Source organism: Sciurus carolinensis, chromosome 2 (genome assembly GCF_902686445.1).
Source record: "Sciurus carolinensis chromosome 2, mSciCar1.2, whole genome shotgun sequence".
NCBI lineage: Eukaryota > Metazoa > Chordata > Mammalia > Rodentia > Sciuridae > Sciurus > Sciurus carolinensis.
Window position 1 is genome coordinate 154,452,341 of NC_062214.1, and position 288,358 is coordinate 154,740,698.

Here is a 288,358-nt window from a genome sequence, read left to right on the forward strand (position 1 = left end):
TTTTTCATATATTTGTGATTGCTTGTAGATCTTCTTCTGTGAAGTGTCTGTTCATTTCCTTAGCCCATTTGTTGACTGGGTTATTTGTATTCTTGGTGTAGAGTTTTTTTGAGTTCTTTATATATTCTGGAAATTAGGGCTCTATCTGAAGTATGAGTGTCAAAGATTTTCCATCAAGGAAAGAAAATTTCAGACCAATATCCTTAATGGATATTGACACAAAAATTCTCAACAAAATTTTAGCAAATGACATACAAAAATATATTAAAAAGATAGTGCACCATGATCAAGTGGGTGTTATCCCAGGGATGCAAGGTTGGTTCAATATCTGGAAATCAATAAATGTAATTCACCATACCAAAAGACTTAAAGTCAAGAATCACATGATTATTTCAATAGATGCAGAAAAAGCATTTGATAAAATATGGCACCCCTTCATGCTCAAAACGCTAGAAAAATAGGGATAGTGGGAATATTCCTTAACATTGTAAAGGCCATATATGCTAAGCCCATGGCCAATATCATTCTAAATGGTGGAAAACTGGAAGGATTCCCCCTAAAAACTGGAACAAGGCAAGGATGCCCTCTTTTACCACTTCTATTCAACATTGTCCTTGAAACTCTAGTCACAGCAATTAGACCAAGGAAATTAAAACTAAAGTATGTAGTTTATACAGTAGATTAAATAAGGAAGAAATTGGGGCCAAAGGTAAAATGAGGGTAGTAGGAAACAAGACAACATCAGAGAAATGAACAGCTATGAAAGGAAAAGAAAAACTCAAACTATCCCTATTTGCTGATGACATGATTCTATATTTAAAGGAACTGGGAAATTCCACCAGAAAACTTTTAGAACTCATAAGTGAATTCAGTAAAGTAGCAGGATATAAGATCAATGCTCATAAATCTAATGAATTTTTATACATAAGTGATGAATCCTCAGAAAGAGAAGTTTGGAAAACTACCCCATTCAAAATAGCCTCGAAAAAATAAAATAAAATACTTGGGAATCAAGCTAACAAAAGAGGTGAAAGACCTCTACAATGAGAACTACAGAACACTAAAGAAAGAAATTAAAGAAAACCTTAGAAGATGGAAAGATCTCCCATGTTCTTGGATAGGCAGAATTCATATTGTCAAAATGGCCATACTGGGCTGGGGAGATAGCTCAGTTGGTAGAGTGCTTGCCTCACAAGCACAAGACCCTGGGTTCAATCCCCAGCACCACAAAAAAAAAAAAAAAAAAAAAAAAAAAAATGGCCATACTACCAAAAGTGCTATACAGATTCAATGCAATTCTAATTAAAATCCCAGTGACATACCTCACAGAAATAGAGCAAGCAATCATGAAATTCATCTGGAAGAATAAGAAACTCAGAAAAGCTAAAGTAATCCTTAGCAGGAAGAGTGAAGCAGGGGGTATCACAATACCAGATCTTCAACTCTACTACAAAGCAATAGTAACAAAAACGGCATGGTATTGGTACCAAAATAGAAAGGTGGATCAATGGTACAGAATAGAGGACACAGACACAAACCCAAATAAATACAATTTTCTCATACTAGACAAAGGGGCCAAAATATGCAATGGAGAAAAGATAGCCTCTTCAACAAATGGTGCTGGGAGAATTGGAAATCCATATGCAACAGAATGAAAGTAAACCCATATCTCTCACCATGCACGAAACTAAACTCAAAATGGATTAAGGACCTCGGAATCAGACCAGAGACCTTGCATCTTATAGAAGAAAAAGTAGGTCCAGAGCTTCAACATGTCAGCTTAAGACCAGATTTCCTCAACAGGACTCCCATAGTACAAGAAATAAAAGCAAGAATCAATAACTGGGATAGATTCAAACCAAAAAGCTTTCTCTCAGCAAAGGAAACTATCAGCAATGTGAAGAGAGAGCCTACAGAGTGGGAGAAAAAATTTTCTTTTTAAATACATGTATACACCATTTTAACAGTAGCTAGATGGCAGCAGTGGCAGTGACAGATGGCTCACTTCACAGCTGGCTGATGTCTTTCATAGCCGTTCATTTCTCTGATGTTGTCTTGTTTCCTACTACCCTCATTTTACCTTTGGCCCCAATTTCTTCCTTATTTAATCTATTTTATAAACTCCATATTTTAGGAACTAAAATCAAGATAAATACAGTCCAAAAGAGTCCATCTTTATGATTTCATAAGTCCTTGTGAATTTTTTCCCCTGTGGACACAGAGTTCTAGCTTAAAGGACTTAGCTAATGGCTCTTCAGTGGCCTTAGAGTGGGAGTTGAGGATGAAGGTCTGCAGTGCTGATATGATCGAACTAGGTCGCATCTTCCTATCGGAAGAGGACTGAGCATAGTCGTCTTTACTTTCCACTTCATTCTCTCCGTAGTATAAAGTTACCATCATTTACGATCAAGCCTCGTATGGTCACTGGGGACAAAGCGAGAGGGTAAAAAAGGAGGGGAAGAGTGGAACAGAGCAGAGGATGAATTTATTTTGTGCTCTGCATCGACAATCGTTTATAAACACAGTCTCTTTCGTCTCTTACTTTTATATGGACTTCTGGAAGTAATAATGACTGCTTAACTTACCTGTCAGGTTATCACACAGGATATATTTATTTCCAGATTTTAAGCATACACACACAATCATAAGGAATATGTCATGTACCAACATTTATTTAAAGGTTCTCTGAATAATTATTCCACAACAGATGATTAGGCAGATGTTAAATATAATTTAAGTGAAACGACAAGGGCAAATGAAATATTTTAACCAATAATTACAACATAGCAGCTAAATATGTAAATAAAACAAAATGAAATAAGGTAAATTACTAAGATGATATTTTTCCCCCCATGGCTTTGTCAAACCCAGTACTCCCAGGGTTCAGCTGGCTGAGGTGGAACTATGGTTTATGGGAACTGCTGGGACCCCAAGGCCAGGGCGGTGGCTGGTAATATAAAATAGACCCTAGTTAGTCCAGGATGAGGTTCTGATTTGCCATTCAAACTACTGTGTGCCGACAGCAGCGAACAAAAGGTGGGGAAAGGGACATCTTTCTGTTCTGGACCAGTGTCTGGCTCCCCAGGGGTCCTAAGAAGGGCAAGAGGAGAGTGTCTCCCCTCAACATTTCTGCTGCTCCAACTCGTTTTTTATCTTTTCATCCCGCCCTCAAGAGTCAGTCCTTAGAGCTGGAGCTCAAATTCAGTTTTGAGCTAATAGAGAAAGGGAAGGCGGGAGGTTAAACCAAACTGTTAACTGTGTCTCTTCAAAACTGACATTTAATACAGGGTGTAAATCACTAGGGGGGCCTGTTATTCCTTCAGGAATGCAATTACATAGGGTCAAATAAAACATGAAAGAAACCAACAAGTTTTAAAATGTAGTATGTTCTCAAAAGTAGGCAAGAAGGAATGTGAAGCAGTCCAAAAATGCTAACACTCCCCGCTGTCCTATAGGAGAGGATTAGCAGAGGTTTCTGCTCTGTAATGGTTATGTGGTAAGCATGGGAGCACATGGCCACTCCGCGCTTCCTCTGGGCTGGGGCTTGGTGGAGACCCCTGCATCCATTCATTCAGAGGGGGTGCAGGCCACCTGCCACTATGGTCCCATTACCAGCTCTGCCTCCTCTTAGCACTTTTCAAAAGTGTTTATGTGACTGTACAGAATAAACCCTGGGGGGATTTTGTTTCTTTTTCTTTCATTCACACACACACACACACACACACACACACACACATACACACACACACACACAAAGAAGAATTCTTATTCTGTGACTTTGAAGACAAAGAAAAAAATTAATTTTGGATCGCTGCTAAAGGTTTTTCAATATTTATAGCTACTTGTCAATTGTGGAGTGCTAATTTATCCCATGGGGCTGGGTGGAGGGTGGTCTTACATTTGCATCTTGAGAAGTATCTGTTAATAGTTTTGTGTGTTTTAAACTTGATGCCTTAAAAGCCTGGGTTGGATCTCTTTTAGCTTAACATCCTCATAGCTAGGATGATCAACTTGCCCTGGTTTGCTTGGGCTTTTCTGGAGGTTAGACTGGAAATCCTGCATCCCAAGAGAGACCTCAGTCCCCAGCAAACAAGGATGGTTAGTCACCCTGCCATAAATAGAAGACTTACACACACAGGATACATATTCTCTCTTTGCTGCTGTGCTTCTAGCCCTGTGTGTACCCAATGTGTGTGCAAGAGTGTGTACACCCACACACCCACAAGTATATGAAATCTGAACTAAACCAAAAGAAACTATTTGTAATCGATTGTTCTTTTGCTTTTGAAATGACCAAACTATGTTGCTTCAAATTCCTGGACTCAAGCAATCCTGCCTCAGCCTCCCAAGTAGCTGGGACTACAGGCACACACCACCACACCCAACTTAACCAGTTCTTTAAAGTCTTGCTTTTAAGCATATGGCAACAACATGATAGGAACTGTGTGTAGATCATATAAAGAGAGGAGGTGGTTGGGAAACAGCACTAGGATTACAACTAAACTAATTATAAAAGAATTCCAACAAAACAGACAAGTCAGCTGGGTTCAGATTCTTGTATAAGCACTAATTTTTATAAGTCAGCCCTCACTTCTCCAAGAAAAACACAGTTCCAAATAAGTTGTGATTAAAACTTGATTTTTCTTATCTTACTCACAAAATGAACCAAACTACAAAGCCAACTTCTCAGTCCAATTTCAAATGGTATAGATTCTATCTATTTTGGTTTCACTGGCTGAATCTTGGGGGCTCCTACCTGCACCCCCTCCCTACACCACCAGCCTATGGCTCATCCTTGTGAATGAGCCTCCAGGGGCCACTGCGAGGCTCAACCAACCTTCTCCTGTTCATCCAGTAGGCTGCCCCTGGTACATGTCTGAGGTGTACCATGTCCCAAGTTCTTCCCACCTCAGCAATTCTACATGCTCCTGGATCTTTCCAGTAATGCTCTGGCAACTCCATAGATTGTATGGCTTCTCCCAGCCCATGAGATATACCACTCTCCCTGCAAGTTGAATTATGAAAGTCGGAGCTCAGCTCAGTTCCTGAAAGACTCTGAGGAATCTGAAGGCTAGAGGGAAAAACGAAACTCATCTTGCACTTCCAGTCCTTTGTATCTTCCTTTGACTCTTCTGACAGTGCAGCTGGAAATATATCTATCCCAGGAGAATCCAAATTCTCTCTTTGTGGCTGTTTCTTTATTCTGTTTAAAGATGCCATGCTGGTACCTGCACCAGAAATAACATGAAGTAAAGAAAAATGATAATAATTAAAGTTTCTGCTCCTGACTTAACATCCGTACTTCTAAACTGAATGGTTCCCTTTTCTTACGCTTAGCACTTGTCTGTCCTGATCAGACATGCTGTATCAGTCCCTAAATTTTGTCAGAGGCAAAGAAATTGATGGTAGACAGTTAGGATAAATAAGGGCTCAAAGCCTAAAGGAAGAGATGTGAATGGGTAGAAAGGTTCCTCCCTGCAATTTACAAAGGAGCATGAGGTAGGAGCTGGTGAAAGGATATGGTCTTGGGAGGCAGACTGACCGACCTGGGTTTGAATTCCAGCCCAGGCACTTATTAGTTATGTGATCTTGGACAGGATGCTACATCTCCATAAATTTCAGTCTCCCCACCCCCGACGCCCCCATACCACAGGGATAATTCCAGTTTCAACATAAGGAAAGGAAATAATATATACTTGTAAAGCACCCAAGACATAATAGATAAGTCGTAGCAATTATTACTGTGGTGATAGATCTAACAGGAAAAGGTGACCCTCAGCAACAGCCCACCATGCCACAGGTCTCAGCACCGTCCGTGTTGGGCAGCTGGGTCTCTTCCTAATGCACATCTCTAGGAACACTGGGCTCGGAATCTCATCCCACCACCCACGCTCTCACTGGCTGCAGGCAAATCACTTATCTGACTCAATTGCTTCATCTGCAAAGGGGAGGATAATAATATTTACCTTCCTCAGAGGAATGTTGGGAGAATTAATGAATGCTTGCAAAGTACCCGGAGATCTACAGATGAAAGGCAGTGAGAATTGCAAAGTCTTATTATAAATATTAGTGTTATTTTGATGCATTTGCATGTATGTGTGTGTGAGTGAATATGCACCTGAGTGCATTGGATAAAAATATGTGGCTTTCAAGTATGATCCTACAAGTATCTCTGGCAGCCCATGCACCTGAATGTCTGTGCAATTTATACACAATAAAACAGTTGCCCAGACAGGGAAGCACTGCATTGGGTAGCTGGTATAAAATCAACAGTCTATGGTTAATTCCTTTCTAGAAGCCTCTTTGCCCAGTGCCAGGATACTTTCAGATGCCTTTAGAGGCTAGGACCTGACTATGTCATAACTCCTTCTAAAAAGAAGTGAAGCATAATTCTTCCTCAGCCTTCTCTATTTACCAAGTTGAAAAAAATCACCTTAAGCCTTGAAAAGTTTATTCCCAAACTAACTGTATCCACTAGCAAAGCACAGACATAAAATCAGATTGCAACGAAATACTTTCTGTGAGTTTTCAACCGATCTCCCAGCCACGTCCCCCGACTTCTGCATCAGTGCCAAATTCTAACTCTTACTGCTCACCTCCTCTTCCCAAGAAGGCCCCTGGTCCTCCCTGCTCCCTGCCCCAGCTCAATCCCCTCCCCACTAGGTAGTATGAGGTAATATTATTACAACACCATCCACGGTAATATCACATACTTAATTCTCAGGAGACACATTCTGTGGCTGTGCTTCTAGGAATAAAAAACAAGAGCAAATGAAGTTACATGAGGAAGTAAAAATCCCTCCTGCTCAGGACTGACCCCTCGGCAGCTGTCCCTGCCTGTGTGAGAATGTGGCCTCCTCCTCTGATTCTGGAACAGAGTAGCACATGGGGGTGAATAAGACGTGTCTGGTCTCCACTGTAAACCTTTGCAGGCTGGCAAGAAACAGAAAGGCTTATTCCAGACCTAAATTCTCATTCCTGCTACAGCTATCATAAACGCCTGCTGACACCAAAGAAGAACAAGCCTGTAATCCCCATAAAAGAACATTCTCGAGCCCTGGAAACCAGAATGAATGCCAGCTTTCAAGTTGCTGTCCTCACTGCTTTTGAACTAGATGGGACATTGAGGAAGCAGGTGACCACTTCTCTGCACACTGGCCTCCTGTTCCTAATGTCTCCTCCCCTGGCTGGGCAGAGGGCCTGAAGTTCCCACAACTTGTGGTTAAGACATTGTCTCCAGAAGGCCCTGTTCAGAATGGAAATATGCTACATGAAAATCAATGTTTTAAATCATTCCAGTGGAGTGCTGGAAGCAGCTCACAGCCGCTCGTGAGAGCCAGCTGTGCACATCTCTTCCCAACTCCATGGTCACATCACACTGGTGACTTGAAACCACCAAACACTACAAATCAGAAGGATGGTTGTTAAACCTTTACTGCAGGAGTCAGGGAGGTAGCTCAGGGGTAGAGCGCTTGCCTAGCACGTACAAGGCCCTGGGCTGGATCCCCAGCACTACAAAAAAGTGAAACGGAAAAACCTCTACTGCACAATGCCAATTAGCACCCACTTTTACCTGTTACCATCTGATCACAGATGAGTTTATGCCACTGAGAGGGAATGAGGCCCAGGCTGGTATCGAGTATAGGATGCAAATGGAAAAGTTGGAGGCATGGCGACCTGACCGGGACGGCAGGGAGAAAAAGGAGTGTCACTGGTCGGTGTCCGGGGCAGCCACAGCACCCCGGATGCCGGGGAGGAATGAGCAGACCTGCCTGGACCTGTCACCTGCCGGGGGCCCACTTTGCAGATTTCTGGAGGAAGAGGAGGATGTAACGAACTTCACATTTCCTCAGATTTCCTAACCAACTGTGAAAACTCTCTGAGCCTCAGTTTTCTTCATTATGAAATGGAGACAACAGTACTCATGGGATGGCGTTTTTGGAAAAAACAGATATTTCTAAAATGATTGCTCTTGACCGTGTTTCTAATACTGAAAGACCGTGGACCTCGCTGCTTTCTTCTTCATTCTATTTCTCAACAGTATTTGTCAGGATTAATCAGTCTCGACTGGGAACCCTCGACTTCCCTGGCTTTTGAAACCCCACACTCCCTTGGTTTTCTTTCTGCTCCTCTGACCCTGCTCTACTTGGCCTCTCTTCTCTCCCTCTCCCCTTTCTCATTTCTCATTTCTCTGAACAGCCTCATTAGGCAATCTCATCTCATCCCACGGATTTAAGCATTATCTTTATGTTGATGACTCCTAGAATTATCCTCTGTCTAGACCAGTGGTTCTTCAAGTGGGAACCGTGGGCCAGCGGCATCAGCATCAGCTGGGAACTTGTTAGAAATGCAAATTCCCAGGCTCCACCCAGAACCTCTTAATCGGAAACTTTGGAGGTGGAAGTCAGTCATCTCTGTTGTTTCTCCAGGTGATTCTGTTGCACATTTGCTGTGCTCTGGATGTGGATGGAGTGTGTACAAGGGTTCCGGTACCGGAAACTTGACCACAGGGTGGTGATGTTGAGAGTTGGCGGAACCTTTAAAAGGGGAAGCCTCGTAGGATATAATTAGGCCACTGGGGGCTTCTCCTTCAAAAAAGATTTATGTTGTTTTTGCAGGACTCTAGCTAATTCCTTTGAGAGCTAGTTATCATAAAAAGATTAATCCTGCCCCCTGCATCTTTTGGACTTCCTGCCTTGCCTTGTGACTCTCACGCATGCCAGTGCCATGATGCCCTCTCCCATAATGTGATGTGGCCAAGGGGGTCATTACCAGAGGCCAAATAGTTGGGGCCTCCAATCTTGAACTTTCAGATTCTAAAATGGTAAGGCTAGATAATCTTCTTTTCTTTATAAAGTTTCCAACACTGAGTATTTTGTTATAGCAACAGAAAATTGACTAATACAACATTGACCTTTAAGAACTGCTATTCCAGAAAATTTACTAAGTAACCTCATATACATCTATTTGACTGTCTTACAGAGGTATCAAATTTAATGAATCTAGTCTTCTTTAAATCATTTCTCATCCCATATTTAACTCATTTTCAAGTATTATAAGTAATTAATAAATAATAAATAATTATCTGTTTTCGTTTGGACAAATAGAACAAAATTGGTAAAACATAAAGAAGTAAGGTGGCATTGTATCCCCATATTTATTCCACCTTCTGAACAGGACATCATAAAATTTGTTTTTGTTAGTTTTGCTTTGTTTTTATTTAATCATTGTTATGATTTGATTATGGTTTGAATGTGTGCCCCAAGAATTCATGTGTTGAAATGTAATCCCCACTGTGAGGTTATTAAAAGGGGGAACATAATCTGACCATGGTGTTTAGAGGTGGGGCTCTGGGAGGTGATTAGGATAAAATAAGGTCATCGGGCAGAGTCCCCATGTTTGAATACTGGTGGTTTTATAAGAGGGAGAGAGTTGGGCATTTGGTGCACACCTGTAATCCAAGCAACTCAGGAGACTGAGGCAGGAGGATTGAAAGTTCAAAGCCAGCCTCAGTAACTAAGCAAGGTCCTAAGCAACCTAGTGAGACCCTATTTCAAAATAGAAAGAAGGAAAGAAGAGAGAGAAAGACCAGAAGAGACAGGCATACCTGTGTCTCTTGTCATATGATGCCCTGCACCACCTCAGAACTCTGCAAGCAAGAAGACTACTATCAGATGCAGGCCCTGGACCTTGGATCTACAGAAATGTGAACCAAAATGGACCTCTTTTCTTTAAAAACTTTCCAGCTTCAGGTACTTCATTATAGAAATAAAAAATGGTCCAATATAATCGTCATAACAAAATCATGAGGTAGAAAGTATATTTCTTACTTGTATTAGTCAAGGTTCTCTGGAGAAACAAAATCAATAGGATTTTTTTTTTATGGGTGATATCATAGTTACATGATTAGTTTTTTTTTTAATTATTTTTAAATGTTTTACAGACTGCATTTTGATTCATTGAACACAAATGAGGTACATCATTTTGTTTCTATGGTTGTATACAATATAGATTCATACCGTAGAAACACATGTTCAGACAATCCCCAGCTTATAATGGTTCTACTTAAAATTTTTCAAATTTAGGTTGGTGCAAAAGCAATAAGCATTCAGTAGAAACCATACTGCATATGTGTAATTTTAATCTTTTCCTGGGCTAGTGATGGGAAGTATGATATCCTCTCAATATGCTGGACAGTAGTAATGAGCCACAGCTCCTAACGAGCCACACGATCATGAGGAAAAACAACCAGTACTCAACAATGAGCTGTGTTACTGAGCTAGGATGTTTGGTGGGTTAGTTGTATTAAATGAACTTTTAACTTAAAATATTTTCAATGGATTTATCCAGACATACCCCTATCATAAGTCAAGGAACATCTGCCTGTCTTTACACATATATACATACATACACACACACAAAGATTTTTTTTCTTTTTTTTTGAATTCATTTTTATAAAGATATATTTTAATAAGGAATTCATTCATGAGATTGTGGAGGTCAACGTGTGTCAAGATATGCAAGGTGAGCCAAAACACTGGAGACCCCAGAGAGCCAACAGTGTGTCTGAAGGCTGGTAGGCTATACTTAGAAAAACCTGTTTCTATTCAGATCTAAAGACAGAATAAGACAATGTCCCAGCTCAAAGGCAGTGAGGCTCAAAGAATTTCCTCTTACTAAGGGAGATCAGCCTTTTTTTCTATTCAGGCCTTTGGAAGAATGGTTGAGGCCCACCCTCATTAGGGAAGACAGTCTGCTTTACACAGTTTACTTATTCAAATGTTCATCTCATCCAGAAACAGCCTTATACACACACACACACCACAGACTCAGAATAACATCTGATCAAATGTCTGGCCACTCCATGGCCCAGTCACACCGATACAGACCATTAAGCATCACACCACTCTACTTCAGAAAGATGTAGGGTAAAAAAAAAAAAAAAAAAAAAAATCAGAACTATCAGGAAACTTTCCTTATGATGAAACTAGGATTCAAATCCCTGTGTATCACACTCTAAAATTTCACACTCTGGGTATTGCTTCTCAGTGTAATTTTTCCTCACGATCCCCATGCCTAGGATATGCTACAAAGAAGATACTGCTCCTCAGGTCCTCCTCTGTGTAGGAGTGAACGTTTTGGTCAAGGCTAATCCAAGTTCAGTTAGCGCCATGATAGCTTCTGCGCCAAGAAAAAAAGACAACAATGAGGGGAAAGGAGAGAGAACAGTATTCCTGAACGTGGGTCCCAACCATAGACTGAAGATAAACTATTCTCACTTTTCATTTCATTCACTCCCTTGCTTATGGAAGTTAAGGCTCTTCAACGATTCATCTCTTTATCTACGTCTGGCATATACAAGATGATGAAAAGTTATTTAAAAGTCAATAAGCAAATAAATGGAACAGAATGTTTTTGGATGTTTCTACTGAATTACCAAGATACAGTTGAAAGGAAATTCCAAAATAAGATATAGGCCAAGATATAAACACTTATGAGAAAATACCAGAAACTCACGCCTCAGCTCTAAACATGTTCGCCCACAATGGGGCTATGAAAGGGTAAGGACAATGTCTTCATGAGGGTCAGACTCACTGGGATTTGTGATCCAGCACCTGAAAGCCCCCTGAGGGGACCTTGGGGAGAGTATTTCTTGGGGTCCACTTTGGTCTGTCACTCCCAGTTCCTAGCCCTTCAGCCAACAGAGGAGGTCTTCAGCAGTAGCCCCAATTCTGGTGATACAGGGACCAAAGGAGGAACCTGGAGAGCTTGATTTGTGTTTCTCTGAGTTGTGAGATGCAAAATGGTAAGGAACTGGACAACATGGCCACTAGAGCAGAGAAATGACTTTGTGTCCTGCCAGAGCAGATCAGTGCTGTGACAGTCCCCGAACTACATGAAACCCACAGAAGAATGTCGATCATAAGGGAACCCTGCTCTGTTTAAATAAGTTGGTACCAAGGGTCAGAAGAAGATGAGAGGGGCACTATGGATGCAGAAGCTGAGGGGGCTTCACAGTGGCCAGTTAAACAAGTGACAACTGCCCACATCAAGGCAGTGAACTTGAAGAGACCCTTCAAGGAAACATCTGAACCACCTAGAACTCACCAGAGAAGGCGATGTCAGCTTACGACAGCAGGAGTCAAAAAGAACTTTCCTAGCCCCATGTCTTTATTCCTCCTGCTCGGGACCTAGACAGTAAGCTGGGGCAGGAAGAGAAATGCTAGGCAGGTAAAGAGGGACAGTCATCTCTCTTCCACTCTGAAGGGCCAGCCTGAAGCAGGACTCAACTAGGGGAAGAGACTCGATTTATCATTGCACAAGTTCAAAGTTTGATTATTATGTAGGACTGCACAATTAATTACTGAACTGAGGCTATGATTATGATGCAGGATCTCATCCCCAACACACTCTGATCAGTAAAGTAATGGACCTGCCTGGATTTTCATCCCGAGTGTGGGGGTGGTCGGGCTAGCTCTGATGAATCAATGTCAACACTCTACCTGCTCTGCTCAATTAACACACTGCTTATAGAAGAGGAGGAGGACAGACCTCCGAATGACTACACCAAAGCACAGACCTCAAACTGAGAATGTCTAAGGTGGGAATACATTTGAAATATTGCATCTCCCCTCTTGTCTATTACAACTGCTAAAAAGAGAAGAAAAGTATGGATTTTATTTTCTTAATTATTTAGTCAAAAACTATGATGGCTGAAAAACTTGGAAGTAAAGGAACAAGATAACTATAAAGATTATACTCTTATCTAATATTACAACCCAACTTCCCTCCCAAATAAGACCCAGAGTCAATAGTTTGATCTGTAATCTTCTAGCCCTTTATCCATATATTGATAAATGTATTGACATATATTTTGAGGGTTGTTTACATTTTTATGAGTTTGCAATATATACGTTATTCAATAATATATTTTGATTGAACATGTGTTTTGCTGTTTTTTGAGGACACAATAAATCCAAAATAGTTCATAATTTATCTAACTACATTCCTATGATGGACATTTAAATATTATTTTTTACCAGTATGATGCGGTAGAATATTTTTAATGCTTCTGTTTACATGTTCAAATATTTCTTCAACATAGGTTCCTAAAACTGAAAACTTTGGGTTAATGATCTATTTTAAATTTAGACAGATAATTGCCAGAAAAATATTTTCAATTTACATTCCTACCTAGACTGTCAGAGGACACTCATTTCCCCACAGACTTGGTAATGCTGGAATGTTAAGTTACAAGTTTTTTCCAATATCCTGAGTAAAACATGGTATCTTAATTGTTTTGGTTTGTTTTTCCCTCATTAGGAAACAGGCTGACCCCCTGTTTTTCCCCCTATTGTTAATAGTCTGTTCATACTATTTCCATTTTTCCTCTGAATTGCTCATCTTTTTGTATTCATGCATAGGATGTTTTATTTTGTAGACACAAATTATGAGTTACATACATGGCAAATATTTTTTCCAAGGCTATCATTTGTGTTATATTTTTAACTTTTAAAATACTGTCTTTTATTGAGAAATTTAGATTTTTATGGGAAAATGTTTTTTTCATGATGTATTCTAGGTTTTTTGTGTTTCTTAGAAAGACCTCACCCCAATGATATATATTCCTCATCTTTCCTTCTAATACTCTTGGGAATTTTTTTTTTCAAGTTGAAGTTTTAAATTCATTTGGAGTTAATTGGGCTGTAAGAAGATGTCTATATTTTCCCAAAACCATTTATTGGATAGTTCACACTTTTTTCTCTGGTTAGAAATGCCAATTTTATTATAAAATAAATATCCATTACCTTACTAGTTTGGAGGTTTCTATTCTGTTCAGCTGATCTCCTAAGGAGCTTTATAACACATTAATTACCATAGTATGATAAAATATTTTTATATTGGATAAGTTAAGTTCCACTTTATTTTTTATTTTTTATTTTTTTTTTACTTGTTTGAAAAAATCTCATGTTTGAGAATTGATTTCTCAAATTTCATAAAAATGTGTCTTGGGAATCATGTGACAGCTTTACAGTGTTAAGCCTCCCTACCTTATACCCTTAAGTAGCGTTCCCAAGCATTCTTTGTATAGGTTTTGCACATTTCTTGATAGATTTATTCCTGGTATTTTATGGTTTTCATTGCCTTTGCTTTTATATTTCTTAATGACTGGTGTACATATTCTACAAATATCTTATATCCAGACATTTTATTAAACACTCCTTTGGTTAATTCTTTCTACTTCTCTAGGTAGGCACTCATTTGTGTGACTTTGATATTTTGACTCAGAGCCAAAGGTAGGATAGATAGGCAGATGTCCTTTAAATATCTATGAGATTTTAGGTACAACTGGGGAAAAAGAATAAAGAAAACAGAATTCGATCAAGCAGTTAAGAGATTAGTTGAATAGAGTTATCAGCAACCTCACTGGAAGGCTGTAGACTTAAATCAGATGAAGAACTGGGTAACTTGGAACTTGAACCCAGGAGAAGTGAAATTCAAGGATTTTACTTGAAGTCCTCATTTTAACAGCAACTATATATATTAATAATTTATTTTAGAATTAGGGCTTTATTTTGAAATGCATAAGAGAATTTGATCAAATCTGTAAACCAGTAATATTGGAATGTTTAAATAATGTGAGATACACTCTACTTACAGTTTTAATTTATTGGATTTATAAGAGTTGTGTAAGTAATGGAAAGGTTTTGCTTATAATGATAAGCATTATTTAAGGCTTTGGGAAAACTTAAATTTATAAAATTTATAAATGCATTTTATATCTTTTAAGAGAACGTGAGGGCTGCGGATATAGTTTAGCAGTAGAGGGCTTGCCTAGCATGCTTGAGATCCTGGGTTCAATGTCTGGTACGATAATTTTGTTTGTTTGTTTGTTTTATAAAGAGAATGAATTGTATTTTTAAAATTTCTTTTATTTGTTGTAATTTGCTGTACATGACAGAATGGATTTATACATTTTGAAAGATCACACATAAGTGGAGTGTAATCTCTCATTTTTCTGATTATATATATTGTAGGATCACAATGATCATGCAGTCATATATGTACATGAGGTAATAATGTCTCTTTTACTCTACTATCATTCCTACCACTATACCCCGTCCCCTCCCTTCACTCCCCTCTACCTAATATAAAGTAACTCTATTCTAAATAAGGGCTACTTTCTGAAGAGATTAGTCTATAAAACTTTACACAAATATTTTAAAAAACAAAGTAAAACAAGATTTGTAAATTGAAGTTAATGACAATTGAAGTGTTGTCTTTATAAGTTAATATTCATTTTCAAATAGATTGTTTTCCTGTGCATAAAAGTTGCTTGTGGCCATCACTAAATTCATGCAGATTATTCCCTCTAATTTGCTAGGTAGGGGATTATTTCTCTGAAATAATGTAAGTTTTGCCATCTCTTTCCCTGGATGTATGTCTCGAATTCCTTCTTGTTTATACATTGTCTGAAACCTTAGTAGTGATGGTGGTTATCCATGTTGTTTTCTGATCATTATAATAGTTCACTGTGAAGTCTGAGGCTTGCTGTTAGTTCTTGAAGTAGGTTTAACTTCATTGAAGACATTTCCTTATATTCCTAGCTTAAAAGCTTTTTAATCATAAATGAACATTAAACTGTATCACTTCTTTCAGTTTCTATTGAGAAGACCAAGCTTTTTACTTTGACCTGTTAATGTAGAGAATTACATTAATATACTTTCTGATACTGGAATTTTCTTGCATTACTATTATAAATCCTATTTGGTCATTATATATTAAACTACTATTGGATTTTACTTGGTAAAAAATGTTAACGATACCTTCATAAATCAAATTAATTTATCATAGATAAAACTCACATTATGATCATTAATGTGTAATTTATACATTTTTGTCTGTTTTTTTTTCTCTTTCACTTTAAATAAACTTTATTATTTAGAACAGGTTAAGGTTCATAGCAAAATTGAGCAGAAAATACAGAAAGTTCCTATGTACTCTCTGTCCCTACACATGCAACACCCCAGCCATTTATTGACATCCTACACCACATGGTACATTTGTTACAATCAGCAAACCAACATTGACATATCATTGTCACCAGAGTCCATAGTTTACATTAGCCTTCACTCTTGGTTTGTACATTCTATGGGCTCTGGAAAAATGTATAATACATGTATCTACAGTCAAAGTACCACACAGTATAGTTTTATTGCCCTAAAAATCCCCTGTGCTCTGCCTATGCATTCCTCTGTCCCTCCTAATTCAGAGCAATCAGTAATCTTTTTACTATCTCCACAGACTTGCCTTTTCCAGAATGTCATATAGTTGAATGACACAGTAGGTAACCTTTCCATATTGTTTTCTTTCATTTAGAAGTATGCATTTAATTTTTTCAAAGCTTATAGCTGCATTAGTCAGCTTTCAAATCATTGTGACAAAAGAGTTGAGATAAACAATTTACCAGGAGGAAAAGTTTATTTTGACTTACAGTTTCAGAGGTCTCAGCTGGCTCCATTGCTTTGGGCCTATGGGAAAAAGAACATCATGGTGAGAAGGATACAGCAGAGTAATGCTGTTCTCCTCAGGGCAGCTGGGAAGCAAAAAGAGAGATGGGGCACCAGGTCCCCAACATTCCCTTGGAGGGCACACCCACAATGACCTAATTTCCTTACATCCTAACAGTTCCTCCACTTTCCTATAACTCCATAGCTTTCAACCAAGCCTTCAACACATGATCCTCTGGGGGACTTTTAAGATCCAAATCATAACAATAACTCTTCCTTTTTAGTGCTCAATAATATTCTGTTGTCTAGATGTGCCATCATTTATCCATTCACCTACTGAAAGACATTTATTATGGCTGATTCTAAGTTTTGGCAATTATGAATAAATGTTTACTACTATAAGCAATAACTTGTGTGTGTGTGTGTGTGTGTGTGTGTGTGTGTTTACTCTTATAAACATCTGATGCAGGGTTTTTGTCTGGACATAAGTTTTCAACTCATTTGGGTAAATACCAAATTTTCTACCAAAAGTGACTGTACCATTTTGCACTCCTACTAGCAATGAATGAGAGTTCCTGTTTCTCCACATTCTGAGCAACATTTGGTATTGTCTAATTTTTTCTTCCACCCTTGTATTATTTCTGTTATTCATTCCACTTATGAAAGCATATGCTTGTGTATATATACATATATACTTATGTGTAAACATGTACATACATGAATATATATCTGCATATAAATTGAACACTTTGCTGCTATTATTATTTTAAACAAATTGAATTGATCTGTTAGATCAATTAAGAAACATAAAAGCTTTTTTTTTACTTACTCCTTCTCTGATGCTCTTTTCTTTCTTTATGTAGACTTGCATTTCTGATGTGTATTGTTTTCTTTTCCTCTGAAGAATTACTTTTAACATTTTTTGTAAGTCAGGTAAACTGGCAACTAAATTCCTGTAATTTTTGTTTTAGAAGTCCTTTATTTCTTCTCTACTTTTGAAAGTTAATTTCACAGGTTATAGAACTCTAAGTTAGTAGAATTTTTCTTCTTAATGCTTTAAATATTCCACTCCACTCTCTTCTTGCCTGTAAGATTTCTGAGGAAAAATTGATATAATTATTTTTAATTTTTCAATTTATAATTATTAACTCATTAATTGCATAGATTAATGGGTTTCTGTGTTACATTTCATGCATTTGCATATATTGAGGCTTGTTCCAATCCACCCTCCTTAATATCCTACTTTTCCCTCCACCCTTCCTCTAACTCCTTCCCTATTAGTCCCTCTTCTATTTTCAGGACATCATTTCTTCCCCCCTACCCCTGATTTTTTTTAAAACTTTCCACATATGAAAGAAAACATGATACTGGTCTTATTTTGCTTGACATAATGACCTCTGGATACATCCATTACCCTGCAAATGATATGACTTTATTTTACTTTATGGCTGAGTAATACTCCACTGTGTATATATTCCATATTTTCTTTATCCATTCATTTGTTGACAGATACCTACACTGATTCCATATCTTGGCTATTGTGAGTACGACTGTGATAAACATGGGATTGTAGGTATATATTTTATATGCTAATGTCATTGACTTCAAAATATATGCCCAGTAGTGGTATAGATGGATCATATGGTAGTTATATTTTTAGGATTTTTTTCTCCATATCCTTGCCAGCACTTGTTATTATATTCGTTGTGGTTTTAGGGACTTTTGTTTGTTTTATAATAGACATTCTGACTGCACTGAGATGGAATCTCAATGTAGTTTTGATTTGCATTTCCATGGTGATGAAGCATGTTGCACATTATTTATATATTTATTGGCCATTGGTTTTTCTTCTTGAGAAGTATCTTTTAGATCTTTAGCCCAGGTATTGATTGAATTACTTGTTGTTTTGTTGTTAACTTTTTATGTTCTTCAAAACGTTTATATATTCCATATATTAATCCTCCATCAGATGAATAGTTGGCAAAGATTTTCTACTATTCTGTGGGTTGTCTTTTTACTCCGTTGACTGTTTCCTTTGCTGTGCAGAAACTTTTAAATTTGACATAATACTGTTTATCAATTATTATTTTTATTTCCTCAGCTATTAGAATCCTAGTCAGGAAATCTTTTGCCTGAGCCGATTCTTAAAGTGTTTCCTCTAAGTTTTCCTCTAGTAGTTTAAAGTTTCAGGTCTTACATTAAGGTCTTTGATCTGTTTTGAGTTGATTTTTGTACAGAGTAAGTGATAAGGATCTTGTATGTAATTTTTATCTTTGCTCTTCTATGGGTAAGGTGTTTATTTCCTCTGACTTCTTTCAAGTCTTCTTTATCTCGGATTTTATGAAGTTTGAATATGATATGCCTATGTGTAGCTTTTTTGTGGGGGTGGTGGTACTTACCCTGTTTGATATTCTTTACACTTCCTGGATCTGGGTTTAGTGCCTAACATTAACTGGGGGAAACTCTTGGTCATTATTGCTTCAACAATTATTTCCGTTTCTTCTCTGGTATTCACATTACACATAGCTAGAAACTTTTGTAGTTGCTCGGATATTTTGTTCTATTTAAGTCTTTTTCCCCATTACTTTTCAGTTTGTATTGTCATTTCCTCAAGCTCAGAGAGTCTTTCATCAGGTTACTAATGAGCCCAACAAAGGCATTCTTTGTCAACAGTATTTTGATCTCTGACATTTATTTTTAATTCTTTCTTAGAATTTCCATACCTCTGCTCATATTTTGTATTTTTGCATGTTGTCTACTTTTTTCATCAAAATCCTTAGCATAGTAAACATATATATCATATATATGTAATATATATGATATATATATGTGTATATATGTATCATATGCATATTTTTATATATATATATATTTTTTTTTTTTTAAAGTTCCTGGTCTGTTAACTACAATGTTTCTACTCTAAGCTACTCTGACTCTGATGTATGCTCAGTTTCATCAAAATGTGAATTTTTGTTGTTTTTCCTTTTCATATGTCTTATAACTTTTTTTTTTTTTTTAAAGGTGGAGATAATGTATTGGCAAAGGGAACTGCAGCAGATTGGTCTTTAGTATTATAGAGGCAAGATGTGGGGGTAACATGCTACGATCTTAATACAACTAGGTCTCAGTCTGTGCCCTTTGACTGTGAATTTCACCAGTGCTTCTCAGTTTTGTTATTTTCCCCACATAGGTTGGATAGGAAGCTGGAGGGGGATGGAGTTGGATATTTACGTTCCTTCAGGAGTAAGGCTAGAGCTGGGTGTTTCCATTCCTCCAGGTTAGTGAGGCTCTGATAAAATCCCAGAAGGCTAGGCCCTGGTAAAATAGCTCCCACTGAGGGGAGACCTTATAACAGAATGCTCTGGTATATTCAGTGGTTCTGTGCCCCACACGGACACATGATGGAATTTTTCTCCAATATTCAGTGTGAGGACCTTGTAGACTTAATGGAATTAAAACTCACAAAAGTGTGGGATCTTCCTATGACTAGAACCCCCTGGAGTCTAACTCTCAGAGTGGTCCACATTGAGCCTCTAACAACTTGTCATTTGGTGTTTGTAGCCAGTTTCCTACCCTGGCACTGACTCTTAGGGAGGTTTCTTTTCATGAGTTTCTGCTCTAATAAGTTGTGATTCTCTGCATCCATTTATCAGTCTCTCTATTTCGGGGGGCAGGGCAGCAGTTTGTTCTGTGACCTCACTTCTATGATGGATCTAAGAGAGTTGATTTTTCCATTTTGTTCAGTGTTTTAATTAATCATAGAACAGAGTGGTGACTTCTAAGTTCCTGATATGGTGGACCAGAAACTAAAAGTTCCTTGACTTGTTTCAATATCAGAGTTTTGCCAGCCACTTAGCATATTTTTACTTACTTTATAGAACCTAGGAAACATATAATATTGAGAATGTGGTAGAATTTACATGTCAGGCTGTCTGTACCTGATGCCTTTTTTTCACCATGATAGATCTTTTACTACATTTAAAAATTTTTATTCCTTCTATTAGCCTAATTCATATTTTTTTATCTCCTTTGGTAAATTTTGGTAATTTACAGTTACCTAAAACATTACACATTTCATCAAGATTTTCAAGTTGATATTCATCCATAGACAGAATTCTTAAATAATTTTTTTCTTTCTGAAATTTTGTTGCCTTTCTTATTCTGAATATTTATTTGGTATGTTCTCTCTCCACCCCCCCACACACCCCCGTTCATTTACAGTAAAACAGCAAAAGTTTTTGTCTGTTTCATGGGGTCTTTTCAATTTATGGTCTTTTGATTTTATTGTTAGAGTCTTTCTGTGGTTGTTCTAATTTAAAAATATTTGTTTCCATCTTTATTGTGACTTTCTTCAATTTCATTTATTTGTGCCTTTATCTTTTCTAGTTTCATCAGTGGAACATTTAAGGAAGATTACATCATATATTTATTACAATTAAGTTAACTCCTGTCCCTACAACAATAGGGTCCAAAATTATTATTCAGTCACCAGGAGGCTGGCAAATGACACAGAGGTCTGGTGACATGCAGGACTTAGTGTTGAGCTCTGCTGTTGGCAATGGGGGCACTCAGCAGTGGAAGGAGGCCATGTCCCATACTCAACTTCCATCCTTACCATGGTGCTTTCAAGAGCCAATTGAGCAGTCATTGGAGTGACCAAGGCTGTTGACAGATATCCATGAAAATGATCACCTGGTCTGTTATTTAGCATCTAATTGAGAAAGACCTTAGCTGTGAGGGCTCTTGATCAGCATTCATGAAGTACAGACATTGTTATGCTCTGGACCAAAGGCAAGGCAATGATAGCCATTCAACACATTCAGTGATAAGAAGTGCATGTTCACAGAAAAATTAAAAATAATTTAAAAACCAACAACGAATTAGTCTTCTTTTAATTACCACCATGTACTGACAATTCTAAACAAGGTCAGTAATACAGTACTCCTCAAAAAAAATCTTTTGTTGATCTAAGTTCTAAAAAAAAATGCTTGCCTGAGGCTAAGCGCTCCTACTACCCATCTTTGATATGACAGATGTTTCCATCACCTACCCTGACCCTAGACCTTCTTATTGTTAATCTTCCAGTATTATTCTATTCTAGTCTGTTATCGTTCAGACAACCATGAGTCAATGACTATGAATCATTTTAGACACATAATGCAGTACATCTTTCCAGGAATATGAACAAAAAGATGTACCACTTGTAATTCCACCTACAGGAAGGATTTCTCTTCATCATGTTCTTATCATCATATGTAATTTGAGGTTAATAAATTCAAAGGTCTATATATATAGCACAGAATCATCCACAATTCAAGTTTAATGTTTTATTTCCCTCATCAACTGGTCATGGGGTATTCCTCCCACTCCTGAAGCTCTTTAAGTAGGCTGAGGGAGATGAGGCTATGCAGCACCAGTAGAAACACTGAGGATTTGAGTCACTTGCTCATGGTGTATTGGTACATTTCGAGCCTGCTCAAGCTCAGTCCCATATAACCCACATACTCAGAAGTGCTGCTGGGCACATCCAGGTTTATGAATTGCTGTGGAAGGTAACACCCAATTCATGACAAGCAATCTGTAGCTAACTAAGTTAGTGCCCGCATGTGGGATTGCAGCTGATTGGAATTCTACCTAATTTTACAATAATCCATTGACATTCTCTCAGCACAAATACAACAGCTTTAAGGGGTTGGGAAGATTCAGCATTTCTGTATCTTTAAAGTGTTTGATATGTTATAAATCTCTGCAGGTATGGTTTGATTTACTTTTTTTTTTTCCTGGGGGCAGGGTGGGGACAGTTACCAGGGATTGAACTCAGAGGCACTCAACCACTGAGACACATCCCCAGTTCTATTTGGCATTTTATTTAGAGACAGGGTCTCACTGAGTTGCTTAGTACCACACTTTTGCTGAGGATGGCTTTGAACTCGAGATCCTCCTGCCCCATCCTCCTGAGCTGCTAGGATTACAGGTTTGTACCACTGCTTGCTGCTTGATCTACTTTTAAACCATGTTTCTGAAGTTATTGTATAAAATGTTTGTAATATCCCTAGAGTTCATTTAATGCTTCTAGGATATATAGTGATGGCTTCACTTTCATTCTTGGCAACAGTGATTAGTACTTTCTTTTTGCTTTTTTCATTGTCTCATACATACATTTCTATCAATTTTATTAAATATTTTCAAAGAATTAACTTTTGACTTTGTTACTTTCCTTCGTTGTCCATTTTCTATATAATGATTTTCATTTCTTCTCTATAATTTTTTTATCTTGTAAATGATTTTAATATATATATATATATTTATTATAAACAAATGGGATACATGTTGTTTCTCCGTACATGGAGTAAAGGCATACCATTTGTGTAATCATAAATTTACATAGGGTAATGTTGTTTGATTCATTCCGTTATTTTTCCCTTCCTCCCCACCCCCTCACCCCTCTTTTCCCTTTATACAGTCCTTCCTTCCTCCATTCTTGCCCCCCTCCCTAACCCTAACCCTAACCCTAACACTAACCCCTCCCACCCCACATTATGTGTCATCATCCGCTTATCAGTGAGATCATTCATCCTTTGGTTTTTTTGAGATTGGCTTATCTCACTTAGCATGATATTCTCCAATTTCATCCATTTGCCTCCAAATGTCATAATTTTATTCTTCTTTATGGCTGAGTCATATTCCATTGTATATATATACCATAGTTTCTTTATCCATTCATCAATTGAAGGACATCTAGGTTGGTTCCACAATCTGGCTATTGTGAATTGAGCAGCTATGAACATTGATGTGGCTGTATCTCTGTAGTATGCTGATTTTAAGTCCTTTGAGTATAGACCAAGGAGTGGGATAGCTGGGTCAAATGGTGGTTCCATTCCAAGCTCTCTGAGGAATCTCCACACCGCTTTCCAGATTGGCTGCACTAACTTGCAACCCCACCAGCAATGTATGAGTGTACCTTTTTCCCCACATCCTCCCCAACAATTATTGTTGCTTGTGTTCTTGATAATCGCGATTCTAATTGGGGTGAGATGGAATCTTAGGGTAGTTTTGATTTGCATTTCTCTTATTACTAGAGATGTTGAACATTTTTTCATATATTTGTTGATTGCTTGTAGATCTTCTTCTGTGAAGTGTCTGTTCATTTCCTTAGCCCATTTGTTGACTGGATTATTTGTATTCTTGGTGTAGAGTTTTTTGAGTTCTTTATATATTCTGGAAATTAGTGCTCTATATGAAGTATGAGTGGCAAAGATTTTCTCCCACTCTGTAGGCTCTCTCTTTGCATTGCTGATAGTTTCCTTTGCCTAGAGAAAGCTTTTTAGTTTGAATCTGTCCCAGTCATTGATTCTTGCTTTTATTTCTTGTGTTATGGGAGTCCTGTTAAGGAAGTCTGATCCTAAGTCGATATGTTGAAGATTTGTACCTATGTTTTCTCCTATAAGATGCAGGGTCTCTGGTCTGATTCTGAGGTTCTTGATCCATTTTGAGTTGAGTTTTGGGCAGGGTGAGAGATAGGGGTTTAATTTCATTCTGTTGCATATGGATTTCCAGTTTTCCCAGTACCATTTGTTGAAGAGGCTATCTTTTCTCCATTGCATAATTTTGGCACCTTTGTCTAATATGAGAAAATTGTATTTATTTGGGTTTGTGTCCATGTCCTCTATTCTGTACCATTGATCTACCTGTCTATTTTGGAGGGAACCCTCCCATACTCATTCTTTGAAACCAATATCACCCTGATACCTAAACTAGACAGAGACACATCGAGGAAAGAAAATTTCAGACCAATATCCTTAATGAACATCGACGCAAAAATCTCAACAAAATTTTAGCAAATCGCATACAAAAATATATTAAAAAGATAGTGCACCACGATCAAGTGGGTTTTATCCCAGGGATGCAAGATTGGTTCAACATCCGGAAATCAATAAATGTCATTCACTTTATCAACAGACTTAAAGTTAAGAATCACATGATTAATTCGATAGATGCAGAAAAAGCATTTGATAAAATACAGCATCTCTTCATGCTCAAAACACTAGAAAAAATAGAGATAGTAGGAACATTCCTTAACATTGTAAAGGCCATGTACGCTAAGCCCATGGCCAATATCATTGTAAATGGTGAAAAACTGAAAGCATTCCCCCTAAAAACTGGAACAAGGCAGGGATGCCCTCTTTTACCACTTCTATTCAACATCGTCCTTGAAACTCTAGCCAGAGCAATTAGACAAACCAAAGAAATTAAAGGGATACAAATAGGAAAGAAGAACTCAAACTATCCCTGTTCGCTGATCACATGATTCTATATTTAGAGGAACCAGGAAATTCCACCAGAAAACTTTTAGAACTCATAAGTGAATTCAGTAAAGTAGCAGGTTACAAGATCAATGCTCATAAATCCAATGCATTTTTATACGTAAGTGATGAATCTTCAGAAAGAGAAGTTAGGAAAACTACCACATTCACAATAGCCTTGAAAAAAATAAAATACTTGGTAATCAAGCTAACAAAAGAGGTGAAAGACCTCTACAATGAGAACTACAAAACACTAAAGAAAGAAATTAAAGGAAATCTTAGAAGATGGAAAGATCTCTCGTGTTCTTGGATAGGCAGAATTCATATTGTCAAAATGGCCATACTACCAAAAGTGCTATACAGATTCAATGCAATTCCAATTAAAATCCCAATGATGTACCTTGCAGAAATAGAGCAAGCAATTATGAAATTCATCTGGAAGAATAAGAAACCCAGAATAGCTAAAGCAATCCTTAGCAGAAAGAGCAAAGCAGGGGTATCGCAATACAAGATGTTCAACTCTACTACAAAGCAATAGTAACAAAAACGGCATGGCATTGGTACCAAAATAGACAGGTAGATCTTCTCTATAATTTTAATTCTTCTTTTTAATTTTGTTTCAATTTTTTTTCACCTTAAGATAGAAGTACAGATCATTGATTTGAAGCCTTTCTTTCTAATATAAACATTTGAAAGTATCAATTTCCCTCTATGTCCTGCTTTAACTGTTTCCTAGAAATTTGAAATATTTTTACTCTTTTAGCTCAAAATATATTCTAATTTCCATTGCAATGTTTTATTTGATCTGTAAGTTATTAAAAGTATATTGCTTAATTTCCAAGTATGTGAGGATTTTCTAGACATTTTTTTATTGTCCACTGGTTTATTTTTCCAAATGAGCAATTGACTATTTAAAATAAGCAGATTTTCAGTGATGTGTATTAAAATGGCAAGTCTATTCTAGACAGTTTTTTGCTATTCACTACTCATTTACTGTTATTTTCAGAGAACATATTCTGAATAATTTCAAGTCTCTGAAATTTATAAGGTTTATTCCATGGCCCACCTTTGTGAACTGTCTTAGAAAATGTTTCATAGCATTTATGTATTTATTTATTTGTTTATTTTAATATGCATTTAAAAAGGACATGTAATCTGTTCTTGTGTGAAGAATTCTATATGCATCAATTGAATCAAGTTGGTTGATACTATTATCAAGTCTTCTGTATCCTTAGTGAATTTTGTCTGTTTTTCATCAATTATTGAGGACTTTTGAGATCTCTGACTATAAATAATGATTTTCTTATTTTCCCTTTTAATTCTGTCAAATTTTGCTTTATGTATTTTAAAACTTATTAGAAACACACTCTTTAGAATTTTGAGTACATATATTACACTGTATAATATTTGTTATGATTTTGATATGAAGTGTCCTCCAAAAGCTCATGTGTAAGAAATGTTTAGAGATGAAATGATTGGGTTATGACAACCTTAACTTAATTGGTATATTCATCCCCTGATAAGGATTAACTGAGTTCTGAGTCGTGACTGTAGGTAGGTAGGGTGTGACTGAAGGAGGTGGGTCATTGGGGGTGTGCCTTTGGGTATATATTTTGTCCACAGGGAGGGGAGTCTATCTCTCTCTCTCTCTCTCTCTCTCTCTGAATCCTGGTACAATGTTTCCAGTTGCTTTCCTCCACTACATATTTTTGCCTCATCTCTGGTCCAGAGCAATAAAGTCAGTCATCTATGGACTGAGACCTCTGAAATCTTGAACCCCCAAATAAACTTTTCCGCCTCTGTTTTGTCAGTCCTGGTTCCTGCAGCAAAAGCTGACTAAAACAATGTCCCACAGCTCTCTGATGATCCATTCTGGTAATACCCTTCCTCTTTTGTTCCCTTTTAGTTAAGTAATTTCTATGATCTATCTTCAAGATTATTCATCTTTTTCATGACAATTGAATTTACAGATTATATGCTTTCTTTATGTCTAGTCCATTAGTTTTTCTTTCTAGCATTTCTATTTAATCCTTTCTCAGAGTTTTTATCTCTCTGCTGAATTTTCCATTTGGCATTGCATGTTCTATTATATATCCCTTAATAAATTATCATAGCTATTTTTAAATTTCCTATAACATAATTCCCATATATCTTGTAATGTCTGTACCTGGTTCTAGTGATTGTTTTGTCTCTTGGGAATTTGCTCTCTTTTCCTGACTTCTTCTGTACTTCACATTTTGTTGAAAACCCACACCTGTATAGGACAGTGGAGTCAACAGTTCTTATCCCTGGAAATGGGCATAACTTTCCATCTTTCAGAACTTGCAGGGGTGATGTGGGTGGAGTCCATTTAATTAGGAATTAGGCTGAACCTGAGTTTTATTGTTACTTTGTTACCCTTAGTGCCCCACATTTCAAAATATTCTAGTGATAATATTTCGCTGGTTCACCATATGGTTGATTTCAAGGTCTGCCCCACCCTCAGGTTTTTGCACTAATCTTTATACTATGCCTCCAAGAAGGTGCGTCTCTTGTAAGTTACTTCTTACTTAATGCAGTTAGTCCAGCAGAGGGGGATGGGGCGTTCTCAGGCATTATGATTAACCCTACCAGTGTGACTAAATCTGTGTCTCAGAAACCATATTCCTGGATCTCAGAGGAGAGACCTTTTCTGTAATTTGCAGTCAAACTAGATATTTCTGTCTATTACACAGAGGTAAGTTTTTGTTTTGATTCATGCTTGTTTGTTTTTTTCCTGTTCTCTTCTCAAAGCTGCATTGGATTTTTCACAAATACTCTAAAGGAAATAGGGTTTGTTGTTTTTCCTACCACAGAACAAGGCTTTCTGCTCCAAGAAAGAAATAAAGAAGGGTCCTGGTAGTCTTTAGTGGCCTTCTCACAGTGGTCGCTTGTTTCCTTCCTCACTTCTGCACCACAGGAGATTTTCCCCCAGTCTTTCCTATGAGTACCCAATGGGCTCTTCATTACATTTATAGCTCGCCAGGGCCTTCACCTTCTCTCACAGTGTGCATCCAACCACCTGCACTCATTCCCTACCAGGATATCAGTTGCCCTAGTCGGACTTATCTTCCTGATACCTAGCAACATCTTGACCCAGTAAATTGATGATCATATCAGTTATCCTTGTCTATCCTTAGACTTTGGTCCAGCTGGTCCTTTGCACTTTAATGTGTTCAGCAAATGTAGTGAACTTATTTGTCTGGATTTTTTAAAACATAAATTTGGTTGTGACACTCTTTCTCTGTCTCTGTACATAAATACATGAAAAATCAACATCTTAATTTTAATATATCTGTCTTTATATCTAAGGTGTATTGCTTTTAAATGGTATATATCTGAGATCTGTTTTGAATCCATTCTTCTAATTTCTTCATTTTAATCAAAGTTTTTAGTGCATTTATATGTAAAGCAATTATTAATGCTTGGATTTAATTTATCAGCTTGACTTCTCTTTTCTTGTCATTTGTGCCATTTTCCTTTGTTACTTTGTCTCTCTTTTCATACCTTCTTTTGTGTCAATTATTATTATTCAGTATTCCTATTTATAGCCCCTCTCATGTGTTGTGTTTTCCTCTCTCCTTGGGATTTTCGGTTTAGTTTTTGGTTTTCAACAATTTGACTATGATGTGTACATGGTTTTCTTTATATTTCTCATCTTAGGGTTTACTAATATTGAAAAATGTCAAGGATTATTTCTTCTGCCTCATTCTCTCCCTTCTATTTTTCTAAAACACTAATTGCATATATCTTAGACATTTTTTTTTAAATTTTTGAGACTCTAGGGCTGGAACCTAGGGATGCTCTACCATGAGCTCCACATGCACGTACCCAGTCCTTTTTATTTTGAGACAGAGTCTTGCTAAGTTGCCCAGGGTGGCCTCACATGTGCAATCCTCCTGCCGTAGTCTCCCCAGTTGTGAGATTGTAGCATGTGCCTCTGCTCCCAGTCAAGAATTCTTGATATTATCTATGTTTTTCTGATGCTTTGATTTTTGTTTTTCAGCCTTTCTTTCATTTACTTTGGTTTCCACACACCATGTGCAAGTTCACTCTATATTTCTTCTGCGCTGTCTAATATGGTATTCATCTTACGCAAAGAACAGTTTGGGACATTGTTATTACAAGAATTTTTTAAAAAGAATTCTATGAATGATACACCCGTTCACTATATTCTGTAGTTAACATTTTATTATGTATACTTTATTATATATGTTTTCATTTAATTTTTCTACCTATTGACCAACCCATCATATTTCTTAATGCATTTTACAGTTGCAGATGTCAGTACATGTCCCCCCACCAGGTTCATCAGGATCCATTTCATTTACTACAGTTTAATATTTGTTTGAATCTCCTCTCTCTCTTAGATTACTCAACCTCAGCCTTTAGGATGCCATCCAGGCCTCTCTTTCTCTGTTCTGGTTAATTGATCCTCTTCTGCGTTCCAGGTACACTCTAGGCATGTCTTTATCCTACTTTCTGTTAAAATTAGTAGTATAGATTTTTGCTTATCCTGCTGGAATATAAAGTGCCAAAAGACACAAACCAAATCTTATTCTTTTTACACTAGGACTTGTCACAAAGTAGATGCTCCAGAAAAAATCTGAAGAACAAGTGAATGAATGAAGACTTGTCATAACCTTCATAAGTGAAGTAAAGAGAATAGCAAAATCATGGTAGCAGCAGCACGTACTTTTCTATAGCTGAGTACAAAATCCTTGTTCTGTGCAATTGCTTCTTGAGAAAGCATAGAGAGGATGTGAGAATTTCTGTGCCAAAAAATGAGAAGCAAGGTTAATCTAAGAAACAGACAGCAAATGTTAGAGATAGGAAAAATAAGCCAGAATTTGAAGAACAACTTCATTTCTCTTGACTACCTTATTAATTATAAACTACTGATGATTTAAGAAGACCCCACTTGCTTTGTGCCTATTACAATAATTGACATATAGGCAAAGATAACTTCTAGCTAATATATATATATATATAATAAAAGTTACATATATATAAAGTTATATAAATTAAAAAGTATATATATATATATACATATATATATATTATAGCATTTTGTTTTCAAACCACTGCCTGTTGTTTTTAGGACCCTGTATTAACTATCCCTAAGATAAAGTCATTAGCAAGATACCCTGGCAGATGTCCACACAGAATAATTATGTGGGTACATGAACCCACATGTTTGTAGGGATTGATCAGTCCTACAAACACTGGAGAAACAATCTCTTATTTGGGAACCCCAGCTAGACTTTTTTTTTTTTTTTGCGGTGCTGGGGATTGAACCCAGGGCCTTGTGCTTGCCAGGCAAGCACTCTACCAACTGAGCTATCTCCCCAGCCCCCAGCTGGACTTTTTGTAGCATAAAACTTCTTTACCTGGAAGGAGTTAAAATAAAAAAGAAATAAAGCATTTTACAACTAATTCCTTCCCTTTTAAAACTACTTCCTGCAAGCACATATTTTGGAGCTTCTGACCTATGCCATCTCAACCAATTGAAAATGAAAATATAAACAACGAATTTTCACAGGATGCTTTTTTAAAAATGGATACACAATTCTTTCTGTGTACACACAATTTATTTGGCAAATTCCATATTGATAGTCATTCAGGTTGTGGTATCCACATTGTACTATTAGAATAAATGCTACAGTGAACATCCACCTATCATTATTATTGTACTCATCTATTTATCATTATAAAAATTCCAAAGTTACGTTGTATTTAATTTTTGTAGCATTCACACCTAGAAAATTCGTGACATAAACATTACAATGAATTGTCATTATTCACAGAAAAGGCTTTCTGGTTTTTATAAGATTTCTGAGTTCTTACATAAGTTTTCTGAAGTCTAAAAACTGTGGATTAAAATTTTGGGGTAAAAATTTCCAGACATAGAATTGTAGCATCTAGAAGATACTGAGAGAAACTCTTGAGTCTTGGGTCTGGGACTGCCCTCTCTGTGGATAAAGATATGATCTCAAGTAGGGAAGTGGGAAACACATAATTTGGGACACATAAGGCTTGCAGTTGCCCACAAGTCTTTTTTTTTCATCTGGGAGAATAGAAAATACTGAACTAGGTAAGGGATATCTGTTTCCTCTATTTGATTCTTTGGGGCTTAAAATACTGCTATGGTTTGGGGGATTTATCTCAAAGGTTCATGTGCTGGAAGCTTGGTCCCCAGTATGGCGGTGTTGAAGTGATGGATCTTTAACAGGTAGGGCCTAGAACAAGGTGGTTATGCCACTGGAAGCACTACCCTTGGAAGGAGTTAATGTGGTTCTCAAGGGTCCCAGTTAGTTTTGGGAGAGCAAGTTGTAATAAAACCAGCAAATGCAGCTCCCAAATCTCTTTGGCTCCCTGTCTTGTCATATGACCTATCCTTTCACATATGCTCCCGCCATGATGGCATCTGCCATGTAATCACATAGCCACAAAGCCTTCATCAGAGCCAAGCAGAAGCCAAGGAGTCTTACACCTCCAGAACTATGAGCAAAAGAAGTCTCTTTTTTTTTTTTAATAAAGAACCTAACTTCAGGTATCTTGTTATAGAAACAGAAAATGAAGTAAGATACCTTCCATATATTCTAATTGTTTTCCTCTTATTAAAGAGAAGCTTTCTCTCCTTTGCAGTGCAACAAGGAGAGGTCTTCTTTAAATATTTGTTTTTGGGGATTGGTCACCCAGAGTGTTTGTCACATCCTGGGATTATTTTTGCAGCAAGTCTTTCATATGTCTGACATGCTTAATTTCATTAATTGGAACACAACTAATCTGAAATAGAAATAAAGTGGTATGTAGGCTGTTCTGGAATTCTGTATATATCAATATGGAGGACAATTAGAATAGGTTCCTTATAACATATACGTAACATTTTAAAGTTAAGTGCATATTAAACAAAAATATCTTATGTGAATGGATGTTAACGGCATTCCTTAAACATTAGATTATAAAAGATTAAATAGGGGAAAAAAGCTTTTTTGTAATAATTATTGTTGTTGTTTTTTGGAAAGCAGTTGGGAAGTTAAGTAGAAAGACAGAAAACATATTTTAGCTCATTTAAGCACTCAAATAGTAGTTTCATTTTACTTAGATGTTTACATTAATATTAACATTAACTGGGCATGGTGATGTATGCCTGTAATCGCAGGCAGGAGGATCTCAAGTTCAAAGCCTGTCTCAGCAACTTAGCAAGACCCTATGCAATTTAGCAAGACTTTGTCTCAAAATAAAAAAATAAGAAGGACTGGGGATGTGTCTCAGTGGTTAAGTGTCCCTGTGTTCAATCCCTGGTGCCAAAAATGAATAAATACATAATAACTAAATAAAATAAAATAAAATTCAGATTAATGTATAAAATTATACTTTGGAATACTTTCTTATTTGCCATCAAACTTAAAATTTAAAATTCAGACTTCCAAGAAAAAATTAATTTCAAGGAACATTGGAAGGATTCATATTAGATCCTTGCCCACAGTTACATATAATGTTTCTGAGTCTTGGGTTTATCAGTAAATGTTGAAATAACTAGTTTCTAAATAACCTCTCACACTGAATTCCACATCTCTATGAATTTGGAATGAAATTATTCATTGTACTACAGGTTATATATCTCTGAAGAATATAAGGTATTAACAAAAAAAGATCTCAAAACATATATATGGACTTTTTGCAGACTGCCAATAATCTATTATTTATCCGCAAATATAACACAGTTTATTTGTGTAATTCTTTCCTAGAAGAACTTCAATTTAAGAAGAAATAACTGTCTGTATGTGTTCAGCATAGCAGCAACTGAGAGAAAACTTTCATAATTTTTCTTCAAAATTGAACAAAGTAAGAACAAGTTTGAAAGTTGGAGAACTCTGGACTTCAAATAACTTGGATAAACCTCAGTTTAGTCAAGTATGAGATTATGTCTATCATGTTCTACTGATTTTTCTTCTCACTAAAATATAATGCAATTGTTCTAAATGCTGAATTTTAATAAAATTGCTCATTCATCAATTTCCCTCTTCTCCATGATGCTAGTAAATTTTGAACATTATATCTAGTTGTTTTATGACACAGTCCTACTGTTTTAGAACTAGTTTGAATACAGTAGCACAGATCAGTGAGAATACCAGATAAAGCCAGAGATGTGAATTCCAGGTTTGATTCTGTGACCTTGGACAAATGGACTAAACTTCTTGGTCTCCGTTTCCTCTTTTATAAAATAAAAATAATAAATTTGCTTAGATTTCTTCCTCTTTTAAGATTCTATGGTTCCATGCAGGATAGTCAATAGTTCTCTTCATTGTCTACAAAATTCTAATTCTGTTAGACCAGAAACTGCAACTGCCAGAAGAAATTGTAAGCCCAACACTTCAATATGTTGGCACAGAAACTGACTTCCTAAACAAAACCAAAAATCAGTAAGTAGGATGGGCATCAAAATAATAAGCCTCTGCACAGCAAAGGAAACAATTAATAACCTACAGAATGGGAGATCTTTGCCACCTACTCCTCAGATAGGGCATTAATATCAGAATATATGAAGAACTCAAAAAAACTTTAACATCAATAAAACAAACAACCCAATTAATAAATGGGCAAAGGAATGAAACAGACACTTTTCAAAATAAGAAATATAGTCAACAAATACATGAAAAAAACGTTCAACATCTCTAGCAATTAGGGAAATGCAAATCAAAACTACATTAAGATTTCATCTTGCTCCAATAGAACGGCAATTATCAAGAATACAAATAATATTAAATGTTGGTGAGGATGTGGGGGAAAAGGTACACTCCTACATTGTTGGTGGAACTGCAAGTTAGTGCAACCACTCTGGAAAGCAGTATGGACAGTCCTCAAATAATTAGGATTGGAACCACCATATGACCCAGCTATCCCATTCCTCAGTATACATCAAAAGGAGTAAAAGTCAGCATACTACAGTGACACACCACATCAATGTTTATAGGAGCTCAATCAACAACATCTAAGCTATGGAACCAATTTGAGTGCCCTTCAACAGATGAATGGATAAAGAAAATGTGGTATATGTGCACATGATGGAATATTACTCAGTCATAAAGAATGACTTTATGACATTTTATGGTAAATGGACAGAACTGGAGACTATCATGCTAAGTGAAAAAAGCCAGACCCAAAAAGTCAAAGGTCAAATGTTTTCTCTGATAGGCAGAAGCTAGTCCAAAATAAGGGGAAAGAGAGAAAGAAAGAGGATGGGGGAAGGGTGGTAGTCCATCAAAATAGAAGAACTACTGGTAGACTGGATGAAGGGAATTAGAGGGGCACAGAGTGACAAGATAAGGGAAGAACAGTGGAATGAATCTAACCTAACATTCCTATGTACATATATGAATGTACCACAGTGAAATCACCATCATATACCCACAAGACACTAATTTAAAAATTTTTAAGTAAAAAGTAGAAAGATCAATAAATTAGAGAGAAGGGAACAGTGGAAGGGAGGAGAGATGGGAAAGCAGAACTTCGAGGGACTAAATTAGAGCAAATTACATTTCATGCTTTTATAATTACATCGAAATGAATTTAATGTTATATATAACTAAAGAGAACAATAAAAAGTTCTAATTCTGATAGGATGTGTTTACAGGTGACCCTTCTTGTTTCATCTTGATAATGAAAATAACAAGAAAGCATTCATCCCCTACCTACTTTGGCTCAATACAGAAACAATCCCAGTAACATAAATCTCGCAAATAGGACAAAAGAATTAGAAAAGAAGTTCAAGAACTGAATTTTGTATCCAAGGATGAGAAAGATGAATTAGTGAAGATTCTTGATTGCATTGATGGCATTAAACTAACTCACAAAATGTAGGAAAGAGCTAGGGGTGTAGCTCAGTAGTAGAGAACCTACCTACCATGCATGAGCCCAGAGCAAATAGAGAGAATTTATCAATTCTCATAATTAAAAGATTCAGAGAATTCATCTGATTAATTAGGCATGTCTGAATAAAGGCATATAAATAACAATATCAGGGCTCTGTCTCTCTCCCTACTCTTCAACAGGTTCTCTACAAATCACCAAAATGGTTATTGGAACCTGAAGACTCAAATTTGATGTAAGTCTAATAATCCCAGGAGAGAAAAACACATTTTGTTTTATTTTGGTTCCCAAATATATCCAGAAGAAAGTCCCAGGAATAAAAAGTATATATATTGGTCTGACTTGTTCACATGCACCAATCAATGGAACCTCATAGCCTAGGTGATATTTCTACTCCTTTAGCCAGATGTAGGAGTATACTCAGTTATATCAAACCCAGATAGGATGGGTTACTCATAGAAAAGAGGGATTTTTGTACTGTGAAAAAGGCAGGAAGGATGCTAGAAAAATCACAAATGGAAGGCCACACTAATAGATTTTACTTGAAATGTCAAGTCAATGATAGATGGTGGTTATCTGGGAAAAATCAGTTGTGAAAAAATTATTCTAAAAGCTCACTAAGAAAGTGTGAAAATTGTTTAGCAATGTCTGCAATGGACATTGGGGTGAAATATAGAAGTATGCAAACAATATAGTTGTTCTCCAGGTTTAGGAAGAAATCATGATTCAGTTCCTACTTGGTACAGTTAGGACAACCACTGAGTGTTCAGGATATCCTGACCATAGGCCTTTCTTTAGGAAACTTCATTTATTCAAGTTTATATAATTTCCCAGATCCTAAGAGATGGAGATCCCCTCCATGACTGAAAAGTTTAAATTCTATTTGAAGTCATGTTGGCATTGATCCTAGCTAACAGAAACTGATCCTAGCCAGCAGAGGTTCTTAAGTAGTAATGTACATAAAAAGCACTTAGGCAGTTATTTTTGAATATATAAGCCTAGCCACTGGCCCCAAACTTTTTGATTCCACAGATCTTAGGAAAAACCTAGAAAAGTGAATTATGATTATTATACATGAAAATTATACATGCTTATGGTAAAAACAAACAAACCCAAACAGGATAGAGGGATAAGTAACAGTCCCTTTCCAACTAAGGAATTGAATGGCAGGTGGGGAGAGGGAAAATTTTCTTTTGTGTTATATAAATTTCTATACGGTTTGAAAAAAATTTTTACAAATGAACTTGAGTTGTTTTTATAAGTTCTTTGGATCAATATGCTATTCTTGAGATAATCTATTGACAGTTACTATATTCTGTCAAAAGTTTTCTATGCTTATAAATATATCTCTATATCTTTCTGTCTCTATATCTATACATCTATATCATAGGGAGGCATAGACCCATGAGTATATGTGTATCTCTCTTTTATTTATATTCTGTTCTATAATTGGCTACTTGATTATCTTGGCCTCCTTCCCACATCTGCATTAGATCTACCCATATTTGCATAGGATGTACCTCCTTTGGTGACTTCAGAATATTCTAAGACTTTTCCTGTTTATCAAGAGACCCTTAGAGTAAGAATTCACACCAAAATGACCTAAGTTCTATGGGTCATATCCCTTTAAATCTCTTCGTATGTCATCTCATCAGTGGTACTGAAAGCTGGTGGTTTCTGAGATTTTGATGACAATTCCAAGACTTTACTTGTGTTACCTGTTTCAGAATATTTGGCCTTGGAGGTCACACAGAGATATGATTCAGTGACTATAGGATGGATTCTCTGTCTGGACTTTTCTATGACCTAGGAGTCACCATATGATTCTGACTGCTCAGTGTAGCAGAAGCAAGACTGAGCACATTCAAACGAAATATTTAGAAATTTCTGGCAAAAGATAGTTCTCTCCAAATAAAGTATAGCCCCAGGTATTTTACAAAGATGTATCTACCAGATCTAGACCTGATGTTGTGTATTCTTAACTGATGGAAATTTAGCAATTGACAAAGAAAAGTAATTTACTTACATTTGTTGTAAGGTACCTAAATTCAATTCGTGGCATTTTATGTGATTAACTCTTCCTCTATGGGAGAAGGAGAGGAATTGATAAATAAAATCCCCATATAATCTAAAACACTTATTCCAATCAGTAACCACAATATTCATTCTTGTGACTATTTTGGTTGCCAGTAACAAAAACCAAATCCAACTTAAGTTAACTTAATAAACAAAACAAGATACCTAAAGTATTATAAGGATAAGGGCTTTCTCATAGACACTTGAGGGCAAAAATTTCAAATGTTTCCAGAACTAAGAACTGAAAAGTCACAAGTTTCCCTGGCAGTACTTGCTCCAGCTCTCGACCTCCTGCTTCTGTTTGGCTTCCTGTCATCTCCCCTTTCTCTTTGCTGTAGGTCAGCATTTCATGTCTTTTCCATCGCTTGTGGTACAATGGGTATTTCACTGCTTTTAAATTTCTGTCAACTCGGTCACACTGACAAGCTGTGTCTACTGAACTATCTCTGGATCTGAACTTCAAATTCTTCAAAGAGAACTCAACTGGTCCAGAGTGGGCTGACTGTCCACTGTTGGTGCATTCTACCTTAGCCTGAGAAAGTGGGTTCATATAATAACACTACTGTAGCAACTAAAGTTCAGTGAATGCTAACTATTCTTTTAAAGTGTTATCTTTACATAGATGCCAAGGTTTACCCTTCCTTGTCAGGACCCTGAAACAGTTATCAGAGAAAAAAGATGAGTGTGAGTTATGCAGATGTTACCAGAGCACAAGAAAACTATACAGAGAGATACATGTGCATATAAAAAGATAATTTAAGCGTTATAGCAATTCAGTAACACCACCATGGGAATAAGATCAAGTTTTGAAATCCAAAACATCTAACATCTGTAAGTTTACTAATTGTGTGGCTTGAACGAGTTTTCACCTTGCTGTTCAATTTTATTTTCTTTCTGTGAAATTATGATAATGATAATATTGCAAGACAGAGTGCACATGCAGTGATTAAGTACTATAGCCTTAAACACTTAAACATTAACAAGTATCTATGAGGGCTGCCTCTGTGGCAGGGAAATGTCTAAAAGGGTACACGCCAGCAGGAAGGAAAAGCTAGAGAAGCAAAGTATCCAATTGCCTTTGTGGGTATTGTCATTATGTAATGTCGTTATATAATAACAGGAGATAAGTTATCAATATATTGTGATGGAAGTTTTTCTGTGCTTTTCACATATTTACATGTTAGCTGAGTACTATTATTGACCCAATTGGAGGCATAGAGAGTTTAAGTAACTTGTCCTGGGTCACACAACAGAGAGCTGTAAAAGCAGGACATGAGCTTAGACAGCCTGACTCCATAACTCACTCTACTGCTCTCAACTAACTACATAGTATTGTTACAGCAGAGAGGTGTTTGAGAATATGCCACCACAGAGAGAAGATATAGCATTAAGATTTCAAACTTGCTAGAATTCCCCTTGTTTACTCCACATGCCCTCTTTAACGAGGTCACCTCATCAGAATTAATGGATTGTTATTCTTCTTGATCAGTGTGTCAACCATAAACTTGGAGATAGTTTGCCTACCACACTTAATTTAAGATTTGGAAGATTTACTTGCAAAAGCTCTTAGAAGCACCCATGAATAAACAAGAGTGAACAGTTAAACCAAGGACTGACGTTTCTATTTGTACTGTTTTCAAATCTATCCAAACAATAGAACTCAAAGCTCTTCCTGACACCACAGGCAAATTTTTCTTCCCCAGGCACACAATAACCTGTTGGAGACAACACTGTCATATTGCTGTGATAATTGGTGAAATTTATAAACAATGCACGACTTCATATTTTGGCTAGGTTTTAATTTAAGAGTTCCAAAGAGTGAGACACTGATAAACAGTATTAAAGAACTTCTGAGAGAATTAGATGACATGGTAGCAGATGCCATTGGTTGTTTAAATTCCATTCTCAAATCCACCTTCTTTGACATCCTCCATTAGAGAGGCATAAAAGTCAAATATTTGCTTTTCTCTTCTTCTTCTGCTAGGGATGGCTACGAGAAACAGTTTGGTTCCCCCATGAGCTATAAATAGAATCTGTAGGGGTTTCTGGCAAAGTTTTGTTTTCCTAATATAAGGGCAGATGTCATGGCACTGTTCCCTCAGCTGCCCCTTCTTCTTGCCTGGATTATAGACTAGCGTCTGGAGTCAAGGCCACCATATCACACACACAACAGAGGGGGCCACGAATTGGAGAAACACTGGCACTGGTACTTCTGAGCTCTTAACTGCAAACAGCTATTTACCTCTGGAATGTTTGCTATGAGATTAAAAGAGTTCAAATCACTTTTAATCAGGTTGTCTATTGATGTTGAAAGCAATCCTATTGATACAATGTGATGGCAGATATTTTAGCATAGCTATATTTTGCCTTTTAATTACATACCTGTTTATCCCTCAGAAAGCCCCCGCTAAGAAGGTTGGTTAAAAACATCATTAACTTCATGTATGTATGATACATCAAAATACATTCTACTGTCACGTATAACTAAAAAGAATACATTTAAAAAATAAGATAAATCACTATTTAATCAAATAACTGAAATGAACTATAGAGCACAAAATAATCAAAATAAATGTTTTTTATCATTTTTCTTTAATCATAATAACTATTTTAATATAACTCAGTGGTACAGGTCATTATTAACCAAACTTACTATTTGTTTAATACATACATGGACTCGAAAAAAATGTTCAAGACCATCTTCTATCCAGGCTTGAGTTGTATGTTTTAATTTTATGCGTCCATGGTCGAGGTCATTTGTTCTACCTCGTCTTCTCAACTCTGAAAAGGGCATGGGTTCTTCCAAACAGGTTCGAAAGGTCACCCATATGGTCACCCCTTTCGTGGGCTCCAGAAAATAAAATTTCTCCACTTTGGACCCCCTTCATTTCTTTCCCCATTTTTAGAAGTGTGCAGAGGGATTAATGGGAACAATAATTAAAATTCAATAATAAATTTAAAAGGAGTGTCTTTCATAATGTAGGGCTTTTTTGGAGCATGTGATCTAAACAGAGCCTTAAATGTCATGATTTAGCCTAGTAGAGCACAACTAAGGGGAGCAAGCTACAAAGGACTGACAGCTGAAACGAGGGGCCTAAGGTGAACAAAAGAACGATGTGCTCGGAGGGAAACAAATATTTTAGTGCTGCAGTAGCAGGGAGCATGGAGTAGAGAAGTTGGCAGAAATCATAACAGAGTGGCTGCTGGCAGTGGGGAATACTGAAGGACTTAAGGAAATTGACATTGCTTTATAGTTCAAAAAAATCACTTCAAAAGGTGAATTAAAGACACAAAACTGGATTCAAGAAAGGGATACTCATTATGAGTTCTTCAAAAAACAATAGGCCATGAGGTTGTATTTCCTCTTTTTTATGTTTTTATTTTTTATTTTTAGAGACTGCCTTTTGATTCATTGTACACAAATGGGGTACATCATTTCTATGGTTGTACACAATGTAGATTCATACCATTCATGTAATCATACGTGTATATAGGGTAATGATGTCTGTCTCAGTCCACCATTTTTCATACCCCCCTCCCTCTCATTTCCCTTTACGTAATCTAAAGTTCCTTCATTCTCTCTCACCCCACTCCTCATCCCCATTATATATCATTATATACTGATCAGGGAAAACATCAGCCTTTGGTTTATTGGGATTGGCTTATCTCACTTAGCATGATATTCTTCAACTCCATCCATTTACCTGCAAATGCCATCATTTTATTCTTCTTTATGGCTGAGTATATATACCACATTGTGTATATATACCAGTTTCTTTATCCATACCTCTGTTGAAGGGCATCTAGGTTGGTTCCACAATCTAGCTATTGTGAATTGAGCTGCTATGAACATTGATATGGCTGTATTACTGTAGTACGCTAATTTTAAGTCCTTTGGGTAGAAACCGAGGAGTGGGATAGCTGGGTCAAATGGTGGGTCCATTCCAAGTTTTCTGAGGATTCTCCACACTGCTTTCCAGAGTGGCTGCACCAATTTGCAACTCCACCAGCAATATAAAAGTGTACCTTTTTCCTCACATCCATGCTAACATCTATTATTGTTTGTGTTCTTGATAATAGCCATTCTAATTGGAGTAAGATGAAATCTTAGTGTTGTTTTAATTTGCATTTCTCTAATTACTAGGGATGATGAGCACTGTTTCATATATTTATAAATTGCCTGTATATCTTCTTCTGTAAAGTGCCATGAGGTTTTAAAGTAGCTAATTCATTCCCAAATGTTGTAAGTACAGATTTCAACATTTCAAATTACTCTGTATGTTGACTTCAAGTCAACAATATGTTGAGTTGCAGTATCAGCCAGGCAATGCAAGAAAAAGCTCACCTCACCTACTCCAACATCTGTTAACAGGGAGGTGAGCCTGTGAGATGACAGCAAAGACCATGGAAGGTCCCAGCTCCATGATGGTGTGGAAACCAATTTTGTGTCTAAGCCATTGGCCTCTGGTGCTTTTCAGGAGGATGCCTGGAACTTTCTCAACTGCTCAATCTTTATTGACAATGAATCTGAAGCCTAGACGCTAAAGTCCTTTACCAAGACCACACAGGGCCAGCCAAGAATAGCCCCAGTGACTCCTGGACCAAATCCCATGCCCTAAATACTAGATGACAAAAACCTGATACATAGAAATAGTTCCATTAGAACTGAAAATAAAATGACCATTTGCTCTCGAAAAGAAAACAAGCACTGTATTTCAGGAAAATGTCACAAACTGAATGAAACTGTAATTTGGGAAGTTGTAAAAATATGGCTTCACAATTCTGTGGGCCAACGCCTGTCACGTGACCATGAACTCCGGGCTCCGCCCTGCTGCTGCACTTGGTTTGAGTGAAGCTGCATCCCAGTGAAACTAGAGTGGGAGGTCAGCTACACAGGATGGTCCATTTAACAGCTGATCTGCTGGGACCTGTGCCTAAGAAGTTAATTTCTAGCTTTGAGATGGTTTCTGGTAATTGTAGGTAATTTAAAATATAATTGCAATTTGGTTGCAAAAAAACTCTGTTTGCAGTGTTTATGCTCATCACTCTAATTTAAGGTCTAGAATGTTGGATGAACAGCACTTCAATACACGCCCATTTTGCATCTTCCTGACTTTACCACTAGTGATTATAAAAACAGCCTCAGCAAACCTCAGTCTGCATTGCAAGACATTGCAAAGCTCTGATATAAAGTTTCACATTGCTGGAAGGTTAACTGTAGAGCATGTTAATGATTATCAAATAGATGAAGAAAACCACAAGGATCCAAAATGGAAAAGCCCCTCAAAAATATCCAGCTTTTCCGTGTTTATAATAAGGCCACTTTATTTATTTATTTTATTTTTTCAAAGGATGACTATGGTTGAGCTCAGTGTGGTCTGCATGCAGTCTTAATGGGGAAATAATTATACAAGGCTGCTTATGAGTGGGCCTATGAAATTGCTCTCCGGGTTGTGTGTTATGAACTGCTCAGTGCTAAGCCAAAGCATCTACAGCTTTGCAGGGTTCACAGAGATGATTCCTTGCCACAGTGGGGTCCAGTGTTTTAAATGCATTGGTTTATTTTAAGAGAAGAAGAAATTTTAGGATCTATTGTGTGTGGATTTGTAGAAGTTTTTTTTTAAGTTGTCCAAAATGTGAATAGAAGAGCTACTCAATGTCAGGCACCTCAGTAATTATTTAGATTACAAAGTACCATAATGGGCCAAATCAGCTCACTTAAACATATGCAGGTAATTTTTGGAGAAACAGCTGAAATGAGAGCTCTAATAACCAATCTCATATGCCGTCTTTAACTGCCTTCAAACTTCACAGAATGGTTAGGGCTGAAGCAGCGCCGCACTGCGCTAACATTTGCAATGGAAATCACATTCTGAGAACTGAAAATCAGGGTTTAGAATTTGCAGCCCTGTATCTGAAACCTGCCTTCAAAAATAGACCCAAACTAGTGGATGAAGATACGTAATGGAGGTGGGTGGTAGGGGGGGGGGAGAAAGAAATGAAGGAACTTTGGATGGTGTAGAGGAAAATGGGGCAGGAGGGGGTGGGGGAAGGAAAGATAGTAGACTGAGACAGACAGTATTCCCCTATGTACATATATGATTACATGAATGGTGTGAATGTACATTGTATACAATGATAGAAATGAAAAGTTGTACCCCAATGTGTACAATGAATCAAAATGCTGCCTGTAAAAATAAAATTTAAAAAGTAGACCCAAACTAATGATCATCAAGCACTACTACTTAGCTTGTGTAGAGTGGCTGCTTAGAAAGCTTTCAAATGGAGCATAGAAGTTCAATGAATGGGAAAACAATATTTGTTTCAAATTCCTCTGGCTTTGCTGATATTGTTCAGCAAGATAACAAGCTTTTTTCCCCTTAAATTATCTATTATACTTATTTATTTTTAGAAGTTCAAATATGGCAGAAGTTAACATTAAATTTTTCTTGGTCTGGGATGTAGCTCAGTGAATAGAGCACTTGCTTAGAATGCTCAAGACCCCACGTGCAATCCCCAGCACCACACAACTATGTTAGTAAACTTTTCTCAAACCCCTCTCCCTCTAGTCTCCTTCTCTCAAGGTAGCCTCTGTTATCCCTTTTTTGTGTGTGCTAAAACCTATGGATATCTAAGTATATCCATCCACCTACACACAGCAGTGGTTCCAGAATGTCTACATAAGATTTAGGGGCTGCAATGTGACTGGATATGGGTAAGCTGCATGAAGCCTCATTTACCTGGTATTTCACATGAATAAGAATGTCTAAATCTGAGCAAGAAAAAAAATAAGGTCAGCAATTAATCATAAACCATTAAAAATAGGAATTCATGAGTGCATGTAAATGGGGGCAGAGGGAAGTTTGGTGGCGGTGAAATGCGACCGCTGATTGGTGGATGTGTTGGGAGAGCTGGAGCTAAAGGACCATTATTTTACAACCATGATAATAAAGACTGAATCCGACAAGGCTTATCAATAGATGCTGCATCTAAGGAAAATTTTGTTGAGAACCAGAATACCTGCCTTATCATAAGGTGTCTCCCAGGGACCATTTATTTATTCCAAGACTGAGTAGGGAAACCCTGCAATAATATAATTGAGAATTTGGATAACGCCTTGATCAAGCTATTAAAAACAATGGTGATAAGAGGAGGTGGTGATGAGGAGTGCATCCTTCAAACATGCAAATGTCATAAAAGGCAAAGCAATGCTGTAGAAATGTTCCAGACGAAAGGAATCTGAAAAACACATGAAACACTAGAAAAATACAAATCATGTTTGCAATACTAGACCCTAGATTTGGTCTTATTGTGGAAGGGAAGAAGAGTCTTCTCTTTTTTTTATTAAATTTTTTTTTTATTTTTACAGACTACATTTTGATTCATTATACACAAATGGGGTACAACTTCTCATTTCTATGGTCGTGCACAATGTAGATTTACACCATTCATGTAATCAAACGTATACATAGGGCAATACTGTCTGTTTCATGCTACTATCTTTCCATCCCCACCCTCTCCCACCCCATTTTCCTCTACACCATCCAAAGTTCCTTCATTCTTCTCTCCCCCCCGCCATCCCTCTCATTACATATCATCATCCACTTATCAGAGAAAACATTCGGCCTTTGGGTTTTTGGGCTTGGCCTATTTCACTTAGCATAATATTTTCCAACTTCATCCATTTATTAGAAAATGCCATGATTTTATTCTTTTTTATGGTCAAGTAATATTGCTTTGTGTGTATATATATATATATATATATGTATATATCACATATACATATATATATACATATATATATATATGTATATATATATATCACAGTTTCTTTATCCATTCATCGATTGAAGGGCATCTCCGTTGGTTCCACAATCTAGCTATTGTGAATTGAGCTGCTATGAACATTGATGTGGCTGCATCACTGTAGTATGTTAATTTTAAGTCCTTGAAAAGATAGCCTCTTCAACAAATGGTGCTAGCAAAATTGGAAATCCATATGCAGCAAAATGAAATTAAACCCCTTTCTCTCACCCTGTACAAAACTCAACTCAAAATGGATCAAGGATCTAGGTATTAGATCCAAGACCCTTCACCAAACAAAAGAAAAGTAGGCCTTAATCTCCATCACATCGGCTTAGGACCATACTTCCTTAACAAGAACCCCATAGCCTAAGAAATAAAAGCAAGAATCAATAAATGGGATAGATTCAAACTAAAAAGCTTTTTCTCAGCAAAGGAAACAACCAATAATGTGAAAAGAGAGCCTACAGAGTGGGAGAAAAAATTTTTCCACACATACCTCAGAGCGCTAACCTACAAAATTTATAAAGAAAAAATTTTACACCAAAAATACAAAGAACCCAATCAATAAATGGATTAAGGAACTGGGCAGACACTTCAAAGAAGAAGATATACAGGTGATCAACAAATATATGAGAAAGTGCTTATCATCCCTAGTAATTAGAGAAATGCAAATTAAAATCACCCTAAGATTTCATCTAACTCTAATTAGAATGGCTATTATCTAGAACACAAGAAATAATAAGTGTTGGCGTGGATGTGGGGGAAAAGGCACGCTCATCCATTGCTGGCAGAGTTGTAAATTGGTGCAGCCACTCTGGAAGGCAGTATGGAGATTCCTTAGAAAACTTGGAATGGACCCACCATTTGACCCAGCTATCCCATTCCTCCATTTATACTCAAAGGGAGAAAAGTATTCTAAAGAAGATTTGGATCAAAAGGTAAGGGGGGAGGTGAATCCCATGAAAACAGAGGGAAGATCAGAGGAATAGAGGAAGCAGAGGGAGGAGGGAAGAGAAAGGGAGGAAATGTGAAATTAAATTGACAAAATTACACTTTGTACATATATGAATATATCATAGTGAATTCCACCTTTATGTATACTTATAAAGCATCAATTAAAATAAATAAATAAATAGATGGAAAACCAATGGAAAAGAAGGGAGTTAGGGGAGGGAGAAGGGAAGGGAAAGGGGAAGCACTGAGAACTGAAATGTACCACATTATATTCCATGCCTTATATTCCATCCATATTTGTTAAAATGAACCCCATTATTGTGTATAACTACAGTATACTACTAAAAACATTAAAAAGCAAAATGAAATTTTTAAAAATGCAAAAAGTGCCAGAAGATTTGGATCAACTCACAGAATTGTAATACAGTCAATTAGATTAAAAAGACCAATTGCTGGATTGATGTGGCTGCATCTTATCAGGCTTTCGAGGCCCTCCTGCCAGGCTCGGCGTTCTCATGCTCTTGAGGAACACTTGAGCTTCTGTCCACGAAGCCCCTTCCTTGCCCAGGGAACCAGAAGGTGGGAAAGCTGTGGCACTGGAGGGTAGGTTGTTTCTGCTGCTGGAAGAATGGGGCTATTTGAAGTTTGGCTTCAGGACTTGGAATTTTAGACCTCGTCAATGACACAGGCCAGGGTGAGGCTCCCCTCAAAACTGCAAACACAGTCCTTTCTAGTCCTCTCTGGCCACCTTGTGCTAATCTCACTGAAACTTTTGTTTTACGCGTCTTTCAAAGTTCATTTGAAAGCCAAAAAACTCCATTCAGGGAAAGGATAGTTCATGGCAAATACAGGTGTCTAATAATGGTTTTATAATAAATAAATATGAATGAATGAATAAGGTAAATCTGAGTAATGCTCTGATAATGGAGACTACCAGCACAATTTAAGAAGAAGCAAAAAGAAAACATGTTACTTCTTTTTTTTTTTCTAGTTTTAAGATTATTTGTTGATTTTTTTTATTGTAAACAAATGGGATACATGTTGTTTCTCTGTACATGGCATAAAGGCATACCATTTGTGTAATCATAAATTTACATAGGGTAATGTTGTTTGATTCATTCTGTTATTTTTCCCCTTCCCCCCCACCCCTCCCACCCCTCTTTTCCCTCTATACAGTCCTTCCTTCTTCCATTATTGCCCCCCTCCCTAACCCTAACTCTAACCCTAACACTAACCCCTCCCACCCCCCATTATGTGTCATCATCCACTTACTAGCGATATCATTCGTCTTTTGGTTTTTTGAGACTGGCTTATCTCACTTAGCATGATATTCTCCAATTTCATCCATTTGCCTGCAAATGCCATAATTTTATCATTCTTTATGGCTGAGTAATATTCCATTGTATATATATATATATATATATATATATATATATATATATATATATATATACACCACAGTTTCTTTATTCATTCATCAATTGAAGGACATCTAGGTTGGTTCCACAATCGGCTATTGTGAACTGAGCAGCTATGAACATTGATGTGGCTGTATCTCTGTAATATGCTGATTTTAAGTCCTTTGGGTATAGGCCAAGGAGTCGGATAGCTGGGTCAAATGGTGGTTCCATTCCAAGTTTTCTAAGGAGTCTCCATACTGCTTTCCAGAGTGGCTGCACTAATTTGCAGCCGCACCAGCAATGTATGAGTGTACCTTTCTCCCCACATCCTCGCCAACACCTGTTGTTGCTTGTATTCTTCTTGGGCTTTTGCTGAGCTGTGCTTAGAAAATAGTCATTTCCCTATATTTGCTTCAAATTCGAACAACTTTCTATTGAAGCCAGTCTTAAGTCTGGGAATACAAAACAGTGAAAAGGAGGGAAAAAGTCCCTGAAGAGGGGCTGGGGTGGTGGCTCAGCGGTAGAGCACTGGTCCAGCAGGTGTGAGCCACCGGGTTTGAACCTCAGCGCCACATAAAAATAAAATTCTGGTGTTCCTCTCCAACTAAAAATAAATAATAATAATAATAAACTCCTTAAAGGACACATGGCAGACCAGCACTCTCATCAGCTGGCCTTCCCATCAGGTGGGTGAAAACGGAAAGTGAGCCCTTTAACATACGAAAATTGTAAGAGTTTCCCAATCAAATGGAACCTTGAGAGGAACTGTGCTTATGAGGAGAACTAGGCAAAAATTGATAATGATAAGGAAAAGAAAACAAAGGCTGGGAAGGGCAGAATCTCAACTTCATCTTGGCAGAGCAAAAGGAAAGTGAGTCAAAACCCATCAGGTCCCTGGGGTCACCCCCTTGCCATGGATGCAGGAGGAAGCCAAGATGTGGGCGAGAGGCTGGCAGTACCAGGTGAACATCCACACCAGGTTCCGCTTGGCTCTGGGGTGATATTTACAAGGGAGGATTTAATATTCTCTGGCCCAATGGGTTGGGACATTTGGAAAACAGCAAGAGAAAGTTCAAGGACAGGAGTCAAAATTTCTCAAGAAAGAGCAAGAATATAGACGTCCGTGCTCCTAAGGGAAACCATCAGATGAGCCTTACTGTCCGTCTTGAAAGCCCAGCAACAACTCCCATTCTTCTCACAGAACTTTGATTTTGGATGGAGAAACGCTCTTCTGTCCACTGAAAGCATTGCGCTGGGCTGTCCATCAGGTTGTGTACCCAGGTCTTGGCATGCAGTGGTAGAGATCAATGGATATACTTATTGAATAAATGAATTTTCCAGCCCTCCCCTGGTTAAGACAAGGAGACAGTTTTCTCCTGAGAGTTGGCTCTTAAGTAAAACATAGACTAAAAGTTGCCAGAAACAGATTCCATCTGGCAGAAATGCCTAATAAGAAACTATACATTTTGGTTCCTGGTTCCTGGATCCTGGGATTCTTCTCTCACGGTTTTTGTCCTTTCCAAGTCAGGTGCCCCAGCTTTCCCTTTTATTCTAAAACCTATCATATGTCCTACCAATAAACTCTCCCTCTGCTTGAGTTATCCAAAGTTCACTTCTCCTGTTTTTAAACCAAGAACCATGACAGACACACATTTCCCAGCTAGGCCCCATGGAACACACCAATTATTATCCCCAAATATGGGCTTGGTAATAAGAAGGTTAGTGGAAGTTTATGGATTTTTTTTTTTCTACTTTTGTTTCTGGTTGATCTCACCAAGTATACTCAGGGCAGGAGCTTGAGGAGCTAAAATAAGAAATGTCAGTTATTTGCATTCCCCTATAATAACCCTTTATTATTGTATCCATTGTTCAATGTATATTAGGGTTACATGTATTTATGTCAAGAAACCACTTGTTTCTAGATTATTTTCAGAGTATATTTTCAATTTACCAATTTTCAAAGTTCTTCCTCAGTTCCACAAATTTCCCCTTATCTTCATGTCCAATCAGGAATAACTTGAAACAAAAATAAGGTCATATGTTACTTATAGTTTCAACTAACTATGTAAAGAGCATATCTAAACAAGTCCTAGCACCATCTCTTTTAAAAAATATAGCTTAAATGCCAGGGTTGTTTTTTTTTTTATTTTAATTTTTAGTAGCCTAGTTACTTTTTATAGAAAATCCTAAAACAAAAATATGATCACTGCTATCTTGCTTTCAACTGATTACTTTATAGTAGTTCAAAAACAGTCAGTGAAAGTTTTGATTTTGCCATGATTTTAATACCTAATACAGTTCTGATCACTTAACAGATGTTTTAAAAATAGAAGTGAAATTCATGAACAAAGAAATTTGCCTTCAATTGTGGGGCAATTTTGGTTGAATCGTTACTAAGAGATGGTTAAAGGGAATCTATTGGGTAAGCCATTTTTAAGTTAGAGGACATAGGTATCACAGAAATTGGATATTTTTCATGCTTCCATAAACTTCCACAAAAGTTTAGAGTACTGAAATGGTCCCATAGAGAAGGAAAGCCTGAATTGCTACCTAGGATGACACTGTAGTGGGATTTATACCCCCAAACTCCCCACCCTTGCCCTTGATTAGGCTTTCTCTGAAACTGCATCCTTCCTTGGTTCCTTCCCCTCCCCTATTTTGTTCCTCTTGTTACCTTATGTGTTTTTGTTGGAAAGCAGCAGAATTCCTCTCTCATGTTCCGCTTCTTATAAATTCAACTTAAGACAGTGATGCACTACTAACCTGAACCAGAAATATTACCTAACAATACCCATGAATTTCATTGCCAGAGAATTTTAAATTTTATCAAATATGTTGATGACTACAAAGGATATATCATCACGGTAACAGAATCAATACAGATAAATGACAAGTGTATTGAGGGTCTTTTTGATAGACACTATTTACCTTGAATTCTTTTCACAATCTTCTTAGATAAGCATTATCATTCACACTTCCAAAATGAAAAACATTAAGACTCAACATGTTGAATAACTTACCCAGAGTCAGATAACCAGTTCATCACTATTTTGAGCGTTTCCTGAGAGGTCTCACAGGTTGATCATAAATATCACAAAGTACTTTGACAGAAAATGGCAACGTCTCTTTCACTTCCTGTTCTTCAATACTTGTGAGATAAAGTGTTAAGTGCTCACTTCAGAAACAACTGACATGTCTTAAAGCTTACCTATGAGATATAAAGCAGGTTTTGTTTAAAAAATAAAAACCAAAAAGAAAAACTAGTTTCAGCTACATGAACTTTGTTAATTATCAAAAACAAACTAACCTCTCATAGCCAAAAAGAGGGAGCAATGTTATCCAAATGGTATTTTAGCTTTAGAAGAAGCTAAAAATTGAAGCAACTAAACAGCACCCAATGAACTTAAAGAAATACCAAAGTTCCTTTGTTAGGGAACTGGCTGGGGCAATTATGCACAGCTTCACCAGCTGTCAGGCTCAGACAATCGTGCTCCTTGAAAATTCTGTGTGCTCATTCAGCAACAAGGTTATCTCAACCTTTTCTCAGTCTATTTTTATTTTGGCCTGGCCTAACTCTCAGAATAATCACCTCCTAAGTTCAATTCTCATCAAGAAAAGCTACACTCTACTCATGCAACCTGTGTTAGCTTTTGCTCAACTGTGACCAAAGTACCTGATACGAACAACTTAAAGGAGGAAAGATTTATTTTGGCTCCTGGTTTCAGAGGTTTCAGTTCATGGTCAGTGGCTCTATTGCTTTGGGCCTAAGATGAGGCGGAACATCATGATAGAAGGACGTGGTAGAGGAAAGCTGCTCAGCTTATGACAGCTTGGAAGCAGAGAGAGAAACAATGAGGAAAGGGCTAGGGACAAGAAATAGTCCCCAAAGTCACACCCCGAGTGACCTACTTTCTCTAACCATGCCCACCTGCCTATAATGACTATCCAGTAGTTCATCCAAATTATTAATCCATTAAAAGGATTCATCTACAGATGAACTTAGAGCCCTCATGATCCAATCCTTTCCTAAAAGCAACACCACTGGACATCACTGCATTGCATTCAGCACATAGTTTTGGGGGAACATTCCAGATCTAAAGCCAATACACACATGGTTCAGTCCTCAGATAGTAATATTTTTAAAAGGACAATCTAAGAGGGCAACAATAATTATAATAGATATTCATGTGCTAAGTGAAATAAGCCAAGCATCAAAGGACAAATATTGGATGATTCCACTCTTGTGAAGATACCTAGAATAGTCAAGTCCATAGAGACAGAAAGTGGAATAATGTTTACCAGGGGTTGGGGAAGGGGAGCACAGGGTTATTGCTTAGCAAGTACAGAAAATCAGTTTGGGATGATGAAAATGTTCTGGAAATGGATAATGGCAATGGTTGCACAATGATGTGAATGAACTGAATGTCATTGAAATGTACACTTTAATAAGGTTAAGATGGGAAATTCTGTGTAACATATATTTTTCCATAATTTTTTAAATTCAGTGCTTTTCTTGTATCTGTTAAAAGGACATTAATAAGACTCTAATCCATAATAGTCTCGTTCTTACCAAATATTTTTAAAAATCCTATTCCTACTTTTTTTCGAAACCCACACTTATGGACATCTCTCCTCCAGTCCCACTCCCAACCTTCTTAATATCCCTCCCTGGCCACTACCTGTGTCTTCTTCCTTGTCTGCTTTTCCTCATGAGTCTATATCATTGAAGCACAAGAGACACAACCTTCCTCTAGGGTCAGTGAAAGGAAAAAAAAAATCAGCAAGTAAGGTCCTCTGTAGCAGGCAGAAGAGAAAGGTTAGAAATAATAATAGAAATTAATAGTAATTTTAATTTCATCACAATTTATGCTTACTCTCTCTAAGCTTCAAGTGCTTTCAGAGTCTGAGTTTTGTGAACAAATCTGTACTCCCCTCATCCACTGACATTCATGATCTCAGAATCTTCACTCAAATCGCATTGCAGTCCTGTTTATCCTTTGCTCACACACTGGCTAGAGGTTTTTGAGCAGTGTTTCTAAACTCCAGCTGTATAAAAATCACCTGGGTGCTTGTTAAAGTCCAGGCCTTAGTGGGACCTAAGGGTGGGGACCCAGGTAACCATATTTTTAAAAATTCCCAATGTGCAGTGAAGTTTGACAGTGTTTTAGAGAAATGCATTTCAAACTTTAATGTGCACATCAGTTAAGTGGAGATCTTGTTAAAAGATCTCAGTCTCATTCAAGAGGTCTGGGGGGAGCCCTGAGGTGTGGCATTTCTAATGAGTAGCAAGGTAATGCTGAATTGGCTGTTCCTGGACCTCACTGTGAATAGTGAGACTTCAGGGAACAAGAGCCATTCAGGTTTCCTTTCTTAATGGAGCATTTATTACAATAATACACAGCCAGTGATGGTGAAGTCACAACCGGCCTCCCAGCAGAACAGGCCTGGGAGATGCTTGAGACAGCTGTGGTGGCCTGAGGAGAGTAGCTGCCCCTCAGTCGCAGGTATTCCTTGGGCTGATTCGGCTGCTCTGCCTCTGCTGCTAGGCTGGAATAGGTGGAAGCCCCAACTCAACCACCTCTCACTTCAGGGTCTTAGCATGTTACTCGCTTCTCTAAACTTTAGTGTCCTTGGGTCTGAAATGAGCATAATAATGTCAATGATGTCATTGTGATATCATGCAGATTAAATGAACGATCATGCTCAGCTCTGGACGGAGGACTGCCATTACACATGCCTGTCTTTATTTCTGCCTTTACCATCAACACAGAACCAGCTTATTAATTCTCTATCCATGTCTGCTTATGGATTCAGCTAACTGGTGACTTCTCTCTGTAAGTTTTTCACATCTGCCCCTGATACCAACTGCTAACTCTCTCTTCTAGTTCAAGTTGACTTTCCTCAGAAGTGAATTTAATTGATTCAAATCCACTCTAGGCAATCCCAGTAAGAATCTGCATTTATACCAAAGTGGTAGACCAAAGTGAAGTTATGAATTGGCTCCCCTAGATTAGGATTTGATTTATAATAGCTTACAACATAATATAAGCTATACATATGAAGCTCTCAGAAAAAGTTGAGGATATGGCAAGCAATCTGAAACTTCCCGGGAGAGGGTAATTGTAAGCACCTTGCTTGACTTTTCAACTACACTCAAAATATTTATTGAACATCTAATATGTGCAAAGCATTCATTGTAGATCTATCCCTAGAGTGCAGGTAACACCTGTGTTTCTCTGTTCTCTATTTGAAGGACAATGCACCCAGGGTCTCAATCCCTCTCATATAGCTGATGTATTAGTCTGTTTTCTGTTATTATAACAAAATAACTGAGGTTAGAAAACATAAAAAAAGGAGTTTATTTAGCTCACAGTTTTGGAGGCAATGGTTTTTGCAAGGGCCTATCTAACTGAATCATATTGTGGCAGATGGCATCCTGGTGGGAGTGCACACTGAGAAGAAATCACAAGTCAAGATAGGAAACCAGAGCACCTCAGATCAGAGGCTAACTGGGGTGTCCCACAAGAACTACGTCAATCCCTTCTGAAGGAGTTCCCCCCTGCCCTGAAGACCTCCCACTAGGCCCTACCTCTTACAAGTTCCATCAGTTCTTACCATTGCACTCAGGACCAAGCTACCAACACATGAACTCTTGGGAGACACACTTAAACTATATCTAAACACTTGCAGATGGAAAATGGAAAATACTACAAGTTTTGCTTTTTAAATACAGTTTTTGGTTTTTAATGAATTTCGTGCTCAGAAACGCTTCTCCATAAAGGACGAGGACAACATCCTCAAAGCTCACAACTTGGTAAGGGGTATAGCTAACATTGTTTGAGTGCTAGGTACAACCAGGCACTATTTTAATGCTTTTTGTGGCTTAACACAGTTAATCTTCACAACAACCCCAAAATGTTGGTATTATCTCCATTTTGAAAAAAAAGGGAAACTGAAGCTTCAAGATTAGAAACATGGTCAGTTCGCATGATAGGTAAGTAGCAAAGCCAGAGATCAGGCCCCAGGGCCTGCCACAGAGCCTGCACTCTATCTGTTCTCTGCCTCAGTTCTGGCTTCTCCAGAGTCTGCCAGACTTACGGAGGCACAACCACTACATTAACATAAACCTATCTTGTTTTTGCAGAGATGGTTGACAAATTGCAACATTCTTATGGATACCCAGCAGAAACAGGATAAGATTCCTAGCCTTCTAGCAGAGACCTAAAAGGATAAGCTTGTGATCCCTTTAGTTTATGTCAAAAAGCAAATCATTTGCAAACTTCAGCATGATTAATATTACTTGCAACCTAACACATTTTAAAATTTCTGCTTTCTCATTTCCTTTAAAATCTGGGACAAGACAGGGATGTCCACTCTCACCACTCCTACTTAATATAGTGCTAGAAATTCTAGCCAGAGCAATTAGACAAGAGAAGGAAATAAAAGGGATAAAAATAGGAAAGGAAGAAGTCAAGTTATCACTATATTCCAATGATATGATCCTTTACCTAGAAGATCCAAAAAAAATCCACCAAAATACTGCTAGAATTAACAAACCAATTTGGCAAAGTAGCAGGTTACAAAAACAACATTCAAAAATCAATAAGTTTCTCATATACCAACAATGAATCTGCTAAAAAAAATCAAGAAAATAATTCCAATCACAATAGCCTAAAAAAAGTAGGAATAAATCTAGCCAAGGAGGTAAAAAACCTCTACAACAACTATAGAACATTGAAAAACAGAAACTGAAGAAAACCTCAAAAGATGGAAAGATCTCTTATGTTCATGTATAGGCTGAATTAATATTGTTAGATGATCATAGAATCAAAAGCAATATAAGATTCAATGCAATCCCCATCAAAACACTAAAGAGATTCTCCACAGAACTAGAAAAAACAGTCCTAAAATTCATTTGGAAGAATAAAAGACCCAGAATAGTCAAAGCAATTCTAAATCAAAAAAGCAATGTTGGAGGCATCGCAATACCTGACTTCAAATTAGACTACAGAGTTATAGTAACAAAAACCACATGGTACTAGCATAAAGACAGACACATAGACCAATGGTACAGAATAGAACACACAGAAACAAACCCACACAGATAAGAGTCATCTGATCCTTAACAAAGTTGCCAAAGAACATGTATTGGAGAAAAGATAGCCTTTTTGACAAGTGGTTCTGGGAAAACTGTTTATATATATGTAGAAAAATGAAACAAGACCCTTATCTTTTACCTGGCATGAAAATCAACTCAAAAAGGATCAAAGATCTTGGAATTAGACCACAAACTATGCAACTCCTAGAAGAAAATATAGGGTCTGCACTCGAGTTTTTAGGCACAGGCAATGACTTTCTCAGTGGGACCCCGAAAGCTCAGGAAATAATATCAAGAGTTAATAAATGGGATGGTATAAAATTATAAAGCTTCTGCACAGCAAAGGGAACAATTAGGAATGTGAAGAGAGAATCTACAATTGGAGAAAATCTTTGCTAGCTACTCTTCTGACAGAGGATTAATATCTAGAATATATAAAGAGCTCAAAAAACTTTATACCAAAAAATAAAATAACCCAACTCATAAATTGGCAAAGGAATTAAACAGACCCTCTCAAAATGAGAAAGACAAATGACCAACAAATATATGAAAAAGTGACCAACATCATTAGCAATTAGGGAAATGTAAGTCAAAACTACATAGAGATTCATCTAATACCAGTCAGAACAGCTGAAATCAAGAATACAAACAATAATAAACACTGGAGAGGATGTGAAGGAAAAGGAATACTTTCACACTGTTGGTGGCATTGTAAATTAGTACAAACACTATAGAAATCAGTGTGGAGGTTCCACAAAAGATTAGGCATGGAACCACCATACGGCCCAGCTATACCACTCCTCAGTATTTATCCTGAAGAATTAAAGTCATCACAATCCACAATAGCCAAACTATGGAACTAGCCTAAATGTACATCAACTGATGGATAAAGAAAATATGCTATCATACACAATGGAGCTTTATTCAGCCATAAAAAAATTAAATTGTCATTTGCAGGAAAAAGGATGGAACTTGAGAACATTATGTTAAGCGAAATAAGCTAAACTCAGAAGGTCAAAGGACATGTTTTCTCTCATGCAGAAGCTAAGAGAAAAAAGAAAAAGAAAGATGGTAAGGCTCTCATGAAAATCAAAGGGACATCAGCAGAGGAAAGGGACCAAGAGGTGGAAAACAGGGAGGGAGGGGGCAAGTGCTAGGGAGTGATATTGGCCAAATTATATCATTATATTGTGTGCTTGTACAAATAGGTAACACCAGATCTCATCACTACATCCAACTATAATGCACCAATTTTTAAAAAAAGAAAATAATTTAGTCTTATAAAAAAGAAAAAAAATTTAGTCTTAAAAAGATTCTGGCAGACACACTTTTTTTGACTAAAATTTTTTCTTTTTTTAAGACTAAAATTTTTTCTTTTTTAAAACTGGTGTATTATAGCAGAATGTAATAAAGAAAATTCTACTTTCTTGAATATAAATGTCATGATGATTTTTTTCCTCCTTTTTTTTTCTTTGCCTAGTATCCAAAGCTGACTTGTACATTTGGGAAGGACCCATTATGTAGCTTCCCAAAGACCAGATTCTTGCTTTCCCTCCCCTCTTGTCAGCCTATCTAGGTTAGATATGTGACCTACACTTGAGACAGACAGATATTCCTGTCTAAAACTTGAATTCAAGAAATGAAGTGAGTGGAGGATTCATCCTGAGGACAGTAAGAACAGCATCAGTTACGAGAGGTAGCTGTAGTATTGCCTCTACTGAATATTACTGGCAGGAGTTTGGCTGAGGCCTTCTGCCTAAATTCTTTTTTTTTTTTTTTTATTGTAAACAAATGGGATACAACTTATTTGTCTGTTTGTACATGAAGTAGAGGCATGCCATTTGTGTAATAATACATTTACATAGGGTAATGTTGTTTGATTCATTCTGTTATTTTTCCTTCCCCCCCACCCCTCCCACCCCTCCCACCCCTCTTTTCTCTCTATACAGTCCTTCCTTCCTCCATTCTTGCCTCCCTCCCACCTCCCATTATGTATCATCATCCGCTTATCAGCGAGATCATTCGTCCTTTGGTTTTTTGAGATCGGCTTATCTCACTTAGCATGATATTCTCCAATTTCATCCATTTGCCTGCAAATGCCATAATTTTATTCTTCTTTATGGCTGATTAATATTCCATTGTATATTTATACCACAGTTTCTTTATCCATTCATCAATTGAAGGACATCTAGGTTGGTTCCACAATCTGACTATTGTGAATTGAGCAGCTATGAACATTGATGTGGTTGCATCACTGTAGTATGCTGATTTTAAGTCCTTTGGGTATAGGCCGAGGAGTGGGATAGCTGGGTCAAATGGTGGTTCCATTCCAAGTTTTCTAAGTAATCTCCACACTGCTTTCCAGAGTGGCTGCACTAACTTGCAACCCCACCAGCAATGTACGAGTGTACCTTTTTCCCCACATCCTCACCAATACCTATTACTGCTTGTATTCTTGATAATCACCATTCTAATTGGGGTGAGATGGAATCTTAGGGTGGTTTTGATTTGCATTTCTCTTATTACTAGAGATGTTGAACATTTTTTCATATACCTGTTGATTGCTTGTAGATCTTCTTCTGTGAAGTGTCTGTTCATATCCTTAGCCCATTTGCTGATTGGGTTATTTGTATTCTTGGAGTAGAGTTTTTTGAGTGCTTTATATATTCTGGAAATTAGTGCTCTATCTGAAGTATGAGTGGCAAAGATTTTCTCCCACTCTGTAGGCTCTCTCTTCACATTGCTGATAGTTTCCTTTGCTGAGAGAAAGCTTTTTAGTTTGAATCTGTCCCAGTTATTGATTCTTGCTTTTATTTCTTGTGCTATGGGAGTCCTGTTAAGGAAGTTTGATCTTAAGCTGAAATGTTGAAGATTTGGACCTACTTTTTCTTCTATAAGATGCAGGGTCTCTGGTCTGATTCTGAGGTTCTTGATCCATTTTGAGTTGAGTTTTGTACAGGGTAGAGATAGGGGTTTAGTTTCATTCTGTTGCATGTGGATTTCCAGTTTTCCCAGCAGCATTTGTTGAACAGGCTATCCTTTCTCCATTGCACTTTTTTGGCACCTTTGTCTAGTATGAGAAAACTGTATTTATTTGGGTTTGTGTCTGTGTCCTCTATCTGTACCATTGATCTACCTGTCTATTTTGGTGCCAATACTGTGCCATTTTTGTTACTATTTGTAGTATAGTTGAAGTTCTGGTATTGCGATACCCTCTGCTTCACTCCTTCTGCTAAGATTGCTTTAGCTTTTCTGGGTTTCTTATTCTTCCAGATGAATTTCATGATTGCTTGATCTATTTCTGTGAGGTACATCATAGGGATAGTGGAAACATTCCTTAACATTGTAAAGGCCATCTACGCTAAGCCCATGGCCAATATCATTCTAAATGGTGAAAAACTGAAAGCATTCCCCCTAAAAACTGGAACAAGACAGGGATGTCCTCTTTCACCACTTCTATTCAACATTGTCCTTGAAACTCTAGCCAGAGCAATTAGACAGACCAAAGAAATTAAAGAGATATGAATAGGAAAAGAAGAACTCAAACTATCCCTATTTGCTGATGATATGATTCTATATTTAGAGGAACCAGGAAATTCCACCAGAAAACTTTTAGAACTCATAAGTGAATTCAGGAAAGTAGCAGGTGTAAGATCAATGCTCATAAATCTAATGAATTTTTATACATAAGCAATGAATCCTCAGAAAGAGAAGTTAGGAAAACTACCCCATTCACAATAGCCTCGAAAAAAAGAAAATACTTGGGAATCAATCTAAAAAAAGAGGTTCTCTCTACAATGAGAACTACAGAACACTAAAGAAAGAAATGAAAAAAAATCTTAGAAGATGGAAAGATCTCCCATGTTCTTGGATAGGCAGAATTAATATTGTCAAAATGGCCATACTACCAAAAGTGCTATACAGATTCAATGCAATTCCTGCCTAACTTCTTTATCATATTAGTTTCCATAATGAAGTACCACAAACTGAATAGCTTAAAACAATAGAAATTTATTTGCTCACAGTTCTAGAGGCTAGAAGTCTGAAATTAAGGTATTAGCAAACATGTGTTCTCTCTGAAAGTTCCAAGAATTCTCTTCAACCTATTCTGGCTTCTGGTGGTTGCTGACAACCCTTGGTATCCCTTGGTTTGTGGTGGCATAACTTGAATCTCTGTCTCCATCTTCATATGAACTCAGATATTTTTTTTTATTGGGGAGGCTACTGGGGATTTAAAATCCCAGGGGCAACTTAACACTGAGCTACATCCCCAGCCCTTTTTATTTTTCTTTGTGAGACAGGGTCTTGCTAAGTTGCTTAGGGCCTTGTTAAGTTAATGAGGCTGGCCTTAAAATTATGATCCTCTTGTCTCAGCCTCCCAAGCTACTGGCATTATAGGCATGCAACCATTGTGCCCAGCATGGCCTCACATTTTAACTTGATTACAGTTGCAAAGACCCATTTTCTGAATAAGGTCACCTTAATAATTATCAAGGATTAGAACTTCAGCATATTTTGGTGTGGGTTGCGGGGGTCACAATTCATCTCTTAACATGCATATCCCTGGTGATTTTCTGGACCCGGATCTCCATTCACCTCAGTGATCATGTGGGACAGCTACCATCTTTATTATAAAATCTTTTCCAACATAAATCGGTAGAATTTGTTTTGCTACTCCACCCAGTATTCACTAGGGATGAACAGAACTGTAACCTTCTGACAGGAAAGACCCATTTGCTTTAAGGACAAGGTGAAGATTCCCATCCTATTCCCTGAATCAAGTAGATTGAGAGAACAGTGGCTCAAGTCATGTTAAAGGATTCACACTAACCAGTCCCAAACCTCATTACCAAAATGTCCGCAGAACCTTTACTAAGTTATGAGTTTGTTCTCAAGCTGCATTGCACTCTGATGGAGAATTCAGCTAATTTTTGCCTTTGGCCAATGGATGGTGTGAGGCCTGTTTCAGTGGAAAGGACCACACTGCTTGCATCAGATCCCAGTCTGTATAATTTTCATCAAGTCATGAGCGACACCACAGGGACTAACCAACATTTCAATTGTGTTCGGGCTAAAGTTTCCAAAGCCTCATCAATGCTATTAGGAACAATAACATTATGAAAGAGTTGCAGAGGAAATAAAACATTATGGGGTTCTAAGAAACATGGTAATAAAAGCCAGCTGAATTTAAAAAGACAAATCTATGTCATAGACTTCAAGGAAATAAAAACACATTACATTTTTTTGACTAAATCAACTTCACAAATGGCCATTAGAAGTGTGGCAGTATTACTTTTTGATTTCCCCTGCTTCAGCTCCTTTTATGACCTTTCTCTTTCCACCTTTCCCACAATGGAATTGTGATAGGGCTTGAGACCACAGAAGCTTGGAACTGCCTCAAGCTGTCTTTGCTATCTTGGGTAGAAAGCCTATGTTAGAATGAAGCCAAGTCAGGAAAGAAGAATCTGAGAGACACAAAGGTATTATTTCATTTGCATTCCTGGATCCAGCCATACCTAAAAATATCCATTAAACTTCCAAGATATTTGGGCCAATAAATTCCTTTTGCTTGTTTGTTTAAGCTAGTTGAAGTTGAAGTTTCAGCCTTACAAATGACAATATGCTATCAAGTATCCATATCTACTTTGACCTAATTTCCTTGGACTGCTGTGGGCAAGGGAATATTATGTTGAATGGAGCACAGATTTCAACGGGGATGGTGGTTTCTGAATTTCATCTGGTATGCTATTGGAAACATGTGCATGTACAGACACACACATGACTAAATCGAGAAGCATCTTAATATAGCAATCTTTGAGCAAATGTGCATTATTGAATTATGATTATAATTAAGGGTATGGCCTATAGGGAAGCAAATTGCCTAACTAAAGTAGAAAAGTCTTCTATTCCACCTGACACAAGCCCAGAACATCACTGCCTTACCCCAACAAGGCAACAGTGTAAGAATTTAACTTCCTGAGTTTCAGCATTTTCTTGTCTCATAACTAAGCACATTCACAGATGACATGTGGGTGACATGGATACCATCTAAACCAAACCCCTTAATTGTCCCAATGCAGTTTTTCTAAAACCCATGGGACTGTCCTAAACTTTCTCATTTATTTACCTATTTATTCAACAAATAAGTACTGGGCACTCACTATGTGCCAAACTCAGGTGTGGACATGGGGAATTCAGCAATGAACAGACCATGACAAGCCTCTATTCTTGTAAAATTTCTGCTCTGCTGGGAGAAGAGAGACAATAGAAAAACTTTAAAGTACTTACTTTTATGTCAGATGGTGATAGATGTTATGGAGAATGGTTACACGGAATATAAAGGATAGATGTTCAGGGTAGATGGCTCTTTCATTATGGTGAAATAATGAGTCACGTAATTCTCTGTGGGAAGAGCATGCCAGGCCAAGGGAACAGCATATGCAAAGGCACAGAAGCCAAGAATGGCTCCAAGGCCCAGTTAGCTGGAGTAGAAGGATTGGGGGACAGTGTGGTAGAAGATGAGGTAGGATAAGTATTGGAGGGTGACAAGGTGATGGCAAAAATTTAGAGCATTTGGAGACCACTGTGAAAATTTTGTTTTATATCGAGCCAGACTTTTTTAAAAAAATCGCTGAGGGGTTGGTTGTGAGCAAAAGAGACACATAATCTGGCTCAAAGTTTTCAAGACTGTTCTGTCTGCTATGTTGAAAACAGAACTGGTGGTAAAAACAGAAGCAAGAAAGACACCAGGGAGACCATGTATATAGCAGTGGGGATGGTACAAAGTGGTTGAATTCTGGATATATTTTGACCATACAGACACCCACAGAATGGATTGTAAGCAAAAGTTCTCATAAATGTCTCCTATAGTATTGTCCTGGCAATTGAAGAAGTGAAGTTGACAGTAACTTTGATGTAGACAAAGGAAAGCACAGATTTAGAAAAGGGGGAGGAATCAGCAGGGTAGTCATAGACATACTACCTTTGAGATGCCTACCAGATACCCACATAGAACAGACTTAGCAAGTCTGAGGGCAAGGGGAAATTTCTGGGCTGAAGACATGTATTAGGGATTCATCAGAGTATAGATGAAATTAAATTCATGAAGCTGGATGAGACCATCTAAGAAATGGGTTCATTCAGAAGAGAAGAGGTCTCAGGATGAAATCCCTGAGCCATCTGATGGTTAGAGGTTGAAGAGAGAAGGAGAAACCAGCAAAGGAGAATGAAAAGGAACAATAAACAAGGTAGGATGAGAACCAAAGGTGTCTCAGAACCCAGGGGAGGGGAAAAAAGAAAAACTACCAACTTTTCAAAAAAGAAAGAGTAGTCAATGGAAGAAAATGCTGTGACAAGTCAGTCAACTTTGGGACTACCAACTGACTGTTGGATTTTGCTATAGGGAAATCGTTGGAATAGATTTTTAAAACAGTAGGAGGAGCACATTGAAAACAGTGAGTAGAGACAACCTTTTTGAGGAGTTTGCTATATATAACAACAGAGAAGAGGCGCGCAGCAGATGCTTCCCTTAGAGCAGAAGAGTCAAAGTACTGCTGGCCTTGATTTTCGTATAAATAGGGTGAAATCGGGGTCTTTCTATCCTTTTGAACTTTTGAGCTTTAAGCAGGAGGTGTCAGAAAAGTTGCTAAAGGAATAACTGACTTGTGGCTTATTAAAAAACAAGCAAGCAAGCAAACAAGAAAATACATAAGTGAAGAAGTGGAACAGCAGTTGAAGAGAACAGGCGCCACAGAACCCTGGGGTAGCACGAAGGGCTTGCATAGGCAGATCAGTCATCTTCCTACAGTGGGTGTTCAGGGTAAGCGGGAGAAGTGTGCAGACGTTAGCAGTAACTTACAAGCAGGCTGATATTAAGACACAGAAGAAAACACAGGTCCACAGTTCAAATATAAAAAGTACCCAAAATCTTTAAGACAAAAAAAAAAAGAATAGATATAGTTTGAACATATTCTTAGAAATAAAATCAGGGAATTTGGGAACTTAAAGTAAAAGTGATCTTAATGACTCCTTGTCTGAATCCTTTATTTGACATTTGAAAATCAGCGCCCTAGAAAATCGGCTGATTTGTCCATGATCACACACCCCATTAGTGGCAGATGCAAGTCTATGATATTCTCCCCAGTCTTCATCCACTACTCTTTCCTTCCTCATTTACTGGCAGGGTGCAGTGAAATTTCAGGCTGGTCCCTTTCCCCTCGTTGCATGTCCAGGCCTTCCTTTCTCTTAATTCTGAGCCCTGTTCCTTTAGTTATCTTCTATAACAAAGTTCCCTTGTTATCTCTGAGCAACTCAGCATCCAGTGCCTCAGCCAAATGTGTACTTTATTTAAGCTTCAGACTCTGCATGAGGCTAAGTCAAGAGGCCAGTGCCAGGGAAGTATGAATTAGGTTCACCTGGAAGGAAGGAAAGAGGATCGTCTCACAGAAATACTGCCACTGATTTCCTAATCAGACAGCACCATATTTTCAGGTACTGGTGATAATGACATTGCCTTCTCTTATCCCTGCTTTTCTTCTGGCCAGAGAGGAGCTCTAGAGACTTTTCAAGCCACAAACTATATATGCTCATTGGACTAACAAATGCCAAGTCTTTGCATTAAAAAGAAAATGGATCTGAACCAACAGGCATGGGGAGAGCCTGCAGCCTGTGTCCCATCTGAATACCATTTGAACACAACTGGTTAAAGTTCTTCAAATGATGGCTTTTGTTATCTATAAAATTAAGACTAAACCAGAGATCAAGGAATTTCAACTGGAAGCTATATCCTGTCTCCAGTCTCCCATCTTGGTGTAATTTAAGTGAGTTACAGGCCCCTTTAAATTCACTTATTTAAAACAGATACTTATCCAAAGAGGCACTCTATAAACATTTGGCACATCTTGATGAGCACTTCAGTTGTCCTTCAAAGGCAGTGGAAATAACCTCAAAACCAATTACTCATGCTCTTCTCCAAGAAGTCCATTAATTGTAATGAGGGCCCTGCCTCTGGCTGAATGTGTCCCTCTACTCTTTCATGTCTTACAATTGTCCCTTCTGGGGAACAGTAGTGGAGTTCCAGGCACTCTTTTTAAATTTAGAAATTATTTAAATATAGAGATGAAGGGTATCGATGAGGACTAGGACTTTATATATATACATATGTATATATAGCACAAAGAGATAGGGTCTTGAATTCTATCATCTCATCTCCTGATTGAAGCAAATAATTTAAAAATGGGAAGAAATCTAAATGTTTTTGTATTCCTTTGTGGAAGATAAAATATTGGGAATAAAATCCCCTACATGAAACACGTCTTTTAAATGAGGTCTCCATAATCTGTGAAACATTAGAATGAATAAATCAATCTGTGGTAAAATCATCTTTGTCAACACAGTACACACTGATACCAAAGGGCTGAAAAATCAAGACATAGCATATTTTCAAGAATCAAACATGAAAACTATTTGGAATGTAGTTTTTACTTTAAGTATATCTGTAGCTATATACTAGATACAGGTATAGCTGTGGCATATGCATCAATATAGCTGTAGGTAGATACATCCGTATAGCTTTTGATTAACTTCTACATTTTAAAATAAAGACAAACCACAGATAGGCCAAGGTTCAGCTACAAAGACGACCACTGTAGTTTTGATATTGAATATCTCCCAAAGGCCCAAGTGGAAAAGTCTAGGTCACCAGCGTGGCCGTATTGGGAGATGCTATGGGCCTTTGAGAGGCGGGGACTAATGGGAGATCCTGAGATCAATGGGGGCATGTCCTTGAAGGGGACCAGGCGACCCAGCACATCCCTAGGCTCATGGTGTAAGTGGTTTGCTCTGCCATGTACTCCCGCCATTATGGGCTGTCCTTGTCAGAGACCCAAAGCAATAGGACCAGACTGATCTTAGATTGGAACCTCCAGAACCTTGAGTAGAAATAAACCTTTTCTCTTTATAAAGAACTTATTAAGTTTCCCTTTATAAAGTATTTTGTTATAGTAATGTGAAGTTCACTCATATAGGCCATTACGGCCTTGTTTATAATAGTTAAAAAAAATTAGAAACCACACAATAACATATTGGTATGTTCATACTACAAATTATGCAGCAACTAAGAGTGATGTTAAAAAAGAATGACCTACAATATTCACAATATATTAAAATTTAAACAGTAAGATATAAAAACAGTATGCAAGACAAAACATATTCATAGGAAAGGGACTCAAGGTAAATAATAAATGGGTGATAAGATGATGGAAGTTTTTCTTCTTTTATCTGTGATTTCCTGTCTTTCCCATGATCATCATCTCAAATTGGGTTCCCTTGGGAAAGAGTCTCTCATATGGAGATTTAATTCTCTTAGTAACAGGAGTCATAGGGAATGCTCTCAGGAACAACAGTTATGAGGAGTGAGGAAAGAAGAGTAGGTTCAGGGTCGGCGGGGGTTGATCAACAGATTCCATAGGGAGTTCTGAAACTTTGGTGACCCTTCAGAGCTGTCCTAAATTGAGACCAGAAGCCATGCTTTTGTACCCCTGTTCTCCAAGCTGTTGAGTGCAGGGTGCCCCAGGGAGGAGTGTAGTCTGAAAGGCAGTTCTGATCAGCTGAGGACAATGCTTGATTGTGCTTGACTGGACCAACTGGGCAAATGAATGCCTAAATCTTCAGGTGGATGTTGGAATGGGCAGCATATAGAGCATTTTCTATGTATCCTTGTGCTACCCCAGATTCACTCTCCATCAAAGTGACCCCATCTGGGGTCACTCCTTCTCTCCTACTTTTATTTATTTATTTGTTTTTTTGACTGTGCTGAGAATCAAACCCAGGGGTCTCACATATGCCAGGCAAGTGCTCTACTACAGAGCCACATCCCCAGTCTGTGGAATACCTACTTCATTTTCCTGTGGAAACTTGCAATCTGTAGGTTAATAAGACAAACAACCCTATCTACTGCAGCTAGTTAACTGATATTCATTGTTGTCCTCTTTTATTTCCCAGGTTAGCATCTCTGAAGACTGAGTATTTTACTTGTGTGGGTGGGAGTTGTATCCTCATTCCCAGAGACCTAGTCCCCATGCCCTTCCAGGCCACGATGGCTTAATTTATGCATCAACTAACAAAATTGGTCAAGGGACTACCAACAGACAACTCATAGGGTCCAAAGGTATTTTTCCCTGCACCTATTCCACCTAAAGACTAGGGCCAATTAGCCCTGCCATTGGTGACGCCTTTCTTTGACTGATTATCTCTTAGTAGTAGTGACCAGGCAACAACGATAATTTAATTGTGTTGTTCCTGTGGCCTTTTGTAGAAGCATCCCCCACCCTCTGGAAATGGGCACCCAGAATTGTGGGAATTGAAAGTACAGATTCTCTAAGAGGCAATGGATGATGGTTTGTGGGCCCATCCCAACGTTCCTGGACCCGTGTATCATACCTATTAAGAGCACAGTACTATCTAGTGATCATTGACTTAGGGTATATGCTGCATCCTAGAAGGTGATACCTCACCCTTGTAAGGCATCGTCCCAAATCTGGCACCTCAACTACACCTTCAAAAGATGGTTTTGCACCTCTATCTGATCAGCACCTTCTGGGTGATGCAATATGTGATGGGACCAGTGGATCATGACACAGCCTTATTGCCACCGTCCTACTTCCTTTGGTATAAATTTGGCCCTTGGTTTAATATGTTAGGCCGGATTCCATGTTTATCCATCACACACTCAGAAAGCCATGAAATGATGGAGTTGGATGAGGCCATCTGGTCAGGAAAGGTGTATTCATACCTGAAATATGTATTGATTTCAATCAAGATAAATCAAGATACTAAATTATCTTTGATACTATTAACATCATGTTGATTGGATTGGATGATCTTTTTTTTTTCTTTTTATTGTAAACAAATGGGATACATGTTGTTTCTCTGTTTGTACATGGCGTAAAGGCATACCATTTGTGTAATCATAAATTTACATAGGGTAATGTTGTTTGATTCATTCTGTTATTTTTTCCCCTTCCCCCCCACCCCTCCCACCCCTCTTTTCCCTCTATACAGTCCTTCCTTCCTCCATTCTTGCCCCCCTCCCTAACCCTAACTCTAACCCTAACACTAACCCCTCCCCCCCCATTATGTGTCATCATCCACTTATTAGCGATATCATTCGTCCTTTGGTTTTTTGAGATTGGCTTATCTCACTTAGCATGATATTCTCCAGTTTCATCCATTTGCCTGCAAATGCCATAATTGTATCATTCTTTATGGCTGAGTAATATTCCATTGTATATATATACCACATTTTCTTTAGGATTGGATAATCTTGAAATGACAAATATGTTGGAGGATTTGGTATGGCACATATCCTTCAGAGGGTGAGAGATAAATCTTATCAATATTCAGGAGGCTGGCATATCAGTAATATTTTTAAGAACCCAAATAATCTAGAAAAATTATTGAAATTTTTAGCTCCTACCACTAATAGGGAAGCAGAATGCCTGGCAGACTTTTCGGATTCTACAGCTGGGAGCCAGGTGACATGAAAGGTTCCCTCTTTTGAGTTGAGAAGGTATATAGCAAGAAAGGGTATATAGTGAGAAAGGGGACATAGGTAGAAGGGGACTGATAAGGCCAACATGTATCAGAACTGCTTGGTTACCTTGACCCAGACCTCAGGAAACTGTTAGTCTGTTGGAATTTGTAGTTGTTAGGTTGGATTTTTTTTTTAAATAGGTTTTTAGTTGTTAATGGACCTTTATTTTATTTATTTATTTATATGTGGTGCTGAGAATCAAACCCAGTGCCTTGATAGGCAAGCCCCAGCCCTCAGGTCCGTCAGGTTTAACAATCCTCCAATGTGTATGAACTGCTCTCTCTTCACTGTATAGTTACTCAAGGAAACAGTCTTTGAAGAAAATCCCTTTTGAGAGAATCCAAGATGGTGAACTAGAGGGAGGCTGCATTCCTTGTTGCTCTGTAACTAGGGTTTCAAGCAGAGGATATCTGTTTCTCGGTGAGGCAGACTTTGCTGCTTATCAATCCCCTGCTGTTTACCCCATTTGTCCACTGCGACCACCTGCAGTCTGCCAGCACATCAACTACTTTTTGAGTGCAGATTGCTCACTGAGTGGTGCCTATCATCTGCCATTTGCCTGCCTCTTGCTTGCCCATTGCCTGCCTGTCTTTCACCTACCCATCATCCACCACCCAAGGTCCACCTGCCAATCCGCTGGTAGCCAGCAGACTGACCACAAATGGCCAGCGGATCGCCAGCTGCCCACTGTTGCCTGGAAGTCCACTGTCACCATACCTGCAGGTTTGGTTACATGTGGCTGCTGCCATTTTGAAACAATAGCCAGGGCCTGTAGGACCCCTGGCCTGACTGGCTGAGTCCCATCTCCAGGACCCCTCAGCCCAACTGACCACACCCTACCTCCAGGACCCCTGACTGACCACACCCACACCTCCGAGCAACAACTCCCCATTTGTCAACACATTTGAAAGCCAGAGCAGCCATCTTGGATTATCCTGGAAGCAGTACCTCCCATCTTTAGGTGGGGCAAATCCCATCCTGAGACTCCTGCTGGAGACTGGAAGCTCATTGTCAGGTACCTCTCAGGCATCAGGCTAATGGAAGGTTTGAATACTATGACTGTTCTAGTGTAGATCTGTTTTCTTTTTGAAAAATTTTAAGTTTTTATTTCTTTACTTTTCTTTCTCTATTTTCCTTTTGTTTACCTGTTTCCTCAGAGTCTCTTTCTTTTTCTCATGCTAACGACCAACTTCTTTTGATTATACTTTCTTTCTATAATCTAGAACTTCTACATACTCTTTTCTTATCCTATTAATAGTTGCACCCTACACCCCTCCCCATTCTCTGTCCTCTATTAGAAACTGCAGACCTTGTTGCAAATCTATTTGTTATACTGTAGATAATAATTGAACTCATTCTCTCTGTTTATTATGAAAATATTGTTAACATATTCATAGGGGCTATTTGGTTTAGGGCTGCACATTGTCTGTCTGTACTGGGTGCTGCTAATATTCATCTCCCCCTTAAAAGAGGTTTTGAAAACCTATAGTGTCACTATAAGCCTATTGGGGGGAACTGCAATAAGCCTGATCTGCACTGCTAAAGGGGAAGATACATGAACAACATGAAAAAACAAGGAAAGAAAATGATCCAAACAAACCTAGATTCTATATTAATAGAATCCAGTGTCAGCATGTTAGAAGAAATATCAGAAACCGAGTTCAGTATATACATAATTAAAATGATTCATGAAGCAAAGGATGAGATAAGAGAGGAAATGCAGGCAATTAATAGTCATTCCAATAAGCAGTTGAAAGAGCAACTGCAGAAAGCAAAAGATCATTTCAACAAAGAGATAGAGATTCTCAAAAAAAAAAAAAAAAAAAAAAAAAAACCAGAAATCCTTGAAATGAAGGAAACAATAAATAAACCAAATAAAAAACTTAATGGAAAACATCACCAACAGACTAAATCACTTGGAAGACAGAACCTCAGACAATGAAGACAAAATATTTGATCTTGAAAATAAAGTTGGTCAAACAGAGAAGATGGTAAGAAATAATGAACAAAACCTCCAAGAACTATGGGACATCATGAAAAGACCAAATTTAAGAATATTGGGATTGAGGAAGGCACAGAGATACAAACCAAAGGAATGAGCAACCTATTCAATGAAATAATATCAGACAATTTCCTGAACCTGAAGAATGAAATGGAAAATCAAATACAAGAAGTTTACAGAACAGCAAATACACAAAATTACAATAGAGGCAAATTATAATGAAAATGCCTAACATACAAAATAAAGACAGATTTGTGAAGGCTGTGAGAGAGAAGGATCAGATTACATACAGGGGGAAACCAATACAGATATCAGCAGATTTCTCAGCCCAGACCCTAAAAGCTAGAAGGGCCTGGAACAACATATTTCAAGCTCTGAAAGAACATGGTTGCCAACCAAGAATCCTATACCCAGCAAAACTAACCTTCAGATTTGAAGATGAAATAAAATCCTTCCATGATAAGCAAAAGTTAAAAGAATTTACAAATAGAAAGCCTGCTCTACAGAACATTATCAGCAAAATATTCCATGAGGAGGAAATGAAAACAACAATGTAGGTCAGCAAAGTGAGGAACTACCTTAAAGGAAAAAACAATCAAAGGAGAAACCAATCAAGTTAAAAACCAAAAATAAGCCAAAATGACTGGGAATACAAATCATATCTCAATAATAACCCTGAATGTTAATGGCCTAAACTCATCAATCAAAGGACACAGACTGGCAGAATGGATTAAAAAGAAAGACCCAACAACATGCTGCCTTCAAGAGACTCATCTCATAGAAAATGACATCCACAGACTAAAGGTGAAAGGATGGGAAAAAACCTACCACGCACATGGACTCAGTAAAAAAGTGGGGGTTTCCATCCTTATATCAGATAAAGTGGACTTCAAGTCAAAGTTAGTCAGAAGGGATAAAGAGGACATTTCATACTGCTTAAAGAAACCATAAATCAGGAAAAAATAATGATCGTAAATATGTCCCAAACAATGGTGCATCCCTGTACATCAAACAAATCCTTCTCAATTCCAGGAATCATATAGACCACAACACAATAATTCTGGGTGACTTTAACACACCACTGTCACTACTGGATAGATCTTCCAAACAAAAACTAAACAAAGAAACAATATAAATCAATAACTTAGACTTAGCATACATTTATAGAATATACCACCCATCAATGAGCAAATACACTTTCTTCTCAGCAACACATGAATTGTTTCTCTAAAATAGACCATATGTTATGCCACGAGGCAGCCCTTAGTAAATGCAAAAAAAAAAAAAAAGATACTATCTTCTGTTCTATCAGATCATAATGGAATGAAATTAGAAATCAATGACAAAAATAAAAAACAGAAATTACACCAACATCTGGACACCAAATAATATGCTATTGAATGAAGCATGGATAACGGAAAACATCAGGGAGGAGATAAAAAAATTCTTAGAGGTAAATGAGAATGACAATACAACATATCAAAATTTCTGGGACACTATGAAAGCAGTACTAAGAGAAAAATTCATTGCATGGGGTGCATTTAAGAAAAGAATAAAAAGTAAACAACTAAATGACCTAACGTTATAGTCAAAGCCCTAGAAAAAGAAGAACAAAACAACACCAAAGTAGTAGAACACAAAAAAAATAATTAAAATCAGAGCTGAAATCAATGAAATTGAAACAAAAGAAACATTCAAAAACTTGACAAAACAAAAAGTTGGTTCTTTGGAAAAATAAACAAAATATATAAACCCTTACCCACACTAACAAAGAGGAGAAAGAAAACTCAAATTACTAAAATTCATGATAAAAAAAAGGAAATATCATGACAGACACCACTGAAATACATAACATAATGAGGAGCTACTTTGAAAATCTATACTCTAACAAAATAGAAAATATTGAAGATGTCAACAAATTTCTAGAGACATATGATATTCCCAGACTGAACCAGGAGGACATACACAATTTAAACAGATAAATTTCAAGCACTGAAATAGAAGAAGCCATCAAAAGCTTACCAACTAAGAAAAACCCAGGACCAGAAGGATTCTCAGTTGAGCTCTACAAGACCTTCAAAGAAGAACTTATTCCAATATTTTTCAAAGTATTCCAGGAAATAGAAAAGGAGGGAACCCTTCCAAACTCATTCTATGAAGCTAGTATCACCCTCATACCCAAACCAGACAAAGACACATCAAGGAAAGAAAATTTAGACTGATATCTCTAATTAATACAGATGCAAAAATCCTTAACAAAATTCTGTCAAATTGCATACAAAAACATATTAAGAGGATAGAGCGCCATGATCAAGTGGGGTTCATCCCAGGGATGCAAGGTTGGTTCAACATCCAGAAATCAGTAAATGTAATTCATCAAATCAATAGATTTAAGGTTAAGAATCATATGATTATTTTAATTGATGCAGAGAAAGCATTCAACAAAATACAATGGCCCTTCATGCTCAAAACACTAAAAAAAATAGGGATAGTAGGAACATACCTCAACATTGTAAAGGCTTTTTATACTAAGCCCATGGCCAACATCATTCTTAATGGAGAAAAACTGAAAGCATTCCCTTTAAAAACTGGAACAAGACAGGGATGCCCTCTTTCACCACTTCTATTCAATATCATCCTTGAAATACTAGCCAGAGCAATTAGACAGACCAAAGAAATTAAAGGGATACAAATAGGAAAATAAGAACTCAAGCTGTCACTATTTGCTGATGACATGATTCTATATTTAGAGGATCCAAAAAAACCACCAGAAAACTTCTAGACCTCATCAATGAATTCAGCAAAATAGCAGGATGTAAAATCAACATGCATAGATCATTTTTATTCATAAGTGATAGAAACATCTGAAAGGGATATGAGGAAAACAACTCTGTTTACAATAGCTGCAAAAATAAATAAATAAATACTTGGGAATCAATCTAACCAAAGAGGTGAAAGATCTCTACAATGAAAACTAAAGAACATTAAAGAAATAAAATGAAAACCATAGAAAAATGAAAAGATCTCCCATGTTATTGGATAGGCAGAATTAATATTATTAAAATGGCCATACTTCCAAAGGTGCTATACAGATTTAACACAATTCCCATTAAAATTCCAATGACATTTCTCATAGAAAGAGAAAGCAATCATGAAATTCATCTGGAAGAACAAAAGACCCAGAATAGCCAAAGGAATCCTGTGCAGGAAGAGTAATACAGGAGTTATCACTATACCAGACTGTAAACTCTACTATAGAGCAATAGTAACAAAAACAGCATGGTATTGGCACCAAAATAGACAAGTAGGCCAATGGTAGAGGATAGAAGACATGGAGACATACCCACATACGTACAGTTGTCTCATACTAGACAAAGGTGCCAAAAACTTACAGTGGAGAAAAGATAGCCTCTTCAGGAAATGGTGCTGGCAAAACTGGAAATCCATATGCAGTAAAATGAAATTAAACCTCTCTCTCTCACCCTGTACAAAACTCAACTCAAATGAATCAAGGATCTAGGAATTAGACCTGAGACCCTTCACCAAATAGAAGAAAAAGGAGGCCTGAATCTCCATCACATTGGCTTAGGACCAAACTTCCTTAACAAGAACCCCATAGCACAAGAAATAAAAGCAAGAATCAATAAATGGGATAGATTCAAACTTAAGAGCTTTTTCTCAGCAAAGGAAACAATCAATAATATGAAAACAGTGGGAGAAAATCTTTTCCACACACAACTCGGACAGAGCACTAATCTCCAAAGTTTATAAAGAACATAAAAAACTTTACACCAAAAATACAAATAACCCAATCGATAAATGGGCTAAGGAACTGGGCAGACACTTCACAGAAGAAGATATACAGGTGATCAACAAGGGTGCTCATCGTCCCTAGTAATTAGAGAAATGCAAATTAAAATCACCCTAAGATTTTATCTAACTCCAATTAGAATGGCTATTATCTAGAACACAAGGAATAATAAGTGTCGGCATGTATGCTGGGGAAAAGGCACACTGATACATTGCTGGTGGAGTTGTAAATTGGTGCAGCCACTCTGGAGAGCAGTATGGAGATTCCTCAGAAAACTTGGAATGGACCCACCATTTGACCCAGCTACCTCACTCCTCTGTTTATATCCAAAGGACTTAAAATCAGCATACTACAGTGATGCAGCCACATCAATGTTCATAGCAGCTCAATTCACAATAGCTAGATTGTGGAACCAACCTAGATGCCCTTCAATTGAAGAATGGATAAAGAAACTGTGGTATATATATACAATGCAATATTACTTAACCATAAAGAAGAATAAAATTATGGCATTTGCTGGTAAATGGATGGAGTTGGAAAATATCATGCTAAGTGAAATAGGCCAAGCCCAAAAAACCAAAAGCCAAATGTTTTCTCTGATAAGTGAATGACGATATATAATGGGAGGGGGGGCGTGGGGATGGAAGAGAAGAATGAAGGAACTTTGGATGGTGTAGAGGAAAATGGGGTGGGAGAGGGTGGGGGATGGAAAGATAGTAGCATGCAATGGACAGTATTATCCTATGTATATATATGATTACATGAATGGTGTGAATCTACATTGTATACAACCATAGAAATGAAAAGTTGTATCCCATTCGTGTACAATGAATCAAAATGCAGTCGGTAAAAATAAAAACAATTTTTAATAAAATAAAAAAAAAACTAATGGCAGAATTTCTTCTTAGTGCAACATAAAATAGTGGGTCTTAAAATTGATGACATCTGCTAGGCATGGTGGTAAAAAAAAAGAAAAAGAAAAAAAGAAGCCCTTTGGAGAAGGACTGAAAGAATCATTATCATAAACCCTTGCTGAGTATGTGGACCATGAGTTTCTTCCTCCTGAGGACCTGGCCTTTTATTTTGTCTGTGAATTCCAGGTCAATACATTAGCTCAGATCTGGAAAATATGTGAGGGGGCATGGTTTTATAAATTTGACATTTTTTATGTAGCACTTTTGATTAGTTAATTTACTCGATAAAACTCACCTGTTTTAAGTATACAACTCAATGAGTTTTACAAGATGTATACAGTCGCAGCCCCACCACTACAAAGACATAGACCATTTCTGACATCCCCAGAAGTTCCTTTGTCCTCTTTGCAATCAATTCTGTCCTGGGTTAGCTTTCCATTGCTATGACAAAATATTTGAGACTTGAAAGAAGGAAAGGCTTATTCTGACTCAGGGTTTCAGAGGTTTTAGTCCATGGTCCACTGAATCTGTTGTTTGGGGGCCTGTGGTGAAGCAGAATCTTACAGCAGGGAGTACAGGATGGAGAAAGGCTGCTCACTTCATAGAAGCCAGGAAGCAGAGATGGAGGAAGGGGGCAGGGTCTCGCCATCCCCTTCATCCTGCCGTGACTTCTTCCCTCCATTTGGCCCCATCTTCTAAAGATTATGCCACTTCCCAATAGCATAACAGGTTCGTGACCAGGCCTTCAGCACATGACCTTTGGGAGCATTTCAGATTCAACCCACAATACTTCCTTTCCTTTCCGAGCTCCTGAAAAGCACATCTAGCTCTCGCTATGGTTTTTGCTTTGCTACAATGTCACATAGATGGAACTGAACATGTGTAATATTTTGTGTCTTTCAGTTCATATAATGAATCCATGTTGTTGCATCTATCAGTAGATCATTCCTTTTAATGGCATAGTAAGTTTCTGCTATAGAGATGTACCACAAAATGCCAGTTCACCAGTCGGTGAGTATTTAGTTGCTTCCAGTATGAGGCTATTATAAATATACGTTCTATGATCATTTGCACACAGGTCTATGTGTAAACATATATCTTTATTTCTGTTTCATAAATTCCTAAGGGTAGGATAATTAAGTTGTACTATAAGTGTATGTTTAACTATATAAAAAACTGTCAACTATTGGCCAAAATGGTTATACAGATCAAGAAACCCTATTCCAAAAATGTGAAATCCAAAATGTTCCAAAATCCAAAACCTTTTTAGCATCATGTTCACACTTTCAAAACTTCAGATTTTAGAACATTTGGGATTATGAATTTTGAATTAAGGATGTTCAACCAGTAAAATCCATGCAAATATTACAGAATCTGAAAAACTGAAATCTGAAACACTTTTGGTCCCAAAGATTTTGCATAAGAGATTCTCAACCTGTTTCATTTTACTTTCCCATGAGCAGTGCATGAAAATTCCAGGTACTTCATGTCCTTAACAGCACTTCATAGAGTTAATCTTTTCCAAATTTTAGACATTTCAGTCATGTAAAAGGTTATTTATTGTGCTTTTAAACTGTTTCCCTAGTGAATAATGACGTATTTTCATATAGTTATCTGCCATCTGAATTGCTTCTTTGTTGAAGTATCTGCTCCAATCTCTTGTTCACCTTTTACATAGGGTTTTTAAAATTTGTTTGTTTTTTTTCCTTTTGAAGCTCAAGAATTCTTTCCATATTCTGGACATAATTCCTCTATCAGATATATTTCACAAATATTTTTTATCCTTATTTGGCTTATCTTCACATTTTCTCACAAGCATTTTTGTTTGTTTTCTTTTTGTTTTTGAAGAGCAAGAACTTTGAATTTGATAAAGCCCAGTTTATCAATGTTCTTCTTTTATGTTTTTTGCATTACACTTAAAAAAAATCTTGGCCCAATTCAAAGTGGTAAAGATTTTCTTCCATGTTTTTCACCTAGAAGTTTTAGATTTAGTTTCAATGTTTGGTTTACTGTTTATGGGGCCCATTTCAAGTTAATTTTTATGTATGATATAAGGGTCGAGTTTCATTTTCTTTTTCAATGTTAGCATCATTTCCTGGAATTCCTGCCAAGGTGTTAAATCCTGTATCACAGAGAAGTGCTCCCCTACTGATAAACTCTCTTATGTCCAACTTTATGCTCTATTCTCCTCTTGATTCAGGCAACTCTCCTGCATCCTGCCAATACATGTTGATTAGTTCCTGCAGCTGTTCCTTCTTTAAAGAGTCCAGCACTTCCCTGGCTGGGCTACATTGTGACTTAACCAACAGTTATTGTCAAATGATCAGAAATAGAGGTAGATATGGATCCCGAGGGAGATCAGGTCTTTTGAGACGGAAACCTCTGCTTCAGCTTCCAGCAAAAGGTTAGAACTAGGCTTTAGTAGAAAGGAGGGCCACTTTTGCAGGCCCAGAGGGCTCAAGGAGATCTCAGTTTATAAGATTCTTGAGTGTGTGGCTCTAGAGTCCCACTCCTTTTCACCTAGATCTCTGACCCTGACACAGCAGACTTGCCAAGGTTGAAAATTCATCTTTCTCAAGAGCTCTGTTGAATGATAATTGAATCCTGAGTCTGACACTCAGGGTTTTTATCCTCTGGCTGCACTCTATATTTTGTGAAAGAGGATTTCTGATTTTCGACATCAAATTGATGGCTAATTCCCTTATCATTTCATTGTCTTTTTCCAATGGATTGATAGCCCACAGCAAGAGGCATTCAATTCCATTGTTCTTAGAATTCCTATCCCTCCAAACCACTTAAGTGCCTGGGACATCTCGCCAACTTTGTTTTCCTTTTCATCAGTGTTTCGTCTCAGTTTATCATTAGTGAAAGTTTTAATAATTGTAATGCAACAGAATCCCACATGCTACCTATACCCCACCTGCCCAATGAATGGGTCCTCATGACTAGCCAGTGGTGATCTCGCTCCCAAATCTTATCTTTCAGAGATTGCTTTGTAAAACCACCCTGATGATATATATTATAGTTCAGATTCCCCAGAAGATAGATTCTAAGAGAATTTTGTGCAGGAGGTTTACTGCAGAAAGCTCTCGACACTTCTAAGGGAGGAAGAATTAGGCCTAGAAAGGAGTTGAACCTTAGGGACCTCAACAAATACTGCATGCTCTGAAGCTGGGATGGCCCTTCAGAGATGTTCCAAACTGAGGCTGGGGTTCTGGGCCTCTGTCCTCACATTAACCAGTCATTGGAGACCAGTTGCCCCTATTTGAGAAGTAACTTTCAGTGAAGTAGCTCCATAAAGTTTGCCAGGGGTGCGTTAGCAAAATACCATGAACCAGGTAACCTAAACAACATACGTTTATTTTATCACAGTTCTGGTGTTTGGAAGTCCCAGATCAAGGTGTCAGGAGGATCGATTTCCTCTAAGGCCTCTCTCCTTGACTTGCAGATGGCCACCCATTGGCTGCCTCTTCACATAGTTGTCTCTCTCTCTCTGCACATGTACCCCTGGAGTCTCTGTGTGTTCTAAGTGCTTCTTCTTATAAGAACACCGGTCAGATTGGAGTAGGGTCTACCCTAATGGTTTAATTTTAACTTAATTACCTCTTTAAAGACCATATATCCAAATCAGTCACATTCTGAGGTAGTGGGGGGTTAAAGCTTCAAAATGAATTGGGAGAGACAGGGGCACAATTCAGTCCCAAACAAGTTCCTTAATCCAGGAACAACTTTTTGGAGAAAAATTCATCTCTTGAGTCATCATCACTTCTAACAGCTGATGGGGTTCAGGACACAAACCCAAAATATGGCATCGTGGCATACTGAGTATTTGAAGCTGAGAGAATCTGAAATACAAATAGGTACAGCAAGGGCTTCTCTGACCTTCCCCTGAGGTGGGTCTTAAGACCTTCATGTAGGAAACGTCCTTCCTATAGGTAAATGAAAGAAGCACCTTTTCCTCTGAAATCAGAGGATGCCCAGATGTATCTGAATGGATGTGCCTTACTAAGTGCCCCCCAGTTTACCACTCTTAGCTCAAACCCGAGTCCCATCATTTTTCCATGACTGTCCATTTTTCATCAAACCTAGTGTGAAAAAACCCTCAGGATTAATCATTTTGTTGAGTCTTTCATTTCCTTCTGAAAGACTCCCATGTCACATAAATTTTATATGCAAGCATTTGTGTGCTTTTCTCTTGTTTATCCGTCTTTTGTTACAGAGGCTCCAGCTAAGAAATGAGAAAAGGAAAAAGAAAAAGATATTTTTCCCTCTTCTCATACAGTACTTTCATCCTCAAGGAAGATCTGGGTAGAACACTACAGCATACACTAATGCACTAATAAGACTACAAATAGCAACATTCATTGATTTTTATTGTATGTCAGGCCCAGGACTAATTTCTTCATGTCTCCTCTATTTAATCCTGATACCAGCAAATGTTCTCTCTTCCCTGAAATCTCTACAGTCAGGAACAATGATCTCAAAAAACCCAAAACACAGCATTCTTTATATTGCAATTACTCTTGTATACTATCACTTGCTCCTGCTTGAATAATAATTATTCAAAAAAATCAATTGAATTTAATTGACCCTTTTACTAAAGAGGGGTATCTTTTTGTGAGGCTTTGCACTTCTCTACAGTATATATACATACCTGGTAACTCCATATCAGTGATTCTGGTGCCCAGAGAAGAATTATTTATTTGAGTGATAAAGTGATAGAGTTGAAAAATAACGACATAATACTGGGAAAGTTGCTTTGTGTAGTTCTGAGGGTATTGATTCATGCTAGGAAGAATATCCTTTCAGTTGATTAACATGGCAGTGTCTTATTAGGCTCATTGGGCTCAAAAATTTTTCTAAGAACTTTTTGTGTCCACCTTTGGTCCAGTTCTGTCTTCCCTGGTGGTATTTATTCTTCATGTTTTCATTGAACACCTATTATGTGCCAGAGAGTGTACTTGGCATTTGAGACATAGTAGTAAACAAAATACATACAGTCTTTGCTTTCATGAAGTCATTTTAACACCAATTAGAATCCATAAAAAATGTCCTGTTGATCTCAAAGTTTCATCTAAAATCAAAAGAGAGATGATGAAAGCAAATCTAAAATATTACACATTAAAAATTCAGCATAACTTTCATGGTTTCATCTGTTCTAACATACCACATTCTGAGAACTCTGGACTGTCTTATTGGTCAGTCTCTCCCACTATCCATTTCAAAACATGGCTAGGTATGTGCCCATACAGGCTGATTTTTTTTTTTTTTTAATGATGTAAAGGCTTGTGGTGGGGGCTAAATTAAGGAATCTCTTCCAGATAGTTTAAACCCAACCAACACATCAGTGGACATAATTGTGTCTAGCAAACTAGATGTCACAAACATCAAGTCAAACCAAACATTGGTGGTAAAAACACCAATCTGAGGTATTTTAAGGAAGGCTATATCACAATAAGTAGCAATAATGGCAATAAAACAGCCATAATCATTAATTGAACCACATGCTAAGCACATCACACTGTTTCACTACTTTATTTAATCTTCTCAATATTACTGTGTGAAGTATTATTTTTACAAATAAAAGCATAGAAATATGAAATAACTTGCCCAATTCGCACAGTACAAGTGGCACAGAAGGAATTTAAACACAAATTCATCAGACTTTAAAAGCCAGGTTCTTTCCCACAGTATAATAACCACTCCTCAAATTATGATATTCTTCCCATGAAATAAACCTTCAACGTTGTTATTGATTCTTAGTCATCTTCCGGGGTAAAAAAGTGAATGTGGAGAGTTAGGGTGAGTTATAAAGAATATTTAACATTTCCTTATATCATTTTCAGATTAGAAACTGTTTCAGACACCAACCATTACTTCTAGTCATAGATATTTTGCAAACAATTCCTAGCTTGGGGAGATAACGTGGTGGCTATCTTATGAACCAATGTTACAATGTGATTATAAAATGCATTCCTTATGGATATATTGTATAATGCCAGCTAGAGAATTTGAGTCAGGATAAGCCAACTGCTGCCACAGACAATCCCTGAATCTCAGTAGCTCAATATAATAAATGTTTATTACCTATTCATGCAAATTTTTATTAGGTTATTCCTTGGTAGCCATCTCTTCTGCATCTTGTTGAGGAATTCAGTTCCTAAGCAGACATGATGGAGATTCGGGCCTACATTTTCTTCTAGTAGGCACAGGGTGTCTAGCCTAGTGCCAGGTCCTGACCCTTCTTTTCATAATGTAGAGTTGTGCTAAATTGCAGCTGCCTAACTGGGACAACTAATGGATGACTCAGGTATCCAATCTCCTTTAATCCTTGAAGGCACCATCCTTGTGTGGGCTCCGTAAAGCTGCCACAAAAGACAAGGAGAGGATATAAAAAGAGCACAGAGTACTTGACCTCCTTAGCCTGGAAGTGACATGCATCACTTCTATTCACAGTCCATTTCCCAGAATTACTTACATGACTACATCAAAATTTATAGCAGTTGGGAAGCGGAGTCCCCACTAAGTAGCTGCAACATAGCACAACTCTACATTATTAAAAAAAAAAAAGGTTCAGGACCTAGGCATTAGACCACAGACCCTGTGCCTACTAGAAGAAAAGGTAGACCCAAATCTCCATCATGTCAGGTTAGGAGCTGAATTCCTCAACAAGACTCCTGAAGCACAATATGTAAAATCAAGAATCAATAATTAGGATGGTATCAAACTAAAAAGCTTCTTCACAGCAAAGGAAACAATCAAGAACATGAAGAGAGAGCCTACAGAATGGGAGAAAATCTTTATCACCTGCACCTCAGATAGAACATTAATCTTAGGATATATAAAGAACTCAAAAAACTTAAGACCAAGAAAACAAATAACCCAATTAATAAGTGTGCAAAGGAACTGAACAGACACTTCACAGAGGAAGAAATATGATCAATCAATAAATATATGAAAAAATGTTCAACATCTCTAGCAATTAGAGAGATGCAAATTAAAACTACACTGAGATATTATCTCACTCCAGTCAGAATGACAATTATCAAGAATACAAGTAACAATAAATGTTGGCAGGGATGTGGGGGAAAAGGTGCACTCTCACATTGCTGGTGTGATAGTGAACTGGTGCAATCACTCTGAAAAGCAGTATGGAGATTCCTCAGAAAACTTGGAATGGAACCACCATTTGACCCAGCTATCCCACTCCTCAGCATATACTCAAAGGATTTAAAATCAGCATATACAGTGATGCAGTCATGTCAATATTTATAGCAGCTCAATTCATAATAGCTAAGCTATGGAACCAACCTAGGTGCCACCCCAACACACACACAATGGAATATTACTCAGCCATAAAGAAGAATGGAATTATGGCATTTGCTAGTAAATGAATGGAACTGGAGATTATCAAGCTAAGTGAAATAAACCAATCCTAAAACCAAAGGCCAAATGTTCTCTCTGATATGTGGATGCTAAGAAACAATAAGGAGGGGGAGAGAATAGAAGTTCATGGGATTAGACAAAGGGGAATGAAGGGAAAAGGGGGTAGGAGTAGGGAAGACAGTAGAATGAATTGGACATAACTTTCCTGTGTTCACATATGAATACATAACCAGTTTAACTCCATATCATGTACAACCACAAGAATGGGAAGTTACATTCCACGTATATATAATATGTCAAAATACATTCTATTTTCATATATAACTAAAAAGAACAAATAAATTTTTTTTAAAAAAAGGAAACCTTAATCTGGAGCTAAAAATCTTAGGTTTTATACAACTTAGAAATGTTCCATTTTCTCTTAGTAAGTCTATATGACATTCATGTTTTGTCTAAAATATTAATTTTTCAATTGCTTTGGAAATTCCCAAGTGAGTCCTCCTTCCTTGTTCCAGACCTGAGATAAGTCAAAGGAAATAAGGGATGACTTAGAATGCTAATAACCTATGTATAGTTTCTCTTTCTGATTTCTAAAATGACTTGATTTTATTATGAGCTAAAATTGTGGAATTTTTGTTGATTGATAATAAACCCTAGCAGCACTTTCAGAAATTAACAAAATAAGTTTAAAGAAAATAATAAGCAGGTTCATGTCTTTGATGGTCATGTAACTGTTTCTACCAGAGCTGATATCAGTTGATTTGGATTTATGAAAAGTTAATAAAAAGTGGGATTTCTCAGGTAGTTTCTTTATTGGACACTGTCACCATAACTTATTGTGATACCAATCAATATGGTGTCCTGTGCTTTGTATGGGGTGAATTAATCAGCCTGTAGTAGGTTGGAGGGTGCCCCTCTTCACAAAATAAGATACATCCTCCTGGAACCTGTGAATGTGACCTGATTTGGAAAAGGATCTTTGCTTATGTGATTCAGTTAAGGATCTTAAGATGAGATCAACCTGAATTAAGTGGGTGCACCTTAAATCCAGTCGTACATGTCATCAAGCGATACAAGAGGAATAGAAATGAGAAGGCCACATGAAGACAGAAGCAAAGATCAGAGTTCTGTTGCCACTAGCCAAGGAATGCCGAGAGCTACTGCCAGCCTGAAGAGGCGAACAAGATTTCTCCCTTAGAGTCTTCAGAGGGAGCGTGTCCCTGACGACACCTTAATTTTGGACTTCTGGCCTCAAGAACTGTAAGAGAAGACATTTCTATTGCTTCAAGCAACCATGTTTGTGGTAACCATGTAAAACTAATAAGCCAAAAGTGTGTTTTGGACGGAGTCGAATCCCTACAAAATTTGTGTGTCACAGACCTAATCCAATAGGATTGCTGTCCCTTAAAAGAAGAGTAAGAAATACTAGGGTTGTGTGTCCAGAGGAAAGACCATGTAAGGACAGAGCAAGAAGACAGCCATGTGCAACCCAAAGAAAAACAACATTACTGACTCCTTGATCTTGGATTTCCAGGCTCCAGAACTGTTAGAAGTAAATTTCTATTGTTTAAGCCACTAGTCTGAGACATTTGGTTACAATAGTCCTACTAGACTGATACAAGATAGGACAGAGAGAGTTCCTAAAAGCAGAACTTCTAAAGAAAGAGCCAGAAGGCCCAAGGTGCCAGTATTTGAGAGTACTTCTAATTTAATAATCAAACAATTATAGTCATAAGCCGAGAGCCTGTCTGGCATAGGGTTTTACCTCTGGTACCCAGCCTGGTACCCAGTACAGAATGGACTATTGCCTCAATAATAAGCTAAGCATTTTATGTTTTCATTTCTGAGATAGGATAAATACAACCAATAAATACATTTGCCCTGAAAACAAACTTTTGAAATGTTGATTTTTTTTTCTTAAAATTGTTGCATCTTGTATTGAAGGAAACGATAGTATAGAAGCACAGCATTAAGCTCTTCACATGCTCCCAACAACTTCAAGGTGTGGTAGCATCAGTAGAGAACTGGCAACTGCTTGCACCAGCTCATGAAAACTGATTGTGCTCATCTCTCCCCAACTGAAGCTGATAACCTAAAATCAGTCACAGTGGGAGTATTTAGAGGAGTACAGAAATTGTCATTTACCAAAGTGACATGAGACCGGGCATGATTATTATCCCTTCCATATAAATGATGAAACAAAGAGGTTTCATAACTTTCCCTAGTTAATGTTAAGTAGCAGATCTCAGATTTCGGCCCAGGTAGATGTGATTCCCAAAGCACAGGCTCTCGGTGCCTATGTTAGACTGCCATCCACTTGAACGGTATTTAACATAAAACTGTAACTGTGGTTGTAATTCTGGAACCTCTTTAAGTACCATAGTAATAACAAGGTTTCCTTCACCCAATTAGTTAGGTTTTACAAATTATATTAATCTTCCACTGTCTGGCATACATGATAAAATGCAAAGCTATTACTAGGCAAAATGGAAATGAATCTGCAAGTTATATGGGTCTTTGATTATCACATCATTAAAAACAATACATGTCAAAAGATGTTATTAAAATACCTAATAATAGTACCATAGGTTTACCACTATCAAAACTTGATAACTCAACAATATAAATCCCTTAACTCTTCAAATAAGAATCTGTTTAAGGTCATACAATACATGTAACACATAATCAATAGTAAGTCATCTCTTAAATGAGATATTCCTCATCATGTTCCTATACTGTTTGGATTACAGTTGTTATTCAGGAATGTGTAAACTATGGACTGCGGAGGGAGTTATCTCTCTTTTTCTGGTGGCAAGGGAGACAGGATGTAATCTAACTTCATTTCTACTTCCAAAGATCAGCAAGTTTACAACTGCAAGTGAGGAAGGAATTTGGCCCCACTTAAAATGCCTCCAACTACTGAATCTGACTAAGAGGTAGGGTAAAAAGCTGCTTCAAGGGGATATAAAACTCCCCAAAAGGCCAGAAAATAGACTGCATTTATTTTTCTTGCAGCTCACAAATATTCATAGTTTCAAAAGTATTTGACAAATAAAAGAAAAAATTTAGACTCTTCATCCTTATTTCCTAAAGTCAACTGGATAAAGCAGTTCAGAGTCACTCATTCACTTTCATGAAACAAGAAAAAGCAGTTGGCTCTTTAAAAACAAGAGAGAGAAAGAAAAGGCAAAGAGATCCTATGACTGTCCCCTCTTGGAACCCTACAGATTCTAGTTTGTTTCTAAACCTCTGGTAGTGGGACAGAAGCAAAGATCTACACTTATTTATTTATTCATTAAATTCACTTTTCACTTTTTAAATAACTTAGGGAAATTGGTAAGTGGGAAAGTGGGCATAAAACCCCTGCTTATCACCATTTAATGGACCATAAGCAATGCTAGAAACAGGACAAAGAGCTTAGGGTCATCAGGATTCCTTGCTAATTACCTATCTTCCCCCCAACTCTGTACTCTTAGAGGTTTCTTGAAGTGAAAACAAAGGAATTCAACCAAAACCAACATTTTGATGAGTAAAGTGTAAATGAACGAGAAACAGATGGGCTTGTGTTTCCCAAGGGTCTATAAATGAAGGGCAAGGTGCTCAGGGGCAAAAAAGCATTTGGGGCTTCACTGGTAAATCCTCTGTACCGTTAACAAACCCAAAATGCAGCCAAAGTTCATGCACCCATGTGGCCACATGTTGGCAGGACTCAGTTTGAAAGTATCTTGGTGCCAAAGAAGCAGGCTTTGGAGACCCCCAGAACGTTGTTCGGCACCTCACAAATCATATTTTATAGGTGCCAAAGGCAGTTGCAAATCTCACATGTGCAGCCAGAAGTTTTCACTCAAGAACCCAGCAATTTGGGCTTTGATCAGAAACCACAGATTGGTGTAAACATTTCTCTTGCCACATTTTATGATATTTACGCTTTGCATGGATCCTCCTAGTCTTATGATCACAAAACGCTCTGCAGGCATCTGCTGCTGAGACATCTTCTCCTTAGTGTTCAGGTGGAGAAGCAAGGCATAAGGGCAGGTAGGGTGACATGCAGACGGTCATTCCCTAATGACCATCAGGGGGTGAGTTCTTCTTTATGCATGGAAATTAACCCCCCCTTTTCCTTCTCCCCCTGTTCCCCCCCTCCACTCCTTGGGATTAGTGCCTCCTGCTGTCTTCAAGTCATGTATATATCAAGTTACAGCTCAGAAAGAATGCACTTTCATTTTTTTTCATTTGGGTAAGTGTAGGCCCCCAAACCATGGATTATTTGAAAACCATCCAAGATGACTTTAAATTTTTTGAAAATAATTTATTTGGCAAACCTGAGACCCACGATCGGCCATTTGGCCAAAGAAACATTCCCTTCAGTGCAAATACTACAATTAATGGGCCACATCATCCTCTGCTCAAAAGCAACATAAGCGGCCAGCTGCTGAACGCTGTGCGGTCTTCCCGTGTAAACGCCACTGATATCACCACCATCAGAAGGTCATAAAACTGATTGATTATAAACACAGTTCTCATTTGTTTACAGCTTACATTTTTGGGTTGGGGTAATTAGCACATTAGCCCTCTCTCTCTGGGGGTGAGGGCTCACAGGTGCTGGAGTGAGCCTTCCAAGGGAAATCAAGCCAGGAGTGGATCACGAGCCTTTTGCACAGCAATCACTGGCCTTGACCAGAAACGGACAGGGGAAATGCTGATCCAGTGGACTGTGGGATAGTTGTTGATAACACCTACGTGGGGTAACCCGTGTAGGAGGGCTTTGACTCCGCAGCAATTTCTTCTAACATAAGGTAAGGTTGGAAAAATCTGAGACATGTCAGAAATGTGCGGGAGATGTTCTCTGTGAGGAGCCTGCAGCTGGTGGAGCCTTTTAAGATTCCTTCCCTTTCTTTCAGGCCAACAAAGTTAGATAAAGATCACCCTTGCTCGTGGTAACGGGTACTTAGTTCTTTTAGTTATAGTTAAAATAAACTCTTAAGTTTTATAAAGATGTTGCTTCTCAGACACTCAGAGAAAGGGGCCGGCTCAGATGTCTTCCCTGGATTTGAGTCTCCTCCCAGATCTTGCCCCTTCAGTTTTGTTCTGAGGCTTCCACCATTAAGGCAGGTTTTATTTGGACAGCTGGGGCCATCAAGTTGGTACAGATTGTCTAATTTGACAACCAAGCCTCTTGGGTAAGTGAGTTTTCCATGTTAGCCTCAGTGAGAACTCCAGAAAGCCTAAGGAGCTTTCTAAATCATTAAAAGAATAACCTTTAAAGGGATATGTACAGATGCTTTTGATTTGGATTGTTTGATCAGAGGATAGCCTTTTTTTTTTTCTTTTAACTCTTTTACCCAATTCCTTAATCTATTTACCCAGTGTAATATTCTTTTCACTATCTGAAGTGATGAACTGATAACAAACTAAGGACTCTTGGAACTGAACATAGAACACTGAAGTTTGTCCATCATGGGCCCAAGTTCATGGTCAGCAATTTGAATCCCATTTTCCATTCATAATATTATTTTAATAATTAATGGTCATATGGCTTTCAGTTTTCAAAGTTTGTTTACTTATATTATCCATTTTTTAATCTTCATAGCTATATCATGAGTTTGGGCAAGCACCATGATTTCATAGATTAGGAAACAAGATCAGAATGATTAACTGACCTATTCCAGTTCACAAAGCAATAAAGTAAAATGTATTTCTCTGACCCACATCACACTATTTGTGGGAGTTTTAATATGAAAGTTGTTTCTTTGAATCATTGTTTTTTCTTCATTCTAAACTTTAGCCACCAGGCTAGGAGAGTTGGCAACTAATACTTTTGTGGTAGACAGTAGTAACTACAAATAATAAGTGATTCTTGAGTGTTTCAACTACCTGTAAATCCAGTTAAAGCACTATAGATACATCCTGAAAGAGATCAAGTAAGAGCAGGTACTTGCTTCATTGTATATTTAAGATTCAATTCATGTTGTATCGAAGTATTGGTATTACATTTTGATTGGTTCCCCATTTTTAAAAGATACTCAATACCTTCTAGATATTTCATTGATGTTATTTTCTGTTGACTGCTTGGGAATTGACACTAAAGTTTTGTTATTCATAAAACTTTAAGGGTAAATAAATTCCAATTAATTGAACTTATTTCTAGATAAATTGGTTCTCTTCTCATAAGGAAATTCTCTAAGAATCAAAGAATAAGATTTAGGACCACAACTCCTACTGGAACTATTTTCATACCAAGCAAACAAAGTAAAGATGGGTTTTTATTAATTCAATCATTTAACTTATTTTCATTCATTTTCTGTTACATACTGGGCATGGCACTAGGTCCCATGGATGTTAACAAGAACCAGAGATAAGGTTCTGTTGTCCTAGAGATTCCAGTCTTTTTTTCTTTAATTTTTATTTTTACAGACTACATATTGATTCATTGTATACAAATGGGGTACAACTTTTCATTCCTACACAATGTAGATAGGAGGCTCCCTCAGGGAGCCTTTCTCAGCTGCTAGGTTTGGCTAGATGTTCTTCCTCTTTGATCTCACAACACAATTGATATATTGCATTTCTTCACCTTTATCACCCTAAACAACAACTGTTAACTTGGTCTGTTGTACTCCCCTGTCCATGATTCTCATGGCACTAGTTTCTGGCACCCTGCCTGACATGCAAAAGGTTTAACAAATACCTGAATGAGTAAGCGAGTCTTAATTTATGCCAGGCTTAAAGTCTAAGTCAAATGAGAAAAAATTACCTTATATATAGGACTCGGGTTATACCTTTAGCAGAGAAACCCCCTTGCCAAATCTGACTTTTAGCACTTGTGTTAGCACAAAGGGCACACTTTGTGGTCCGGGCAAATTGACCTTGTTTTTGAAAAAAAATTCATTGACCTTGTTTTTGAAAAAAAATTCATTGACCTTGTTTTTGAAAAAAAATTCCTATCAACTCCCATTCATCCTGCTCTTAAGATCTCTCCACTCTTTCAGCTATTATTATCCATGGCTACCTTTCACCAACTGCTTAATATCAAACATTATAGCTTTACCTTCTGACTCTTACATGTCTATTCCCATCCTCATTATCCTTTTAGCTTCTTTTCACATTTCATGCTAACTGTGGGAGAATTAATTCTGAACAACTTCTAGAGAAATCTCACTCTCCCTATACCTGAAAATATCTCATAAAGAGATCATGGATAATCTAATTATAAAATATTAGGCAGAATGCAAATATGCCCTAGGCTTTCCTGGTGAGTTCTTTGATGAGTTCTATGTAAATGCTTTAGTTAGGAAATCCTATGAAGAACACAAGGTGTGGCTTAGGTTTGAGGCAGGGGATTCACATAGTGCCAAAGAAGAGACCTTGCTCCAGGTTTGAGCTTAGTTCTACAGACCAGACCAGTGTTACCAGGACATCTAGATAAAATAAAACAGAGGGATGTCAACTAATTCTAACAAAACACAAAGAGGCCAGAGGCCAATTACTTCCTTTACAATGAGGAATATATAATTTCTCAATGGATTGGATTTTCAATTTTTCTAATTAGTCCATTTTCATTTCTTTTCATCTATAGGCAGATATACATGAGAAGTTAAATCATAATCCACTTACTTAATAAGTACAAAATTAGAGCAAGGAATATTGGTTGGATTCAAGAGTCATTTATTCACTTTCCTTGGAAATTCTAGTGATGAACTAACAAGTATTAAGAGGACACATCTTTCAAGGAGATTGTCACAGATCACTTCCATCCTCACAATCTTCCTCCACATGAATACTATCATATTAACTTCTGTTCACCTAGGTTGATACATTTTACTAGCTTCAGGCTTGATTGTATTATTCATTCAATCACAGATATCTAACAAGCACCTACTAAGGACCAGGCATGATGGCAGGATCTGGGGAGACAAGGCATGGGCTCTTAAACCTAGTAGAGGAAAATGGCCATATAACAAATATGTATCCCAAATAGATGTTACATACGCTTCCAAGAAGGTTCATGCCAGGTACAGCATTCAATTCTAGCTGACTCAGGTGGGGAATGGATACCTAGAAAAAGTTTCTTAGTGGCAATGACTTAAGTTGTATAATCAATCAGAGTAAAGGAGAAGGAAGGAAAACATTTCAGCAAGGAGAAATACTGAGGCAAATACTGCCATTAAATGCCTTATTCACTTGAAGAATGTCTACTGGTTTTGCTTGATCAGAAATCCAGAAAAAGATGCAAGTTAAACATGGAAAGAAATAATAAGCTCAATTTTACACATATGAAATTTTAGGTATCCGTGAAGTATCCTAGCAGTAAGGTTTGGGGCAGGGGGTAGATTAGAGCTGAAAGAAGATTTGGAAATCACCAACATGCATGTTGAATTTAGCCTGGGAATGAATATAATGACCCCCAAGAGAGCACAATAGGGAAAGGGAAACAATAGGAAATTGTTTGAAAAACTGACAATTGGGAAATAGTTTAAGAGTCAAACAGAAGAACAGAAGCTTTAACAGAGGCCAAAAGGAATTCATGGTAAGTGGTCTGGCAACCAAGAGAGGAGAGCACTGTAAGGATACAGATAAATGCATAGAATGAACCAGAAAGACAAAAAATTGGAAACATCTTTGGATTTTGCTATAAATAGATCATTAAGACTCTTGAAAAAGTGGTTTTAATAGGAGACTGGAGACAGAAGTTCACGTCTACGGTCTAAAGAGTGAATGTAGGTAGGCAAATGCTATGTAACTATAAAGAGCTTGGCTTTAAAGGAAAGGAAAAGAGTATTAAGAGAGAGAGAGTTAATGGACTTTTTCTCTTTCACCAATGCTATTTAACATCATATTGATAGTCCTACCATTGGAATAAAGCAGTTTTTTAAAAAAAGGAAAAGCATAAGTATTGGGAAAAAAAGAAGTAAAACTGTACTTGCAGATATTATTGTTTTTGTATAAAATCTTGGGAAATCTTATAAAACAACTACTAGAATAATAATGAATTTAGCAAGATTACAAGATTCAGGGTTAACATATAAAAACCAACTGCATTCTTAAATATTCACAATAACAATCTGAAAAATGAAATTTTTTAGGAGTCCCAATTTCAGTAATGTAAGAAACAGCAATATCTAGAAATAAATCCAATAAAAGATGTCCAAGACCTCTACACCAAAAATTACAAAATACTGCTGAGAGATATTAGAAAAGTTCAAAATAAATGGAGAGATATACTACATATAAATTGGAAAACTTGAAATTGATATAATAACAGTTCTCAGATTGGTCTATAGAATCAGTGGAATTAAAATCAAAGTCCCAGTTGGCATTTTGGTGGAACTTTCAAAATGAAAAAGCAAAAGATTTAGAAAATTCAAAGTAATTTTTTAAAAAGTTGGAGGCGTAACCTTATTCAATTTCTATACTTAGTATCAAGTTAGAGTGATAAAGACAGTTTGGTATTGGCAATAAAAGGATGAATATATAGATCACTTTAACAATAATAAGAGAATCCAGAAATAGAGCCACACATATGTAGTCAATTTTATTTATAACAGAAATGCTAAGGGAATTCAATTGTGAAAGAAAAATCTTTTCAATAAATGGTGGTGGGTCAAGTGCATATATTTTTTACAATAAAAAGCAGAAATATTAATAGCTCACCATACACAAAATAAAGTCAAAATGGATCAATAATCTATATATAAAACCTAAACTACAAAACTTCAAGAAGAAAACACATGCTAAAATCTTTATGGCCTTGAGGTAGGCAAAAATTTTCAGATACAACATGAAAATCACAAAGCATTGAAAAAAAATACTGACAGACTAGACTTCATCAAAATTAAAATGTTTTGCTCTCTGCAAGATAATATTAAGAAAACAAAGGCAAGACACAATTAGGGAGAAAATATACACAACCTATGTATCAGGCAAAGGATTTGTATCTAGACCATATCAAGAATTGTCACAACTTAATAGTAAGATAATCCAATTTTTTAAATGGAAATACTATTTTAAAAGCACAACCATAGAAATGAAAAAATGTACCCCATTTGTATACAATGAATCAAAATGCAGTCTGTAAAAATAAAAAAATAATTTTTAAACATTTTTAAAAAGATACTTCACAAAAAGAAGACATATAAGTAGCCAATAAGAACATGAAAAGATTTTCAAGGTCACTAGTTATCAGGAACATTCCCAGACATACCTAAAATCAAAAATGAACTCAACTAAGATGTATAGGTGGAGAATCCAGTAATACCTGACATAAAATTCTTAGTAGCATGTTTTGGTTGCAAGCAATTAAATCCAAATCTGAGCACCTTACACTAAAAGGTGATAATGAAAATATTCTAGAAGCATATAGAATTAAAGGAAGAACTTAACAATAAGAACTGGAATAGGATGGGACCTGGGAAACCCCAGAAATCTATTGGAGGTCTTGGATTATGTCTTTGGGACATGACCATAGAAATGACTGATCCAATAGCCTTCTGTAAATGTTACTCTAGTCAGTATACAAATTCCTCATGAGAACCATATGACTGTCTGACCCTTAGTAACATGTTCAACTCTTGTTGGGCAGGAAAAGGAAGGAAAGGAGGTACTAAAGCTGTCAACCTCACCAGCACCACATTAAATGGCAAAGTGGTATGCAATTATTTGAAATAGAAAGGGAGAAATGCTGGGTGGGCAAAAAGAAGAAATGTCCTCTAGAAAAATAAGCTTTTTAACTTTAAGAGGCTTGCTGCACTTAGGGTTGTTAACACTACATGAAATGTACTGCATTGGCAACTGATACCTGGAGATTACTTTGTGGCCTACATAGTTTCTTCCCAGAATAAAAGTCCTTATCAATAATCCTGAGACACCTTCAATGTATTCAACTTTCCCAAGAATGGATTTGGTCTATCTACCCTACCCCATACCTACTCTAAAGAGTATGTGTTTGAGCCTTAAGAGTAAGTCCCCATCGTATTCATTTTTTTCCATACTATATGACATATATTAAGTATTCAACACATGCTTATTGAATACAAAGAGAAAAATAGAAACAAGCGTGGCTATGTAATTCAATAACAATTCCTTATTTTAAAATATATGCTTACAATAGAACATTATTATTTTTCTATTTCTAGACCACAAAAGACTACCAGTTTAAACAATGTTTAAGACACACACCTTAAGGAACAGTTTGCTTCAACTCAAGACTGTATGATGGAAAGGTAGGGCTAACAGTGACTTGGTCATTGTTTGTCCTATTTTTAAGATAAGCAGACCATGCCTCATATCAATTAATTTGAAAAAAAAATCAAACAAGAGGGCCTTCAGTAACCGTTGACTCCCCCACCTTTCTTTTGAGATGGGGCCTTGCTGTGTTGCTCAGGCTGGCCTTAAACTCCCAGGCTGGACCGATCATCTTGTCTCAGCCTCCTGAATAGATGGGACTATAAGGCAAGTGCTATGACACCCAGATGACTCCCTATGTTGATTAAAACTAGATGTTATAAGCTATATGTAAGCAATATGCTTCTTAAACAGTGCATAAGTGTTCTTTCTGTATGCTGTTTGCTTTGAGTTAGTCAGCCACAGCGGTAAGAGTGGACATTAGTCATGTCCTTTCAAGTCTTCCCTCCAGGATCTACATTCCTAAGGTTCTTGATTTCTTCTAACCTAAATCATCCCTCTATTTCTGAAGTATTATGCCAGCTTCCCTTTCTTTTTCAATAGGAACTAAGCTGTATTATTCTAACTGTTTTATATTCACAAGGCATGATTTCCTTCTAATTATTTAATGTTATTCATTTGTCCATTCATTATTCAAAATCCAAAAGGCACTCCTGTCAAAGTTGCTTCTAATCCTCTTTTGCCTCACTTTTTGTCTGTCTTGCCCACGAGTTAGTGAGTTCAAGTGTGTTTTATTCATCGCTCTATCTTCAACTACCCCCATAGCATGAAACACATAATACACATTAAGCAAAATTGGGTGAATGAAAAAATTAACAAACAAAATTTCCCTTCTGCAAGAAGTTCAAGGAGCCCCATAGAACCATTCTCCAGTGAAACTAGTGAAACTTATGATTAGGGAGAAAAAAAAAAAAAAGGAAATCAATTCAAGGGCATACAACAAGCTAAGAAACATTTATTCAAGAAAATCTACTAAAACCCAGTAAGAACTGTTTGAGTCTGTGGGATTTGAAAGAATAATTTTACCCTCAGAGGCTGTCTTCAGGAAGGGCAGGATGTCAGCAAAGTTCACCTTGCAACCAGCTTCCTGTAGGTGAGGCTAAGTTCTGGGGAAATGTAACTGAGCGGTGGGGATGCCCATTTTCTGTCCAGGCCCTACTCATGGAATGGAGGGGAAGGATGGTGGCCCTGAGAATACTAGGCCCCCCAGTTATCCTTGCTGAAGTACATAGAACAGGGCTTGCATGTCAAAGGAGGCAAGCTGAAGCACTCAGCTCTATTAATGAGGCCGACCCTCCAAGAAGTGTGCCAGTGTCTGCCCCCAGGATGGAGAACTTTTCCTAGAAGAAGTAACCTTTCAGAACAGAGAATTCCAAATCCCTTCCCCAAGGACTTTATTTGTAACAGAGTGAGAAGTTCAACCCTACAGGCACTTTCAAAAATAGTGGAAGTTGTGGCAAAGGCAATTAGAGGAAATTGATAGTTTCATTAGAGGTATAGGCTAAACTACAGGTGGCCAGTTGGTTAGAGAGAACTGGGAAAAGAGACAGTTAGGAAAAACAACAGGAGTCAGAAAAAAATCTCAACTACTGCCCTCTTCAAAAGAGCCTGAATTTAATTGGATTCATTTATGAAGTAATTTATGCTCCCAACACATGGTCGAAAACAATAGAGTAATCAGTTGGCAATTAGTGGCGTTTAATAGCTGGGTGTGGTCGGGGAAAGAGATGATCAAAGGAAGCCCTGACAAAACCGTTTTCATCCCAAGTGACTACAGGCATACCCAAAGCTGTGTCCCCTGAGGAGCCACATCAGAGTCTTCACATTGTGGGAGAAATAGCTGTTCTTAAAGTAATCAAACAGTCACTAAACAAACAAGCAAGCAACTAACAATAATGAGCCCCAGAGTAAGGAACCAGTACCCAGAGTTGTTGCAATACCTAACGTGTTCATTTTCCTTAAAAAAAAAAAAAAAAAAAAAAAAATACGGACATGCAAAGAAACATAAAAGTATGACCCACACACCAGAAGTGGGGTAGGAAGCAGGGAACAAAAACTGCCTGTGAGATCAACCAGATGTTGGATTTAATAGACATTAACTTCAAAGTAGCCATTTAAATATGTTCAAAGAACTAAAGGAAATCATGATTAAAGAAATAAAGGAGGGTATAATGACAATGTTGCTTCAAATAGAGAATATCAATAAAGGTAGAAAATATAAGAAAAACAATGAAAATTCTAGAGAATAGGAAGTACAATAACTTAAATTTTAAAATTCATTAGAGGCATCAACAGTGGATGTGAACTGGTAGAAGGAAGAATTAGCAAATTTGAGATAGATTGAGATTACACATTTTTAGGAACCGAAAATTTTTAAAAAAGAATGAAGAAAAATAAACAGAACTTTAGAAGATGTGAGATATTATTAAAAATATTGATACAATTATATCAGAAACAGGAGATATATAAAAGGGGAAAATCTATTCAAAGAAATAACAGCTGTGTAGTTCCCAAGTTTATTAGAAAACACATCCAGGAAGCCAGTGAACTCCAAGTAGGATAAACACAAAGGGATCTACAAATAGACAGCATTGTAGTAAAAATGCTGAAAGACAAAGAGAAAATTCTAAAAGCAGAAAGCAAAAAATAACTCATTTATGTACAAGGGAACCTCAACAAAGTCTATAGCTGAGGAACAATGGATTCCAGAAGGTAGTGGAATAATATATTAAAAGGCTCAAAGAAAGAGCCTGTCAGTCAAGAATCCTGTATCTGACTATCTTTCAGAAACGAAGGCAGTATATATTCCCAGAAAAACAAAGATTGAGAGAATTTGTTGCTAGCAGACATGACTGAGAAATTTCTTCAGGATAAAAACCTTAGTAATTAGAATATACACACATATGAAAGATCACCAGTAAAGGCAATTATTTAATTATGAAAGATAATATAAATGCCTATTTTTCTCTTCTTGATTTAAAACATGTAGAGCAGTATGTGTAATGTACTTTCAGGGCAAAATATACAGAAATGTAATTTATTTGCCAAGAACTGCCCAAAGGAGGGAGGTGGAAGCAAACCTCTATCAGACTAAGGAAATGACTATCAATGACAACTTGGACCCACAGGAACAAAGAGAACCAGAAATGATAAATAAAAATATTAAAATAACAAAAGCTATAAATACATACTTGTTCTTTCTCCTCCCAGCTTCCTTAAAAGTCATAAAATTACATACAGTAAATTCTAAGAATGTGTTGTTGGTTTTATAACATCGATAGAAGCAGCATGTATAACAATGCTATATAAAACAAATACAAAGATATTATAATATAAACACAATATATATAACAAAAAGGAGGAAATCAAATAGAGGTATAAAGGAATACTGTTTCTATATCTTATTGGAGTTGATATAAATCTGAGTAGATTCTGATATGATAAACAGTAAAGCAACCTCTAAGGAAATAACTTTAAAACGTAGTGAAAAATAATTCAAGAATTAAAATACTACAATAGAAAATATTCAAAAGAAAGCAGTAAAAAAGAAATAGAGGTAAGTTTATAGCAATAAATGCCTAAATTAAAAAAAAAAAAGATCTTGAATCAACAACCTAAACTTCTACCTTTAAGACACTGGGAAAAGAAGAGCAAACTTAACCTAAAACAAATAGAAGGAAGGAAATAATAAAGATTAAAGAGGATATTAATAAAATAGACAACAGAAAAATATCAAACTAAAGCTGGTTCTTTGAAACAACTAACAAAATTGACCAAGTATTAGCTAGATTGAGAAAAGAACAAAGAGGCATAGAAAACTAGGGTCAGAAATAAAAGAGGGAACATTACTACTGAACTTACAGAAATAAAAAGAATACTATAAATAATTGTATGTGAATAAATCTGAAGACATGGACAAAATGGAGAAATTCCTGGAAAGACAAAAACTACTGAAACTGACACAGGAAAAAATAGAAGATCTGAATATACTTATAACAAATAAAGTGTTTAAATTTGTAATTGAAAAAATTATACACAAAGATATAAATTATACACAAAGAATTTGTTGCTAGCAGACATGACTGAGAAATTTCTCACGGCTTCACTGGTGAATACCATCAGAATTTCAAGAGGTTGCTGCGATCATAGAAATTAATATGAAATTTCAATCTTGAAAAAGATGAACAAAGTTGGAGGACTCACACTTTCCAATTTCAAACTTATTACAAAGCAACAGTAATCAAAACAGTGTGGTACCAGTATGAGATAGACATATAGAGTCCAAAAATAAGTCCATGTACCTACAGTCAACTGATTTTTGACATGAATGCCAAGACCATTCTGTCAAGAAAGAATTGTCTTTCAACTAATGATAGAGAATGTCTTACTCTATCTTGTGCTACTGTAACAAAATATCACAGACTGGATAATTTACAAAGAACAGAAATTTCTTACAGTTCTGGAAACCAGAAAGTCCAAGATTGAGGTGCTAGCAGGTTCAATGGTCTGCTGAGGATCTAGGGTCTCCTTTCAAGATGGTGCTTTGAATGCTACATCCTTCAGAGGTGTGGAATGCTCTGTTCTCACCTGACAAAAGATGGAAGGCAAAAAGGGACAGTCTCTCTCAATCAAGACATTTTATAATAGTATTCATGAGGATGAATACTATTCATGACCAAAATACCTCTCAAAAGACTCATCTCCCAACACAGTTGCATTGGGGATTAAGTTTCCAACTGTTATGTTTTGGGTATGAGGTGTGCCCCTAAGGCTCATATGTGAGACAATATAAAAATGTTCAGAGGTAAAATGATTCAATTATGAAAGCTATAACCTAATCAGAGGATTAATCTGCTTGAACGGATTAATTAATGGTAATTGTAGGAAGGTAGGGTGTAGCTGAAGGAAGTATGTTATTACTAGGGGTCTGCCTTTGGGGTTTATATTTTGTCCCCATCACCCTCTCCCCCCCCCACCTCCACACACTCTCTCACTCTCTCTCTCCCTCTGCTTCTTAGATGTCACGAACTGAGCAGCATTCCTTTGCCATACCCTTCTGCTATGATGTTCTGCCTCACCTGGAGCTCAAAGCAATAGAGTCAACTAATCATGGATGGAGCCTCTAAAAGCATGAGTCAAAATAAAATAAACTTTTCCTCTACACTGTTCTCATCAGGTCTTTTTGAACACAGTGACACTTTCACATTTTCTATTTAATCTTTATTATAATTCCTTGGGAGAGTTAAGATTGTTATCATTCTCATATTACCAATCAAAAAGATCGAGGCTACCTAGGTAAAGTAAAATGAGGAGAAATACAGGTAGTTCAGAAATAAATACCTACTATCGAAGAAAAGGAAAACTTGGGGCACCTGCATTATCCAGTTAATTTACCTTTAACTGTCAAACTCTTGGAATAATATCTCCATTTTATGGTAAGAGAAACAAAAGTTCTGATTTACATTGCTGTTATGTGCAACTATTAAGTATAAAATGCTATGGCTTACACTTACTCAGAATTTCTGCCTGCAAAAAGAATTTGAGCAAACACAAGTTAGTTTTTAAGGGTCTACTATTCCCAAGTATTAAGCCTTCTCATGATGCAATCAGACTGACCAGGACTGGGAATTCCTTGCCCCATTTCAATCCTTTGAAGTTTTTTTCTTTTAAGTTGTCTTTTGCCTTTTAGCCTATAAATGCATGATCTGCCCAAGCCTTGTAGCTAGGTTTCCAGAGTAAGCACAACAAAGGTCAACCTGCTCAGACAGCTCCCAGGCCACCTGCACCACATACTTGCCAGCTTTGAGCCTCATACTTGCAGAAAGTTTTGCAATCTTTGGTTAGTTTGTTAAAATACATATTTTATGATGGCAGGCCCATACCTCTGACCCCTTCCATCCCAGAAATTCCAAAGACCTGGGAGGAGTCATTTGTTCAGATAAGCCTCTGAACACATAGATGGTCCCTGGAAACTGACCTGCATGCAAATGTGTCAAGGTCTCCACACCACTAATCCACATAATTAGGCCCGGTGCCTGCCCTCAAATTAGATGTGCCAGAGATTTCTTCAGGCTCTGTTCTCCATGCTACACTTTTTTCAGTTTAAGGATTAGAAAGGGAAGGAGGTAGTATTTACCTTTATACTATAGAACAGGACAATGTATATTAGAGGCCTGAAGAGTAGTCCTTACCAAATGTTCAAGGACAGAGGCAAAGAAATTTTTGACTAAAGTAGAAAAGGATAATGAAAAAAAGAGCAATTTGTGAGTTGGATTCTGGTGAACAAGGAAGATTTCAACAAGGAGAGATGAGAGGAAGTGACAGTCCAGATGCAGAGAATAGCATAAGTCAAAGGTGTAGAAGGGCAAGATGAAATTAAGAAATAAAACATGGAAGTGTGGGGCTGGGGTTGTGGCTCAGTGGTAGAGCACTTGCCTGAAATGTGTGAGGCACTGGGTTCGATTCTCAGCACCACATATAAATAAATAAATAAAATAAAGGTCCATCGACAACTAAAAATAATATTAAGAAGAAAAAAAAAAAAAACATGGAGGTTGAAGAGTGTCATGTGGCCAGAACATGGAAAGTAGCAAAAGATAGAAAGCATAATTTGGAGCAAATAGTTTAAAAGGCATTAAACACCAAGATAAATTATAATTTTATTTGGCAATCAATGGGAAAATCATCAAAAAAGCTGAAATAGAGAAATGATGTGAGACAAGCAATAATTCAATACCCCTTTGGTGGTAGGTATAGAATGGCCCTTATTTTTGAAAGGAGTTTTTACAATACACCAATATGAAGCAATAAAGTCTTAAAGTGAGATAGTATCCAAGAGAGTAGGAAAGAAGGAATAACAAACAGAATTTGATAGGGGAAGGGAAAAAAATGAAAGGATAACTCCCATGTTTTGAGTTGGTGCCTGGAAAAATTTATATTGTGGATGAAAATGTTTAGACTTAAATTTACACAAAGATCTTGAGATTTTATTTTTTTTATTTTCAGACTGACTATGATATTATTCTTTTAAAAAAAAAATCACTTCCCAGGATCACTCTAGACAGCTGGTTGCTCTACCACATTCCTTCATAAGACTTCTTTTTCCATGGTATTAGCTGTTTTGGAATATGGACTAGAGTGTTGGAAAGAGGAGATGAAAAGTTCTTATGATCAATCTAATGCCAGTCTTGCTACCTTACATCTTTGGCTAACCCCTCAATAAACATACGGACCACCTCAAACCACTCTGTGGTCTAAATAATTGGGCATGTCCTTTGATGAAGGGATCAGATAGAAGCACTCTTTTAAGAGCATCAGAGACTCCTCAGTCTGTTCCGATGGCATCTACTATGACAGCACTGGGGACACTCTTAAATCCATTCCCAACCACAGAAACCAAGGTCCCTTCAGGGATAGCAGGGCCTTCAGCTCAGATGGCAGATGGGAAATATTCCATTTCCTCAGTGTCAGGGTGTTGATGGCGACATTCTGCATGAAGGAGCAGGTCTATGGGAAAGTCAGTGGAACAGGGATCTTTACCTGTGATGGGCAGAGGCCAAGAGAAACAAAACTGGTATCCTTTTCAGGGTTGGGAAACCTAACCTGACCACACAAACAATTAACCTGAAAGGCCACTTCATGCTCCCTCAGTGGACCCAGATGTTGCACTTCACTTTAGGTAAACGTTATTTTTAGAGACATAAGAATCCAGCATCCGAAATTTATCACCCATCTGAGTGGGAGACACAGAACACAGAACAGATTTATATGTTAGGGGGTAGGAATGGGGTTTAGGCTCAATAAAATCTTAACTGTGCTTTACTTTTTAATTTAACTTTCAAACATTGCTTTCCTGTTTTGTGACTGAGAATCTCTTACATGTCACCCTTTTAGTGAAGTATCACAGGAAAGACATTTTTGTGGTGTTTAATGGAAATAATTTTTCTTGTGGTATTGCTCTGATACCCTGGGAAACTGGCTCTCGGAGATAAATTAGGCTATGAGCCGTCTAGTGCTAATTTATTAAGCAGTCAATGGTTTAAAACAACTTTCCCTGTTTCAGCTCACTGGAGATCTGTTACTGGCTCTGGAGAAGACAGCAAAGGGCTGAAGACTGATAAATTTCAGATTATCTTGAAACAAAGTGAAGTGTTGGTGTCAGGGGGTTTCATAGCTGGACAGGAGTAGAGTACAGTGTGGGTAAGTTTATGCCTGTGTACTTTGAACACCTCCAACATTCATACTTCAGCATTGAACACTGGATCTCCTGTAATGGTGGTTGAATATTATAAAAAAAAAAAAAATTAAAATTCTCTCTCAGGAACAAGTTTCTGTACAAAAGAACTCCTAAACCTTTTCTTCCTGCTAAAGTATATTGCACATAGGAAAATAAAAGTTCTGTCTGAAATGGAAAATATTGATGATCTCCCCAGATGTTGTAAAGACTTCAGTTTGCTTTCTCCAGATACCGTGGGACAGGGGTCCTTGGCCTTGGTTGCACATTGAATTCACTAGGGACCTTACCAAATGCCAAGTTCCTATGGTACAGATTTGGTCTGAGGTGTGGCTCAGGCTTTGGAAGTTTTAAATCCAGGTGATTTTAATGTGCAGTCAAGATCAAAAACCACTGTGCCAAGAAGATATTGTCAGAGACTTAGATTCATTCCATACTTTGCGATTCTCAGATGACTCAGCTGCTAGTGTGCATCGCTTTTCCTGTCTGATCATAGTCATTCAGCAACACAGAGGCAAAAGGAATGAAGTATGAACCAACAGTAAAATGTTTGAGGTAGCTGCTCAAATGCAAATACTATTCTGTGTGAAGGAGACTGAATGACTAAATCCATGGGAAAAAATAGAACTAGGAGAAAATCTTGAGACATTGAGAAGAGGGAAAATTGCTTGCTCTTGGGTTCAAACCGAGGGGTTTTTGGTTTGTTTTTGTTTTTGTTGTTGTTGTTTGTTTGTTTCCAAAAGTAGTATGCTTCTGGCCCTCTCTTCAAAGTTAGAGGAGCTCCCAAGTATAAGGCACTGGTGGTTTTGATGACCAGAATAATTTCCACTTTGAAGAGAACCCCTACATTTTAAGATGCACAAGAATCACCTACAGAACTCATTAAATATGCAGTTTCCCAGTTGTTACCTGGGAAGATTCTGACTCACAGAGCTAGAGTAGGACCCAAGAATCTGAAGTTTTAAAAATTCCCCAGGTGGGCTGGGGCTATAGCCCAGTGCTAAAGTGCTTGCCTAGCATGTGTGAGGCACTGAGTTCAATTCTCAGCCTCACATAAAAATAAAATTAAAAAAAAAAAATTCCCCAGGCGATTGTGATTGAGGTCAACTGAGCCCCTCCTCTAAGAAACACTGGGTTACCCCATTCCCAGGCATCAACCAGGCATTGAATGCTTCTTTACATAAATGAATTTTTCTTCCTCTTTGGTTAAATAGATTAGCAAAGTCAAAGAAAAAGAGAGAGAATGCCTCTTTAATAAAACATATGGCAAAGTATTATTTGAAACATTTGACTGAAATTTTATTGAAAACTCCTCAGTTGTTTTGGATATTCAGGTGCCTCTGCATCTCCTGAGTTTATTCAAAGAGAAAAATGAAGATTAATTACTGCAAACAGAAAACAGATAACCACTCCACAAGCGAAAGAGGCCCATACAGTTTTTCAGAATGATGGGGGATCTTTCAAAATCAAAATCTCTCATGTTTCAAAGGATCACAAACACTGATAAAGATAAAACAACCACTATGATAATAAGCACACCAACTTCATTGAAGCAACTTGGGAAAGGGAATGCTTATGTGCCTCCATGTTTAGATGTTACGCCCTTTCTGCAATTAATAGGGAAAAGCTGTCCATATTTATTTTTTTAAATTGATAAACTTCTCTTATAGCAGCTTTATCCACCTGGAGCCTTAGAAAAGGGACACAGTGACATGTCATTTCAAGTAGGGGAATGAAATGGAGTGAGTGGAACTTACCCAATCCCTCCTTCAAATTCATTGTATGTGTGTAGAACCATACATTTACAAGATGCAGCCATAACCATCTGGCATACAATTTTGGAATCCATAGCTCTTGAACCTAGAATTCACTTAGAACTCAAAATTCAGCCTGTAAATAGAGAAATGTGTGTGTGTGTGTGTGTGTGTGTATGTTCTTCACCACTTTGTACTTTACACTCAAAATTTCCCTGGTCCTCTGATGCTCTCTAGCCTTGGACATTGTTCCTGTACTGTGCCCACATTCCATTGGCACATGCATTGAATGGTATGCTTGGAATGTCTCCACCCTCCAAAATATTTTTGGATCAAGCTTATCCCTTTTCCCTGAAAGCCTCTGTTGTGCAGCATTTGCCTGACTTTTATATTTTTGTAAGTTTTTTAATGTGGACCAATCATGAAAACTCCAGGGCCTTGATCTACTGTCAGAAAGTTCTCCTAACCCTCTGACATCAACTGCTTTCCCACAGAAGCAGAACAAACTTGAAGTCCTCTGCGTGGGGTCCAAATAGTCTCTATTATGCTGTCTTTGCCAGCAGGCTTTCTAAATGCTCCTGAATTTAGATCTTGGCTCAGAGAGTTCTAACTTCATTACCACCTGAAGTATCTAAAAATAATAATAATGACTTTATCTTGTAGTTGCCTCTAAATGGGCTTATTTTTCCTTTAATTAACCATTTCAACCAAATACTAAAACCTCAGTGGGACATGAAGCCTACTAAGTCCTCCAAGTCAAGAAAGCATCAAAGAATTTAGCGGATTTTTTGCTTGGATCCCAATCAAGTCAGTCAATATATAGCACTATTTGTAATGATAATGGCACTATCATTATTAGCCAGGTACTAGACTAAGACACATGCATTGTCTCATTTAATTTCCATAACAGTCATAGAAGATAGGTATACATCCTCATTTTTAGTCCTGAGAAATTTGGAGTCACAAGGTAGCATGAGACACAGTCACAACTTTTTCTTTTGCCATATGAAAGAAAAAAAAATGGCAATGAAAACTTTTTAAATACCCTCAAGAAAACTATAATTAAAGTGAAAATCAAATGGGTTTTCAAATATAACTGTGATAGCAATGTATTTTGGGGTCAGTTAAGCAGCTAGAAAGACTTCGGGAAAAAATTCCTTTTAAAATCTTGTTGGCATTTAAGTGACATTTTGGTGAAACACCATGGAAACATCTGGTCACATCCTCTCAACCCTAATTTCTTCCCTAAATGTTGTTTTTAATATGTCACAGTTGTTAAATTTGTAACAAGTTATGCCCTTGAGACTAAACAACAGTGCCTGGTATGTGAAAAATGAACAATACATTTACAGCAGTAAAAACCAAAAGGAAATTTTAAATAAACATTTAATTGAGTACAAATAGTCTGAAAGTTATTTGGGTGGAACTTGCCCAATCTGTGTGCTGACATTAGCAGCAGGATGTTCTAAATAAACTCTCTTAAAACAAATGTTGTCTTCTTCAGTTGTGACATAACCTATCAGATTCAGTTCTTCTGAAGGGTTATGGCTGGGGAAGGAACACTTGTTAGTTGGACAGGAACTCTCCATTCTCAGTCTCAGAACAAATGCATAACCATCAAAATGCCAGGGAGAATGGAGCTAGGTATCTGGGTTTTGAACAATGGCTTCAAAGCAGACAACAAAAAGTAGAAAAACAACCAAGAACCACCAATGTTTATAAGTATGGGTTAGTTAGCCAAGGTTCATGGACCTGATTCACTTCCTCTCTAACTCTAAGAGGATTTTCCCTGCTAGATAAAACCCTGCATATTTGACTCTATTCCAACATATGTACTTGTCTCAGGCTATATTTTGCTCTTGCTCTATTTCCATTGTGTACAATGGAAAGTCTTGCAAAGACTCTATGAGGGGAAACTTCAGAACATGGATTGTATTCAGGCAATTAGTAATGCAGCTGAGAAAGAGAAGCAGCGTATGTCATCTAGCCAATTATTTGAAAACAATTATTTTTCAGTTTCTGTATTGACTCTTTTCACATATGGCTAGGCAGATGCTATTCAGCAGAGCTGTTTTTCTACTGATATGGAATCCCCAAAGAAACCATATTGGCTTTGATGTGATTCGAAGATTGTGTCATTCATCAACGTGGTTTTAAAGAATGTTAGCAACCTTAGGGTTTGTTCAACCTGAAAATAAACACAGATGGTTCTTGGGAGAACAGACTATTTTCCATAGCAGATTTAACCATACAAGTAGTGGAATATATATCCTTTCTATTTAGTGCTACATTTGACTTGCATAAAAGCAGTTAGAGTGAATATGTGACAGACATTCTTCCTAATATGGTGCATATAAAACAGCCCCATCCCCATTATTTAAATATTTTACTTAAAATATTTTTTAAATATATGATAGAATTACACGTATGTTACAAAGTTCTTTTTATTTTTGAACCATTTAAGTTGCAGGTGTAATTTTCTATTATCCCTTAATAAATATGGTGTATTTCCTACAAAAAAATGACATGAAAAGCAGGAAATTAACATTGATATATTATTATCATCTACTCTAGTTTCAACAAACTGTCCCAACAATGTACTTTATAGCAATGGATCTCAAACTTCAGGGTGTATCAGGATCATTGAAAAGCATCCATAAATGCAGCTTACTAGACCCCAAACCTGAGGTTTTTAATTCAATAGATTTGCCCTGGGGTCCAAAATTGCAAATTACTAGGTAAGTTCCCAAGTGATGCTGAAACTGCCGGTCCTGGAGCCACATATTGAGAATTACTGCTTGGTAGCAAAAAATTCAATCCAAGATCAAATGTTATATTTAAATATTATATTTGTTCAAGCTCCTTTAATATGAAGACTATTTGTTCAGTCATTCCTTGATTTATATGATCTTGTCATTTGGGAAGAGAATAGGCCATTCTGTAGATTGTTGCTCAATATGTGTTTGTTCAATGTTTCTTCATGATAAAATTCAAGTTATGATTTTTAGTAGGAATACATCACAAAACTGTTCATCTCATTGCATCTTCCTGGGTAGTACCTAATTTTAATTTGTCTCATCACTGGTATTTTCACCTTGGATCATTTGTTTAAAGTGGTCCTTGTGACGCTTCTCTACCGTGGAGTTATTCTTTTTCCTTGCAATTAAAAAAATACATTGTGGTAAGGTAGCTTGAGACCACATAAATATCCAGTATCTCATCAAATTCTTATCCACTAGTTCTAGGAGACACTGATGCTTCTTATGCAAATTGAGTATGACTATAACAGTTGCCAAATGCAAATTCGATCATTCCTTTTTTTAGTTGTCATTCTATTGTCAGTTTGTCATTTCTATGGTAAGTTTTCTTTGTCCCGTTTATTTATCCATTTTCTACATGTATGGATTCATGGTTATAGTTCATTATTATTATTTCGATGCTCAGATCATCCCAGAGTTGGCCAGTGTAAGCCTTGTCAAGGTGGCTTCTATGTCCTTTCTTTCTTTTCCTAGCATTCTTTGAACATTCTCTTACTTTCTGATATTAAAAGATGTTCAAGGCTCCTCTTTGATTTTCTCTACTCAGACTGGGAATCAATCATTTACTCAAGGAGGCTGGCTGGTTTTAAAGGAGAACAGTATTTTTAAAATCAAGGTCTAGGTCCAAGATACATTCTTTTCTATAGGGGTATATCTGCTCCTAAACCTTATAGTGGATATAGCTGGGAAATATGTGTATACATACACACATATACCCTAGAATTACATCTAAATTTAGTTCTCTACATTATTGAAATGTGCATGTAAACGCACAGATTTGCATCTATATACATCTATATTTAGCTCTATTAATAATCAAGAATTTATGCCTCTATTTCCAACCCAACACCACAGGATTCAATCTTGCTTTCCTCCTCTCTATATTTCTGACTCCTTTCATTATTATTCTCAATATTTTTACTTATTTAATTCATCCCTCTTTATGTTAACCAATCTCTCAACTAGAATGCCCAAAAGGACACCTGAATTTTCAGGTGCTTTTTGTATACCTAAAGAAAACCAAGATCTTGGGACTGCAGCATGGTGGGGCCTACAGAAACTGACACCCAGATCCAGGAGTTTGCAGCTAGGTCTGTCTGGGCCTGTCTGAGCCTAGCAATCCTATGGAAATTCAGAAACTGGGAACATTTTTCCCAGGGGAACACAGGTTGGAGAGGCTGGAGAAAGCCGGAGGCTCTCCCCAACTCTGTGAATCCTGAAGCTTATGGGGACTGACCAGGCTGGCGACAGTGGGTCAGGTTGGAAGAGGGTATGAAGGTATCTTGCGCTCAGCTTGCCCAGCCATCTGGTTTGGCATCCACTGGGTTCCTAAGGCCCACTCAGGCCAGCACTTGCCAGGTCTCCCTCCTCCCTGGTCCCACCAGGTCTGGCATCAGTCTGGCACCCAAAAGTGCCCTCTGACTCCCCAGTCTCCCAACCCCTCCTTAGCCCCCAACCTGGGATATGGTTCCCAGCTATAGTGCCTGCAGTCTCGGTGCCTGGTGTTCATCTGCCTGTCACAGAACAGCTGGGTCCCCAACTTGGCTGGGCCCCACATGCCTCTTAGCCACCAGACCCACAGGCTCTGAAACTAGCACCCCCAGCCCTCAGGACCAGCAGGGAGAGAAGTGCCTGAGCAGGAATTTGAAAGGGCAGGGCAGGAGAATTTGGAGACTAAACTAGAGACCAGGGGTCCCCAGGCAACATAAGGGGTTAACACGAGTTGAACCCAAAGGTGATTCCTGAGGGGGCAGTTTTCCAAAGTGGACCAGCAATTGTTGGGCCCTGGATGTGCACTGATGTAAAATCTCCAGACTAATTGGCACCCAGCAAAGAGACCACAGCATACCTAGCCTACACCCCACCTCCAGAAGTTCTGCTTCCAGGACTAACTCTCCCACCCTGGCCACCCTCAACCATCCTGAAGGTGGAGCTAGAATCTAACTCCAGACAACACCACCTAATTGCTGAGAAGGGAAGCTGAGAAAGTTTTGAACTCCAATAGAAAATATTATTCAGTTTTCCATAGAGATCCTTTTTTTACTTTTTTCCTCCCACATTTCTACCACTTTTGAAACCAAGAATTTTTCATGCATCAGTTTATTGAGGACTGGGATGTCTGAATAGTATATTACAGTTTTGTTGTATAATCATTTCTTTTTACTTTTTTCTTTTTCTTTTTTAATTTTTACATTATATATATTTTTCCTCTCATTTATCTTTCCCTGGATTCTCTTTCTCTCTTTTCTCCTGCTAACAGCCAATTAATTCCTCTTTCACTCTTCCTATAATTTTTACTTCTGTCTTCTCTCCTTCTTCCTCATAAACATCACATCCTATACCACTTCTCTCTTTGTCCAACATTTGAAATTATAAACCCTTTTGCAAATTTACTGTGTATATTGTATACAATAATTGAACACACCATTTCTGTTTATTGAGACAAAACTGTAATCATCTTAATAGGAGCTATAAAAAGCTATATATTTATTGTTTGCATAGGGTGCTATTAATATTGGTCTCCCCCTTAAAAGTGAGATACTGGAAACCTCCAGGGGCACTATAAGTCTACAGGGTAGAAAGTATACTGCCTCAGATCCACACTGATGGATGGGAAGACACACAAACAACATGAAAACACAAGGGAACAAGGCACCCCAAACAAACCAAGATGCTCCAATAATAGAATCCGTTGACAACACAGTAGAAGAAATGTCAGAGAAGGAGTTTAGAATGTAAATAGTTAAAATAATCACAAAGAAACTCTTAGCAAAACTGAGATAATACCTGCATTCTATGAGATCATAATGGAATGAAATTAGAAATCAATGATAAAATAAAAAATAGAAGCTACTCCAACACCTGGAGACTAAATAATATGCTATTGAATGACAAATAGATACTAGAAGAAATTAAGGGATGTAATAAAAAAATACTTAGAGGTAAATGAGAATACCCAAACAACATATCAAAATCTCTGGGACACTATGAAGGCAGTGCTAAGAGGAAAGTTCACTGTATTGAGCTCAATCATTAAAATAATAGAAAGTCAACAAATAAGTGACCTAACATTACATCTCAAAGCCCTACAAAAAGAAAAACAAATCAACACCAAAAGCAGAAAATAATTAAAGTCAAAGCTGAAATCAATGAAATTGAAACAAAAGAAACAATTCAAGAAATTGACAAAACAAAAAGTTGGTTCTTTGAAAAAATCAATAAAATTGGTAAACCCCTAGCCATGCTAATAAAAGAGAAAACTCAAATTACTAAAATTGATGATAAATGCCCATAATACTCTGCTTACAGCATTCTAAGTTTTTTATAGTCTGCTCCTCCAAACTCTTTCAACTTCTTTCAAAAACCCAATTCCAAATCTGCCTACTTATATTTAGGTATAGTTACATAAATGATCCCACTCTTGGTACCAATTTCCTGTGTTAGTTCATTTTTGTCACTAAAACAAAATACTTGAGGTCATTAACTTTATAAAGATAAAAGGTTTATTTAGTTCACTGTTTTGGAAACTGGAAGTCCAAAAAAGCATAACACAGGCTCTAGTGATGTCCCCAGGGTGGATGGCAGAGCTTATGCAAGAGGAAGGATCACATGGTGAGGCAGGAAGAAGAGAGTAACTCAGGGGTCAAGATCAGGCTTCTTTAAAAGCTTACTTTCATGAAAACTCACTCCAGGAGACTAGCATTCCCTTTTGAGGTCAGCACTTTGAATTACCTAAAGACCTCCCTCTAGGCTGCAGCTGTGAAAGGTTCTATCACCTCCCCAAATCACGACTCTGTGAATCAAGACTCCAACATATGAATCTGAGGGAATAAACAGCATCCAAACCATAACAGGTGCTGATTCCACCTCGTGATTTAGTCACCTTCCAAAGGTCACACCTCATAATATTATTATATTGGGGATTAAGTTTCAATATGACTTTTGGAGAGGATATCATCATTCTAACCACAACACTGTATTTAATCCATCTTTTAAGACTTGACGATTTCACAAAAAGGACTTTTTCTCTTGAACAATTCATGGCCTAATGAAACAAAATAGTTAAATGATAAATACAGTTCTTAAATATTATTTCACTTAATGCTAGTAATCCTTGTATGCAAAAATCTCTATAAATTTGTTATTTTGTATGTAGTCACCATTATTGTTTTCCTTTATTGTGTAAATTGTTGTAAACATTTGCTCTTTTAAAAGGGTTATAATTTTCTTCTCAAATTGTCTAGTTAATGTACACTTAGTATTTGTATTAACTTTCAAATACATATATATATATATATATATATATATTTTTTTTTTTTTTTTTTTGCAGTTAAGAAAACCAAGCCAGCATTTTTTATGGCAATCTTACCACAATGTATCATAGATACAGTTTCATCCTAGGCAACTAAAATAATTCACTCAGGAACAACACAAAACATCAAGCATTTTGAAGCATGAGCTGCCTTCAGCTAATTCTTCCTGTACTCAGCAGATTTCCCAGGTTTTTCATTCTCTTTAGAGTTAAATTGCAGAGTTAGGTGTGATCTCCCAAGTCTAACATAAAGCCAAGAGAGACTTTCTCTATAACCCCCACAGGAGTAACTGCTGCCAAGGAGACCCTCCAGAGCCCTTGGGAGGGAACTTCAAGTTTAACATGGAACTTGTGCATGTACCTCCTGCTCCGTCTCAAACCTCACCAAAAAAGGAAGGGTAGGAGAGGGATAGGTGGTGGTTAGTACAAAGAGAATGGGAGAAGAGCTAACTGTAACAAAATTTAGAAGGAACGGGAAACACCAGTACCTTGGGAATTGGGGGTAGAAGGTAGGTTTGAAAACAGAAGAGTTCATTAAAACTTCTTATAATTAGAAGTTATAGAATATATATAGAATCCCTCCCCCACACTTTGTTGCAGATAGCAGTTTCCTCTATCTGATCAGAAAACTCCATGCTAGGAAAAATTACAAATCAGAGAGACTTGGATTGAGAAGTGACAGACAAAACTGAGAAAAGGTATATCATATTGAAAACAGGAGAATTTATTTAATAACTGAAACCCCCCACCTCCAGATATTGAAACATATATCCTCTTTTTACATGATCCCCAAAATGCTGACAGACTTATATACCCCAAACTAATAAAGATTTGAGATTCCTCTTTTGGAAAATAGACCAGCCCACAATAAAGATCCCAACATTCTGACAGTTGAGGGCTTCCTCATGAAATGACCAAACCAAATTATTCTATAGCAGATTCACCCTTTGAGCACTATCTTTCCAGGTACTTCTCTCTTAACTCTGAGTGAGCAAGAAAAAGAAGAAAACTTCAAATGTCATGGTAGAAGGCATTGTAAAACTGTTTGAGGACACCCTTGGCAAAGTTTTATATGGTGTCTGAATATCCCCAAAACTCTTCCTTTACAGTGGATATATTTTCCAGAAGTGACTAGACAGAGAGTTTTCATTTACTTGAGTCTGGAAGAACTTACGAAGTCAAGGGCATGCAGACAACTTTTAAAGCCATCTTGTTCTTCATCCACTTCGTAGGGAAAACATTTGGCCTTTGGTTTTTTGGGATTGGTTTATTTCACTTAGCATGATGGTGGGGGAGGTGGGGTTTGAGAGAAGAATGGAAGAACCTTAGATTACATAGAGAGAAATGAAAGGGAGGAGGGGGCAGGGGTATGAAAGATGGTGGAATGAGACAGACACAATTACCCTATGTACATGTATGATTACATGAATGGTGCGAACCTATATCGTGCACAACTACAGAAATGAAATGATGTACCCCATTTGTGTACAATGAATCAAAATGGAGTCTGTAAAAATAAAATATATATATAAAAGGATTAGTATCAAAAGAAGCTATCTTGTTCTCTCAGCATTTGGTTATTCTCTGTTTTACATTAAGTACCTTCAAAAGTTGCATTAACTCTTTCATATAGCTACTTTGTAAATGTAATTAGTCCTATAATTGGTGAATGTGGTAGAAACTCTTAACAATCTACCGCATAGATTGGGGTCACTCTAACCTCCACAAATGAGGGTCATTTAATCTGCACTAATGCCAGTTGGTTACAAGTTCAGGGATGAGAATGAATCCAAGAAACCATCTCTCTTGCTCTTTGAACAAAAGCCTTTATTCCTGGGAGTCCCAGCTTTTCTTCTGTAAATTGGGTGCCATGAAAATTTCCCTACTTCCAAGGATCCTGTCACTTCAGTCCTCTAAGAAGCAGACATCAAGACAGAGTTAGACACACAAAAGCTATACTGAGGGAATACCTATATAAAAGAGAAAGGGGAGAGTAAGAAGCGGCAGCCTGGAGAAGCCGTCAGATCACACGCAGCACAGGTGTGATCCCTAGGAAAAGAAAGAAGGAAAGGAGGAGGATCGGGTGGGAAATACCTCAGACTGTAAGGAAGCTCTGTAATACCAAAGCGAGGGTTATGAGAAGCCCCAGAGCAAAGGCTGCCCATCAGAGAAGTTTCTCACTGGGCAGGAGGGCCCCGCTCTAATACCACAGCATGCTAAGTCATTGGTGGGAAGCAGCAGGTGGGATGGTGAACTTGCAGCGAGTGCTACAGTGGATCCCACAGGTGTGGCTCTGGAGGATGGCAGCTCGCCATGCTCCTAACAGGAGGAACTCTCTTGGAGGAAAATCTAAGTGCGGCTGACCCACAGCTGCCCAGCTCCTGCCCCTCAAACCTGAGATGTTCTTTGTAATGACTGATCCCATGAACAGCTAGATTCTGGAATTTAGGCCTTCTCAAACCAGTTGTCTTTGTTTCTGTTGAAGACCAAATGAAGGAAGAAATACTTTGTCCTGTTATAAGTAACTGCCACAAGGCATCATTTCTTTACCCTGACAGCAGACATTAGCGTGATTTATATATTTAATATTTAATATATATCAGTCACCTGTGACTCAAATATAGTAACAACAGATTCAAATATAATGTACCTTATGGTTGAGCAGGAGGAAAATGAATATAAGCATTTCATCTGGTGAGGGAAACTGAGGGATATTCGTAGAAGAAACAGAAAGGAAAAAAGTGAAAGAGGAAGGAAGAAATGAAGGAAAGAGATTGCAGGTGATTGTTGGCCACACCTATTTGTCAAGATTCTTTTAGAAATACTAATCACTGTCTCCCATATCTACTTTCTTCAAAAAATCCTGTTCCAACTTCAGCCCTAAGTGGGAGATGAGTACATGAAGCTTTATTTGTAGTGGGTTGTTGTTATATTCTTCTTAAGCTGAGTCAAATGCTTCTCTCAGCAATTTTGAACTAAGATTCACTCAGCAACTGAGTAGGGTATGGATAACTGAAGATAATGCCCTTCAGAATCAAATTTGTGTCATAGAAGGTGTTATGATAAGCTCATAACAATTTCTGATCATACTTTTGGGGAAACCACCCTTATTTCCTTCTCCCCATCACCAGTTCATATAATCAGCATGAGCTTTGGATCCAGAAGATTTGGATGCGAGTCCTGGCTCAGTTACTCACACGCTTGCCTCTCTGACTTTAGGTTCTTCATCAGAGCACATATACTAAAACATTCAGTGTCATCACAAGGAACAAAAATAATAATGTGTATAATGTATTCAATAAACAGGTAAAATTTCCTGGTTTTAGGCTCTTAGTCACCTATTTCTCTATCAGTGGCTGACTCCCCTGAGTTCCCCAGTTCTAGATTCGAGGCACTTCAGTTTTATCAGTCACTAAAGTCTGAGTTAGGTCATCTGCTATACTAACTCACAGCCAGTTTGGATTAGCACAGGCCACTGGATGAATGGCATTGGTGTGGGACTATTACATCTTATAATTATACATTCATTAAGATAGTCTACAAATATTGGATGAACCTACTATGTCCCACACACTGAGCCATTCCTGGGGATTATAGAGTGAACTGGACCAAAAAAAAAAAATTCCCTCTCGAATAAAGCATATCTTATAGTGTGGCTATCTGGAACCCTTTCAATTTAGCTGTCTCCCCTGTGGTCCAGCCTTGCATACTCTTATTTGGCACTTCAAGGAAACCTGTGTGTAACTTGGACCACGTGATAATCTCAGGCAGGCACGAAAGGAAGGTCTGAAGCAGGGAATATAGTTTGAGAGCTAGCTCCTGAATCCTGGGGGCTCCCTAAGTAGGGCCTAGGAGAATGAGGACACAACTTAAGGCACTAGACACCTGGCACCAGAAGAAAGGGTATCTTGGAGAGTGAGGAGTACACTCGCAGGGGATTGAGGCAAGTGAATAACAGGGCAAGAGGTTTTTCCTTTTTGAATTTGAAAATGTGTGTAAGAGTCTACTTTGAACTCTTATACATGTTCCATGTATGTCTTCTAGATGCCCCTGAATGTTCACTCATCTGTATTTCCCAGAAGCAAAGGGGAACTTAATGTCTTAATGTGGGCCTGGATTTCCCAGCAGTAAAAGGAAGCTGAAGAGAATAGTACATCCTTCCTGAGATGCTCACAGGCAGAGACTTCAAGGCTCTGTTCTAGTCAGGATGAGGTGGCTTATGTCTAAGGTCTTGAATAGGGAATTTCAATATCCATAGTCTAGAGATAAGTCAAGGACAAGTAAGGTTGGAACTGATTGGGTTAAAAGCCTTCATCCTGATTTCGAGTGTTATTTCTGTTTGGAGAGACCCCAGTGATTCTGGGGGCTTTTCTTGCCATCCTTATGATCCAAAAGCGTCCTGTGATCATAGGACTCTTAGTTGCAAGTGTCAGAAACTCAACTCAAAAAGCAAAAGAATCATAATGATCACTGCAGAATTATCCCCTACCCATGAAAAATTTGACCCTCCATATGATTTGACAACCAACACCTTGACCACAGTACCTACATTTAGAAGTCTGTTTAAGGAGATACAAGATATGACTCTAAAAGTTGACCTGTGCTACCCACATGAGACCAGGACATTTAGATTTGGCTATGAGTTTTAGAGAGGACTCACAAGGGCTTTTATTTTGTAGGATGAACAGTTGGCTTTATAGGATTATTATGTATTCTAGAATTTCAGGGTCACTTAGTTATAATTTCATTGGTACCATAAATAAGCTAAATACAAGTCATGTCCAGATGGAAAGACTTGGGAAGCCTACAAAACAAAGGTTGGGTATGCAGATAAGACTGATTGAAAGTTAAGAACATCACACTGGCATTCAATAAGATTTGGTTTAGGTTAACAATTATTTTTATTTTACACTGCAATTTTGTGGGATAAAGGCAATTGTCCCAATGCCATTCCTAGAGATTCTAAGGCTCCTCTATGACCTTTTCGAGGATCTTCCTAGTTACGGTCTGGACTGAAGACAAATAAGTGTCCCAACCCACGGGACATCAACGAGGACGGTGAACCTAAGAGAGAAGGAATGAAAGGGACAAGAGATGCAGGGAGTGACAGCAAGACAGGAATTCTGATCAAGCTGCAAATTTTTATTGTTCTCACGGGTATTTATGCTGAGGGAATGGGGGTATGACGAGGTGCAGGCTGGTTGGCTGTGTTCTTCTATTGGGCTCCTGATAGGGTGCAAGTTCGCGCCAGCGGGAAGGTAAAGTTCAAGCCGGCGGGGAAGGTGAAGTCCCGGAAGAGAAGCAGGGACGGCGCCATAGGTGCCATATTGTCAGAATTATCAGCCAGGAGCGGGGAGGGGCGCTGCTGCTTATCGTAAAGGTCAGAATGTTCTCAGAATGAGAACTTCTTCTTGGTCCCTGACAAATAAGAAGTACTTCTCTTGTTCATCTAGGTTTGATATAAGAATAAATTTATTCTCAGACCACAACTGACCCCTTCCTGCCCACAACAGAGAGATGAAAAGAATGTATTATAAAAACTTAGCTAGAAGATCCTTGCCCATTTATACTCTCCATATCCTGACACAACTTTGTCCAGATTTTGTGCAAATAGGAAACCAAAGTAAAGGCATTATTCAAGAACATATTAGATTCTTATTAGGGTAAATGGACACTTTGCTATATCTATGCAAAACAAAAAGGGCAAAAAAAAAGTCACAAGGTGATTTAGAAATACTCTTCTCCATATCATGCTAAGTGAGATTAGCCAATCTCAAAAAAACCAAAGGATGAATGATCTCGCTGATAAGTGGATGATGACACATAATGGAGGGTGGGAGGGGTTAGTGTTGGGGTTAGTGTTAGGGTTGGAGTTAGGGTTAGGGAGTGGGGCAAGAATGGAGGAAGGAAGGACTGTATAGAGGGAAAAGAGGGGTGGGAGGGGGGGAAGGGAAAAAATAACAGAATGAATCAAACAACATTACCCTATGTAAATTTATGATTACACAAATGGTATGCCTTTACTCCATGTACAGAGAAACAACATGTATCTCATTTGTTTACAAAAAAAAGAAAGAAAGAAGAATGTGGCAACATTAAAAAAGAACTAGCATTAATATGAAAAAAAAAAAAAAAGAAAGAAATACTCTTCTCCCTATTCCCCTGGGGTAGGAGGGACTTCCTAGGCTTGGAATGTATTAACAGGATAAAAAGTCATTTGTGGAAGAGAACTCTCCAGGTAATTGCCTTCACTGTGATGGTTTGAATTATAGACACATTTGTGAGAATAAATCTATACTATCACAAGATTACCGTAAATTCATGTGCCTCCATTTCTTTGGCTCTCAAAGCTAATGAGCTATGCTAAGACAGTGGTTCTTAAAGTGTGAGTCACACACAAACAGCATCATTATCACCCAGGAGTTTGTCAGAATGGCTAATTCTGGGACTCTACCCTATACCTACTGAATGAAGATTTTTTGAGCCTTCAGACAGGACTATAGTGACAAATTGAACCTAGCACCACCCATAATAATACTTGTTCTTTCAAAGGTGACAAATAGTTGTTCTGATCCTAATACTTTTGTTCTTCAGCTTTGTTTTGTTTTTCCTAACAAGGAAAGTCAATACTCTGGAAGACTGCTGACTTTCTGGAAGGCACTAGGTTCTTTGAGTTTTCCTTTGTTTCAACCCTTCTGTTATTCCAGGGGATAACAGGCATTTCTGTTCTAATCTGGGCAGCTAACTTATTTTTTAATTTATTTTTCATTCTAATTCATTGTATTGGATTTCCTGAAATAACATACCTAACTCCTCTCTATTGGACATGAGAAATCTGCTGGTCTGCTAAAACTTGAGTGAAGTTCTTCCTTTGAAAAAGTCATCTTTGTTTGAAATCTGGATTATTTGTCTTCTCTCCATCCTGCAAGGTGTGCAGAAGAGTTCTGGCTCAGCCCAGTTTCAGGGCACACTCAAGGAAGTAAAGATGTCCTTGCCACCAGTCTCTTTCATTTTCTTATGATAACACAGGAAATTCAATTTGGTTTGTGTCCCACAGGAAACACCACCAGTGAGTGCTCCTTGGAAAGACTAGTTTGAGGCTCCACTTGAAAATAATGATTTAAAACAAAGGGAAAAATTTTAAAGCCACTTTATTTGGGAGGGTTTTGGTTTTCGAAAATTAAACATTGTAAAGTTCTTCAAGAACGCTGTAGCTGGAAATATTTTTTCTCATTAAAAATGCAAAACCTTCTGGAGGAAATGATACTCTGAGCTTTGTAGCACAAATCAATGCCAAATGAAGGCCATAAACCATGTTTTGTTATGCATTTGGCACCGGCTCCGAATATCTTGAACAAACAACGTCACTGTGCTTCAGACCCAGGGAAACTTACTTCTTGGGAAATTTATGATTGTCCATTACAGGAAAGTAGAAATGCTGGGGATTAGCAAGTCTTGACGAGGGCAGTAGGTATGAGAAACAAAGAAATTATGAAAAACAGAAGCAATTTGAATATTATAAGCACCTGTTTTCCAAAACCATTATTTGGAAAAGCCATTCTAGGCTCTTTCCTTTGAGCCTATGTGCTTTGACTTTGGATTATTAATTTCAGCCAAATGCAAGTGTTCAGAGCTGGCCTAGATAGTACTGGTGTTGGGAAGGCAAAAGGATCAGCGGGTTGCTTCATACAAATCCCAGGAGTAGAAAAAAATAAGGAATTCCAAGACAACAAATCCCATGCCTTTGTCAGAATGCCTGTCACTTCACTGTCAGAGTGCCATTTCTAAATCAGCACTATCTTCCCCTATTTGAGGAGTGGGTTGTTTTGTGAACAAAGGCCAAGAGCCATAGATAGGTTCTGTCCTAGCAGAGTAACATTTTTTGTGGCTATTTCTATAACCAGAGAATCACAGGATATCATGGGTGTTATGTATGACCCATTTCATACTCAAGTCCAACCTGAAATCACAGGAGAAAAGACTGTTTTAAAATGGAAGCCTCAAGAAAGCAGTATTGCGTATCACCAAATCACCTCATTAAAAAAAAAAAAAAAATCTAGCATGACTGATTTTGATTTTTGCTCAAAAGAAACCTAATTCAAAAAGGGAATGTTCTTTAAATAAGTATCTCAGTAACTGTCAGTTATGGATATGCATCACAAAAACCTGCCTGGAGAGCTCAATGCTATATTCACTTTAGTTTGCATACAGTGCTTTGGCTACATCTCTTCCAGGAATGTGGGTAATGGCATGTGCCCTGCTTGTCTGATCACTACGCATTGATGAGTACCACTGCTTCCACATGAACATGAATGTGAACCTGAGCTCAGACGCCAGGAAATCCTGGTTCTTAAGAACTGGCAGAGTAGCACCAACTTGTGGTGGTAGTATTCTGTGTGCCTAGGAACAATCTTAAGCTGATTTTTCTTTCATTTGAAAGAAAGATCTGTCTTTTATGCTATATTTTTTCACTGCAGTTCTACATCCAGGGAACTGAGAGATATTTAATTATATTAGTGTGTTGCACTTATGAAGGTCAACCCCTTTTCCAAATCCCCGCCTCCAGCAAATGGGCCAGCACACTTAAAATGACATTAACAAAAAGAGCTGTGAATAAGAGTGAGCAAAAATATTAGCTGAGCCTCATTAATTTCATTTGAAGCTTAATGTGGCACTTGAATTTTTCATTCAGCTTTCCTTGTAGGAATTACTTTGTAAAGCATTTTCTGGTTGTCTTTACTGTCTAATATTTCTATTTATTACATAATTAGCATAAGTTACTGGCCTCAACTTTAGAAGTTACTGAAACTTAAAAGAAGTGGGGTATTTTTCCCCTTGTCATTTATATATTTAGAGTTTTTAAAAGGTCCTTGCCTTCTAATAGCAGTGAGTTCATCAGCACATTCTGATTTTTTTGTCTTGTTTTATATCTACACTGTCACTTAGTAAACACATAAGAAGCACCCACATCCGGAAACATTTTCAAGAATTATTCAAACTCAAGATCTACTTATAAAACTTTCTTAAAGAATGTTTGCACTTTCAACAATGGAGTTCTAATCTATTCAAAATAAAAAAGGTATATCCAGTTTCTCAAATTTGTCTCAATATAGACACATGAAGGTGAATTTAAATCTGGAGCTGAATATCAGTGATCTATACCAGGCACTCTTGGATCAAAACTCAAACTATCTTTATTTCATATACCTAGATTTTATAGATTGATCCTTAAAATTATTTTAGATAGGTATAGGTTAAATGTTCATTTTTTTAAAATTACTGCCTATTTTTAAAATAAAAAGTATCTTTTGAAATGGAAAAAGCAGCATTTCATGAGATTTTTCTGGAATTTTTTTGCAATAGATTCCCAGGAACACATACTAAAACAAACGTGGATATCACACATATTCACTAAAACTACCAAGCATCTATTGGAAATGCAATAAAAATTCTGTTCTGGCATCTTTAATCTGGAAGTGCTTACAGTTTTATGAAACATAAGTGATTTGGACATTATTTGTAATAAATGTTAATATTTAATAAATAAGCATATACTGTGGATCAGTCTTCTAGTCAGCTTTTCCATTGCTGTGACCAAAAGACCTGACAAGAAAAATTTTGGGAGGATAAATTTATTTGGGGCTCATGATTTTAGAGGTTTCAGTCTATAGACAGCTGACTCTATTGCTATGCCCTGGGTAAGGTAGAACATGATGGTGGAAGGGTAGAGGAAAGGAGCTGGGGACATGGCACCAGGAAGCAGAGAGAAAGAAATACAGAGAGAGAGAGTTCTCATCCCCATGGATAAAATACAAATCCCAAAGGCATGCCCCCAAAGATCCACCTCCTCCAACAGTTACTTATCTGCCCAGAGTTACACCCAGTTAACTCCTACCAGCAGATTAAGGCACTGATTAGGTTAAGGCTCTCATAACCCAATCATTTCACCTTTAAACTTTGTCTCACACATGTGTGTTGTCTCATACGTGAACTTTTGGGGTACACCTCAAATCTAAACCACAGTAACCAGACATTATACTAGGCACTGGAGACATAACTCCAAATAAAATGGACATTCGCTCTGCCTTCACAGGACTTGGAATTCTGTGGGTTGTAAATATTTTTTTTGTTTTTACTTTTGCCTTCATAAAAATAACCGCAAAATACTTCCATTTTAATGAAACAAAGCCAGCCATCAGGCCACTCTGTAAGTCACAACTCTCTTGTTTAGATATTCTCAATTTTGTTTCTTCATATTGGGAACATTACTTACTGCTCTGTACATGGGGATTTCATGACACTAGAGAGAGGATCCATAAAGCAGCAGCCGTGGCTGTCAAACAAAAAAGTAAAGCAAAACAAACAACCACGAGCACACACACACACACACACACTTTGTCATTCACGTTCCCTTGCAGTCTAAAGGACATCATCTTTGAAATTCAATCCTCCCTTACCCACCACTCCACTCCCCATTATGTTCCCTTGATAAATCATCCCTTTGAATGGTTCTTTTTTTTTTTTTTTTTTTTTTTTTTTTCAATTGTCAGGAGCATTCCTGCTGAGTCTGGGCATAGATCTTCTCTTTGGTATTTGATTAATTTAATGCACTTGACCTAACTAAGAAGCCAGACTCTACTTCAGACATACTTCAGTTGTAAAAACCCTAACCAAAGAAGCATAAAAATCATTAAAGTCAAAGTTTCTCATTAGCACTGAGGGAAATTCAGATTTTTTTCCAAATAGGTAACAGAACAGAAAGTCCTAAGATGTCATTGATGGAGATTGCCATGCAGATAGGTGAAAAGCAGGAATTCTCTACAGAGAATTCCAAAGGCAAAGGCTTTTAATCATCTCCATTCCTATTGCCACTTTGGAAGTGAGCATCATTGCTCAGACTGGAGTACCTTTGAATGAAAGGAGTAAAAGGAGTAAAGTTTATTTTGTAACTAAAGATTAGAAAGAGCTTTGCAATCATCTCCCTTCCCAAGTCACATATAAATCATTCAACTGCATATCCAGGTCACTTTGCCAGGATTCCACTTACTTCAAATGACTAAGCATAAACACCAATTGAGATGGGGGAAAAAAAAAAAGACCTTTTCCTCTCATGAAAAGCCTCTTCCTCTCATAAATATCAACCTACTCCGCTGGTCTAATTATCTGAATCTGTTGCTCATCTTCCTACAGGATGTTCAGCCATTGAGAACTCAAAGACAGCATGACTCTCAAGTTCAATGTCTGCAGAAATGGAAGGAGGGTGAGGAGGACCTGACACTTCTTGGCATCCTACAATACACTGAACACACTGAACATATTACCCAGCAATGCTAGCCCTTTCCTGCCCACAGGGGAAGATCTGAGGAGCCCTAGGTTCCAGACTGGCATCCTGCCCACAGTTCTGGGGTTTGCACCACTTCACACTCCTAGGAGGGTTTTGTGATTGTTGGCATTTTCCTCTCACTTTCTACAGATAAAGCATCTCTAACTGGAATGAAAGTGAGCTTCCATCCCTTCTGTATTACTCTCACAAGAGATTTGGGGACCAGATTGGATTGTTTTTCATCCTCAGGTGGGCCTCCTGCTCTCTGAACCATGCCAGTAATCCCAAATGAGCTAGAAAGATAAATAGGTAGTCATCCCCACTTTCAAATATTCAGCATGACATGATACCAGGATAGCAGAGACTCTGATTCCCTGGCCGATGGTGGAGATCTGTTCTGGGGATTTTGGAATGCTGGTTCCTTAGCCAAGCAGCATAACAATTCAGGAATGTGGTGGCTGTTTTTAGTGGCTCATGCATTTAAACACTGAGCCTGCTTGTCCCTATATCAACTCTAAATATGCTTTAGTTGTCTACCTCTGGAAGCAAAAAAAAAATCTGTGTATTTCTTTATGCATCAGATTATATTTGGTCTCTCTTCTCAGCAGCAGCTAAAACATTTCTCCAAAACAAACTACTAGCCTCTTGCTTGCCTAATGGTTGAACTTCAAAGATGGAGGCTGTCTTCACTCACTCTCCTTATTGAACAAATATTTGTAAATTATCTATGTACTAAGTGCTAAAGAAGAGTTCCTAAAAGCTAGAAAGGACCCAAGAAGTCACTTCTTTAGAAGGACCCAAGAAAGATGCTTACTATTTTAAATTTGTAGAAAAAATTTAAATTCTACCATCTCTTGGAAAATCTGCTCTAGAAGAGAATTCCACAAAGGCTGAGAAATTGTTTCAGTAGTCCAAAATTGTTCTTGAGCAAATTCTGCTTCATCAGTTTCAGTGAAGATAAAAAAATGACAACTTCAGCATAATTTGTAGAATAATCCTTGGTACTTGTTATTGGTGTACCAATTTCCCTCCCCATTTAACTAAAATAGTCTAGAATATTTCTGTCTTTTTTATGGGACTATTATTCTATTCCTTTAGTCAGATCAGTTATTCTTACTCAACACATATTTTTTGAATGGTCAGAGCAAGTTTCAGAGAGGAAGAATAACTGAATTGCATCCTTCAGGGGGAGGAAGGATTTATATATACTAAAAGAACATGGATGGCATCCTAGGAAAGGATCAGCCTAAGCAGAGGCACATAAGTAGGACAAATTAATAAACTGAGTGAGGGTAGGGTAAGGTGCTAGATGGAAGGAAAGTGATAGGTTAAGAGAGTTCTGCAATAATCCAGTTCCTCCCTGAATTTTGTTCACTTTCTTCCAGTAAGACAGAATGAGAACAATTTTCCCTGTGGAATTCTCTTGAGGAGTTTTAGGATCTTGGGGTTTCTTTTTGTCAAGGATATTTTAATTGTAAGTAAGAGAAACCCACTACAATTAAGCAAAAAAAAAAAGAGAGAGAGAGAGAGAGAAATTATTATAAAGAATCAGAAGGCTGGGAATAAAGTTCAATGGTGGGTTCAAACCACAGCATAGAGGAAAAAAAAGAAAAGAAGAGAATCGTATTTCAGTGAGCCTAAATGCATGAGGTCCAATGGCCTCAAAGGAAATGAGAGCAGGAAGTAGCTATAATCTCTTTCACTCATTCTCATACGTGCGCACACGCGTGCGTGCGCACACACACATCTTGCTTCTCCCTGCACATCTGGCACATCTTTCTCTCTCCAGTCATTTTGCAGCTTCTACAAACCTCTAGACCCAGGAGACAGTAAGTATGATCACCAAAATCCAATTCCAGTCACCAGGAAAGATAATCCAGTTGGCCTAGCTGGGGTGAGTCCTCCACCCGGCAGTTCATCAACTATGACCCAGGCGGGGTTAAATAATGCAAAAGCAGCTCAGCACACCCAGTTGCAGATGGGTGGGCTCTTTCTCAAAGAACATGTGGCCATGACCACAAACACCAGATGGAAACACGTGTGAATTTTCCTGAAAAGAAGACTGGAGAAGATGCATCCTTTCAATTCAATGTTCCATTTACCTTGGCAAAGAAGTCTCAATGACTCAATGTGAGACTCAATGAAGGACAATCCAAACATCAAGCCAAGGGTGTGAGAGGCCTCAAACCATGAAGAACAGTGGAAGGAGCGGAGGCTGCTCTTATAGAATAGCAAATACTTCAAGAAGATCTGCTGCTTCTGCCTGCTAGTTTATCATTTCAAACAGGTGAGTAGTGGTTTTTGTTTTGTTTTGTTTTTTTGGGTAGTAGGGATTGAACCCGGAGTGCTTTACCACTGAGCTACATCCTCAGTCCTTTTTACGTTCAGCCTGGCCTTCAACTTGTAATCCTTGACCTCCTAAGTACCTGGGATTACAGCCATGTGCTACTGCACCTGGACAAAAGGAGCTTAAAGAGGCAGGAACCAGAATGGAATAGAATTTTCTGAAAAAGTGTGACAGTCTTGGCATTCGTGAATTTTCTAGCAAGGAAAAGATTTTAAAATTGTGAGAATAACCATTTTATGTGATGTTTAGAGAGAGATCTCAAATATCCATTGGGGAATTAAGTAGATGGCCTGTATTTCGACATGGACTGTAATTAGATGCCTTCAACCCTCCCATTCCACAATCTTTGTCATCAGTTGTGTCAGCTTTCTAGCACGGTGACAAAATACTTGAGATAATCAATGTATTAGGAGGAAAGGTTTATTTTGACTCAGAGGTTAAGAGGTTTCCTTCCATGGTCACTTGCCTCCACTGCTTTTGGGCCTGTGGCAAGGCAGAACATTATGGGGCCTGGGAGAGAAGTTTATGAAGCAAAGCTGCTCACCTCATGGTGGCCAGGAAGCAAAGAGAGAGAGGGGAAGGGGCAACAGTCCTACTATCCCCTTCAAGGACATGCCCCCAATGACTACTTCCTCCAACCAGGCTCCACTTAAAGGTTTTACTACTTCCCAATAGCACCACAGGTTGGTGACTAAGACTTCAGCATATGGGCCTTTGGGGGACATTTAATATTCAAACCATAACATCAGTCAAATGTCATCTAGAATGCACAAGAAGGAACCCTCCAACAGCAGCACTCAAAAAGAGCTCTTAACAACGAGAGGCAGAAAATCTGGACAACACAGTCTTGTTCAATATTTCCCAAATGCACCTCTATGAAACGTTCATGCTGTTGGCACATTTGTAGGTATTCTGCAAACACAGGGCTTCTCTGTTAGATAAAAGACTAGTTAAATAAAGCAAAACAGGTTTTGTTTTTGGTTTTTTTTTTTTTTAACTGGAGGATATCCTTAATAAGTTAATAAACTTTAGTAAGTGACTGTTTATTAGGAATCTCTAATTGATAAGATACACTAAACAATGTTTCCCAAATTTATCTGACCCGAATGAGGATTTAATGACATCACAAAGAACATTAAGTCCCATGAAACAAGAGTTTGGGAAATAGGAGTCTGGCTCTGTTGTGATTCTCTGACTTCTTGGGATCACATATCCTTTTGAGAACCAACCAAAAGCTGGTGAACCAACAATGAAAAATGAACATGCAAAAAATGCGCACCAACATTTGCACATAACTTCAGGGGGGTGGGTCACAGACAACAGTGACTCAGCCAGAGATTCTTGGCTTTTCCTGGGTTCCAGGTAACAAATCTCTATCCTAGATAATCTCAACTTCTAAATAATGTTCTCTTCATCTGTGCATCCCCCAAATGTAATGAAATGGAGGCCTAGGTCTTCTTCACTGTACTGATTTTGTGAGTTGTACCAATTCTCTCTGGACATGCCTCAGAGCTGTCCTTCAGTGCACTACCTAAAAGATGTGACTCCTGCTAACTCCAGCTTCAGTTGATCTTTCCTCAGCTGGATTCTCACACATGTTAAGACTCTTTCCAAACCAGAAGTCCTATTTAACTTGGTACATGAAGAGCTATTTGAAAGATGTTTCACATTACTTTCAATATATGGGTAAGTTTTTTCTAACATATAAAAAACCTGAAGAACAAAATAGGAGTATTTTTCTTATTCTTCTAGACAGATGTTCAGGAAATATCATTGATTATAAAAACATATTCTTAGTGGAGGAGAAGCCCCTCCTAATTTTTTATAAAAGGGTGCTTCATGACCCCAGTCCTGGTGTCACCAGGAAAATGAAATATTTGGGGACAGATAATAAGATGGACAAGTGAAAAAGCAAAGGGCAAACGGTTCAGATTAAGTAAGTTGTCTGATTCAGAGAAGGTTATAAAATAGGACTGATAAAAAGAATAAGCTTATCATTTCTAAATTACTTCAGTCCTGTAAAAAAGGAAGTCTTAAAATGGTATTAAAAGAGCTAACTCTAGTACATGCATGTGGAAGCCAGATATATCACTCCTCATGCATCTGCCATTAATTTTATAATTTAAGTTTATGAATATACCAGTTGAAAAACAAACGGCTTGTATCAATGGAAATGATTTGGTTTTTATTTTTATCAAAGTTAGGACATGTTAATAATTCTTTTTCAGCGTAATAGTTGTTTGCACATTATAAGCACATGTCTTGTGCTTTCCTTATAAGGACATCCGATGGAAAAAAAGGTTTTTTTTTTTTTCTCTTTGGCCCCCTTAGAGTCAGCACATTTCCGTTTGTACAAGAAAGTAGTCATTTGAAGTCTATGGAGAAATGTCTGTTTGACTAACAGATGTCTATGCTGGAGTAAGCAGGAAGTCTTACAGTTCCTTCCCAACACAAAGGCCCTCTCATGATAAAAGAAAAGACTAAACAGCTTGGGGATAAATAAGGCAATTTCTATTCCAACAAACATCTGGCCAAAGCCAGCCAGGAAGGTGGAACCAAGAAAGTCCCTAGTACTTCATAATTAAGTGCATTTTTCTTCCTTTTACCCCTTTCCTACCCTTTCAGTGATCATCCCCAACAGCTTGAAAAATCAGTCAAAATATTGTTTTATTTGTTCCACCACAATATTTTAGTCTGGAATGCTTAACAGTCAACTTCTCCCTATAAAGAAGCATTTTTGCTCAGAAAGGGATGAAGTCTGTGAGCTGGAGATGAATTTAAAGTCCAGTTAAAGACTGGTATTTATTGAGTACTGGTATTTATTGAGTACCACTGTGTGCCATGCTCTGTAGTAGGCACTCTGGGTACAGAGGTCTGCAATGGTGGGTATACCTTATTAGTAAAGATAGCCAATAAGTGTTTAATCAAAGAAGTGAACAAGTTAATTTTAGAAAGTGAAAACAAAAGGGTGAGATGATAGTGACCAGTAGAGAATGGAGGGAAAGTCAATTGAGAGAGGGTGCTGGAAACAGAGACAAGAATGCCAAGGAACCGCCCACTTTTGGTAGGCCTCGGGCAGAGTGTTTCAGAAAGAGAATATAGCAAGTACCAAGGCCCCAAACTGGAGATAAGTTTGGTCTGCTAAAATGACAGGATGAATGCCCAAGTGATTATAGTAGAATGGACAAGGGGAAAGTGAAAGGAGATGAGTCAAGAAGAAGTCAAATATAAGTGACAGCCCAGGAATCAAAATAGAAAAAGACAACCTGGCACTAAATATAGTCAAATGATATGCCAACCCATTAACTGAGTGGAAAAAAATAATGACCCAGAAAGTGGCACAAATCTTATTGTCACCCAGAAATAAAGCAAATCTACAACAGTGGACTCCTAAGTGAAAGTACCAGAAATGAACTTCTTTGTAACCAAGCACAGGCAGACCTATCTCCATCAGAAGGTAGTCTTCCTTTCTAGGGCTAAGTGTTGTCCAGAAAGTGGTTTCCTTCATTCCTTTTCTCAGGTAGCAAATGCTCATTCATCCATCACCTCCTTTGCACCCTGGAACTTGGGTGTTCCATATCACCAGAGCGATAAGAAGAAGCAAGCTCTGGCCTTGAAGGATTGTTCTGGAAGTCCGCCAGACCACTGGATTGTTTCCCAGTGTTCTGCAAAATGATCACATTGTTTTTAGGTACAGTTAACATGGATTATTATCAGAGGGCCGGTTCATCCTAGAGGAACTAATGAATTCTGACACCATACTTCAGGTTGGTGCCTTTTGCTAACCTATTTATAGCCTCTGCAAAAAAACTGAAATGAGACAAAATCTGGTTTTCTCCTCCTCTATCTGTATCAGGCTAGGCTCTAATTCCACTCCAAGTGCTAATCACTGGAGGGAAGCAAATCTACCAGGTTAAGTACAGAATGAAGGGGAAGAGTTTCACCAGGAAGACTCAGTTTCAGTAGAACATTAATATATAACGATGAGTAAAAGGCAGGGAACCTGGGCAACAAGATTAGTTCAACAGCCTAGAACTAGTTCAATCATCTAGTTCAAAAAAGTTATATATATACATACACATATGATTTATATAAATATACATAAATTAAATTATGTTTGTATAATATATAATTGCATATACATATCTATTCCCACAAAATGAAATAAAGTCATTCAATAAGAGTGCTTTGAAAATGTTTTTTCCCCCCAGTGTCATTGTATGTAAATCCAGCTTTCCTTATCCAGCTAGCAAGGCAATGGTTTTTTCTACTCCTTATTTTTACAGTTTATTACCTGTCCATGCAATACTCCCTTCCATTCCTTTGTTTCATTTTGCTTTGGTCTTTGCAGTCCTGGGGATGAACCCCAGACCTCAGGCATTCTAGGCAAGCTCTCCCACTGAGCTGCACCCTCAGCTGGTGTTTCCATTGTTCAACAAAATAAAGAACTCTCTTCAACTTGTTTGTTTTTGTTTCTATTCCCTTATTTATTCTCATCTGTGTTATTCATTTTAAGTAAATAACGATTAACCATATCTATTTAACACAAGCTGTTGGTGATGCCCGCAGACATTACCTACTTTCATATTGTTGAACTTTTGTTTTGTAAAGTAACCCAAAATATTATTCTGACATTTGGTTTATTCAGGATAAAGAAACCAAGTTGGTTACCTTTAAGGCAGAATTAAATGTTCATCCATCACCCTAGTTACTTACTCTTTTTTCATCATTTAGAAAATGAATTTCCCTGAATCTAAGTTTAGTGATCTTCCAATTTACTTTTTGCCATTAGATTTGCTCCTTTTATCCAAAAAAAGAGGCAATAAAATAGTAGACTCTGACCCAATTCCTATGATTTCACATTGTCATATGACATGGATATGCATTTGCATGTATTTATGTGCATAGGCACACATGCACACACCATTATCTACTTTCCTTATATTATACATAAGGGGCTCATATAATATCTAAGGTAGCCATGCCAATCTTGTAAGTATGTGGACAAACTTGAAACATAAGCAACTATTGCTTTATATCTTGCATTAATTTCCAAAGTTCTTTTTTTTTCTCAAAAATATCAGCATCTTTTTTAAAAATGTTTTTTAGTTGTAGATGGATACAATACCTTTATTTTTTATTTATTTCTTTTTATGTGGTGCTGAGGTTCAAACCCAGTGCCTCATACATGCTAGGCAAGCACTCACTAACTACTGTTCCAGGCTTGGCCAATATCAGCATCTTTTAAGTTATTTTTGATAGTATAGGTGATTTATCAATGGAGTAAAGAAATGTTTAATGAGTTACAGAATTATACTAACTGGATACTAGCCAAAAGACTAAAACACTAACTGACAGCCTGAGATTGCCAACTTTTAATTGACCAACTCTCTAGATACCAGCTCTAGAATAGCTGACTTAGTATTGAAGCTTATAATCAGCAACAGGTAATGTTTCTTGAGATAATTAAATGCACAGTCAATTGGCTTTTTATTATTTTTAAACAGGTAGATGAACTTCTCAGTTACAAGGCTTTCTTGCAAAATATTACACTTTTTAATGTCCTACAACAAAGTACTTTTAATAAGCTGTTTACCAAAACCATTCTACAAAATATAGGAGCCTCACCAATCCCAAAACACCAAAGGCTGAATGTTCTCTCTGACATGTGATGCTAGCATACAATGGTGGGGGGTGGGGTGAGAAGAGGAGTTCATTGGATTAGACAAAGGGGAATGAAGGAAAGGGAGGGGGTGAGAATGGGAAAGACAGTAAAATGAATCAGACATAACTTTCCTGTTTCATATATGAATACACCACTAGTGAAACTCCACATCATGTACAACCATAAGAATGGGATCCTAATTAGAATAAGATATACTCCATGTATGTATAATACGTAAAAATACACTCTACTATCATGTATATCTAAAAAGAACATAAAAATTTTTTTTGAAAATAGCAGCATTTGAACATTTGCTCTGAATAAATGATATACAATTAATAGTAATTTAATCAGAACACACGCGGGCAAAAATAACTCTATCCATGAGCAGTACTACCATGGAGCAATGTGTCTGAGAAAGAACCAGCTATTTCAGCTTCTGCTAACCCACATCTGTAAATTCAGAAAGCTAGATGCCATGTGTCTTTCCAACTAAAAGAGGCAAAGACAACTGGCTGCCATATGCTTTTTACAAAGAAATTATAAACATACTACTCAGTATGGGCTACATATATAGGATCTACACATGAATGCCCAGAAATGGATTTGGCTCAAAGTCTCCTTCATCTAAAAAGCTTCAGGCATCATAATATTCCCACATGTCCACTGTATAATGAAACAGACAACAATTTTTTCCCAAAGGCTGTTTTGTACTAAGAATGAGATTGAATGACAGGCAGTTCAGGCAACCATTCAAAGGAGTTCTGTGACTTAGATATGTGTGTGTATATATATATATATATATAAGATGCATCCTAACATTATTTGAATGCAATGGATAACGTTATAAAAGTCCAAAAATATTTGTATCACTTTCCATGTTCAAATACATAAAAATACACATACATATATGGGCACACAGTCAGTAATGTCATGAAATCTTTTGGAGCCTTTGTTAAAAACAAGAAAGTAATAACTCTCTTTATAGAGATTACTTCTCTTTCCTCTATTCTGGTTGAGGCTCACTAAGGTGGAGACTAAAGTCACCTAATTCTCTGGGGAGAACTCTGAGGAGCCAAAATAAGAAAGATAAGGTAGAAAGAGACTGTGTTCAGCCTTGCTCTGTCTTCAACATCAGGAGAAAAAGAGAAAGAATTTCTTAAGGTATCTACTTGATCTATCTTAGCTCAGTAAAGTAGGAAAAGTAAGAAGTATTTAGACAAAAACTTCAACTAGGAATAAATAGCACCATTTGTAGTGACCTCTTACCCTCCCAAGAATTTTACACAGGCCAACAGTTAGAAACTTAGAAGATTCTGGGGACACAACTAACTAGCGTTGCAACTCACACAAGCATCTACCCATCTACTTACCTAGCCATCATTTCACCTAGTGTTAAATGAGATCCTACAAGACATAGGGATTGTATTAAGAAGAGAGAAAGATGGTTTGAATAAGAATTTTGCCATCAAATATAGAAGATGGACAAATAATTATGAAACAAAAATAATACGTATAAATGCCAAAAAGAAAGTACAAATAAAATACTATGAGAGTTCTTAAGAGGGAAAGATGGCTTCCAGCATAGGAATGGAAAATGATGGGAAGTGACCTTATGGAGAAGGTAGTATTTGAACAAACCCTGAGGTGAGTGGAGATGGTGATTTTAAACACATGTGTACACACATATATTCACACACATACAGTTTGATTGGTTCACAAGGCTATGAAGAAAGGAAAAGGAAGATACAGCTAGAAGCTTATGTTAATTCACTAAGCATCTATGAGAATTACTATGTGCAGGGCATTGTACTAGACTCTGAGAAAAAAGGATAATTACCAACCCCCTTCTACCACCACCACCCACATCCATCAGTGACAATGAATTTGGACTTGTGAAGGTAACAGACATGAAAATAAATGTTCTATTCTGACTTCAAATTAAAAAAAAAAATCTCTCTGTTGCCTTGATTCCAAAGCAAATAATGGCAGGATTACCAATGGACACAGCAATATTTCTCAATCCCCCACGGACCCAACCTTTTGACAAGGGATTAAAAAACTGCTGGGGTAATTTACACAAATTTTTAAAGTATTAAAATGATATATTAAAATGATTATTAATATCTTGTATTAGCAATAATCAGCATTGTTTAAAGAAAATTTTAATGGTGTGAGTAGTACATCGATTGATAAAGGAGAAGCATTTCATGAGTTACACAACAGCAATTACTGACAGCTGGATACTAGCCATTACAAAGACAAATCAGTGACAGTCTTTAAGGCTTCCAACTTTTGATTGATCAACTCCCTAGATATTAGCTCTGGGATAGCTAACTTGCTATTGAAGGCCTCTAATTGGCAGCTGGTAATGATTAGAAGTCATCACCTCAGCCCCTCATGAGACTCAAGGTCTTCACTGGGCATCTATTCAAGATGGTAGAAAGAGAAATAGGAGTAGTTCCTAGCTGGTGCTAAGAGGATCTTCCTCCTTAAAGACTACTCCTACCCTTTCATTAAGACAAAGCAATGGGGTTAACAGCATTGCCCAAATCATTAAAATTTAATTCCCATCTAAACCTTCTTTATCTTTTCTTTGTTCTTCCTTGCTCTCATTTCCAGGATACAATTAAGATGTTTATATAATACAGAGGAAAATTGGTTCCAGGATGTCCCACCACCACCCTTGGATACCAAACTCCAGAAATGTTCAAGACTTTTATATAAAAAGATGCAGTATTTGCATATACTCTGCATATATCTTCCCAAATACTTTAAAACATCTCCAGATTTCTTATACTATATAATGCAAATGCTATTTAAATGGCAAAGGTCTGTACATGTTCAGTACAGACATCATTTTTTTTTCCCAATATTTTCTGTCCATGGTTGGTTGAATCTGCATTGGGTTGAATGGGCCAACTATATGTTTAACTTGATTTCTCTCCTTAGGGATAGCCTACCTTTTGCTAAAAATCAGCTCAGCCTCCAAGCCAGGCAGTTCTATCTTCCAGTGACAAACGCTCATTTTGATATACTACTCTGTGCTTCAAAATAAACTTTAGAGTCCTCTTCATCACTCATTGGCTCCTGGGTACCACAGCATTTTTCTCATGATACAGCAGTTGTGGAAATTCCTCTCTTACCAGTATCAACATATGAGTAATCCCATATATAATGAACTCCAGTGTCCTCTAAAATAGACAACCTTTGCCCATTTGGGCTTCAGGGGCTAGCAAATAAAACTAGCTTTTCATTTATCTACCAGGCACTGGTTGATTATGGTCAAGGGTAACCATTTCAGTTTGAATCTGGAATGATCCCCAAGTCTCATCTGTTCAGAGGTGGGGTTTGGAGGAAATGATTGGATTATCAGGGTTCTAACCTTATCAGTTGCTGAATGGACTACTAGGAGGTGGGACCTAGTGAGAGGAAGAGTGTCATTGGGGGCATGACCTGGAAGGGTTTATTTTCTCTCCGACGCCTTATTCTGGCTTTCTACTTCCTAGCTGCTATGAGGTAATCAGCTTTCCTTTGCTATACCATGATGTTTCTGCCTTGGAGCCAGCCAACCATGGACTGAATCCTCTGAAACCATGGGCCAAAATAAATATTTCCTATTCTAAATTGTTCTTGTCAGGTATTTTACCCACAGAGACAAAAAGCTAACACAGAAATAATGTTTTAATATTGGAATTTATTTCAACCTTTTAATGTTATAAGAGAGTAGAGAAAGATCTGAGAAGGCATAAAACACAAGACAGACACTGAGAAAATGTGGAATAATTAAAATTTTCATCTTTAAAATATCTATTGTTTTGTCCACATGAAAGGAAATATTTCATATCAAGCAGTAGAGGTTCAGAAACTACCCCTCAGTTCCTATATTGTAAGGAGAAGCAGGAAGAGGAAATTGAAATCAAATTGTGCAATATAATTTAGTAATATTCCCTATGGGTAGACCTAGCCTTTACATAGCACAATGTGATAGGAAGGACATTGTCTGGGAAACAGAAACCAACAGACAGCAAAGATCTCAGACAATAAGAAATACAATAAACCATTAGTCCTCCATATTCCATCTTTAGATCACTGCACCTATCAGAATATTTACTTGAAGACACAGGAAGGTAGTGTGGCAGACTGAGATTTGCTGCCTATCTTGACTATAGCTTCAAGGATTCATACCTTTGTGTCATTTCTCTCCACTAACTCTAGGCTTGGCCATGTGGTAAGTTCTGGCAAAGCTAGATTAGCCCCGGCACAATGGGGTTTGTCCTCACAAAATGCATCTTTTTGGAATTCAGCCACCATGCTGTAAGTAAACCCAAACAGCAATGTGGAGAGGCCCATGTGGGGGATACTTGAGAACCCTGACTTACAGCCCCATTTAAGCTTACAGCCAGAGGCCAGTATGAACTGCCAGCCACGGAAATGAGGCCATTTTGGATCTTTCAGCTGTTCCAGTGTCCCTGCTGACACCTTGTGAAGCAGAACTGCCAGACAATAGACACATGAGAAATTATAAATCACTGTTGATTAAAGTCAATAAATATTGGGATAGTTTTTTACACAACAATAGATAACTAAAACAAATAGGGAGCAAACCCAAGAATCTACAATATAACTAAATGAACTTGAAAGCGGTTGTGTACACTTTTGATTCTTCGAGTCCGCTAAGACCTGAGAGGTCTTGGTCCAGTGGTTTTCAACCTGGCTGTACACCAGAACCACCTTCTAGCCTTTCTGTGTATATATAATTAAGCCCCAGAAATTCTGACTCCAAAATAGTCAGTAGAACCCAGGGACTTCTTTGTAAAAAGTTCCACTGGTGGGCTACCAATGTTAGAATGGCCAGCAGGGTCTGCACTGACAGAACCAGTTGTTTTAAAAAGAACAATATTGCCTATAACCTCATATCCACCCTCCATAGAGAATGACTTCTAGTCAAGAATCTGTTATAATCAGTCTCAGGGATGTTACAAGAATGATGAATGTGTTTCCAAACCTTTGTTGGAAAAAGAAGTCAACTCTATACACTTTAATCACTAAAATGTTCTCAAGGTCAAACTGAGCACATAAATGTCAAATAAGGAGTTGAAGGGAGACGTTACCTAACAGAAACAGAGGAGAAAAGGAAGCAGGGCAGCATGGGAGTACATGCCATTGCAACGTTTGCTCCTTCAGTCCACCCCAGCTTTGCTATGGTCAGAGAAGGAGGAGAGGTTGTGCAATTGTATACATAATGCTGGGTAAGAAGGAGGTGGGTCATGGGAAATAGAATGTGGAATTGGCCCATTTCCCTCATCTGCTCAGCATAAGCCTATGAGGAAACACGCTCTTTTAATGGTACCAGTGAAAGACAAATATCAGGGGAATGGGCACTGAGGTTATGAATGTCTAGTTGGGCCTTCCAATAGGAAGACTCTCTACCCATTGCAACCTTGCAGAACCCAGACTTAGGTTTAATATGAGGAGAGAAGGGATTTTTATGTGTGATGGCAGCAGGAGGATGAGCAAGAAATCTCCAAGGGGGCTGCGAGCGGTGGCACACACCTGTAATCCCAGCAACTTTGGAGGGATGAAGCAAGATGTTCCCAAGTTCAAAACCAGTCTCAGCAACTTAGCAAGTCCCTAAGCAACTTAGCAATCCTGTTTCAAAAAAAAAAAAAAAGAAAGAAAGAAATTTAAAGGTCTAGGGACGTGGCCCAGTAGTTAAGCACCGTGGGAGGGAGGAAGGGAGGGAGGGAGGGAGGGAGAGAGAGAGAGAGAGAGAGAGAGAGAGAGAGAGAGAGAGAGAGGGAGAGAGAGAGAAAGAAAGAAAGAAAGAAGGAAAGAAAGAAAGAAAGAAAGAAAGAAAGAAAGAAAGAAAGAAAGAAAGAAAGAAAGAAAGAAAGAAAGAAGAAAGAAAAAATCTCCAAGAGGAAGGTCAAGCCCTCCTCCCATTGCAAAGGTCTTTGTACAGCGATAATCTCAGAGAACCTGAATTCGGCTTTAATAACCCAGTAAGTCCCAGATTTTCAACTCTGCAAATGTTTCAGTGAAACTGACACAGGTGAAATAAAATGGATTGGAAACTACAATATCTAGACAGTTTACATACCCTTTATAATTTTTTCATATATATATGGAAATACTTCTTTTCAAATGTTCATTCACCTATCACTTTTCTCAAAAGGGTAGAACTTTAAAAACATAATATTTATTTCAAAGTCACTGTAAGTGCTATATTTGTTGCTCAATTTAGGCTTTTGTAGGTGTCCCACATCTGGAATGATGGAACTTAACAGGTTAAGAGAAATAAAGGGTTCCTTGACAAACAGAATAGATTAGTGTGTCTGAAAACATGGGGAAGAGCAAAAGGATGCTTCATTTCTCTTCCTTGCTTCGATATGTATTATTCAAGGCTCTCTGTTGCAAGTGAATGAAAATAACTCAAATTGATGAAAATAACTCAAATTGTGTTAAGCATAAATGGAGAGTTTATTGGCTCATTAAAGGAAAAATCTAAGGGCATCTGGCCTCGGTCATGGCTGGATCCAGGTGCTCAAACAATTTTTCATGAAGCTGCCTCTCTGTTTTGACTCAGCTTTCCTCTTTGCTGGCTCCAATCTCAGACAGGCTCCCCAGTATAGTGGCAAGATAGAAGCCAGAAGCTTCAGGCTATTGTCCTATCCTCTCAACAACCCTTTGCAGAAAGTTTCTCTTTTCCGATTATTTCAAAGAACGGAGTCTTCAGTCAGTCACTATCCAGGAGAATGTAATTTTCTGGGTGACCAGTCCTGGAACCTGAGTCAGCACCACCCAAACTATAAGGTATGACAGTGGAAGGGAAAAGTTTCCCATGAAAATTCAGAGTATTTTGGTTTCTTACTAAAAAATGGGGAGAATGGATACTATGAACCCCTTTCTGACTCACAGGCAGAGTCCTGGGCTTCAGGGAGAACTTACCTTTTTTGAAGAGGCAGCTCTGTTTTGAAGCAGTAACTATGCAGGCCTTACCCTTGATGGGGCCACACGTGCCAACTCTGTGGCCTCCATGGTAGACGAGCTGCTTCTGATCCTTCTCCAGCATCCACAGTCATCCTAAAGCTAACAGGATCACTGAAGTTCAATCAGCCTCATCTCCATGGCCCAGAACAGAATGGCTCAATCGCAATTTATTTCTTATGATGAAGTCGGTCAAACTCAAAGATTTTTGGTTTTAGCTCCTCCACTGGCTTGTCACTATGTTCCTGGAAAGTTAAACAACTGTTAAAACTTTCAGCTTTCTCTAAATGAATGATCGAATGAATGAATGAATGAATTGAATGTTCCAGATCCTTCAAAAAGACATTCTACTGAAACAAAAAATATTTCACATAGACCGTCATCACTCTTACAAGTCTTCTCACCTGGGCCAAGTAACAATGTGTGCCAGATGAATAAAAAAAAGAAGAATGCAAATTTTATTGATTTGTACCACCTCACATTCTTTTTCAGGTCTGTGAAAAATGTTTAATGGGTGAGTAATTTTTTTTATAATGCTCTACAAATCTGCTTTACATCAAAGATTGTTTGGGGGAGGGTGTTGCCCAGTCATGGAACAGAATCCTAACACTGGAATAGTTTGATTTTTAACCTTTCCTAAGATAATAAAGTATTTGGTGATATAAAGAATAAAAGTCCTCTGATTCCAGCACTTTAAAATCATGCCATCTCTTCATGTCTTAATGCATGTAGCTAAAGAAATAGGAAACCATCCTTTCTTCATTCTTTCATCTGCCCCACTCCAATCCCTAATATGAACCTAATCAGATAAATATTGTAAGCATTGCCTCAAAAACAGCAGAATGAAAGAATGTACGATTGGGGCAAAATAAAAAGAAGGCATCATGTGAAACTCAACCTGTCTACCAACTCACAATCCTCAGGGCTCCCACTGGGTAGAAAAATATGGTTAAGCACAGAGCAAAAGGAGTAAAGGAAGACTCCTCCTCTCATTCTCAGATTAGAAGGACATTCCCTTCAGCACAATGACCTCACTCCATCCATCCTGAGACATCCTAAAAATCTTCTAGTGTAGTGATATTTAAATTGTGTTTCATGGATTCCCCAAGATCCCACAGAAAGAAGAAATTATTTTAATGTCTACAAGTAAATTTTGTGTCTACCCTATCATTTCCCACTTCCCCTGTCTTCTCTTCCCAGTCAACACTTAGAATCCAAGCCATGGAAGGCAACGCAAGAAGGTTCTACAGTCTTATAAAGTGATGATCTGTGAGCTAGACCATAGAAAGAGCCATGGCCACATGAATCTAGTTTTTGTACCCTGACTTTGAGCCTCATTGCCAGTCTGGCTCTTTGTTTAGGTGACCCTTGGCCCCTGGAGTCAATGTTTGTCTTCCAAATGGTATTTCAACGCCAACATCTGGTGATGTCTCCCAGTCTGACATTTGTGAAGCAGATGCTTCCAGTGGCCTGGAGTGTGTCTCTTGGGTCAATGTTTTCTATAATGCCCTCTGGCATTGATCTCTGTGGTACCTCTCCCCAGGTAAGAAAAGAAATGCACTAGGAAATGGCTGAGAGAGAACACTTCAGACCATCTGGAGGCAATCTTGGAATATAAAACCCCAGAAGTTCTTACATAAAGAAATACCTAAAGGCAGGGAAAAGGGGAAAAGTCAAGTCCTTGGGTTTTTTGTTTGTTTGTTTGTTGTTGTCACTTTAGTTGTACTTTGGCAGTTGAAGCCTAACGAATGTATACTTACTCGAAGTTCATCTCTTTACATGTCTCTTCCTCTCAGGGTCCTCTCTCCTGAAACTCTGAATGAAAGGAGAATATAATTTGTTGCTGAGGAAAGCAAGCCCTTGCTCCCACTCAGTCCCACTCTCCCTCCATGCACACACACTTCATGGTACTCAGTAAGAGGCTTCTCACTAGATCTGTGACTTTAAAAAGACTTCAAGGAACATTGTGAACAGGACCATAAATTCCAAAGCCTACATTTGGACATAGTTACTTTTTAAAATTAAGGATTTTTTTTTCCCAAGAGAACTGAAAATCTTTCAAAAGTAGAAAGTTAGTTAAAACAAGAATTACTAATTTCAACTGGATGAATATTTTTGATTTCTAACACTGTTTCTCAAGATCTCCTCTTAATCATTATCAACAGCAATATCTACATGTCCATCTATAGGAAAGGTCAAAATCTTCTCAATCTACTCAGGAATTTAGCACGGGCAAGGTACTAGGCTACGTTTGTAATATTCACCACATTACTGTGTGGCTTCTCTTTCCAAAAAGCTTATAATTCATCAACCTCTTTTCCATTCATCTTCATGAAAGCTGGCATCCAAGGGGTCAACAAAGGTAGGGGGTGGGTACTACACGAACCAATTTGAAAGAGTATGGTAAGTAGAATTCTAAGAAGACCCCAGTGACTCACACCCCTGTGTAATCCCCTCCTCTGAGTGCATGTGACACTTGTGGCTTGCTTCCAACCAAAGGTGATGGGATATCACTTCCACAATTATACATCTAAGATGAAGGAAGGAGTTTTCACAGATGTAGTTAAGCCCCACAGTCAGTTGACTTTCAGTCAATAAAAGGAGATTAAAAGGTCAAGTGTCCAAGAACCCAAGCAAGAAAGACTTTCTTTCTTCAACCTGCCATGTTGTGAGAGGATTTCTGATTGGGCCTTATGGCAAGAACCTGAAGAAAGCCTTTAGTTGCTGAGAATGGACCCTGGCCAGCAACCAGCAAGAAAACAAGGATCTCAGTGATACAGCTCTGAGGACAATAGAGCTAGCAAACTGAATGAACTTGGAAGCACACTGTTTCCCAGGCATATGTCCAGGTAAGAACACAGCCTGGTTGACATCTTGGTTTCAGCCTTGTGAGACCCACAGCACAGAACCCAACTAAGCCATACCCAGACTTCTGGTTTGCAGGAGCTATGAAATAATAATGGGTATTATTTGAAACTGCAGGTAAATAGTAATTTTTTCTGCAGCCATAGATTCATACAGAGGGTTGGGTTGACTGGGAAGTAACTCAAATGCATAAGATTCCACATTTCAGTCTGCTAACCACTGTGCACTTTATGGAGCTTGGATACAGTTCTTTACTGATAATCAGCAATCCCATGGGATAGAACAGAATGTGACCTTGATTCAAAACATGGATGAATGGATGGGCGAATAGCCACATAGAGATACACACATACATATAACAAGTATTTACCAAGATCTCAACTGAGTTCTTTAAATATTTTAACTTGTTAAGATCCAGAGTTATAGCTAAAATGGTATAGGTACTTTTTTTTTCTTTCTTCCCTTTTTTCTTTCTTTGTGTGTGTGAAAGAGAGAGAAAGAGAGAGAGAGAGAGAGAGAGAGAGAGAGAGAGGAACCTAGATACACGCTAGACAAACACTCTACCACTGAGTTATATCCCCAACCTTGCATAGGTAATTTTAATGTCAAAAATTTACTTCATATCGTGGCTTAAAAAAAAAACTAGCAAAGCAAGGTAAAGGACATATGGGTCCATTTCTCTGGTTAATATGCATATTCCAGGCCCAATAGCCTTTATAAAGGATACAAACTTTATAAAACGTAAAGAGGAAAAGCTAAATGGCATAATCAATCTGTTCACTTGAATCTGATGATAATCTTCAACCAAGAGTTTATCAAATTAAGATGAAAATTATACTAACAATTTTCACAGTTATTGTCCTTAAGTTGACAGTGGGCTGGGTAGGTCTATGCCTACACATGTGGATAGGAAACACACATAGAAGAATGTTTTTCAACTGTCATTCACAACCTGTTAGTAGATCATGAATCAACATTCAGAAAAGTGTGAAAGTTACTGATGTGGAGCCTATTATTGTATGAACTATGAATTTCAGTGTTTTAATAGTTGTGCTTTTTTAAAAGAATTACAGGTGAAACTTACTCCAAACAAATCAGATTTAGTCTAGTAGTTAGGATAATGCCAATTACTAAACACCTACCTCCCACATCTTAGTAGCTAATTCAAAAAGTTACTTCTCACTTTTATAAGATCTAAATTGGTAGAACAGGGGATGAGGTTTATACCTACATATTCCTTCAACGAACAGATGGGCTAGGCTCTTCCATCTTTGACTCATGGTTTCTGATGATGCTCTGAATATCAACACCCAATCTGTGTGTGGGGTGAGATTTAGGATGAGGATCAATCAGTTCTAGGTCCCTGAAGTAGTATATCCAACGTCAACACTCATTGTATTGGTCAGGTAAGTGGACCTCCCTCACTTCAAAAGGGGCTAGAATAAATAGCAAAATTCACTTCGCTGTCATCCTCTGATCTCCTGCTCCTATTTGAAGGAACCCAGGCACAAGACACAGGATCAGAGAATTCATTGAATCAGTCCATAAGAGTCACTTTCTCATGACACAATTCAGGATACAGAATGGGAGTAAGTGAATTTAGAAGGGCTAGTGAAGGACAGTCACTGATTAGCACAGGTTAATCATATTATGAAAACACATTACCATAAAGGACTTGTACTAGTATAGCTAATAACTGAAGATGTTGCCTAAAGAAAAACCATATCTTTGGTGGGGATTACTTTTGAGTAGCAATTTTGAGTGTGGAAAGAATACTAGATGAGGAGTCAGAAGAAATGGCCTCTGGTCCTAGCTGTAGTTCACATTAGCTCCAGGACTTCAGACAATTCACTATGATTTTGTCTCTGTTGAAATTTAAAATAACACCTTCCCCTGCCTTAATCACAGACTTGATATGAGAGGATCCAATGAGAGCATACACTCAAAAGCACTTTAGAAATTAAAAATATGGGTCCCAGCAATATTGCTATTTTGTATAGTCATTGTTGTTCTCATATTATGGTCCTAGTTTATGAAAAATGGGTAATCCTGATTAAACTGCTACTTTCCCAGGAACTTTTGTATGAGATATGAACCAGAAAGGTCAATAAACTTTAATGTGAAATTCATCTCTCCCATGAACCTTCTGAAGGGCATCCCGCTGATATTTGGGTATGTTGCATGGAACATTTCCTTTTGACCTGGAATTGTCATTAAAGCCTTCAGATGCACCCCTCAAACTAAGAAAACCCACAAACTAAAGAAGGCTGCCCATAATGGGGCCAGGTACATTCCCCTAGAGTTTATTTAGGAGATTTGGGGGTTGGGAAATGAAACCCCAAACACTTTCCCCCTCCATTCACAGTCTACAGGAAAAAAAAAAAAAAACTAAAATTGAAAAAAAAGGAGAGAGGGTCAGATTGTGGGGAGGACAGTGCTCACAGTGAGGTAGTTGTATCCTTTCCCTCAAAGTTGCTTCTCCCCTCCAATCCTGAAGGAAAATGAGAGAGTTCCTGAGAATCAATGCAACATTGCTGCTCAACTGCAGATTTAATGATACATCCCATGCCTGACTAACCCGGGTGTGAGTATGGTAATTGAAAGGAAAGACCTGGAAAGAAAAGGCAGGGCAGAGAGAAGGCTCCATTCCTGCCATGGGGTGGATGATCTATTTGTGCAATGCATCTTGACTGTCTACAAGGTATGAAGAATGGCCCATTAAATCACTGAAATTTCTATTTCGTATTTTCTTTCCAACCAATGCAAGGAAATTTCAGCATCTGCAGATGATTTTCAAATCACAGTCTCTGACCCAGAGTTTTCTTCCCAGTCCCAGGTCTCCATTTCCAACAGCCTATACAACTCTGCCAGGGTATCTCAAAGTACTTCAGACTAAGCATATCGGTATCAGTCACCAAAGGTTGCCATAACAGAATACTTAAATTTATTGCTTAACTTTGAATTTATTGCTCTGGTAGCTTAATTTTATAGCAGAAATTTATTTCTTTTAGTTTGGGAGGCTGGAAGTTCAAGATCAAGGTTTCAGCAGGGTTGGTTTCTCACGAGCTCTCTCCCCTTGACTTACAGGTGACCACGTTCTCACTGTGCATGCTCGCCTCTCCCAGTGCTCTTCCTCTTCTTGTAAGTCCTAATGGATTATAGTCCCACCCTAACAGCTTCACTGTAATTCAAACACCTCTTTAAAGGTCCTATCTCCCAATATGTTCACATTCTAAAGTAACAGGGATTAGGACTTCAATATATAATCTGGGGGTTACATAATTCTGTCCATAACAACGTCCACAATAGAACTCATTATTGCCCCTGCAAACAGTAATCACTCTCTTTTTCTATTTATCTATTACAAAAAAGATATCAACCCAAGGTCGCATACTAGAAACCCTAGAGTTAGCTTTGACCCCTCTTTCCTTTCTTCATTCCCCACCTGCTTCTAACTGTTCACTGGTGCAACCTGTGCAGCTCCATCTCCACTGCTATAGCCAGAGATAACTATGACCCTCTTGAGTCTATTCCAACAACTCCCAACCCTTTTTCCAGCAAGTAGCCAGTCTCCATTTAATCTAACCTTCACTCTGCTACTAGATCAATCTAGCTTTCCTAAATAGTAAAGTCTAATTATGCTACCCTCTGTTTATCCCTCTTTTTTTTATCATTCTTAGCAAGAAATCCTGACTTCTTTGACTTAAACTGTGCGCATTACCTGTCCTCAATTTAGGATTTCATCTCATTTTCTAGCACACCATGCACTTAAGAGTTTTATGTCCTAAAGGCACTGAACATATGGGCCCCCAAACACATTCTGTTGGCTCCCTGCAGAATTGTCATCCTACATTGCTTTTACTGAGTTAAGCTCACTTGGATTTCTCTTTCTTGGTTACTCCCTTGTACTAAGGTATTTCCTCTAGTGCCTTCCTAAGAAAAAAGACGCTTTCTACCTGCAAATGTATAACTTTTCAGTCTACAAAATCTTCTAGTATTTTTAAATCTCCTCTGTTTTCTCTTTCTCTCTGGAGTTTATAGAAGTCCTACACTTGAGATCCTGAATTGAGCCTCTGATTTTATCTTTTCTCTCCTCTTTTCCTTCTTTTCTTCTTCCTTTGATCTTTTCTCTTTTCTTTGAATTTTTATTCTACCTTCTGAAAGATCTTCTCAACTCCGTCAACCCTTATTTTATCAATTTCGTATTTATGCTTTAATTTCTGAGAGCTGTTTCTTAGCAATAGTTAATAATTGCAGTTGCTATAAATATTGTCTGAGTACTTTACACATATTAATCTCCCAAAGAGGCTGTTGCTGTTATTGTTATATTTGTTAGGAAAACTGTGGCTCAGAGATATTTAAAAACTTATCTGAGGCCACATAACTTTTATATGTCTCATTCTTTGCTTTTTTGAGAGGGTGGAGTATTAAAGTGTGGGATGAGAGTTTTTGTGTATTTGTTTTTGAAGTTTATTTTGTTCCTTACTCTGATCCTTCTGCTAAGTTCCTAATTCTTGGTTTGTTTGCTTTGTTTTATATACATACACTTACTCATGTCCACACTCTCTTCCTCTCTCTCTCTCTGCACATCCTTGGGTTAAACAACCAGAAACTCCTCCAAACCTCAATATCCAGAGTTGTTATTCAGAGTTTCATTACATAAGTATGATGGATTAACTCATTGGATGTGGTTGAACTCAAACTCCATCTCTTCTCCCATCCCTGAAGGTGGCCCCAAGTTCCAGCCTTCTAATTCTTCACTTGGTCTTTCTGATAACCTGCCCCTATCCTGAAGCTATCTATGGACCACAATAAGCTACTTTATTATCATAACAAATCACTCCTATCACTCAGGAAATCCAAGGTTTTTAAAAACTATGCCAGGAACTGGTGTAAAGACCATATATATTCTTTAAGAAAAAATTTTTTAAATATATATATTGTAGATGGACAAAATACCTTTATTTTATTTATTTTTATATGGTGATAAGGATCAAACCCAGTGCCTCAAATGTACTTAGAAAGTGTTCTATCAACTGAACCATAGCCCCAGCCCCCAGATACATTCTTTATTATACCACACATGTTCTTCCTATTTTATTTCTAAAATTCTGTTTACTAATGTCTCATTCACTGTGCTGTTTGTCCTTACAACTTAATATCAGTTTTATTCTTTTACTTCCCTTGTAGGTAGAGTGGAAAGTGAGAGTAAAAAAAGGTAGAAGTTATTCCTGTTTACTGAAAGTTCCCATCACAGTGGGCTCAAGACCTTGGTTTGTTATTAACTTAAGGTATAGCCTTGGGAAAGTCATTTTATTGCTCCACATGTTAGTTTCCTCTACTACAAAATGAAAGGATTCAATTAGAACTGAGAATATCAGATAAATATCATTAATTGTGTGACTCTTTCTTCCCATAATCCTTGCAAAGGTTGTTAATTGATCATGGTAGTCCTTCCTAGACCTGGTGTCAGAGTCACTGTCAAGATAGCACTCCAAACAGCCAGTCTTGACCAATAAATTAGAGTCAACTAATGAGCTAAAATATTAAACATTCTAGGATTTGATGATCTTCTATTTCTAGAACTCTGTGTGATTCTTGTTAGATAGTATTCAAAAGATGAGTAAAAATCACATAAATTATTATAGTTAATTGGCAAGTTACAGTAGAAGTGTTAACAGTTTAATAATTATACAGCCTGGCTGAATTCTTACCCAACCCCTAACTTGCTTATCTTTAAGGACAGGATGTTTACAAGTCAAAAGTTCTGTGTGACCAGACCAGTTGGAACTGACTAGACCTAAGATGATTACTTAAACCACCTCTAACACACCCCAAACTCCATTTTAATGTCATCTGCATGCTAAATGACACCCCCCCCAGCACCAAGACCAGAGACAATTGCCATGACAACTAGAAAGAACCACCAAAGGAGTGAAAAGAGGTGGTGCCCAAATACCCAGGAAACTCCACCCATTCCCAGAAGAGACATGAATATTCCTCCCTTTTACTAGCTTCTTCCTCCCCCTCATTATCCTATAGCCATGATTCCCCCACCCCTGACAGACTGAGAAGTTGATTGATTTACAGGCTAGATTCCCACTTCTCTATTCTTTGGACATTACATAAAATTGTGCTGTTGGCACTCAGTTTTAATTTTTTTTTTTTTTTTGACTTTGTAATACCAAATGGAAAAAGACATCTCCTTTTTTGGCTGGGGGGATCCCTCTCTTAGAAAAGGGGCCAACCAATTGTGGGTAACCAAAGTTTACTAAATCCCAAAATATAACTGGTGATTAAATTATGATTTGGAAAGAAATCTGTGAAATCAACTAACAGTAAGAGTACTAAGAGTAGAGTCTATTGGGAGTAGAATTGGAGGAAAATATAAAAGAAAGGAGTTGTAGTTTGTAGAGTTTTTCCTCTTTCTACTCAACAGTAATGGAAAGAGAAAATTATAAACCAGAAATCTATCTTTATGGTCTTCATCAAAAGGAAATACTATAAATTTGTCATCTGAGGGAATACACAGGGTGGGAGTCCACAGAGTTCATAAGGAAACCTATGGTGATTTCACGCCTAAGGATTAAAAAGTAATTATACCATATATTTTGCTAATTATGATAATGCTCAGATGTAATATTCATTTAATTCTTTATAGGAAGAAAAAAGCAAATCTTCAAAGGATAACCAATTAGAGGAAAATTGAGTTTAAAAAGTTTCATTTTTATTTGAGAAAAATCATTGATCTAAATACGGGGAGAAAAAAAAAACCTGGAGAGTGAAAATTAGATAAAAGTTTTCCATATAGAGAAAACTAGGAAAATTGAATAGAACTGTTGCAGAAAGCTCAGTCCTTGTCCCCGAGGCCAATCCAATAATGAGGGCACGGTTTTGAGTAAAAAGAAAAAGAAGGTTTATTGTTTTGCTAGTAAAGAAGAAACACGGGGGACTCGTGTCCCAAAGGCTGTGATTCTGCCCATCAGCAGAAACAGGGGGCTTCTAAAAAGGTGATTCAGAGAAAATGAGATTAGGGAGGAGAGGTCAGGAAGGAGAAGGTCAGGGAAAAGAAGATTGGGAAAAAGAAAAAACATGTAAGTTTCAAAGCGATAAGGGATATAGTCAAAGCATCAAATGAACCTCTGTAACAGACCCATAAGAACAAGAGAAGGAAAGGATCCCAACAACTCTTGAGGGGAAAATATTGGTTCCCCACATTCCCTTCCTCTCTTGTCTAACCTCCTCAAGTTCCTCCGGAAGTACCTGCTGATATCAAGACACCATGACCCAGCACTCTAGGGGTGAAGGAGGTGATAGCTAACTCTCCCCAACCCATTCTCACCCCTCTCTCTCCCCAGACAGGTCTGACACAATGGTGAAGCTGAAGGAGAGTCTCTTGAACACTCATGCAATTCTCTCCTTGGGGCAGAAAGATGCAGAAGTGTCTCCTACTAGGGGAGCTCATTTGCCTTTATAAAACCAAACGGGATCAAGAATCCAGAAGTTGCTTCTTTGAGGCCAATTCAAGTCAAGACTTTAAAAGAAGCACTGGAAGAGTCTAAGTAAGCTATCTGTTCCAGCTTAGACCTCAAGAGACTTACATGTGACAATGGGTTGGCAGGAACTTTCTCTTTAAGAATAACGAGTACAGGGACTAGGGTTGTGGCTCAATAGCAGAGCATTTGCCTAGCACATGTGAGGCCCTGGGTTCAATCCTCAACACCACATTAAAAAAATAAATAAAATAAAGGTATTGTGTAAATAATTAATGATAATAATTAATAATAATGTAAGTACACATTTGGCCAGAATAGCCCTAAAGTTGAACCCCTTGGGAGTTCCATCTCTGCAGCAGGTAACTGGAACAAAAGGAAATTACCCCTCCCCTGAGAGGACATTACACAGCCCCTAGAGCTGGAACTCAGGGGGAGAAAGGAGAAAGAGAAATTCTTTGTACACTTTTCACGTGGTCCCGTTTCATTTGTGTGCCTTGTTAAGGATTAAGATGATTCCTGCTCATGCTTGCTGACGTACATCCAAGATTATCCTGCTAAATCTCCAAAAATGCCAACTGGGAAACAAATGAGGATTGTTCTCTTAAAAGATCTTTGTTTGTCTCTGTGATTGTTGGGCTTCTCCAAGTGCCAGCCTGAAGACAACGATGCAAAAAGGAAGAAAGAACCCCTGTGCGAAGCAGCATGTAAGGGCCACTGCAGTCCAGTCCCACAGAACTGGTGGCTGGCCTGCAGCCAAGTGCTGGAGCAGGATGCCAGGACCAAGAGTAGGATAGACGGGCACCGAGTGCAGGGGCAGAACTGGCAGAAGTCTCAGCAGTCAGGGCCAGCTGAAGCCATAGCTGGATTTTTGGCTACTGAGGAAATCAGAGTGCTTGGCAGAAGAGAAATGGAGGCAGGCCTGCTACAGGGGCCTGAAGAAGACCTGTGATTCCTGCACACAGATCAAGCAGTGGGGTAAGGCCAACGTATGACTGGCAGTAACTCGACTCTTCCATCCCGTACATCCTTTCCCTTTCGAGGCTGCCCTCAGAGCTCATTTCACCCTATTTCCTCTGAGAAAAATTTCTCAGGACTTCCTGGAAAGAAGAGGAGAAGGAGAAAAGGAAACCGAACCCACAGTGTGATTTCCTCTGTCCAGCACTTCCCCTTCCTCCGCACTTGGTGATGGTCCTGCCTCAGCTCTGCAGGGAGTTTGGGCTCCCCTTCTAAGCAGTCACACAAGGCCCAATCCTGCTCTCCAGCGGGCACAGAACAGCACGGTAGAAAGATGCTCAGAGAGCTGCCCTCTTTCCATCTCTCATCGTCTTGATCAAGTTAGGAAGCCCTAGTATGATGGCTAGGGTTCCCAGGAGCCAGGGCGAGGATCTTCAGTTTGAGGACGCTCTTACTGGTCCATTCACCTTTCTCATGGAAAGACTCAGATACTGGAAAGCACACCAAAGGATTTGCTAAAGGAGATACTGCATTTTTACTAACATTCAGGTTCTCAACTTCTTTTCTGCCAAGGCTTTTATTTTAACCCTCTTCTTTGGTAATGGAATAACTAAGATAAAAGGCAAGAGGAAAATACGTTTCTTTAACTGCTATATAACCATTAAATCCTGCTTAAAATAATTTGTTTTCATTATTGCACAAAGCCGATTGACAGGAACAAGAAGTTGGAAGCAAGGGCCAAAAGAAGCTTAGGGATCTTATTTTAAACATACAGCCTTTTTCTCTGACCTGACCCAAGGATCTGGAGAGAGAAAGCTGCCACAGAACACTGTGGCTCTAGGGTAGCCTCCAAAAAAAAAAATGCCTTAGGATATCTGTGGAGTAAGGGAAGGACCCTAGAGGACTGGGTCCTGAGGGAACTTGTTTGCTTTGAGTCCTAGAGGATTGAAACAGCATTAACTTGACAAGGCCCAGCAATAAGGGGCAATAATCCTGATGACAGTCCAGTAGGGAAAGGAAGAGGGTTCAGACTCTGGAGTCAATCTTCTAAGTTCAACTCCTAACCCCAGGAGCTTCTAGCTTTCTGCACCTAAAATGGGGATGGTAACAACAGTTACTAGTTATTGGGTACATATGGTACAGCAGGCTCTGAGTCTTTCCCTATTTCCACTTAATTTAACACCCTAAGTCTTTTACTCATTTGATCCTCACAACCACCCTGGGAGATAGGCTTATGATTATTCCCTTTTTAAAGATGAAAACTGAGGCACAGAAAGATTCAAGTACCTCATCAAAAGATTGCCTAGCACACAGGAAGTACTCAATAAATGTTAGCTATTGTTTTTGTTTAAAAGATTTCGTAAAACCTTAAGTAGGTCAGAAGAACTTACTGAGTGGATAAGGTTAAGATCATATGCTATTTAGTCTCTTTCTAGCTTCATTCCTTAGTTCCAAATTCTCTCATCATTTGCTATAAACCAGATAACCTCTGTGCTAACTCCTTCTTAGTTCTCACACAAGCCCACATGCACATGTGCATCTGTATGCATCCATATGCACATACACATGCAGCCAGAGCTTTACCATACATACCCATACCTTGCCAAACCACAGATATGGTCTGGTAAACTGAACTCACTTGAGATTTAGAGATGTCTTGAGTCACCAAAAGCTTTAAGTGACCAAGTTAGTTTAATTCTTCTATGGCCCAGGTAGTATTAATGAAAAAATTTTAAGAGCTACTTTGACTTCAGAGATCTTGGAAATACTTTCTGGGTCCTCTCTTAGCCAGCTCACTGACTGCACCATTACGCCTCACCACTACAGGAATCACCCAAGTGCTAATATGCTGCTGCAGCCACTGGTCAAGTTCTAGCATACTCCATACCTGTCTACGATGCCACTCAACAGGAGCAGCCAGAGGGGGTTCCTGGACAGGCCGCATATTTTAAGACAAGGAAACTGACAATGGGAGGAAATATGGCAAATTTGTGTTTTTATGAGTGCAGAAGAGAGAGCTTGGGGTGGGGGTGGGGGGCTTCACAGAGATCACCTTATCAAAGAGCCTTAAAGGTGACTTCTCCTTATTCAAAGTTTGGTTTTCAGACTTCACTATACCTTGCAGCTTAAGCTTGGAAAAAAAAAAAAGTACATTTCTCCCTTTCCCTATATAGCATTTTCCCAAGTGGAAAGAGAAGCCTGAGGATGTGTGGGGAAGAAGGAAGAGGGCAAGACAGACCTTGATATTGTTAAAAAATGCTTGATTGTGAGCCTTAAGTAAAAGGTATGTTGGTTACCAAATTAAATAAGAAAAATGGCAACTCCCTGAAATCTATTCAGACTCCAATAATTGTCCTCTCTGCATAGAAATCATTCAGATAGTGAATGAAGGAAATCTTTCCAGAATGTTCTTGCTGAGTATACATAAAACCTCAAGGTTTTTGTTTTGTTTTGTTTGTTTATTTTTATGTGGTGCTGAGGATCGAACTCAGGGCCTCACGCATGCTCAGTGAGCACGCTACCACTGAGTCACAACCCCAGTCCAAACATCAAGCTTTAAAAATTACATTTTTCCTCTGTGCCATGGTTCCTTGACCTGGCCTCCTCACAGATGGACTACAGAACAGTACATATGTCTCCACCGTCAGGGATAGAAACAGCACTGTGCATCCTGCACCATCTGGTTCACTGTTCCTAGCTCTCGCCTAGACCCCTGCTACAGTCACATAATCAGAAGAAATCAGATGAACACCTCAGGGAAAAGATTCTAGGACTCAGACTTAACTTCCTCTAAGGAGGATCAAACACTGAAGACTGTTCCTTTTCAAGTTTTATTAATCCTGGTTCATAATTTCCACCACATCATTAGTCATTTCCTATTTCTAAAGGGTTGGCAGCAGTCACTGAGGCATCGGGCTGTAAATGGCAAGATAACCGTGCCACCTGTGTGCCGTATTGACAGTTACCCACAGCCACATCTGGGTGAGAGGCTAATGTGCTTTTTGTAAAAGGCAAGCCATTTAGAAGTGCAGCCCAGTTTTTGATCTCTTTCTAAATACTTTTATCCACATCATCTCCCCATCTGGTCTGAAAGGCATCATGTGACCCATAGTACTTTGAAAAGAAAGCAGCAATCCTAACAACAGCAAGTCCCCCTTAACCCTGGAACAGGGAAAGTTCTTGAACCCCTCCCAAGAAAGAGGAGTCTCTATCTCTTGCTGGGAAAAGTCCAGGAAGTTGAAAAGAAAAAATGGAAAGTGACAAGAAGGATGTCTAGTCCCAACCCTGAAAAAAATGATTTAAGTCATGAAGAACTTGAGAGGTGTCAAGAAAAACTCCACAGGGTTTCATGCAGTTAGTTCTTCATGGCACATGGGCACAAGGCTAACGGGCTTCTGATAGCCCAATCCCCTAAGGTTGGAGTGTCTCTGATAAAACCCTCAAGAAACTCAGACTGTGACCAGCAGACAGGATGCTGGGAGAGCCTATCTTCAATACAAACCTATGTATGAACACAGGTTTAGTTCTGAGCACCAAATAGAGGACGACAATGGAAAAGGTACCTAGCAACTTTATTGGCCAAGTCCCTGGCTGGAAACTGCCATCCATCTGTATGCAAAAACTTCTGAGCTGCAACTCCTCTACTACCAAGGTCTGTAAGGTAAACACAAATAAAGCTCATTTGGAGAAATTTTAATTTTTAAAAGACTAAATAAACTTGAACACCTGGCTCTTGAATAGTATTTCCATCTGGATAATCCCAAGCACTCAGTTGGATGATCACATCCCTACTTAGCAAAGAGAGATGTTCCCAAAGTTACTACATCTCATGTAGGAAAGAAAATTGAAGGTAACAAGTAAAAGAAAATGGATAGTTTATTCTCCACTACTATTCAAAACACAGTCATGTGCTCTTCTTGGAGAACTACAACTTTGAGTAACATTCTGAGTATTAAAACTGAGTAAGGACAAGGGTTCATATGCCCAAGATCCCTCTCTCCCTCCTCCAAACCTATTCAGTAACAGTGGTATCAGGAGGTCATAAAAATGTTATTGCAAGGGGTGTGGCATCAGCAACACAAGAATAGGAGTGGAAAATTAGAAAACCTGAATCCCTTCTTTTTTTCTTACACTGCTCTCTGCTGTTTACCAGTGTCAAGGTACAAAAAAGTATCAAAATACCCATCCATTTTGAAGAGACTGTTCCTATACATTTGGTCTCTTTTGAGCTCATATGCTTCTTAGGAATAACTAAATATTCAAATTATAATGATGAATTTAATTTTTTGAACATATATATAAACATACATACTTGCACATATAACATACAAACACAATCCTAGTCTTTGAACTTAATTTAAATCTTCAGATCCTATTCTGAGTTACCCTCTCTGGATTTCATGTGGTAGTCAATAATTCAACCATTAATAACTTGTCAAAGCATCACGAATGGTTACCACCATTTCTTACTTTTGATAATTACGAAGTCCCTCATCTTAGAGTGTTGTGCTTTGGCCTGATTTTTCCAACAAAGGCTACTGAAAGATTAAAACAGCAATATTTGCACTTGCATAGCACTCCAGTTGTCAGGAATGGACCCTTAATTTCCTTTCTACAACCTAACTCATTAAATCTCATCAGTTCTATAATTTTCTTGTTCATATCCCATCCAGAAAATCAGGTATTGAGGGCTAACACTCCTGTGTGACTATTTAAAAGTAAATCTGTCTCAGTAATCCTTCCAAGGAACTGAGAGCATTCTAGCTCTCTCAGTGAGCTTAATCCTAAAGAGGTTAGCACAAGAAAAGGAACGCATCTAACAGATCCTGATATGCCTGGTTTTAGTCACAAGGCCTCTAAATAACTCTGCCAGAGTCACTAGGGCCTTTTGCTCCCATTTCCAACCCTCCTCCTATGCCCCCTCCCCACTCTGGCTGCAATTGCCATGGTAGCTGAAACCAGTGTTGATTTTTATCTGCATGGCAACCTCATGCTCCCACAAGTTCCAAACTGATCAAGTGGCCTTCAAAAATGCCACCACTTCTTCTTAAAAAGGCTAAGCCAAGCTCTGTATGATGGAGACAGAAAACAAACCCTTATCGTGTCGGAAGTAATACTTGTGGTTATCTAAAGCAATGGTAATCATATCATACACTTTATCTGTGAGTGGCTTTTTCCTTCCAGGGGTAGGAATAGAAACTTCTTCTCCTTCATAATGAGCACTATTGAAACTCCAGCAGGCAGACCTCTGGCTTTGGCGACATGCCATTCCCTAGCATAAGCATGTAATCATGTCAAAAAATGTAGCATGGCAGAAAAACAGGTACAAGTATTTTCTGAAAATATTGTTTGTAAAGGGCTGATTTTATAATGGGATTGTTTGTGTTCGGGTCTTTGGGCATGTATTCCTAACAAGAACTTGCCATTCTGGTGCCAGCTTGCTTAATCCAATAGGGCCTTGTGCAGGAGTTCAGGGGGACAGGGCCCAGGAAACAATCCAAGCCTTTTCCTTTGTAAGTGCTGCTACATGATGAGAGAACAGCACTCTGATATTCAATCTGTCATAGTTCCTTTTGACAGATACTATGGCTGTGTACCACATCAAAACGTGTCCCCCATCAGATTCTCACAACTAGAAAAGTCTTTAAAATAAAATTATCAAATGGCATCATTTATTGAAAGTGACAACTCAATTGCAGTCTCCTTGTGACTCATCAGTCATGCAAACCTCATAGCATTAGGTATACACATTGGTCTTACAGGTCTGATCCTTGGAAAAAGGAACCAGCATCATCTATAAGAGCACATGTTCAGGAAAGAAGTAAAATGAAGTTTCCTTTTGCAAAAAGGAGAAATTTCTATCTTTGCTCATCAGATAGAGCACAATGCCAGGTACCCTGCGAGTTTGGTAAATACTGGCCCAGATCAAGGGACTCTGAATTTTGGTTTTCCTTATGCTTCCCCCTGGGCATGTGTCCCAACTACCCCTTGCTGGACCCCACAGATGTGTCTCTCACTCTGATTTTTGTTCTTAGTCCCAGAATGACTTTGCAAGATGCTAGTGGTAAAATGAACCCCATTTTCCCATAGATATAGTTTTCTTTAAGTGAATTAATTTTGCAAAGGGAGAAACAAAGCATTTTAATGTCTAGGATAATTGTGCTCATTGTTATATATCCTTCATTAATCTAGTATCTTTGTTTTTCTCTAATGTAATATACTATATAAATATGCAATACATAATGCAAAGATTATTCAAACTTCTTGCTCTGCTTCAGAAGAGAATTATGATAATCAAACTTGTACAAATGTGGATTAAGACTCACATGAAACACAATAGTGTTTTTGGAATATTTTAGCTGTAGGTACTTTCCTATTAGATTGCTACTCAGTAGAAAACAACACCTTACTTGGTGTTAATTATTAAGCTACATGCAACTTTAAAGATCAGGTCCTTGAGAGATACAAAGGGTAGTTATTGAAAGGTAATTGTAATCAGTTGTTGTCAACTTCCACTGAATCAATAAGCAGCAAAAAATTTAAAACACATTAGAAAGTTAGGCAACAGGAAGGACTTGAAAATGAGGCCTATTAAATATTTAGCTGTACAACAAATGTCCTAAATTTCTTTTCCCAGGAAGCTCTGAGATTAGGCTGCCTGAGATGGTTTAAAATTTTTGCCAGTGGCATAATGAATTCTTTTTAGATTACTTATTGAAGTCTCTTCCAACAATATGGGTCTTCGATCAACACATACATCTATCTGCACATGGATGCTTGTCTACTGGAGAGTTCACGATCAGAAGCTAGTCCTGGAGAATAGAGCTGAGAGTTTAAAATTTTACATTTATAAACAAAATATATGAGCATTTCTGTAGGTGAAATATAGCTTCAATACTTTTCTCTATGTGAGAAGATGGTTTCAATAGCCACTCTAAGAAAGTAAGTGGTGTAAGACAGGTTGGGGAGAAAACAAATTAATACCAATAAGATCTCTGAGCTATTGAGAAATAGAAAAGGCAAAAAGGCTCTCAAAAAATAGAAGTTATTTATTCCTAAATCCTGCTTCTTTGCTTGGAGCTATTTCTTAAGAAAGAAGCTGCTTCCTTCCCTAACCATATAAAACGATCCCTGAAGTTATTTATAGTGTTCATGGCCTGGAGGCATCACTTGGTTCCCCCACCACAAGCCCAACCATGTGTTACTATATTAAAAAATGTGAAAAAGTAATTATGGGGTATGGGAGCCAGTGTCTGCAGACACAACCTGCCAAAGAGGAAGTGACAGGAAACTTATGCTCCTCTTTGCCGCTCAAGCACTGCCCAGGCTCCAGGCTCAGAAGAGAGGAATTTGTTCCAAGAAATAAGAGAGGAGCCTGCCCTGGTGAATCAGAAATATCCTAGTTCTGAATATATAGTAAACTGGTTTCCATTCCCAGGTCTCCTCAGTGGGTCAAACTTTCCAGTCACGTGGAGAGACCACTCAACGCACCCTCCCTCAGCAACGCAGCCAGCAGCCTACCTCAGCCCCCACCAGATGGGGCTGACAGGAACTCATAAGCAGCTGGACTCCCATGGGAGATTGAGACCACTAAAACTGGTCACTTTCAGGTCCTGATTTCCACCACCTTGTCCTAAATCTAGCTTTATTGTCACTCAATCCAACTCCATTCCCAGTTCCCTGCCCTCCTGTAGAGTGTGATCCGTTACTCATCTCTGGAGCGCTCATCCACATATTCACAATCCCTTCAGCTCTTGCCCGGAAGAGACAGGCTCTTCCACCACTGAGATACAGTTGCTTTCTACCTCTGCAAAGAAAAGTCATCCATGTATCTACCCCAGAAAGTAGAAATTCAATTTGTCAGGGGAGAGACATCTACATTTTTGATAGAAAGACCACTGTTACCAAGAGGACTCTGCTAAGGAAACATTGTAAGAAGTTACTTTTCCTCCTCAGGACCTCCCTTTGCCTTTGCTCTAAGTGATAAAAGAAGTTTGCTTCTAATGTCTTGAGAGAGAAAATGTCTAGTACCATCCCTCACAAGAGAGCCCTAGAAGTTTGGAAAATTCCTGCTATCTTAGGAAGACTTCACTTGGAAGTCAGTAATTGTTGCCATCTCTGTATTCAATTTGATTTTGCACTAGAACATTCAAAGGAGCACAAATTCACCCCCACAAAAAGTATCTTCTATAAACTGATTTACAGAAGTCTCTTTCAATAAATTTTTAGAGATGAGAGCTATAAATGACTCAGAATGCAGAGGCTAAGGAAAAATGCACTTACTATCTCTTTAATATGACTAAATAAATAGAATGAACCTGTTTCCCTGGAGGGGTAATATTCTACAAGCATGAAATATGATTTTATATTACATATACACTGGACTTGAGTTTCTATTTTATATACTGTGGTTTTAAAATATGAGTAAATGTTAATTTCTAAAATTCCCTAAAATCTTCCCTTCAAGTACGTTCATCTTTGGCCAACAGGGTATAAGATATACAGAGTTTAAGTAGATATTAGTTGATGCAGAAAAGGCAAAATCAGAGAAAACAATCTAATAAGGCAGATCGATGGCAGCCTTCCACATCCAGAGACTGGTTTACAGTTTTCTGAGATGGCCTGTTAACCTCCCAAAGATCTGTAGATTAGCTTATAGTATCTCATTATTCCAGTTTTCTCTCTTTCATCTTTGCCTCCTCCATCCCAGTTTCGTTACCACTGTAGTATCCACAGTGCCACCTGCTGGTTTTAGGAAGCATTTCCATGGCTCCCGACTCTCCTTTCAGGGATTTAATTAAAAGTCCATCCATCCCAGAAACATACATTTTAAAAATAGTAGAAGCATTCATGAGATGAGCAAAACACTCATTCATGGAGGCTTAACATGACCCATCATACTCTTGAGGCAAAGGTCTTACTCTTTTAAAAGAAACATGAAATAAATCTAACATTGGCATATGTCCTTCATGTTGGCAATATGACTCCATGGTGAGAAATATATAAATATACACACACACATATATATTTATTTATATATACAATACATACATAATGTATAATAGATAATAACATTACATATATGTATATACATAAAACATAGATGCCTGAAGAAGTTTCCAAAACTATATTTTCTCATACTCATCAATCCTAGACTTCCACGTTGTTTTTCTTTTCTTGTACAAGTACCTTCAACTTTGAAAAGAATAATGAAATTTGCCATAACAGTCAGCTAGGCAGGAACAAAACTTTAACTTCAGCCCTTTGACTTTGATTCATACCAGCTCTTACTCCAACAAAAGTTATTGTCAATCCCCACAACCTGGAGTCTGTGGGCCAGTCACACAAAAGATAGGCACCATCTGAGGGAGAAAATGACAAGAGCCTTCCTTCACAAGAAAGCCTTAGAAGTCTGGAAAATTCCTGCTATCTTAGGAAGACTTCACTCGGAAGCCATGCAGCTACAGGCATGCATGAATGCAATGCCCCTCCTCCCAACTTAACCTCTCAGGTGATTCAACTATTTTCCACGTGTCAATAATCGGCCATCTCAGACCTTAGCTAGGCAAAAGAGGAGAGAGAATAACCTTTAGAACTCACAACTAATGAATATGAATAAGGTCACTCCTGCAAGCTTCATTGTGGGACAAAAAAAAAAAAAAAAAAACATACAAGGAAAGCCTTTTTACCTCAGGGCTCCTGACAAGCATTAGCCAATCAATTTTCCTAACAATGCCCTGGAGTCTAGACTGGCAAGGGTCATTATCCCTCCTTACCAGGTGGGCAAACTAAGATACCCAAAGGTTACTGATTCAACATTAATTATTTGCCACTAATATTCTGAAGTGACATCAGGAAAACAGTGCTTCAAGAAGCTTTTCATTAACTGTAAGTACAAAATACCTTGCCAAAGTCAGGCAAGGCACCAAAACCTTGGAAGAGTACTGAACCATTACTTGACAGAGATTGTACCAGGGCAAATGATTTTAAAAATGTAGGTTCTCCATTAAAATATCTGCGAGATTTACTCTATAAATGAGGAAATATTTAAAAAAAGAAAGAAAGAAAAGAAACATCTGTATTTATTGGTTTAGCGTGCACTTGGGGATTGGTTGGGTTCTTTTTCCTCCTCATACCTCTCAATTAAAGCTAAACATTAAAACTGCAGATAGAGGATACAGATCACAAACGGCAGCCTTTTGCTCCATCTGGTACATTCTCCCATTTTTTAATTTTGTTTGCATTTACTTTCCTCTTTCTAAAAGTATAAACTGGATCCTACCATTTTCCAGCCTTCTACCAAATTCAGAAACTGAATTTTTCTTTTTTGAAGAAATATTTTCTGTCAAGCTGGCAAAGCTCCAATCATCCCTTCAGCACTGCAATTAAAGTGATCTTCCATCTGAATATAACCCTGACTTGGAAAGGAATTATAAGAGCTCTATTATTGTTATCTATTTTGATAGATTAGTTCCCTCACTGAGAATATTTTTATACTCATCACAAGTATTCATACATCCCCACAATATCCAGATTATTCTAGGAACTATGAATCAAAATAGCAGCAGTGGTTACTATTGAAGGAGAAAGCTGATTTTAGGATCACCTTTTAAAACAAGCAATAACCTAGAAAGCAAAACAACAAAAACCAAAGAAGTCTTTTTTATTTCTTTTCATGTTGATAGAACGAAACAAGTTAAACCCATGCTAGACTCAAAGTCAAACAATATACTTGACTTAGAGGAGATGGTGCAGCAGGAAATGCTGTTATAAAGCATTATTCTATGTCATCACTGCTTCCAGAAAATGCTCCAAGCGCCAACATTTGTTCACTTACTACAGGATTCACTTCTCGGCTGAGGAGGACCTTGGTAACAGTACACTTAGCACTCAGCAGTTATTTGACCTATTTTACTAATGTGTTTGGGAAGGAGGTTAATTAACAGTGGATGGCTATATCCTTAAGCTTAATTTTTCCAACAGCCCTGCTCATAAAAGGAAAAATTGAGTATGTATTGAAGGAAGCAAGCAATTAAGTTGCACAAATAGTGAGCTCATTGAACTGCAGCTGACTTCTATCATGTCAAAGAACAACTAAACACAGAAGCAATAAAAAGATTGTTGCCACGACCACCACTGAGAACCGACTGGCAATAAAGATGAATAACTTCCTACTTGAAGATTACTGATTAAAGCTCTTTAGAAACCAAATGTTACACATAGGCATAAATGGAGCAAAATATTTTAATGCATGTTTGGCAGGTTCAGAAACATTTTATAGTCAATTTTAAATGAAGGTTTATACAACAACAGTAAACTCCACTTAAAACAACCATTCCAGTTGCTGTTCTTGCAAGCAAGCCACAGCTCTCCTCAGGAAGACTCGAACCATACTGTGGAATAAAAGTCCCATCCCCAACAGCCAGGGGAGGGTGCATGGGGAGCAGAATTCCACAGGACCAGGTCCTCTGAAACCAAACCCAGGAGTAGAGCCAGGGAAGCCTATTCAGATGGCTTTGACCCTTGAAGGCAAGTAAACAGACTCCCCATAGCAATAACTGGGAAATCTCTCCCCAGCAACCCGCTGCTGGCCTTCCCACCTCCCAAAGCTCTGAAAGGTCAAGTGTTAGACCAAGCTGCCCTTCAAGAAAATGTACTCACATCTAGGAGTTCAATACAGGTTGGCATCAGAATCAGCTCCCAGGACTATCAGTGTCGGTGAGGCAGGACCAGCATGATTTGACAAGGAAAATGTTTCTGCCAGAGGAATCAGTTCTCAACTTACAAAGTGTCTATGGAGGTGTCTGGAGAATATTGGTCCCTGGCCGCCAGCACGTACCTGCTGCCTCTTGGAGGGGATACCACAGACAGTTACAAAAGACAAAAAAGAAGAGGATTTGCCTCCAAAGTTGCTTATAGCCTCACATTTAAAAAAATAATTAAATGGCCCTTTGCATTGCTGCCCACTACAGTGGAAAAGCAAGTTTACTACAAACCAACCAGTTTGCCATCTCATTTCTAACCCCCCCCCACTATCTCCATCTGTCATTTAGAGACAATAAGTCTCTAAAATGGAAGAGGTTGAAAATGTGCTTTCCTTCCAAGCATTCCCCTTAGACTTGGGTTTTCAGGGATCAGAGCCCTGCATTGAGATTAGGAACTGCTCTTCCCCTTCCTCAGCCCCAATCCTTTCCTCCCTCACTCAGATATATTTGCAATGAGTTCCTGTGGGGCTTGTTCTTCTTTTGGTGCCATACAGCACCCTTCAACATATTCTAGAGGTGTTTAATCTATGCTTTTTGGCCACAATCATTGGGAAAGACTCACTATATTTGTCTCTGTTTTGAGTATTTATTTTCTCATAACCATTGCTACTGCAATAACCAAAGAAACTGAAACTAGAGAAGTGATTTTGTGCCATGAATTTGGAGACAAAATTAAAAAGGAAGTACAATGTGTCAATTTTCTTGGTTGGAATGGGGACCCAAAAATGACCTGAATAAATTATTATATTATGATTTTATAAAGCACACATGCCTTAAGTTCACAACCTTGTTAGATCGGTTACCCGTGATACACTCTTTTCCAGAGATTTAAAAGTAAATTTACTACTCCTGATTTTTAAATATTTGATTTGGGTAATTCTAACTGCAAACCAAATTCATATTGCAAACATCAGAATGGCTTAATCAGATGGAAAGTAGATATTTGGAATTGTGGTAACACTTCTCACTACCTTTCATTGAAGACTTGTCAATGGATAGGTGGTATGCAAATCTAATAAAGAAGTGAGTTAGAAATGAGTTTGGATATTTATGTAAACTATATTTCATCTGCAGGAGGAAATCACAGTGGCAAGGACCTTCCTTCCACTTAGGTCTCTCCACCCTGAAGTGCTGCTTGGGCTTAGAACTCCAGGCTCTCCATAAGACATTCAAACACTGTCCAAATTCTGGAGTTGGAATGAATTGTACAGCACAGGAAGGGGGGTGGAGGAAGAAAGAAACAACAGTTCAGAGATGGAAACCGTCTGCTCTCTGGAAACCCCTCCAGTCTTAGATTCACTATCCAAATTCCAAAAGCCAAGATTCTTCCATTCCCCTGTGTTAAGAGAATAAGAAGAATGCCTAGGAAAGCCCACAATTTCCTTCCTCATTGAGGAGAGGAAACATCAGGGATAACAGACGCCCATGTGCAGACATCACTTCCTTAGGGGCTGGTGTCCATTTCCACCCACTGGGATGAGATTGGCAGCTTTATAACCGGCAGGAGATACATGATCCAAGAATCCATTTTGGCTCCAATTCTACCTTTATAAAGACCAGTTGTGTCTAACTCTAAGGATCCTATACTCACTAATAAGGATTTCAAATAGCCTCATCCTCAAGACTATAGTCAGATGAAGGGAAGTTAGGTGGAAGAGTATCTTGAGGAAGTCCCAAGGTAAGCCTTATAGACACCTTGAGATTACCGTAGAAGAGAAATGCATACAGAGATGATGATGATGAGAAGATACATCTTCTCTTCCTTTGAGGAATCAAAGTGTCAAGGTCCAAAATGTAAACAAAACATGATATTATTCTAGTAACAGACTTCAGAAAGACTAGCTAATGAGCTTATTCTTTGAAAACATAGTGTGTATAAACAAAGTGAATTTAAAATTGTCAACTTACATTCTCATTGTTTTCCCTTTCAAACCTTCTTCTCCTCAAGTTCATAGTTTCTCCATTTACCAATCCCCTGAGGTGGAGACTTCGTTCACTTGTGAACCTCAGGTGAATCCCACCACATTCAATTCTAGACTCAAAGAATCTTTTGGATTATTCTGTCATTTCTACTTTTCTTATCACGGTCTTCCTCACATCATCTGTACCTAGATTAATACTGTAATAACCTTCAAACAGGTCTGCTGTTTGAAGAGAACTGGAATTCTCTCTACCCCATCATCCTTAGCATCCCTAACAGTTACTTTTCTAAAGTACAGTTAGGATCATGGTTCACCCTCTCAGTTCAAAAGCTTTTACTAACTTTCTGTTCTTTTACAATTAAGTTCAGTTTTCCTGGCTTAGTATCCAAGGACCCTCATGAACTAAAATTGTCCTGTATTTCAAAACTCATCCACAATTTACCCCTCACACATAGCTGATATTCTAGTCTAAACAGACTCCTCTCCTGTACCAGGGCTTGGCATGGGCTTTTATACCTCTGGAACTTTGTACTTTTCTCCTCCAGCTTCATCTACTCAAAATCTTGCTTCGCCTTTAAAGACTAATTGAAATGTCACCACTTCTAGGAAGCCTTACCCATTTCCTTCTTCAGGCACATAAAACACTTTGTTTATCCCTTTCTTCCAATGGTCAGCCCAATAGGATTTGTATTCATTAACGCAGATGTTTCCATCTCCTACTCAAGAACAGACTACTGCCAATCTCTCCAAAAATGATCCTGGGTGCCTAGCATCATGTCCTTAAATAGGACAGGCATTTCATACGTGTTTGTTCAACTGAATTGACCAGAACAGAAATTAGGAATTTTCACCCGAAGCTGAAGGTGCATGACCAAGTAGAGAATCATAATCAAGGAAAACTTAAGAGAAGGAAGAATCTGGGGATCATGAATAAATATTTCAGTAAGGAATAGAGATGTCCTAATCCACTGCTTCTCAACATTTTTGTATTCACACATATTTGTAAAATGACTGTGTTTTAGAACTACTACCCTAACCAAATGGAGAAACTTACTTTTTATCAGCAATGGGAACCTAAAAGCTGCATTTGAAAGTGCTCAATCAAGAATTGACAGATATACATCACAATAGAGAATTAGATATATATAAGTATTATATCATGTAACTATATAAATGAGATCTTGTTTAATTCAAACATATATAAATATTGTATATCAGATATTATTTCAATCAAACATGTCTACACATAGATATCTAATGATGTTTCCATGAAACTAGTATTTAGTTCACAATTTATGACATCATTCCAAAGGAGGAAAAACTAAAACTGTATCCTTAGTCTTCCTGGCATTAAATAATCAAATTCCAAGCTACTCAGAAATCAGAAGCAAACTCATTGCAATTCTTCTCATTCTTGCTTGGAAAAAAAGAAAAGGAACCAAAATTTCAAGAAGAAAATCATAATTTTCCAGCATCTCCTCATACAAGTCTTGCCTCTCCCCTAAAATTTTTCTGAGTCAACTCTTCCTGAGATGAATCACATGAAGAAATGAATCTCTTAATTGCACCATATAAGCTAAACTGTAAGCCATGACCTCATCACCCTGGACGTAATAAAAGGGCAGAGACATTCGGGCATTTCAACAACATCTTAATTCCTACACTGTTCTGGTTTATTATAAGGGAGGCAGGCCTCTGTGCAGGAAGACATTTTTAAAAATGCTTTTATCTCCCTTCTGCATATTAGCAAATCTCATGGTCTAATTTCTCTGCAGAAGACTGAACTGTGCAAAAGCTAGGCAGATAGGCCAATGCATTACTTGAGAAGAAAGAAATAGTTATAAAAATGACACAAAGATTCAAGATAAGTCCTAGCAGAAGGACCTCAAACTATACAATTATTCTCCACACTCTAGACAAAAACAAACAAACAAAACACACACAAACTCCAGAGCTGAACAAATATCTAAATGCAAAAGCCAGAAGAGAGGAGAAATAATAAGTTATAGTAACTGAACTTGAGAAGAAACAGGTAGAAGCACTATACTATATCCCTTGGGTGGCATATCATTTTCTGAACCTTAATTTACCATGAAGTCCTCTCTCTGATGATTATGTTGCTAGAAGTACCTTTAGTAGGTACCATCTATATGTGAAACTACAGAATACATCCCATATGAGCACAAATATCTACTCTGTATCTGGTATTGATATACAATTTTCTCTAAAATGATGGTCCAATGAATTCTTTGGATAATTTTCTAGGAAAGTTAATCTCCGTGTATGGAAGAGAATGTATTTGTGCTATATGACATCATTTATATATATTATATACATATACTTATATATATTATATATATATATACCTATATATCATTCTGGGATATATATGCCATTACATATATATATATATACATATACACATGATATATATATATATACATATATCATGTGTATATGTATCATTTTAAAAAGAATTTTACCAAGTGCAACTTTCCTTTCTTCTCTACCACTGAGCTTCATCTCTAGCCCTCCCTCCACATAAAACCCCCAAAACTTTGACTTAATTTAACCACATTGGCTAAGTTTCCTCAAGAAATGGAAGGATGCTAAGTGAGAAAACAGATTAATTTTTTAAGATCATGATAATAATCTACAAATTTATTTCAATCTTAGTCTAGGATTTTTTCATCATATTTTAAGTATGTTAAAAGAAAAACACTGCATATAAGAATTCAGGGACTGAAATATTTTTGATTCTCTTTCTGTTTTCACTGTTTATAAAGCAAACTTAAGCAGCTCCAGTTTATCTTTGCTGCTGTTTGCTGACTTGTCAGTGTTTAGATCAAGTTTTGATAGTTGTGTCTTAGCTAGCCATGCAAAGGCAGCTGGTCTGGAGAGGCCAGAGTCAGGGAGAGGGGAGTTACAGGGCTTATCAAGCCATCCGAGAGGCCTTGTTGTGCTCATCCTTTGTAAACAATAAGACATGTCAGCGTCCCTGGTTGCTGTCATTGCTGACAGTTCTGTAAAGACCAGTAAGTGTTGACTTCTTTAAAGCTGGATTGTGCCCAGTGAGAGAAATGATAATGTGAGATGAGGGGACTCCATGGACATCTGAGTACCTTGGGAAAAGAGAGCAATTGAGACTTTTCACTCAGCAACCTAATGAAAACTAGACAAATAGTCCTATATTTAACATATAGTTTCCACCAATTCATGCTTCTTTTGTTAGAAACAATTCTAGCTGGTATAGAAAAAGAGACAGTCAGATATAAATAAATAATTTCTCATTGACAAGGAAGCTTCAGGTAAAGCAATGCTTATGAAAAGACAAGAGGCTGGGTTTATATGGGTATTTCTATTGTGCAATCATTTCATTGCTTTAACTCCATAGACCCCAAAGCTTTATGTGCTTGAACAAGTAATCAAATACCAAAAAAGCTAATCCATTTGGGATGGCAAAGACTGTACACAAAATATTCAGAATTAAATAAAAGTCTTTAGGAAATATGAGAAATTGTGGCAAAAAAAAAGGGAGGACTCAAAAATAAATTTCCCAAGCAGTATTTTGTGCCTAAAGAAAAACAAACCTTACATTCTCTGCTTTAAAATCCCAAGAAAGGCATATTTTGAACAAGGATCCATTTGTATAAGTTAACTGGATCAATAAAAATCCCAATTCATCATTTTTAACCTTAGAGTTTAAAAATGTATAAAATTTTTAAAAAATGGAAATCAAACTCTTTTTATGGAAACTGATAATATCTGTTGAATTAAAATAAGCTCCACACTATTTCTATTTCATTATAACAACTGATAACATGTTATATTCAAAAGTAATTTTGCCATGACATTTAGACTATGAATTTTGAATAATGTTTGAATAATAATGTTTCAGAGAATAGGAAACATCATTATTATATCCCCCTTTCCTGCCCCCAATGTTTTCATCTTCTTCCTAGGAATATTTCCTACAGGGATTTGCTTCATTAAATGACCTAAAGATGTTTTAAGGACAAAATGTCTTAGGCCTACTTGTAAAATATTAGGCTCCAAACCTGGAGAGGGATCATCCTTTCAGTAGCAAATTCATCCCTGTTTTGATCTCTAAACACAAGGACAGAAGCTAACATTCTGTTAAATCTAATAGTGTACTGTTTCACTTGGATTTTTGTTTCTATATCATAAAAGTTATTTGAAGGTATAGAATCATAGATTATTCTTCCCAGGTTTTTCTTTTCTTTTCTTTTTCAACCTCCTTGATTGAAGCAACTGACCTTTATCTTACACAGCTGCAGGTTAAGCAGACTGGGAGTCTGTCTAAGTCATAGCATGCAGAGACCAAGTTCGGGGGGGGGGGGGGGGGGGGGGGGGAGGATCGCAAATTTCTAGGAACTAAATAAAAAGCCACCCCAGTTTTCCTAATTTTCCTATGAGCAGAAAAACTAAAGATCCATTGGCATGACCCAGGAGGACACTGCCAAGCTGCTTTCCAAAGAGCAAATGGTAAAAATAAAATAAAATGAAAAAGATTTGCCTGTCATGGGAGTTGGTCAATAAAATGCAACAGTGTTTATTACAACATTTAAAGTCTGTGATTAAGAACACCAAAAGGCCTAAACTAGAAAGGTTTTCAGCCTGTAATTTCCCTGCAGTCCTGGCCTGTACTTCCTTATGAGTTAGCTCAGCGGGGCTTTTTTTCCATGTCCATCATCAGCTTGTAATTATTGCCATTCTCAAAGCTATGCCAGATGGGTCTTTAGAAGCAGGCATGCAGCTTGTTTATGAGAGAAAGAGCTGTAATATTACTCTACACAGAGACCTATCTGGTCCTACTCAAAGAGTCCTGCTCCTCCCTCCCCACTCCAACCCACCCCCACTACCATTCTCTCTGCCTTCCCTAGACAGCCATCTCAGTTTCAGTTCCTGGTCCCAACTGAATGGCTGGTGATGGCTTGGGACCATGGGGGCCAAAGAGATAGCTAGCCAGTATCTCGAAACATATGGCCTAATTGTCATCTTTCACCATTCACATATGGAAATGAGGCCAACACCCAAGGAAAAAACGTGGATGCTTTCCTGGACATATTCTTGTACAGAGACTTATTTAAAGCACCAGAACTGTGAGTCTACCTTTCAGAATACAGATCCGCAAAGATACCACAGCTCTGCCTTCCATTTTGCTTTTTTGGGAATTCTTCATTGGCTACAAGTGAGAGTCCAAGCAATATTCTCAAGGACAAACCTTTACTCCCTTCGCCTGGTAGGAAGGATAAACATTTGTAAGAAGGTTGAGGTCAAGGAGCTATGCAAAGCAACAGAAGGAAAGGCAACAGCGCCTAACCCGGGTTCATCTGGTGATAGGCCTGGAGTGTTAGGTATCCCAGAGGGCCAAGCAGAGCTTCAATCAGCAGTTAATGAGGCAAGACCTGCAACAGATAGCCACTTTCAACTTACAAAAGCTTTTAGATGTCTCTGTTTACTTTGATCCATTTCAGTTAATTTGAGCCTGGTTAGGGTACATTTTCCTTTTTTTTTTTTTTTTCTTTTTTTCTCCTTTTTTGCTAGATAAACTCCCTGCTCCCACCCCACCCCCACCTCCCAAACAATAGTATCATTTACCAACTTTATACTTAACAAGTTTTGCAATCTTCTGTCAAGGTCGTCAACAATTATATGAAAAACATGGCGAGGAGGATCCGTACCACAATCTGACTATAAGATGGGAATTTCAAAATCTCTCCAGTATAAGAAAAAAGAAAAAGAAGCAGGCCAGGAAAGGCTGCATTTTCAAGGGAGATTTAAAGTTATTTGTTTCTGATTAGATGAAGTACACGTTCTTTTATCCCTTGTTATTTTACCCATGTGATGACCAGAGAGCTTTCTTTGTTAAAATGTTACAGGGCGGATAAAACTAATTTACTGGAATGTGAAATAATCCAGAAAGAAACTGTACCTGATGGTCGCAGACAGGGAGGGCACTTTAATAAACTGGCCGGAGTTTCCAGGCCCGGGGGCAGTGACTGGGATCCCCAGCTTGGGAAGCAGAGCAGATTCCTGCGCTTTTGCACGTGGGTCAGCGTATTAATGAGGATGGGCTGGTGTAATGAGTTTTTAATTAGGTCGGCTTGGTGCTTGACCCCACCGTACTGCGGGCCCGGTAGCTGGGGAAACCCACCTACCTGCAGGAGCCAGACAGAGTGTCCTGGAAGGCTTCCTAGCATGCCCCGGCCCACCCAGCCTGTCTGCACTTCTCTCCCATCTCCCATCTCAGCCTTTCCACCTGATGACTATAGCCTTGCCACACCCTTTCCTGTTTTTCTCTTCCTTTTGTGCCGCAGTTCCACAGCATTTTGTCAAAAATATAGTTGAGATGACTCTGTATTTTAAACCTCCAGTCATATAGCTAGCAAAAATAATTTCACAAATACACATGGAAAGGTCTGGTTGGACATCGATGTTCCTCAAATACACACTTTTCTCACACGAACCACATTCCTATAGTCCACTCCCCAACTGTGTCCTGTCCTTAACATTTCCTGGAAGTATTACGAAGATATATAAGTTAATGGAACAGGATGAAATCCTTTTGCATTTCTGTCCTTAAATAAATTGGAACAACTTTTAAACTGTTCTCTTTGAAATCCAGTCCACTGAAGACCCCAGGGAACCATCAGGGAGATAAAGTTAGGAAATCACACTTCTATTTTGGGCCATTCTTTTTGGGAAAAGGAAAAACTTAGTACCCCACTTTGAGCGACTAGAAGCTGCCAAGAAGGGCTCTTGACAGCAAAGACGCGTTATCTGTGGCCCTCATGTTAGGGTCTCAACAATAAGGGTTTATTTTTCTTTTAAATGTCTTTAAAATGAAAGTAAGGTTAGTCTATCACTGAAGAATATTGAACTCTTTTGTTAAAAGAGAAAACAAGTCATACATTTTAAACTATGTTTAGGAGAACAATAACAATAATAGCTAAGGTACATTCACTGTTTATTAAGGGATACTTGGCTAAATGCTTCAGGATTCTACATAATTTGTAGAGCATTTAATGTACAAGCTTACTAAATTCTTTCAGTTAATGATGGTAGCAGTTGCTAAGTTGTAGGCCCAGTTATTCCTTTCACTCACAGTCTAGGGAGAGATGACATGGGCATGTCGAGTCACTCAGAACAGGCTCAAACCTCCTGAAGGAGTTTGCCTGATGAAAGGTTTTCCTTTCCTTCAAAGTCACTTCCTGTGTCACATGACCTATATCACTCCAAAGATAATAACACGTCACTTTTATCCAAAGATCTCAAAGCATTTTAAAATGTTAATTAAACCTTTACCATCCTGAAAGATAGCAATGCCGATTTTGCTATTTAAATACTGTATTCCAGAACACAGATTGTTCTAATCACTGAGAGAGAAACCAAGGCCTCTCTGAGCAAACCCACGAAAGACATCACCACCCACTTATGATTCTCCTACAAATTCTCCTACACCTCCTGGGAACCACCACAGCATCTCTATTCAATTGTGCCCTACTCCCCCTTTCTCTCCTGAAAGAATCACATTCCCAAGAAAAACGGGAAAGGGGAGACTTTCTAATAGTCCCTCATTGTTTAGAGATAGAAATATAAGTAGAAAAATATACTGTCAATGAAAAGCTAAAAACCTTTGTTCTATATGGTTCTTCATTTATCATGATGACCAGATGGAGTGGGGAAAGTAACTAATAGCTTTTTCCAAGGCTCAAATGTGACTTTCAGACTACAGTACACCTGCCCTCCAATTTCACAGGCATCAAGAATTAACTCTGATACAAAGAGCAGCCAGATTTAAGGCACTTTGTTTGTCCTTTTACCTGGATAAAGAAAGAATAAAAGGTGACCAAGAACCTAAAAAATTGTGCCCCTGCCTTCTTTCCTGTTTAAACCCCCATCACTCTGCCACGCTGGCTTTTACTTCCTCCTTCTAATGGACCAAGCTTTCTTCCTGTCTTGGGGCCTTTGCATAGAATTTTCTTTTGGCCTGGAATGCTTTAACCTCTCTTCTTAATGAAATTCCTACTTTTAGCTCCCAGATCAAAGGTCACTTCTTCAGAGAGGACTTACCTGATTTCCCCTATCAAAACTGGCTTCTCTCTGATGACAAACTGTTTGGATTTTATAATTCATGAGATTTTCTTTGTTTAACATCTGCCCTCTGAACTGTCGACTGCATAAGAACAAGGATCGTGTCTGTTCTATTCCCCACAGTGTAACTCCTGACTGGTATCTTGAATATCCTCAAAAAATATTTCTTGAATACATTAATGAGTGATAATATCCTTTAATCTGATTTTCAAATCTCATTTTTCTTTTGAAGTCATATTACAGGGTGAGGAGGATAAGAGAAATAGCTATCAGAAGTTTGATTGTAAACGTTTAAGGTCTTAACTTATTTCAATACTGAGAATAGCAAACCATTTTTAAACTATTGGAAAAAATATGACTTTTACTATGTTGTAAGCCTATGAACTAAGTGTTTTGCCCACATTTCCCCCCCCTACAACAACCTGGAGAGGTAAAAGCCATTTTGTCCCTATTTTGCAGTCACTAGAATTAAGTCATTTGCCCATGGCACTGAGACCTCTGCCCTGTGTCCGCTTGTTGGGTATCTGCTGTTTACCAGGAACTGCAGTGATACAGTCATCACCAAGAAAGGCATGGCTTCCTTCTTGCAGCTTTTGCCTCAGGTCCACCACAGCAGTAGCACAGAATATTCTGGCATGTAGTTGGTGCTTAATAAATAAACACCACTGAGCAGGTTGAAAAATAAAAATAAAAAAGAATACAATAAAAGGACGATGACTAAATCCCTTCAGAAATTTAAAGGTTCCACAGTATTGCTATAATACTAGTGTTTATTACATAACTTACTGGGAGACCTGGTTTGTCATTCATCCTGTGAAGGTGTGGAGTGGAGAAGGAGGTCACAAAATACTCCTGTAATCTAATTTAAAAATGATCAGTGGTAGAGTTATTAATTGAAGTCCTTCTAAAACACAAGTGAGATCATGAATCTTCTAGGATGTGTAACTTTTACAAGCGTCTCACGGGTTGTAGGATAGAATTCAAGTTCTCCATTCCCTTGACAAGGACTACCAGAGCTTAAGTCTCTTTCTACTGACATCACTTACATATTGTAGACTTGGTGAAAATTCTCTCTCTTCTCAGTACCTCTAGGCCTTGATCATGCCATTCTGCCTTTCAGTCACCCCGTCCCCACACTCCCCACCATAACGACCGGTTTTTGCCTTTGTCCATGAGGGGAAGGCTCATTTATTTGTGTGCAGAACTTTTATTGAGCATCGCTCTGGGGAACAACACCTGGGAAGAGAAAGCAGAGGAAAAAGCTGAACTACCATGGAGAGGAACTGAGGATTGAGCAGAACCAGTGAGAGTGGTCCTTCAGAACTATGCTGATCGAGCAAGGAGAGGGGCTTTTTACCATGACTGCCCTCAGAGATAAGAATAACCTTGAGCAAGGCAGCTTCCTTCAGTGGAGACCCGTTCCTGGGCAGGACTTCAGCTAAGTGTCATCAAAGGACCTACTACTGCCCGCTGAGGCGATATTCTGGTCCTTAAGGAGATATCCTGGTGGCACATTGCAACATCCACTACAACCTGCTGGCCTCTAGTCATCCTCGGGTCTCAACTTAAGTGTCTGTTCCTCCAGGAAACCTTCCTTGACTCTCCCTTAAGAGCACCACCCAATGCACACTCTGCTTCCCCATCATGGTGTGCCTCCCCTTACATTATAATCAGTTGTTTCTTTGTTTGAATTCCACCATGAAAATACAAACTACATGGGAAATTAGCATTCCATTTATAAGCTATTATCAACAAATTAAACGAGCAAAATAATTAAAGATTCCTTTTTGATTTTTTTAAAACTATGGGCAAACATCAAAAAAAAAGTCTAGAAGGTCATTCACCAAAATACTGTTGATTGGTATTAGCAATAATTGTCACTATGCTTGATTATTATTTCCTTCGCCAAGCCTCTTGTTACATCTAAATTTGTATACGCAAATGTTTTGTAATTTTTTAAAAAGTTATCATTATGGGGGCTGGGGAGATAGCTCAGTCAGTAGAGTGCTTGCCTTGTAAGCACAAGGCCCTGGGTTTGATCCCCAGCACCCAAAAAAAAAAAAAAAAAAAAAAGTTATCATTATTAAAAAAAGAGTGAACACGACTCTGACTAGAATAATAACCGCTATCAATGGAGTTGCATTTCAAATCATTATTTTGTACTATAATTTAGAGTTCATTATATAGACCAACAAAAGCATAAATGATTTTATTTAATCCTGACAAAATGTCAACAATAAAGGGAAATCTGATGTTCTGATTCCTACTGGATTGCAAAATAAAGCCATCCTTGTCAGTGAGGAGAGAGTTAATACTGTACCCCAACCTGGGAACCCAGGATATAACATGGGCACTTCAACATGTTCATTGTTGGGAAGTCTGGCCAGGCTGGGAGGAAAACAGTGCTATAGGAAGAACCAGAATATGAATCCCACCCTGTCTTCCCCAAGTCTGACTGGCTGGAATCCTTGTCTCCCCATTCCTATTCATAAAGGAGAGTATAATGCCTCTCCTGTGGCTGTATTGTCATCATTTGTTTGCACAAGCCTAATCTACAAGGCCAGTCAGAGTTGAAAGTCCTGCTTTCCCCTCACATCTCATGTCTCCCCTTCTCTCCTATAATGATAACACTTCACATATGTAAAGCACTTTCCAGAAGGCTTCCCCATATATCACCTCACTGCATCCTCCCAACAAAGCTTTGAGGTCTGCACATCAGATAGTATTACCCCCATTTTAGAGATAAGGAAACCAAAACACAGAGAGGTTACATGACTTGCCAAAAATCACAGTCAGTTACTGATAAAGACAGGACTAGAATCTGGGGCCTTACAGAAAAGCCCAGAACCCTCTGTGTTTTTACTTTGATCTTGTAGTCTAGCATATGACCTATTGATAGGGTCCTGCAGAATCTAAAACTGGTTACAAACTAAACTGACAAAAGCAAGATCGTGGGTTCGATTTCTGGGTAGGCCCACAGTGATCCGTGCAGAAGTGTGCTAATGCCTGCAGCCAACTTGTGAATGCAAGATCTTAGTTACAAAAGAACTAGTTGAGAGTATGTAAATGCCACCACCACAATGACATTAATAACTTAGTTACTTGTTCTTTTAAGGCTACATAAATATATACACATGAATATATAAAATAATGATTCCCATGAATACCCAAAGGTATCTGTTTTGATAATTATCACTTTCTCTCAAATTTTCTTGGGATAGTCCCAACTTATTCCTATTGTCCTTGTGCAACTATTAATGGCTCGCTCTTTCACTTTCAGAAATGTTCCAATGTGGAGGATAATTTATGTGGTCATCCTGTGTACACCCTACAGAGAACAAATGAGCAATTTCAGTGGACGCTGAACAGTATTGATTTTCAAAGTGGCAAACCCCAAATGTTGTAAGAAGGGTTACTGTTATTGAAATACACTGTTGGAAAAATTCCCAGTATTAAATGGCCTTCACTAAAGACACAGTAAGACACATACCCCTTTGTGTTATGTTGGGCTCAGGTTTTAAAATGTAGTGAAATTCTGGCTAGCTTCAATCCATTTGCTAAACGATTTGAGGTTTTCTGCACTTCATTCCCTCACCTGATATTATATCTTTGTCTCATTGCTTATCAGAAGTGTTCCTTTCCACATTCATTTTTTAAAATGAGAAGAAACAAATTGGAATTCACATTGTTTGGGCTTGAAATTATAATGCCTCCTAAATTTCCCAAAGGAAATCTGCCAAAGCAATGGCCTAGAACAACTGCTATTTGCCAAGTGGTGAGAGGTAAGATTCTCATAGTAATTTCAACTCTTGGATTTTGAACTTGTGCAAGTTTCCCCCCACTCATCTGTAATATGGGGAGAGTTCCTGCTCCTGAGTTGCTGAAAAAACAGACTCATACAATTGATGAATAGTTGTATCTTGCACTCTTAGGCTTCAACACAAAGGCCTGGTCTTTGTTCTTAGGAAACTTATAAACTTGCTGCTAGAGGACAGATACAAGAGAGTACATAACCAATGTCAAGCATGTGCATTCAAAGAGCAAAATGTGTTAGAAAGAGAGAGTGGTATGGGTTGGAGTGGCCAGCAAGCAAATTAGTATTGAACTTTTCTCCAGGGAAAAGTTAAAACATGTCGAGAAAATTATGAGAGGTACACAACCACTTTTCTAAGGTGCCCACAGATCCCTAATTGGTATTCAGTAGAATTTTTCTTTATTTTGATATAGGCTCTAAGTGACTCCACCAGGTACTTCAAGAAAGTCCCCAATTTAAAAAAAAAAAAAAAAAAAAATCAATCCAGTCAATTATCTGAGGAAGAAAAGTTGACAAATTCCATACTCTGTTGATTCAATTTACAAAATTCTGTCAACCCCTTTTATGGTCCCAAAATGAGACGGTAATTCTTTCCACAGTATAGGGGTGTGTGTGTGTATATAAAGGTAATGTCTAAAAGTTGTGAGTAAACATACCCCCAACCCACATCCCTGCAGAAAACAGACAAGAGACAGAGTAACCTCAGGTTCTTTGAAACCAAAATTTAGCTATTCAGCGATAACATATGACTGAATAATAATGTATAATAATAATAATCACTGAATAATAATGATCTCCTTTACAATCATTAATCATCTAGTACTTACTAAATACCTAGTAGGTTCCCGGATCAGGCACTCTGATGAAGATCTTTGCAGGAATGCCTGAGTTGGAAACATGACTGCAATAGGGAAAATCTATATAAGGAGAGAAGGACTCTGACATGTGTTGGAGACCCATGGTAGCTAGACACTAGGGATTAAACACTTTATACATGCTAATCCTTAGATGATTATCCCAGTTAGTCCTATTTTACAGATGAGGAAATAAAGGCTTAGAGAAAATATCATGCCTACGTTTGCAAAGTGGTAAAGTAAGATTCAAACTAGGACTAGGACTTCAGGGTTTCAATGCCTCTGCTCCTTTTACTGTCCCACAGCTCCTCTGTTCTCATAATTATAGAGTGCACTGTTAGCTGGCACTGCTAAAGATGGGGATCTGATATCTGGATGTTTTTTCCCACCAGGGTCCTTGCAGCAGAAGATGTCCTAACTTTAGTGCAACAAAAACCTGAATGATAACATGAGTTTTTGCCAGAACAGAGCTACATTCTGGCTGCAATACAGAAACCCAGGCCTCCAACAGTAAGCACACTATTATGTCACATTCTTTCAACAGCTTCAGGATAATGGAGGAAAACAATGGCATGGGTAATTTAAAATAATAGGGGATTTTTTTAAAAATCTGTTGTATTTGTCTTTTGAATTAATTATATGATTATTAAAAGTCAAAGCCACATTTTTCAAATGTTAAATTATAATTATTTTGCAGTTTCTGGAACAGTATTAACTCAGTATTAGAGTAAGTCAGCCAAAAAGAGTCTGGGTAGCTGAGAAATTTAATTCAAAGCTTAGCTTCCAGTATGCCAGAGTGCTGGTGACTTTGGACAGCTCACTCACTTGCCTGGTTCCCAGTTTTCTAAAGAATAAAATGAAGGAGTTAAACCATAAGACTTATTTATTTATCCAAAACATACTTATTGTCAGTTCAATACACAGTCCTGGCCCTTACGATGGTCACAGTCTAGTGAAGGAGACAGACAAGACAACAGATCAATTGGATCAATGGAGTATGATCAGTGCTGCAAGAAGCTAAATAGAGGATTCAATGGAAGCACCAGGAGAAGCTGATGATTCATTTGGGGAGGTAAGGGAGGAGGGTGCACCATACATGAGTGACATCTAAAGCAGAGCAAAAGGACAATAAGAATTAGCAGGCGACCTATGCCTATGTGCAAGGCAGCATGGGTTGGGGACTAGCATTCGAGGCATTTAAGACAGTCAGGGTAAAGGCCTGGAAGGGCACTTCATGGCTTCCTGTCAAACCACAAGTAGTTGGGTACATCTGGTTTGTAAAATAACAGTGAGGCTAGAGGAGATGGAAAGGGAGGCCAGGGATCGACTCGTCATTAGGGGCCTTCGATAGAAGTCTGGATTTTATTCTTTCCTTCAGGCCACACACTATTCTGGATTTGGGATAACCAGAATGGTAAGCAAGAGAGAGAGAGAGGTTTCTGCTTTAACAAAGCAAACTAAGAATCCACTCAAGATTTTAAAGCAGGGCAATGTCAGTGGGACTTGAGTTTTTGAAAAAACACACTGAGTCACTTAGACAAGAATACACCTCTTCCAATCATAAAATTCTGACTTCATGATTCAAAACTCAGGGTATGATAAATTATAAAAGTCCCTTTAACATTATACATTATGTATGCATATACACTTATATTCTTTTTCATATATATGTTGTCTTTGGCTTACAGATTTCTTTGCAGGTGAGTCAATGGGGTGTCCTTTCACTTGTTGTATGCTCAAATACCAGCACATTTATTTGGTGGGGAAGGAAGGGCAGCCTCACGTGCTGAACATTGAAGATATCAGTGGTGGAGCCAGGAGGGTATTATTAATGCACACTTTACAGATAAGGAATATTAAGCCCCAAATTCAATTAACACTAAATATTACTCAGTGAGGACAGAGTAAAAGCAATATTCGGATCTGATTTCCTGGACCATTTGTTATACAACAAAACCCATACTGTTTTAGGTCACAAAACTAATTACAGCATAGTCATCATTTTCCATGAGCTCTTGGAAGACTAGCAAAAAACAAAAACAAGCAAACAAAACCTCATAAGCAGAGAGTTATAATATGTTAAATGAACTGTTTGGCTCAGTTTAGTCTTTTCTCATCTTCAATAGTTTGCAAAACTCCTGATGTTCAGAGACCATGTGAATCTGAAAATGCTGCTGGGAGTTCCTGGAACATAGGACTTGCATTTAGTCTATCAAATGTGAGGAGCAAGAATTTCAGGAAAGGAAAAGTTAGCATTTTACTTGGAGTGAAAATGTATGGGTGGTGAGGGGAGACTCAAAACTTGAAAAAAATTTTAGTACTTCCTAGAAAGTTGTTTTCTTGTACAGGAAATGTTGTTTTCAAATCAAAGAAATTCCCTGAGCTTCCCAAAAATAAACCAAAAGTAAATAATAAAAATCACATCAGACCTCAGAGCCCATTTCTGCTCAGCTCACTTAGCATTTCCTCTCTTCCCCAGGGAATCCCATCTCTCTTCCGCAGGGTTTAAAGGCCTCCAGGAGCCTGGCAGCCTCCCTACATTTCCTGGTCCCTGCCCACTGCCACCTCTCCTTCTGGAGTTCCCAGCTTCCAGTCCAGGGAGATAATCTCCTTCACAGGACAACGGGAGATGGGACATTTTCTTTTTAAGCCCCTAGAGGTGAAAGATGGTCAGGTCCTCTGTTCCTTTGCAAATCAAGAAACCTGCTATACTTGGTTGCTTATAATGGCTAAGGCTAAGAAAAACTGAGCATCCTTTCTGTTTGTAGGTTTGTTTTTGTTTGAAGCACAGGATTTAGTTCTGTATGGTCATTCCAAGGTACAGCAAGCAGGCTGTTGATTATCTTTGCAGAATTTCTAATTTGGAAAATCACACATGCTGCACAGTCTATGCTCCATTAAACTAGTCATACCAACCTCATTCTTCTTGATGGAAACTGATTTTGCAGTGAGCATTTGAAGCAATTCTGGTTAATGGGATGACAGAAGTCAGCTGAGGGCAGAGTATGAGAACAGTTTCCTTGCTCATAAAGACTGACATGGGAGGAAGAAAGCTCTTCTTTATCTATGTCTGACAACTGTAAACATCCTAAACATTTTGGCAACCATGGAGGGAATTAGTCTGAGAATGGAACTTATATGCTGAAGGTGGCAAAGCAAAAATTAGGTAAGAAACTGGATCTGTGAACTTACCAACCATGGAGCTGCCTGACCACAGGGCCTCTTCTTGTAGGAGATGGGAAGTTTTTCTCATTAAGTCATTTTGAGTTAGGCCTTCTTGTCCTAGAAAATCTCCTGGTACATCAAAGAACTAATGAGTGGGCCAATGGGGCAACTGTCTTGTTAGTGTGAGATATCAAGAATCCAGGCATGGAAAGATTTAACAAGAGAGGAAGCTCTAGTTGTCAAGGCAGTAGCAATTCTGGATACAATACGTCTGCCATTTGAATGTGCCTTTGGGTCCAGTCACTCAATGCATTTAGGAATCATGAATAAATATGGTAAGAACTATTAACTTTTTAAAATTCCATAAGCAGTACCCTACCTCATTAGCAGTGTCATGGAGAGGGGCTCCTCCCTGGTTTAAAAATCAAACATCTCACAGCTTCAGCAGCTCTAGGGCTTCACTGCTTCTCCTGCAGTGATAGATAATGGTGCTCAGCAGAAAGCCCTGAAAGATGGTGCTGGGCATGACTCTACTAAACACGGAGACTGTAGTGCCATGGAGACATGCAGCACCGACACCTGTCATAAGATCACAATGCCCAGTGGCTCACAGGACTGCCTGTCAGGACGGGTAGGACCCAACTGTGAGTGCATGTGAGGCCTTCCTTAGAATATTCCAGAAATCCTTGGGAAAATATGGTTGGAATCTAGGAACCAAGGGACTTGTACCAACAGGAGGTTACTTTTATCAAAAGCAAGGGAAAGTTGAGTGACCACTATTTCTGTCACCTCATCCATAGCACTGAAAAGAAAAAACCCTTTGTAACCCACTGGGAAGCATATGAACTGCCCCTATTCAGTAATTTTGCTCTGGGTCTATCCTTGCAAGGACCATCATCGTCATCAAAAAGATAGATGAGGGAACCATTTTAGAAGGACAAGAGTCTACCAACCAGATCAGTCTTAGAATAATTCTGGTGACAAATTTCATCACCTGAAACTCTACTTACCATTTTTAATCAGATCAATTGCTAAGATTCTATCATAGAGGATTTTTAAGTTGTATAGATTTGGAATAATTGACAGGGGACTATAAAACTGGAAGAAGGAAGCTTCTCGAGATTCTCTTAGAATCTGTTTTGAAATAATATTCTGGGCGACTGTGTTCCCAAATCTACTGTCATTGTTGTTTCTAACCCAGGTCAAGTTGCTGGGGGCAGGGAGGCCAGCAGGGTATTCAAAGATCAAAGGTCAATAAACAGCCTACCAGCTCTGATAGACTTTACAAAAAGGGAAACTGGGAGATAAAAATCCATATTTGCCTAAACCTGATACAAAAAAAGTGATTATCTTTCAAGAATTCAGCGATCAGAGCAAGAAATAAGCGATGTAAAGTCATTATGTTAAAATTTCAAGAAGTTCTGCAAAAATAAAAATAAAAATAGTGGCAGAATTAGGAAAACCTTTACCTTCTTAAATCTCATTAAATAACTAAATTTCACGTGTTAGGGTCTCTGTAAATGGCTCAACTAGATGAGAAATGGTTACTTTTATCATATTGAAAATATCCATTTGGAAAAATGGGGAGGTACTAATTATGATATGGTCTAGAGCACATTTTTATTATATTTATAAGTGAATTTAAAGGGAGGGGGTCCTTTAAATATCTATAGTTACCTGCAAATGAATGTCCTAGTCCCTGGGATTGTCTGGTTGGTAGGTGAGGCTTTCACCATAATTAGGTTCCAGAGGCTTAATCAGGCAGGAACATTAGAGTCCAGGGCAATGAGAGAAAGAGTCTGAGTGAAAATGCAGAACTATGTTCAAGAGGTCAAGTATGGATTAACCCGGAGAATCTAGTCCAACCCGAGATCAAGAGTCTGGCTCCAGGCCAGGAACAGGAAAGGAAGCAAGGAGTGAAGATAGAAATGGAAAAAGACTAGATTCAAGAAAATAGAGTTCAGAAAGTTTATTGTGCACAAGATTAGGTGCCCAAAGTGCTCTCCTATTGGGTTCTGGCCACATGGACTTGGAAGGCTACATGGCTTAAAGGTGTTAACAGGTTACGGTGAAATGGAATGATCCACAGGAAAATAAATGCAAGACTAGCTCCCAGATGCAGGGGCGCACACCTATAAATTCAGGGACTAGGGATGCTGAGGCAAGAGGATTGCAAATTTGAAGCCAGCCTCAACAAGTTAGCAAGGTCCTAAGCAACTTAGCAAGATCCTGTCTCAAAATTTAACAAAGGCTGGGGATATAGCTCAGTGGTTAAGCATCCCTGGATTCAGTTTCCCATACCAAAAAAAAAATGACCTCTCTGTCTCCACTGCCAATATCCCAACTATCCATGCCATTTCTCATATACAGAATGTGGAAGGGAGAGTGGAAATGATTCCCACATGTAAACAGGCATCTAAAAACCAAGCACCTTTTTTAAAACAAAATTTCCAACAGGGTTTCAAAGGAGACATAGGAAAGGTACAAAGGAAAAAAAAAAAAAAGCATTTCTGGTAAGGAAGAGAAAAATAGAAAATATGCCAACATTTTCAATTACCAACTATCCAATTCATAGATCTTCACCCCAACCCTGTGATTATCCCCAGTTCTTTGAATGAAGAAGCAAGACTCAAAAAGATCCATCCCCAGATAATCCAGCTGAAGTGGATGCAAACCTAGATATGATTCCAAAGCTTCCACTTGAGAAATCAGGGAGGTGTCAAGGAAGAAAGATCATAGGGTCTGGAAGCCTACAAGATGGCTAGGAGAAACTAAAAGGAGATGCCAGAGTTGAGCATTACAGAAGAGAACGAAGTGACAAATGGAGAAAGAGGGGAGATACAAATGTTGTTGGAAAATGCAGAATTCTAAGGTAGTTGGAAAAGGCAGGGTAAGGAGATGCAACAAGAAGAGTCACAGGAAAGAGAAAAAGAAGGGTCAATCCTGATCAGAGTCTCCAAAGGTTTCCCTGAGCCACCCCGGTGCTGCCCCCATGTTCTGTGACTGCAATGAAGTGTCCACTCAAGTAAATCATTGCAGGTCAAATTAAAGCTTATACCTAGTTTTCAAGATAGGAATCAGGGCCCTTTAACTTGGACCCAATCATATTTAGGAACTCTCAGGGAGCCAGGGGAAGACTGGAAACAAAGGCTGAACCTGGCAGATTTCCAGTGGAGACCTCATTCTTGAGCTTTTACGGCGTGTTTTGTTTTCAAAGAATGTTTCAGCTTCTGGAATATCACACTTATTTAAAATTCTGTGATCTACAGTGATGAAACTTCTCGGTTCATCCCTGGGGCTCCCAGGCTGTCACATAAACTAGTGTTTTACTTCTAGCTTATACCTTTGAGAGTCTGGAGACTACTGGAGCTTTTCCATGTGTCCCTGTGAGGGACACAGTGTTGCCGTCCCTCCGCAGGCTTCCTCTGCAGTCGGTGCCTCTGACCTCTGTGCTCATCTGTTTCCCATGATTCCTACTGGGCCCCGGGGTGGAGCAATATAACATAGTACAGCATAATTCACTTTTATAGAGCATCCTTCATGCGAGCTATCACAGGGAGCTAATCAAACGCTGACAAGAAAGGGCCTGTTGCAGGATAAGATTTAAAGGGAGGAACTGATTTAGTGGCTCAGGGGGCAGAAAAGAAATTTCAGATAGATGGGTTAGGAAAAGTGAAAGAACAACCCCTGCTGTGGTAAACCGTGGGTGGAGAGAAAGGGTCCAGTCTGGGAGAGAAGAGCACAAAAGTGTAGGGAAGCTGCTAGCACCCTAAGACACTGCTGACACTCTCATGACCAAGAGGGATTTGGACTTCATTCAGGAAAGTAAGTGAATCAGGTCCAAGGAACAGGAAATCCAATCCAAGGCAATTTGAACAGTAAGGAAATTTAATCATCCCATATAACAAGTGCTAAGAGAATGGCCCGGTTAATTCAGTGACCCAACAATGCCATCAAAGTCCCAGACTGTTGCCATCTTCTCCTCTGGAGCCCTTAAGGGTGACAGAACTGCTATTCTCAGGGTTACAGAATAGCTGGCTCAATTCCAGGCATCACACCTGGACATAAGAATATCTAGAAAAAACACATAGGCAGCAGCAGAAGAAAGAGAAGCTGTTTTCCAGTGGGTCCTTTGAAGAGTGAGGAAATCTTTCTAGAAGCTCCCAGACGACTTAGACTGGATTGGTACCGAGTCCCTTTCTAGATCAAATGCCAGCAAGAACAGGATAGAAACATCACGATTGGTTCTAACCAACCAAGATTCATTTCTGAATTGCACTGAAGAAGAGTGAACCCCTGGACTGGGTCTTTGTTCTTAAGCAGGAAAGGAACAATGATAACTAAGATGTCAGCACACCATGTCTGCCACATAGGGACGCAAAATGGGCAGTGACTACATCAAAACATCTGGGAAAGCAGAACACATCCGATACATAAATACCTACACAATTCAGATGAATAATTTAGAATTTAGGAAGACAATGGAGAGGAGAGGACTCCCCTCCCGTGAGAAACAGAGAATCTCTAGGTATTAGGGCATATTAGAAAGGGTGGAGGTGGGGATCTGAATGTTGACCTTCTCCTAGAGGGAAATCAAACATATTTAAAGGAGGAGTGTATGTTTGGGATCAAGGATTTCTGCCCTTGGCAGATAAGGAAGGGAAAAAGGAAATTTTACTTTTGAATTAAAGACTGGAATGGTAGAGGCTGTGTTTTGAGAGCAAAAATCTCCTGTTTCTGAAAGGGGTGGAGCAGCAGTGAAAGGGAGATATGCAAGAATGCATAGCCAAATATCAATCCAGGGACATGTACAAGAACTTCTGCAAATTCCAAAGCAAAGGATTGTATGAAACCCACAGGAAGAGGAGGAAGACACATTTTTGGTAAGTGTAAAACCAATCTGAACATTATGGGTTCTGAACTGTTCAATGACCCCAAATCTTTGGGGTTGGAATTCATTTTCTCTGGATACAATTCACCTTTCTGGATCCCCCTCCCCCGACAAAAGACTCCAACAATTACTGAACACCAAGTAGCTCTTGAGAAACCACACAGGGATGTGTTAAGGGTAAATGAATCACAAACATACAGATTAAATTTCTCCTAAACTCCATCAGAGTTTAAAGGCCAGAGGAAAAAGCACTTGAGGCCAGATACATTTTGACTTTTGCAGAACCTAAAACATTTTTAATGAGTTTGAAATCATTCAATTAACTCGAAATTCAGCTGAGTTCTTTCTCCCAAACCTGGCCTCAAGCCTGGTGACATATACAGTAGTCAGTCTACATCTGTTCCACCTTAGAAAGGAAGTTGATTTTGTTTTTTAATATTAACTCTTCGATCCAATGTGGCCAAAGGTAGCTAAGACAAATATTATGACAATGACAAAAATCATTATTCTAGTGTCCTATGGTAGGAATTGTAGAACTCAAAATTTTGGACTCAATGTGAAGCAGAAGATTTAATACCCTAAGAGCTAAAAATAAAAGCAATCTCTTCTAGATGAAAATAAACAATCTCTTCTTTTAAAAATGTACATTTTAAGTGTTTGTGGGTCTCAGCAAGAATTGGTGAGTCATTCAATCACTTAGAGTTAATGAGTGTGTACTAGTATCAGGCACCACTGGGAATGTAAAATTAGCTGTTGATCAGTTTGCTTCTTGTCCTGGACCACTGTCGCTTAGTGACTGGCTCAGTGTAACGTGCCACTAAGTCCTCTTTCCTGCCCACTTTTTCCTCCTCTTTTGAGTAGATGACATTCTCTTTAAGCCTATTTTCTTTAGTCATCTTTCTGTCCCACATTTCAGTCACTCCTTTATAGACTCTTTCTTACATATGCATATTTCCTTCCTCACAGAATGCAAAGGATGAGAAGCTGAAACATCATTCATCCCTTTACTTCACTACCAGACTCCTCTACATTTTGCTGAGTACCTCAGATAAAGCTCCTTCTGCCTGCTGTCCAATCTCCTCAAAATAGAATCTAACCCTTTTTAATACTCCAATGGTCTGGTTTGACCTATATATAGAATTTAGAATATTTTCATTAAAGTAGAGATTCTGTGTTTTGGGTAACCATCCATGAATTATCATGTCTTGAAACTGAACTTAAGTTAAATTTTGCATTCTAAGTTATGTAATCTTGAGGCATAGAATGCAGCCAGTCAGTAACAAACTAGGTTTTGCCATGACCCTTCCAATAAAACTCAAGTAATAGTTAAAGATGTGTCTAACCGGACACATTTGATGTCACAGATATTGTGTGCTACATCTTGCAAGGAATTGAATAAGATACATAGTATTACTATCTCCATTTTATGAATGAAGAGTCTGGATTTCAGAGAAATTATGTAACTTGACCAAGCTTTCACCACTAAGTAGTAGAGTAGGGAATCTGAAGAGGTCTGCAGGAGCCCAGGGCTGATCTGTGAAGTAGCACTTCTCACCTGGTCTAGTGAAGCAGAGACGGGTGCTGGAGTTCTTTACTGGGGTAAGAATGTAAGGGGTAGAATTTTATTTTGTTAGTCTTAATTCAATTATGGGGAAGAAATCAAGGGACACTTCAGGGGAATGAGCCTAAGTTTCTTTGTTTGTTTGTCTTTCAATTAAGTTATATTTTATAAGAATCCCTGATGATACCAGAAGGCAAAAAATCTTTCTTATCCTCTTTCCATCAAAAATGTGCCAAAAAACAAAAAAGAAAAAAAGAAAGAAAGAAAGAAAATCCCTTCTCGTTCCTGAGTGGGGAGATGGCTTATGTAATCATTATCAGAGTGGCCTGTCCTACTAAAGAAGAAACCCAGTGACAAGTGTACTAGGTTCCTCCTGCTTCACATGGATTACTCCCTGCAGCAGGAGAGATGTACCACAGCCAGCATAAAAGATCATAGATCCTGGATTTTAACTGGGATGTGTGTTTGGAGAAAGAAACAGGAGAAGGGCACGTGACTGACAGAGGAGAAGACAACTGCGACTCTATTTTCATTACACAAGTCCTGGGAAATTTTCTCTGGGAGCCAAAATAAAGCATTCCTCCCCATCTCTTCTGCAGAAGGCTCGGACTAGACAATGGATTTCCACTCCTTTTCTTTAAACCGCTCCCTTTCCCCTTCTCTGACCATTTCTATCCACCCCATCACCTGAAATAAAACCAACCAACAAATTTTCTGGTCACCACAACAAGCAAATTCACAAAGCAAATGAATAATTTGGAAAATGACAAGTATTTCATCTGACTCACAGAAAGGAAAAAAAAAAAGAAAAGGTGGCTGCTGCCAAAATGGAAACACTCTCCGGAAAATTCTTGAAAATATTCCTAAAATCTCAAATTGGGTAAGTGAATAGACCCCAAGGAAAAACTTGGAATTTTCTAAAATGTAAACAAGGTGAAATTTTTTAAGCATTTAAATGATGGAAATAGCTAAGCTGATGTCGCTATATCAAGGAACTTTTTCTTTCTTCTTCTAGCATTGTTTGCTTTTTACACTTGAGCTATTATTTAAAAAGTTCCCACCAGCCAGGGGGCAGTGGTGTTCCCCCAACTTCTATGACAAAAGGGCTTATGGGATAGGAATATTAGGAGAAGTTAGGGTTCTTCAGAGAAAGAGAACTAGCAGGATAATGGATGGATCAACAGATTGATTTATTATAAGGAACTAATTCCAAAACTAGTAGACTCTAAGTCCAAAATCTACAGAGATATCATCCTAGTTTGAAATCCATCAGTCAAAAAGAATTCCCTCTTGTTCAGGGGATGTCAGACTTTCAATCTATTCAGGCCTTTAATTGATTGAACAAGGCTCCACTATGCTGGGAAGAACATTATGGAGTATACCAATTTAAACATTAATCTCATCCAAAAACATCCTCAAGAAACACCCAGGATAATGTTTAACCAAATATCTGGGCACCCCGTGGCCCAGTCAAGCTCACTCATAAAAGTAACACCACAAAAAACTATCTAACAGTGCATAGATTTTACTTAGTACAATTACTGGCAATGTAGGCACTTGGAGAGTGATCTGATCAAGATTACGATAAAACTAGTGAGTCCTATAAACACTCCAGGCCACAGTATTGAGGACTACTGTTTGTCTACCCAGCATCCATTCTTCTTTCCTTTCTTCCTGACAGACTCGATTTTGATCAGTTGGCCAAGAATCCTCTAGACAGTCATGTTCCTTACGGGAACATGGTCTAGGACTGAGCCCAACTGGTCTATGATAATCCCATGGGCCTTTTCAGGAATGTTTCAGAAATAAGCACACAACCAAACTCTGGCCAAACTCTGAGCTATGAAATTCTGTGAAAGTATCTCCTCACTCCTAAGAAATACAGCCTGCTCTCCCATGAACGCTGACCTGAGCAGACATGCCTCCAAGAACTGCTGCAGCCCTCCAACCTGAAGTTGCAGCCAACCCAAGAGCTGCCTAGAAAAGGGCTAGGTGTCCTCATGACATCAGTGAGTCTCTGAAGCAATGTCCCCAAGAGATCACTGTACCACCGAGCTTCCTATAATGTGAAGCAACAAATTTCTTTAGTATTTAAACCAGTTGACTCAGGATTTTCAGATACTGATGGCCAAAAGCAACCCAATGAATACATTCCCACCATCCTCTGACAGGGACAATGACCTAGAAACTAGTATCTTCAAGATGTCTATCCAGAATTCTGAAGTAGGAGCCATAGACCCATATCTTATGTAAGGCCTAAAACCTGCTCATTCAGAGAAGACTGGGATGTTACACTGCATTACATGTGATCTCTATTTTAGTTAAATTTGCCAGGTATATATACAGTCTCATTATTAGAAAAAAAATAGGGTCTTACTTTCTCCATTAGTTCCAAGCTAAAATAGTTCATCTTTTGGAGATATTAATTATTCTTATGCCTCAGATCAGACGATGGATAGAAAGAATCAAAGAGAGCAGTTGGCTTCTGCATTAAAAGAAAACAGATGCAAAGGGGAGAACTGGAATGATGTTTTTAAAAATACTGAGTGACTTTCAATTTTGCATTTCCACATTTGTGACCTCCCCTTAGTTAGCCTAAGGAATCCACCTGCTACTATGGTGAAGTAGATTGCTTTGGCAGGAAAGTAAAGAGAAATAAAGTAAATATTCAACTTTTCATTTTCAGAACAGAATTCTGAAATAAGGCAATAGGTTTTTAAGTCCAGTTTCATTAAGAGAATTTTTAAAATTAAAGTTTTATTGAAAATACTTAAAACACACAGGAAGGGAGAATGGTATTAAAATATATTCAAATCCATTATTCAATTTTTTTAAAAAAATTAAGTATTTTTTTTTGGATTTTTTTTCACAAAGCATAATGCTACCTCCCCAAGCCTAAATTTTTTTCTGCTCTGATCAGCAGATCACTCCAAACATTTGAGACCCATGTGTTTGTGTGTGTGTGTGTGTGTGTGTGTGTGTGTGATGATGATGATGATGATGATGCTAGGAAGCCTCACACATGCTAGCCAAAATATTCTGGCTACCACTGAGTTACATTCCCAGGTCCATTCTAAATATGTGTATTCTTTTACCACATGTGCTTATATCCTCACCAATGTAGTTATTTTGGTAGCTTTAAACAGTATATCAGTTGCATCATGCTTCTTAAAGTATGCACTATAATTTATTAATCACTATCCTCAAACTAATATGATAGATGAATTCATTCTTCTATTAATGGACAGAGTATTTTTAAGTTTTCATTCAAATGAATCTGCAATAAATATTTTGGCCTCTTTATACACATGTATGAGAGTTTCCTTTGATGTTTAGATTGAATCATATGGACAGTGCCCATATTCAACCATTTTGACCTACAAAATGACGAATTCATATGACTTAGAAATGAAATTATCAGGTGATAGGATTTAAACATCTTCAACTCAGTTAGGGTCAAACTTTTGAAAGATGGTTTTCTAAAATCCTTTTAAGATAGACAAGTCTTGAACACTTGGTTGGTTCACAGCCATGGAATGATTCAGTTCCATAGAGTAGAAAAAGTACATAATGTCCCTATAAAAGGGAAGAATAGGGAATAGAGAAAGATCCTGGATGTTCCCAAATCACTATTCATTTACCAAGATTTGGAGATGATGCTGTGCTTCATTTCAAACCCCTGAATTCTCTCTATTGGTTGAGACTTCATAGATTACTAAAAGTAACTGGTACACTATTCTAGGAGATCTGTTCAATGAAGTTGGAGTTTTGTCTTTATAAAGCAGCCCAAGGGGATATTTGGAACTACAAATTACACAAAGTTAAAATAGCAATCATCTACTTACAGTCCTCTTTTCTTAACTAGAACCAGAAAAGACAACCAGGGGTGGCAGAGAGGCAAGAGAATATGTGCAGACTCAGTTCACTCTCCAAACTCAAGTCATGTCAAAACACAAGAAAAGATGGACATATTTGCCTTCTCCAAATCTGTATGCTATTCCTATAGATGACTTTATAATTGCACTTTAGTCATCTCCATTGGAAATGATCAGCTAATTGGTACGCATAAAATATAAATACCACCTGCCTTGAGATCTTGGCCTGTGCCCTCTAACTTAGCACATTGAAGTGTCAATATCAGTTTATCAAATGTGAGATCTGGATGCCTGACAGTCATTTTGAATGATTATAAATTCCCTGACCACCCTCTACTCACAAATATTGCCCCAATAAACACAATGCACACATTTGGATTCTTGTGGAATTCTGTAAACAATGTTTTGATTCCAGAGACCTAGATAAAATTCCTTAGGTATTCTAGATAACCAGCATTTAGAAATCTTCTCTAAAGCTTCACTAATTTCAGTTTTGTCTGCCATGTCCGATATATTATGAAATTATATCTGTATTTTGCGATAGTAACAAACAGCCTCAATACATCAATGACTTAAAAATATACAACCACATGTCACTTAATGACAAGAATACATCTTGAGAATTGCCTCATCAGGCAATTTCTTCATTGTGCAAACATCATAGCGTAAACTTATACAAGTTAAGATGGCCATGACATCACTAGGTAATTGAATCTTAAGGGATCACCACTGTACAGGTGTCATTGATCAAAACATTGTTATGTGTCACAAATCTGCCTTTATCTTGCTCATGTTTCATGAGGACTGTAAGTGTCCACAACAGTTCTACTAGTTTCTACACTCACTTATTTCCATTGGCTAGAACACATTACAAGGTCAAGCTCAAAGTCAGTGAATCAGGAAGTAGGGGCAAGTCACATGCCATAGGAGAAGGAATGTAGAGAATGTAGAATTGAATCAATGTGAACAATAATCCAATATAACCACAAAGTTTCTCGAAGTTCTTTTTTTTTTTTTTTTTTTTTTTTTTTGGCCCATGATAGAAAAGGGAAAAAAATATGACATAAATTATACTTTTAAGTCACATTAAATCTGATACATTCAACAGAGAAAATACTACAAGGCCATAAGTGGGGAAGTGAGGGGATGTTGAAAGCTTTTCATTCCAATTCTCCCATTTGCTTCACTATTGGTTTTCCCGTTAACTAAAAACTGTGATTAAAAGATACTAAGTTGGTTTTTAAGAGCACAATTTTATGTTGCATCTCTTGCTTAAAACATTTATATATGCTTTCTACTAGACTTATCTTTAAAGGTTAGGTCTCATTCTCATGAGGGAGGTCTCACTGACAAATAAAATGTTCATTCTTGAAGGCTGTATTGAATATTTAAAGAACTCATTTGGAATCAAGAATTATGAATCAGGTAATAAATGGTAAATGTGGGTAACAGAGTTGGAAGTGGGCAAAAATAAAGTGGCAGCATAAAACAAATTAGGTAATTTATTGACTAGCTTGCAAATAGGTTCTGAAGATTTATTAATCAGCTTTCCATTACTATAACAAAATAACTGAGATAGTCAGCTTAAGAAGAGGATAGGTTTGCTGGGTGTGGTGGCAAATACCTGTAATCCCAGCAGCTCAGGAGGTTGAGGCAGGTGGATCTCAAGTCAAAATCAGCCTCAAGTAACTTAACAAGGCCCTGAGCAACTTAGCAAGATCCTGTCTAAAAATTAAAAATAAAAAGGGATGGGGATGTGGCTCAGTGTTTAAGCACCCCTGGGTCCAACCCTTGTATCAAATAAATAAATAACCTTTATTTTAGCATATAGTTTTAGGAATTCAATCTGTGTATGGTTGGCCCTATTGCTTTGGGTCAGTGACAAGACTGCACAACACAGATAGAAGAAGGTCCATTTACCTCATAACCAGGTGTGTGAAGAGAAAGAGAGAGAGGGGGAGAGAGAGAGAGAGAGAGAGAATTATCCCACAATCCTCCTCAGGGGCATTCCCCCATCCCCAGTGACCTGAAACCTTCCACTAGGCCCCACCTCTTCAAGTTCTCCCTACCTCCCAATAGTGCCAAGCTGAGGACGAAGGTTTTAACATAAAAGCCTTTGGGAGACATTTTTCCAAAGCACAGAAGAAGGCAATTTCAAATGAGCATGTTCAAGGACGTTTTCCACAAAGGCAGCATCAGTGGTATAAATGAGTAGACCCTTAAAATGGTACTTTAAGAAGTAAAACTCAATGCAAGTTCTGACTTTCATTGTTATTATTTTGTTTTGTCTTTTAAATTCTCATTCTTATCTCTCTTCCCCATATGCACTTCATAGACTAGTTTGTAGTGAACATATTTAGTATTTGTTTCTGTTCCACAGAGGCCAACACATGTTACTCAAACTGCCAAAAAGGATTCTGACAACTTGCAATGATCACAGTATTATGCTCAATTCTAGGAGATACAAAGTCAGTCCTGGCCCTTGACCAATTTTCCTAAATTGGCAAGTTAGACCTTACCTATGAGTCCACTTAGGCACTTGAAGCTGATAGCCTCTTCAACACCAATGAGCAATTGATCATTTCCATGTATATCCCAGTGGAAATTCCAAATAAAATTAAGATGGGAAATGGCAAACAAAAATTTCCTTAATGATAACAAATCTGAAGTACATAATGCAATGTGACTCTCTGACAAAACAAATACTATTCAATTACAGAGACATAAATGACTATTTCTTTCTCTATGAAGAAATGCCCAAGTCTTGAAAATGTCAAGTAGAAATTCTAAATTTCACAGTAGTGCATGAGCCCAGAGTCCACCAACTTCCCTTCTCTGACTTTCAAACTGTCTTTGTATGAAAGGATATTCAGGAACCTGATAAGGACAATGGATTCAGCACCTGGATTATCTTCCTAGAGGCTCTTAATGGGATGGATCCATTTTGACATCTTTGCCCAACTGGGACCCAGTTAAAACTAAAGACCCTTTGCCTAGCTTGAACTTTAAATGATCTAGCTTATCATCTTTCATATTTACTTATTTTTTCCCACTACCACCCCATTCTTTTGATGGGGCAGAAAGTGAAGTTATAAAAATGGAAAGGAAAAAAAAAAAAAAAAAAAGAGTTCAGGGTGAGAACCCTTTGGCAGGGTCATTAAGGTAAACTTCAGACCAGTCTGGGCAACAGTCAAGACAGTCACTCTTGGTAAATTTTAATTCCTCCTGTACAGTCTCTAAAAGTAGTATCCAACATGCTATCTACCGCTGCTCCGGCAGTCCTGCTGTTGAAATTTCTGAGCTGCAGGAATGCTATCCATTTCAATATGTTCACATTAAAATAAGTGCAGAAAGGAAAAATCTTCACTGGCTGCTTTGGCAGAACTCAGAAATACACAGCACGGCTGCGTTCCTTTCTCCTGAGCGCTGAAATTCGTGGTAAAGCACCATTTTGTGCGTTCCCAAAGAGATTTGCTTACAAAGATCGGTATAGTGGGAGCCGATTGAGTCTCCTGAGATAGATCTCATCCTCCGACAATTCCCCGAGACCCCGGGAACTGGCTCTAGGTGTATAATTACCTGCCTGATACGGGAGCCTTTCTCCTGGCAACGGGTCTGCGATACTCAAACTATCCCCCAAGGCAAGCAGACGCACGGATGGGGGGCCGGCCTGGGCGGAGAGCGGCCCCCCATGTGCCTCTGGAAATCCACGTTTTAGGGCCTTGTAGTCATTTCCTCGCTAGTGCGAGGAAAGTTTTTGTACATTTTTATAAAAAGGGGCCAGAAGAGAACACCCTCCTCTTACTTCCTAATATATTACGTCCTCCCCTGCCGAGCCGGGGGACTTAGTCTGGATTTGGTAACTGAAGTAATATAAATGTTAGCTAAGAAGTATTCCCGCAATGTGGTTCCAATTTAGGCTTGTTTTGAAGTCTAAAGGCCCAATATGTCTCATAGATTCTTCGCTGGACATTAGCGCTAATGTAATTTGCGGAGCAGCGCAGGCCAGCGGAGAAGGCGGCCGGGTCCTCTGCGGATCACCGCGCTTTCCCAGAGCCAAGGGGACTCGTGCATTCGCCGGGGAGTTCCCCCCACCGCTTTTGATGTTGGGGGCTTTGCTCAGGAAATTGCCTTATACTTGCCAGGGTTGCAGATAAATGGAGCAAGGTAAGTGCTGTACCCTGTCACCACCCTCGCTCGTCTCCTGGCCCTGGAAGGAGGCAGCCGAGGCTGAATGCAGCCTTTCTCTGCAAGCTGTTTGCACTTTACTTCAATAACATGTCTCTCCCAACACGGGCTTGATTTGCGAAGACACGCATGCCTTTTTCAGAGCTGGACTGACGCGCCCCCTCCCCGAGCCCGCCCCGCCATCCGCAGCCCAGCTCGGCGCTCACACCCCTCCCGAGCCCCCCGGCTGCATTCCCATAATGAGCATCCCCCTGGAACTGCCTGCCCTTTATCTTGCTGGGGGGACCCGCACCTTTTGAACTGCCATCTGTAGATTGTGTTGGTGCACTGACTTGTTAACTGTGCCATGCTGTGAAGGAAATGGCATGATTTAGATCAAGTGCTCAGGACGGCTGTTCATAAGAAACACTTGAGCCAAGCTGTTGCTGCTCAGAATGTGCCCTGGGGAGAAGGGTTCCGTTTCGGGTCATGGTCCTGCCTTGTATGAGGGCAGGCGCAAAGCGCTGCAGTCCCGGGGCTTCGCTGGGGCTGGAGGGAGGGGGTGGGGAGAAACATTATGAAACCATGAGGCTGCCAAATTAACTTCTCACCCTTTCAATCACACTCCAGAGGATAAAAGCCGAACATTTCTGCCTCAGAAACAGGCTCGGTTTACACCAAACAAGTTATTTCTCTAATTTATCAGCCCAGCCAGCTATCCTTCTAATTACCGAAAATCTCCACTCTTTATGAAGCCACTTTTGTACGGATACAATGAATAGCCAGCTAGGAAATGGGTGACTGGAAAATTGTTGTAAACCAGGATTTTCCCCAAGACTGCTTTATGGAAGTAAAAAAAAAAAAAAAAAAAAAAAAAAAAAAAAAAAAAAAAAAAAAAAAAAATGTTTCTGGCTTCAGTTGTTTTGTTTCCATGAAAATGTTTTGACCTGTTCCGGTGGGCAAAACAAAATCGAAGAATCACACAAATTCAGTTAACCCAGACCACTACATCTTCCTTCCTAAGTTGCAAGTATCTGTAAGTAAAGATTAATTAGAAAGACAAAGGAAAAAACGAGAAAGAGGGAAGAGGGGAACCCTCCAGCTTAATTCATCAACTCCCAAGCTAATTCCAAGGACACTGATTTGTCCATTATATGGAAATAGATGATTGGGGTCATTCTCTAAGACAAATTTACTTTTCTGCACACTCTAAATCTGTTTAGTCACTTTAAAGGTGTCAATTATTGGAACAGGCTAAGACTATGAATTTCTTAGTAATAGCTTTAATAACATTTTGAAATGAAAAGCAGATACCTTGAAGTCAGCCTACTTTGAAAAGACATATGAGGAGCTCTGGTTTTAATTTGTGTAGCATTCTACATCTGGAATCCCTTATAATTAAAACTAAAAACTGAACTACTACTTCCACCTGTCAAATGATGAAAAGATGAATGCACTAATAAGTTACTAAATAGCCCAACATGATAGAGTTTACATTCTCATTCTATACAGTAAAACAGAATTTTGGACAGGAGGCTAAAGGTCTTTGGTCATTACTAATAACACTCTTTCAATATTAACCTGTATGTCCTGCTGCAACTACCGACGGGGTCTTTTTTACATTAGGAGCTAATTTTTGTGAAGTCTTTGTTTTAGAAGCAAATATAGATTTCAGGAAGAATATTTAAAACACATAAAACTGTACTTTTCATCCCACGTTTTGTTTTCATCATTTTTGAAACTCTTTTAGTGGCTTCCTATATAATAATTGCATACAGTTGTTAAAGTTCAGGATTTACAAATATTTATCAAATATTTACAAATATTTATCAAATACCCTCAGTAAGCTAGGCCTTTTGGTCAACCCTGGAGATGCAGCACTGGGCAGAATTTATCTTTGTAAATAATTTAGAGCTAGGAAAACTTGCAGTAATTTCTTCCAGTTTCTTCTGAATAACAACAACAACAACAAAATCACATTTCTGCCTAGATTCTGATAAGAAGAAGCGGTTTTCCAAAACTTTGACTGTCACTCCAATTAAAACAACAATGGCCATTAAAATGCCCTTGGACTGTCACTGGTGATCAGAAGGTTAATTATTTTAAAAGGTAAATCCCGAGCTGTAATCCCTATTGAAGCTGTTTGGAACAACTCCCCCTGCCGAGGTCGAGTTGTGTGGGCGGCCCCTAAAGGCTCATTTTTCTTATTACACAGCCTTACTTCTCTGCTATGAAGTTAAAATGGAAATATCACATTTTGAAAAGAGCATTGATTTTCCTGGAAAAAAAAAAAATAATGAAGAATTTTGCCCGTGGTTGAAGGATCTTTCATGGGATGAACGCTGCTTCAACAGGGGTCAATCTAATTTTTCCTTCTGCATAGTAACTGCTATTGGCATCAGAGAACAGAAAGGAGACAAGCTCTGGAGGCTGCCAGGATCACAATGAGCCAAATTCTCCCTCTGGGAACATATACCCAGGAAGAGAATTCCAGTTTAACTCTTTGGGACCACTGGGGACTCCATTAAGTTATTGCTGTAGTATCCCTTTTTGTGCATGGCGACATTCCACTAGAGCAAAAGCATGATTTGGCTGCCACCTACTTGTTCTAAGGCACATTTCACAAATTAGTCACCCAAGGCCTCAATCTAGTCTGAAGACGTGCTTCATGTGGCTAGTCAATTGTTTGAAAAATCAGGAGATTCATAGCAGCATTATTTACAACAGCCAAAAAGTCAAAGCAATTCAATTATTCACTGATGAATGAATAGCTAAAATAAACTATGAAATATATCCAGTGGAATATTATTCAGTCTTAAAAAGGAAGAAAATTTTGATACATGCTACAACATGGATAAACCTTGAGGATAGTACCTAAGTGAAGTGAACCAGTCACACAGGTCAAATATTGTACGATTCTACATGTATGAGGTACATAGCCTCATAAATCCATAGAGATAGAAAGTAGAATAGAAGTTGCCAGAGCCTAGGAACAGATTAGGAGGAAATGGAGAATTAGTGTTTAATAGGTACAAAGTTTCTAGTTTTTCCCATGAAAAAAATTCTGGAGATGTGAGTGTACTTAATGTCACTAAATGTAATTTAAAGAATGATTAAAATGGTAAACTTGATGCTATGTGTATTTTACCACGATAAATAAGATTTCATAAAAGAGATTTTCAGTTTATCAAAAAAAAAAAATGCAAGTAACTATTAACATTAGCCAGCATATCTCAATGCCAACAAAAATCGAAGCTGATAGCCCTTGGCCCCTCAAATGTGTGCTTCAGGTTACCTCAGTCCCCACTCCTCCTTCTGGTCTTTCCCTCACTCCCTTCACTCACTTGGGGCACCTGCCACCCGCTGCAGCCATTTCTGCTCTAAGGACCCTGAGGTTAGCTCTCACTGTCACAACTCCCACAGACTTGTCCACAACACCACAATTAACCCAGCCTATCCCAGATGCTGATGAGCTGATAAAAGTATGGCTGAGAAGACCTCTCCTGCAAGGTGGATTCCCAACACCCCCTCCACACACCCACCTACGAGAAAGGACACTGGGACTCACACCCTGGAGACCTACCAAGTCACACTTCCTGTCTCAACAGTTGCACACACCATAGGTAGGTGCATATGGAAGACCTAGAAGCACATCTCAGGATCAGGAAAAGTTTCCTTTTACCCATTTTTCCGATATTAACATTACATAAATTTACCACAGATTTTGTAGATCAGAGTCAAGGAGCAATGAATCTGTATGGAAGTCTGGGTTGTCCCCACATGGTGAACTTTTGTTCTAAGCCATTGGCTGTCTGAAGGTTTTTTCCTCTGAAATGCTACTGTCAAATGAGCATTTTAAAACATTCATCAAAAAGCAATGACTACAAACTTCAATCTGTACATTCCACACAGAGTAAACCCCAGTCTAGTGCTGATGCGTAAATGATGTGTTGGTTTAATCTATTTTTCACAGGGGGTGTCTGAGAGTAGAAAAATTAAAAACAGGTAGAATGGACTATTATTACTGTTCCATAGTGTGCTTTTTTACATGAGGTCTGGATTAAGATAACATCTGGTCCATATTTCTTGAACTATTTCCCTTTTATCACAAGAAAAATCGGCAACCCATCTCACAACTGCTCTTAATTTAGATCTAAATATCACTGATGAAACATTGTACAACATGCTGTTATCTATTAAAATGATTTCCCTGAAGGAACAGTTGATACTTTTATATATTCCAGCAAAGCTAATCATGCCAGGCCCCCTTAGTAGGACTTACCTTATAATCATATGTTCAAATGTTCCACCTAAATCACTCCTTTGGTACCAAATGAGTCTTATTCTGAGATTGATTTCACTACACTGTGAGATACACTCCCAAAGTCTGAGAGCCACAGAACCATCGAGAATCCTTTAGGAGTACAAAGAATGTACTCCAGAGCAAACAAGTTATTATTCGCCCCTGCTCCCTGTACTATGGGCTTTCCAGAGCCTCTTAAGACAGGAAGGCAGTAAGCTGTTTTCAGCACTTTTCAGAGTTCAAGTCCTATACAATGTAGTCTTATTGATTTCACAGAATAAAAACTGCTGTTTTTGGTTTCGTTTATTTGTTTGTTTGTGTTTTAAGAACTGTGTAACTCATTTCCACAGATAATAAATCAGGAAAGTCTTTTTTTTTCCTAAAATTGTTTTGCATATCTGTGGTACACATTTGTTTTGTTCATTTTAAACTACATTAATCCTCAGAATTGCAGAAGGTAAATCTATGCGTTAACCAGTTACATGGGAAATTGCTTTCTCCAGCCTCACCACCTTAAATGTCATGGGTTCCTGGCTTTTTAAATAACACAAAAACTACAAGAAAACACACACACACACACACACACACACACACATTATGGGGAGTTTAAAAAAACAAATAGAAGTAGTCCTTATACGACCAGGAAAATACAGAAAAGTTCACTGCAGTAGAAAATGACATTAGAAATGTATTACATGTAAAACACAAAACACAGGAAGCAATAAAATGTTTACTAATAACTTAATAATTAAATGAATTATGATACACATATAAGTATCCTGAAGCCATCAAGTGAGGACAAAGATTATTGTTATGTACTTAGAAAGGATGTTCAAGATAAATTAAGAGAATATGAATAACTTGGTATCATTTCTTATTGTCATGAAAAAGAAAAAAAAAAAAAGAAACATGTTTTTGTGTATGTAGAAGGGGTCTAGAAGAATTCACGAACTGTTGGCAATGATTAGCCATTAGGAATAAGGAAGGAAAAGAACATCTCACTTTACAAACTCCTGTAGGCTGTCTAGCTTTTAACACATATATATTGCTTTTTAAATGCTTCAAAGTAAAAATGCATTTAAGAAAAAAAAAAAAAAAGCAATAGAACAGAGGCCAATGAAACATTCCCTTTCAAGAATAAACAATCAGAAGGGAGGCGGCCTGGAGGAGGGTGGATGCCTGCAGAACAGAACGAGAGGCATGCGATTGACAGGCACCCTGTCATCTTGTGTTTTTTGGAGGGAATTCTGAGAATAAAAAGCCTTTGGAAGCTATCAGCGGTCAGACTGGAGCCATTCATTTTCCACCTGCCTGTGTTTGTTGTCTGGCAGTCAGTCAAGGGTGCTATTAGCAGAATTAAGATCCAGAAGAAAAGATTATCCCATAGAAGGCAAGATAAGGGGCTGGAAAGTGTGGCTGGTTATCAATATCACAATACCAAACAGGTCAGAAAGGATTCCGTATAGGTTTCACTTGAAGCAGGTAATCTCTGCAAAAATAATGGAGTGACTGTTCTTCCGAAACACTTCAGTACTGCAACATACTGCAGTTCATTTAAGATAAAGCGGCAGTTTTACCCAGAGTCCCACAACTGCATTAGGCTGGGGAGTGGATAATGAAATGCTGCAACAACGTTCCTTTATTCCCCCTCATTCAGTTAACCTGGGTAATGAAACAACCTCCCATCTCTCCCCCAGATCATTTTTAATATTTTTGAATGGTATACTTTCATTCATAGGGGTTTTTTTTCTTTTCTTTCTTTTTTTTTTTTTTTTAACTGAAGAAAGGTCTAAATGAAATTCCATAGCACAATCTGACATAAGAAACAGGAGTCATGGTGGTAACATTATTGAAGTATTTAACTGTTGGAAGATTTTTCTTTTTTTTAAGTCACCAATAATAGTGTGGATTCAGAGCAGCCGCTTTGTCTAAGGAGGCTTTGAAACATGTGTTTTCAAACAATGAATTGGAATGGTGAAGGTTTTGAGTTCATGTCAGCACTGCAATTTACAAGAGTTCACATACAGCATGAACTTACATAGCATTTCACCATGTTGTCTATGAATCATTCAATTTTAAACCCTGCAGCATATGGACAATTGCAAAATGCAGAGAGGTAAGAAAACACATTTGGTATTTCCATTTTATATACCTCATATTGGAGATAAATGGTTTTGTTCTCCCAACTATTTTTTATCTAAATGATAAGGACTCTTTCATGTTTGTCCTTTTTCTTCTTTTCCTCTCTTTTTCTTTGTGGAAAATCCAAGTAAATAAATATGAGCTTTTTCAGCTACATAATATTTCAGTGTACAGGACTTTTTTGTACAATTATGTCTTAACAAATAGCAGTTGTCATTCTAGAAGTAAGGATGGACTTAACAATGGTTAAACTGATCAATAAGACATCTTCTCAACACAGTTGTGGTTAAGGGAAGTCTAACCATTGACAGAATAGAAAGATCAGTACAGCATTGTTGCATCAGCCATGCTTAATGATCCTAGAACTATCAATTTATCAGTGGAAAACAAAGCAACTATACTGTGCATTAAAAATAAAACTGTACATTAAAATACAAAAAAATCAACCATTCTGGTATTTCTTTAAAATCATAAAATTGAGTCTGTTAAAGCAGTATCTGAACATGCTCTAAGTTCAGCAATGACTTTTGAAAATGTATCAATGTCCTATTGTTAGTATGACTCAGACTATGCTCAGTCTATAAGAGGCAAATACTTCCCAAAATGTTTTTATTCTTTCAACTTATTTTATGGTCTACATCCTAATCCTAAAAATGAACTTTTTAAGAAAAGTAAAAAGAGAAAAAAAAGTTTGGCAATTAATCATTAAAACCCAGTTTTAAACAGTTTTAATCATATAACTGATTTAGGAAAAGATTTTTTGTATTTTTTTAAATGCCAACAACACAAAAGTAAGGAAAATGGTTAGCAAAAACCTCCCTTAACTGTTCCCCTTCCTCTAAAACCCACACACATGTTGCCCTTCTGAATGGTAATGACAGCCAGCAATTTGGAGACTATTTTATGGGTCTATTTGTAAGCATCTACAAGCATAAATGTACACGTACCCATATATAATTGAGGAGGGTGTCTTGTTTTATTTAATTTTACTAAATGGGATTATACTATATGTATTATTCTGTGAATAGTTTTTCTTTATTTAAGAATTTTCCTCAGACCTTCCAGGTCAGTATATATAGACTAGAAGTAACCCATAGTTCACAAATCCTTTGAAATTTTTTCGAATTTGTTGTTGAACATAGAAAAGCTCATCTCCCACCCCCTCTTCTGGTGCTTTTCGTATACTAAGCATGCACTCTGTTACTGCGCCATGCCACACTTTTAAATCAAATGAAAGATCCAGCAACAACCTATCCAATTCTCACATGAACCCATAAGAAAAAGGAGCTATGTAGTAGTTGCCACCTCTGCTGGGCTCTTCGTGTCCAGGGCACCAAAAGCTCCCCCAGGCCCTCCCTCACCTCCAGCATGGTCCTTCAGACCTCTGAATTGGCTAACCCTAATCAGTATATTCAAATTATTTTTCAAATGCTACATAATATTCCATAATGCAGATGTGCCATAATTTATTTAGTCATTCTATACAGAATGCACTTTTTTTTTTATTTTTACAGACTGAATTTTGATTCATTGTAAAAACTGGGGTACATCATTTCGTCTCTATGGTTGTGCATGATGTAGATTCATACCATTTGTGTAATCGTACATGTACATAGGGTAATGATGTCTGTTTCAGTCCACCATTTTTTGTACCCCCTCCTCATTTCCCTCTACATAACCTAAAGTTCCTCCATTCCTCTCACCTGCCCCCCCACTCCTCCACTCCCATTATATATCATCATCCACTAATCAGGGAAAACATTCGGCCTTTGTTTTTTTTGGGATTGGCTTATTTCACTTAGCATGATATTCTCCAATTTCATCCATTTATTTGCAAATGCACTTTTAAAGTTCAATCTGTTATGCTATGTTTGGAAGGACAGAACTAAATTCCATATTTGGAAATATTCCCCCCTCCTCTATTTTAATTTACCAGTTCATTTTTTTCCACAGTTTGTGAATAGCCCACACCCATACTGATAATTCCTTACAAAACTTTACAAAAACACAAAGGGTTGTTCTATATTTCTCCCTTTGAAAAATGATATTTTAATTGAGAGGCCAGGGGGTGGGATGTGGGAGAGTTCTAAAAGATAAAGAAAAGTCAATCAGAAGCTAATTGGGATGGATTGATTCAATGTGTTATTTAGTTCAATCAAGATTTTCCTCTTTAAAAAAAAAAAAAAATCCTCTGGCTTATAAGTGACAAAGACCTGCTGAAAAATCAAGTTATTCTCTGTTATCATTTATCAGCTCTATCTGTTCTCATTCTCTTTATTTCCCTTCTCCAAATGCCCCTTTCTTAAAGAATCTCTAAGAACACATAAAGTTCCATTTAAGGAGGTCTTGGAACTGCAAAACAGGGATGTCAATCTGAAAAGTTCAAAAATTATTCCTCCAAAGTGATGCTGTTCATATGAACAAAGCTGACAGTTTATCAAAAGGGACAAAATCACGGTTACAATTTAGTAACTGCAGCATAAACTTGAGCCAAAAATCAAAGCACAAGCGAGAGTGGAAAGAAACTAAAATTTGTTTAAATAGTCTATCGGCCAAAATATGAAACACGCTCAGTGATGCAACTGCTCTCCTCAGAGGAGCAGAATTGTTGCCTGTGTAATTTGATGTGAGGTAAGAGTTCTGCTCAAAATATAAAGTAGACAAGGAGCCAAGAGTCGCCTACCTCCATGGTTTGTCTTCCTATTCAAATGGTCAGAAAATCCCCAAATTTACAATTTTTTTTTTTTGGGTGGGTTACAGAAAATTAAAAGTGAAGAAAGTCTTATATAGTTTTTTATGATTGTTTACCCACATCTTGGACTTTGAAATAAATGTGTACCTATTGAACAAATCTCTTCTAGTTACTGAAGGATAAAGAATGGTCATTTTTTATTATTTTCAGTAGAAAATATCAGTATCTGAAAGCTTTATGGAATTCAGCAAATAAAGAATTGTTGGAATGAGCTAATTCAAACAAAATTTGCTTGCCACCTATTTTGAAATAAATTCTCCATGCATTTTTAAGTCACTTTCCAGCTTACTTGAACTATTAAAGATATTTTCTAGGTAAACAAAATTAAAAAAAAAAAAAAAAAAAAAAACTCCAGGTTCTACACAAAAGGCATCTCCCTGTTGTACTCCTAACAGAACACTAGACTGATTTTATCATTCAGACTCCCAACTGATGTAAGAAGCACTCTAGGTGGGACTCCTCTGCAGTGTTTAGAATACAACTGTCTCTTTAAAAGAGTAACAGAAATACTTGTAATTCCTTGCAATAGTCCCTTTCTCATCCTTTGAGGTTACAGATAAACTAAAAGTCATCCCTCTTGCTGTCTATGATCAAATTTTCATAATAGCTACTCCTTTTCCATTATTAATATTAAATGTGTCTCATAGAGATTTTTTTTTTAATTATAACTCTTGCAACGTTTTAATAGTGACAAAGGTGAGAAAACTGCAAAAGATCAAAGTGCCAGGGTTTGAGATTAGATGCAGGTTTTGGGTCTAAGGTGAAATACAGCAGAGTCTCTACACTACTCAGACCCAGGCTCTCTCTCCCAGGTGCTCTGTTGTATGTATGCTTCTGGTCAACATTCAGAATAACCAAAGGCTGAAACCCTCATCACTGAACAAAGGTGCACAGATTGGTGCCTTTCTGTACAAAGGACCGTGTTGGGTCTTTGAGGTAGAAGAGTGGGAAAGGCACAAAGCCTGCTGGATGAAGGCTCACAGTGCAGTAACTGAGCAGACCAGACTAGTGAAAATATAATTGCAGGACAGACATTGCAGCTAGTGCCTATATATATGTGAACACAGAGAGGAACTATGTTTTGGTGGAAAAATAGGAAATAATGGAAGAAAGCAAGCAGCCCTGGTTGTTAGGATAAGGACAAGAACTATTCCCTTTGGGCCAGTTGTGGTGGTGGCTTGTCCCCTACTCTGCTAATTGAGTCCTGCCAAAGGTCTGTAAGTTGATATCTCACAGTTCTAACAAAGGCAAACCTCTCCTGGCCATTGGAGAATGTGTTTACATTGACTAGCAACCTTACAGCGATTTCACTACTTGACAAAACTGAACAGTGATTTCTCTTCCCACCCAGCAGGCCACAGCAGAAACATCACAAAATGAAAAAGCATGTATACATATGCAAGTGTCAAAGGCTTATGGTGACAACCGGAACCTGAAAATATATTCAGATGGGTGGTGTGTTCCTTTTGAAAGCTACTATCGGATACCAGGATCCAGCCAAGCTTAATATATCCTAAAATTTACAGATACACCTTGTGGCAGCCCCATAAACCCTGCATAATTTCCCATTGAGTTTATTCCATTATACTATGCATTTCTAGGATCTGTATAATAATACTGGATAAGAAATAACACTTGGAGATCCAAGATGGTGGACTAGAGGGAGGCTGTGTTCCTTGTCGCACCATAACTCTGGATTCAAGAAGAGGATATCTATTTCTTGGTGAGGCAGTTTTTGCTGCTTATCGATCCCCTGCTGTTTACCCCATTTGTCTGCTGTGATCACCTGCAGTCTGCCAGCATATAGACGCCTTTTTTGAGTGCAGATTGCTGTCAGGCACCTATCATCCACCATTTGCCTGCCTCTCACTTGTCCATCGCCTGCCTTACACCTATCCATCACCCAACGCACGAGGTTCACCTCCTGATCATTGGAAGACAGTCAGCAAACTGATCGCCAACCGCCAGTGGAGCACCAGCTGCCGCTGTTGCCTGGAAGTTCACTGCTACAGTACCTGCAGGTTTGATTACACGTGGCTGCCACCATTTTGAGACAACAGCCAGGCCCTGTAGGACCCCTGGCCGGACTGACTGAGCCCCGTCTCCAGGATCCCTCAGTCAGACCAATCACTCCCTGCCTCTGGGGCCCTCACATCAACTGACTGCTCCCTGCCGCCAGGACCCCCAGACCAACTGACTGCGCCCTATCACCAAGACCCCAGACTGACTGATTGCAACCGGCCTCCAGGATCTTGCAACCACACCAAACACACCCAAACTCCAGGACTCCTGCCTGACCAACCACATCCCGCCTCCAGGACCTCCAGCTGACCACGTCTATACCCTGAGTGCAGCTCCCCATTTGCCAACACATTTGGAAGCCAGAGCGGCCATCTTGGATAATCCTGGAAGCTGGATCTCGGATCTTTAGGTGGGGCAAATCCCATCCTGAGATGCCTGCTGGAGACTTGAAGCTCAATGTCTGGGCCACTATAAGCCTATAGGGGGAAATCTGCAATACCCCAGATCTGCACTGCTAGAGGGGATGATACATGAACAACATGAAAAAACAAGGGAAGAAAATGATCCAAACAAATCTAGATTCTATATTAATAGAATCCAATGACAGTATGGTAGAAGAAGAAATGTCAGAAAAGGACTTCAGATTATACATGATTAAGATGATTTGCGAAGCAAAGGATGACATAAGAGAGCAAATGCAGGCAATGAAAGATAATACCAATAAGCTGAAAGAGCACCTGCAGGAAGCAAAAGATCATTTCAACAAAGAGATAGAGATTCTCAAAAAAAAAACAAACAGAAATCCTTGAAATGAAGGAAACAATAAACCAAATTAAAAACTCAATGGAAAGCATCACCAAAAGACTAGACCACTTGGAAGACAGAACCTCAGACAATGAAGACAAAATATTTAATTTTGAAAATAAAGTTGCCCAAACAGAGAAGATGGTAAGAAAGCATGAACAGAATCTCCAAGAACTACGGGACACCATGAAAGGACCAAATTTAAGAATTATTGGGATTGAGGAAGGCACAGAGATACAAACCAAAGGAATGAACAATCTATTCAATGAAATAATATCAGAAAATTTCCCAAATCTGAAGAATGAAATGGAAAATCAAGTACAAGAACTTTACAGAACACCAAATGCACAAAATCACAACAGATCCACACCAAGGCACATTATAATGAAAATGTCTAACATTCAAAATAAAGATAGGGTTTTGAAGGCTGTGAGATAAAAGCATCAGATTACATATAGGGGGAGACCAATATGGATACCAGCCGACTTCTCAACCCAGACTCTAAAAGCTAGAAGGGCCTGGAGTAACATATTTCAAGCTCTGAAAGAACATGGTTGCCAACCAAGAATCCTATACCCAGCAAAACTAACCTTCAGATTTGAAGATGAAATAAAATTCTTCCATGATAAACAAAAGTTAAAAGAATTAAAGCCTGAGCTACAGAATGTTCTCAACAAAATATTCCATGAGGAGGAAATGAAAAACAACAATGTAGGTCAGTAAAGGGAGGAACTACCTTACAGAAAAACCACTCAAAGGAGAAACCAAGCCAACTTAAAAACCAAAAATAAACCCAAATGACTGGGAATACAAATCATATCTCATAATAACCCTGAACTTTAATGGCCTAAACTCAGCAATCAAAAGACATAGACTGGCAGAATGGATTAAAAAGAAAGACCCAACAATATGCTGCCTTCAAGAGACTCATCTCGTAGAAAAAGACATCCACAGACTAAAGGTGAAAGGATGGGAAAAAACCTACCACGCACATGGACTCAGTAAAAAAGCGGGGGTTTCCACCCTTATATCAGATAAAGTGGACTTCAAGCCAAAGTTAGTCAGAAGGGATAAAGAAGGACATTTCATACTGCTTAAGGGAACCATAAATCAGGAAGACATAACGATAGTATATATTTATGCCCCAATGGTGCATCCCTGTACATCAAACAAATTCTTCTCAATTTCAGGAATCACATAGACCACAACACAATAATTCTGGGAGACTTTAACGCACCGCTGTCACCACTAGATAAAACTTCCAAACAAAAACCAAACAAAGAAACCATAGAACTCAATAACACAATCAATAACCTAGACTTAATAGGCATATATAGAATATTCCATCCATCAACGAGTGGATTCACTTTCTTCTCAGCAGCACATGGAACCTTCTCTAAAATAGACCATATGTTATGCCACAAAGCAGCCCTTAAGAAATGCAAGAAAATAGAGATGCTGCCTCGGGTTCTATCAGATCATAATGGTCTGAGAGTAGAAATCAATGACAATATAAAAAACAGAAATCACTCCAACACCTGGAGACTAAATAATATGCTATTGAATGAAACAGATAACAGAAAACATCAGGGAGGAGATAAAAAAATTCTTAGAGGTAAATGAGAATGATGATACAACATATCAAAATCTCTGGGACACTATGAAAGTGGTACTAAGAGGAAAATTCATTACATGGAGCACATTCCAGAAAAGAATGAAAAATCAACAACTAAATGACCTAACATTACAGCTCAAAGTCCTAGAAAAAGAAGAACAGAATAACAGCAAAAGTAGTAGAAGGCAGGAAATAATTAAAATCAGAGCTGAAATCAATGAAATTGAAACAAAAGAAGCAATTCAAAAAATTGACAAAACAAAAAAGTAAACAAAATAGACAAACCCTTAGAAACACTAACAAAGAGGAGAGAGAAAACTCAAATTACTAAAATTCTTGATGAAAAAGGAAATATCACAACAGACACCACTGAGATACATAACATAATGAGAAGCTACTTTGAAAATCTGTATTCCAACAAAATAGAAACTACCGAAGACACTGACAAATTTCTAGAGACATATGCTCCTCCCAAACTGAACCAGGAGGACATACACAATTTAAACAAATCAATATCAAGCAATGAAATAGAAGAAGCCATTAAAAACCTACCATCCAAGAAAAGTCCAAACCAGACGGATTCTCAGCGGAGTTCTACAAGACCTTCAAAGAAGAACTCATTCCAATACTTCTCAAAGTATTCCAGGAAATAGAAAAGGAGGGTACCCTACCAAACTCATTCTATGAAGCAAATATCACCCTCATACGCAAACCAGGAAAAGACACATCAAGGAAAGAAAATTTTAGACCAATATCCTTGATGAATACAGATGCAAAGATCCTTGACAAAATATTGGCAAACCGTATCCAAAAACATATTAAGAAAATCGTGCACCACGATCAAGTGGGGTTCATCCCTGGAATGCAAGGATGGTTTAACATCCGTAAATCAATAAACGTAATCCATCATGTCAATACACTTAAGGATAAGAATCATATGGTTATTTCAATTGACGCAGAAAAAGCGTTCAACAAAATACAACACCCCTTCATGCTCAAAACACTAGAAAAAATAGGGATAGTAGGAACATACCTGAACTTTGTAAAGGCTATTTATGCTAAGCCCATGGCCAACATCATTCTTAATGGAGAAAAACTGAAACCATTCCCTTTAAAAACGGGAACAAGACAGGGATGTCCTCTTTCACCACTTCTATTTAACATTGTCCTCGAAACTCTAGCCAGAGTGATTAGGCAGACTAAACAAATTAAAGGGATACGAATAGGAAAAGAGGAACTTAAGCTGTCACTATTTGCTGATGACATGATTCTATATTTAGAGGATCCAAAGAAACTCCTCCAGAAAACTTCTAGACCTCCTCAATGAATTCAGCAAAGTAGCAGGATATAAAATCAACACGCATAAATCTAAAGCATTTTTATATGCAAGTGATGAAACATCTGAAAGGGAAATGAGGAAAACAACTCCATTTGCAATAGCCTCAAAAAAAATAAAATACTTGGGAATCAATCTAACCAAAGAGGTAAAAGATCTCTACAATGAGAACTACAAAACATTGAAGAAAGAAATTGAGGAATACCTTAGAAGATGGAAAGAGCTCCCATGTTCTTGGATAGGCAGAATTAATATTGTCAAAATGGCCATACTACCAAAAGTGCTATACAGATTCAATGCAATTCCAATTAAAATCCCAATGATGTACCTTACAGAAATAGAGCAAGCAATCATGAAATTCATCTGGAAGAATAAGAAACCCAGAATAGCTAAAGCAATCCTTAGCAGGAAGAATGAAACGGGGTATCACAATACCAGAACTTCAACTATACTACAAAGCAATAGTAACAAAAACAAGCATGGTATTGGCACCAAAATAGACAGGTAAATCAATGGTACAGAATAGAGGACCCGGACACAAACCTAAATAAATACAATTTTCTCATACTAGACAAAGGTGCCAAAAATATGCAATGGAGAAAAGATAGCCTCTTCAACAAATGGTGCTGGGAAAACTGGAAATCCATATGCAACAGAATGAAACTAAACCCCTATCTCTCACTCTGCACAAAAATCAAGTCACAATAGATCAAGGACCTTGAAATCAGACCAGAGACCCTGCATCTTATAGAAGAAAAAGTAGGTCCAAATCTTCAACTTGTTGGCTTAGGATCAGACTTCTTTAACAGGACTCCCATCGCACAAGAAATAAAAGCAAGAATCAATAACTGGGACAGATTCAAACTAAATAGCTTTCTCTCAACAAAGGAAACTATCAGCAATGCAAAGAGAGAGCCTACAGAGTGGGAGAATATCTTTGCCACTCATACTTCAGATAGAGCACTAATTTCCAGAATATATAAAGAACTCAAAAAACTCTACATGAAGAATACAAATAACCCAATCAACAGATGGGCTAAGGATATGAACAGACACTTCACAGAAGAAGATCTACAAGCAATCAACAGGTATATGAAAAAATGTTCAACATCTTTAGTAACAAGAGAAATGCAAATCAAAACTACCCTAAGATTCCATCTCACCCCAATTAGAATGGCGATTATCAAGAATACAAGCAACAATAGGTGTTGGAGAGGATGTGGGGGAACAGGTACACTCATACATTGCTGGTGGGGATGCAAATTAGTGCAGCCACTCTGGAAAGCAGTGTGGAGATTCCTTAGAAAACTTGGAATGGACCCACCATTTGACCCAGCATCCCACTCCTCGGCCTATACCCAAAGGACTTAAAATCAGCATACTACAGAGATACAGCCACATCAATGTTCATAGCTGCTCAATTCACAATAGCCAGATTGTGGAACCAACCTAGATGTCCTTCAATTGATGAATGGATAAAGAAACTGTGGTATATATATACAATGGAATATGACTCAGCTATAAAGAATAATAAAATTATGGCATTTGCAGGCAAATGGATGAAATTGGAGAATATCATGCTAAGTGAGATAAGCCAATCTCAAAAATCCAAAGGACAAATGATCTCGCTGATAAGCGGATGATGACACATAATGGGGGGTTGGGGGGTAAGAATGGAGGAAGGAAGGACTGTATAGAGGGAAAAGAGGGGTGGGAGGGGTGGGGGGGAAGGAAAAAATAACAGAATGAATCAAACATCATTACCCTATGTAAATGTATGATTAATCAAATGGTATGCTGTTACTCCGTGTACAAACAGAACAACATGTATCCCATTTGTTTACAATAAAAATAAATTAAAAAAAAAAGAAATAACACTAGATAAAATGACCCATTTTGCATTCCCAAAGAAGCAGCCTATATTTATTTCAGGAAAATCTCAACAATCAGGCACCCATAGAACTGTGAGTTGTATACTCAACCATAGCTTTGAATCTCCACATGTAATTTTTTATTGTACTTAAGACACTACAGGGCCTGTTCCTTTTAAAACAAGTAGGAGGAACTAAGAATTTCTAAGAATCATAACAGAAGATGAGATTATCACAATCCAAAAGTGCAAATCTAAAAACAAATGCTTTGTTTCCTATCAAATGGCTAAGAATTTTAAAAATAATAACCAGTATAAACAAGTATGGAGAGAAATCAATATATATATTTTAAGAGTATGATTTATATCAACGTTTTAGACACAACTGAGCAATGCATATCAAAATGTGTGCACCATTTGACTTTGACCTACTAAATCTATTTCTAGGAATTTATCCCAAAAACCTAATCAGAGATTCACTTTAAATATACCTCAAAAACAACTAACTGCCCAGCCTTTAGGGATTGACAAAATAAGGTATGGTATATGCTTATACTAGAACATAATCGTGTTTTTAAAATAATATTTAATGAAGCAAAATCTCTGAGATACACCAATTTTAAAATAGCACATATAGTATGATTACAGTTCTATAATATATTCACACATATACAAAATGTTCTCGGGTAAGTATATTCAAACACACAAAATATAGAGTGAATATATATATATACTAACATAATAATATACAAATTGTACATGATATATCTCATGTGCAATGACTTTATATATAATATGTATATATATGTACGTGTATGTATACACATATTAGTTTAAAAATCAGACCTCGAGTTTGTCTTAAAGCACTTATTGTGGCTATTTATGCCTTTGCATTTTTTATTAGTTATAAGTAATAGTGGAATTCATTGTTATGTATTTGTATGTGCACAAATATAACCATATAATATGGTCAATTTTGGTCACTGGGAGTGCTTCTCCTTTCCTTTCCTCCCCACTCCAATCCCTTTCCTTTAATCCACTGGTCTACCTTCTACTTTTTATTAGACCCCCACACAATATACCTTTTTTTTTCCTTTTTTTCCTTCTAGCTGCCACATATGACAGAAATATATGACCCTTGAGTTTCTGAGTTTCGCTGATTTCACTCAAAATGGATGCTCTCAAGTTCTGTCCAGTTTCTTGTAAATGACATAATTTCATTTTTTAATGACTGAATAAAACTCCACTGTGTATATATATCACATTTTCTTTATCCATTCATTCGTTGGACACCTAGGCTGGTTCCATAGTTTGGCTATTGTGAATTGTGCTGCTATAAACATGGGCATGCATGTATCACCGCATTCTTTAAGATAAATACCAAAGAGTGCTATCACTGGGTCATATGGTAGTTACATTCCCAGTTTTTTGAGGAAGCTCCATACTGATTTCCGTAGTGGCTGTACTAATTTACAGTCCCACCAACGTTGTAAAAGTGTTCCCTTTTCTCCACATCCTCTCCAGCATTATTGTTGTTTGTATTCTTGATCATTGCCATTCTAACTGGAGTGAGATGAAATCTTAGAGTAGTTTTGATTTGCATTTCCCTGATTGCTAAAGATGTTGAACATTTTTTCATATATTTGTTGATCATTTGTATTTCTTCTTTTGAGAAGTATCTGTTTAGTCATTTGCCCATTAATTGATTGGGTTATTTGTTTTTCTGGTGGTAAGTTTTTTGAGGTCTTTACATATTATGGATATTAATCTTCTATCAGAAGAGTAGCTAGCAAGGATTTTCTCCCATTCCATAGGTTCTCTTTTCACACTCCTAATTGTTTCCTTTGCTGCATAGAAGATGTTTAATTTGATGTCATCCTATTTATTAATTCTTGGAATTGTTTCCTAACCTTTACAGACCTCAAGTTTTAAGGGAGAGCACAAAGCCAAATCCTTATAGAAAATTGCAAAGTTGAAAATTTTAGTATTTTCATACATCATGCCAAGCACTTTTGGGTATTGTTCATACCCCAATCTAATTCCTTAAATCATGGGTTTTGTTTTGTTTGTTTGTTTACAAAAATGAAATAAAGTATCAATACTCAATGCCTCAAAAAAAAAATTTCTTTTTCCTTTCTACAAGGTAAACATATTCATCCTTGCTAAGAGAACACACAAAGATTAATATGTTTTGGTGAAGCAGTTTCCTTTATGTTTTTTGAGTCATGATGGATAAAATGAACATCTTTTGTCTATTGCCAACCCTAAATATCAGTTGCCTACTTCTAAGTTAAGTGGTTTCTATGGCAACTGTTGTCCAGCATAGGCATCTTCCAGAGGTGAAACCCAAAGAAATAACTATCAAGAGTCTAACTCAGGCATGCCAAGAAAGAAATATTATGTGTTAGTATTTATGTCCATTGCATTTCTTTTATAAGCACAGTCATACATGATTTCCATCACACTTCCCTTGTAGGATTGCAAAATGACAGTTTCATAGCCAGATTTAATCATGAGAGCAGAAACTGTTCCATGGGCACGTCTTCTGATGTTCAATGATTACTGTGTGATTAAAGCACAAAAAAATGGGAGAGCTCTTGCAAACACCCACCTGCCCCCATCTGCCTAAAATTTGGTAACAAAAGGCACATAATAGTAGTTGCTTAGCAGTTGTTTTAAAAACGAAAACCTGTTTCTTGTACATTTCATCCTAAATTCTTGACAAAGATAAGCGCCACAAAAGCTTGCCTCCGCTGGGGGTGGGATTAAAGTGGAGTGTCAACTGTTATCTTTATCTTTCCAATGTCCTGTTTTCAGATAAGCTCAACCCTTAAGAGCATCTTAATGTGTGATTACAAGGTAATCAGTTCTCTTTTTCTCTCCAGGGAAAAAGAAACCTTCACAAATCAACTTCATATATGCTGGTTTTATTTGGTGAAATTGCCCAAAATGAACATTAGTTTGAACCCAAGAAAAAAAAAATGAAGAGGTGATTTTAAAACTCCAAGATACAGACATTTCTCTTGGAAAAAGTTATGAGTATTATACTTTAGTAGAGACCAGAGCAGGAATGGATGGCTCCCTCCCAGGAGATCAGTCTCTCTTTTGGCCCTCCGCTGTCCTTTTCTGTGCTACTCACTGGCCCATTTCATCTCTTTCCCAAGTAGAATTCCAAATCCAGAATTTATTATGGCATTTCTATTCAGAACTTCTTCTTCAAGGAGCCAATGGATACAAAATTGTTAAGGAAAAATTTGACCTAACATATAAATTTCCCCCTTGATATAATTTCTCTGATGAATCTATTCTGATAGGTATAAAACTTTGTTCTTTGGGACTTTGTAGAACCTACAAAATGAACAGCAAGCAAGAATCTGATATTCCTGAATTAATCACTGAATTAACTACCATAAGACACAATACTAACTTGGACTAATTTCTGAATAACTCCTTGAAAGTAGTTAAAAAAAAATTAAAATACAAAATAAAAAGGGGTAATATTTTCCTAAAAAAAAAAAAAAAAAAAACTGTTCCTGTTGTATTGAGATTCACAGTTTAATGTCTCTCAAAGGTTGCAACAATTTGCAAGCAAATCAATAGAGCGATGTCAGCTTTAATGCAAGAGTTAGACCGAGGCCTCATATATGGCAAATTTTCTTCTGACAAGTAGAATTGAAGAAAACTTGCCCACTTAATTACAGAGGAGTGAAAACTGGTATGAATTTATCCATGCATCTTCACTAACAGCCCCCCAAAGCAAGGTGAAGGAACATATTAACATTTACAATGTTCCTGTTGTTCAAAAAGTTATAACAAAAACAACACTTCCTCCATAGTAGACCCCTAGATACAACTTAGGAGAGATCAAGATCAATGCCAAAAAACTGACAGATATCAACACACACATGCACACACGCACACACACAAATCACCAGTTCCACAACTGTCCTCCATTTATACATTCAGCAAGCGTTTGCTGAGTGTGTGCCAAGCAATGCAATTGAACAAGTTTATCAGTGAAGATTTTGGGTTACAAACATCAAAATCCACTCTGGCAAGTTTAAATGGAAAAAGGAACTTATATAACAGTATTAAGTAGCTCAAGACTCTCCAGAAGAACCAGCGAGCCAAAACAACCTGAAGTCAAACAGCCAAGAAGGTTACTGAGCTGTTGTCCAGGGGCTTCTCTAAAGGAAACCCTAGCCGTCCATACTCAGTGCTTGTGACCCTGGGGGCTGCCTCTCTCCCTCACCCTCCTCTCTCCTCCACCACCCTTTGCAGAACACTGATTCCCTTTGGTGCAGTCATCTCCTCACAAGGCTCACTTCCAAATCCAGTCTGCATGGGCTGTGTGGTCACAGAGCCAAAGTCACAGGCCTGCCCCTTGGCCACAAAGGAATCTGAGATATGTGGTTTCTGGGTTCTACCTTGAAAAGGTAAGGTCTTATAATATGGGGAATCATCAACAGTTTGGGTGGCCTCTGTGTCACCTGTCACTATAAAATATGACACAGTCTGCCAAAATGGAGCATTCAGTATAGTGTGACAGTATATGAACAAAAACAAAACCCAAACAACTCTGTACTCAGCAGTCACCAAACATCATGTAGATGCAGTGATTTTGGCTAGGGATGTAACTCAGAGGCAGAGCATTTGCCTTGCATGTGTAAGGCCCTGGGTTCAGTTCCCAGCACTACAAAAAAAAAAAAATTAAAATAAATTTTTAAGATATAATAAACTAGTGAGCTAATAAAAATATTTAATGTTAAACAATATAAAAGATTTATCTGATTTAAGGTTTTTTTTTCCTTCCTGGATGGTCATCCTCTGCCTATTTCCACAGTCTCATACTAGACATGAATCAGCCCAGTCATTTGGCTATGTGCTAATTATGTTAAGTAAAAAAAAGACAATTATATTTTAAAACATGTATTAACTACTTATGGCTAAACCCTGGGCTTCTGCATGTAGGATCATTGCAAAGAAAGTAGACTTTGGGATCAAACAGATGGATTCCAGCTCTTACCACCTAACCACATGTCCTTGAGCAGGCTGTTTATTTCTCTAAGCCTTTATTTCTGTTTCTGTTGTACTTACTACATAGATTTGCTTAGGAAGGTTAAAAAAAAAAAAAAGACATATAAAATACTTAGTATAGGACTTAGAGTTGTTGATTATTATTGATGTCACCATGTAATCCTTACAATGACATTGTGAATTGAAGAATAAACTGAAGCTCAAAGAGCTAGAAGTCATTTGCCCAAGGTAACACAGGGGCAGTGTAGGGGTTTGAACTCAGGTCTCCTAATGTCAAGTCTGACCTTTTCCCACTGTGTCACCTGCTAAAGTTTAAAATCCATTGCAGATAAGAATTCAAAAAGACAAATGCAGTTTTTCAGAAACTCTTCACTGTTGGTATTACTCAAAATTGTTTTCTTTTTCTCCATTTGCTAGAGAGGAAAAAAAAAGAATAGAAATTCAATAAAGAATTGCTCTTTCCTCTAGTCTTGAGTTCTATAAATATTGAGGACTATAAGAAAACTTAGAGGTCAACTATGCTAAGCTCCTGGAACTTATTTCATCCTAGGACCAATTTGCCTTTCTTTAAATTCAATCTGCTTCTCTTTGTTTCTCTTTGTCTTCTATTAGGCAGAACCTGAGATAATAGTGAGACCAAACTCTCCAAGTATCACCTAGGCAAAATGCAGGAAGAGAAAGAGCTTGCCTAATGCACAATCAGTGGTACCCATGGCTATCTGCATCTTTTGATACTTATTTCTGAAATGCTTAGGACCATAAGAGTTGAGAGTTTCAGCGTTTTTGTTTTTGTTTTTGTTTTTTCAGCTTTTAGAATATTTACAACAGAATGAGATACTCTGAGGATAGGACCCAAGTCTAAACATAAAATTCACTTATGTTTCATATACACCTTATACACATGGCCTGGAGGTGATTTTATTACAATATGTTAGTGCACCTGCATTTTGACAGTGACCCAACATATGAGGTCAGGTGTGGAATTTCCACCTGCGGTGTCATGTTGGCACTCAAGAGGTTTGAATTTTAGAGTATTTTGGATTTCAGGTTTTTCAGCTTAAAGGTGCTCAACTTGTCTTGGCATTTCCCAGAGTATTCCCTGGAGCACCCAGTTTATTGGGTTTCTAGTAGATATTCCACAGAAAAATAATTCTTTGATTAAGTCTGTTTGAAAAATATGGGTGTAAACAAAATTAAAAAGATTTTCTCAGAACTTTCAACATGCTAATGAACATGATAAATCCACAAAATGAGGATATTATATAGAGTGTGGAATTTTCCAACCCCAGAACCCCTTTTTTCCAAAGAATCTGATGAACCTAGTGAACCAGAGGACACATTGGAGAAATACTGGGTGTCTCCCACCCAGGGAGAATTTGTAATCAGTACACAGGGGAAAAGAAGATAATTCCAATGTATCAGGAAGCTTTCAGCACCACCCAGGGAAGAGGCTTGGTGCTCCCGCTTCAAACATGCAGTCTGCTCGTTGTGGGTGGACACATCCAGTGATATGGCTTGATACCCTTGATGTTGATATGGACAAACTCACTCTCCATGCCCACCTGCAACCTTATGATTGCATTTTAGTTCCTTTGTTTAACCTTCCTACAGAGAATAGGAAAGCAGGTATAAGTGTCTGGTATACTTGACTGTTATATTGTTAGAAATTAATACAAATATTCCATCAAGTCAACAAGAGTGTCCAGGCAATTTGGCAGATAGTTTCTCAGTGTGAATCAAACCATCACCTCCTTGATTTGTTTAACCTCTTTCAAGTTTAGTGAGAATGACATAGTAAGTCCTCAAGAGTTCCTAGTTACTGACAAAATCCAATTTTCCAAACCTGCCAATTTTAAGACCAGATAGTACTTGGCTCCTATTGTCTTCAAGCTTTGACCTTAAGGTTTGACCAGAGCAGCATCTTTTGAGGGTTTTGGCCCTGGATTTCCATTCTCTACAGCCCTAGATTCTTACAGAAAACCCTTCAAAATGAAATGAAATGCAGTTTTCCCGATCTGCCCTACTCACCAACGAGCAGCTTAAGGGTTCAAGTTTTGAAGGTGTGCACCCAGGCAAGCAGTCCTCTTACTCTAACTGGCAACATCTTAACCAGTTGAAACCAAAAGAACTCCTGTATCCCACAGGAAACAGGCATGCATCTCTTATCCTGCAGACAGGGCTTGATCTTCCATCCTGAATTTACCAAGCTAAAAGTGGAAAGTCCATACAAGGAGCTGAGGTTTGACTGGTTGGCACTGCCCCCAGGGATGCCTGGATCATGAATCTCTCTTAGAGAGGGGAAGGGGTGGTGGGGAGACCATTTTCATAAATACGCTTACTTCCTCCTTTGAACAGGCACACCTGTTTTCTCTACTAACTCCATGGCTTCGGTCACTCAAGCCCTAGGGAAAGCAGTTGTAAGAAATAGCAGATGCAGAATTTACACAGCAGAGAGTATTCCATCCCTTCAGTTTACAAATTCTGCAGAAAACGACCCAAGTGGTGCAGGACTATTTTATGAACTGTGACCTCGAGTCGCTCATTGAAAATGCAGTTACTATCAAATCGTTCTTTGCAAGTTTCCATTTTAAATGATGAACACACTTGGGGTTAGTTACACTTGAACCAGCCACACTTGCATTACAAACATCTTTGCAAAATAGTTTGTATTTTATAATATTGCCTTATTGCCATCATTTTCTAGATGGGGAAATTGAGGGACAAGCCTCTTGCCCTGACTTGCTGCAAAATGGCATACAACAAATCAGACTGTTGTCTATTGCAAATGACATCTAACAAAGGAACTGCCATAAAGCAGGTTGATTGGAAGAGTGCAGTTTGCAGTGGGTGGCTGATGGTCTGAGTGAGACATGCATGAAATGACCTCTGACAATAGAGTCTACCTCTCTGGTATCATCAAGGTTATAATTAAAAAACAGAAAAGTACCCCCTGATCACCTCTAGACAGCTGACTCAGAAACAAGGAGAATAAGATTATATAATAAGTATCCAGCAAGAGTTAAAAATAAAAATCACAAATTGGAAAGCATTTTATTTCCGAGTAGCCTAGCTGAAAGGGTTCAAGCAGGCATCCCTGCAGACATGAGCTGACTTGAGCAGGTGAGGACTGGGAAAATGGCAGACAGACAGGAAACAGAAAATGGAAGGGAGTGGAGAAGAACAGGGAAACTCAGGTCTACAGATAAATGCATACATGACAGATTCTTTAAACCGTTCATTAGCAACTGTTGGACAATTTTTAAGAAGGTTTAATAAATCATGAGTGACTTTGAGTTTGAGAGTATATATTTTAACTTCTCCATTTCACTTCACAACAGGAAATTAAATTCAGGAAATATTTCCAGTACAAAACTTGTCCTTCTAGACAGGAGTGGGTCACTCCATCTGGAAGCACTGAGAACCACCTGTGGAGACTGGAAAACCAACTCAGGGCATGGTCTCTCCTAATTCCACATCTCCAGGGTGCTGCTCAATAATCCGTGGTTTTTTCAAAGCTTACCCAGAGTCTCATGGTTCACCGAGGTAATACCGGGACTCCTGCCCTAGGTATGCCACAGAGTGACCTGAAGAAACATGTGCTGCTGGAGGACGTGGCTTATCCAGTTCACAGCGCCTCCCTTTCTGCTCAGGGCTCCCTCTGTGTCTCACCAGGGATCCTGTCCACTGTTTGAGCCTTCTTCTTGGTAGTCCCATGAAGCCTCTCTCCCCCTTGTCACCTTGCACCCCACATGGCCAACTGAGGATGGTTACCTTTCCTGGCAAAAGCGGTGCTCCTGCCATTCCAACCTAGTGATGTCTATTACCAAGGTAATAGATCATTTTAATTACGTCACCCCACGGGATCTTGGGAGCCCCCTCTCAGTTACCACCTTTGCCCCCTTCAAAGCCACCCACACTCTCAGAAATAATGCGGTTACACTTGTTGGGAAGGAGACCCAGGGCCCCAGTGAACCCTCAGGACTCCTGCACAGGGCAGCCTGCCCAAGCACACCAAATTCCTTTAGGAGTACACAAAATTAGGAGAGCCCCCTTATCAAGAGACATGTCCTCTGATGTGAGACTCTGTACATTGCTCTTCCTCCTGGCTGTATTCTTTTAAATATCTTTTTAGTTGTAAATGGACACAATACCTTTATTTTATTTATTTATCTTATGTGGTGCTGAGGTTCAAACCCAGTGCCCCACACGTGTAAGGCAGGCAGACGCTCCACCACTGAGCCACAACCCCAGCCCCTCCTAGCTGATTCTAAAGTGCTTATATTTATTCTCTCAAAACTCAAGACATCTCCCAGGTTCTCTGAGGCATCTCCCCTCCCCACATCTCCTTTTACCCTTTTTATTGAGTTAGCGATAGCAAAGAGACAGACAAGTAGACAGACAGATCTGAGTGTCACGGAATTTTATTTACATAAACTGTTAATACTTGCTTTGTATTAAAGAGTTCTATAGCGAAACCTGTTTGGGAAATACTGGATTGAAAGTAAATTACGTTCTGAAGGACCTCAGAGCCTCTAATAGGCTAATGTGTATTTTAAATATCCAAAAAGGAAACTAGTATACAGTCTTTTCTACCTTTATTGGCCATGGAAGCTTTTTCTTAGAACAGCTCAATGAATGAATGTTCTACCAAATTCATTTTAAGTAGACAAATGAATATTATCTAAAATCAAAACAGTCATTATTTTATTTTATTTTATTTTTATTTTATTTTATTTTATTGCAATGCTGGAGACTAAACTTAGCATTTTGTATGTGCCAGGCAAGTGCCCTACTACTGAGTTACATCCCCAGCCCTCAAAACATTATGTTAAGAATATTCATGAATGTTTCAACATTAAGCCATTCTCACTTATTTTGCTCCATCTAGGATTTAAAGCTCTTCCCAATATACACTTGTATTTAAATTTATATCATTTATACCTGTGAATCTTAGTATAGTACCGATCCTTGTGATTTTTATCTAAATTGTTGCTAAGTATCATTTTGATCAATTCAATAAAAAATGAAAATATGCAAAGATATATAACTGTATATACTCAAATATAAGGCACTCCTTTCTTAAACCCAAAGTTAGCTCCTTAAAGAAATTATTTTATACTTTCATTTTTTTATAGACATTCATATTATGAGACATGTCCTTAATTACATAATTTATTCAAAAATAAATAATTAGACCAAAGGAATATAATCAAAACTAATTTGGCATACTTATACTGCATATTTATATCACCTGATCAATGTGATTTTTTAAAAAGTCAGACAAAAAATTAAGAAAGATTAATTAAGAATTGCCAGATTAATGGCAAATGTTATGCTATATATCATTTCAAAAGAGCTTTTTACAAAACACTTTTTAAAATCATGAAGTAAAGGTTACATTATGGAGATCCCAACTATTCATGTAAAGAATGACTGAAAACAAACCCCCTCACATGTAGATGGATGACAATTTGGTGGCTTAGAATAAGCAGATTCAAATACAGCTTGTCTGAAGCAGTGGTAAGGACTGTCTGTGTGCTACGTCAATTGTGTGAGAAAACTCAGAAGCCTTGAATGTCACTGACATGAGTGAAGAGTTTTAATAAAATCATTTCATAAACTAATTGAAGGATGCAGTTTTTCTAAATTAAACAATTTCAGTCTAAGATATATAACTCTATCAGGGTCTACTTCATGTTTTAAATATAAACCTTGCTTCTTGACCACTGGGGCTTGTTTTAAAATTGACATCTTCCTTCCTCCTCTCCCCCGTCCCTTCCCTACCTGTAGGGAGCAAGATGAAGATTCTTCCTGTCCTAAGCCAGGTTATCTGTCTTTCCACTCACTGCCCACAAGAATGAAGAAGCTCCAGACCCGGAACTGGAACAACAGCTCTATCAAGGAAATAAGTTGAATATTAATTATATCTACTGATAGTGATACGTGGAATACACGTAACCCCATTTTTAAACTCTCTGTTCCCCCTCTCAGTGAGAATCACAGAATCTGAGACATGAGTCTTCTGCCTTTCTCTTTTGCTAACAAATCAATAAAACTTCTTTTTCCTTTTTCTTTAAACCTTGTCCTCATTATTGGATGGACTTCAGGAGCAAGGGCCCAGCTTTCAGTGCCATAACTACATTAATAAATTCAATATCTAAGTAGCCAAGTAGCCAATTAATCTATATCCCTAAAACTTAATACAGTTATTTTATTTTCTTTAAAGTTTTTTTTTTTTTTAAGAAAGTGAATATTCCCTCTATATTAAGGGTCTCTCTGAGCCTCAGCAATATTATAGACCCTTAATGTGCTGCCATCAGGCCTTTCTCTGGAGAGATTTTTCTAAGACACTGGATTTTTAGAACCTGTTATCTTCACCCAGAGCCCATTTTCCAAACAGATAGCCTCTTTTCCCTGATTCAGTGAGCTCTCTCTGAGGAAAGAAGGCTGTTCAGACAAATGTACTTCTACAAGCAATATAAGAAAATGTTGGCAGGGCAAGATGGCGCACACCTGTAATCCCAGTGGCTCAGGAAGATCTCAAGTTTAAAGTCAGCCTCAGTAACTTAGCCAGGCACTGAGCAACTCAGTGAGACCCTGTTTCTAAATAAAATACAAAATAGGGCTGGGGATGTGGCTCAGTGGTCAAGTGCTCCTGGATTCAATTCCCAATACCCCCCCCCCAAAAAAAAAAAAAAAGAAAGAAAGAAAAGAAAAAGAAAATGTTGGATGTAGGGACACATACTACTCTTTTTCAATGTACTTAGTTTGCAAGTGAGATTCTACTCCTCAGTTAATGGTTGAGTACTCAGAACATTGTTTTCCTCCAGGCTTGGAAACAATGTTGTGAGCTGGCAGCTGTTCATCACACAATACTCTCCTGGCAACACTCCTCCTTGCCCACCCGGCCCTCTCCCAGACCCCTTCCCTTGGTCTTGCTTTTGGGGAGCTGTGGAAGGCAAGTTGCCAGCACCATGTAATTACCATCTACTCGGTCCATCAGGAAAGGCAGGAGAGAAATCTCTCATTAACCAAGGTGTTATATTTCCTCTTATCTACAGGATTCTTATCCAAGTACAACTTCAAGCTATTGTGCCAGAAATAAAACCCATAAACCAAATATAAATACAAATACTTGTGTTAGCAGTCTTCTTAAATATGACTAATGTTGTCTCTATAGATGTATGAGGCAATTTGTTATTTCGTCACTCAAAATTCTCAGCTATGACTTCATCAAAAAGGGAAGCCATATAGCACCCTTGACCTTACACTAGCTCATTTGGGTATACTATTTCCTCCATCTTCCAAATGGGGATTTGGAGCTCCACTTACATTGAGCACTTTTTCCTTCTCATTATAGATGTAGGCAACTGGGAATTGCATCAATGGCGCTGGCCTCCTTTCTTCTCTCTTGCCAGGCTTACACACCCCATCAGAGGAGAAAGCACAACTTTGCTGACCCTTTCAGGGACAAGTTGCCCTGGAACAAGTGAGCAAGTCAACTCTGGAGAATACTCTGGAAAAGCAAACAGTGGAATAAGTTGGGTGTGTCAACCCTGTAGGCAGGTTTTTCCCACTTACCCCTGGCACACTCCTCTGTTTGGAATTGCCAGACATGACTGCACCAGCAGTCACCCCAATCCAGCCCTAGCTGTGTGCTGGCCCTCCCCTACTGCTCCAAGCACCTGGGTCCAGAAGACCCATACACATCCTGCCTATGTAGTTATTTCAAATATTCTATTTGCAACTATGATTTTCAAGAATATTAGAGCTAGGGAATAAGCACAGTGTCAGGGCTGATAGATGAGCTAGTTCAGAGGTCGCAAATTCAAATCCCTAACTGGGTCTGGGAGGCATTTTTGAGGACTGAAGCTAACCATATATGAAGTGATAAGGAATGGTGAGGACTGTGGCAAACTGCCTATAAAAAAGGTCCCTCTAATCCAGCATTCCCACTTCAGAGACATAAAAAAAAAGAAAGAAAGAAAAAAGAAAAATTTTAAAAAACCTAACTCACAAAAAAGTGAAATAATTTTCCAAAATGAAAACTCAGTTCAGCTCATTTTCCATTAAATGGGTTTTCCCTTAGCAAGATGGGAAGATATAACTTGTCCTAAATCTACAGTTCTCTTGTTTGGGGGTATATTTCAGTACTTGTTTTACAGTACTGAAAGTACTATCATCCCAGGTATGTGCCCTCCCAATCCTACTCCACCACATGGGCTGTGGCCAAGGCCACATTCATTCTTAGGAATGTTCTGTCTAGGGAGGATTCCTGGGATGTGATCTGTGGTCAGCGAGAAAGCCCTTTTGATCCCAGCCACAAGAATGCAGCTGAGCTCAGAATCCCTCTCTCCATAAATTAGAGTCCTCTCAGAACTGCCGGGTGTGGCTCCCTGCGCAGGTGCCCAGCTCCTTCAGCAGTCCTAAGGGGACACTCCCTCACTTTGAAAGTCTTCTAGGAGCTGCTGGAGTCAAAATGGTAAATCCATAAGACTTTGCGTTCACATACAAATTCTTCCCGACTTTCCGGGCATCTGTTTTGTTCATCTGCAGCAGCAGCCAGATGTGAGTGCCTGTCTGCCTTGCTTCTGTTTGCTATTTCATGTCTGACCTTTAACCCTGAGTTTGGCTCAGCTTGTGAACACAGGCCAAAGAGTTCTGTGTGTACGCTGCTTTTAATTTGTCCAAAAATGCACAAGGAAGCAGCTATTCAAATAGTTTAAGAAGTCAGAATACGGCTGCAGCTTCAAATGCTGAATCCAAAGAGCTGGCTAAAGACTGGCTGGTGAATTTGGAATCCTTCTTCCAGGATGCCAATGTGGTTCTGGGAGGCAAGCTCTTCCCTTAGCCAACAACAAACTTCCTGCACAGACCAGCCGTGAGATCAGCAGGATACACCTGCCAGGAGGACTGTAGCCCAGGTCCAGTTTTGAAGGCTTAGACACTCATGGCAGCTCTGAGGTTTTGTGATGAGTTACACTCTGGGACTTTTAAGACTGTGCATTCACAGCTTCTGTGTTCATGAAGATAAAATGCCAGCCATATTTACTAAACACTCAATGAATGCTAGGTAACCTGATAAGTACTTTATAGAGATGATGTCATTTAATTGTTACAACTACCTATGAAGTTAGCTACCACTATTGCAACCTCCACTGTATGGTCGGGGGAACAGAAAACAAGTTAATTTGCCCCAATTCACCAAACTAACAAACGGTGAAACCAAACTTAGAAGACTCTTATTCTGATTCCCAGAGAACATAAAACTGTTAACACATTTCCAGTGAGAAATCTCACCAGGTAAGCAACACCTGTGAAATATGCCTGAGCGCCAGTCAAGGATACAGGACAAGACTCTAGCAGGGACAGTGAGGACTTCAGGATCACAAGCAAAAACAGGGAAGAGGGATAGGGCACAAGCTCTATGAAGACTCAAGAAACCTCAAATCCACGTAAGTCCCAAGGACCAGCAGGAGAATTCAGGCAGCCTCCCTGAGCTGGCAGCAGGGCTAGGGGATGCTTCAGGTGAAGGCTCCACCCAGCTGGGCCAGTCTTGGGACAGGCCTGGCAATCTTAGGAAATTGGCCTCAGAAAGGTCTCAAGTAGGACACACACTGAACACCCTCCTATACTAGCTGAAAACCTGTCTGCTCCCTCCTGGTACATAGGAAGACTTCCTTGAACTCAGAGGGCTGAACATATCGTATAGGGTCACAGCAGCCGAGACAGCACGACGCTGGGTCGCCACAGTGAGGCTGCAGTTCCCCCAGGCCTTTCCATCACTCCCTTGTCTGTCCTTCTCCTTCTCAACCCCAGAAATGACTCAGGGGAGCAGTTAAGGTGACTCAGAGAGCAGTCCTTTCAAGTTCCTAAGAAAACATGCATGCGGCCAACGATGAGGTGCATTTGCTTGTGGCCACGTTATTTTAAAGGCAAATGTGTCTCCGAAGGGGACTCACCATCCCAGCACTGCGCCAAATCACACTGCGGGCCATTTCTAGTGGTGAGAGACTGTTTACAATAAATCCAAGCAGGCTTTAAAAGGTTGATTTATTCTTCTTAAAAGCTGAACCACACCAAGAGGATTGGCTGAATCCAATAAGGGATTCTGAGACTGGTTATTTTAAGTGGGACAAACGGTTTTGAGGGATGTTGGCAGCAGGAGCCTTGGGAAAGGTTTGTGTGGCTGCCCTAAGGCCAGCGCTCCAAGACACAAAGGCAGGGACCACCAAAGCCCTTTAGTCTTTCCCCTCTTCCCCTAGCACCCTGCCTTTCAGCCACTCCACCTACTACCTTTTGTACCTCTCAGGATGGAGACAGGAGGAGGTGAATTGAAATCGTTATCTTTGCTCCTGTAGGTGGCTAAATAGAGTTAACCTAGGTAATGACATTGCTCAGAACCATCTGCAGAATTATTTCCTAGTCACCCTATAACTCTCCACTCTCAAAATACCCCCGGAAACCTAGAATAAAATGCTTGACTGTCTCTACTAACAGGAGGCATGAAGGCCTTCCTGGGTCTATGATGGCTTTCCTCTTACTCTTTTGCCTGGGTCAAGGCTTCAACGGACAGATGTGGGGAAAGGAGCGCCATTGTGCTTTCTGCCTCCTCTCTGTGCTCAGCCCAAACACCCAGTGAGTTCACGGGGCCTTCCTCCTTCTCTGTTTCCCTTGACAGCCCCCTTCTCCACTTTTGGGTGTCACCTGACAAATCAATTCACACTAGATGCTAGGATGAGTGATTTAATGGAAATCTGCATTAAAGTGTCACATTTTGAAAGTGAGAAGAAACTCTTGCCTGAAGGAACATCCTCTGGTTGTTAAAAGTCAGTACCTGCGGGAGAGGGGCTCCTGGGTCCCCCGGATCCTACCCTGTGTGTATCCACGCCTGGATACAGGCAGGGTTAGAGTCTGGAGCCTGGAGAGCACACAGCCAGCCTCTGGGGACAGCCCTAGCCTCTGTCACGTCTTTGTAGAACTCTGGCTTCTCTCAGAACTTGCAATGATGCCAGAGAAATCAGAAATCTAGATTTTTACAAGAAATCTCAACATTTTCAGTTTGGTTACTAGTTTAAAAACAAAACATACCCATCATCAATGATCCTGGTGCAGCTCTCAGGTTTCACCCCAGGTACTGCTATGCAAATGTTCAGTGTCCCCAATGCTGCATGTGACATTACTGGATGCTAAAGGCAGTAAGAAGCAAAGAGATTTCCATGCCCATTTCCTATTTCAGTCAGTGGCACTGAAGATCCCTGACTCCAAGGGACAGATAGACAAGGGCAGCCCTCAAATACAGGCCTATTCCTAGTGGACTTAGGCCCCTGACCACCTGCCTCTAGCTATAACATGGAGCCCACTGCTTCCTCCTGAATCAAGTGTCCATCTCCACAAGGCTGCCACACAGCTGCAATGCCCAAGACAACCCAGACCTGACTCCAAGGTTGTGCCTGAACTCACTACTATGTCCTGCGTTCCACCGTAGCATATATCTGACTCTAGAACATTAAATTCCTCAACTGCCACCCTGTTCCAAAATTGGGGAAGTTGGAGGATTGTCTCTTAAATGCTATTTCCTTAATTAATCAAAACTCCTAACCATAGAAACATTTTCCTACAATATCTTAGACTCAGTCCCAAAGTCCCAGAGTCTCTCTGGAAGGGCACATTTTTCTCCCCAGTGAAGAACACTTTCACAATGCTTTTTATTCACAGTTCTCCATGTGTTAAGTGTAAACAACTTTAACCTTCAATTACAGGTGAAGAAAAGCAAAAGTACACACGGGGAAATTTTTTTTTATTCAGTCCCTCAAATAAATTTCCATAAAATCATATCTAAGAATCCCAGATGAAGGTTGGCTTTCCAGAGCTCTTCATGGGAACTGACAGACCCTCAAGACAAAGTTTCCCAAATTCAATCATCTTAACTAACAGGTCTCCCAGATCTTTGGGTTGTCTATTTCCCATATTTCCAAAAACTGTCATTTCTCCCTTTGGGTCATACTAGGCAAAGTCAAACTGAAGAGGGATGTACTAAGCTTTTAACTGAATCCATGAATGTGTTCCCCAATCTTATTATGGAAGACAAGGGCTATGCAAACAGGTTCCTGCAACGCCTACATTCACTGGCTGAAAGAATAAACCAAAAACAAGCTACTGTGTTAATCTTCAGATTAGCCCTCTAGTCTGTCGTTGTAATACTGATTCGTAAACAATGTCCATAATTAAACTGTTGTCCAGACACAAATGCCCCAGAGCCTGAGCTAATGAAGCAGCGTTCAACTCCTTTACAAAGGCCAGACCAATACAATTCCAGGAATGTTAATGCTGTCAAGTATCTGCCTGCTGCTCGCCACAGTGGGAAGACCACTGAGTTGAGGTAATTAAGTATCCATGACCTGCTAGAGAATTTTGTCCCCCGTGCTATTTGTTTGTTGAGGAGATTGCTTAGGTGCAAGGAATTGGAAATCTCTGAAACCAAATCGCGTACACTGGCCATCAAAGCATCCCAAGTCCTCTGCTGAGGACTGTGACATTAATGTGCATGACAAGGGGGCAAGGGGGCCATCGTCTCCTCATTGTCCCAGAGACCTTTTAGTCTGGGGGGAGACGACATGTCTTGGTATTTACGTAATTAGTTGCACAGAAATCCTTGGTGCAGCATTCCCTTGAAGTCTTGCTGCATGTGAACCAGGGTTATTAGAGGATACTTGCCCATTCTTTATGTTCTGGGAGATGAATCTTTCTCCAAAAAAATACCACCATCCTCAACTATTTTATCTAGAAGCCAGAGAATCACATCTAATCTTCTAGAGAGTAGCCCCATTAGGAGTATCTTCTTTCTCTTTCTGTTTTTCTTGGATTCCCGGGAAATCCTACTACATGGTCCAAGGCTCCTTGCAATAAGGAATATCACTTCAGGGGAGCCTTCAAACTGAGGTGTCCCCCACACAACCACTTCCACTACAAGCTCATATTCACTGACCCCTCTTTATCAACCAGCAGGCCCCTCTACATCAGGCTCAAGATTCTTTCCTCCCTCCAGTTACCCCAGGGGCTCCGGGACAGGTTTTGGAGCCTGCCTCCTGGGGCAGAGGGTCATCCACCTAGAAGGGACTTTTGCACTGTGAAGAGGAGAGAAAAAAGGGAACAGAGGGCTCTGCAACCTGATGTTCCAGCGACATTTCACTGTAGCCTTGAAAATGTCATCAGAGGTCAAGCTCCCTAGGGGGACAAGATTATGACACTTGTCTATTCCCAGTGATCAAAGAAAACCAGTTCCTGTCACAAACTCTAGAAGAGAATAAGAAAAAATGCCGGACTTGACTCTGTCCCTTCGTTTATTCATTCAGAAACATTGACGCAAGTCCACTAAGCCAGGCCCTGGAGATGCAAGGGTAAATAGGTAGAAATATCTCTTTACTTATACAGCGTATTGCCTGCTGGGGGGGAGGGGTCAGTATTACCCAAATCATTTCACTCTTAACTGTAAAAAGTACTACGCAGAACAACGAAGGTCACTGAAGCAGGCTGGGCCTCAATTTCTGTGTCCGTTCAATGTCAAGTGCCAACTGGGGTTGCTCCTAGTCATAATCTATAATGCGTTACTACTGTCTCTTTATGCATCTTTCCTTAGACGCTAGACCAGTTAATTAAGAGCACTAGGTTTAGAGACAGACTAACTAGCTATTTGGAGCAATTTACTTCTGAGCCTCAGTTTCCTTACTCTGAAACGGAAACATATAGGGCCCTGCTCACTGGCTGACTGCAAGGATCAAATAGGATTAACATCCAGAGCAGTACAAATAAGAATAGAAACTCTGAGGAAATGTAAAAAAATAAATAAATAAATAAAACATGTCAAGTAACTCTTTAAAAATACATGAGTATTCATCCAGTTGATCTCTACTTCTCCCCCTCCGCAACCCCCATGAGTAGACGTCCATTATTACAATTAATGTAGAGTCAGTCTTCACGGCAGATTGGCGTGTTCAGATCTCTTGTTGAGGACAACATTGGATTCTACTTTGGAGAAAGCAGATTCATCCAGAATGACCTCTGACCTTTCCCTTCACAGCTCTTCCATGATGGCCTCCAACCCACAATGTCTGTCTTTCCCAAGTATGTGTGACAGTTGGTGGTGTCACTTGGGGTTCAGAGGTTGGGATGGAGGGGAGAAGGGAGAGAACTGTTTCTTTCCCACCCTCCCCCACAACTCAAGCCTTACCCAAGCCAGAGGTTCATCTTCACTACAAATATCATCATCAGTCACCAAAAAACCACAAAATCATCCAGCTGAAACAGCCACAGAGCTTGACTCACTGACCTCCCATGACAATGAATTCCACAGGCTTTGTGGATGACTTTCAGTCTTTAAAATATGGTCAAGTAAATAAAAAACTTACCAGCTTCAAATTCCTACACACCCATTTCTTCCAGCTTCTGTCAGGGCGACCTCTGGCAAAATTCAGTGAGAAGAAGGAACAACCCAGTCATACCTCTTTTCACAGAAACGCCAAAATGCATCCCAGATGGTGCCCTGTAAAACCCATCTGTGGCTCCATGGAGGCCTTTAGCTGGTTCTCTCCCTCCTTCAGGAAGCAGGACTGTCCTGAGGTCACTTCCCTGGAGGAGGTGGTGAAGGTCTGAAGGGCCAAGCTTCTGGATGATCTAACCTACCTAGAATTGCTGTTCAAAATCTAAATAATGACATTATATTCTACTCCAGACATTTTTCACTCACCCAGAAGGATGGGTTGCTTACTTCCTAACAATACCCAAAATAAAAATAATTCTGCTATTGTTAATCATGATACATTATCATTCAATATATTGTCTGCAGCCCAACTCATTTTTTTTGTTTTGTATTTAAATATTTTTTTATTTTTAATTGAAAAATAAAATGTGTGTGTATATATGATATAAAACGTGATGCTTTGAAATATGTATACATTGCTAACGACAGTCACCCTATGGTACAATAGATCTCTTGGACTTACTCCTCCTAACTGAAAATGTATACCCTTTAACTAGCATCCCCCAACTCTTCCTCCAAAGCCCCTGGTAATGACCCTTCTACTCTCTGCTTCTGGGGTCTGACATTTCTAGATTTTGCACATAAATGAGATTGTATGGTATTTTTCTTTCTGGGTTCTATTTTACTCCATATCAAGTTCCCCAGGTTCATCCACGTTGTTGCAAATGACAGGCTTCCATCATTTTTTAAGGCTGAGCAGCATTCCATGGCAAATAAAGACCACATTTTCTTTATCCATTCATCTGTGATGGACACTTAGGTTGATTCTGTATCTTGTCAACTGAGAATAATGCTATAATGAACAGGGACTGTAGATATCTCTTCAACACATAGATTTCATTTTATTTGGATATATATCCAGAAATGGGATTGCTGGATCATATGGTAATTCTGTTTTCAATATTTTGAGGCCCTTCCAAACTGTTTCCCACACTGACTATACTAATTTACATTCCCATCAACAGTGTACAAGTGTTCCTTTCTCTCCACATCCTCTCCAATGCTTTTGATATTTCTTAAAAAAGACACTCTAACAGGTATGAGGCTATATCTCACTGTGATTTTAATTTGCATTTCCCTGATGATTATTGAGTGATGGGCTATTTTTTTTTTCATATACCCATTGGACATTTGCAAGTCCTCTTACAAGAAATGTCTATCTGGGTCCTTTGCCCATTTTTAAATCAAGTTATTTGTTTTCTTGCTGTTGAGTTATCTAAGACACTGACAATGGTATCCCACGTACAGTTTGCAAATATTTTTCCCCTTCCATAGGTTGTCTCTTCAGTGTATTGATTGTTTACTTTGCTGTGCAGAAGATTTTTAGTTTAATTCAATCCCATTTGTCTAATTTTGGGTTTGTTTGGAGGGGGGGCTGCCTGTTTTGGGCAAATATATCCCCCAAATCATTGCATAGGTAAATGTCACAGTGTTTTCCACTTTGTTTTCTTCTAGTGGTTTAATAGTTTCAGGTCTTACACTTAAGACTTTAATTGATTTTGAGTTGATCTTTGTATATAGCATGAAATAGGGTCTAATTTCTTTCTTCTGTGTGTAGAGATTCATATTCCCCAGCAGCATTGAAGGACAGCATTGAAGGATTTCCCTTCCCCATTGTACCTTCTTGGCATCATTGTCAAAAAGCAATTAACCTATAGACCAGGCTCATAGGTATATGACTGTAATCCCAAGAACTCAGGAGGGTGAGGCAGGAGGATTGCAAGTTCAAGGTCGGTCTGAGCAACTTAACAGAATCCTGTCTCAGAATAAAAACTAAAAAGGGCTGGGCCTGTGGCTCAGGGATGGAGCACTCCTGGGTGAAATCTCCCCCCAAATCAATTAACTATAAATGTGTGGATTTATTTCTGGGTTCTCTGTTCTCTTCTATGGGTCTATTTTGTCCAGTATTGTTCTATTCATCTGTTTTTTATGTCAGTACCATGCTATTTTATTATACTTTGTTGCATATTTTGCAATCAAATTGTATGATGCCTCCAATTTTGTTCTTTTGCTCATATTCACTTTAGCTACTTGGGGTCTTTTGTGGTTCCATGCAAATTTTACGGTTGCTTTTTTTATTTCTCTGAAAAATATTATTAGAATTTTGATAGGGATTATATCAAGTCTGTAGATTGCTTTGAGCAATAAGTACATTTTAACAATATTAATTCTTCCAATCCATGACCACAGGATATTTCTACTATGTCTTCTTTAATTACTTTCATCAATGTTTTGTAGTTTTTAGCATATAGGTCTCTTCATCTCACTTGCTAAATTTATTACTAAGTACTTTTTGTTGCTATAATAAATAGGATTTTCTTCTGGATCTCTGTTTTGAATCCTTTGTTGTTAGTGCACTAACTCATATTTTAAAAGTCCATTTGAATACAGGCAACGTTTCAACCATAGCTTACATCCAAAAGTGAAGGCTTTGCTGCCCCTAGAGAATGTGATGGAATCCTGACTTCACCACTTACTAGCTGTGTGACCTCAGGTAAGTCTCCCACCTTCTTTGAGCTTCAATTTCTTTCTCTTTGAAAGGAGGATAAAGGTTTACATTGTTTTCATGAGAATTAAGTTAGGTAACTTAAGCAGTTAGTTTATCATACATTAGAGCCAGATAACCTAAGTCCAAATCCCAGATCTACCACTAGTAAGATCTTGGGAAGTTCAACAGCCTCTCTGCATCTCAGTTTCCTCTAAGTTGGGGATAGTAATATCCCCTCCCTCGCAAGTCTGCTATGATAATTCAGTGAGTTCATAAAAGTAAAACCCTTAGAACAGCATCAACAGATGATAAGCTTAATAAGTTACAGCTATCTGGTATGATTACTATTATTATATTAATGAATTTATGAATTCTTCTATTACTGTTATCTATATGTTAACATTTGTCCACAACAGATATTTTGCTAGAAAATAAAGGATTGGGAACTAACGCTTGTAATCATGAATGCTGTGAGCCACTAAACTAAGGATTTCTGATTTAATTATCACAACAACCCTGTGGAATAAATACTATTATCCATATAATGAGATATTTGAGGCTCAGTTAGACTTTTAAAGTTGCTCTTAGATCACATGTTGTTGGTAAAAAGGACAAGAATTATTTCTGCATTTAGCAAAATAATAATAATTTAATAAGCATCTACTAAGTGCTGGAAGGCACGTTTAGTGCAGGAAATACAAAGGTGAACGTGGCATAGTCCTAGCATCCAAAAAATTTATGGAGATAGAGAGGCATTGAATTTGCTGAGCCTGTGGAGAGATGGGAAAAGAGGACGTGCCAACATGGTGAGAACAGAGTATCCACAGGCTGTTTTGAAGACACAGAGCCAGGGAGGTTGGAAAGAGGGTAGGGAAAGAGGTTGGAGTACAGCCATGGAAGAGAGTAGTGCAGGAGCTGGAGCTGAAAGAGTGAGTGGACTTCACTTAGTGAAGAGTAGCAGCAGAAGAAACTCAGGAAAAGGGAACCCAAGGGGGACATTACCAAAGAGAAAGACAGCATGGCTCAAAAGAAGGACTAAAAGGTGGATTTTGCAAACAGCTCATATTGCAGCATGAGACAGAGACTGGAGACCACAGCCTGCAAACCCTGGATAGACTGTGGCAAGAAAAGGAGGTCAGATCCATCCATGGAAGCATTTTTTGTTTTGATTCATTTTGTACACAAATGGGGTACAATCTTTCATTTCTCTGGTTGTACATGAAGTAGAGTCACACCATTCAAGCAATCATACATGTACATTTGGTAATGATGTTTTTCTCATTCCATTATCTTTCCTTCCTCCAACCCCTCCCACCCCTCATTTCCCTCTACACAATCCATCCTTCCTCCATTCTTCCCCCAACCCCCCACCCTGTTATGTCTCATCATTCACTTATCAGTGAAACATTCAGCCTTTGTTTTTTGGGATTGGCTTATTTCACTTAGCATGATATTCTCCAACTCCATCCATTTACCTGCAAATGCCATAATTTTTTTCTTCTTTATGGCTGAATAATATTCCACTGGGTATATATACCACATTTTATTTATCCATTCATCTATTGAAGGGCATCTAGGTTGGTTCATGGAAGCATTTTAAGCAGGGAACTGACTCAGGCTTGCTTTTTTAATTCTGAAGGACACACAGAAGGCAGAATTTCAGTACCCAATACAAAACAGGAAAACTGCCTAGAAGACTGCTAAAGTAATTCAGAAAGAATGTGTCAAGGGCCTGGACCAAGGGCCTGAAGAAAACTATCAATTGATGAATCTGCAGTCGCTGTCATCAAGTAGATGCCCAGAGTAAGGAAGAAGAAGAAAGGAAAGCAGGTTTCTATCTTGGATGACCAAGTGAATGGAAATCTACTAAAAGAAAAGACACAGGAGATGCAATAAATATAGGGGAGGAGTTTACAATGATGCCATCAAACAAGAACTTTGGCACCTCAAAGGAAGTGATGAAAAAACACAGCACAAGAACACAATTGTGCATAGACACCATGCTACCTCTGCAAAGTGTGGAGGGTGAGCAACTTCTATAGGACATTTCCTCAATGAAAGCCAAGTCTTCTAAAGGCTGGAAAGGAATGCAGCCTCCAGGAGAGGCTGAGGCACAACTCCACTCTGTGGAGTGAGGCTTCCAGGTAGTTCACTACAAAAGTTTGGGAAAGAAGTTGTGCACAAAAGAAAGAAATTCAGATTGGAGAGGAAGGGCTAGGAGGCAACAGCTACTAAGTGAGTAATGGGATGGTAGTATATACAGCGTGGATACACTGGATAAAGGGACAACTTACATCCCAGGTGAGATGGAGCAGGACAGTGCAAGTTCTCTTCATGCTACTCAGAACAGCCTGCAATTTTAAACTTATGGAAAGTTTATATCTGGAATTTTCCATTTCATATTTTTGGACCCTGGGTAACTGAAACTGTAAAAAGAAACTTTGGATAAGGGGAAAAAAACAAACTATATTTTGGTCATCATGAATTTCTGCCTTCATTTCCTTATTTAAAATATAATTTACCTTGATGACTGAATTTCAGGGTAGCCCCTTGAATGTTGTGTCTGAATTGAGTTTCGTATTTCCTATCACTGCTGCTATGCCCCAAAGTCCTTTCAACCAATTCCTGAGGCACACAGAAAACTCCAGCCTCCTTCTCTTTGTCTTCAAGGCCCCACATGACTAGATGAACTGTCTTCTCCAGCCACAGTGACCTTTCATGTTTCCATGTATCCCAAACTCTCTGACTGTTGTGGGGTTTGTCCCATCTGCTGTGGATTCTCCCCAAATTACCAAAAGTCTCAATCTTTCTTTGGGTGATACTAGATGTATCCCAAATATCACCACTTTTGTGGGGGCATCCTTCCCTGACTGATTGGCGGGGTGGAAAAAGTCCTCCACTCCAATCATTCTCGTTTATGCCATTCCGATATATGTTCTTCATGCTGACATTAGTCAACCGGTTTATTTGTTCACCTGACAATTTGTTTCCCCTCTTCACTCAGGTCAGCTTCATGAGAGCAAAACCTCTGTTTTTGTTCAGACTTACTCCAGAGAACTAGAACAAGATCTGGAGCTCAAGTATTTGTCAAATGAATGAAAGTACTGCCACTATCAAGTATTTAGGTCTCCAAAGAATAGAACAAGATGTACAGTATTTAAAGATGGCACACATTCAAAATCATAAACACTAGACCTTTTTCCAAGTGGAATAACTCAGAATATGGAACAATTCTCCATCTTTTCCTAAAGGTAGCTCCCAGAGAAGAGGAATGGTCACCACAGTGCATCTGTGAAGAGAACTCCTTTCTTTCACGTGACATTCAAACCTTCTCTGCCTGTATTTACTGGGCAAGTCAAGTCTCATCTCTCGTCACTTGAAAGTTCAATTTCCTTAATGGCACGATTAAGACAGTGAATGACAGTCTGAATCACTAGCACTTTCAAGCAGTTCACATGCACAGGCCAGCTGGTCTCCAAAGCCCCTTCCATGTCTAACATGCCACTCTGGTTCTCAGGTGTTTACACAGAGAGCAGAGGTCCTTGGTGTGGTCAGAAAAGACAGCTGGAAATTGGTGTCCACAAGGAAATTGCCAAAGAAAGAAAGGAACTGGACATTTCTATCACTTACACAAAATCCCCATATCACCAGCCTCCACGTGAATACTATATAACAAATATTTACTGTGTGGCTGAAAATTAGCTTCACACAAACTTTAGTAAGCTTATTATGTATGTGTTGGGCTCAGTGCTAGGAGATGTTATTTATGCTCTTATCTATTATTTGCAACACCTGTGATGTAGTAGTACAGCTCCACAGCCTTCATCTACCATCACAAAAGCCAAAAACTCTGAAAACTAAAGGTTAATTTTTAACTCATTTGGCTGTAAAAACTGACCAGAATGAAATGCTGTGAGTGTCATGACTTATTTTCATTTTAATCGAGTTCCTGTGAATATTCATAGCATGAGGCTAAGCTAACATCTGATATCCAAACTGGAGTTGAACATTGGAGAATGAATCTGGGATGGGAAAGGAGCTGGGGAAGAAATCAGGTGAGAAGATGGCCCTTGTTAAGGACAATGGAGTTGCTCAAATATGCTATCTAAAGATCATGCAAACTTAGGTTCAGCAATCTGCAGAACCAAGAAGACTAATATGACAGCTGAAACATTGGAGAAGGATCCAGGGAGAACTTGAGAGTCAGGGAAGGCAACTGGAAAGCTGTGTATTTATGGCAGGTCACTCATCTGCAGGTAGAGTTCACTAGGAGTGAGACTATATGAAGGGTAGTTGTGAGAGAATAAGGTCTAGTCATGATAACAGAGAAGTTGAACAACATATTCTGCATCAGCACGGGAAATTGCAATGGATCCCCTAACTTAGAAGCTCAGAAGGATCCTAAAAGTTTCACTGGGTTCAGAACAGACAGAAATACTGAATCTGAATCTGACTGAAGACTCAGGAAAGGAAGCACTCCAATTTTTGCAAAATGATAGGGTAGAGATCCTGAAATCCTCCAGCGACAAAAAGCTTAAAGTGTGTGTATGAGTATAAAATATTATGACATCTATAATGTTACTTTTATATATAATAAATAATACTGCAGAGTGATATACTGCACTATATGATTATAATGTATATAAGTTGTATACATATACAAGTATATATTAATCAATTTAGAAAACAAGTGAAATAACCCAAGACCAGCTGAATCCATGACCAGAGAAGAAAGAGTGCTAATGTAGCCATTATACAGGAAATAAAACTAGGTTGAGAACCATCCACAGGTGGCTATGATTCACATGAGGAAGATGATAAACTAAAAGGGAGCCGACCCAGCAATGGCACACACAAATGAAATCATGGCTTTGGAGAGAAGTTTAAAAAATCAAAACAACAGGAAGAAAAAAAAAAAAAAAAAGTACTCCTCAGAGATTTCAAAAACCCAAACTGGCCACACACAGGCTTTTGTGGCTGGAAATTATACTAGCTGTGTGGCCCAGAAAACCACAAAGAGAATGTCATTTAAAGTAGACCAAGTTCATGGTGCCCCCAAGTAATTGCCAAGGACAATTGGAAATCCACACAGAGAAACAAACCCTCGACCCAGACTATAGAACCCCCTCAGAGTCAATTCTAACAAATGTGAACTCACATGAGCTCACAATCAAAAATTACAAGTCTACCAAGAGATAAGCACCTATGAACAAGAGTCATCAGAAACAACAAATAATAGAACCAGACCCATAAGGGTTCAGATAATGTCACTATCAGATACTAAATTAGAGATAAGTATATTTAATACTTTCAATCAAATGAAGAAGAAATCGAAGCTAAGAATAAGGAAAAGGAGACCACATAAATTTTTTTAAATGACCAGATGAAACTGAAAAAGAACCAAAGAAACTTCTTATCATGGAAACATAGTATTATTAGTATTTAAAATTCAGTGAAACTTCTACATACAATCATCCAAATCCTGAATGTAGAAAAATTCTCCAAGACAAAGTTTTGTTTCTTCAACAAATAAATGGCAGGAGCGAAAACAAAGGAAGGAAAAATTGTTAAAGAATAAAATTGATATTAAAAAATCTTCAAATGTGAGAATCCTGATTCCAATAAACCAAATTTAAAATATTGTTAAGAAATGATATTTATAGAGAATTGTTCGAAGGACACAAAGTGCTTCTTTTCTGTTTACTTTGCTAAAATGAGCTTGTGTGTTAGACTTAGACTCAGGGACACTACATGAAAGAGCCACATAATGGCAGCTCTCCACAGTTTTTACTTAGAATCCTGTCTGGAATAATGTCTACTATATTGTAGTGCCCTCTTTATGAAGACCTGTAGAAGAGAATTTGCTTTCAAGTCGCCACAGAAAAACTGTGCTGCTTCTAAGCTGGTTCCATTTTATCTTCAGAATACTACCAAAACAAACTATGCCAGCTTTTTCTTTTTACTTTGGTCTTTAGGAAACTCAAAAGTCAAATATGCAATTCACCTCAAGCTGCTGCACAGCACCATATGGGAGACATTCCTGTGTGCTATTTTATCCCAAATTAGCTCTATTTTCCTTTCCCTGGATTCCTTAAACCATACAGTTTATACTTTGCACATTTTTTTCTGATTCACCTCAAGGTTTAAATAAAATCATAGACCACCTCGAATTCTTGGGTCTACATAAGGAGGAATCAGGCTCTATGGAAGGTTTGGGGGGTGGTTAGAGATGGTACATAGGATGTTCTTGTCTCCTGAATGTTCAACCAAAGTACTTTGCACTTTGCTTTCCATTCAATTAAGCTATAGCTCTTCAAAGGCACAAACTCTCTTTTCCATGCTTGTATCATGCCTGATTCCTTGAACACTTAAATGATCTGTTTGAAAGCAAGAGAAGTAGAACATCATTAAGACCCCATACAGGGTTGGGGTTGTGGCTCAATGGTAGAGCACTCACCTAGCATGTGTGAGGCACTGGGTTTGATTCTCGGCACCACATAAAAAATGAATAAAATAAAGATATTATGTCCAACTACAGCTAAGAATATTTTTTAAAAGGCCCCCATACAACAATATTATCCTCTAGGATTAACTGATAGGAATGAATCCTACACCACATTCCTTGAAGCTTATGTTTAAATCTTTGCAGTAGATTTCCATGACCATTTCCAAGACACAAAATTCTAGAGATGGAGACAAATGGCTGATGGGCATTTAATAGGTTAGTATATTGCATTCTTCTCCTAATTAGAGTAGCCCAAATTAACATGGGAGATGCAAATCATGGCAAACTCATTATAGTTCCTTCCTTTTCTAATCTGTATTATGTCTAAATTTTTATTGGTTCTTTTTAGTTATACATGACAATAGAATTCATTTTGACATACAAGCCTGGAATATATCTTGTTCTAATTCAGTCCCGGGTACCTCTCCTTTCTTTTCCCTCTTCCCACCCCCTCCTCCCTTCCCTCTATTGATCTTTCTGCCATTTACCCATGCTTTATTTTTTTTTATTAATTTCTTGTGGATGGACACAATGTTCAGATTCACTGTAGTATATTCATGTATGTACATAGGAAAGTTTGTCAGATTCATTCCACTGTCTTTCCTTTTATTTCTAAATTTTTATTCAAACTCTGATATACTGTTCATCCTAGATCATGAGTATATGATTATTCAATAAATGACTCCATTTGAGCCCCTCTATGCCATTTGTTCTGTAATAAAACTAGAAGCTAAAAATCAGAGAGATGTAGGATGGAGTTCTGCCAGCACCTCAGGTCCCAAGCAACTACTGCTACAGCAGAAATGAGAGAAGGGTTCAACAGGAATGACTCAACGTGTCAAAAGTGACTGCAATGTCTGCCTTTACTAAGTAGGTTAAAAGAACTTACTGTTTCCATTTTACAGGTAAGGAAACCAAAGCTTCCAGAGGTTCATGAGCTTCACTCAGATCCACAATTAGAAGGTGACTAGACCAGAATTTGAACCAAATAATGTGTCATTCTAAAGCTTGTGCCATAGCACCCTGCAATGGTGATAAGTATCACGAAAGAAATACAAACAATGTGCTTAGGAGTTTAAGGGAATAAGAACAGGAGAAAGAGAGAAAAGGGAATTAGAAGAGGGAGGGTGGGAGGAAGAGAAAGAGAAGCAAAGAGGAAAAAAGGAAGAAAGAAGAAAGGGAAGAAAAAGAAGAAAGAAAGGAAGGGTGAAAGGAAAAGACAGAAGACAGCGAGAGACTAAAGACCAGTGAAAAAAGAAAAGTAAATTGGTATTTATTGAGCAACTACTATCAGCCAAGCACTTAAGTCATACAATCACTTTTTTTTTTTTGATAGGACATGTTTGTCCACAGACAAAATGAGTCTCAGAAAGAGACATTCCCAAGGTCACATAGGCAGTAAAATACAGAGCTGAGAATCCAGTCCATATCTTGTGACCCCAAGTCAGGGGTTCCAAAGGTTCTGCTTTTTCAAGCTGAGATCTGGGGCTAGTTCATATCTCTAGACCTCATTTTTTTCTTATCTATAAAGTAAAAATGATAATATTTCATTTGGGATGTTGCAAAGATGAAATAAGTTGATTCACAAAAAAGGCTTAGCATAATAGCTGCCTCTAGAAAAGAGCTCAATTAATCTTAACTGTGTTTGCTATTACTGTTACCACTTCACTGTGGCAGCTCTGCCAGGGAAGAGGTTCCATTCCAAGAATACAATACACTACTGCAGAAAAGTATGACGTCACCCGTTCAGGGTTCCCAGTGTAGTCCTTCCTCAAATGCAAAGCACTTCCATCCTATTTCTATTGTTTTCTATTTATATCTGACAACATCTCAAGAACCAATACAGTAAAGGGTTAAGCCTGGCAGAACTACCCTGCCCAGCAAAACTGGAGTGAGGAACCATCCTGGCTTCCCCCAGAGTTTCTCAGGAGACAGGACTTTCTGCACTGAAATCACGACATTCCCAAGAGAGGTGCTGATAGAAGAGCTCAGTAAATCTGCCAAAAAGAGATCTGTGTGCCATGGGGCTAACTGTGCCATGCAGAGGAGGTCTTAACAGAGCATGGTAGTAGGGTGCCAGGCTGGAAAGCAGAGCCAGCAGGGGACAGGCAGATGAGATGGACCGGTTCCTAGGAGGTTAGGAACCATCTTGTGAACTTGGCCCATCTGAGAAAATGCTTCTCTCTCTCTTTTTTTTTTGGTATTACTTCTATATCTTTTTATAATTTATTTATTTTGATTCATTGTGAACAAATGGGGTATAACTTGTTTCTCTGGTTGTACATGAAGTAGAGTCATACCATTTGTGTAATCATACATGTACACAGGGTAATGATGTTTGTCTCATTCTGTTATTTTTCCTTCCCCCACCCCTTCCACTCCTCTTTTTCCTCTATACAATCCATCCTTCCTCTATTCTTGCCTCCCTCCCACTCACCCCCCATGATGTATCATCACCCGCTTTTCAGAGAGATCATTCATTCTTTGGTTTTTTTGAGATCGGCTTATCTCACTTAGCATGGTATTCTCCAACTTCATCCATTTGCCTGCAAATGCCATAATTTTATTCTTATTTATGGCTGAGTAATATTCCATTGTGTATATACACCACAGTTTCTTTTTTTTTTTATTGTAAACAAATAGGATACATGTTGTTTCTCCGTACATGGAGTCAAGGCATACCATTTGTGTAATCATAAATTTACATAGGGTAGTGTTGTTTGATTCATTCTGTTATTTTTTCTCTTCCCCCCATCTCTCCCCCCCTCTTTTCCCTCTGTACAGTCCTTCCTTCCTCCATTCTTACCCCCCTCCCTAACCCCAACCCTAAACCTAACCCTAACTCTAACACTAACCTCTCCCACCCCCCATTTTGTGTCATCATCCACTTATCAGCGAGATCATTTGTCCTTTGGTTTTTTTGAGATTGGCTTATCTCACTTAGCATGATATTCTCCAATTTCATCCATTTGCCTGCAAATGCCATAATTTTATCGTTCTTTATGGCAGAGTAATATTCCATTGTATATATATATATATATATATATATATATATATATATATATATCACAGTTTCTTTATCCATTCACCAATTGAAGGACATCTAGGTTGGTTCCACAATCTGGCTATTGTGAATTAAGCAGCTATGAACATTGATGTGGCTGTATCTCTGTAGTATGCTGATTTTAAGTCCTTTCGGTATAGGCCAAGGAGTGGGATAGCTGGGTCAAATGGTGGTTCCATTCCAAGCTTTCTGAGGAACCTCCACACTGCTTTCCAGAGTGATTGCACTAATTTGCATCCCCACCAGCAATGTATGAGTGTACCTTTTTCCCCACATCCTCGCCAACACCTATTGTTGCTTATATTTTTGGTAATCGCCATTCTAATTGGGTGAGATGGAATCTTAGGATAGTTTTGATTTGCATTTCTCTAATTACTAGAGATGTTGAACATTTTTTCATATACCTGTTGATTGCTTGTAGATCTTATTCTGTGAAGTGTCTGTTCATATCCTTAGCCCATTTGTTGATTGGGTTATTTGTATTCTTGGTGTAGAGTTTTTTGAGTTTTTTACCAATTCTGGAGATTAGTGCTCTATCTGAAGTATGTGTGGCAAAGATTTTCTCCCACTCTGTGGGCTCTCTCTTCACATTGCTGATATTTTCCTTTGCTGAGAAAAAGTTTTTTAGTTTGAATCTATCCCAATTATTGATTCTTGTTTTTATTTCTTGTGCTTTGGGAGTCATGTTAAGGAAGTCTGATACTAAGCTGACATGATGAAGATTTGTACCTTCTTTTTCTTCTATAAGGTGCAGGGTCTCTGATCTGATCCCAAGGTCCTTGATCCATTTTGAGTTGATTTTTGTGCAGGGTGAGAGATAGGGGTTTAGTTTCATTCTGCTGCATATGGATTTCTAGTTTCCCCAGCACCATTTGTTGAACAGGTTATCTTTCCTCCATTGTATGTTTTTGGCACCTTTGTCTAGTATGAGAAAACTGTATTTATGTGGGTTTGTCTCTGTGGCTTCTATTCTATACCACTGATCTACCTGTCTATTTTGGTGCCAATACCATGCTGTTTTTGTTACTATTGCTCTGTAGTATAGAACATGCTTCTCTTACCCCAGGCCAGGAATGCTTTTCTAGACATGGAAGTGTTCTACTAAAAGAACTTTCCTGGTAAACATCATTTTATTCAAGACAAAGGATTCTTTTCTCTAAGTCTTTTACCCCCCATTTGTCTGCATGGCAACCCTTGGAAGTTGACGGCTTTAAACCAAGGCCTCTCTCCCAGCCTTGAGTACTGACTCTATTTAGTCTCTCTGTCCTCTGTTTTAGGCTACCAGCATTTTGAATTTCGTCTGTCTTATCAAAACCTGGAAAGGTCTTTCAATCATTCACTTAATTCACTAGAGTGGATTAAAGCCAAATTGTTACCTCTCGCAGGTGTATCTCCATCTTACTTCATTCAGCATCTTAACTGTGGAATGACTTGCTCCCCTAATAACAGAATTTCAGGCATCAGAGTGTGCGTGAGAGAGTGGTTAGAGGTGTGAGGAACAGGGCAGAATGGCCCCTCGTAACCTCCCACCACCAACATATTACATGGGGCTGGGACCAGACAACCAAATCTAATTCACAATCACAATCAACTGGTTGGGGAAAAAAATGACTAAGGCTTGTCCTCTTGAAATTGTACTCCCCTGACCATCTTGTTTTCCAGAATTATAATAACAAAATCATTTTTAAAAGTTACTTTCTTGGGCTGGGGATATGGCTCATTCGTAAAGCACTAACTTAGCATGCATGAAGCCCTGGATTCAGCCCTCAGTAGCTCCCCCTCCCAAATTGCTGCTGTCTGAGCCCAGAAGATTTCTCTCTTCTGAGAGTTCACTGATAGCATGAGTTGGATTTTGCTCTATGATGAAGGCTGCCGTCACGGTATGCCACCTTTGAAAATGGTCCTTCATCCTTCTGAGCATGGGCGTACTCAAAGCCCCATTTTTACCACCAGACAACAGCTTAAGTACAGAGGGAAGTGAAAAAGTATAGCCCACCAAGAATAGTTCTTTCCAGGCATGGCTGGAAGATAATTTTAGTGAAAGAAATGGAACAGGCTGGCACACAGTTTTGCAATTTTCTTCTTATGACTTTTAAAAACATTTTATCAAAGTACTACCTGTACATAGACAAGTACACAAATGATAAACACATAGCTCATTTTTTAAAAAAACCGAACACAATTATGTAACCAGCACCCAGATTAAGAAGCAAAGACTACATTCCTTAACCACCCAGAGATGTCAACTCTCTACAGTCTCTCTAAAGAACTCTTTAAAGAGTTCTCAAACTATAGATTATTTTGCCTGCTTTTGAAATGTATACAAGTGAAATCATCCCACATGCATCCTTTTCTAGCCGGCTTCTTTCACTCGGTGTTCTCTTGTGCAATATTGTTGCATGTCACGCTTGTTCCATTCAGTCTTGTTGCTCTCCAATCTGCTTTTGGATGAATATACAACTCACTTTCCAGTCTTATTGTTGATAGCAACTTGGGTAGTTTCCAGCTTGAGACCACTACAAACAGTGCTGCTGTCAACTTTCTTAGTCACGTCTTTTTGGTGAACATATGTACGTACTTTAATTGGGTATACGTGTCTAAAGGTTAAAGTATGCATGCACACGTTCAACTTCAATAAAATGTTGCCAGTTTGCAAAGCCTTAGCCACTTTAGGGGGAAGTCCAGTTGGTATTGGAATCACAAATTTAGAAGGAATTCTGGAAATCCAATGAGCATGTTCCCTGCTGTTTTGGCTGACTTGCATCAACAGTGACTCAACTGGGCACAAACTACTTAATAAAGAAGGCACACCCCCCCCCCTCACTAATCATAACTTGGTAAAAGCAGTCATGCAATGACCTCAGGTAGGGATACTGACTTTGATCTTATAAGCCCCCTCACCTCCAGGCCCCATCCTGGCCACGGAATAGACAAAAATATGGAGCAGCAGAAAGTGCAGAGACCAGGAGTTGGGCTCAGTCAACTCCTACAGAGATTTTTGGCTTCTCATTTGGTTTAAGTTTCCTTGTCTGTAAATTGGCATTTGCCCAGGACTTGACACAAGTGGGATGTATTAGTGTCCTACTTAACTAAAAATTGGGTGACTTAAAATGACCAAAATTTATTCTCTCACAGTTCTGGAAGCCAATGTTCAAAATCAAGGTGCAGGCAGGCTGGGTTCCTTCTGGAGACTCTGAGGAGAATCCACTCCCTGATTCCGCTCTAGCCTCCTGGCTGTTGGCATTCCTTGCCTTGTAGCTACCTAACTCCAATCTCTGCCACATGGCCTTCACTGTATGTTTCTCTCTCTGTGCCCTTTCTTCTTTTTCTGAGGACACCAGTCACCTTGAATTTATCCTAATCCTTGGATTTATTCACCTAATCCATAATGACCTTATCTTAATCTAATTAAATCTGCAAAGACTCTATTTCTAAATAAGGTCACATTCTTAGGTTCCAGCTGGCCATGAATTTGGGGGAGACACTATTCAACCTGGTACAAGGGAATTTAATAGTAGTAGTATGTGCTCTTTTTATTATTTGATTGACTGGTAGTGGATGGTACTTTCATTTATTAATTCAACAAATATTTATTGAGTGTCTACTATATGCCAGGCACAGGCATGGGTGCTGGTAATGCTGTTCCTATTCTTGTGAAGGTCACATGCTAAGGAAGCAGAAGGAGAAAAATTTGTCAATAACCACATAACTTCTCAGATGGTGATGAGCACAGGGAAGAAAAGTAAGGCAGGAAAAGCACATTTAAAAATTCTGAGTCTGTCTCCTCCATCCTGTTTTGCACGTGACCTCCTCTTTGGGGCAGTGTCCTTGCTGCCTTCGCAACCCTTCATTACATTCTTTGCAAAGGATGACATGAAATTCTCTATCTAAAAATGAGAGAACCCATGCTGGTTAGCATTTTCCATTACAGTAGAATAATTAATCATGCTTATTCCATAAGCTGGAGGTTTATATAACTGAGGAAATTGTTCCAAATGAAAGAATAGCTCACAGGGTAGGAGGTAAATCGAATTCCACAAGTGATAATAAGAGAGAGCAAAAAGAGGGCAGTTATGTATCAGGCTGCATGAATCATTTACTATAAATCCAGATGTTTGTGAAATGAAAAACAGGCCAAGTCCATGACCTTGTGAACTGATGTAAGAACTGGTTAAAATACGATGGGAGAATAAATATCATGGAATGCTTTTCTAAAAAGTCATGAAAAGGCCATTTACCTATCTATCACCTAAAACATGTAAAAGATATAAAAATATCAAAGATTTTATTTTAAGTTCCTATCAAACTACTTCCATTTTTTAGCAACTAAAGTTTCAATTATTACAAATCAGTAGCACAGCATGAGTGGCTTGTTATATCATTGTGGAGAGAAAAACACATTGTTAAGCTCGTTTCCAAGGAAATGAAACGCTTTTCAGACATGTCATTAATGCTCATAAAATCCCCTGGAGCCAAACAGAGGGCAGATGTTATTTTTCAGAATGGTCACAGACCATCAATAGAAGGAAATTTCATTTAATTGTCTGAGTATTTATTTGCTTATTTATACTTCAAGGGACCAATTTAAGAAAGGAGACTAAGATAATCCATATTATTTAAAATACATATCGGACAATAGACAGGGCATCTGTGGTTTTTAAAATGTGGAGAAAGCATACACAAAGAAGTAACCTATCACAAATATGGAGAATCAACTCATCACAAACAGAAGCAAAAAAACAATAAAGTGAAAACTACTTGAATAAATTCACAAAACAAAGAAGCCTGAACTTCTAAGGCCCTCCTCAGTGTGTACCAACAAAGAATTCACTTCTGTTCCAATCCAGAACACTGCCGGTGACCCAGCATTCCACCTCGACTTCACCTGCTTTAACCCCGCCCACCCACCACGCTTGCATCCCTATTTCTAAATCTCATATTCCCCTACGTTGTTCTACTTCATTTCTGGATAGTTAGACATCCCCTTATCTTCTGCCTACTTTCATTTTCTGGGAAATGACATTTCTACCTGCCATGCATTCTCACGGACTAAACCGCAGTCCCCAATTTGCTTGCCCTGCTTCTAATCTTGCAAGAGGTTTCTACCCATGCAGGAAAGGTAGAGATCATCCCGGGTGGTCAAAGGGCAGCAACATCAGTTGGGTTTTTGTGACTTTTGCCTGTGGTACATAGAACTATGCAAGAGTCTGTGAGCCTGAAAGACAATTCTGAATTCTACAGTGTCTGCATTCGCCCAGTCACAGCATTGGGTGAGAAATTACCTTGATGCAATGGTAGCCTCCAGGTACGCTGCCTGACAAGCTGTCCCAGATGTTATGGAACAGAAAGGATACTTTAGCATGCTGAATCACATTAAGGCAACTTAGAACACAGCAAGAAGGAAGGGGAAAATATATGGCATGTTACCAATACTTAGGCGAGAGTGCAAACAGGTGGGAGAACTATGCAACCTAAATTCTGAGTTCTCCCTTCTCCATTGATCTTATGATTTTTGAGGACCAGAGTTGAGGTGTGATCAAAAGGGTCAATAGCATGCACTTGTTCTATCAGATATACTACCAGGGGGACAGTCTACCTGGCCACTGCTGTAGCTTGCCTATTGAGCAGCCATGGATTAATTATACCTGTACTTCTTGGATAGGGGAACATGAAGTCCAAGGCTATGCTAATGGGTATTCAAGTCTTATAAAGATTCAGTATCTCATATACATTTTGTGTATCATAAATGTTTAGCAACTATTTGGTCCTACCGTTGCTTTCTGTCTGCATTCAGCACACTCTACTTAACTTGTCTACCAGGCTTGTTTTCTATACTTAACACATGAATGAATGAATTTCATCCATCCTTTTTGTTTTCCCCTATTCTCTTTCTTTTCTTGCTACATTCTCAAACAGAACAGCAAACCACACATTAGGAGCAGGCAGGAGAGTACTAAGCTCAGGGGACAGGAAGATAATTCAAGACACAGCAGAGAACAAACTGTTGGGGAGGTAGGCTACAAAGACACAAAGATGTCCCCAAGGAGTTGGTACTGAGGCATGACCTCCAAGCTGAGTCAGTCCTGACCTAGGGAAGCACAGGATTTGGGGGAGGGATGACATGAGCAAAGGCACTACGGAGTGATCCCTGCAAAAAAACTAGAGCTTCACATGCAAAAGCACAAGATGGTGCACGGCCAATGGGGCTGGAGAGGAAGAGCAGGTCGGCAGGGAGAGAGCTCTGTGTTCGAGCTGGAGTGTGGACTTTATGGAGGATAACTGGGCAACTACAGATGAGGGTTCACGACAACTCTGGATCCCAGGGGGAGCTTTGTGATGCAGGAGTCACAGCTCAGGTGGCCCAAGGGGTGAAAATCTAACATGGCAGGAGGAGGGCTGGGCTGTGCACGTGCATCTGGAGAGAAGTGGCTACGCTCGGGTCAGCGGCCGGCCCATTTCGCCTCATTGCTGTGCCGCTGACTGAGCCATGTGGGCTGTGTTTGTCAAAACTGTCTCAAAGTAAATGAAGCGGCTTTCACCTCGTTCCCCTCCAGCAGCTGACGCATGATCTCACCCCGTGGTGGACAGTGTTCAACACTATGTCATTTCCACATTACGATTCCTGTTTGGTTTCTTGGGGAACAGGGGGCCGACTCGGCTTTGTTTTGACTGCATGAAGGGGAACCTTTGCTCCCATCATTACAGATAGACCCCTTTTCTGAGCCCCTTTCCACTGGAGTTGATTAGGCTACATTTATATTTGTGATAAACAGGAAAACATGGACAAATTTCTTCAAATATCCACTAACAGAATCATAAGGAATTAGATGGTCTAGTCCTTAACTCCCACCCTATCACCTAACAGAGGTGTCGGAAAGAAAAACATAATTATCTGTGAATTAAAAATGACATGCTTCTTAGTTCTTAGAATGAGCTTAAATCATAACAGGCTAAGTTCTCTTCTTCACTCCCACTACAACCTTTGAGACCCTAATGTGTGAGCAGCATGTGTGTTTCACACAACCATTCACCAACAGGCAGGTTGTGTTCATGTGACACATGTAATTTAACTAAATAAGCAGAGATGGATTTACACCGAAGGACATCAAGTTTAAGCCTCAGTGCTCCTCTCTGAAATAGGTACCTTCCAAAATGCTGGGAGGGGCCTTAGTGAAGAATTCACATGGTTACCCATTTCATGAAACTCGCAAATGCATAATATTTTAATTGCAACTGGCTTAAGCACATCATATATTTCTAACCAGGCTTCCCCTTGAGTTGGGTGGCTCTAAAGTAGCTCCAGACATTTTAGGGATCTGGTTTAGAAGTTAAATCTTAAACTGGGGATATGTTTAATTTCTGTTCCTCAGGATATGTGTAGGTAGTTCATAGTCATTCTCCACAGAGATGAAATTATTACTAGACATTCCAGTACAGTACCTACTTCTAGGAATGAACTTACAGCCACTGTGATGTTTAACTCAGCAAAAGGGTCAAAAGTCACATGGTGATTTGAAAGTGTCCTACTGAATCTGGTATCCCAAATAGGGAGGAATAAAGTTTGAGATGTAAGATACAAGAAACTAGTCTACGGAAATTTTTTCTAGTCATCAGATGTGGAAAATTCTAAGTAAGGAAAATGTTGGGAGGGATACTAGAGAAGTATGTCAGGCAGCTAACCATGTAACAATTCATTCATTACTGTATATTTTTTTCAGTGTTGGGATTGAACCTAGGGTCTTGCAAATGCTAGGTGAGCACTCTGCCACCAAGCCGCATCCTCAGATCTTTGGGCAGCTAATCAATAAAAAAGATTCTGTTAATTGTATTACTACAGTGTTTGTGGCATTTGCCCACTCTTAAAAATGTGTGATTCCTTGTGATTTCTTTTATTATTCTCAACAAATATTCTGTTTCATCGTAATTTTTAAAGAAGGCCCTAAAAGCTGCATAAAATTAAGACTCCACAAAACCTAGTCTAGCCAGGTGAATGAACTCAAGCTCAGCCAGGATGGGTTGTTCATATTGTGTGGAATGCACCTGGGAAACTGGTTCGTGTGATTGGGGAGGAGACCCACAAGATGAGCCACCACCCAGGTATGCCAGGTCTCTCCCGGAGGTGCTAGAAAACCAGGCTCAATGTGGGCCTCCCAAGTGAAAGCAAGGAAGGAGGCACAGGAGTGGAGGGCGGATGCGGAGAAAAGGGATAGATAAGAAGACTTCACTCATCTAGAAGAACGGCAAGCTCTTGCTGAACTAAGTGACACAACATAGACTTGGTGCATAGGGTTCTCTTCAGTCCTAAGATAGGGTTCTTGGCAGAAAACTCTACCTGGTAGTTGAAACTGCCTACATACAGGAAACACTCCAGATAGTCAGCTCCTACCTTGGTCACTGTTTATATCTGTAGTTTTGAGTCAGTTATGCAAATTATTTGCACCCCCTACTTCCCTGGCTCTGCATCTGGGAGAAGAAAGGTCTCTGGCCTCAACTCAAGACATAAACAGTATAGGATCACAGCAGCATTTGTTAATTATCGTACTAGTTGGGTGATAATGACTAAGTGTTGTCCAAATGCCACAGCTGGCTTTTGTTAACCAAGTCTCTGAAGGTGTGTCTGCATTTTGACTGACCCAGGACTCACTTCTGCCCCACACCTCCAAAAGCACCAATCTTCCTCTTCAGGTTATACTAACACAGGGTCCTCTCTGCCCAGTACTCCCCCAAAGCTCTCTCCATCAGAAGATAAACTGGAAACATCAATGGCCCTACCAAGTTTCCATGTTACCTTGGACAGTTCAGTCCATTTGTGCTCCAAACACTTTGGGTTTCCGGAGCATGACCAGCCAACGGCTGCAGGCCTCCCCTGCTCATAATGGGATAATGTTATTCATACTGCTAGGATGTATATGCTTCAGAGGAATAAGGGAAACAGAGACACCAGAAACTTTCGTGTAATGAGTAGAAAGCATAAACTAACGGACTCAAGACATAAACAGAATAAAATCACCTCAGTGTCTGTAGATCATTGTACTAGATGGTTGATGATGCTGTGAGTTTCTTCCATGGACAAAGATACTGTAGGCAATCCTCTACACCCAGATCATGTGTTATTCAAGATGGATGCTTTGGGAAGAAATCTTGATTCACCTTATGCAAAAAAAAAAAAAAAAAGAATTCATTATTTCACACAAGAAGCCAGAGAACCCTGGCTGGTTAATTCAATAGCTCAACACTTCATTCTACCACGCGGAATGTGTTGTGTGACTTTCCAGGTTGGCTCCCCCTCATGGTCCCGAAACGCTACTGCAGCTTCAGATACTACCTGTTGAAGACACTGTCCAAAGGCAGAAAGGGGCCTGCCAATCTCAGGGCTCTCTTAAAGTCAGGTTTATGGATATGTAAGTTGAATACAGTAAAATTCTCCATTTAAATGTACAGTTTGATGAGTTTGACATATGTATACAGTCGTGTAACAAAGTATGAAACATCTCCATCATGCCAAAAAGTTTCCTCATGTCTACTCATAGTCAATCCCCTTCCATGACCGTTTGTAGTCAGTCCCCTCCTTCAGCTCCAGCACCTGCAACCACTAATCTGATGTATGTCCCTAAAATTTTGCCTTTGCAAGGACATGATATAAATGAAACCATACATTAGGGTAGACTTTTGTATCTGGCATGTTTCATTAAGCATAGTGCATTTGAGGTTCATCCATGTTGTTGCATATAGAAGTAGTTTGCTCTGTTTTGCTGCTGAGTGCTATTTCCTTGTATAGATATACCATAATTTGTTTATTCATTCACCAGTTAATGGACATCTGGGCTGTTTCCAATTTGGACTATTATGAATAAAGTTGCTATAAACATTCACCAGCAGGTCTTTGTGTAGATGTATGTTTTCATTTCCCTGGAGTAAATTCTTAGGAGAGGGATTGCTGAGTTGGAAGGTTAATACACATAGATTTTTAGGCGCAATGAAACATTCCCCAGAAGTTTCTCCATATCTTATTGGTCAGAATTGGGTCACATGATCCTGCCTAAACCAATCACTGACAGAAGGGACAGAAAGAAACTCATCAAAATCCACTCTCGTGGCTCTAGGGATATATAGCTTCATCTGGAGACCAAATCCTGGCTCTTTCCACAAAGAAAGAAGAAAAAAATTAGCTTTAGGCAGGCAACTAACAGTGTCCCTCCCAGGAACCACCCTATCTCTGGAGCATATTACATTAGATAATTCACTCCCTGTTTTGTAAACTACTTGAATCAGATTTTCTGCCAAAAGAATCCAGAATGGCACACAATCTACATGCAAGGAGCTGCCTGCAGCAGTGTTACCTACCAGAGCTAACTGTCATGCTTATAACCACGGAGTCCTGGTCACAGCAGATTGGAACACAGGCTGGTTCATAGTCTGTAAAGGACTCAACTGAGGTGTTCTATTCTGGGTCTGATAGACCAATCAGATGGTCTATCAGAGCACGGGCTCTCAAGATAACAGGAAAGAGCAAATGAGAAAAGATGGGGGTGGAAGTTGGACACAGAAAAGGCAAGCAGAAGGCAGGAGGGAAAGAGAATAGAAAGATGTCATGCCAGAGTGAAAATGTGGTCCAGAATGCTGACAGCATGGCAGAGGTTAGCGTAATCTTCTGTAGGACCGCCTGGACATCAGATTAGGAGGCAAAGGCAGGGAACGGCTATCATAGTGGCTGTGTATCTGGAATAGTCCTCTGTTTTCCTGAAACTGCTAGGACAGTTGCCAGTCTCTTTGATTTTTCAAAGTGGCCATACACTGAACCTGCCACTGAGACTGCCTGGGGTGACCAAGACTAGCCCTGTTCTTTGCCTCCTATTTACTGACTTCACAATCTTTCTTTTTTTTAATTTTTATTTTGGTCTTTTTTAGCTATACATCACAGTAGACTGTATTTTGACATACAATACACATACAGGAAGTGTAACTTTCCATTTTGGAACTTCACAATCTTTAATCATAGTATGTCTAAATGTCTCCATGAAGCCGACATATATAATGAAAGCTAAGTCACGAATATGGCAAAACTTCATCCCTCCTAAGCATCACTGGTTCCCTGAGAAGGGCAGAGGTCAATGGATGTGGCTGCACTCACCAGCATTCCCCAAGGGCTTACTCTGAGCTAGGTGCCATATTAAGCACCTTTCATGGGTTCACTCATTGAACCCTAAGAAGCTCTCTGATAGGTATTATTATTTTTTCCATTTTACAAATGAGGAAATTGAGATCATTGCTCAAGTAATTTGTTCAGCTTTCACAGCCAGGGAGTGGCAGAGCCTTATCTAGGTGTGACCTGTTCCCACTGTCAGGCTAGATTCAGGGACCCTATCCTAATAGGGACAGATCATGGATAAGAGGCAACAAAGGCAGAAAGGCAACTCAGTTCCACTGGAAGCTGTGGAGGATACCTGGCCAGAGAGGAATTCCATAAGGAGAATAGTAAGAAGTCCAAGCAACTCACAGCACGACACACACATCTCACCCTCCAGCCCAGAAAAAATGTCACCTGCTTCAAAATTCTGGCACAAGCACTGAATTGGACCTCTGACCAAGAGGAAGCAAGCCATTTAGACTCAAGAACTTGTTCTCTAAAATCTCACCACTCAAAGCGTGGACTGTGAACCAGCATCAGCTTTACCTGGGTACTTGTTATTTGTGCAAGATCCCAGCTCACCTGAGACCTAGTGAATCTGCAAGACCCACAGATGATACATATGTGCCTTAACTCAGAGTTGTACTTTCTTAAGAGTCCACGGAGTCTTCTAAACAAGGGATCCAGTCCAAACCCGATTAGCCAGTATATTTTTTAGTCTCATGTTAATGATGTCAGGATGCATTCACCTCTGCACTGTGAGGTTGGTATTTTGAATGCCCATTTAACAACAAAAGCAGGAATCACATATTTTTTTCCTTATGAATTGCCTTACTCCTATATGTGTCTCCTCTATTCTCCCGGCTTTATGTGCTTTCGTGTGTGGAAAAAAGCAGGGCTTAAATGTCAGAAGGAAGGGATCAGATTCCCTATCCTCTTGCCAACCAAGAGCACATTTACTAGTCTCTTCCCTCCATTAAACGTTAAATGATGTTTACGAAGCACCCACACGGGCCTGGAGCTTTTCTCAGTGCTTGGGGTTGCCAGGTGGCCAACATAAATGGCATTACCCTTTATTTGAACTTTCTACTCTGGTGTTCTTAGAGGCTTTGCAGGAATAAGAACAGACCCATATTTAAAATGAGAACCAAGAAAGAGGGATAGACATCATAGAAGAATTAGTCCCTGGTTCTTAATCATGTAAGTCAGTAAACTGATTATGATCAATCTCGTCTTATCTCAGTTACCCATCAACTCTATCCAACAGCTGTCTTCAAATTCTCTAACCAGGTCCACTCTAAATGCTGCCTGCTCCTCACCATCCAGAGATCTTTGACAACTCATAATGTGCTAAAACAAATGAGTGTCAAAATTGACCAACTTTACCTATCAAAATCTTACAGATAAACAGATTCACCACCTCAGTATTGGGGTTCATGATTTTTACAATGGTAAAATACATTTTAAATGAGATCTGGCTTGGAAAAATCCAAATTGAATGGTTACCTGATAAGTATAGAAATGGGCACTTCAACCAGTACATGAGGAAAGGAGATAGGCTTCTTTAAAGATTAACTGTGTTCTTCCTTTCATGTCCAAATCTGAGCTCTTTCAACATCTTGTTCAGTGGAATAGCTGTTAAGTAAACCCAGGGTAGGTAATTATCCTCCTATCATCACCACGAACTGAGATTCATTAATATATCAAAGTAGACTGTTACATCCTCCTACTCCAAAAGCACCATTAGTAAAGCAAGCATCCACTCCAGGGAAAGCGCACAGAAACGCCTTCATAAAACGCATCTGCAGAGAATGCAGGAAAGAGGAGGAGGAAGGGGAAGTATGTGAGCCACCAGACTCCTGCTCTCCTCTCCTGCTTTCAGGCCAGCGATGATGAATCTGATGTCGTGTGAACGAGATTTGCAGGCGTGAGTGGGAGGCTGCCGGGGCAAGCCCGGATAAGTGGGAACATGGGGAGAGGAGGATTTCTAGGACAGAAGCAGGAGCAAAGGTTGTGCTTGAATGCACAAAAATGGGAAAGATGCCTCTTCCTGAGGGAGGGCGGACAGGTCAACCCTCCAGGAGATTTAGAGCCCTGAGCAGCACAACCCCAGTGCTGACATCAGGGGAGGATATAGCAACACAGGAGACTAGTTCAACAGACAAGGAGAGTCAGAGTTGTCTGATGACTTGGAAAGTCAGCCAAGCCCATCGGAGCTGACTCCACAGCAGCCCAGGGAAGGCAGCAGCCTTGGTGGGTCAACTGTCATGAAAGAAAATGAATGGATAAGCCAAGGACACAAGTGCCTACCTCACAGTGGGCTCTCAGTAAATGGTTATTGAATAAATGGATGAATGTGCCAATTTAAACTTTAGAATTGCTAATTTGGTCCAAGAACTGTGTCTATCCACTCATTAGTTCATTCCGTACATAAATTTTGAGTCTTCACTTTGTATCTTGAAATGTACAGCAATGAACAAGGCAGAAAAATTCTGCCCTCCAGACCTCCTAGTGAAGACACACAGGCAAATAAATACACAAACGAATACATAAGATAATTCACATCCAAAGGCAAATGCTATAAAGAAACTAAAATATAGTTACAGAATAGATTAAAACAAAGGTCAGCAAAAAATTTCTGTAAGGAACGAGAGGGAAAATCCTTTGGGTTTTGTGAGCCAAGTACTCTTCACAACTCTTCAATTCTGCCATCATAGCATGAAGGCAACCAAGGTCAACATGTAAATGAATGAGCATGGTTTTGTTCCAATACAACTTCACTGAGGGACCTTGAAATTTGAATTTCATAGCATTTTTATGTGTTATGAAATATTACTCCTCTTGATCTTTTCCAACTATTTAAAACTGTAAAGGCCATTCTTAGCTCTGAGGCCATATAAAAACAGGTGGCTGCTCAGATCTGGTGTGCCGACCATAGTTTGCTAACCCCTAAAACTGAGTGACAGGGCAAGGAGGAGGTTCTACCAGGAAGGTTATTTGTGAGCTTAGACCAGACTGAGGATAAAGAACTACCCATCAAAGAGAGAAGGGAAAAACATTTGGGGCACAGGGAAGAGACATGCAAAGACCTTAAAAAAGAAATGAACATAAAGAGGAGCAGGCTTACATATGGGGGGGAAGAGAGATGGTAAAATGGGTGAGTACACTTGAGGGACAGGGTTTCAACATCTGCTTGAAACAATAATGTGTACATACATGCTATAACTCCACAGTGATACCCATGGTAGAAGGTTGTTGAATAGAATCTAGATCTTTCTGCATCCTGTCTTGATCATGGTTAGGAGATATTAATATGAAGACATTGCAGCATCTGGGCTCATCAGTAGTTAGGAAGCTTCTTACTTGAGGAGCGCCCATGGTGGACTTTGATGCATGAGCATGTCTTTGAACAAAACTGATTTTGACTTTTAGGCCCTGGTTTTTCTTCTGCAGATGTCTTTATTTCTTGAGATCAATCATTCTAAGCAACAGCATCTTTCTGGAAAACCTGGGAGAAGCAGCTCACAGCATGAGTTTTGTTTTTAATGCATAATGGTCACTTCAGGGTATATGACTTTTTGAAAGTTATGGATTACATTTAATGTCTGGATTCTAATAAATATTGATCAGCTTGGAGCCTTGCACATTGGTGTTATGACCTAAACTCATTAAATCCAAATATCGGAAGGCTTCTGGTATTCTCTATTCAAAAAGAAATGGACAACTTCATCCATCAACTTATGGATATTATCAACTATGACTATAATTTAAAAAAAAAAAAAAACCAAGTGCAGCAGGTTCTCAGAAGCCCTTGCTGTACCTCCTCCACCTCCTATTGTTCAGGATAGAGCAAGAAGAGGTGAAGGAGGAAAACAGCCAGGCCCAGGTGAAAGGTCAAAGACAAGTGTCTTTGCACACTATTGTTTTGATTCTTTAACTTCTGGCCCCTATAGCCTTTGGTCTTGAGTCAATTTCTGCTCTAGGGGAGCTACATAGGGCCATATTTTTACTCTTTATGTATGGATTTTTACTTTGTCAATTAGAATTGCTTGCACAGAATTAAGGCACAGAATAGCATCTCCACCCTCCATATCCCCAATTGGGGGACAAAGCAACTCAGCAGTTTTCAAGTCCTGGCAGCATCCAAAGAGCATCTGCAATCAATTACCACCACCACCACCCCATTTCTCACCATCCTTTGCTTAAAAATGGCTAACATTTTTTTTCCCTCATCTCCTTGTAAAAACACATGCACACACCAACACACACATGTGCTACTAGGCTGTAATCACAAGTGCCAAGGCTCAACCTGGAGAGAACATTTATGACTGAGTTATACATTCCCCAAAATAAGGGTTAGAATGGAAACACTGACAGATCATTAGCTATAATAGCACAAAGCAGGGCGCACAATTTTCACATTGTCTCTGTTTTGTTTGTGTCAGCAGGATTTCCAGGCCCAGAATTTGGCTGTAGCTCATGAGCTATGCCCCACTGTGTGAGGCAAATTTGAGGGCAAATTTGAGCCCAGAGAAAATGGCTCAGGACATGCAGAAGCCTCAGGTGCAGAATATTCTGGGATGTTCGAATTCAGGAATGAGATCAGAATTCTCAGCATGGAGAAGACACCATGTGGTTCAGAAGCCTAAATCCCTATGAGCCAGGCAACTCAAATGACCAATTTCTTTTTGACCCACAAAAAGAAACTTTTATTGATACTAAGAAGCAACTTAAAGTGAGAAGCCAGCAACTGGTAAGTTGGAACTGTTCCCTGCCAGGTCTTTTGGTCTGGTTCTTATATTCCAAGGAGATCAATCACTTATCTTTGTCATGAGTGTTTAGGCATTGTCTAGCACATAGTAAATGCTATGTATTTGGTATCAGATAGATAGATAAATGGGTCAGAAAGTTAAATACAGGAATTGGCAAACAAATCACTATCCTCAGTTTTCTTTCCTGTGAAATGAAGCAGTTCAACAACATAAGAGATTCTCAACCTTGGTTTTACAAGGAAATTCCTTTATAAAAATATTGATACACAGAGCCTATCTAGACCAAATAAGTCAATCTCTGGATATGGGACTTTAGCATCAATAATTTTAAAAGTCCCCCGGTGATTCTAATGTACAGCCAGATTTTCAAAACAATGGATTAGATCCTTTGAAAATTCCATCCTGCTTTGAATATTCTATGGATCTTAACTAATTTGGGTCATAAGTTTTAAGGCCTAGAACTTGTATCTCCTCAATTCAGTGCAATAAAGGTGAGGTGAGTGAAACGACATCAGAAATGATGACCATTTATTGGATTCCTTAGTACCAAGCACAGTGCATTGCATATATTATCTCCAATTCCTGACAGGAGGCATTATCTCATTGTCCCTGTTTGTCAGATCAGGAACTTGGGGCTCAGAGAAGTTAGGCGAATCTTGTAAGGCAGGGAAACACAGACCTTCTAACTGCCATGGGATATTGCTGTGGAAGTAGCACCCAACTCCCTTTAAGAATTAGCAAAAGATTTATGTTCACCAGCGTGGAGGAAAAGAGAGAAGTGAGAACTTGAAGACATGCCACTCAGAACTGTGAGGTTTGAGGAGGAGGAATTCCCTCCCACCCCTGCTCCTCTCCAACTTGAAAAAGGACAATCCTGTCACTCCCCCAGGCCTCCAGCTGTCATAGATGAGCCCTGATAAAGGCCTGGGGCCTCCTCCTTGAATTCCTTTGTTCCAGTACCCATCCCATTAGAAAAAGGTCACACATCTTTGGCCCCTTTTAATTTCAGGGGTGGAGAGGTAAAAGCCCAGTCGGGGAAACCTGTGCAATTATGAGCAATTACTTAAACGGCTTTCAGACAAGCCTTGGCCCTCCACCAGCAAGCAGAGGGGCCCGGCGTCTGGGTTTTGTAGGCGAGAAGGAGAGGGTGGGAAGGTGGGGGTTGGGGGAGGGGAGGCCGCAAAGCCTTTTGTCACTGGGCTACCAAAAAAAAAAAAAAAGTCCATTGGTATTTCCTGCCACTGAACTAGCTGACACTAACCAGCCCTGCACAGGGGAACTATTCACTTAAAAGTCATCGTTTCCTTTACTTATCTGCCTCTAAAGAAACAAATCTATTAGCAGCAAGAAATCACTCCAGCAGCTTTAAGTGCTGCTCCTACTAAAAATGCCAAAGGGCTGCCTGAAGCTCGCTTGGGCAGTCCACCGCCTGTGCTCTTCCCGGCAGCAGCTCTGTGCTGGCTCAGGTCAGGAGTGTCTCTGTCCACTACAGATAACAAGGGCCATTACATTCCAAATCCTTCCCCAACTGCCTCCCCTCCCTTCCGCCAAAATCCCAAACCCAATTTCTCCCTGGCAGATCAAAGGCTGCCCAGCTACAGGAGAGCTCACTCGATCAATAAACCCCTGACATGGGCATAAACAGACTGATCCAATAGTTTCCATCAGGATTTATTTGGCCCATTGCCATGGCTTTCCTTTTGAGAACCATAGAGATTTGATGTGGAGTTCAAAATAGCTTGCTCTCTGAATTAAGAAACAAAAGTAGCCCAGAACACTTTTCTGGTCCTTGTCTCAAACCAACCACATGAGGAAGGCTAGCAGTCCAGCTGGACTTTTTGGATCTTCCCAAAGTCACTTTCCCTCCACTCCAACTAACTTTGCAAAAACAACCAACTGGAAAGCTAACTAAGCAAGTAGATTTAATTTTAACTTTGTAATTTGGGAAGTATCATAAAAATTACTATGCTTCTATCACTGTTCATCCTAAAGGATCCAAAGATGCTTCATGAACAATGATTGGAAACTAGGGACCAGAAGTAAAGCAAAGAGAAATAATGGTGCACTGGGAATGCTGTACATTTGGGACATATCAATTGTTTTTAAACACATGAGAATATTCATTGAAGAAACCAATTCCATCGATTCCTATATATGACTGTTTCTTTGATTCCCAAATCCTTAATCCACGAGATTGGAGGAGAAAGAAGGTGGAGAACTAAATCGCATAATGGCCCACAGGACTCATTTAGAACATAGCCCAGATTGCCCCCTTAACTAATGGGTCATATTCAGTCACACGTGCCTTCGAGGATATCAAATATATTATTACAACTGTAGGAATAAACTCTTACAACTTCCTCCTTTACAAGATATGTAAATGTGCATTTCAATCAATTTGAGCTCCTTGTATAAGTATGGGAAATATTTACAAAGATCACTAATGCTTATCAACCACTCTGATACAGGATTCAGATCAAAGAAAGTAAAGTAGACCAGCAACATAGACCAGAAAAAGAGGACAACAGGAGGAGGGAGGAACAGTGTCTTATGACAAGCAACAGTTATAGCCAGGTATACAGGGAAAAAAAAAAAAAAAATATATATATATATATATATATATATAAAATATATTCTGCTTTACATTTTTTGCCTGGAGGAAGAATATAGACTTTGCCACACTGTTTGCCTATTTCTTTCAAAAGCTGGAATTATTATTGATGGACACCATTTCTTGAGAGCTCTTATTTTCCAGGCGCACTTGAATCTTTACACTATTTCCTTTAGTCTTCACAAGAGTCCTATGAAGTAGGTACCATTTAACAGATGAGGTAAGTGAGTCCCTAAAGAGATTAATGGGCTTCCCCCAGGGACATGGGATGTAATTGGAGATGTGGGGATTTGAATGGAGGCGTCTGACTTCAGAGCCAAATATGTCTACAACTTCCGACTAACCCACCCTTTCTAATATCAGCTGAAAGGCAGTGGCCTCTCTCTTCTATGACATCTTCTCTTTGGCTTCTCTATACAAAGTGTTATAAGGCTTTAGCAATACTTGTTTTATTCATGGGTATGTTTATGTTGCCTATCTTCAAGTATCTTACTATTTTAAAAACACTTTCCCCTCTTCCTTGCATTTCTAGCAAGTCAGCAGAAAATCTGACTTAATTAACAGAATCGGTGAAAAAGTGAATCAGTGGAGACCTAGAAAGAGCTCCACTGATTCCAAGAGTCTACCCACTGTGTCTCGTGACCTCCAGATAACACATCTTTTACATTACATAACAGATGAAAACATTATGTTTTCAAGTACAATATTTTAAAGAAGCCTGACATTATTGATTAATAGTTCTGTCTCCCAGTAGGAGTTCACTCATTTTCCTCTTCCCTTTCTTAGCACAGTGACTTACACTAATCTTTGGGGGGCAGTAAGACTTCTGTTCTAGTAAAGTAATGGGTAACTACGGTCTTCAGGCCCTGTGTTCAGTAACGACATTGCCAGCCCTCTCCAAGTAGTTCTCCACAAGAGCTCAGGGTCAACAGCCTTTGAAAGTACACAATACCACACCACTCACCAAACTGACCTGGAATGGCCTGCCTGCCTGCCTGAGTTTGGCTCTTTGGCCTAAGATTGACCGGCACCACTGGTCCATCTTGTAGAAAAAGTCTCTGAACCAAATCATGCACTGTTTAACCAACATAGATAGAAAGGGTGAGGTAAGGGGAGCCCAAGGTAGTCAAAAGGTAATTTTGTTTTGTCTATGTCCAGAAAATCAAGTCCATTCCCTGTCCTCAATACTGCAAAACTTGACAAAAGTCTTATAATATAATAGGATTTATATTAAAATGTAATCAAACCAAGTTGTTGATTAGAATCAGGGAAACCGTAGTTGGACACAGATGTCTTAACAAAGGAAGAACCAACTTGCTCAATGAATAAGTCTTAAAAAAAAAAAAGCTATTTTCTAGGAATATGATTTTCCATAGGATTTCTCAGATATGAGAGGATTTTGCTGACAGAGGAGGAGCCTCAATTCAGGGTGTCTTTCTAGGGGCCACAGCAAGACAATCACCTGTTCACCCATGTGACTTTGCCCATAATAGATCTACTCTGCCCTCTGACACGCTGACCCCTGGGCTCCCTGTGGCTGAAGGCACATGTACCTAAAACAGACTTACATGAATTGCTGGCCTTGTAACAAAAGGAGAACTAACCACTGGCATCTGACCTTTGCCTCAGGAGCACTCTGCCCTCACCAACAGGGTTAAGGAGTTACACTATATGGTCATGTCGTTCAGCATGATGCCGTAAAGCATGTGAGCCCTAAGTCTGCAAAAAAAGTCTTGGGAAATTAAGGCTAAAACATGATTTATGCACCTGCTCCTAGGAAACCCAATACTTCTATTGTAGTTCAGATATAAGGTGTCCCCCCAAAGCTCCTGTGTTAACGAAGGAATATTCAGAGGTAAAATGATTGGATCATAAGACCAGAAACCTAACCAGTCCATTCTAGTTTAAATGGACTGAGTGGTAACTGTAGGCAGGTGGGGCATGGCTGGAGGAGCTGGGTCACTGGGGGCATGCCCTGGAAGGGTACATCTTCCCTGCAGTGTCCTCTCCCTTCTCTCCCTGCTTCCTGGCCACCATGAGCTGAGCAGTGCTCCTCCACCATCATATTCTGCCTCACCTCAGGCCCAGAGCAATGAAGTTGGCCAACTATGAACTGAAGCCCTGAAACTGAGAGCCAAAATAAACTTTCCCTCTTCTAAGTTGTTCTTGCCGGGTATTCTGGTCACAGGAACAGAAAGCTGACTAACACAACTTCTTATAACATGTTCCTGTTTTTCAAAAATATCAAAATTAATAAGAAATAAAATGGTTGATTGAGTCTTTAATTGACATATAAGACTGTATATTGTACAATATCATCTGTATTATATGTATAATAAAATTATATTATATTTTATTTTATATTATTACATAATATGTATATTATATTATATTTTAGGACCTCCTTGAGGACAAACTAAAATACAGTGTTTCAAAAGCTTCCCAGTGGTTCTATTTTATCCAGGCCCACCAAGAAGACTAGTGAAATGAGGATTTTTGTTTTTCTTGGTTTTCTAAAGTAAAATTGTCACCAGAATTGTAATGTTCCTTTTCCCAGCATGTCCCCTTTTTCCTTTACGGCCAGGCCTTTCTCTTTTGGGGGTGTTTAAGAAGCAAGGAGTCAACCTACAAATTATACTCCCGCCATGGGGAACCTAAGCAGAGTCTGATCATGGAAACATTTCCGGCAAAGACACTTCCTTCTTTTCCTGATCCTCTTCTCCTTGTCTTTGTCCTCTTGGGGAAACCTCAGCTTATGTCACTCTCCCATTCCTCACCATGTTCCAGACACAATGGCCTTCTTTCTCTTTCTCCAACACACACGCTCCTTCCTGCCTACAGGTATTTGCGTTGTTCTCCACCCCACCCAGAAGACTCTTCCCCTGTCTTCTCACCTTTCAGATCCTGGCTCAAAAACCACCTCAATAATCACCTGCTCAGAGAGACACTTCCCTGACCTCCTCCATCTGAATCACTCTTTCACCTCCATCCAGTTACTTGCCATTATATGGCTCTGATACTTTTCTTAAGAGTACTTAAGAAATCTGTTTGTTTACTCGTTAGCTCTCACCCCCTTCTAGAATGTAAACACCACAAAGAAAGACAAAACATGGTTTTTTGCCCTCTCAAACTCTCAGCACCTAGGCAATACTTGTCACAGAGTAGGAGTTAGATAAATATTAAATGAATAAATGAACATATGAGTTGTCCAGTGCTCCTCGAGGGAGAAAACAGCTTCTCCGGAAAGACTGTCACATATCTGACTTTGTAATTTGGAGAGCATGAAGAGTATCAATGGTCTCAAACATCGTGGTCCTCTGCTTTGTCCAGAAAGTGCAAGAACCTGTCAGGCTTTTGAGGGAAGGGGACAGCTCAGTTTCCAAACACAAAATTGTCTATATGTTTAGCACCTAGGGAATGGTAATAGTTACCATGAATAACTTCCCTCACTAGGAATGCATATAACACATTCTCTAATTAGTCTTCATGGCAACCCTAATAGATAGGTAGATTATTCTGACTTTACAGATGAGGAGATCAAGTCTCCAGTGGTTAGCCAAATACATGGAACAAATAACTATTAGAATCAGGACCTGAACCACATCTGTCTTGTCTATCTTTAAAGCTTTAAAGGTGTTTTTAATCACCTCTTTGGTTTTTGAAGCCAAGACATCATTATGGTAAAGATAATCAGTTCTTGGTTGTGTATATATATGCATGTGTGTGTATGATATGATACAACAAGGTTTGAAAGCATTTTGGGAATGTGATTTGTACTAATAGTTTTTCAATCTCTTTATACTCATTTTAGACAAGTGTTTATTTGTAAGATAGGAGCATAACCACTTCAAGTATTCTGTGAGTTTTTCTGAGTTTCTGAATATGGGCCCCATTCATTCCAAGGAATGAAAACAGAATTATTTGAGATTTTAGAACCTATAGAAACTGCTGCTCTTAGTCCTGAGTGATATATGTCTTATATTTTTGGAAGATAAAAGCTGAGTTCCTCCTGTCCCAGTGAATTTCTACCAAAAGCAAAGTGCAAGGCTTTTAAAAAGCTAATGTTCCTAAGAGTAAAATTCATACATACGTTCACAATTTCTAATTGTTCTACAATAATAGCTATAACATCAGCAGCAGCACTCAAAAAAATAAGCTATAAAAACATCAGGCTATTTTAGAGGAAAACCAAGGAGGAAATAATTTGTTATCTTCCCAACCCTCAGCCTTAGACTGGGAACTTGGACTCTATGAAAATGCAAGGGTTCAAGATTTACAGCTCTGTTTAGCAGAAGTTCTTGCCATGTATTCTGCAACCTGACTTTTGAGGGTGGGGGGGAACCCTCCATCTGAAACAGCCTGAGAAGAAGAGCTTGAAGCCCCATCCCAAGCTCCCAGTTCGATCACCAAAGTGACCACTTTTGCGATGGTTGCATTATGGGCAGGAGGGACTTTCCACAACCTGACCCATGTTTCTAAAAGGGCACTTTCAGCAGGATGTATTAACAAAATGACTCGATTTAATCACAGCCTTTTCACAGTAGGGAGAGCCTGTGTGCACAGGGACTTACTATCCCAGGCCAGTTTGGGATAGCAAGTGTTAATGTCCCAGGGAATGGGGACATGTTGCATAAAATAACCAATGGGCAGAGAAAGTACAACATTGGGGAGCCACGGGGAATGGGATGGCCTAGTCATTAAGAGCATGTGCCTTGGAATTCCACTTGCAGCACAAAAAATATGTGTGGTCATCTTGGGCATGTTGATTAACTTCCATAAGCCTCTGTTAACCTCATCTGAATTCGTAATGTCTAACCCATCATTTTGAAATGAAGGTTGGACGAGATAGTACCAAAAGCACTTAATTAACACACTTATGGCACCAAGCTGGATATTTGGCTCCTGTCAATATTACTGTTTTTATTTCCTATAGCATTATTGAACCAGGCAGCTTCTTATGATGGCAAAATAAGAGTTTAGCCCAATGAAAATTTTCAGATTTTCCTCCTAGATACTCCAAACTTTATGCCAGATGGATTAGGTAGGGAAAAAAAATAAAAAGGAATAAACAAAGATCTTTTTAAATGTGTTTCCAATATAAATGGTCTGGGAAAAAAGGAGAAAATAAAAGGAACTGGACAGAGAAAATAAAGTTTGCAACTCTCCTAAATTTCAATACCATCTATTATGAATTTGAAAAAAATGACTGCTCTCAGCACACCGAATTAACTCTGGCCTTGACACTGAGGTAGCAGTCTCCAGGTCTCAGGTGCTGTTGACCTTCTGCTGAGCTTCTGCCGGTGGAGCCACTAAAAGAGGGCTGCTGAGGTACCCACAAGACACCTTTATCCTGAATGCATGCATATGCACTGAGATAGGAATCACTTCCATCAGCCCCACCACACTGGTACTTTTAAATGCCACTGCTCTAGTCCTCCAGCCAACAGCTATCTCAAGAGGGATGCTGTCCTTTCTCAGACTCAGAGTAAACTCACAGAAGGGTTGTTCAAATGGCATATGGTTACAAGCAGGCAAAACAAATTCAGAGTTTAGGTAGAATGGGGCCAATTCCGATTACCAAGACTGAGTTAGGCTGCCTGCTACTTTGCTGATTTTAAACCCAGTTTATTGGGACCAGAAAACTCAGCAGCTTCTACATTCTAAAATATGAGCATTAGTTGGATACGCATTAGTGTTGGTTATTTTTAGCTGAAAGTGAAAGGAGACAGTTAGATCCCTCTGTGAATTGCTCATGCACTTAAGTAGTTGTTAGCTAAATCCTTCCCTAGTGTGTGATTCATATTTTCACCTGTATGGAAAGGACCCTAGCCATGTTCCTCATTTACCTAAAATCCAAGCATTCTCCTCCTAGGCAAACTGTTCTGTAAAATATCCATGACTTTGTTTTATTCTTGTGGTGTAAGTTTTACACTGACAATGACTTTCAAAGTCTCCAAATAATCGAAGTCATAGTTAAAGCAGAACTCTGATTTAACTGCATTTGTTCTTTGTGAAATAGTGGTTTAAGAATAACAACAGACTCCAAGCTCACTTACATTGCAAACACCCCCAAACAAGTTCCTTGCCTCTTTCACTTGCTTTAGCTAGTGACCAACACAGTGAAAGTAATAGCAACAAAACCAACAATTCTGACCCAGGGCCTGGCAAACGTTTCTCCTTTTATAACTACTTGAGCGTGGCAGGCTCTTCCTATTAACTACATTACATCACCATTATCAAAGACGAAAGGAAATTAATTTTGTTTTTCAAGGTCTTGGCAATAAGTCGGTTCTTTACTTCATCAGACATCTGCTGTTTTTCTACGTGTGTCATTTGTGAAGCTGAGTTTTCCTTATGACTTGATTCTCATAACAGTTTATCACAAAACAGTGTTTACCAGGGAAGCTGTGCTGATGGATTTTCTCTCTCCAAGCAAAAAGTGTAACATTAACTTAAAGCCAATATCATCATCCATATTTCATTCTCAAACAGTTTTCAGGGCTTAAAAAAAAAAAGCCAACATGACTGTCAAGAAAAAATAACCACTTATGGTCTCTGGCTGAAGTGCATTGCCAATGCTGCTTTACTTTGTTTTAACAGATGGACCTTTATCAGCAAATTATGTGGGCAGCTCACCAACTTCCCTTAGGAATGGAGGAGTGCTTCCATTTACTTGGGTTCTTATCTGTTCACTTACAGCCACATTGGACCACAAAATTCTAGGGATTTTTTTCATATATTGATATAAAGAATAAGCCACAGAGAATCTTCTGTTCCCCAATAAATAGTCATTCCCAGGCTAATTGATAGACTCTTGGCATAATTTCACATCTGTGAAAAGAAAGACAATTTGGTGGTTCACGTGAATACAGTGGCTTTCCCTCACCTACTGTAACAAGGGCCCCTGGAAAAGCTCTTCCCCATATTTATTATTATTAATACGGGGCTTGACTCATTTTTCTTTTCTTTTCTCCACTCTCTCACTCTTCCTCCCACCTATCTCAGCTGATGACCAGCTCCTAGTAGCTGGTCAACACAGAAGCAAAACTCTTGAGAGGAGTTATTGTTTATGAGGAACTCTCAACTCTAGAAACGGGTGTACAGAGACTCTACAAACTGACTTCAATATTCGAGAAAATCTCTATTTTGCCACATGCTTCATATATGGACCTGTGTTTTTATGTTTATGTGTTTTTATGAAGGAGACCTGTGCCAAAAACAGAGATGAATGATGACTCTTAAAATTTTATTTTACCCTGAAAATGACTTTCACCTTTCCTTGTTGCAATTTGGCATAATCTTTTCCACAAGAATCAAATCCCTAGGCCTCAGTTTCTCTAAATCTATAAAATGAGAAGGCTGAATGAGACCCAGAGTTGAGCATTCATGGGAAATACCTGGGGAGCCGCTTAAATATGCAGATTCCTGACCCCAACGCCAGCCTTCTGATGCTGAAGTGTGGAGCTGGTCTCAGGAAGGCTGGCATTTTTGACTCAGCGCTGGTCTACAGCAGACAGTCCATAAGGTCAGGTTCTGAGAACACTGGTCTGATGAACTCTAGGGTGTGTCTTCCAACATGAAACCTTCAATTATCCAGGCAAATCTCACATCTACCGACAAGTCTCTCTCTATGGGGCGGGGCCTTGGCCACATCTCCATTCCTTGTCTACTTTGTGCACAGGGCACAGGACAGCAGCACTATCCTGCAGACAATGAGCCAGTCAGCCTGGCCCAGCCCAGTCTGAGGGCTCCTCCCAACCTCCTCAACAGGGGCCTCTTCCTAAATCTGCATTACCTTTGTGTTCAAAGTGAGATCCCAAAACAGCAGACACTTGGATTTTTAAGGTTCAGTGCAGAAATCTTTCTTTTTAGAGACAAGTAGTCACTTTGGGACCATGATTTTTTTAATCTATTATATGACATCTTTTCCATTAGCACAATGAGAGACTGTCATAGAGATGAAGTTAGAAAATAGATTATGATCCACATGACAAATGAACCACAACCGAGTGTGGAACTTCTCAACACCACTCATCCTAACCTCAGGTCTCATAAATGCAAACCAGAGAAAGTGCTTGGCTGGGCTGACCCAGAGACCTGGTGCTCACGTGTGCTGATGGAATTTACAGGGTGCTGTGTGGGGAAGAGAACAGCTTCTGAGCAGACTGAAGGCCGAGAACCAGGCCTGATCACAGTTCCCTTGTTACTATTAGTTTCCTCGTGTGTAAAACAGGACCTGTGGTTATTCAACACGTATTTACTGAGTGCCTAGAGTGGACCAGTCACTATGCAACAAGCTCAAACGGTGAACCAAACAGGCAAAAATCCCCACCCTCACAGGAATGCAGATGAGACAAAGAAATGGAAATTACAGTATCAGGCAGTGATGAATTAATACACACTGAAGAAAAGTAAAACAGCACAAGGAGACAAAGATGATGGGGTGCTATTTCAGATAAGGTGGTCCAGGGTGGCCTCTGAGTAGAAGCCAGAATAAAAGGATGAAGGAGCATCCTGTTATCTGGGCAAAAGTCATTCAGGCAGAAACAAAGTGTAGGTTCAAAGACCCTGAGGCAGGAATGTTTGAGGAGTGGTTAAGTGTCGCAGGAAGATTGGTGTGGCTTAAGGAAAGGGGAGTGGGAGTGAGAGTAGGAGGGAATGAGATCAAAGAGGTAGCCAGATCATAAGGGCCTGAAAATGAGCCACTTAGCCATCTATATTGATGAGAAGTCATTGAAAGATTTGAGTAGCACAGATTGATGTATGTCTGAAAGAAGCTCTCTAGTTTCAATTTGAAGATAAGGCTACAAGGGGCGGGTACATCAACTAGCACAAGCTAGGTCATGCTGCTATAACAAATAACCACCAGGGCTTGGTGGCTTATAAAAGCAAAGATTATTTCTCACTTATACTCCATGTGCACTGTATGTTCGTTGGGGTTCTACATCTCTCTCCTCATTCTGGAACACAGAGCACTGTTGATTTGAATCACTACAGGTTACCAGGACGGAGAGAAAGGAGAGCACATGACTCACACATGGACTCTAAAGCTTCAGCACTTATATTTCACTAGCCAAAGCATATCACCTGACCACAGCAAACTTCAAAGGTAGTGAAAGACTACAATCCTACCATGTGCCCACAAGATGGAATATTGTGAACAACACTAAAGAATACCATAGAGACCAGAAGGAAGCAGAGAAATCGATGAGGCAGCTATTACAGTAATCCAGGCAAAAGATGAGAACAACTTAGGCTGGGCAGTCACAGGGAAGGCGTTGGAAAGCAGATGCAGAAGACATCTTGAAGGCAGAGACAACAAGATTTGCTGAAGGAGTGGATATACTCTGGTGCAGATTGAATGGTAAATTCTTACACAAGCAACACACACTGTAAGCCTCAGTAAGTGGTGATTATTGTTGTAGTTCTAGATTGAAGAGGTACTTATGAAAACAGAACAGAAAAGTTTAATTTTGTACCATCTTATTCCCCAAGACATAAAGTTCTTTACCCTTGCATTATATCTCTCTCTCTCACACACACACATGCACGCACACAGATTTTCCAAAAATATTAGTAGTAGTTTATTAATTATCAACTTGACTTTAGTCTTCACCTCTTAAGGAAATTTCTAACAATGAGTTGATTTTCCTACCAACTTCAGGGAAGTTTTTATCCCTGCAGACACGCATTTCGGACCCAGAAAGTAGGCTGCATAAAAGTCAGGAAGCCCCTAGTCTTTCTGCTCAGATGTTGTAGATTAATAGTCATTTGATTTGGGAATGCGAAATGAACTGATAAGAAAATCTCTAAGTACCAATGACATTCAGGAATGAAAACTGACAGATCACCTGCTTGAGAATATTTGATTCTTCAGATTTTTAAAGTGGGGGGGGGAGAAAGACCTTTAAGTGACATTTGCTCTCTTATGGCTTACATTAAACAATTTAATATATAACATGAGGGAGAGAACATGATATAAACAATATATCCAGGAGGAAAAATAAATGACCTCAGTCCCAGGAGGTACTGTTATGCAGTGGTACTGTTCGTGTACATTATAAGGAATGATGTATCAGTTTTACTTCTAATCAGTATCTAAATATATCATCGTCGGTTCCTGGAGTGCATTACACTATCTCGAGATTTGTGCTCACATTTTGCACTAATGTGGAAAGTATCCATCCGTTATCAGCAGAACTTAATTCTATACTGAAAAATGAGGTGACTGCTTGGTACACTTCTATTTTAAGGCTTAAAGTCATTGAGAAACTAAATCTAAAATAGAACTTTGGAATTAAACTATGCTGTTTTTCATGGCATGGATGTTAAGAGATAATAGCTTGTTGGGCACTGGACTCTGAGATATCACCTATATTTGGGGTGCCTCTGGTTTCCAAACCTGCTTCAAGAACACTGTGAGAGTATCCATCTCAACAAGGTTGTGAATTCTCAAAAAGTATTTTTAGAATACATTTTTAAAATAAAGGTAATTTTAAATAAACATAATAAATGGGGTTATCCCTGAATTAAATGATCCAAGTCAGGTGCAGTGGCACATGCCTATAATTCCAGTGGCTGGGGAGGCTGAGGTGGAGGATACTGAGTTCAAAGTCAGCCTCAGCAAAAGGGAGGCACTACACAACTCAGTGAGAAACTGTCTTTAAATAAAATACAAAATAGGACTGGGAGTGTGGCTTAGTGGCTGAGTGCCCCTGAGTTCAATCACCAGTACCCCCCTCCAAAGAAGAACCATAAACACACAAAATGCCCCAGAAATACCACTATTTCTGTTTCTAAACCATATCTACCAAACTGCTTCCTGTTTATGTGTTCTGGTTCAATATGTTCTCAGTAGATATCAGTAGGATAAAAAGGGCTGGTTGTTATGATACAAAAGCAAACACAATTTAATTGCAGCATTTGTAGCATGCCAAATGATAGGTTCACTGGGATAACAAATATAAATGTAATCAGCCAGACCTCATGCCCAAGACACTATAGATGTTCCATAAATTGGATCTGATGGATTTACTGGGTATCTCCTATGTCCAGTGAAATAAAGCATAGACAACTGTGTGTGCTCTTAAGCACCTCAAAACAGTTGAAGATTAGGTTGACCTCTGTTGGATACAAGTGATGCAAACAACTTCATCAACCTCAACTAAAGCACAGAAAAAGTGGAGAGAGGTGGGAACTCATAGGATCACCCAACTAACACAAGGCAGAAGCAGGGATCTGGCCTTAGCGACAGAGGAAATGAAAGGCTCGAGCATCCGTTTCCATCTTGCTCCTGTGCTTCTCTCAGTGATCAGCATCATTCTCTCAGACCAGACTTTCCAGAAAATGCATCCCTGGCACCTCCAGACTCATATTTTGACCAGAAAAGAACACCTCTCCCAGTTGGTGTAGGCAGTGGTGGTGATTCCTGAACCACCCTGCGGAGTATAAATGCTCCCCCTCTGACCATTTCAAGCCACCACCATGGAAGGTTGAAAAGGGATACACAAAAGGCTCTCCTGAGCCAGTCTAGTAGGTGTGCAGGTGTGAGCTGGTGCAATCCTTCACAGTCCTCTGTGAACCTACAAAAAACAAATGAACCTGAATTCTACCTGATCTTGTGTTCAAGGACTATTTTAGAGGAGATAGAGAAGGAAATAAATTACAACACAGGGTGTGATCATCAGGACAAGGGCACATACACAATACAGAGGTAGCACAAATGTAAGAGGGTCCCTTCTGCCTGGGCTGGAATCGACCCTCAGAGGAGCCTCCATGCAAGAGATGCCTTTATGTATCCTGATCTGGACTCGGGCTTCCAGGCCTGTGTGGGAAGGGCTGGGTGTGGCAGAAACACAGTGCAAAGAGACCCACAGGAGCCTGCAGAAAGGTACAGTGAAGGAACAATAGCCGGAGGTGAGAACAAGATGCTTCAGGACACAGGTGAGTCTGGAGGGTAGACTACAGGTAGGTCATGAATTCTCTGAGGCCATCCTAGGGATTTGGGATTTTTATCCTATCAGTTAGTGGTTTGCAACCTATTTGTAGAAGAGGGAACCCTTTTACTATGAAACATTGGGTATAATCTCCAATTTATAAAACAGGTGAATTTCCCACACTGTTAGCACACAGTTTTATTTATTTATTTTCTAAAAAGTAACTGTTAAATTTGATGAGAATGTGAGTTCATGAATTAGTGTTGTCTAGAGTTAAAATCAGGTATATAACACTTTTGAGAAAGTTCACAATGCTTTTTCTTCATAAAAAAATAATATTAAACTTTTGTGTTGGGGGCCTGGAGGTCAAACCCAAGGCCTCACACAGCTGGCCAAGTACTCTACCATGGAGCTACACCCTCAGTCTCCCCAAATATCAAACTTAAAGTTGGTAGTATAAATACATCTACCTACTGTTAATATTTTGTCCTGTTTGTTTTCCTGTTCTTGTATTTTTTAAAAAACTTCATACGTATGTGTGTTTGTGTATGTGTGTGTGTACATGTAATTGTTTTGTTGAACCATTTAAGAATAAATTACGTACATCATGCCATTTACACACTTCAGTGTGTACTTGCTAAGAAAAGAAATACCTTCTTCTATATCCATGATACAGTTATCCACTTCAATAATTTTACAACTGAAGCGATACTTTAGCACCCCTATTCCAATTGTGTCAATTAGCCCAAACTGTCATTTACAGCATTTCCCCCTCTCACTACAGGTTCCACTCGCCACATATTTAGTTGTGATGTTTTTTGAGTCTCCTTTAATCTGGAATACTTCCTTGATCTGTCCTTTGTCTTCTATAGTATTGGCATTTTTTTAAAAATATTCTCCTGCCCCCACTTTTTTAAAATTTTTTGTTAGTTGCAGATGGACACAATACCTTTATTTTATTGTTTATTTTTACATGGTGCTGAGGATCGAACCAGTGCCTCACTGGGTTTTATTTATTTATTTTCATAAATAAATAAATGCCAGGCAAGCACTGTACCACTGAGCTTCACTCCCAGCCCCTCCTGCCCCGACTTTTTATTCAATAGACTTGTCCTCATTTGGAGTTATCTGATGTTTCCTATCAATTAGATTCAGGTTATAAATTCCCAGCAGAAACAATACATAGGGGATATTGTGGTCCTCTCAGAGCATTGTATCTGGAGGGACACAAAGTCTTTCTGTCACTCATTTGTGATATTAATTTTGGTCTCCAGTGAAGATTTTTTTTTATTTCTCCATTGTATTGAAGCTGTTATTTTTTACTTTGCTATTAACAAGCAATCTGAGGGAAGATTTTAAGATTAAGCAAATATCATGTTCCTTATCAATGGTCCTTCCTCAGATTTAGCATTTACAGTTGATTCTTCCCTGAAGCAATTTTACTGTAATGACTGTAAAATGATAATTTGCCAAATGTAGCCCTCTTTCCTCATTTCCTAGTAGGTACCTGTCTACCTGTCATTCCACTATAAATAAGAGATGTTCCTTCTCCTCCATCAATTTCTTTCTTTTTTTTTTTTTTTTTTTTTTTTTTTGCAGTACTGGGGATCGATCTCAGGGCCTTGTGCTTGCAAGGCAAGCACTCTACCAGCTGAGCTATCTTCCCAGTCCCATCTATTTCTTTATTCACCTATTTATCAATGATAGAGTACCCAGCCTCAGGTATTTAGTTACAGTGACAGAAGACAGACTAATACAATTGTCCACTTTTGTTTCTTAAATCACTTTCTTACTTTCTGGCATAATAAAATATACCAATTTCATCTTGTACCTGCCTCAGTCATGAGATCAACCAATTCTTCAAGGAGACTTGATTGCTCTTGTTAGTGAATGGTATGAGAGACCAAGATATAGGTGCTAGATATGTTCATTACTATGGGGGAATTAATGTTTCTTGAGTCTTTCAGTGGACAAAACTTGGACATATATGTATATGTGAATCTCTACACAACACTCATACACACACCCAATTGGTCCACACTGGTGTGGACAATTCTGAGTCCACACCAATCAGTCCCTGTACTGTTCTTTTCTAACTTCCCCATTCCATATTTGCGCCTCTCCTATTCTTCAATGACCCTTGCTCCCACCAACATGAATTAAAATGTACTCATGACTCATTCCTAGAACACATCTAAATGGTTTCCGAACAACTTCTCCCAAAAGCCACTCTACCATAAAGAGTTCAGGACTTCCCACACCTCTCTACCCTGCCCAAGACTGCATGTCTAGAACAAATACCATGTTCAGAAGCTGCTTCCATGGGGTTTTCCCCCTCCATTGTCACAACTTGATTCGTTTAAACTGCAGCTGGTTCAATTGCTTCAGTTTTTTTCCCATTTTGGGATGCTTTTATCTTCTTGTTATTGCTGATTTGATTTCACTTTTTGAATATGTAGACTATCGGCATGCTTCCAGAAGTCAAAACTGAATGAAAAGGCATTCTCGGAGAAACTTACCCTGTGCTTTATTCCTGTTTTAAGGTAAGTAGCATGCTTTTTCTCTGATGGAAAGATCAAACAGGGAAGAAGGAGAGCAGGACAAGGCAGCGGTTGGATGGTGGTAGGTAACGGGAAGGAGGACTCCCTATAATTAGCAGCTGGCTCTCCACCAAGCTCTGTCATCAGCACGGTGGGAAAACCAGGGTGTGGAAAGGGCTGCAGATGAGCAAGGGACTCAGGCTGGCATGCTTGGCAGGACGGAACTGCACCTCTACAAGACAAACGTCCCAGGGGTAGAAACTGGACAGAAAGACAACGAACTCTGCTTTTGACATCGTCTATGTTCTGGCCCAGCTTATCTTCTGGAAAGCCAGAAGAAGCCAGAATAAATGGGAAGAGAAAATAACAGCAGCAGGAAGTATGGGAAGGGCCAAGGAAAGCTGCACGGCAGATGAACACTTGGAATTTGTCCTTGAACTATCTTAAAATTGCCTGTCTTTATTAACTGGCCCATTACCATACCACAAACTCACCATCTGCCAAAGCCTGTGGTCCTTCCTCTCCCTCAGCCCCTAGATGGGTCTTTTATAGGAACAAATGGTTTAGAGGCTTTGGAATCACATACTGTACCTCAAATTCTAGATCCACCACTTCCTAGCAGGGTGACCTTATACAAATCAGCAAATCAACTCATCTTTCTAAGCCTCAGTTTCTCTTCTATAAAATGGAGAGGGCAGCCCGGCACAGTTGTCGTATCATGGGTTAATAGTATAAGGAAAGGGCACAATGCCTGACACAGGAAAGGCACTCAATAAGCAGGTTTTTTCCATGTAACTTGAAGTCATCCGGATTCCATCTCCCTGACGCTCTCATATACAGTCTCTACTGCAATGGTTCTCAACCTTGGCTTTGTTTTCTTTTTTGTTTTCTTTTTGTTTTTTGTTTTTCATTCTGATACAGAGAATTGAATCTCTAGGACATTTTATCACTGTGTTACATCCCTGGCACTTTTTATTTTTTCAGACAGAGCCTCACTAAATTACAGAGGCTGGCCTTGAACTTGTGATCCTCCTGCCTCAGCCTCCCCACCTTGAGTCTCTGGGATTATAGACCTGTGCCAACATGCCTGGCTCCTGGGGAGCTTTTTAAAAATACCACAATTATGGCCTTGCTGCCCTATTTATTCAGTGCAGGATAGAACTCGGCATGAGTGATTATAAGCAGGGTTCAGCGCCATTGCTGTTTTGCATGCTGAATCTGGAGAAGGACTCTCCTAGGTTAGACTCCCTCTTCACCCTTCTGACAGCACTTTAGAGTAGAAATAGATTGCTTCAAGTGTTCTCTTTTTACCCCAAACACTCAAAGCATATAGCAATCTGTTATTCTTCAGGAAGTTCTTTCCTGAGGAACATAAATACCACCTTCCCCACAGGAAGAAAGGAATGTTCCTCCCCACCCAAAAGAAACCTGCTCCTTTCTTACCCACCCAGGCAGGCTAGAAAGCAAAATACAATTGAAGCTTGGTCAGCGTTAATTCGGTCCAGCGGAAAGGAGCCAATAAGGAGCACGTCTTTCTGTGGGCGCAGTCCAAGGAGCTGAGCTCCCAGCCAGCTTAGGGACCCAGAGGCTGGGCGCTCCCAGAATGCAAAGCTATTTCTGCTTATTGAACCAACCATAGTTAATAGGGTTGCCAGTCTCTCAGAAAGCCTCAGGAACCACTATTGTACCCCTATGCCACCCACATCCCACATTCACCAGCCTATGTGGACACAAGCTGAAAGTCAATTCCTCAGTGGATTCAGAGTTAATTTTAAAAATCTGGCAGGAGGAGAGGGAATAAATAATCATAAGCAAAGGCAGAATGCTAGTGAATAATGAAGCTGATGGTGATGGTGGTAGACAAATACCTGAGAGAAAACAAATCTGAGCCCTTACTCACCACCTACTTACTTTCTTTGAAACAGGAAAAAGAATCAGTTCAAAGAACTGGAAAGACTTTATGCTTAGTTGTTTATTTGTTTGTTTCAATTTTGTAAACCATTATCTAACCTGGTTTCCATTTGTTACTAGTCTAAGTAGCAGTTTGATAAGGGAACGCTAGACCTTGGATCCCAAATTTCATCTAGTAATGAGGTTTGCTACCTTGGGTCACCAAGTGCCCTTCAGGGATGCTGAAGTCTACAAGCCTCAATATAAACTAGCTGATACACCTCCAAAGGTGATAGGTAGTGATCAGAATGTAGGTATTGATATTATATTTGATTTTGAACTATGTATTAAACCATTATTAGTGTCTTGGTCCTGAGCAGTCTGGCCCCAGAGTGTCTCTGGCCATTCTTGATGTGCACAGGCAGCCCCATAAAACTATGTCTTTATAAGAAGAGGGCCCCAGGGTCAGTTATGTAGTACAAGCCATGAGACACCCACCAGATCTGAGCCACTGGAGATGTGGCCATGTGCAACCTCCAACAGCCATGGATGGGAGTCTGTGGTGATCCAAAGGCTCTGGGAGCAACCCTACCTCCTCCGCTCATCCCTCCACTCCTCACCTCTTTACCTGAATCCAGCATGGAGTGGTAGGGGACTGGAATCTCCTTTGGTTAAAGACATTCCTTTTATTTCCATAAGATCTCAGAAAAACTCCAGGGCATAAGAAGGAGAATGAGAAAGCATGAAATAAATAAATGTTCAAAAACAAAACAGAAATCTAGGGATTTGGTTCTCTAAGAAATTATAATACTTCTGCAAACCTACCCTTCACTTACCTCTTGGCTATAATGTGCTTTAAGGTACTTCAGCATGTACAGAGAGGCAGTTTGTATATGGGGGTGTGTAAATTGGTTTAAGCTATAAGTCTGGGATTGGGATGCCAAAACTCAAAAAGGCATTCTACCCATGAATACACAGACCTGCAGCAGTTAGCTAAAGCTCCAGCAGGAAATCCATATATTCCAGAGGCAGGTGCTACAAATGCTTCTAATACATCTCCACCAAACTCAAGGCTTGCAAATTAACACACTCAATGTCAGAAAGGAGTCATTTTTTTTTAAACAAAAATAGTAGCTTGTTGACCAAGACAATGAATATTAGCAATAGGTTCTCACTGGTGAAATTATAAGTATTTAGAATATATAAATTAATGCAAAGTCATAGACCCTTACCACCCTTGTGTGAATTAAGTTTTAATGTCCAGTTGATACTCAGGGGAAGGGATTACACAGGGTGTAAATTCCAAGAGATGGATATTCTTGGGGAGCATCCCAATGGCTAAGTATCTTCTGTTTCCAACTATGGATCTTGAAGGATTCCAGTGTCCTGATGCCAGTCACAAGGACAAAGAAATCTTACCTCTGGAATCTTGGCATTTGCCATGAGTAAGCTTTCATGTGAGATGACAGGCGAAGCAGCCTCCAGAGAATGTTACTCGATCCTGAACTCCTTGGTTAGCTCCATTCCTCCAGAATGTTCCTCTCTTTCTCCTCCAATATAAATGAACCAAGCTGTGTCCCGGATCCTCAAAGTAACAAGTATGTCTGGCAAATGCATTTGGCCTGAGGTATTAGTGTTAATGAGGCTTACAACATTATCTTTCACAGGAAACATATTTGATTTTAACTGCAGTCACTGGTGATAGCACATTCCTAGGAAGCGCTTGGAAGATACCATGCATGGAATGCAGAACTTTAAGGTTTTAAAGGTTAGAGAATCCAATATCTTTGCCTTGTTGCAGAGAGGAAAACTGAGGCCCAAGGACCAGTCAGGAGTTGCGGAGATCTTTACAATCAACCAGTCTCTCTCTCTCTCTCTCTCTCTCTCTCTCTCTCTCTCCCCCCCCCCCACCCTTAATGGGTCTACAGGTGGCAGTGTTAGAAGCAGATGGGGAGGAGGGGTATGGGTAAAAGGGCCCAGCTTAAAGCTAATTAACAACTCCTACTCTGAAGAGGGCTGTCCTTGAAGATGACATCCGGGGTTGAGAGTGAGTCCCAAGCACCAAGAGCCAGGGTGTGCAGTCCTCCAGGATGGTTCCACAAGCCCCACTGAACCTCACTGCCCTCCAAAGGCAGGCGTCACCCTTGACTTCATCTCTGTGAAATGTCATCCCTATCTGACATTTGGGCAAAAACCCATGTTTCATAAGCTGATTAACTTAGAGGAAGTAAGTTTCCTCAAGAGCCAGAGAGAGGGCTTCACTTTTCAGTGGAATGTCAGCCCACAACCACTCAATGCTATGTAAAGCCCCAGCTCTGAGGTAGCTCCCTGAAAACCAAGACCTCTTGACGGGCCTCACCAAGGCTATTTTAGAGACAAAGAAACCTGGTTTCCAAAGGTCTGCATTTCTCAATGTTGTACTGTTTGTTAGATTTGAGTTGTGTTGTAGTATAATGTTGCTTGATCCTTAGAAAAGGAAGCAAATTCCAAGCTTTGGAAATAGGATCAAGTCTCTTTTGGAATGCTTGTTTGCACATTCACCACCCACAACCTTCTAATTGGAAAACAACTTCAACCATCCTTTTGTGTGGCTTAAACCGTCTCTCAAACACTTGACACTTTTGACTTTCCAACTAATGAGGTTGGCTAGAGGACACATAGGGTGAACAAGATTCCACCCCGGCTAGAGCTGGGGAACTCTGTGTTGCCACTACCCTTGGACTGCCTCTCTTTCCAATTCGTGTTCATGCCCCATCACACTTCCTGGAAGATGTCTGGCAGACATGAATTCAGCACCTACTACTTAACAGTACATTTTAATTTCCCTTTCTTGTACCTCAACAAGTTGAGGTATTTCCTGCCTTGCCAGAAGCCAGGCCCCTAGGTCAAACCTCCCCTCCCACTTGGCTCATCAAAGACCAAAAGAAAATGATTGTGCTGCATTTACACAGAGAAGACATCAAAGATCCAGCTGACCTGGGTCTAATGAAAGGCTCAGGGGACTTTGGAACCCAGGGAGTGCTCCTTAGAGGGAGGTCCCCATCTCCCTGAGTCTGGGCTGCTCTCTGCTGCCAAGGAAGAATATGATGTGCGCACATGTGGGTTTAAGCCAGATGGCACCCTGGTTTAGGAGGTACAGACCCCCTTCCTAAATGTCCAGTGGTTTAGGCTGTGAAAATCTCCAATAAAAGAAATTCTCTTGCAGGCTTTTTAAATTTTTCCTGGAATTTTTCTTAATGGCTTACCTGTCCCCTAGATCAGTTATGACCCATTCTGCATTTATTCAACAAATATTTATTGAGTGCCTAATTTGTGGCAGACAGAAAATGATGAGTATTATTTAACTATTATTTCATTGATGGAAAGATCACAGTGCACACTTCCAGTATATGAAGAACAATATCTAACATTGCAGAGATATTATCATGTTCTTTTTTTTTTGTAAAGCTTTCATTGAAACTCAACATATAGGCACAAGTGGCAAGTCCACACCTCAGTGAACTTTTACATGTTCATGTTTACCAATGGGTAAGGTCGCCTTTGATCACACTGCCAGTACCCAGGCTGACTTCACACTTGCCACCCCAGCAACACCTAGTAAGATTTTGGGGTGTCTCCTCCTGCAAAAAAAAAGCTGGGCAGAATTCCTACTAATTCAGTTCCATGCAACCAACACTCTTATCAAGAAATTGTACACCATCACTACCCAAGAAACCTCATTTGGATGTCCTACCCCACCAAAGGTATCACTATCCTGACTTCTAAAATCATAAGTGAGTTTTCATATAAATATAGTCAGCATGTTTATTCTTTCACATCTGATTTCCTGCATGAGAACTTTTTAAGATTCACCTGACTGTTTCATGTAGTTATTGTTAGTTCAATTTCATTGATGTAAAATTCTCCACTGTGTGATTATAACACCGTGTATTTAGCCATCCTGCTGTTGATGAGCACTCGAGTAGCATCCAGCTTGGGACTGGTACATACACTGCTGCTATGGACATTCTTTTCTGTGTCTTCTGATGAACACATCTATGCACTTCTCTTGACCAAGTACTCTTAAATAATAAGAGCTGAAAAGACTTTAAGAAATACATTATAATTGGGCTCTTTCTGCAGGTGGTACATGTCTCTACTTTAATTCAACCAATTTCTTTCTTTTAATTCATTTCCATCATCTGCTTCTGGTCCCTTGAAAAAGGTTGGGTGGTAACTTCTGTCCTGGCAGAGAAACTATGAAGACTCAGGCTGTGGTCCAGGGAGCTGAGTTGGTCAGCAGTAGGCAACCTGGGAACATGACCACAACATGCCCTGGGGCCAGTGCTGCCAGGACTGTCCAAGAAACTAAAAAGGCATTTGTGGGAGGCTTCTGGAATCATTGCCATTAAACTCCAGGTCCTGTCTCCAAGGCTGCCTGCTCCCTCTGATTTCAGACCCTCTTTGTGCCAACTTTGAATTTCTTGCTCTCTCTGCAAAGGCTTCTCCTGAATTTTGTGAGCCCCGGTGCACACCAGTGCTGCTTGGATGGCAGAATGCACCTGTTGCCAAGGGGCCCTGACACTGACTTAGCAAGTTCCAGTGGGTAGAGTCACATTTGGTCACACTGCCAGTACCCAGAATTTCCTAACTGAGTTCTTCCAAAGTCTGAGACACTGGGCTAGGTTCTTTGGCTTATTTTATCCCATCAAATACCCACCCAATCCACCTCAGTGTGGCTGGTACAATTCTGTTTTACAAATGAGGAAACTGAGGTTGCTAGGAGCCATACACTTGCCTAATGTCATAAAGTTAGCACATGATAGAGCAAGGATTTGAACCTAGCTCCAGACCCATTTTCCAATACAGTTGGAATCCCAGGCTTTTCAATATTAGCCTAAATAAACAATAATCAGAAAATCAGCAAGGATAGTTAGGGAAAGACTTTGGAGATAAGAATTGAAGAATCATTCTGTTCCAGTTTACCACCACCTAACTGGGTGATCCAGGGAAAATCACCTAAACTTTCAGATTAACAGTGTCTGCTAGTGGAAATGAAAAGGTTTTGCATCACCCACAGACCATACCTCCATGAAAGTAGGAGATTTCTCATTTTTTCCTGACCATTGTGTCCCAACACATAACCATAGTGTCTGGTCCTTAGTAGGCAATCAAGGAGTATTGAATGAATGGATGAATAAATGCATGCACATCAGAATCTCCTGCAAGCTTTTTAAAAATGCAAAAGCAAGGTCCCACTCCATAAACATGGAGTGGGAGATCAAACATGTACACTTAAAGAAGAAAAAGAGACCTAATTCTCTGGGCAGTTCTAATTCAGACACATGGCATGAAATCACTTATAGCGCTAAAATTCTATTATTCTATTAAATCAGCTGCATAAATAATGCATTACTAAGTTCAACACAAATTTATTTATTCAATTTTATATAGGTCCCTCTTCATTAGGACAAACAGGCCCTGTGTGCTGTAGATTCCTTCCAATCACTAAGTCTGAGTCTTTCCCTGCCTTCAGCTAACATGCCCCCTTGTTTTTCCTTTGCTGCTATGTTCCTGCCCCAGTTACTTTTAAGAGTCTATTCTATTCCTTGAATTATACCAGTTGGATTGGGACCATCAAATCTACCAGGATATGTAGTATCCAAATAAATGAGAAACTAAACCATGCCTTCTTTGGGTACTGATTCCCTGGGGTGTTCCCGTTTCTCCTATCTTCATTTAAAGTTTGTTGGAAAAGGAATATCTGAGAAATATGTCTTTTTCAGCACTCAGTAGGAAAAAAAGAAGAAGAAGAAGAAAAGGAAGAAAAACTAAATCAAACCAACACAGCAAACAAGTCAAAAGTTCTAGTCAGCCTGCAGATGGATATTGTCAGCTTGTATTTACCTTAGGAGAAACGAAGCTGGCCAGCACTGGTCCTCCTTAGTGTTCTCCCAATTTAGGCATTACCCTGCCCCAAAACTGTTTGCCAGACTGCAAATAACCTACTTACTTAAATACTGATTTCTTCAAGCATCCCTTTTTTCAAAGCTGTCACTTAATAAACTTCCCTCTTGTGCTCACCTGAGAAACCCTGGTCACCCTTATTATGATGAGGGCTTTTAACCCCACAGCCCCCTTCTTAATGTTGTCTATCTACCCATGTTCAAGTGTCCCAGTCAAGAAGTCCAGACTGATAACTGACTACTCAGTTTCCTCCCTGGCCTCCTCTGTTCCCTGCCTCAAGGTCTTCAGTGGCTGTTCCACCTGGGTGACATTAAAAAAAGAGAAGAGGGCAAGACAAAGGCTTGCTGGCTCCTTTGCCAACCAGGCCCTTCCTTCCAAGACCGCATGGCTCTAGTTTCTTTGTTTCCTCTTATGTTTAATTTTCTTTGGCCCAGGCTTTCCTCAATGGTTTTCTTTTCGCATTTTATCACCATAAATTAATTAAAATGTTTCTGGCGCTGAGTTCACATCTGATCATCTTGGCAGGATCCCCTTACACAGATGGCGAGTAGATAAAGAGCAATCCAAGCGTCCAAGAACAAGAAGAACGGCCCACATGGAGAGCCAGGGTGAGACTTCGCAAGGAGAGGAGAGGCCAATTTAAAAAAATAACCACAGGGCTGAATGGAAAAGTTGGATTGTGTTTTTAGGGGGTGGGGGATGTCTTGGGGATTTTTTTTTAATTCTTCTACTCCTTCCCCAAATCCCCCAGAAGAGAGTTGTTACCAATTATTAGAAGAACCAGAAGTTGTTATATCTCCACTCTCTTTTTATCCTTCAAATTTGGGTAGCTCAAGTAGGCAATGAGTTGGGAAGTGGGGGACACTTCAGAGGTAAAATGTAGCTGGCAGGGGCTGAGAGAAGCTATATTCGACTGACTGAGGACCCAGTGGGGGGCAGACATTATACTGCACCCTAGGAACAGAACAAAGCACAAGACAAATGTTCTCTCTCCTCATGGTGCATCTAATACAGCAGAGTATGATAAGGAGCCAGACATTAAATATCAGTCTATGTGGAGGGAAAAGGAAGAGACCAAAGACAGGATTAGAAAAGGGTTGCTAGAGGAAAGCTGCTCAGCTGACAGTAGTTAGGAAGAAAAGACAGAAAATGAGGAGTCAGGGACAAAATATAATACTGATAACAGGGCACTGGAGGAAGAACAGGGGTGCTCACCACCCTGAGACTGGAACCAGCACACCCCAGTAACTGACACCTTGAGATCACTCCAAGGAGACCTAAGGACTTGTGGTGGCGACACTCAGGGTGTAGAAGAGCACACCAATGAATTTTCAGAAGGCTGCTCGAAAAGAGAGTTAAAAACCAATTGAGACCTCAGCCTTTGTTTCTCTAAAATGACTGTTTCTCTGAATGATGCTGCCTTATATGGACAGACTGTTTTCTTTACCAAAACAAAGAAGCAAAATAGTTTATGAAATATTCCACCAGCAAAATAAACAGGATGCTCTGCAGAATAAGAGAGGTTATAATCACTTTAGGTAAAGCAACCCAGACAGACCTCCCCAAGCAGCGACATAAACCGAAAGACAGGAGGGATTCAGGAACCCCACACATAAAATATAGCATCAGAACTGTGTTAGTCAGCTTTTCACTGCAGTACCAAAATACCTGACAAGAACAACTTAGAGGAAGAAAAGTTTATTTTGAGTTCATGGATTCAGGGGTCTCAGTCCATGGTCAGCCAACTCCATTACTCTGGACCTGAAGTGAGGTAGAACATCATGGCAGAAGAGCATGGGTGAAGGAATATTGCTCAGCTCATGGCAACCAGAAAACAGAAAGAGAGAGAGAGAGAGAGAGAGAGAGAAAGAGAGAGAGAGAGAGAAAGGAGCAAGGAACAAAATATAATCCCCTGGGGCACATCCCTTGGTGATTTATTTCCTCCAACAATGCCAATCATGCCTATAGTTACCACTCAGTAATCCATTCACATTATTAATCAATCGAATGGATTAATCCACTAATGAGGTTTCAGTTCTCATCATCTAATCATTTCCCCTTCTGAACATTGCTGCATTGCCTAACACATGAGATTTTTCAGGGGACACCTTATATCTAAACTATACCAAGAATGAATGCAATTCAACCTGCAAAAACTGGGCACAGACTATGAGCAAAAGCCCCAGTCAAAAATGCTGAGTGGTTGTGTGTCTAGCGCTCACCAGCTTCTAGAATGACTAATGCTGAGATACCTGAGATCTGATCACTTGATCTGATCTGATGACTTAACGTTTGCCCTGAAAGTCAGTTGGGTTTGTTGCCTCCTGGAGCAGTCTTTCCATCCTCCACGCAGGAGCGGGAGGGAACTCTGCACACACCCTTTGCTTCCATGTGTGTGCCACTCAACAATGGGCACAACTGCTCTACTGAGACCTCTTCCAAGGGGAAGAAAATCTCCCAAAAGTCTTGCTTCTCTGACTCTACATCCCACATTCCTCACTGTCCAGCCACAACTAGGTCCTGTTCTATAAACTTTGAAAGCTCTTTAGCATTTCTGGGTATGAATTTGGGTTATCTTAACACTTCTCTGTACCTTTCCAGTTGTCTCTATTTACTTCATGTCTGGGTCCTCCTCTCCACCCCAATTTCAACTCTCTGATGCTACTGCAAGCTGCCTAAAAATGACAACAGAGATGAGCACTGATTTTCTTCTTAGGCACTTAGAAGGTGCTTGATAAACACAAGTTGAATTTAAAAAGCACAATGAATATATATCTCATTTCCAAATTGTTGGAGCATCAAAGATATTTTACCATCCCTGAATTTTATCTCAAAAACTTATTTTAGAAATCCCCAAAGAAGATGGGAGGAAAAAATGGTGGGGGAGCACACACATGCCCCCACTATGCTTCCTAAATATTTTCTTTATTATTCTAATGCAACAAACAAAATCTTCCAAAAATTGTGACAAATAAATAGAGATAGATATGGATGTAATATCTACATGCGCACACACGCACACGGATTTCTTTGAAAAACCTTTCTCTATGAATTTTTTTAAGAGTATGATGGAATTCATTCTGAGATGAGAACAAAAAATATTTTAAAAATTGAATGTTGCCAAGCATCCCTTGTTTCTCTGTTCTTTGTTTAAGTTCCTCCAGCCCTACACCCCACTATCCCAGCATTACTAAATTCAGAGAAATACAAAACAGATTAAACCATGAAACAGTAGATTAAAGAGTTCCAAGGCCCTAGAAACCTCAAAGATACAAGGTCAAGGGTGTACTATTATTTTTATATTAGTTTACATTTGTCTCCAATTTTGAAACAATTCATATTGCTTTGGTCTTGTGCTTGCACTTTAACTTGGTCTTGTGCAGAAGCGTGGTCACAGTAATAAAGCAGAAGTAGTGTTCTCAGACACTAAGGACTATCTGGGAGTCACCTGTCCAGGGACTCTTGCTGGACGTGATTAAAACCCTCATGGAAACTGGACATCCACCCCTGACATTTGGGTTTAGGGGCCAGCTCCTGGGAAACAATTTGGAGCTGTCTGTGCTAGTAAAGGGACAGTTGTGCAGACATGGCAAATGCTGTGCATCTTGTAGCAGTCAAGACACTGAACTGTGAGTGTCTTTCCTGACCATCAGCCTTACACACTCTTTAGAGTTTAGCACCTTCTCTCCTATAGTTCACTTTTTCTGTATTCAAAGGTTCAGGGGGGAAAAAAAAGGTTCAGGAAAATGAGTCAAGAGAAACACAAGAAGATCTCATTTAAAGTAGTCATTTAAATTAAAGCAACCTTCGAATAAGGTGATCAGATATGCTCTAGCATTTAAGCATCACAGGAATCCCACAGTGTAAGCAATTTGTATTCTCTTTTGCAAATTAAGAAAAGGAAGCACAGAAAAGTCCACTACCTTGCTTTTAGCTCACTGGACCATTTAAAGGTAAACTTAGAACCTAAACTGTCCAACTCCAAGAGTCCATGGACGTGTGCTTGAAATATATAGAAAGAGAGCCAAAAAAAAAAAAAAAATCCAGTTTTTATCAGGACAAGAAAGCTGGCAGAGAAGCAGAAGCAACCCATTCACAGTCTGTGGGCTCATTTATGGAACCCATGAAAAACTCTGGGTCCAACCCAGGTCTCTCAGTTCTACCTCCCATTGCCCACGCCTATAGGGCAGAGGCTCATCCTTCATCCTAACAGATTCCACCCTATGTGCACAGATGATGTTCAAGACATTTTCTGACTCTAAACATCTCACCAAGAATAAACAATATCAAGCAATCATGCGTGGGCAAAGAAACTTTACCTATTCATCTTTATTTTTTTTAATTTTGTTATAAGTCTAGAAGTCATCAATCAACCCTGGGTAAATTCTGCCTGTATTTATTCCTTGCATTGAGCTAAGACAAAAAATTACCTTATCACAGTTTATACCTTTTAGTTCATATAAATAAAATTCTCTTTCGATTCAGGGCTCACCTAACGATATCAGATACATATCAGGAACAAAGCAGCTGCTTATTTTCCTTGTAAGTGAAAAATAATTTTTTTTTCTTGTTGGGCAGATGGGGGTGGGAGGAAAATGGAAAACTGAACTCCCAGTTCACATCTGGAAGCCAGGCCCCTGAACCAGTCCAGCTCAGATAACTTGTCAACTGGTCACAGTCTGAGATCAGAAACAATACCTTTCAACCAAAACATTTTTCTCAGGGTAAATTCTCATGACAGTCCACAGATATTGAAGTCAGGTTTGCAGTCATAGTCAAAAAGAGGAATATAAAAGCCATCCGTCTCTCCTGCTCAGGGTTATGTGCTAGAAACAGTGCCTAGCATTCTGTCTGTGTCACTGATAAATATTTGGATGTCCAGTAACCTCCTTAACGGAAAAGAAGTGTGTGGGGGCGGGAGGGGGGATCTTCTCTTTTCCATGTTCTGATGGAGCACTAGCTCCCCTTCACCCACCCAATAACCACAACGCTTCTCCCTGTGCCTCCTGCAAGGACAGACAGGTCTCAGGGCATAGCAGGTTCCATTTCAACAAAGTGGTGTAAAAGACTGGGTCTTGTTTTGTGCATCCACAATGACCTGAGAACTGGGCACAAAGCCACTTGAGGGGTAAAGGAAAATACCTCCCCTCCAGTCCCCATAAAACTGCTTATAAAGAAAACAGAAGTAATTATGGGAAAAAATGCTTAAAAACCTAGAGGGCTTTATTAAAATGAGCCTCCACATGGATGCTAGTTTAAGTTTCCAAGACTGGGGCAAGAAATATCATGTTAAAGTCTTCCTTACCCAAGATACTTGCTATTTGCAGTGTGGTTGTCCAGAAGCCTAAATAAGCTCAGCTAGGGGACCGGTGACTTCTCTTTATTTTTAATTTATTACAAAAACTGCATTAAAATAGCAACAAAGGAAATTAAAAGAGGGAAAAGTTCCCCCACTCCCACCACAAACCACGAACTTGCTTTTTATCTCATCTTTTCCCTTCTGGTCCTTGGGCCAACATGATTTTTACATAATAAATAAGTGTTTCTCTAATCTTGTTGTTAAAAAATATTTTCCTAGTAACTCTGAATATATTAAAATCCCACAGTGATCGGTCTAGCCACATTCTGAGCCACATCTCTCTGTTAGATCTATACTAAGCCAGTTGGTTTTTAAGCCTAAAGAGACTTATTTGTGTGAAAACAAGCCACATCCACGTGGGTGGAATAGCACCCAAAAAGTTGATCCACAAAATACCCACATATATTGTGCACCAGCTGTGTGGATGACCTCCACAGCCCCTCCCTTCTCCACCCTGTTCTGTAGTCGGGATGGCCACCCTGCCATGTGTCTTGAGCCCCATTGTGTCTCTGGCTTCCTGCTGAGTCCAATCGTGAGATGCACCAGCAGGAGAGCAGAGGGCCAGAAGAATGAGGCCAGGTATGAGGGAACCCCAGCTCCCGTCAGGAGAGGGAGGTCAGGTATGAGTTTCCTCAGCTCCTGTCCTGCTCACTCCATGGACTCCTCCCCTGCAGCCCTGTATTTCAGCTACAGTGACAGGTCTCAGGGTCCAGCCACTGCTGGGCTCTCACTCTCTGCCAGCTGAAGGTGGGAAGACTTCTCACCACTGCTGATTTCCTTCAACTGTGACCTTTGTGATTACTCCTTCTCCTGGCTCTTCCTCTCCAGTGTGCCAGAAAGGCAGAGCCACACCCCATGCCAGGTACAATGTACCTGATTTTTATGTGACCCAATACTTTCAATAATCCCATATCTACTTTCTTTCAAGTGGGGGAATAATATGAGTGGACATATTAGAAAATACTTCAACCCAGCTTCCCTAGTGTTCAGGCAGAGGGTTCTCACCCTCAGTGTCTTCAGGAAATGCATAAAACTTGTTTCCTACCATTGATCTTATAACTACTCTATTTGCCTGATGCAGAAAGAATCATTTCCTTGCACCTCAAGATATTGTAAGTATCTAGTCAGCTTATCTCCAGAAATTCTCTCCAGGACAAATAGTCTGGACGAAATGTTTTATCTTCCAAGAAATCAAGAAGTGACTCCTCCAGTAGTCTTTTGGGTATGAAAGAAAATACATTAGCTTCCTATATTGTTAGTCCAAGGTTGCAGGGTGGAGGGGAGAGAACATGTGATGCAAACAGGTGAATTTGAGGAGTGAGACAATACGTAGAGGGAAGAGGGAAAAGCAACGGTAAATGCAGCCTCCGGGTAAGTGCTGAGCACAAGGTTCAGCACTCAGGATTCTATTCCTAGAGATGTCAAAGGGAATAACTTGAAGCAAACCATTTAGCATTCCTGTAAGTCACTAAGATTGTTTTTGGTCCATTCATCTGTATAATGAGGACAAATTCCATTTATCTGGGACGAAGATCAATACTGGAAGACTTCATGTATCTAAGTATCCCTGAGGCCACAAAAAGAAGCTAGATGGTCTACAAAGTGATCTAGTCCTGGGATTCTCACCAACTTAATGTCTAGCTTCAAATTAAAATATGTCAC